The sequence below is a fragment of the Scyliorhinus canicula genome, chromosome 9, assembly GCF_902713615.1.
Source record: "Scyliorhinus canicula chromosome 9, sScyCan1.1, whole genome shotgun sequence".
In the NCBI taxonomy this organism is placed as follows: domain Eukaryota; kingdom Metazoa; phylum Chordata; class Chondrichthyes; order Carcharhiniformes; family Scyliorhinidae; genus Scyliorhinus; species Scyliorhinus canicula.
The window spans coordinates 114,158,686-114,415,874 of NC_052154.1; the positions used below are offsets into that span (position 1 = coordinate 114,158,686).

The 257,189-nt window shown below is 48.6% G+C and overlaps 1 protein-coding gene across 1 annotated transcript; it reads left to right on the forward strand.

The window, feature by feature from the left end:
• The first annotated feature begins 18,573 nt into the window (after positions 1-18,573).
• On the forward strand, positions 18,574-223,548 carry creb3l1 (cAMP responsive element binding protein 3-like 1). Its single transcript, XM_038807429.1, has 11 exons — positions 18,574-19,111; positions 117,394-117,601; positions 175,525-175,694; positions 187,731-187,809; positions 194,094-194,245; positions 196,863-197,012; positions 199,150-199,208; positions 200,896-200,964; positions 208,870-208,969; positions 211,713-211,839; positions 220,969-223,548. The coding sequence occupies exons 1-11, from the start codon at positions 19,013-19,015 to the stop codon at positions 221,271-221,273; spliced, it is 1,518 nt and encodes a 505-aa protein (XP_038663357.1). The 5' UTR covers positions 18,574-19,012; the 3' UTR covers positions 221,274-223,548.
• Positions 223,549-257,189: the final 33,641 nt, after the last annotated feature.

The following is a 257,189-nucleotide window of genomic DNA, read 5'->3' on the forward strand; positions in this document are numbered from 1 at the left end:
CACCTGTTCAGTACACAGAGGGAGAATTCAGAATGTCCAATTCACCTAACAGCACGTCTTTCGGGACTTGTGGGAGGAAACTGGAGCATCTGGAGGAAACCCACGCAGACACGGGGAAAAAGTGCAGACTCAACACAGACAGTGACCCAAGCCGGGAATCGAACCTGGGACCCTGGTGTTGTGAAGCAACGGTGCTAACCACTGTGATGGTGGACATCTGAGAGTGGGCCTGAAGGGTCGCGGGGCATGGGCCAGAGGCTGGCCTAAGAAGAGGAATGGTTAATCGGCAAGGAAGGGGGTCGGGGTGCCCTCTGACCAGGTTGTTCACATGGAATAGGAGGGGGCTGAATGGGCCGGTTAAACAGTCGTGTGTTTTCGCGCACCTGAGGAACTTGAAGGTGGACGTGGCCTTTTTACAAGAAACAGACTTGAAGATCGGAGATCAGACAAGGCTAAGGAAAGGTTGCGTTGGGCAAGTCTTCAGGAGTAGACATGAAGACGCATGGGTGGCGGTGCTGATAAACAACTGGTGACGTTTGAGGTGGGGAATATAGTAGCAGATTCGGGGGGGAGGTTTGTAATGGTGAGTGGGAAGCTGGAGAGGATGCCAGTGGTCCTGGTAAATGTTTATGTCTCAAATTGGGATGATGTGGAGTTCGTGAGGTGAGTGCTGGGGACGATCCCGGACCTGGACTCGCATCAGTTGATTATGGTGGCGGGGGACTTTAACACAGTCCGTGTTGGACCGGTTGAGCCTGAGGTCGGGGAGGGTGTCGGCAGTGGTGAAGGAGCTGAAGGGATTCATGGAGCGCATGGGGAGTGGACCCATGGAGGTTGGGAGGCCGTGGGTGAAGGAAGTTTTGTACTTCTCCCATCTGCACAGGGTGTACTCTTGGATTGATTTTTTTGTGGTGGGTAGGACGTTATTGGCGGGGATGGTTGACTCGGGGTACTCTGCGATCGTGGTTTCAGACCATGCGCCTCATTGGGTGCACTTGCAGGTGGATTGGGGGTGGGGCAGCGCCCGCTGGACTTAGGGATGTTAACGGACGAGGAGGTATGTGAGCGGGTGAGGGCTCCGTTTGGGGGTATGTGGAACTCAATGATCTAGGTAAGGTCTCATCCCCCACGCTGTGGGTGGCACTCCAGGCAGTGATTAGGGTGGAGTTTATTTTGATCCGGTCACATAGGGAAAAGGAGGAGCAAACAAAGATGGCAAGGCTGATGGACGAGATACTGCGGGTGGACAGGAGGTACTCAGTGGCCCTGGAGGAAGGATTGTTGAAGGAGAGGCAGAAGCTCCAGATGGAGTTTGGGCTGGTGTCCATGGGGAAGGCAGTATTTAGAATTAGAACAGTACAGCACAGAACAGGCCCTTCGGCCCTCGATGTTGTGCTGAGCATTGATCAACCTACTCAAGCCCATGTATCCACCCTATACCAGTAACCCAACAACCCCCTTTAACCTTATTTTTTCGGACACTAAGGGCAATTTAGCCTGGCCAATCCACCTAATTCGCACATCTTTGGACTGTGGGAGGAAACCGGAGCACCCGGAGGAAACCCACGAACACACGGGGAGGACGTGCAGACTCCGCACAGACAGTGACCCAGCCGGGAATCGAACCTGGGACCCTGGAGCTGTGAAGCATTTATGCTAACCACTATGCTACCGTGCTGCCCACGTAGGGGAGTTACGGGGGGGGGGGGGTCAGAGTGGCAGTGTACGAGTAGGGAGAGACGGCTCGTAGGATGCTGGAAGCAGGAGGCGGTGAGGGAGATTGGGTGAAGGATGGTAGGGGTGGAGTGGTATCGGACCCAGTGGGTGTAAATGGGGTATTTGAGGAGTGTGGTAGTCACCACTGTTGTATATATCACATACGAGATGTAATACGGTAAGGCTCCTGTACTAAGGTACAGGGGTAGATCCCTGCCTGCTGGCTCCGCCCAGTAGGCGGAGTATAAATGTGTGTGCTCACCGAGCTGAAGCCATTTCGGCAGCAGCTGCGGGAGGCTACACATCTCTGCTTAATAAAGCCTCGATTACACTCTACTCTCTTCTCGTCGTAATTGATAGTGCATCAATTTATTAAGCAGAGATTTTACAACGATGGACCTCCGCATCAAGCTGGATCGCCTGCAGCTGCACCCTCAAGCAGACAACGCCAAGTCGGCCTCGCACATTGGCTAGTTTGCTTTGAAGCCTACATCGGATCTGTGACAGAACCACCCTCAGAGGCACAGAAGCTCCAGATCCTGTATACGCGGCTGAGCTCCAATATCTTTCCCCTCATCCAGGTCGCACCTACCTACGCTGAGGCCATGGCGTTTCTGAAAGAGAACTACACCCGGCAGACCAACAAACTCTTCGCCAGGCACCTCCTGTCCATGCGGCATCAACTCCCCAGTGAGTCTGTGGAAGATTTCTGGTGTGCCCTACCATCTTATAGCCGCACGCCACGTGCGCCCCGTGGGCGCTGCCATCTTCCCCGCCTCAGGACCCCTCATCGGGACCGCTCGTCGCCTGCAACCGCCGTCGACCAGTCAGGGACCTTCCAACACCAGCTACAGCTCGCCTCCATCACGATCGACCAGTCCCGACCGCATAACCTTGCAACCGCGTCGACGACGATAAAGGTCGATGCACAAGACATCATGCCTTCTTGACTCCGGGAGCACAGAGAGCTTCATCCACCCCGATACAGTAAGGTGCTACTTCCTCGCGGTGCACCCCATTAACCAGAGAATATCCCTGGCCTCCGGATCCCACTCTGTGGAGGTCCAGGGGGTACTGCACCCTCACCATCCAGAGTTCAGCGACTTACGGCTCTACCTTCTCCCCAACCTCTTGCTATGCGGCCTGGACTTCCAGTGCAATCTCCAAAGTTTAACCCTGAAATTCGGCGGGCCCCTACTGCCCCTACTGTATGCGGTCTCACCACCATTAAGGTCTACCCGCCTTCTCTGTTTGCAAACCTCACCCCAGATTGCAAACCCGTCGCCACCAGAAGCAGACGGTACAGTGCCCAGGACAGGACCTTCATCAGGTCTGAGGTCCAGCGGCTGCTGCGGGAAGGCATCATCGAGGCCAGCAACAGCCACTGGAGAGCCTAAGTGGTAGTTGTGAAAACTGGGGAGGAAAAACAGGATGGCTGTTGACGACAGTAGATCATCAATCGGTACACGCAGCTCGACGCGTACCCCCTCCCACGCACATCTGATATGGTCAATCAGATTGCACACTACTGGGTCTTCTCGACAGTGGACCTGAAATCTGCCTACCACCAGCTCTCCATTCACAAGGCAGACCGCCCGTACACCGTGTTTGAAGCGGATGGCCGCCTTTACCACTTCCTTTGGGTTCCCTTCGCCGTCACTAATGGGGTCTCGGTCTTCCAACAGGAGATGGACCGAATGGTTGACTGGTACGGACTGCGGGCCACCTTCCCATACCTGGATAACGTCACCATCTGCAGCCACGACCAGCAGGACCACAACGCTAACCTTTCCAAATTCCTCCACACCGCCAAACTCCTCAACCTAACGGACAACAAGGAGAAGTGCGTGTTCAGCACCAACTGCTTAACCATCCTCGGCTATGTGGTGCAAAATAGAGTTCAAGGGCCCGACCCCGATCGCATGTGTTCCCTCATGGAACTTCCCCGCCCCCCACTGCCCCAAAGGCCCTTAAACGATGCCTGGGGTTCTTCTCATACTACGGCCAGTGGGTCCCTAACTATGCGGACCAGGCCGCCCACTCATTTGCTCCACCATTTCCCCCTGATGGCTGAGGCTCACCAGGCCTTCAATCGCATCAAGGCCGACATCGCCAAGGCCGCGATGCACGCGGTCAACGAGACGCTCCCCTTCCAAGTCAAGAGCAATGCATCAGACGCCACCCTCAACCAGGCAGGCAGGCCCGTGGCATTCTTTTCCCGCACCCTCCACGTCACCGAAATTCGACACTCCTCCGTCGAGAAGGAGGCCCAAGCATTGTAGAAGCTGTGCAGCATTGGAGGCATTACTGGTCGGCAGGAGATTCACTCTCCTCACTGACCAACGGTCGGTTGCCTTCATGTTCAATAACACACAGCGGGGCAAGGTCAGAAATGATAAAATCTTGAGGTGGAGGATCGAGCTCTCCACCTACAATTACAAGATTTTGTATCCGCCCTGGTAAGCTCAATGAGCCCCCCAATGCACTATCCAGAGGTACATGTGCCAGAGCACAAGTGGACCGGACCTCCGGGACCCTACACGACACGACGCTCTCTGTCACCCAGGTGTCACCCAGTTCTTTCACTTCATAAAGGCCCGCAATCTGCCCTACTTCATTGAGGAGGTCAGGGCTATCACCAGAGACTGCCAGGTCTGCGCGGAGTGCAAACTGCACTTCTACCAGCCAGACCGCGCGCACCTAGTGAAGGCTTCCCGCCCCTTTGAACGCCTCAGCGTGGATTTCAAAGGGCCCCTCCCCTCCACCGACCGAAACACGTACTTCCTTAACACCATTGACGAATACTCCAGATTCCCCTTCGCCGTCCCATGCCCCGATATGACATCTGCCACCATCATCAAAGCACTCAACACCATCTCGCCGTGTTCGGTTTCCCCGCTTACATCCACAGCGACCGTGGATCCTCATTTATGAGTGATGAGCTGCGTCAGTACCTGCTCAGCTAGGGCATCACCTCGAGCAGGACGACCAGCTGCAACCCCCGGGGAAATGGGCAGGTGGAGCGGGAGAATGGGACGGTCTGGAAGACTGTCCAGCTGGCCCTACGGTCCAAGAATCTCCCGGTCTCCCGCTGGCAGGAGGTCATCCCTGATGCCCTCCACTCCATCCGATCGCTACTTTGCACTGCGACTAATGCAACCCCCCCCCTATGAACGTCCTCTTGCCTTCCCTAGGAAGTCCACCTCCGGGGTTTCACTCCCAACGTGGCTGGCAGCTCCAGGTCCCGTTCTCCTCCGCAAGCACGTGCGGCTCCACAAGACGGGCCCGTTGGTCGAGAGGGTACATCTACTCCATGCAAACCCGCAGTACGCCAACGTGGCGTACCCCGACGGCCGGCAAGACACAGTCTCCCTCAGGGACCTGGCACCAGCTGGGTCCCCAACCCCCCTCTGCCCCGGGCGACCCTTCTTCCCCCCAGCGCACCTCACCACAGCCCCAAGCTCCAGGATGATCCGTCCTCCCCTTGGTCCCACCTGGGGATGAAGATGAGGTCTACATGCTCCGGAGTCAACCGGCGATCCGACCCGGCACCTGCATCGCCACCGGGACTGCCGGCGCTCACAACAGAGGATCAAGGCACCCGATCGGCTGGATTCGTGAACTTTCCCCAAAATGTTACCCTATGCATGTAAATAGTCTTCCACCACCCCGCTGGACTCTTTTTTAACAGGGGGTGAATGTGGTAGTCACCACTGTTGTATATATCACATATGAGATGTAAAATGGTAAGGCTCCTGTACTACAGGTACGGGGGGTAGATCCCTGCCTGCTGGCTCCGCCCAGTAGGCGGAGTATATAAATGTGTGCTCACCAAGCTGCAGCCATTTCGGCAGCAGCTGTGACCGACTACACATCTCTGCTTAATAAAGCCTCGATTACACTCTACTCTCGTCTCGTCGTAATTGATAGTGCATCAAGGAGTTTTATAGGAGGCTTTATAAATCGGAGCTCCCGGCTCCCGCCGCGTGAGGGTACGCGGCGATTCCTGGGGGGGGGGGGGGGAATGGAGTTCCCCAAGGTGGAGGAGGACCTGGTAGAGGGGTTGGGAGCACACATTGGACTGGTGGGGTGATGGAGGGTATGGGGGTGATGCAGGCAGGGAAGGCCCCAGGCCCAGATGGTTTTCCAGTAGAATTTTATAAACGTTTTTGGGTGACCTGGGGCCCCTGCCTGTGAGGGTATTCAATGAGGTGAGGGAGAAGGGGGAGCTCACCCCCATGTTATTGCTGGCCTCAATATTTTTAATTTTGAAGAGAGATAAGGATCCGGAGCAGTGTGAGTCCTACTGCCCGATATCACTGCTGAATGTGGACACCAAATTGTTGGCAAAGATCTTGGCCTCGCGGATTGAGGACTGTGTGCCGGGGGTGATATGAGAAGACCAGAAGGGGTTTGAAAAAGGGGAGGCTACTGTTAGGCTAACGTTAGGCTTCTGTTGAATGTTATAATGATGCCCTTGGAGGGATGGAATGTGGAGGTGGCGGTCGCTATGGATGCGGATTAGGCCTTTGATCAGGTAGAATGGGAATATTTTTGGGAGATACTGAGGCGATTTGTGTTTGGGCAGGGGTTTGTGGATTGGGTCCGGTTGTTGGATCAGGCACCGGCAGCAAGTGTAAGGACTAGCCGGGTGAGTTCGGGGTATTTCAGGCTGTACCGTGGGAGAAGGCAGGGATGCCCACTCTCCCCATTGCTCTTTGCCTCAGCAATAGAGCCACTGGCAATGGTGCTTAGAGCGTCAAGGGGTTGAAAAGGGAGAGTGCAGGGGGGGGGGGGGGGGGGCGGGGAGGGGTGTATGGAGCATTGATCTGTGGCTCTACATATTGGACCCATTGGAAAGTATTGGAGGTATCATGGACATCTTGGTGGAATTCGACTGGTTCTCTGGGTATAAGTTAACCATGGGGAAGAGTGAGGTCTTTCAGATCCAGGCGAGGGGGCAGGAGAGGAGATCCAGGAGAGTGGGCAATATGGTAGCACAGTGGTTGGCACAGTTGCTGCACAGCTCCAGGGTCCCAGGTTCGATTCCCGGCTTGGGTCACTGTCTATGCGGAGTCTGCACGTTCTCCTCGTGTCTGCGTGGGTTTCCTCCGGGTGCTCTGGCTTCCTTCCACAGTCCAAAGATGTGCAGGTTAGGTGGATTGGCAATGATAAATTCCACTCGTGTCCAAAGAAATGTTGGGTGGGGTTACTGGGTTATGGGGTTGCGTGGATGGAGTGGGCGGACTTAAGTGGGGTGCTCTTTTCAATGGCCGGTGCAGACTCGATGGGCTGAATGGCCTCCTTCTACACTGTAAATAAAGTAGTGTGGGCGGGTTTCAGGTATCTGGGCATCCAGGTGGCGCGGGGATTGGAGCAATTACATAAATTGAATTTGGCACGGTTGGTGGAGCAGATGAAGGGGGATTTTAAGAGATAGGACGTGCACCCGCTGTCATTGGCGGATGGGTGCAGTCCGTGAAGATGACGGTAGTCCTGAGGTTTTTATTCGTGTTCCAGAACCTTCAGATTTTTATTTAGGACCATCAATACATTGATCTTGGGTTTGTGTGGACGGGGAAAGTCCCTCAGGTGGAGAAGGTGCCGTTGGAGTGGGGATGTGGGGGGGGGGGGGGGGGGGGGGGGGGGGGGGGCTTAATGAACTATTACTGGGCAGCAAGTATAGCCATGGTAAGGAAGTGGGTTGTGGTCGAGGGGTCGCTATGGGAGGGGATGGAGGCAGCCTCGTGTGGAGGGCACCAGTTTTGGGAGCACTGTTGGCGGTGCCTCTGCCGTTCTCGCCGGCCAGGCACTCCGCAAGTCCGGTATTGGTGACAGCCCTGAGGGTGTGGGTTCAATGGCGGCAGCACCTGAGGCTGGAGGGGGTCTCGGTTTGGGCTCCGATTTGTGGGAATCGCAGGTCTGTTCCGGGGAGGCTGATGTGGGGTTCCGGAGTGGCGGACTGTCGTGTTAAGCACAGTAAGTTAACACGGGCTGCAACTGGATGCAGCTTTACCTGAGAGATAATCCACACCTTGAAGATGGTTCAGTGTGTTTTATTGAACCTGTCACACAGTTATCTCAATCCTCTGTGAGTTCGGCTCTGCTAACCTAGTGTGATTAATCTGTCTGACTGAACCAGACTAGCTCTTAGCCATGTGCTGTAGGAGTTATATGATATGTACACCCTGACTCACACTGTAGATGTCACCAGTGGAAAGAGTGTGAGTGCTCGTGCCTTTTATAGTGGGAAAACCGCCCCCAAGTGTTCTGCCTGCTGATTGGTTATGTCCTGTTCTCTGTATTCATTAGATGCCTATTTGTTTCTCATTATGTGCATGTCTGCATATCATGACAGCGACGGGCGGGGATGGAGCAGTTTGGAGACCTGTTCGGGGAGGGGGGGCTGATTTTCAAGCTCAGAGGGGCTGGTAGAGGAGTATGATTTTCCCAGCGGGAATGGGTTCTGGTACCTACAGGTGAAAATGAAATGAAATGAAAATCGCTTATTGTCACGAGTAGGCTTTAAATGAAGTTACTGTGAAAAGCCCCTAGTCGCCACATCCCGGCGCCTGTTCGGGGAGGCTGTTACGGGTTCAGTGCTACGTGAGGAAACTGGTGTTGTCCTTTTCTGACCTGCCACGCCCGCAGTTGGAGGACAAGGTGGTGTCGAAAGCAGGGGTTGGTGAGGGCAGTGTGCCTGAGATTTATTTATTTATTTATAAAACTTTTTAAAAAAATTTCGAGTACCCAATCAATTTTTTCCAATGAAGGGGCAATTTAGCATGGCCAATCCACCTACCCTGCACATCTTTGGGTTGTGGGGGTGAAACCCACGCAAACACGGGGAGAATGTGCAAACTCTACACGGACAGTGACCCAGAGCCGGGATCGAACCTGGGACCTCGGCGCCATGAGGCTGCAGTGCTATCCACTGCGCCACAGTGCTGCCGTGCCTGAGATTTATAAAGAATTAATGGACTGGGAGGGCACCCCAATAGGAAAGGTTAAGTGGAAGTGGGAGGAAGAGCTGGGAAGGGTGAAATGAAAATCGCTTATTGTCACAAGTAGGCTTCAAACAAAGTTACTGTGAAAAGCCCCTAGTCGCCACATTCCGGCACCTGTTCGGGGAGGCTGGAACGGGAATTGAACTGTGCTGCTGGCCTGCCTTGGTCGCTTTCAAGCCAGTGATTTAGCCCTGTTGCTAACCAGCCCCTGGATGCTGGAGGCTGGGTTATGGGAAAAGACTCTGGGAAGGGTGAATGCATCCTCCTCATGTGCTAGGCTTAGCCTTATTCAATTTAAAGTACTTCACAGGACGCATATGACGGTGGCCAGAATGAGCAGGTTTTGAGTGGTGGAGGATAGGTGTGCGTGGTGCATGGGGGGGGGGGGGGGGGGGGGCGAACCATGTCCCATGTTTTGGGGGGGGGGGACAGTTAAAAAGGAAACAGAGTGGGTGGAGGGTAACAGCATGGAGGGTGGGGTGTTGGTTACTTATTTATTATGAAATTTCCCGTTTGTTCTCTTCTTGGTTTTGGCTGTGTTTGATGTATAAATATATAAATGCCTTAATAAAACATTTTTTAAAAAGGTATGTTAGTGAAACAATTATTTTAAAATGGTTAATCTTTGATTTATTTGGCATCTACATTAATGATATATATATAATAGTACAGAATAAGGACTATAACTTGAACGTGAGCAAGACATTCCCCAAATGTAAACCATGGCTTAGTGCATTTATCGAATAGGGAGTTAATAATGCTGGAAAATCAGTTTGGATGTATTTTACTGCTGAGATTGCCATCTCTGTCATATGGCCTGTTGTTTTTTTGTGTGGAAATTTCAGTCAATGATCTGATTTTAAAGTGATGTCTCTTTGCCCTGTACACCCCTACCAGCAGAAAATGGTTCTTTCCATCTATCATATCAATTGCTTTCAAAATACGAAAGACATGATCTAACCTTTGGAGCCTGGTAACATTGTGGTGAATCTGCACTGCACCCCTTCCAAGACCAATATATCCTTTCTGAGGTGTGGGTCCAAGATTCTACACAGTGCTCCAGATGTAGTCTAACCAAGGATTTGTATAAAAACTTCCTCTGGTTTATATTCTATTCCTCTAGCTATAAGGTTAACATTCCATGAGCCATTTGATTATTTTTTGTGCCTATAACTACTACAATTAGTAGTCTGTGTACATGTATTTTTAAATCTCTTTGGACCCCTACTGTTCCTAGCTTGCCACTATTTAAAACAAAACTTAATTCTGTATTTTCTAGTCCAAAATGGATGATCTCACATTTACCATCGCTCACAGCTTTGCCCACTCACTTTAATCTATCAATGTCTTTTTGTGATTTTATGCTCTTATCGACATTACTTTACATCTCTGATCTTTGTGTCATCAGCAAACTTGGATTTCATGGGTGGGATTCTCTATCCCGCCGGCTCTGTTTTCCAGCGCGGCGGACCGCCACCAGCAGCGGGATTCTCCGTTCCTGCAGCCGGCCAATGGGGCTTCCCATTGTGGCCACCCCATGCCGATGGGAAACCCGTAGGCGTGTGTGCCCTGCCGGTGAAGCGGAGGATCCCGCCGATGGAGAATCCCGTAGCACTAAGTTGCTGGAAGTGTACACTGATATGCATGAGCAGAGTATCTTGACCAGAGTGAATAAGATAAACAGTGATTTTTAAAAATTCAATGCTACTGGCTAGGCCAACATTTATTGCCCATCCCTAAGTGTGAGATCAAGGAATAGAAAAGGAAGCAGGGAAAGGTGGGTGAATTAGAGTGGGGGAAATAATGGGGTTACGGGAATAGAGTTGGGGGAGTGGGCCTGAGTCTTTAAGAGGGTCGGTGCAGACTCGATGGGCCGAATAGTCTCCTTCTGCAATGTAGGAGTTCTATTCTAATGCCAGCTCAGGTATAGAAAGGGAAATAAAGAGAGGAGGTGAAAGATTGGTTTAAGAGAAAGAAAATTGGGACAGCAGGAAAATAATTTAACAATCAGATCATTCTGTATCTGAAAGAATGAGACATCAGGCTTATAATTGCTTACTTTTGGTGTCAGAGACGTTGATTGACTAACACATTGTTAAAAGGCATTGACGTTATTAATTGGTGGCTTAATTTTCCATGGCATGCTTAATGGACAATGAATATGCAATTGCTGTAGCATCTTTGAAATCATAAGGATATTAAAGGGAGATCAACTGCTAACGCAAAGTTAACGATGGAATTGCAGGATCCATCCAGCAAATTGTGGTGATTCACATCTCACGGGTATCTCTTCCTTGCTGCGGATTGCTGACTCATTTGTCATTAATAATGGTGTGTATCGTTCAAACACTGTTATCTTTCTCAGCAAATTCTGGCCCACTAACTCTGTTTCTCTCTCCACAGGTGCTGCCTAATGTGCTGGTGTTTTTATTTCAGATTTCCAACATCCGCAGTATTTTGCTTCTGTTTCCAATAACAGTCCAGTCTAACCCACAGAATAATTAAAGCTGCCAGAGTTTACAGGGTTGTCTGAAAGTACTGCATTTAATAGCTCTGCTTTCTGTGTAAAAATAGAAATATATAAACTTTTTTTAAAAATGTGACGCTTTTAGACTTAAAGACCATTTCAGTTATCAAAATATACACATCTATTTTTATACTAACAGCTGCTGAGACAGCTTCTGAACATTTAAAGTATTAATTGTTGTGGGTCAGAATGACGGAACTCCATGAAGTTTCTTAACTCTTCATTTTACTTCAAGACACATTATTCTGTTCTCATCTTTCCTGTTTTTTTTTCCTTGTGACATTCCCCCACCCCCCGCTCACCCCCCAGGAATGTACTTGAGTTTACCTGAGCGAACAAGGTGGTCTTCACCTGAGCAGCCACTGGGGGGCATGTGAGAGCTTCCCCATGGAGACTCCCCAACTGATTCTTCACCAGTCCTCTTTACATCAGGAGGATTCTGCCTGACCCAATCCCCAAGCAGCTATGTGATGTCTGCTACAATAGCTACTTGGCACATGTGGCTGACTGGAAGGTCAGATGTGGCTAATTGCGCGCCTGATTAGTAAATATAAAAATTAATAACAGACACTGTCATTGGGTATGTGACATCATGACACTCAGCATTTGCACACGATGGTGGTAGGTTAAAGTTCATTCAGGATGTCAGAGTTGCCGTGGCAACATGCACTTTTACACACATGTTGCAGTTTCAAGCTATGGATAGTGATGGTAGAGGCTCCAATTTCTTTCCGTTACATGGCTGGCCCGGAATCTCTCCCACCCTTACCTCCTGCTGTTGGTGCATGTTGGAAGGATTAGGTTGATACACAATCTAATTGTCCGCATTATGAAAGCGCCTTCACATTCCGGAGTGGACTTGAACCCGGAGTTTCAGAGGCGGGGACACTATCCATTCTGCCACAAGACCTCTGTCATTTGCATCTGTATTTTGTTTGTGTGTGTGTGTGAATGTTGGTACAATGGTGAGACAGCATGCAGAGTGTGTGTTTCTTGATCTTTGTGTGTGCTTATTACTGGATGCTGGCAGACGTTTCTTAAATGAATATGCACTGGTGAAGAACATTTACCTGTACTGTGACAAGCATTTTCTATTAGAAATGCATGCATGTGGTCTTCCGGTTGTGGCTATGCGGAGCTAAGCCGCACGTTCAGCAGCTCCCGCTTTAATAGGACTTGTGGGCTCTTTTAAGGGCCCCAAATGGTGCTGATTCGACGATTCCCGGTGGGTAAAGGGGTCTGGAGCTATACCCCCCGGGATTTATGGTGCGGACTCGAAGTGGGGCGAGGAGATAAACGGCAGCAGCTCCCCTGGGAAAGCGGGGGAAGGTGGACAAAATGACGGCCGGTGGAGCCCCTGAGGAGTGGAGGCAGTGGGCTGAGGAGCAGCAGGCGGCCCTTCTGCGCTATTTCACGGAGCTGAAAGGGGAGTTGTTGGAATCCCTGATGGTGACGACGAGTAAGCTGCTGGAGCTCCAGACAATTCGGGGTGCAGCGATACTTGAGCTGCAGCAGCAGGCCTCTGAGCGCGAGGATGAGGTCTCGGCCCTCGTGGGGAAGGTGGAGATGCACGAGGCACTTCATAAAAAGTGGCAAGATCGTTTCGAGGAGATGGAGTTTCGATCAAGGAGGAAGAACTTGCGGATCCTGGGCCTCGCGGAAGGGTTGGAGGGGTCGGACCTGCCGGCCTATGTGGCCGTGATGCTGAACTCCCTGGTGGGGGCAGGATCCTTCCATCTGCCCCTGGAGCTGGAGGGGGCCCACAGAGTACTGGCCAGGCGGCCTAAGGCGAATTAACCCCCGCGGGCGGTGCTGGTGCGGTTCCATCGGTTCAGTGATCGGGAGTGTGTGCTGCGATGAGCCAAGAAGATGAGGAGCAGCAAGTGGGACAATTCGGCAGTGCGCGTCTACCAGGACTGGAGTGCGGAGGTGGCTAAGCGGAGGGCCGGGTTCAACCGGACGAAGGCGGTGCTCCACAGCAGGCAGGTGAAATTCGGCATGTTGCCGCCTGCGCGCTTGTGGGTCACCTACAAGGACGGCATCACTATTTTGAGTCCCCGGAGGAGGCGTGGGCCTTTGTGGAGGCTGAAAAGTTGGACTCGAACTAGGGATTGGGGGCTGTGGGGGTTTTTTGTATCACTGTTTATGCTGTTGCTGGTTATTCTGTTTGGTTTTTTTTTTCTCCCGCTTTCAGATGATGTTGGTTATGGTTTTGTGTTTTAAGGGGGGTGTTGGGGTCTGTGGTTGATCTGTTTTTGTTTGTATGGGGTTGGTGGATGGGTTGGGACTGCTATTTGGGAGCTACGCTGAGGGGGTGGGGTGGGGCAGTGGGAAAGCGCGGGCTTTCCTCTGGTTTCCCGCGCTGCAGGGCGAGGGGGGTGGAGCTGGAGGCAAGGGGCGTGGATATCAGTTCCGTTTTCCCACGCTGAAGCGGTGCCAAGGAGCTGCTGCAGGGGGGGAGGGATGACCCCATATCGGCAGGGGTCGGAGTTAGGGCGGGAGCTGCCGGGGCCAGCAGAAGTCAGCTGGCTCATGGGAATACTATGGAGGGAGCGTCGCGGCTAGGAGGGGTCCTAGCTGGGGGGGGGGATACCGGGTTGCTGCTGGATTGGCCAGGGAGGAGCTGGTGTGGGTCGGGGGGGTCGGGGTGAGGTTCTATCGCCGTGGGAAACGGGCCGAGTGGAGGGTGCTGGCCAGGGGTGAGCAGTCAATGGGCTATGGCTAGTCGACGGGGGAGGGGGGCGGGGTGCCCCCTGATCCGGCTGATCACGCGGAACGTGAGGGGGTTGAATGGGCCGGTTAAACGGGCCCGGGTGTTTCGCATCTGAAGGGGCTGAAGGCGGACGTGGCCATGCTCCAGGAGACCCACCTGAAGGTGGCGGACCAGGTCCATCTGAGGAAGGGGTGGGTGGGGCAGGTTTTCCATTCAGGGCTCGACGCGAAGAACCGGGGGGTGGCGATCCTGGTGGGGAAGAGGGTGGCGTTTGAGGCGTCTGAGGTGGTGGCTGATAGTGGCGGCAGATATGTGATGGTGAGCGGTAAGCTGCAGGGGGAGAGGGTGGTGTTGGTAAATGTGTATGCCCCAAATTGGGATGATGCTGGTTTTATGAGGCGTATGTTTGGCCGCATCCCTGACCTGGAGGTGGGGGGCCTGATCATGGTGGGGGGACTTCAATACGGTGCTGGATCCCCTACTGGATCGTTCTAGTTCAAGGACAGGCAGGAGGCCAGCGGCGGCCAAGGTATTGAGGGGGTTTATGGACCAGATGGGCGGAGTGGATCCCTGGAGGTTCGGGAGCCCGAGGGCTCGGGAGTACTCCTTTTTCTCCCATGTGCACAGGGTTTATTCCCGTATTGATTTCTTTGTCCTGAGTAGGGGGCTGGTCCCGAGGGTGGAGGAGGCCGAATATTCGGCTATAGCGATTTCGGACCATGCTCCGCATTGGGTGGATCTGGAGATGGGGGAGGTGCGGGACCAGCGCCCGCTTTGGCATCTGGACGTGGGGTTGTTGGCTGAGGAGGAGGTGTGTAGGAGGGTTCGGGGATGTATCGGGAGGTACCTCTAGGTCAATGATACTGGGGAGATCCAGGTGGGGATGGTGTGGGAGGCTCTGAAGGCAGTAATTAGGGGGGAGCCGATCTCCATCCGAGCCCATAGGGAGAGGGGGGAGAGGGGAGAGGGAGAGACTGGTGGGGGAGCTGTTGAGTGTGGATAGGAGGTACGTGGAGGCCCCGGAGGAGGGATTGCTGGGGGAGCGGCGTAGCTTGCAGGCCAAGTTTGATTTATTGACCACCAGAAAGGCGGAGACACAGTGGAGGAAGGCACAGGGAGCGGTCTATGAGTATGGAGAGAAGGCGAGCAGGATGCTGGCGCATTAGCTTCGCAAGCGGGACACGGCTAGGGAGATTGGTGGAGTGAAGGATAGGGGTGGGAATGTGGTGCGGCAGGGGGCAGAGGTCAATGGGGTCTTTGGGGACTTCTACAGGGAACTGTACCGGTCGGAGCCGCCGGTGGTGCGGGGGGGGGGGGGGGGGGGGGGAATGGAGACCTTTTTGGACAGGCTGCAATTTCCAAAGGTGCAGGAGGAGCAGGTGGAGGGACTGGGGGCGCCGATCGAGTTGGAGGAGCTGGTCAGTGGGATTGGCCACATGCAGTCGGGGAAGGCGCCAGGACCGGATGGGTTCCCGGTTGAATTTTATAAGAAATACGCGGACCTGTTGGGCCCCCTGTTGGTTTGGACCTTTAATGAGGCATGGGAGGGTGGTGTTCTGCCCACGACGATGTCTCGGGCACTGATCTCCCTGATCCAGAAGCGTGATAAGGACCCCTTGCAGTGCGGATCATACAGGCCGATTTCACTGCTGAATGTAGACGCCAAGTTGCTGGCGAAGATCTTGGCCACTAGAATAGAGGACTGTGTGCCGGGGGTGATACATGAAGATCAGACGGGTTTTGTGAAGGGGAGGCAGTTGAACACTAACGTGCAGAGGCTGCTAAATGTGATAATGTTGCCGGCGGCAGAAGGAGAGGCGGAGATTGTGGTGGCATTGGATGCGGAGAAGGCCTTTGACAGGGTTGAGTGGGGGTACTTGTGGGAGGTATTAGAGAGGTTCGGGTTTGGGGAGGAGTTTATTAAATGGGTGAGGTTGCTGTACGAGACCCCGATGGCGAGTGTAGTGACAAACGGGAGGAGGTCCGAGTACTTCAGGCTCTACCGTGGGACGAGGCAGGGGTGCCCCCTGTCCCCCTTGCTTTTTGCGTTGGCAATTGAGCCTCTGGCCATGGCGCTCAGGGAGTCGGGGCGGTGGGGGGGTCTGGTGCGGGGTGGGGAGGAGCACCGAGTGTCGCTTTATGCAGATGACTTGTTGCTGTATGTAGCAGACCTGGTGGAGGGAATGCCAGAGGTGATGGAGATTCTTGCTGAGTTTGGGAGTTTCTCGGGCTACAAGTTGAACCTAGGCAAGAGTGAGCTGTTTGTTGTACACCCGGGAGATCAGGAGGAGGGGATTGGTAGGCTCCCGCTAAAAAGGGCAGTGAGGAGTTTTAGCAACCTGGGGGTTCAGGTGGCTAGGAGTTGGAAGACTAAGTTTTAATTTTACTAGGTTGGTGGAGCAGATGGAGGAGGAGTTTAAGAGGTGGGACGTGCTGCCGCTGTTGTTGGCGGGTAGAGTACAGTCCGTGAAAATGACGGTGCTCCCGAGGTTTTTGTTTTTGTTTCAGTGCCTCCCCATTTTCATTCCGAGGGCCTTTTTTAGGAGGGTGAACAGCAGCATCACGGGATTTGTTTGGGCGCACGGGACTCCGAGGGTGAGGAGGGTCTTTTTGGAGTGGGGCAGGGATAGAGGGGGGCTGGCGCTGCCCAACCTCTCTGGGTACTATTGGGCGGCTAACATCTCGATGGTACGTAAGTGGGTAATGGGTGGGGAGGGGGCAGCATGGAAACGGATGGAGATGGCATCATGTGGAGGCACGAGCCTGAAGGCACTGGTAACGGCTCCGTTGCCGCTCCCTCCAACGAGGTACACTACGAGCCTGGTGGTGGCGGCTACCCTCAAGATTTGGGGGCAGTGGAGGCGGCACAGGAGGGAAGTGGGGGCTCGGTGGAGGCCCCGCTGCGGGGGAACCACCGGTTTGTCCCAGGGAACATTGATGGCGGGTTCCTGGGGTGGCACAGGGCGGGCATAAGGAAGTTGGGAGACCTGTTCATTGACGGGAGGTTTGCGAGCCTGGGTGAGTTGGAGGAGGAGTTTGAGCTCCCCCTAGGGAATATGTTCAGGTACCTTCAGGTTAAGGCGTTTGCTAGGCGGCAGGTGGAGGGGTTCCCTTTGCTGCCCCCGCGGGGGGTAAGAGATAGGGTGCTCTCGGGGGTGTGGGTCGGGAATGGGAAGGTGTCTGACATCTACCAGGTGATGCAGGAGGTGGAGGAGGCGTCGGTAGAGGAGCTGAAGGCTAAGTGGGAAGTGGAGCTGGGGGAGCAGATTGAGGAGGGGACATGGGCGGATGCCCGGAGAGGGTGAACTCCTCCTCTTCATGTGCGAGGCTTGGCCTCATCCAATTCAAGGTACTGCACAGGGCTCATATGTCCGGGACGAGGATGAGCAGGTTTTTTGGGGGTGAGGACAGGTGCATCAGGTGTTCGGGGAGCCCAGCGAACCATGCCCATATGTTCTGGGCATGCCCGGCACTGGAGGAGTTCTGGAAGGGGGTAGCAAGGACGGTGTCGAGGGTGGTAGGATCCAGGGTCAAACCAGGCTGGGGACTCGCGATATTTGGGATTGGGGTGGAGCCGGGAGTGCAGGAAGCGAAAGAGGCCGGTGTTTTGGCCTTTGCGTCCCTAGTAGCCCAGCGGAGGATCTTGTTGCAATGGAAAGATGCGAGACCCCCAAGCGTGGCGACCTGGATCAATGACATGGCGGGATTCATTAAGCTGGAGAAGGTCAAATTCGCCCTGAGGGGGTCGGTACAAGGGTTCTTTAGGAGGTGGCAGCCTTTCCTCGACTTTCTGGCTCAACGATAAGGAACTAGGTCAGCAGCAGCAGCAACGGGGGGGGGGGGGGGGGTGGGGGGTTCAGGGGGGTATTGTATATGTTAATTTAATTATTGTTAATTTATTTTGTTGTTTATTGGGTTTGGGGGGGGGGGTCCGTTATATGCGTTGTTACGGGTGCCGGGGGTGTTTATTATTGTTATTATTATTGTTCTGTTGTTATACATTTTTCGAAAAATTTCAATAAAAATTATTTTTTTTAAAAATACATGCATATGGCCAAAATGGTGTCAGAGGAGTTAACACCTGTGTGCCTGGCTAATGATTTCTATTGTATAAGACTGGCTTGGCTACACTACGGAGATATTAAACCCTGGAGTTTGGGATGATTTTGAACTTTCCCCTTGTTGCTCCTCAGTAGCACTGACTGGAGACACTGTAAGGTAATACACCATCAGGCACATCAAAGTGCAATTTGATCTCTGTAGACAACTCAAACACTACTGCACCTTTTGTAACGATCATTTTGAAATGTCTGTGATGTTTCTTTTACTGTATTGAAGCACCTCAGATGATAGAGAACATGAATATTATTGCACTTGTGTGATGGGCATTTTGAAAAGTTTGTAATATTCTTTCAGATATTTTACAAATAAAGTGTATTTTTTGCAACAACAAAATAAATCACCGTCATGTGTTACCGAAGTACTCTCAAAGCATATGGTAAATCTGCCGAGGGCAATCCTATATGTTTTGAAGCTGATGTTGCTGCTGCTGAGAGTTCTCAAGGGGTTAATTTTGGAGAGGGGGAGTGACGCGATGTCTTGGGGAAAGTGGTGTGAGGAGTGTGTGAACTGGATAGTGACAGAGTGAGTCCGTATGGAGTTCACACAAGGAGAGATCGAGACAGAGAGAGGTCGCCAAGAGACAGGAGCGTGGATATCGAGTCCAGAATCTGCAGCTGCCGAGCAGTCTGTGCTGAACTGACACATTAAAGACAGACAACCAGAAAGCTCGCAGAGAGGCAGAGATCGCCCTCACATTCTGGTAGAAGGAGCCTGATACTGATCAGCGGGCATTGGCAGCGATCAAACAGCCCTTTTAGCTCTCTGAAGGCAGGGGAAGCTCCAACCAGCCCCCGGAAGAGACAGTGAGCAGAGTTTAAAGAGCTCAGGCTCCCGAGAGTCAATTGCCCCCGAGCTGCAACATCTGGGAGATCCGAGCGATTGATTCTCCCGCTGGAGTTTCCCCCCACCTCCTGTTCCTCAGTCACTATGGATATCCTGGATAACTTTGGAGCTGAGAAACTCTTCGCAGCTTCGAGCCTTGTGGATTTGGAAGATTTGAACGAAGCCGATTTTCTCAGCAATGTGGTATGTTGTTAGGGAGCTGCCAGTTCACCAGAGCACTTCTCCTTGCCTGGTCACTGTTCTGCTTCACTCTGTCTCCGTCTCTACAAATATCGTACTTTTTGTCCACTTCATCTTCCAAGTCATGTGCACATATACATACTGAAACACACAGCAGTGTGCACAGACTCAGAAACACACAGGCACACACAGATACATGCAAACACACACAATATGTAGACAAACAGAAGCGTATAGGAATAAACAGAAAGACACAGACATTACAGAAACACATAGGCACATACAGATGCAGAGACACAGAAATCAACAGAAAGAGGCACACAGACATAGACAGAGAGCACATGCACAAACACTCATATTGACACGCAGAAACACAGACACACGGAAGCACATAGATACAGGCCACAAAAGGAAATATGCATATAAACACAGACACAAATAGACACAGATGCAGACAAAGATATTCACAAACAGACATACAGATACAAACTTGCACAGCATCTTCATACATAGTGAGTGACTGCCCAGAATCACTCACACTCCACACACTAACTCATGCAACAGAAAAATACTTCCCCACACAAATACACACACAGGTGTGCCCAGACATAGATATCCTCACAGACACACAAACTCACACCGACACAGTCACTCACTAAATCATTCATACAACACAATAAGACTTTTGCACGCAAATTCACATCCACATTCACTCTCACAGGCACATTCTCTGTGGTTCACAATTAAATCATACCGTGACAAAGTAAAATGCCAAATGGTTGCTGATAATATTTGTATTATGGCCTTATGGATAAAAATGAATATTTGTATTATCTTCAACTATAATCAATGTACCTGGGTTGATGCAGATCATAGTGGGTTTAATTGTCTGCTTTGAAGGGAAACCAGCTGTACTATAATGTACCCGCCTGCAGGATATTCAACTCAGTCTGGGGGGGGGGGGGGGGGATTGTGCTGTATTAAGATAAAGAACATAGCTCAGAAAACAGAGCTCATTGAACATAGCCTGTAGAATAAATACAAAGCTGGAATTCCAATTACAACAGACATGTTGCAATTTAGAATGGTACGTTAAGAATTATAGCACTGAACACCTACATTTGGAATATATATTGAGAAAAGGTTAATGAACACATGTTTAACTAAAGGAAACTGTGTGAACATGCTGGTGGATTGGAGCCTGGCCCCAGTGGAGCAAAAGAGGACAGCTCAGCCCCATTAGAATGAGAGAGGGACAGCGCAGGTCTATTAGAGTGTGTAGAGGCAGTTCAGTTCCACTCCAGTGAGTGGGCACAGTCCAGTAGCAGTAGAGTGAGTGAGGGACAGTTCTGTCCCATTAGAGTGGACGAGGCACAATTCATTTGTTCTCATTTCGTCTATGGGGCAGTTTGGTGTCAATTGCATTTAAAACACATGCACATGTGGAGCTATACCATATAGCCTATACTATTCTACATAGCATAACTTTACTATATATTGTAATATAGTTTATTAAGGATAAGACATATGAAAAATCCATACAAATTCAGTACTGTACTCTATAATACTTTGCACTGAATTAATAAATATCCATAGTTTGTAATATTGTACATTAAAAACAAGACATGACAAATCCAGACAAATTCAATATTGTATGATATAATACGTTGAACTGAATTAAAACATGTTCATAGTTTGCTATATAAGCTGCACTATATGCCTAATAGTTTGCACCTTGAAATACATCAATACAGTTCCCATCTCGGTGCATCTATTGTAGTATTATTGATATAATGTGGCTGTTTCTAGTTTTATCTCTACTCTTTCTTCAGTAATCTATAGAACTCACACTGAACACCTACATTTGGAATATATATTGAGAAAAGGTTAATGAACACATGTTTAACTAAAGGAAACTGTGTGAACATGCTGGTGGATTGGAGCCTGGCCCCAGTGGAGCAAAAGAGGACAGCTCAGCCCCATTAGAATGAGAGAGGGACAGCGCAGGTCTATTATAGTGTGTAGAGGCAGTTCATAGAACATAGAACATAGAACAGTACAGCACAGAACAGGCCCTTCGGCCCTCGATGTTGTGCCGAGCAATGATCACCCTACTCAAACCCACGTATCCACCCTATACCCGTAACCCAACAACCCCCCCCCCCCTTAACCTTACTTTTTAGGACACTACGGGCAATTTAGCATGGCTAATCCACCTAACCCGCACACCTTTGGACTGTGGGAGTAAACCGGAGCACCCGGAGGAAACCCACGCACACACGGGGAGGACGTGACAGTTCCACTCCAGTGAGTGGGCACAGTCCAGTAGCAGTAGAGTGAGTGAGGGACAGTTCAGTCCCATTAGAGTGGACGAGGCACAATTCATTTGTTCTCATTTCGTCTATGGGGCAGTTTGGGCAGTATGGGGCAGGTGGCAACGCAGGTCGATAGAGTGGTCAAGAAGGCATACAGCATGCTTGCCTTCATCGGACGGGGTATTGAGTACAAGAGTCGGCAGGTCATGTTACAGTTGTATCGGACTTTGGTTAGGCCACATTTGGAATACTGCATGCAGTTCTGGTCGCCACATTACCAGAAGGATGTGGATGCTTTAGAGAGGGTGCAGAGGAGGTTCACCAGGATGTTGCCTGGTATGGAGGGCGATAGCTATGAAGAAAGGTTGAGTAGATTAGGATTGTTTTCATTGGAAAGACGGAGGTTGAGGGGAGACCTGATTGAGGTCTACAAAATTATGAGAGGTATGGACAGGGTGGATAGCAACAAGCTTTTTCCAAGAGTGGGGGCGTCAATTACAAGGGGTCACGATTTCAAGGTGAGAGGGGAAAAGTTTAAGGGAGATATGCGTGGACAGTTTTTTACGCAGAGGGTGGTGGGTGCCTGGAATGCTTTGCCAGTGGAGGTGGTAGAGGCGGGCACGATAGCATCATTTAAGATGCATCTGGACAGATATATGAACGGGTGAGGAACAGAGAGAAGTAGACCTTGGAAAATAGGCAACAGGTTTAGATAAAGGATCTGGATCAGCGCAGGCTGGGAGGGCCGAACGGCCTGTTCCTGTGCTGTAATTTTCTTTGTTCACACAGGCAACAGTAGTAGATAGAATAGATGTTATACTCATGATGGATGTCTTATCGATCGTTAGATCTGACAGTTCTGCAGAACTGTCCCCAAATTCTCATATCCCTTTTCCTCCCATGTTAACAGTCACAAAAGAACTTTGCTTGTTCTCTCTTCCAGCTATGTCCTCATTTGTTTGTTCCTGAATGTATTTCCTTGCTTCTTCTTAAGTGTTTTCCAGTTCTGTTCCTGGTTTATGTTTTGTGTGCTCCCATTTTCTTCCCATTTTGTTCCTTTGGTTTCCCTGAGTTTGTAGTCAGGGAAACACTAACTCTTCTTTTTCCCTGATTTGCTTTCACTGCATGCTGGCCCACTTCCTGGTTTATTCTTGGTGTGCTTCGAGTTTATTCTTGGGAATGTTCCTACTTTGGTTCTGGTTGGTTTGTTTACAGGCTCCTGTGTTGTGTCCCAGGTTGTTTAACTCAATAGCACCCTCTCCTCTGAGTGAGTAGGCTGTGATTACATGTCCCCCTAGTTCAGAGACTTGAGTGCATAATCTAGGCTTCCACTTCAGTTTAGTACTGAGAGTTGCTGAGGATGAGGTATTAAACCAAGGATCTGTCTGTCCTCTCAAGGTGGATGTATATGATCATGTGCCACCTTTCAAAACAAAATCAGGGAAATTCTGTGTCTGGATCAATATTTATCCCTGAATCAACACAAAACCAGGTCTCGCGTTCGTTTATCTCATTGTCATGACTATGCACAAATTAGTTGGTACATTCGCTCATATTGCAAACTGACTACACGGTAAAAGTAATTCAGCTATAAAACATTTGGCAATTCCAGAATTAGTTATCTAAATTATTTCTTTATTTATCATATACTTCTGTTGTGTTCTCAGTTTTGTCATGTTGTGCACTTGTCTTATTTCCCAGTTGCACATTCTTGTTTTGTTTCCCAGTTTATTCATAACTGGTTCCTCGTTTGTGCTGTGTCCTGGCTTTTCTTTGATGTGTATCCTGGTGTGTGTTCCTGGTGTGTGTCCCTAGTTAGTTCATGTTTGATCCTGGATTGTTCCTTGTTACATCCTGGTTCGTTCCTGGCATGTGTTCCTGATTATTTCCTGGTTTGTTCCTGGTTTTCATTGGTTTGTTCCTGGTCTGTTCCAGATCTGTTCCTGGTTTGTTCTTGGTATGTGTTCCTGGTGTATCCTGTTTTTCCGGGTGTATTCCTGGTCTGTTCCTGGTGTGTTTTCTTGGTCTGTTCCAGTTTTTTTCCTGGTCTATTCCTGGTTTGTTCCTGGTCTGCTCTTGGTTTGTTCCAAGTCTGTTCCTGGTTTGTTCCTGGTGTGTGTTCCTGGTCTGTTCCTAGTGTGTTCCTGGATTGTTCCTGGTTTGTGTTCCTGGTCCATTCCTGGTCTATTACTAGTGTGTTCCTGTTTTTTTTCCTGGTTTGTTCCTGGTCTGTTCCCGGTTTGTTCCTGGTGTGTGGTCCTGGTCTGGTCTGGCTCTGTTACTAGTGTGTTCCTGGTTTGTTCCTGCTCTGTTCCTGGTATGTTCCAGTGTGTTCCTGATTTGTTTCTGGTCTGTTCCTGCTTTGTTCCTGGTTTGATCCTGGTCTGTTCCTGGTCTGTTTCCGGTTTGTTCCTGGTGTGGGTTCCTGGTTTGTTCCTGGTCTGTTCCTGGTGTGTCCCTGGTTTGTACCTGGTCTGTTCTGCTTTGTACCTGGTGTGTTCCTGGTTTGTACCTGGTCTGTTCCTTGTTTGTACCTGATCTGTTCCTGGTGTGTTTTCCTGGTTGACCTGGTTTGTTCCTGGTCTGTTTCTGGTTTGTTCCTGGTGTGGGTTCCTGGTCTATTCCTGCTTTGTACCTGGTGTGTTCCTGGTCTGTTCCTGATTTGTACCTGGTCTGTTCCTGGTGTGTTTTCCTGGTTGACCTTGTCTGTTTCTGGTTTGTTCCTGGTGTGGGTTCCTAGTTTGTTCCTGGTCTGTTCCTGGTTGACCTGGTTTGTTCCTGGTATGCTTCTGGTTTGTTCCTGGTGTGGGTTCCTGGTTTGTTCCTGATCTGATCCTGGCTTGCTCCTTGAGTCTGTTCCTGGTTTGTTCCTGATCCGATCCTGGTTTGCTCCTTGAGTCTGTTCCTGGTTTACTCCTGGTGTGTTTTCTTGGTCTGTTCCTGGTTTGTTCCTTGAGTCTGTTCCTGGTTTACTCCTGGTGTGTTTTCTTGGTCTGTTCCTGGTTTGTTCCTTGAGTCTGTTCCTGGTTTACTCATGGTGTGTTTTCTTGGTCTGTTCCTGGTTTGTTCCTGGTCTGTTTCTGTTGTGTTTTCCTGGGTGTTCCTGGTTAGTTCCTGGTCTGTTTCTGTTGTGTTTTCCTGGGTGTTCCTGGTTAGTTCCTGGTATGTGTTTCAGGTCTGTTCTGGCCTGTTCCTGGTTTGTTCCTGTTCTTTTTCCAGTTGTGTTTTCGTGGTTTGTTCCTGGTGTTTCCTGATGTATGTTCCTGGTCTGTTCATGGTTTGTTCCTCATTTTTCCTGGTGTGTGTTCCTACTCTGTTTCTGGTCTGTTCCTGCTTTGTCCTGGTTTGTTCCTGGTCTGTTCCTGGTCTGTTTCTGGTTTGTTCCTGGTGTGTGTTCCTGGTTTGTACCTGGTCTGTTTCTGGTGTGTTTTCCTGGTTGACCTGGTTTGTTGGCTCCTTGAGTCTGTTCCTGGTTACTCCTGGTGTGTTTTCCTGGTCTGTTCCTGGTTTGTTCCTGGTCTGTTTCTGTTGTGTTTTCCTGGGTGTTCCTGGTTAGTTCCTGGTATGTGTTTCAGGTCTGTCCTGGCCTGTTCCTGGCTTGTTCCTGTTTTTTTCCAATTGTGTTTTTGTGGTTTGTTCCTGGTTTTTCCTGATGTGTGTATGTTCCTGGTCTGTTCATGGTTTGTTCTTGGTGTGTTTTCCTGGTCTGATCCTGCCTTTTCCTGGTTTGTACCTGGTCTGTTCCTGGTTTGTTCCCATTGTGTTTTCCTGGTTTGTTCTTGTTCATAACGGGAAGATTCAAGTAGAAGAGAGAGCCTTCTCCCGCTGATGGAGGTGGCTAGCACGAGGGGACATAGCCTTAAATTGAGGGGTAATAGATATAGGACAGAGGTCAGAGGTGGGTTTTATACGCAAAGAGTGGTGAGGCCGTGGAATGCCCTACCTGCAACAGTAGTGAACTCGCCAACATTGAGGGCATTTAAAAGTTTATTGGATAAGCATATGGATGATAAGGGCATAGTGTAGGTTAGATGGCCTTTAGTTTTTTTTCCATGTCGGTGCAACATCGAGGGCCGAAGGGCCTGTACTGTGCTGTATCGTTCTATGTTCTATGTTCTATGTAAGAATAGAGATGTTTTACTATAATTGTATAGGGCCTTGGTGAGGCTCCATCTGCAGTACAGTGTGCAGTTTTGGTGTCCTTATCTGAGGAGGGATGTTCTTGCTATGGAGGGAGTGCAGTGAAGGTTTACCAGCTGATTCCTGGGATGGTGGGACTGTCATATGAGAGAGTAAATCGGTTAGGATTATATTCATTGGAGTTCAGAAGAGTGAGAGGGGATCTCTTGAAATTTATAAAAATCCTAACAGGATTAGACAGGGCAGATTCAGAAAGAATATTTCTGATGGTGGGGGAGTCCAGAACTAGGGTCATAGTTTGAGGATAAGGGGTATGAGGTGAGGAGAAACCTCTTCACCCAGAGAGTGGTGAATCTGTGGAATTCGCTACCACAGAAAGTAGTTGAGGCCAAAATGTTGTGTAATTTCAAGAAGGAATTAGATATAGCTCTTGGGGCTAAAGGGATCCAGGGACATGCGAGGAAGGCGGGATCAGGGTATTGAACTTGATGATCAGCTATGATTATAATGCATGGTGGATGGCGTCCTTCTGCTTCTATTTTCTATGTTTCTGTCCGTTCCTGGTTTGTTCCTGGCCTTTTCCTGGTGTGCATCCTAGTTAATTCCTGTTTTTTTCCTGCGTGTTGCTGGTGTGTTCCAGACTATTTTTCCTGGTCAGCCTTTGGTGTGCATCATGGCGTATGTCCTGGTTTATTCCAGGTTTATTCAGGGTGTTGTTCCTGGTGATGATCCTGGTACATTCCTGGCCTGTTCATTTTTTTTATGATGTGTTCCCGGCATGCTTCCTTGTTTGTTTCTGGTTTGCTCCTAGTGTTGTTCCTGGTATTATTCCTGGTATGTTCCCTGGATTGTTTCTGAAGTGCGTAACCTGGTTTGTTCCTGGCGTATGTTCATAGAATACATAGAATCCCTACAGTGTAGAAAGAGGCCCATCAAGTCTGCACCGACCCTCCGAAAAAGAACTCTATCTAGGCTCACTCCCCCACCCTATCACTGTAACCCCACACGTTGATCATGGCCAATCCACCTAACCTGCATATCATTGGACACTAAGGGGCAATTTAGCATGGCCAATCCACTGAACCTGTACGTCTTTGGACTGTGGGAGGAAACTGGAGCATTCGCAGGAAACCCACAAAGACACGGGAAGAAGATGTAAACTCCACACAGTCACCCTAGGCTGGAATCAAACCTGGGTCCCAGACGCTGTGAGGTAGCAGTGCCAGCCACTGTGCCACTATGCTACCTTTGTTCTTGGTTTTTTCATAGCCAAATGTACCTGAAATCTGTCACAAAGTCGAATCTGATTAAAGAGCTTCACATTTCAACATACTCATGTTCCTGCTCTTTTGTCATTTGTAGAAATATATATTTTTGTATTTGTGTATGTTTTTCTGTCTATCTGTCCGTTTCTCTGTGTATGTTTGTCCATATTTGTGTACATTTATAAATGATCTATGGATATACATATTGACTATCTAAATGGTTTTACCAACCTGTGTGTAGTTTCTGTGTGTGTTTTTTATCTGTCTTTATGTCCATGTATTTGTATGTGTGCCTGTCAGTAAGTATTGTAAGTGGTTGCTCTTCCCTCTCGAGCTATCAACAACAATTGGCATTTATGTAGTGCCTTTAACCTAAATAGTATCCCAAACAGCTCCACACAGAGGGAGGTGCAAGGAATAAAATAGATCCCATGCAAAGGAGGAAATGGTAGGAGGGATGAACAAAAGTCTGGTCAAATGGTGCATTTTGAGGAGGCTCCTGGAAGAGGAGTGAGAAATGGAAAAGACTGAAGGAAGTCGAGATGGGGTTGGGAATAGTTGCACAGGGGTGGTTGGGGGGGGGGGGGGGGGGGGGGCTGCTGGAGGTAAAGGAACATAAATTTCTGAATGACATTTCTGAATTTGTGTCTGACTCTCCTATGCACATGAAGCTATGGTAAATATAGCAATGGCTCATTAGTCCCATAAAATGTATCTTTTGAGAAACATACCTGGTGGAGCTCATAATTAAGACTTCGATGTACACCCCTATGAAGTGGGATAATGAGGGAAAATGTATTGGATATGAGCACAGTGAAAGGTCCTCTTTGTGCTCCGTGACATGTTGTGATCGATGGGGGCAGTGGCTCCAAACACTGCTTCATTTAAAAATACACTGATCCTTTCTGTTGGCATACATGGGATTTATTTAAACTTTAACCCTTACCAGAGTGATTTTCTGTATGTACTCCTTGTCTCTACTCTACCTGCCCATATCTGGCATCTACCATTTCAAGCTTTATACCACTCTGTCCATTCCAGATTAATGCACAATCAACATTACACACAACTCGACCCGTTATATTTCCTGCTATCTCAAACTGTCATTTTGAGACTTTACACCACCCAGTCCATCATAGCTTGCTGCTCTGATGTTAGCCAGTTGATGATAGGCTTTACACTATCATCCATACTAAACTTACTACATTGACAGGCAGGGAAAATTTCCACCTATAGTATCCATACTGCCCAGTCCACTCCAGACTGCTGGAGGTTTCTAACAAGCGAGGTTGCGGACAGCATATTTCCATTTGTAGAAATTCCAGCCAATTCCCATCCATGCAACAACGCCCCATGACCCCCACTCCCCCTACCCACCGAAAGTCCTTCCATCCATTGGCCAATTGAGGTAATTAAATGACCAATGAATGACCACTTCAGAGCCTCCTCCTATCCTCTCTGAGACAATGACCACGAGGGACCTCCAGCACAGCAGGTTTCACTGATTGAGCCAGTAGCTGGTCGGGGTGGGGGAGGGGTGCCTACTGGAGGCACCGGTTAGACTCCAGGCTTACCTTAAAGCCTGAGCTACATTGCTGAAAGTCTTCTTTGGAACTGGCTGTTTTCCTAGCATTGGCCACCCACAGATGGGACAAGCGAGTTGCCAGACAACTGATTAGCCAGAAGCTGTCGGAGGTGGGACTTCTTCTCCGAAGGAGATGGAAGGCTGGTCTCGGGTCAATGAATAGCCTGGTAGCCATTAAATGGCTTTGGGGTGAGCCAGTAGAGCGCAATAGGAATTGCCCCTCACATTTGCACTCAGAGGCGAGGAGTGAGGCTCACGCCTCCCACCACAAAATCCAATCCGTGGAATCTTAGAATGCTTACCAGGTAGAAGGAGGCCATTGGGCCCATCCTGTCTCTGCTGGTTCTCTGGAAGAGTAAATCACCTGTTCCCCCATTGCCCTGCAAATTCATCCTCTGCTGATACTGATCCAATTCCCTTTTCAAAGCCATGTTTGAATTTGCCCCCACCACACAACAGTGCATTCCAGATACAAATGACACACTGCATAAACAGGTTTTTCCTTGTGTTGTTGCTTGTTTTGCCAATCATCAAATTGATGCTCTCTGGTTCTCCCTCTACTCTTCCCAGACCCTTTATGATTTTTATGACCTCGATTTAATCCCCCCTCAACCTTCTCTTCTCCAGGGCGAACAGTCCCAACGTCTTCAATCTGTCTACCTAACTGATTCTCATCTCTGGAACCATTTACCTGAATCTTTTCTACACTCTCTCATCTCCCTTCACATATTTCCTAAAGTGTTATTCCAAGAACTGGACACGATACACCAGTCGAACCCAAATTCATGTTGTTCAACAGGTTTATCATAACTTCCTTGCTTTCGTAGCTCTATAGCCCTATTTATAAAGTCCAGGATCCTGTAAGCTTTCTTAACCACATTTTCAACCTGCTCCGTCACCTTCAATGATTTGCACACCTCTGCCCCCAGGCCATGGAGACATCAATTCTGTGCCCTTTCCTGGTTTCACTCTTTATCATACTATGTTGCTCGCCTAGTACAGCAGTTTCATTTTAAATTATAATTAATTAAATATAATGGAGACTTCAAGAGTTCCCCTTTAAGTATCATATTTACATTGAGATTGTTTTTCTTCGTCAGCATTGAGAAGGTACAGTTGTTGTCAAATAACTCAGAATCTACCAAACATTGCTGGGGGCAAGATCCATTTGTCCAAACTCTGTAATAGGAACTGCTGAACATGTGCTCAGGGCGGAGGTTGCGTAGCGGTATTATCGCTGGACTAGCAATCCCAAGACCCAGAGTAATGCTCTGGGGACGTGGGATTGAATCCAACCAGAGCAAATGGTAGAAATTGAATCCAATCTAAAATAAAATTTGAAATTAAAAGTCCAGTGATGACCATGAAGTTATAAAGACCCATCTTGTTCACTGAAGGAAATCTGTGATCGTTACCCTGGTCTGGCCTACTTGTGACTCCAGATCCACAATCAGGTGGTTGACTTTTAAATCGCCTTGCAAGCCACTCAGTTCAAGGGCGAATAGGGATGGACAACAGATGCTGACCCAGCCAGTGATGCCCATATCTCGTGAATGAATTAAAAAAAGATAGCTTATTATATAACGCCTCTCCTTGATTGCAGAGATCTTGGTCTGAAATGATTCTAAGTGGATGAACACTTTGGTTGTCTCTATATAATTCCTTGGGGAACAAATCCACACCATCACAATTCTCACTATATTGGCAGCCTCAAACGGACAGGGTGCAAGGACAGGTATTTGGCAAATGAAAATGTCACAGCATGGCCTCTCCTGGAAGACTGGTACAGAGGCACCAAGAGGAGAGATAGATTTGTGTTTTGTGCTGTTACCGAGCAGTGATTGATGTTGTATTACTGGGGAATATATTTAACTTGTTTCACTTCAAGGAGCTCAAAAGTCAAGGATGGACAAGTCTGTTAATTTATGAGGCGTCCACAGTCCCACACGTGAACCTTCAGTATTTTGTACTGTTCGCGTGTACGAATAATTCCCAATGTTAACAATTTCTGATGGAGTCATTTATTTCACACTGTTCTAGTGCGGCACAGCTTCCCTCCACTTTATATTTTCAGTTTAGTACTCCGCCAGGATTGCCAATCCTCCTAGCTTGACCTGGAGTCTTCAAGAATTGGAGGTAAACTCCAGTATACATCTGCAAATAGCCCAGGAGAAAAATATCAAGGTGTTTATATTTTAGTTTACTTTGAACACTTGTGCTCATTAGTTGCAAGTGTATTTGAATGAGAGTCAGGATAATGCCCGTAATCAGCTAGCAAAGAATGGGTTTGCTTTCCAGTTGCCATAGGGGGGCAGCAGGAGATCTGTGACAGTGGCCATGTCAGGCAACCAATAGGGGACAGTGGTGAGGGCAGTGGGTCAGGTGGTGAAACATCCAGGAATACGTCTGACCAGAGTGAGCCACCCAAAGCTGATGCCACACAAAAGGGAAGATGCCGGATTCTACTGCAGTAGTTTTACTGTTTTGATTCCCAGGTCACCGTATATACGGTGCTCAGAGGGTTGTGTGCCTTTGGAACTCTTTGCCTTAGAGGGCGGTGGAGGCGAGGTCATTGCATATTTATAAGGAGGGAAGGAGGTAGATTCTGTCAGAGAAAGGAATTAAAGGTTATCAAGGGTAGATGGAAATGCGGACTTTGAATCACAACCAGATCACTGTGATCTCATTGAATGGCGGACCAGGCTCAAGGGGCTGATGGCCTACTTTTGCTCCTTTTTAAAAATATTAATTTACAGGATGTGGGCGTCACTAACTAGGCCAGCATTTACTGCCCGTCCCTAGTTGCCCTTCAGAAGGTGATGGTGAGTTGCCTTCTTGAACCGCTACAGTACTTGAGGTGTAGGTACACCCACTGTGCTATTAGGGAGTGAGTTCCAGGATATTATCCCAGCAACAGTGAAGGAACGGCGATGTATTTCCAAATCAGGATGGTGAGTGACTTGAAGGGGGACCTCCAGGTGGTGGGGTTCCCAGGTATCTGCTGCTGTCCTTCTAGATGGGAGTGGTCAAGGGTTTGGAAGGTGCTGTCTAAGGGACCTTGGTGAGTTACTGCAGTGCATTTTGTAGATGGTACACAAGGCTGCCACTGTTCGTCGGTGGTGGAGGGTTTGAATGTTTGTGGAAGGGGTAGCAATCAAGCGGGCTGCTTTGTCCTGGATGGTGTTGAGCTTCTTGAGTGTTGTTGAACTCAAACATGCAACTGGAGAGCATCCCATTAAAATCCTGACTTGTGACTTGTAGATGGTGGGCAGGCTTTGGGGGGGGGGGGGGGGGGGGGGGGGTGTCAAGAGGTGAGTTACTCTCCTTAGGATTCCTAGCCTTTTACCTGCCCTGGAAGCTACAGTATTAATATGGCTAGTCAAGTTCAGTTTGTGATGTTGATTGTGGGGGTTTCAGCAATGGTAATGCCATTGACTGTCAAGGAGCATTGGTTAGATCCTCTCTTGTCAGAGATGGTCATTGCCTGGCACTTGTGTGGCACAAATGTAACTTGCCACTTGTCAGCACAAGCCTGGATATTGTCTAGGTCTTGCTGCATTTGGACATGAACTGCTTCATTACATGAGGGGTCGTGAATGGTGCTGAACATTGTGCAGTCAGTGGCAAACATCTCCACTTCTGCCCTTATGATGGAAGGGAGGTCATTGACAAAGCAGTTGAATATGGCCAGGCCTAGGACATTCCTAAGGAACACCTGAAGTGATGTCCTGGAGCTGAGATGATTGACCTCCAATCACTATAAACATCTTTGTTTGTGCCAGGTATGACTCCAACCAGCGGAGAGTTTTCCCCCTGGTTTCATTGACTCCAGTTTTGCAAGGGCTCCTTGATTCCATACTCAGTCAAATGCCATCATGATATCATGGGCAGTCACTCTCACCTTACCTCTGGAGTTCATCCCTTTTGCCCATGTTTGATCCAAGGCCGTAATGAGGTCAGAAGCTGAGTGACCCTGGCAGAAACCAAACTGAGCATCCGTGGGGCAGCACGATGGCGCAGTGGGTTAGCCCTGCAGTCTCACGGCACCGAGGTCCCAGGTTCCATCCTGGCTCTGGGTCACTGTCCGTGTGGAGTTTGCACATTCTCCCCATGTTTGCGTGGGTTTCGCCCCCACAACACAAAGATGTGCAGGTTAGGTGGATTGGTCTTGTTAAATTGCCCCTTAACTGGAAAAAAGTAATTGGGTACTCTAAATCTAGTTTTAAAAACTGAGTGTCCATGAGCAGGTTATTGCTGAGTAAGTGCCACTTGATAGCACTGTTGATGATTCCTTCCATCACTTTTCTGATGATGGAGAGTAGACTGATGGGATGGTAATTGGCTGGGTTGGGTTTGTCCTGTTTCTTGTGTACAACACACCTGGGCAATATTCCACATTGCCGGGTAGATGCCAGTGTTGTAGCTGTACTGGAACAGCTTGACTAGGAGTGCGGCCAGTTCTGGAGCACAAGTCTTCAGTACTGTTGCCAGGATATTGTTAGGGCCCAAATCTTTGCAGTATCCAGTGTCTTCAGCCATTTCTTGACATCATGTGGAGTGAATCATACTGGCTGAAGACTGACATCTGTGATGCTGGGGACCTCCGGAGCAGACCGAGATTGATTATCCGCTTGGCACTTCTGGCTGAAGATTGTTGCGAATGCCTCAGCCTCATCTTTTGTACATATAGAACATAGAACATAGAACAGTACTGCACAGAACAGGCCCTTCGGCCCTCGATGTTGTGCCGAGCAATGATCACCCTACTCAAACCCACGTATCCACCCTATACCCGTAACCCAACAACCCCACCCCCCCTTAACCTTACTTTTTAGGACACTACGGGCAATTTATCATGGCCAATCCACCTAACCCGCACATCTTTGGACTGTGGGAGGAAACCGGAGCACCCGGAGGAAACCGACGCACACACGGGGAGGACGTGCAGACTCCGCACAGACAGTGACCCAGCCGGGAACCGAACCTGGGACCCTGGAGCTGTGAAGCATTTATGCTAACCACCATGCTACCGTGCTGCCCCTTGTGCAAGGCTCCTCCATCTTTGAGGATGGAGATATTTATGGAGCCTCCCCCTCCAGTGAGTTGTTTAATTGTCCATCACCATTCACGGCTCGATGTGGCAGGACTACAGAGCTTAGATCTGGTGCATTCATTGTGGACTGGCTCAGCTCTGTCTATTACTTGCTGCTCATGCTGTTTGGCTCACTTGCTGCTTATGCTGTGTTGCTCCTGGCATGCTCTCCTACACTCTTCATTCAACCAGGGTTGATCCCCTGGCTTGGTGGTAATGGTAGAACGGGGGATATGCCGGGCCATGGGATTGCAGATTGTGGTTGAATACAATTCTACTGCTGCTGATGACCCACAGCGTCACATGGTTCCCCAGTCTTGAGTTGCTATATCTGTTCGAAGTCTGTCCCATTTAGCACGGTGGTAATGCCGCACAACACGATGGAAGGTATCCTCAATGTGAAGATGGGACTTTGTCTTCACAATAACTGTTCGCTGGTCACGTCTACCGATACTTCATGGGGTCCAGAGTCGATGTTGAGGACTCCCAGGGCAACTCCCTCCCAACTGTATACCACTGTGCCGCCACCTCTGCTGGGTCTGACCCGCTGGTGAGACAGGACAGACCCAGGAATGGTGATAGTGGTGTCTGGGACATTGTCTATAAGGTGTGATTCTGTGAGTATGACCATGTCCAGGTGGTGGTGTTCCCATTGCATCTGCTTCTCTTGTCCTTCTAATGGCAGAGATGGAGGGTTTAGAAGGTGCTGTCAAAGGAGCATTAGTGCGTTGTTATCGTATACCTTGTAGATGGTACAAACTGCTGCATATGTGCATTAGTGGTGGAGAGAGTGAATATTTAAGGTGGTGGACGGGGTGTCAACAAAGCGGGCTGCAGGATGCAGGTGCAGGATGAGATCGGGATGCCATTTTTAAATGCTGCCATGATCTCTCTCAACCCCTCTCGGACTCCCCGTTGTGGCCTCCAGATCCCACCAATGCCCTAATATACCTGCTAAGGGGGTCCTTGAGTGCTCCCTCACCCCACCTCATAAGGGCAGGGCATCCCCGGGTCTGATCCCTGGCACAGGCAACCTGGCTCCCAGGCACCTTGGCACTGCCAGCCTGGAACCGTGGCAATGCCCCTGCCAGCCTGACAGGACTACCCAGGCTCCCTGGCAATGTTAGGGTGGCACTACATTGGTGCCCAGGTGACAGTGCCAGTGCCAAGGTGCCAATCTGGCAGTGCCAAAGTGCCAGGTACCCTTCCCAGAGCGCGACCATCCATGGGCCTCCAATGGCCAGGGAGACCCCCCCAGGTGCCATTACATCTGGTTTACGTTTGTGTGGACCAGTGCTAAACGGCGCCATGGCTAGGTCTGCCATAACTGCTCACTTCAGTATGTAAATCGTGATCTCGGACGCCTTGTGAGATCTCGAGATGCGTTGCGAGCGTCGCAAATCTCACGGGAGGTCTCTCGAGGGCCTTGTCGCGTCACTGAATCAGGCGTGAGAAGGCCGTTTGATCGCGCCCCATTTAACAGGAATGTTTGATATGGATGGAGATATCCACCCTCCACCCCACCCCACCCCATTTAGAGGCTTCACCGGAGTGGATCTGTTTTTACTTGTCCTCATAATAATAATAAATAATTGTTATTTGTGTCACAAGTAGGCTTACATTAACACTGCAATGAAGTTGCTGTGAAAATCCCTTAGTCACCACAGTACGGCGCCTGTTCGGGTACTCAGAGGGAGAATTCAGAATGTCTATTTCACCTAACAAGCCTGTCTTTCGGGGCTTGTGGGAGGAAACCAGAACACCCGGAAGAAACCCACACACACATAGGGAGAATGTGCAGACTCCGCACAGTGTCCCAAGCCAGGAATCGAACCTGGGTCCCTGGTGTTGTGAAGCAACAGTGCTAACCACTATGCTACTGTGCCACCCATATGTCATTTTATGTCTATCTCTCTTGAGATGGTTTCAAAATGCCAGATTTTCTGAAGAACATGCTCTGTATCTCATCAGAGTTGAACCTGGTTATATCGAGGCCTTGACTGTTGCAACTTTGTTAGTTGCTGAGGATCATCTTATGATCTTACCACAAGTGCTGCTGAGGTTTGAAGGCCTTCGCTTTAAGCAGTGACTCTGTTCCAACAATTAATCAATACCAGTAATCTTATTGCATGTTGGAGTGAAATTCCTGTTGAGCTAAAGACATCTTTGTGCTGTGAACTTATAGTCCGCCAGGCTCCAAATTGAGACAATACAATCTCGTTTCACAGGTCAGCAACTCTTTTAGCCATTGCGGAACAGGAGACTTTAACTTCGCCGTCCATGAGTCTATGACAGCAATTGCAACCAAATTTATTCAATTTCCACTGAAGTAACCAAATCTATTTAAACTTCATTGAATTGACAGAACCTTCTCAATCACCATTGAATTAACCAGTGACGCTCACAGCGCATAAATAAAATAGAAGGTACTTTAAAATAATTATCTTGCTGCCAGCTGGGCCAGCATTTATTGCGCATCCCTAATAATCCTTGAGGGGCAGTTAAGAATCAACCACATTTCTGTGGGTCTGGAGTCACATGTAGGCCAGGCCAGGTGAGGACAACAGATTCCCTTCTCTAAAGGACAGATGGGTTTTTACAACAATCGTTTCACGGTCATCATTAAACTTTTAATTACAGATTTTTATTGAATTCCGCAATAAAGAATTCCGCACCTTTGGGGAGGCCCGACGCGGGAGTGGTTGACGCCACTCCAATACGCCAGGATCCCCCGCCCCACCGGATAGGGGAGAATCCCTTCCCTGATATTGTTTCATCGGGTGACAAGCTCAGTACCTGAAAGAACCTGCTTTGACAATTCAGCTGCTACTGATGACGTTGTGGTGTAAAGTTGCAGCAACGGCTGCTTCCAAGGTTTATATTTAAGGTTAAAGGCTGTAGGGTAAAGTGATTTACAAGGAGCGAAACCCTTTTGAAGTTGTTCAGGTCACATGAAGAGAAGTAAAAACGATTCCCTTGCCCTACTACTCCAAATCTGACCGTATGTTTTCTTTATGAATTCATCAGGATGAAGGTATTTATTTACTCAATGTCTGTACTTAACCTTTTAAGTGCTGCTTGTAAAGAAAGTAGTCTGGCAGGTTTTCTTGAGTTTAAAACAATAAGGGATTCATTTTTATTGAGTTAAAAGTCCACCCAAGCAAAGATATGAAAACTATTTAAAAAGGTAAACCTGTGTCTTGATCTTCACAACACACACACACACATGCTAAGTTTACAAGATAAACTGAAGGGGTTACTTTTTTCGCCAAATTAAAGATCCATGCTGACCTGCAAGAAAATTGAATCCTTGGTTGGTATCTGTGGCTGAAGCAGAACATTTTCATGGGGGTCTCAAAGATTCAGTGGAGAGAAAACCTATGCAAAACTGGAATTGCCGGAAACAATTTATTTTTTAAAATGTAATCCGTCTTTTACAGACTTTTTTCATCTGAGATTCCTTGCGATGGAAATTCACTGAATCTGTGCTGGAGTTTTAAACTTTAAGGCTGTAACTTGGGAGAGAAGAGAAGAGAGCTTATTACTATTTCATTGGCAACTTTTCCAGATGACTGACTACTATTGTTTTTGTAGCTTGTGTATTGTATTTAAAAAATCAAAAATGGTTACATGACCTCTCTCTCCCCATAATGATTTCAGAAGGTATTTGTTTAGCTGATAATTGGACAGACCATGGCCTGTGTTTTATGGCTGAAGTGAGATTCTGTAATGTTACTGCTATTAACTCCTGAATATCCATTATCCAGCTTGATAAAAAAAGAAAGGTTGCCTTTCCATGTAGCAATTGTCCTTGTAGGTTTCTTATCTCAGCTTGAGAGGTAGATGTTCTAGGCCGTAGTGAACCGCAGCATCCAATTTGCATGCAACAAGCTCCCACAAACAGCAATGTGTTAAAGATCAGATCATCAATTGGCAGCACGGTAGCATAGTGGTTAGCATCAATGCTTCACAGCACCAGGGTCCCAGGTTCAGTTCCCGGCTGGGTCACTGTCTGTGCGGAGTCGTCACGTCCTCCCCGTGTGTGCGTGGGTTTCCTCCGGGTGCTCCGGTTTACTCCCACAGTCCAAAGATGTGCGGGTTAGGTGGATTGGCCATGCTAAATTGCCCGTAGTGTCCTAAAAAGTAAGGTTAAGGGGGAGTTGTTGGGTTACGGGTATAGGGTGGATACGTGAGTTTGAGTAGGGTGATCATTGCTCGGCACAACATTGAGGGCCGAAGGGCCTGTTCTGTGCTGTACTGTTCTAAATTTTTATGATGTTGATCTAAGGGTAAATATTGGCTTGAGCGCTGGGGATAACTCCCTTGCTCCTCGACAAAGTAATGTCAGGGGATCTTTTAATTCCACCTGAGAGGACAGATGTTGCCTCAGTTTAAAGTCTCAGCCAGAAGCCGGCATCTCCAACAGTCCTCCTGAATACTCCACTGGATTGTCAACTCGGAGCGGGGTTTGAACCCACAAAGCCTTGACATAGAGGTGAGTGTGTTCTGACAGTGTTACAGGGGATATCTGTCAGACAAGGGTCCAGTCCTAAACACCCCCCTTATGGACTGATCTGATCTCCTCACGCATCTTCTCTACCAAGTAGTACTATACCCGATGCCTGTGCTATGTATTTACATTGTGTATTTTATGTTTGCTCTGTTAGGTATCTTCTTTTCATGAATGGAATGATCTGTCTGAGCTCCACACAGAGCAGTACTTTTCATTGTACCTTGGTACACGTGACAATAAACAAATCCAAGTCCAGTCAGGCAGGCCTGTGGTAGTGATGGGGTTAACCCACCTCAGCAACAGGCAGCTCGTCAGAATGTAAAGCTATATGATCCCAGCTGGCCTCACACAGTCATTTCAGGCAAAGCCCTTATTAAATGCTGGAAACAGATGTTATATTAACTAAAGTCAGCAGCTCTTTAATATTCCACAAAGTTGTCAAAAAAGCAATTTAGAGGAGGGGAAAGAAATCTCTTGGAGTAAACCTTGTTTATTTCTTCACTAAGAAAGCTCCAGCCACAACTATCTCATCCCACCCATCAAGATCACAGGAGGGATGAGGTCTCGGTGACCGTTCCTTGCTGCTGTTTGCATTGTTAGCTTTGATTATTTCCAACATTTTTTTCACCATCTCCCCCTCTCCGGTCAGTAATCTGCTCACATCCTCCCACCTCAGTCAGGTTTAAAGAGGAGCCTCCACCCAGGTCGTTACTTGGTCAGTTGCTGGAAGGTGTTGCTGGGAGGTGTCTTTGATTTGGCTGGCGGAGAGGCAGAGGTGGGGAAGGGGTTGACTCTCTCCGACTTCCCCTCTTGTGTCCATGTGGGGAACCAGCTGACCCCACAACCTGGAGTACGAGCAAAGAGTTGATCGACAAGTTCGGAAGAGCTGACGATTGCACCGGCCAGTGTAAACAGGATGCTACCTCCTCCTGACTGTCATCGCCACCACCAACGTCACCATAGCAACTTACGTTTATGTAATGTCCTTAATTGTGGAAAGACACCTCAAGGCACTTTAGAGAAGTGTAATCAATAGACTGGATGGGACTATTGGCCTGGTCAAAGATCACTCTGTGAGGCATGTTTTCGGTCTGCAGAGCTTTGCAACGTTCGCTCTTCCTGCCGCGAGCGGTCCCCTTTGGTGGGACTGGAAGATCCTGCCAACAGGAAGGGCTGGAAAATCCTGCCCATGGTCTTTGGGAGATTCATAAAGAAGGAGAGGGAGATGAAGACGCAGATGTGATTGGGATGAAATCTCAGAGAATAGAATCTAGGCAGCTGTCAGCGTGGCTGCCAATCCTGAGGGAGCTAGGAGGGAGGATGGAGAGTTCATTGGTGGTTGTGCGGGTGGGGGGGGGGGGGGGGGGGGGGGGGGGCAATGGGTGGAATTTCAAAACTCTTCCTGTCGGCAGGATCTCCTGGTCCTGCCGAAATCCGTGGTACTTTGAACGGCTCACTGCATTTTGTGACCCTCTCCCCATCACAATGGGTCTGTATAATCCTGCCCAATGAGTCTGAGCAATAAGTGCAGCCTTGCCAGGACCACCTTATTATAAAGAATTCTCTCCTTTCTCTCATTGCCAACCCTCCCATTGGTCACTGCTTTCACTCTCCTCATCCCTCCTCCTTATGTCTGTCTCCGTGTGCCCACGCTGATGGCTCTTTTCTACATTATTGAATCAGATTGGAATTTTCCCTGGAGCCGTACTAGCCCACACTCCGGAGTGACGATGGGCTTTACCATTGCTACTCTGAAGGACGTGCACTTCATTCATCATTTTGCTTCCTCTCCCACCCCCTCCCGCCCACATCCCCCTCTATCCCTATCTCTATCATTATCTTTATCTATTGTCCTATCTCATCCATCCCCATTTTCCTCAATTCCCTATCGACCACCCCATCACATCCATCCCCATATCCCATTTTTCTTAATCCCCCATCTACTTCCTCATCGCCTTTCCACCCATCCTACCCTATCCCTACCAACATGCCTGACCCCCTCTCTTCCCATTCTTCCTCCAACTTCCCTATCCCTCCCTCAAATTCCCAACTACCTCCCTCATCACCCCACGTCACTGGAGTTCTGCATTCCATTGATTTCAGCAGCATACTCTGCGATAAATCGATGAACTTCTAACCCGAGACAATTCTCCGAGAAGCGGAGAATCGGCGCCAGCGGAGCCGGTCGCGGGCCATTGTCCGCGGCTGGGCCGCCGAATCTCCGGCATTCATGGGCCGAGCAGCCGCGCGTAAACGGCGGAGTCCTGCTGGCGCCGTTCACACGTTCTCGCAGCCGGCGTGAACTCTGCGCGTAGGGTCGGGGGGGGGGCGGCCTGTGAGGCGGGAAAAAGCGCTCCTTCACCGGGAAGGGGCCTCCGATGGGGTCTGGCCCGCGATCGGGGCCCACCGATCAGAGGCCCAGCTTCTCCAGCTCTGGCCCTATTTTATTACGTGGCCGGCCCCTGAACCCCCACGCCATGTTGCGTTGGGGCCGGCGTGCTGAGAAAGTCCCCCGCGCATTCGCGGTTTGGCGCGGCCCAACTGCGCATGCGCGGGTTTAGCGGCGCCGGGAAGGGAGGCTAGAGCGGCATGAACCGCTCCAGTGCCAGCCAACTCTGTCTCCATTTCAGAGAATCCCGCCCCTGATAATTCCACAATATTTAACTGCACAACCTGCCCGACCAATGGTAAAGTCATCACATCTGTTCGACAGTTTCTGAGCTCCCTGTCTCTCACTCCCCCATCTGATATCCTGCTGGTCTTGCCTCTCTCTCTCGAACTTCTGTCGGTTTTGCTTTCGTTTCCTCTGTCTGGTTTATTTTTGTTTTCTAATCTATTTCTATCATTTCCCCCAGTTTAGTTTTAAACTGCTTCTTCAATTCAGCATTAGGGGGTTGTTTCCATCCCACGCATAAAGCCCATCAGAAGCTGATGCAATCTGTACTGAAAATGTAAATCAGAGCTGAATTTTTAAAATGACACACGGGGCAAAGAGGAAACGAAAAGGAAAGATATATAGCACTTTTCTAGGACCCCGGGACTTCCCAAAGCAGTTAACAGGCAAGGAAGTACTGGAGTAGGAACCAAAACCCACAATCTTCTCACTCAGATGCTCCTAACTAAGCCATGGCTGATATAGAGAGAAAATTACAAAGATGTCCCGATTTTGAGTCAGGGACTAGCAGTCAGAGACCTGAGAGAGTTTACTGCTGAAATCAAGATAAAAGAGAAAGATTCCAATCAGGTTCACATGCTCTCGTGGATGTGCAATCAGTGTTGACCCTGACCCTTTGAATATAAGTGGCGATGATGCACAGCTGTGTGCTTGTCATTCACACCATAATTAGACGATCAGTGTATTAACATGAAAAGAAAATCAGCACCGAATATCAGACCATTGTTTCCAGGACTGGAATAGAGAATTGGCAGAGAAGCTAAACGATTACTTTGTGTCCGTCTCCACTGAGGAAGAGACAGGAATCTCCCAGAATTAGAGATCCAAGGGACTAGGGAGAATAAGGAATTGAAGGAAGTTTGTATTAGTAAGAAGCTTCTATTGAAGAAATTACTGGGACTGAAGGTTGATAATTCCCTGGGACGTGCTGACATACATCTCAGTGTGTTGAAAGAGGTAGCGATGGTGACTGTGGATGCATTGGTGATCATCTTCCAACATATTGCAAATCCTGGAATGGTTCCTGCAGATTGGAAGGGATCAAATGTCACTCCACTATTTAAGAAAGGGACATTTGTAATAAGGAAAAGCTTTCGATTATAGCACTACCACTGTTACGCACCTCCCATTGTAACACTCTCTTTCTAACAGTAAGAGAACAAACACATTTTAACTGCCACGCACAAATAGCAAAGACATTTGTTTAAAACAGTCAGGCTAGGGCAGCACGGTGGCCCAGTGGTTAGCACTGCTGCTCACGGCGCTGAGGACCCGGGTTCGATCTTGGCCCCGGGTCACTGTCCGTGTGGAGTTTGCACATTCTCCCTTGTGTCTTCGTGGGTCTCACCCCCACGACCCAAAAAGATGTGCAGGGTGGGTGAATTGGCCACACTAAATTGACCCTTAATTGGGGGAAAAAAAGAATTGCATTCTCTAAATTCATTTAAAAAAAGTCAGGCTCCAAGGAAAACAAAATTGGTTGAAAATTACTTGTGGTAGATGATTGCTTGCAGGTTATCAATGTAGAGCATACTTAATTAAGGGAGGACAAGTTTAAACTCTTACAGAGACAGCTGTGTAGGTATTTATCTAAATAGAATACCAATGTAAAAAGCCACAGGCCACAACAAATCACAGTCTGCTGCCTGCCACATTCATTACATAATGCAGATACTGACTGATTTCATCAATGTATCTTTGACTTGCACATACCTGTATTCAGCTGCTGTGAGTTGGCTTCCTCCCATCCACCACCCGTGTCATACCTGCATTCAATCTGAATTGAGCCATTAATAAGCCAAGGGAAGTTGGAAATGCAGAGTATTCTGGACTATATGGAGAAGCTTTGAGTAGCATGCAGCTGGAATCTTGATTGAGGTGACCATGGGATTTGAACTGCGATCCAGCGCATTTATAAAAACACCACTGTCTGTGTGTGATCCACGACATGATAAATTATCATGGGTGTTTTAACCAGTGTATGAGACACGATCAAAGCTATGCATTTGATCTATTGTGTAACACACTCCTAATTGTGTGTGATCCAGTGTATGACACACTCTTAACCATGTGTGATCTGGGCCGGGATTCTCCCCTACCCGGCGCGGCGTGGGGTCCCGGCGCAGCGGAGTGGCGCCAACCACTCCGGTGTCGGGCCTCCCCAAAGGTGCGGAATTCTCTGCACCTTTAGGGACTAGGCCCGCGCCGGAGTGGTTGGCGCCAAGCCGACTGGCGCCAAAACCGGTGCCAACAGCCTTTGACGCCCGCTGGCCGGCGTCGGGACTGGCCGAAATGCCTTCGCCGGTTCGCGCATGTGCCGGTGCGTCAGCTGCCGCTGACGTCACCACCGGCGCATGCACGGTAGGGGGTTCTCTTCCGCCTCCACCATGGTGGTGGCCGTGGCGGCGGCGGAAGAAAAAGGGTGCCCCCACGGCACTGGCCCGCCCGCTGATCGGTGGGCCCCGGTCGTGGGCCTGGCCACCGTGGGGGCACCCCCGGGGGTCCGATCGCCCCGCGCCCCCCCCCCCCCCCCCCAGGACCCCGGAGGCTCGCTCGCGCCGCCAATCCCACCGCCACCAGAGGTGGTTGAAACCACGGCAGCGGGATTGGCCTCTCAGCGGCGGGACTTCGGCCCATCACGGGCCGGAGAATCGCCGCAGGGGGCTCGCCGATCGGCGCGGCGCGATACCCAACCCCGCCAATTCCCGGGTGGCGGAGAATTCCGGCCACGGCGGGAGCGGGATTTTCACCGGCCCCAGGCGATCCTCCGATCCTGCGGGGGGTCGGAGAATATCGCCCCTGGTGTGTAACACAGTCTGAACTGTGTGCTATCCACTGTGTGACTCATTCCTATCTATAATCCATATTTGACTGTGTGATCCACTATGACACACACCTAACTGTGTGCAATTTAGTGTACAATACAATGGTAGAAATATAGAAAATAGGAGCAGGAGGAGGGGATTCAGCTCTTTGAACCCGCTCTACCATTCAATATGATCATGGCTGATCATCCAAGTGAGTAACGTGTTCCTGTTTTCCCCCCATATTCTTTGATCCCCTTTGCCCCAAGAGCTATATCTAACTCTTTCTTGAAAACATGCAATGTCTTGCCCTTAACTTCTTTCTGTGTTAATGAATTCCAGAAGCTCACCACTCTCTGGGTGAACAAATTTCTCAGTCCTAAATGGTTTCACCCTTATCCTTAGACTGTGACCCCTGGTTCTGGACTCTCTTTGGGCAGCATGGTAGCATAGTGGTTTGCACAATTGCTTCACAGCTCCAGGGTCCCAGGTTCGATTCCCGGCTTGGGTCACTGCCTGTGAGGATTCTGCACATTCTCCCTGTGTCTGCGTGGATTTCCTCCGGGTTCTCCGGTTTCCTCCCACAGTCCAAAGATGTGCAGGTTAGGTGAATTGGCCATGCTAAATTGCCCTTCGTATTGGGTGGGACTACTAGGTTATGGGGATAGGGTGGAGGTGTGGCTTGGGTAGGGTGCTCTTTCCAAGAGCCGGCGCAGACTCGATGGGCCGAATGGCCTCCTTCTGTACTGTAAATTCTATGAAAACTACCAACATCGGGAACATCCTTCCTGCATCTGCCCAGTCTAGTCCTGTCAGAATTTTATAGATTTCTATGAGATCCTCACATACCTCTGAACTTCAACGAAGATCGAAGATAATCCTAACCGACGCAATATCTCCTCAAAGGTCAGTCCTGCCAGTCCAGGAAACATTCGCTGCACTCCCTCCATAGCAAGAACATCCTTCCTCAGATAACTGCACACAATATTACAAGTCTCACCAAGGCCCTGTACAATTGCAGCAAGGCATCGCTGCTCCTGTGCTCAAATCCTCTTGCTCTAATGGCCAACGTACCATTTGCCTCCTTTACTGCCTGCTGCACCTGCACCTACATTCAGTGACTGGTGTACGAGGACACCCAGGTCTCATTGCACATTCCCCTCTTTTTTTTAATAAATGTTTTTATTGGGTTTTTGAACAAGGTATAATTACCGTTATGTACACAGAATAAGAAACATATACATAGCAGCACGGTAGCATGGTGGTTAGCATAAATGCTTCACAGCTCCAGGGTCCCAGGTTCGATTCCCGGCTGGGTCACTGTCTGTGCGGAGTCTGCACGTCCTCCCCGTGTGTGCGTGGGTTTCCTCTGGGTGCTCCGGTTTCCTCCCACAGTCCAAAGATGTGCGGGTTAGGTGGACTGGCCATGCTAAATTGCCCGTAGTGTCCTAAAAAGTAAGGTTAAGGGGGGGGGGGGGTTTGTTGGGTTACGGGTATAGGGTGGACACGTGTGTTTGAGTAGGGTGATCATTGCTCGGCACAACATCGAGGGCCGAAGGGCCTGTTCTGTGCTGTACTGTTCTATGTTCTATATATATACACATATTTAGAAGAGAAGGGCACACCCCAACATAGAATACAATAAAATCTGAAATAGACTAACTGGTGGGGTATTGTGCACCAGCTCGACAGCGGCAGCTCTGTGCATCTGGCAGAATTATTGATACCATGTAAGTACGCGACTGTTTGCGGGGGGGGGGGGCAAATATACATTTGGGTACCGGTGAAATAATTAGTGTGCGATACTTGGCTGTGTTGTGTGCTGTTGTCGCCTGCTTCTCCCGGACGGTTCTCGCTGCCGTCCCCCGCTCGCCTCCGCTTCTGCTGCTCCTCCCGTCCTCCATCTTTAATTTCCTTGTTCACCGCTCCTGGAGATGTCATGCACGTTTTGGCATCCCATGCCTTCCTTCCGGCTCCCGTTTCCCTGTGCCCCCCGCCCCATCCCGCTGGCTCTCCTCTCTTGTCCCCCCCCCTCCACAGTTCGCTTTTCTTTCCTCAGGTTTAGCTGTCTCCCCCCCCCCCCCCTCCCCTGTGGTTCGCCTTTCTTTCTTCAGGTTTAGGCCCCCCCTCCCTCCCTCCTAGTCCCTCTCTCCCTTTCATGCATTGGCTACCCTCCCCCGATTCTTGACTAATTTCCCCTGATTCTTGGCTACCTGGCTATTCTTCCTCTTGTCCGTTGGCCACAAACAGGTCCCGGAACAGTTGCGTGAATGGCTCCCACGTTCTGTGGAAGCCACCATTCTGACCCTCGGATGGAGAATTTGATTTTCTCCATTTGGAGAGATTCCGAGAGGTCGGGCAGCCAGTCTGCATCTCTGCGTGGTGCTGCTGACCGCCAGCCAAACAGGATTCTACGGCGGGCGATCAGGGAGGCAAAGGCAAGGGCGTCCGCCCTCCTCCCCAGGAATAGATCTGGCTGGTCCGAGACCCCAAAGACCGCCACTTTCGGGCATGGCTCCACCCTCACTCCCACCACTTTGGACATTGCCTCGAAGAAAGCTGTCCAGTACTCCACCAGTCTGGGGCAAGACCAGAACATGTGGGCGTGGTTGGCCGGGCCTACTCGGAACCGTTCACATCTATCCTCCACCTCCGGGAAGAACCTACTCATACGGGTTCTTGTTAAGTGGGCTCTATGTACCACTTTTAGCTGCATCAGGCTGAGCCTTGCGCACGTGGCGGTGGAGTTGACCCTATGCAGTGCTTCGCTCCAAAGTCCCCATCCTATCTCAATCCACAGGTCCTCCTCCCATTTCTTTCTTGTTGCGTCCAGGATGGTGTCGGCCCTTTCTGTCAGTCGGTCGTACATGTCACTACAGTTTCTCTTGTCTAGTATGCTTGTGTCCAGTAGGTCTTCCAGTAGTGTCTGTCGTGGCGGTTGTGGGTAAGTCCTTGTCTCCTTTCGTAGGAAGTTTTTGAGCTGCAGGTACCGTAGCTCGTTCCCCCTGGCTAGCCGAAATTTCTCTGTCAGTTCGTCCAGTGTTGCGATCCTGCCGTCCGTGTATAGATCCCTGACTGTCAGTGTCCCTCCGTCCTGCCTCCACCTTTTGAAGGTGGTGTCAGTCAGTGCTGGTGTGAACCTATGGTTGTTGCAGATGGGAGCTTTGTCAGACATTTTGGTCAGGCCAAATTGCTGCCGCAGTTGGTTCCAGGATTGGTGGGTGGCTATCACCACCGGGCTGCTGGAGTGTTTTTAGGGTGGGGATGGGAGTGCTGCCCCTCTCTCAATCTATAGCCATTCAGTTAATAATCTGCCTGTTTTTGCTACAAAAGTGGATAACCTCACATTTATCCATGTTATACTGCATCTGCCATACAATTGGTCACTCAATCAAATTGTCCAAATCACACTGAAGCATCTCTGTATCCTGCTCACAGCTCACCCTCCCCCCCTCCCCCAAAACCCAGTTTTGTGTCATCTGTAAATCTGGAGATATTACATTTAGTTCACTCATCTAAATCATTAATGTCTGTAGTAAATACCTGGGGTCCCAGCACTGATCCCTATGGTACCCCACTAGTCACCGTCTGCCATTTGAAAAAGACCCATTTATTCCTACTCTTTGCTTCCTGACTGCTAACCAGTTTTTTACCCATCTCAATACACTAGCCCCAATCAAATGTGCTTTAATTTGATATGCTAATCTCTTATGTGGGACTTTATCGAAAGCTTTCTCAAAGTCCAAACAAATCACATCCACTGGTTCCCCCTCATCAACTCTATCAGTAACAACCTTGAAGAATTCCAGAGATCTGTCAAGCATGATTTCCCTTTCGTAAATCCATGCTACTCTGTCGAAACCTGCCACTCTTTAACAAGTGCTCTACTATTAAATCTTTCACAGTGAACATTAGAATTTTCCCCACTACAAACGGCAGACTGGCTGGTCAATAACTCCTGTTTTTTCTTTACCTCCCTTTTTAAATAATGGTGTTACATTAGGTACTCTCCAATCTATAGGAACGGTTCCAGGGTCTAACGAAACTTGGAAGATAGCCACTAATGCATCCACCATTTCTCGAGCCACTTCCTTAAATACTCTGGGATGTAGATTATCAGTCCTTGGGGATTTATCAGCCTTCAGTCTCATCAATTTCCCAAACACCATTTCACTACTAATATTGATTTGCTTCAATTCCTCCCTCTCACTAAACCCTGTGTTCCCCAACATTTCCAGTATGTATTTGTGTCCTCCTTTGTGAAGTCAGAACCAAGGCACATATTTAGTTGGTCAGCCATTTCTTTGTTCCCCATTAAAAATCCCCCTGTTTCTGACTGTATGGGACAGGATTGAACCCGGGTCCTCCTCAAACATTCTTCTCTATGACACCATTTTCTCTTTATCCATCATGAAATTATTTGTCTTCACCAATTTTTTTCTCTTCACGTATCTATGGAAAATTTTACAGTCAGCTTTTATGTTCCCCGCAAGCTTGCTCACATACTCTATTTTTCCCCTCTTAATCTCTGAGCCTATCTGAATTTCTTATTTGAACAAGGCTTTATCGGTCTATTGCTTTTTTTGATTATTGATATGGGTGACAGTCACATGGATGTTTAGCAAAGTAACAATATCTTCAGTGATGATCTTCAGTAAGGGCAGCATGAGAGCACAAGTAACTAGCACTGTGGCTTCACAGCGCCAGGGTCCCAGGTTCGTTTCCCTGCTGGGTCACTGTCTGTGAGGAGTCTGCACGTTCTCCCCGTGTGTGCGTGGGTTTCCTCCGGGTGCTCCGGTTTCCTCCCACAGTCCAAAGACATGCAGGTTAGGTGAACTGGGCATGATAAATTGCCCTTAGTGACCAAAAAAATGTTAGGAGGGGTTATTTTGTTATGGGGATAGGGTGGAAGTGAGGGCTAAAGTGGGTTAGTGCAGACTCGATGGGCCAAATGGCCTCCTTCTGCACTGTATGTTCCATGACATGGCAAAAGTGACAATTAGAAATATTGCAACGGGCAGACATAATGGTTAGTAATGAATTTCAGTGCTTTTCCTATGAACAAACCAAACATTCTTGTCTATTTTTTAAAAAAAATTTAGAGTACCCAATTAATGTTTTTCCAATTAAGGAGCAATTTAGCATGGCCAATTCACTTAACCTGCACATCTTTCAGGGTTGTGGGGTGAGACCCACACAGACACAGGGAGAATGTGCAAACTCCACACGGACAGTGACCCGGGGACAGGATTGAACCCGGGTCCTCATCAAACATTCTTGTCTATGACGCCATTTTCTCCTTCTCCATCATGAAATTAACATTTACAGATGGGAAAAGGCCATTTGGTCCATCATGTCCCACTGGCCAAAAAGTAGCCATCCAACCTAATCCCACTTCTGGCTCTTGGTCCATAGCCCTGTAAGTTACTGCATTTCAAGTGCATATATCCAATCGCCATTTAAATAAGGGTTTCTGCCTTTTCCACCCTTTAAGGTAGTGAGTGCCAGATCACACACCCCCTCGAGATGAAAATATTTTTCCTTGAATCCTCTCTAAACCTTTGATATCTTTTCAAAAATGAATGCTTCATAGGGATTAGAGCCACCCTATCCACTCTACCTATAGCCCTCATAATTTTGTACACTTCAGTTAGGTTTTCCTTCTACCGCCTCTGTTCCAAAGATAACAACCCTAGGCTATTCAATCTTTCCTCATAGTGAAAATCCTTCAGCCCAGCCAACGTGTTTATAAATCTCCTCTGTAACTTCTCGAGTGCAATTGCATTTTTCATACCGTGTGGTTACCAGAACTCCACACAGTACTCCAGTGCGATGTTGCAAACGTCCAGCATAACCTCCCAGTCATTCTATACCTTGGCTACCAAAGGCAAGTGTCCCGCATGTTTTCTTGACCACCTTATTTACCTGCCCAGTCATATTCAGGACTTCCTCACAGGGGGACTGGAGAAGGGGGTAGTGTCGGCGGTTACGGGGCTATTTTGGAAGAGGAGAAGGCACCACTGGAAGGGATCAAGGCAAAGTGGGAGGAAGAGTTGGGAGAGGGGATGAAGGAGGGGTTCTGATGTGAGGTGCTCCGGAGGGTGAACGCTTCCACCTCGTGCGCGAGGCTGGGGCTGATACAGCTGAAGGTGGTGTATCGAGTGCACTTTACAAGGTCGAGGATGAGCTGGCTCTTTGAGGGGGTAGAAGATGTGTGTGAAGTGTGCAGGGGAACCCCGTAAACCACGTTCATATGTTTTGGTCCTGTCCAAAGCTGGAGGATTACTGGAAGGCGGTTTTTAGGGTAATCTCTAAAGTGGTGCACGTGAAACTGGACCCGGGCCCTCGGGAGGCCATATTCGGGGTGTCGGACCAGCCGGGGTTGGAAACGGTGCGGGGGCAGATGTTGTAACCTTCGCCTCGTTGATCGCCCGAAGGTGGATCCTGTTAGGGTGGAGAGCAGCCTCTCCACCCTGTGCCCTGGCGTGGCGGGGGGACCTGCTGGAATTCTTGACTCTTGAGAAGGTCAAATTTGAACTGAGGGGAAGGATGGAGGGGTTCTACAATTTATGGGCGTTATTCATTATGCACATCGAACATTGAGGGGGGGGGGGAGTTGGGGGGGTTGAGGGGAGGGGGATTGTATGTGTTAATAGTGACTGGCTGATTCCTAATTCCTTCTTGTTATTTGTTTATGCTAAGATGCGGGCTAATGTTTGGGGGTTGGTGGGAGGATAGGATTGTTGTTATTGATATTGAGACTGACATTGCATTCGTTTCTGATTATTGTTTATTGTTGGGTGTAAATTTGGGAGAAAACGTGAAAAAGGAGAATAAAAATATATATTTTTTAAATTCAAGAGTTCCTCTACATTTCTACCAATCGCTGTCTATTCCCTCGCTTTGTTAGCCTTCTCCATATGCATTACCTAACAATTCTCCAGATTGAACTCCAGTTGCGATTGTTCAGCCCACCTGACTGGTACATTGCTATCGTCCTGCAGTCTACAGTTTTCTTCTTCCACATCAACCGCACGGCCTTTTTTTAGTATACCATGCATTATTACTGAAGATTTTGTCTCAGCCGAGTAATGTTGGGGTATTTTACGCTGTCTGGATACTTACAGAGGAAAAAAAGACTCACATTTACATACTGTCTTTCCTAACACCGCAAAGTGCTTTGCCGAGCAATCCGGTCATTTACTTCCACCGTATAGAAAGATGGGGCCCTGGTTTAACAACCCATCCAAAATATGGCATATATGACAGCACAGTGCCCGGTCAGCCCAGATTTCCCTCCCAAAATCCCTGGAAATAGGATATCCACCATTTCCTGGCACAGAGATAAGAGTACCAGCAAGGGCCACTGAATTAATAACTTTACTGAAGGTAAACTCTAATTCATAGAGTGCTTCTTTAAGTAATGTCCACATTAGCTGCTTGTACAAGCACCAGTATCTGAAGCTATGTGCATGCCTGTTAGCTGTGAATCCCAGAACGCACGCAAGGGGAAGGCCAGGTGATGAGAGGAGTGAACAGTTCTCATGTTTCAATGTTGTCAAATGGACCTTAACATTTCTGGATCTTGCTGCCACAATGCTGAGGTTAGATGGATTAGCTATTTAGTTCCATTAGTTGACCCACTGTGTTTGTCTTCGCAAGTGGTCAGGTCAGGCCGACCGGAGCACCTGGTACATTGACTCCACAGGGCTAAATGTTCTGTACCTCTGTAGCTGCACATCAGGGTGAAAGCCCAGCCTAGTGCCTATACTTTATCACTTTTTTGGACCCAAACATAATCTTTATCAGTGTCACAAGTAGGCTTACGTTAACACTGCAATGAAGTTATTGTGCAAATCCTCTAGTCGCCACACTCCCGTGCCTGTTTGGGTACACAGAGGGAGAATTCAGAGTGCCCAAATCACCTAACAAGTGGGAGGAAACTTTGCACTTGGAGAGAAACCCAGGCAGACACGGGGAGAACATGAAGACTCCACACAGACAGTGACCCAAGCCGGGAATCGAACCCAGGTCCCTGCACTGTGAAACAACAGTGCTAACCACTGTACTACCTTGCCGCCCAATATTAATAATAATCTTTATTATTGTCACAACTATGCTTACATTAACACTGCAATTAAGTTACTGTGAAAATCCCCTATTTGCCACACTTCGGCACCTGTTCGAGTACACAGAGGGAGAATTCAGAATGTCCAATTCACCTAACAGCATGTCTTTTGGGACTTGTGGGAGGAAACAGGAGCACCCAGACACAGGGAGAACGTTCAGACTCCGCACAGACAGTGACCCAAGCCGGGAATCGAACCTGGGACCCAGGTGCTGTGAAGCCACAGTGCTAACCACTATGCTACCGACATTAGCTTGGTCAAAGAATTGGGTTTAACAGGGAGTTGGAGATGGGGAGAGGTTTAGGTTTTAGAATTCCAGAGCATGGGTCCTGGAGGGCTGAAGGTGTGGCTTCCAATGTTGGGGTGATGGGATCGGGCAATGCATCCCATGAGTCAGAGGAATGGAGAGTGGGTGAGTGGATGGTTGTAGAGCTGGAGGAGGTTACAGAGAGAGGTAGGGGGTGAGGATTTTGTGAAATTTAAACAGAGGAATGGAAACCTTAATTTGGAGATAACGAAGGAGTCAATGGAGGTTAGCGAGCAGAGAGGTAATGTAAGAGCAGCACTTAGTGGGCAATATAATAGGGGAAGACGTGACTGGGATGAGCTGAAGTTAACTGAGTGTGGAAAATTGGACATCGGCCAGAAAAATGTTGGAAAAGTCAAATGTGAAATTGACAGCTATGGATAAGAATGCAATATAAAACTCAGATTTCTTATACTCATGTAGAAATTATTCTATGATTCTATAGGCAAATGGGGTTAGCTTAGATGGGCTTTTTGGTTGGCATGGACCAGTTGGGCTGAAGGGCCTGTCTCCGTGCCTTAGATTCTATGATTCTAAATATTTCATCGCTGTAAGTATTGTCAACAAAAGTTTTATGTGGGATTTTCTGGTCCTGTCAAGTCAATGGGTTTGTTGCAATTTCTGATCCATAGAACCCCTGGAGTCCAATCGGCCCATCAAGTCTGCACCAACCCTCAGAAGGAGCACACTACCTAGACCCACTACCACACCCTATCCTCGTAACTCCACCTAATCCTGGACACTAAGGGTCAATTTAGCATGGCCAATACACCTAATCTGCACATCTTTGGATTGTGGGAGGAAAACAGAGCACCCGGAGGAAACCCCACGCAGATACGGGGTTTTATAATGTGCCCCGATCCTATTGGCTGGGGACAATTGGTTAGCCCATAGTTCTGGGGAAGCTGAGCTCCCTCAATGAGGGGGGGATGGCAATCACTAATAGTTGCAACTGTATAAATAAAGCTGGCCAGTGTGGTACCTGTAATGTATTTGTCGGATAGCCTGATTTATATTACAAGAACACTTGTAGCTGAAGCTATAAATGATTTTAAGGAACCAAGACAGGTAGCATGGTAGCACAGTGGTTATCACGGTTGCTTCACAGCTCCAGGGTCCCAGGTTCGATTCCCGGCTTGGGTTACTGTCTGTGTGGAGTCTGCACGTTCTCCCCGTGTCTCCGGGGGTTTCCTCCGGTTTCCTCTCATAGTTCAAAGATGTGCAGGTTAGGGGGATTGGCCATGCTAAATTGCCCTTAGTATCCAAAAAAGGTTAAGTGGGGTTGCTGCGTTATGGGGATGGGGTGGAGGTGTGGGCTTGGATAGGGTGTTTTCCAAGGGCCGGTGCAGACTCGATGGGCCATATGGCCTCCTTCTGCACTGTAAATTCTATGATTCTATGATTGTATGATTTACTAACATTAACTGTGGGTGAACTATATACAAAACGACAGATGAATAACAGTGAGATCATGCACAAGCAACCTCTCTCCAGCTCCCCCCAGCCAGACTGAGGGGTCACCTGACTCCAACATTCACTTATATACTAATGACAATCCTAGTGGTCAGTCGGTGGATTACAAGACAACCATGGTATCACTACAGTACCGGCTAGAGTAGGAATCAGTGGTGAACTACTGCTACTGGGTACATATTGTTGTAACTAAAGTTATTTTATGTTTGACTCTACAAACTGTACTGGACTCTTCGTGGTCCTCACAAAACGGGGGAAATGTGCAAAGTGCACACAGACAGTCACCCAAGGTCAGAATTGAACATGTGGCCCTGGCGTGTTGAGACGCTTACCACTGTTCCGCCTTCTCCCATTGGCCCTGCTCCCATTGCGACCAGGCAGTCAACCTCCGCCTCCCAATAGTGCTCTCCCAACATTCTATATGTTATGGTAATGGAGGCACTGGGGTACACACATGAAATTCCATAACCTGTCTTTGCCCATGCTGCCTGACAGGCTGTATATTATATATTATGATTGACAGGCTGTGTAATATATATACTGACTGGCAGGCTGTGTATTATATATACTGACTGACATGCTGTGTTTTAATTATACTGACTGGATGCATTGTGTTATATATACTGACTGATAGACTATGTATTATACATACTGACTGACATGCTGCATATTATATGTACTGACTGATATGCTGTGTATTATATATCTGACTGACATGCTATGCATTATACATACTGACTGACAATCTGTGTATTATATAAACTGACTGACAAGCTGTGTATTAAATATACTGACTGACAGGCTGTATATTCTACACTGACTGGCATGTTGTGATTTATGTATACCGATTGACATGCTGTGTATTATATATACTGACTGACATGCTGTGATTTATGTATACCGATTGACATGCTGTGTATTATATATTCTGATTGACAGGCTGTGTATTATATATTCTGAATGACATGCTGTGTATATTATACACTGACTGACAGGCTGTGTATTATGTATACTGACTGACATTCTCAGTATTATATATTCTGACTGACAGGCTGTGTATTATACATACTGACTGACATTCTCTATATTATACATACCGACTGACATTCTGTATATTATACATACTGACTAACATGCTGTGTATTATACTGACTGACATTCTGTACATTATATATACTGATTGACATGCTGTGTATTATACTGACTGACATTCTGTATATTATATATACTGATTGACATGCTATGTATTATATATCTGACTGACATGATGTGTGTATTATATACTGACTGACATGCTGTGTATTATACTGACTGACATTCTGTATATTATATATACTGACTGACATTCTGTATATTATATATATTGTCTGACATTCTGTATATTATATACACTGATTGACATTCTGTATATATATATTGACTGACATGATGTGTATATTGTATACTGATTGACATGCTGTGTATTATATAATCTCTGACATGTGTATTAATTGTACTCACTGAAATGGTGTGTATTATGCTGAGTTGAGAATGTTAGAAATGCAGGTAACAGAAAACTCAGACAAGCCTCAGAGTGAGCTGAGAACAGATGGTTCTCATTGAAAGTTGTACTTAAGATTTGGTTTTCTCCAGTTGTAAACTTACTTCTGGACCAGAAGAAGATGCAAAAAGGATGACTGAAAACTGATATTTATGCGGAACTGTAGTATCCGCAATAATTATTTTACGTATTTTTATGGGATGTGGGTTTCACTGGCTAGGCCAACATTTGTGCCTGTGCCTAATTGCCCTTGCGAATGCGGTGGTGAGCTGCCTTCTTGAACCACTGCTTTCCACGTGAAGAGGGAGTACCAGGATCTTGACCCAGCCACATTAAAGGAATGACGATATACTTCCAAGTCAGGATGGTGAGTGACTTGGAGGGGAACTTCCAGGTGGTGGTGTTCCCATGTATCTGCTGCCCTTGTCCTTCGAGAACATAGTGGTCTTGGGTTTGGAAGGTGCTGACTAAGGAACCTTGGTGAGTTCCTGCAGTGCAACTTGTAGATGGTACACACGGCTGCAACTGTGAATCGAAGGTGTTAGGAGTGAATGTTCATGGAAAGCATACCAATCAAACCAGCTGCTTTGTCCTGGATGGTATCAAGTGTTGTTGGAGCTTTACTCATCCAGGCTAGTGGGGAGTATTTCATCACACTTGTATGATGGACAGGCTTTGGGGATTCAGGAGGAGAGTTATTCGCCATAAGATTCCTAGACTCTGACCTGCTCTTGTAGCCACAGTATTCGTATGGCTGGTCCATTTAGGCTTCTGGTTAATAGTCAACCCTGAGATGTTGATTGTGGGAGATTCAGTGATAGTAATGCCATTGAATATCGTGGGGTGATTCTCTCTTATTGGAGATTTGCACTTGTATGGCATGAATGTAACTTGCCATTGTCAACCCAAGCCTGGATATTGTCCAAGTCTTGCTGAATTTGCATATGGACTGCTTCAGTATCTGAGGAGCTGTGAATGGTGCTGAACATTGTCCAATCATCAGTGAACAACATCTGACCTTTGGTTTGAAGGAAGATCATTGATGGTGCAACTGAAGATGGTTGGGCCTCGGACATCGCCCTGAAGAACTCCTGCAGTGATGCCCTGGGACTGAGATGATTGACCTCCAACCAACACAACCATCTTCTTTTGTGCCAGGTATGACTCTAACTATTTGGGGCAGCACGGTAGCATGGTGGTTAGCATAAATGCTTCACAGCTCCAGGGTCCCAGGTTCGATTCCCGGCTGGGTCACTGTCTGTGTGGAGTCTGCACGTCCTCCCCGTGTGTGCGTGGGTTTCCTCCGGGTGCTCCGGTTTCCTCCCACAGTCCAAAGATGTGCGGGTTTGGTGGATTGGCCATGATAAATTGCCCTTAGTGTCCTAAAGAATAAGGTTAATTGGGGGGTGGTGGGTTAAGGGTATGGGGTGGGTACGTGGGTTTGAGTGGGGTGATCATTGCTTGGCACAACATCGAGGGCCGAAGGGCCTGTTCTGTGCTGTACTGTTCTATATCTATATCTATTGGAGAGTTTTCCCCCCTGATTCCCATTGACTCCACTTTTGCTAGAGCTCCTTGATGCCATATAGGATCAAATGTTGCTTTGATGTCAAAAGCAGTCACTCTCACCTCACCTCTTGAGCTCAGCTCTTTTGTCCAAGTTGGAACCAAGGCTATAATGAGGTCAGCAGCTGAGTGACCCTAGTGGAACCCAAACTGAGTGTCCGTGAGCAGGTTATTGCTGAGTAAGTGCTGCTTGATAGCACTGTTAATGACCCCTTCTAACATTTCACTAATGGATGTGAGTAGACTCATCAGGTACTAATTGGCTGGGTTGGATTGTTCCTGCTTTTTGTGTACAGGACATACTTGGATAATTTTCCACATTGCCAGGTAGATACCAGTGCTGTTGTTGTACTGGAACAGCTTGGCTAGGGGTGCGGCCAGTTCTGGAGCCCATGTCTTCAGTACTATTGCTGGAATATTGTCAGGGCCCATGTACCTTCAATTGTTTCTTGATATCACATGGAGTGAATCGTATTGGATGAAGACTGACATCTGTGCTGCTGTGGAACAGGCCTCGATGGATCCTCCACTGGGCACTTCTGGTGGAAGATTGTTGCGAATGCACAGATATGCTGGTTTCCCCATCATTGAGGATGGGGATATTTGTGAAACACAGAGGGTGGGTTCTCCATCCTGCCAGACTCATTTTCTGGTGTGGCGTGCCCCCCGCCGACAGCGGGATCCTCCGTTCCAGCAGCCGTTCGTCGGGAAATCCGCAGGCGTGAGTGCGTTGCCGGGGAAGCGGAAGATCCCGCCGACAGAGAATCCTGCCAATTCTATTACAATATATGTCAGAATTTACGAAAAAAATGGCTTGGTAGAATCCTACCAAGTAGGGCATGATTTAACGAGAAAAAAACAGAGTCCCATTTTGAGCTCGAATACCGTGGTGTTTCTCAGTGTCTGCACTGCCGAGAACAACCCCACAATCAAACAGGACTCTGGGGTTTTTTGGCCTCGGTGAGGAACGCCCCATTGGGGCCGCATTTCCTGCAGCTTGTCAGTACAGGAGGGGATCAGGGCGCCATTTTTAAATTCTGCCCCAATCTCTCGACCCCCCCCCCCAAGTACCCTGACAGTGTCTCTGTCCCTGCCTGGTTGGCAGTGCCACCTGGACACCCTGGCAATGCCAGGATCATTGCCAGGGTGCTCCAGTGGCAGTGCCAAGGTGCCTGAGTGACAGTGGAAATAGGCCGACCACCTGGAGGCCTCGATGACCCGTGAAACCCCGCCCCAGGTGCCATTACGCCTGGTCCGCGTTTGTGTTGACGGGGGGGTGGCACACTGCTGCCTCACAGTGCAGCCTCGCAGTGCAAGGGACCGTGTTCGATCCCAACCTTGGGGGACTATAAGTGTGGAGTTTGCTCATTCTCTCCATGTCTGCGTGGGTTCCTCTGGCTGCTCTGGTTTCCTCCCACAGTCCAAAGATGTGCAGGTTCGATGGATTGGCCATTCTAAATTGCTCCTAAGTGTTCAAAAGTTTGGAGGGATTACAGGGAAAGGGTGGGGATTGTGCCTGCGTAGGGTGGTCTTTCGAATGGTTCGTGCAGACACGATGGGCCAAATGGCATCCTTCTGAACTGTAGGGATTCTATGAAGTACTAAACGTTGCCATGGCGAGATTTCCCAGGTGCGGGCGTTCAATTCTGGGCGCTGGGGGAATCTGGCACAGACATATTTAAGTGAGCCTAACTGTTCACTTAAATATGCAAATGTGGATCACGCCCAGTGAAGGCGAGATCCAGAATGTGACATGTCACAAGATCTCATCAGATCTTGAGGGACGACCCGAGTTGAGCACGGCGAGGCCATTCAATCAGGCCCGTGGTCAATATTTTTTTTAAAATGTATTTTATTACAAAAATGTATCAAAACAGGTTACAACACATAAATACCCTGGGAAACATACTTCCCAGCAATAAACTATACAGTCTGTACAAATTATTTTCCCCTTCTTCACCCTCCCCCCCTCCCCCCTGTGACGAACAGCTCCTCCAACACGGTCACAAAGATCCCCCACCTTTTCTCAAACCCCTCTGCATAGCCCCTTAAATCATACTTTATCTTCTCCAACTGCAGGAAGTCATACAGGTCACCCAGTCAAGCCGCTATCCCCGGTGGCGATGCCGACCGCCACTCCAGTAATATACGCCGCCGTGCAAGTAGTCCAGAGAGATCTCAACCAACCAAAACAGGCCCCAGCCTGACAAGGTGACAGTGCAGCCTGGGTAATGGAGAGCTTTCTTGGACAAGGGACAGAAGTAGAAGTCCCTGTGATTATGAGATATTCGTAGCTACTAATACATTTGAAGATAGGGCGATAAAAGAGTCTACTAAGAGTTACAAGGCATATTTCGAGGTTGACAATAGAGGTCAACCTGCTCTGTCATGCAGATCTGTATGGAAAAGATCCCCCCAAATAGGAGCTAAAAGCCAAGGCCTGTTTGGTAACCAGAGGTTTTGAGGAATGCTTCGGGAATAGAGATATCAGGTAGACTCTCCTACAGCTGAAAAGATTATTTTGAAGATCTTTTAGCCATTTTAACAACTTATTTTTGGAAACAGCACAGTGGCACAGTGGTTAGCACCTCTACCTCAAAGCGCCAGGGACCTGGGTTCAATTCCGGCCATGGGTGACTGTCTGTGTGGAGTTTACACTTTTCCGCCCGTGTCTATGTGGGTTTCCTCCGGGTGATCTGTTTTCCTCCCACAGCCCAAAGATGTGCAGGTTAGGTGGGGTTACGGGGATAGGGCGGGGAGTGGGCTTAGGTAGGGGTCGGAGCAGACTCAATGGCCCCTTACTGCACTGTAGAGATTCTATGTTTCTAAGTGTAATTTCATAGATATCAAAATGGCTTTCCTTCAGGGTAACTTGCTCAAGAGGGAAGTATTCTTACAACCTCCAAATGTGTTTGTGGATTCAGTGATACTTCTTGGGTGTGGTACTTTTCAGTAAGGACAGTTCTGTTAATTATGGTGTTCACAACTTAAGGTCGACCCAGCCATGTTCTATTGGTCTACTCATGGAAAACCTTTGGGCATCCTTTTGTGGATTTTGTTTGAGGGGGTCTACGAATAACTTTGCAGAGAATATTACGAACCAAATCAGGAAAGAATTAAAAATTGGCAGTCAAAGTTCTGGGGTTTTTAAATATGTATGTGGGTTTGGAGATTAAGCAGAATGAGTCAGATATAATTTTATATCAACAGTCTTACTTGGATAATGTCAGCCCCATCACAATTAGTCATACCAGATCCAGACAGAATGAAGCGGCTGCTACGAAGGATGAGATGGAACAGAAGAGGAGTCTTGTCTTTGACAGCTCAATGCGTTGGACACACAAACAAGACCAGATGCAAATTTCAATGTACTGGAATTTAGTCTTTGAATGAAAAACCTGATGGTGGAGGACATCCAGAGTGAACAAAACTTTTAAAAAAATTAAAACTAGAGAAGTTCCCAGCTATGGGTGATCCCAATAAATCAATCATTTTGAATGATGACTTGCATGCAAACCTTGGCGACTGAGTTTTCCAGCGCTAGGGGAGAAGCGATATTTCTTGTGGGAGAGAATAGGAAAGTTGCCCCCTAGCATGGGAGGCGAAGACAGTAATGAGAGTGGTGAAGAGCACACTATCCACTGAAACTCTTACTCTTGTTCATACGTATGTTACAGCATTCTATTTGTCCAAGATCTTGGAGGAAATACTGTACAAACAATGGACTGAAAGAAGAATACCAATAGAATGTTACATGGATAACCAATCTTTGCTGGATAATGTATATTCTACAAAAAGTGTAAATGACAAAAAGGCTTAGGATAAACATCGTCAGTTTGAAGCAAATGTTGCAGAGGAAAGAAACCTCTAAACTGAGGTGGGTAGATACTCGTCAGCAATTATTGGATTGCTTCACTAAGAGGAATGCCTCTACAGAAAAATTGTTGAAGGTTCTAGAAGACATGCTGGGTATTATATACACTGTCTGACATGCTATATATTATATAAACTGACTGACATACTGTGCATTATATACACTGGCTGACATGCTGTGTATTACATATATTGGCTGACATCTGTGTATTATACAGACTGATTGACATGATGTATATTATATGTACATTGACCAACATGATGTGTATCATATATACACTGCACGACATGCTGTGCATTTATACACTAGCTGACATGCTGTGTATTATATACACTGATCCACATACTGTGTATTATATACACTGACCAATATACTGTGTCTTATATACACTGACCAACATACTGTGTATTATACACACTGACTGATATTCTGTGTATTATACAGGCTGACTGACATGATGTACATTATGCAGACTGACTGGCATGATGTGTATTTATACATCGACTGGCATGCTATGCATTAGATACACTGGCTGACATTTTGTGTATTATACTGACTGGCTGGCATGATGTGTATTATATATGCACTGACCAATATGATGTGTATTATACATACAGAGACCAACATGCTGTGTATTTATATACTGACTGACAAGCTGTGTATTATATACACTGATCGACATGCTGTGTATTTATGTACTGACTGACACGCTGTGTATTATATACACTGACTGACATGCTGTGTATTTATGTACTGACTGACACACTGTGTATTATATACACTGACTGACATGCTGTGTATTTATGTACTGACTGACACGCTGTGTATTATATACACTGACCGACATGCTGTGTATTTTTGTACAGACTGACACGCTGTGTATTATACACACTGACCGACATGCTGTGTATTTTTGTACAGACTGACACACTGTATTATATACATTGACCGACATGATTTGTATTACACAAACTGACCGACATGCTGTGCATTACATACACTGGCTGATATGTTGTGTATTATACAACCTGGCTGACATGATGTGTATTATATATGCACTGACTGACAAGCTATGTATTTATATACTGACTGACATGCTGTAAATGATACAGGCTGACTGACATGCTATGTATTTATACACTGATTTATACTCCATGGCCACGCATGCGCACGGTGGCGGCCTGCAGCGGCCACTTGCGGATACGGCCCACAAAATAGTGCCCCCCCCCCCCCTTTGGCCGGCTCGTGCGTCCCAAACCACCCCCCCACACTGCACCCAGCCCCTTATAAGGTCCCCATCTGCCCGCGGATCGGCCCTCCCTTGAGTGTGGCAGCGCAGGACTGAGTCTGTAACCGCCGCGCCGAGTTCCCGACAGATGTGACCACAGCGACCGATGCCACCGGGAATTCGACCGGTCGGGGGCGGAGCATCGGGGGGGTGGGCCTCAGGCAATGTCCTGAGGCCGTCGATACGCCGCTTTAGAGGGGGATGATGAGCATCGCAAAAGTGGCTTTGCCTCTGATTCAGTCAGGAACTTGCTTCTCCGACTGATCGCCGAACGCGATTTTGGGGTCGGCGACCTGGAGAATCCAGCTTGCTGTGTATTATATACACTGACTGACATGCTGTGTGTTATATACACTGACCGACATGCTGTGTGTTATATACACTGACCGACATGCTGTGATATATATACTGACTGACATGCTGTGTATTATATACACTGACCGACATGCTGTGTATTATATACACTGACTGACACGCTGTGTATTATATACACTGACTGACATGCTGTGTGTTATATACACTGACCGACATGCTGTGTGTTATATACACTGACCGACATGCTGTGTGTTATATACACTGACCGACATGCTGTGTATTATATACACTGACCGACATGCTGTGTGTTATATACACTGACCGACATGCTGTGTATTATATACACTGACCGACATGCTGTGTATTATATACACTGACCGACATGCTGTGTGTTATATACACTGACCGACATGCTGTCTGTTATATACACTGACCGACATGCTGTGTATTATATACACTGACCGACATGCTGGGTGTTATATACACTGACCGACATGCTGTGTATTATATACACTGACCGACATGCTGTGTATTATATACACTGACCGACATGCTGTGATATATATACTGACTGACGTGCTGTGTGTTATATACACTGACCGACATGCTGTGTATTACATACACTGACCGACATGCTGTGTATTATTTACACTGACCGACATGCTGTGTATTATATACTGACTGACATGCTGTGTGTTATATACACTGACCGACATGCTGTGTATTATATACTGATTGACATGCTGTGTATTATATATACTGACCGACATGCTGTGAATTGTACACACTGATGACATGCTGTGTGTTATATACAGTGACCAAAATGCTGTGCTGATATGCTGTGAATTATGGTACTGTGTATTATACAAGCTGACTAACATGCAAAGTATTATATACATTGACTGACAAGCAGTATATTGTACAGGCTGACTGGTCACTTTGATCTCTGAATGGAATTTCTCGATGAAATTCATTTCGGCAGGGGCTGGTTTAGCACAGTGGGCTAAACAGCAGGCTTGTAATGCAGAACAAGGCCAGCAGTGCGGGTTCAATTCCCGTACCAGCCTCCCCGAACAGGCGCCGGAATGTGGCGACTAGGGGCTTTTCTAGTAACTTCATTTGAAGCCTACTTGTGACAATAAGCAATTTTCATTTCATTTCATTTTAGGCTTGTCACTTGGACCTGGATCAGTCAAGCGGCACGGAGTAACTGGCTTACACAGATTCCACAGTTGCATGTAAACAGTACGGGATCTTGTTTTTAATTCGTGGGCTGAGGGCGTTGCTAACAGCGCCATCATTTATTGCCCACCTTTTGTCGCCTTTGAAAAGATGGTGGCCGACTTTGTTGAACCTCTGCAGTCCATGTGATGTAGGTAGACCCACAGCGCTGTTAAGGAGGAAGTTCCAGAATTCTGACCCAGCGACACTGAAAGAACATTGATCTAGCTCCAATTTGGGATGATGTGTGTTTTAGACGGGATCTTGCTGCTGGTCGTACTCCCATGCATCAGCTGTCTTTGTCCTTCCAGATGGAGGTTACATGTTTTTTTTCTCCTTTTTTTCAATTAATTTAGAGCACCCAATTTTTTTTTTCAATTAAGGGGCATTTTAGTGTGTCCAGTCCACTTACCCTGCACATCTTTGAGTTGCGGGGGTGCGATCCACGCAGACAGGGAGGGAATGTGCAAACTCCACACGGACAGTGACCCTGGTCCTCAGTGCTGTGGGGCAGTAGTGCTAACTACTGCTCCACTGTGCTGCCCAGAAGCTACATGTTTGAGAGGTGTCAGTCAGCCTGTATAATTCACAGCATGTCAGTCAGTGATAATACACAGCATGTGGCCAGTTTATAGAACTCAGCTGTCGACAGAGACAGCACTCTTCATGCCATCCGTGTGCTGCCATAAAGTTAGTGATTTGAAAACACACACACAAATAAGTTTCATTTAAAATGTGAACGGTTCAGTTGCTTTTGTTCCATGTCATCCACTTGACAGGCATTGTCCTAAGTTTCATATTGTACGGCTGAAAGACTAACCATTGTGGATCAGCTGTAACAGGCCTGGAACAGCTACAGAGAAAGCCCAAGCAAACTATTGTCAGAATGTGTGAGCAATACAGGATTTAAAGAGCATCAAATTAGATCAGGATGTACAGTGTCTCCATTGAAATGGGAGGGCACAGCATCAAAGCAGGCTAATGGGATACACATGGTCACAATCTGCAGGCAATCGTTACTGCCTAACGCATAACTGCCTGGACTCTTGAGTTTGTAAATAGATGCATGTTTAGAATCATTTCCATATTGAATATTTTTTTACCTGTAAGATGGAGAAAAACTAACAAGGGAAGAAATAAGAAAGAAAGATTTGCACTTTACAACGGCCCCAGGCATCCCAAAGTGGTTCAATGCCAGTGAAGTGACTTAAAAAATGCAGTAGCTAATTGTTGAATACCAAGGTCCCACAAACAGTGATGTGATATAATGGCCAGCTTATGGAAACATTGAATGAGTCTACTGCTTCACTGGGCAGAGATTTCCACAGATTCACAACCCTTTGGGTGAAGAAGTTCCTCCTCACCTCAGTCCTACAGTCCTAAACCTGCTCCCCCTTATTTTGAGGCTCTGCCCCTGAGTTCTAGTTTCACCCATCAGTGGAAACAACCTCCGTGCTTCATCCTATCTATTCCCTTCATAATTTTATATGCTTATTTAAGATCCCCCCTCATTCTTCTAAATTCCAATGAGTATAGTCCCAGCCTACTTAGTCTCTCCTCATAAACTAATCCTCTCAACTCCAGAATCAACTGAGTGAATTTCCTCTGCACCCACTCCAATGCCAGCACATCCTTTCTCAAGTAAGGAGACCAAAACTGAACACGTACTCCAGGTGTGGCCTCACCAGCACCCTATACAACCACAACATAACCTCCCTGTTTTTAAACTCAATCCCTCTAGCAATGAAGGACACAATTCCATTTGCTTTCTTAATTACCTGCTGCACCTGCAAACCAACTTTTTGCGATTCTTGCACAAGGACACCCTTTGCACAGCAGCATGCTGCAATTTTTTACCATTTAAATAATAGTCCATTTTGCTGTTATTCCTACCGAAATGGATGACCTCACATTTACCAACATTGCACTCCATCTGCCAGACCCTTGCCCACTTACTTAAACTATCTATATCCCTCTGCAGACTTTCAGTGTCCTCTGTACACTTAGCTCTACCACTCATCTTAGTGTTATCTTGAACTTTGACACAATACGCTTGGTCTCCAACTCTAGATCATCTATGTAAATTGTAAACAATTGAGGACCCAACACTGATCCTTGACACACCACTAGCCATTGATTGCCAACCAGAAAACACCCATTTCTCCCCACTTAGGGGCTTTACACAGTAACTTCATTTGAAGCTTACTTGTGACAATAAACGATTTCATTCATTTAATTTCATTCTTTGCTTTCTGCCTGTTAACCAATCCTCTAACCATGCTAATGTATTACCCATAACGCCATCATAGAATCATAGAATTTACAGTGCAAAAGGAGGCCATTCAGCCCATTGATTCTGCACCGGCTCTTGGAAAGAGCACCTCACCCAAGCCACAACTCTGTGCTACCGTTCATGCACCTTTATTTTATGCCCTATCCCCAGAACCCAGTAACCCCACCTAACCATTTTGGACACTAAGGGCAATTTAAAATGGCCAATCTACCTAACCTGCACATCTTTGGACTGTGGAAGGAAACCGGAGCACCCGGAGGAAACCCATGCAGACACGGGGAGAAGGTGCAGACTCCACACAGACAGTGACCCAAGCTGGGAATCGAACCTGGGACCCTGGAGCGGTGAAGCAACTGTGCCAACCACTGTGTGAACGTGCATGCACCTTTATTTTATGCAGCAGCCTTTTCTGCGGCACCTTGTCGAATGCCTTCTGGAAATCCAGATACACCACATCCACCGGTTCCCCGTTGTCCACCGTGCTCGTAATGTCCTCAAAGAATTCCACTAAATTAGTCAAACATGAACTGTATTTCATGAACCCATGCTGCATCTGACCAATGGGACAATTTTGATCCAGAAGTTAAGCTAACTGGCCTATAGTTATCTTTTTTCTACCTCCTCTTTTAAACAGTGACACACTATGACTGCCCCCAACCACCCAGTGGCAAACAGACTGTCTGAGAGGCTGTTCAAACTTTCAAGAATGCCGTGAAAGAACAATCCCATAAACCACTTAACCAGAGGTTGGCTAATTTGTTGTTGTCCAGCGCCATCCCTCTTTCAACCATGGGGGTCACACCAGCTGAGCTGCTCATGGGCCATTGGTTGAGAACCTGATTGGGCGGGGAGGATGGAGGCACGTCAGACCTCCCAGAAGGGTCAGTGGTCAGAGCAGGGAGGTGACAGGTCATCCCGCTGGGAGACCTGGTTTGCGCTCTCTGTTCACCTTGGTTAGAAGGATGGGTCGTGGCCGAGTCAGGGCAGGTGTCTTATGTGGTCAGTGTTATTGGGAAGACCGACAAAAAGCATTTCGACCACCTGAGAAGCCGAGGGGTGGTGACCCCCGATGTGGAGTCAATGTGTTCAACGAGAGCACGGGAATGGATGGGTCTCCATAAGTGGAACTTAACGAAGCTAGGCCAGGGAGGACCTTAAGAGGTGGGATACGCTGCACTTAACATTGACAGGGAGGGTCAAGTGGTAAAAATGAATATTCTGCCGAGGTTCTTGTTTATCTTTCAGTCTCTCCCGATCTTTATACCAAAGGCCTTTTTTCAGAAAGTGGACACAATTATCTCGGACTTTGCATAGGCGGGGAAGGTGCCACAGAGGCAGAGGCAGCAGGGGGGGTTGGCATTGCCAAACTTGCTTCATTATTATTGGGTGGTGAATGTGGACAAGATGTGGCGGTGGTGGGAAGGAGAAGGGGTAGAGTGGGTTAGGCTGGAGGAGGAGTCATGTAAGGGGTCTAGTGTGAGGGCTATGGTGACGGCAGCGTTGCCAATGACTCTGAGTAGGTATTCAGGGAGCCCGGTGGTGCAGTCCATGGTGAAGATATGGAATCAGCTGAGGAGGCATTTTAGGGTGGAAGGGATGTTGGTGCTAACGCCACTGTGCGAGAATCATGGGTTTGAGCCGGGGGGGATGGATAGTGTATACAGGAGGTGGAGGGAAGTGGGGCTGGTCAAGGTGAGGGATTTGTATTTGGAGGAAGGGTTCGCCAATCTGGAGGAGCTAAGGGAGAGGGCAGAGCTGCGGAGGGGTAGTGAGTTCAGGTATCTGCAGGTTAGGGACTTTGCCCGAAAGATCTGGAGGGGTTTCCCTAGGTTGCCGGGATACACCCTGCTGGAGCAACTGCTGCTTCCGGATGTAGAAGGGGAGGGAAGAATTGGGAATATATACAAGTGGCTGGGGGAGCAGGGAGGTGAGTGAGTGGTGAAGATCAAGGAGAAATGGGAAGTGGAGTTGGGAATGGAGATCAATTGGGGAGTATGGAGTGAGGCACTGCGTAGGGTAAACAGGACCTCCTCTTGTGCAAGGATGAGCCTGATACAGTTTAAGGTGGTGCACAGGGTGCATATGACTTGGGTGAGAATGAATGGGTTCTTTCAGGGGGTAGCAGATGAGTGTGAGAGGTGTGGGCGGGGGCCAGCGAATCACACGCACATGTTTTGGGGTTGCGAAAAATTGGGACGATTCTGGGCGGGAGTGTTCGCGGTCTTAGCCAGGATAGTAGAGGAGGAGGTGGATCTGGACCCTTTGGTGGTAATAAACATAGAACATAGAACAGTACAGGCTCTTCGGCCCTTGATGTTGTGCCGAGTAATGATCACCCTACTCAAACCCACGTATCTACCCTATACCCGTAACCCAACAACCCCCCCCTTAACCTTACTTTTTAGGACACTACGGGCAATTTAGCATGGCCAATCCACCTAACCCGCACATCTTTGGACTGTGGGAGGAAACCAGAGGAAACCCACGCACACACGGGGAGGACGTGCAGACGCCACACAGACAGTGACCCAGCTGGGAATCGAACCTGGGACCCTGGAGCTGTGAAGCATTTATGCTAACCACCATGCTGCCGTGCTGCCCTATTTAGGGTTTCAGAGAAGCCGGAGCTCATGGAGAGGAGGGAGGCTGATGTTTTGGCCTTCACCTCTCTGATTGCATGGCAGCAAATTTTACTGGAGTGGCGGTTGGCATCGCCACCGGGGGTAGCAGCTTGGTTGGGTGTCTTGAAATGAAATGAAATGAAAATCGCTTATTGTCACGAGTAGGCTTCAATGAAGTTACTGTGAAAAGCCCCTAGTCGCCACATTCCGGCGCCTGTCCGGGGAGTCTTGTACGACTTCCTGCAGTTAGATAAGATAAAATATGAGTTAAGGGGCTCAGCAGCAGAGTTTGAGAAAAGGTGGGTGATGTTTGTGACTGTGTTTGAGGGGCTGTTCATCGCAGGGGGGTGGGGGGGGGGGGGGGGTGAAAAAGGGGGAAAACTCTGTACAGACTGGATAGTTCATTGTTGGGAAGTATGTTTCCTGGGGTGTTTATTTGCTGTAACCTGTTTTGATACAAGTTTGTAATAAAATACATCTGAAAGAAAAACAAGTTCAGCGAGCATCGTGAATGCTCCTGTAACCCAGCCAAGGGGGGCCAGGGACTTTCGCTTCTGTTTAACTTGTTCAATCTGTTGAGGCCAGTGAGGGTAGTTCGCTTGTCGCTTCAGTGGGCCCCCCTGAGGGGGCGTCAACTGTGGACCATGTGATCACCCAAAGAGAGCCAAGAGTATGGCTGGGCTATGGAAGTCCAAGAGGAGCTGGAGTTCTCCAGATGGATTGACATTTTGATGGATTCTCTTTCCTTGGTTGTCCCTGTTCACCAGTGTAACCATTGTATATTTTTGTGGGGTTCTGTGTTCAGGAAGTTAAGCGCGGAGGAATGTGGTAGCATGGGCATTTAAGGACCAATCGCGTGGGACCACAGGGTCAGAACCTTTTAGCCACAGTTTTTGTGCATGGGTTAAATAGCTGTTCTTGCCTTCATGAGCCCTGAACAGTACAACAGTACATCCCAATTTATCCAAAGTTTTTTCTGTCTCCTTCTTGCTGCATTTCTGGAACATGAACTTGAACTCGCAATGTCCCGACTGAGAGGAAAGAGTGCTAGCACTGAGCCACAACTACCAACATTGACACTGCCAACACAGATGCACACAGCAAGGATGAAAGGAACGTGTTGCTCCTGCCAACCGATGGGGATATTTTGTCGGGAATATTCAACAAAGCTTTCCAACTGTGGGTCACTTCCCAGAATGCCTGTAATCCTCTCACAGGGGTGACCTATTCTTCCGATGGTTTGTTGCCACTTTCCAAAAGTATGAACTTTCAGCCATTCTTTTTTAAAATATTTTTATTCAAATAGGGAATATACAAAACAATATAAAAACAATCAATCAATAAGAAAATAAACAAAATACAATCCTCCTAACTTGAGATTTCTTCTTTTATTTCTATTAAACCATTCCCTTTATTCTCCTTTCCCCTACCCTATCCCATCTCCCCTAGACTACCCCTCACTTTACCTGCAGGCAACAAATAGATCTGGAAACGGAGACAAGGACAGCTTTCATTTTGTCCCGTCCAGAATTCTCCATCTGAGCCATGAAGGGCAAATTTAATTCTCTCAAGTTTAAGGAATTCCATAAGATCTCCGAACCATGTTGATATATTTGGAGGATCTTCGGATTTCCATTCTAATAAAATTTGTCTCCAGGCAATCAACGTGGGAAAGGCCACCACATTGGCTCTTTTCCCTTCATGAGTCCTGGTATTTCCGACACTCCAAAAATTGCTTCAAGATGTCCCGCTAATATTTCCACCTCCACAATTTTTGATAATGTTTTAAACACTGAGGTCCCAATCCCCACTAATCGCAGACATGGCCAGAACATGTGGATGCGGTTCGCTAGTCCTCCTTTACACCTCTCACACTTATCTTCTACTTCTGTGAAGAACCTGCTCATTCTTTCTTGTGTCGTATAGGCTCTATGTGCTCTCTTGAATTGTATTCTCAGCCATTCTTAACAGGACCAATAAATAGGAGTGTGATCGAAATACCACATCATCTGTGAATGTTAGTGATAACCAGTGATGGGTGGAGAGACTTTGAGCCTCTGCAAAAGTACTTAGCATCTCATTTTAAAAATATTAGAGTACCCAAATTTTTCCAACTAAGGGGCAATTTAGTGTGGCCAATCCACCTAGCCTGCACATCTTTGGGTTGTGAGGGCGAAACCTACGCAAACACAGGGAGAATGTGCAAATTCCACACGGACAGTGACCCGGAATCGAACCTGGGACCTCGCGCCGTGAGGCAACAGGGCTAACCCACTGCACCACCGTGCTGCCCTCAGCATCTCTTTTAACCACTACGTTATCACTTTGGTATGGCTTTCGAAGGAGGAAGAGAGAGTGCAGGAGTGGCACGGGAGGATTGGGGGGATGACTTTCCATGGACGTTATGAATGGATAAAGATTTAATCTGCTCTCTAATTGCACTGAAATGGGAAACATATTCTGCCTGGGAATGACCAGCCAAGCAATATTCTTGGATCTTTGGTTTGCAACAACGGGGCTGAAGCAGCTGAAGGACATCACCCTCATAATGTCTCGTCAGTGTATATACTCAGATACTGAAGCCCATCAAGATAAGGGACATCAGTTGAGGGAGAATGCAATATTTTCCACTTTTTGCACAAGTGTCAGCACTGAGCATTTTTTTAAAACAAACATCAGTGGGCCATGTGTCTCAAACCTCAGACAATCAATTTGTCTGGATGTAGGCCAGTTACTGAACTTAATTAAACAACACTTTATAAATCATAATATGTTTGCGTGTTTATCTGTGTGAGTATTTAGGTCAAATAGAGCACAGGTCAGATGCAAAGCATTCTCTGCTAACCTTCCGCTGTATTGAGGGAGTGCTGGATTATCAGGGGTGTAAGCAGCATGGTAGCACAGTGGTTAGCACTTGCTTCACAGCTCCAGGGTCCCAGGTTTGATTCCCGCTTGGGTCACTGTCTGTGTAGAGTCTGCACGTTCTCCCGTGTCTGCGTCGGTTTCCTCCGGGTGCTCCGGTTTCCTCCCACAAGTCCCGAAAGACGTGTTGTCAGGTGAATTGGACATTCTGAACTCTCCCTGTGTACCCGAACAGGCGCTGGAATGTGGCGACTAGGGGATTTTCACAGTAACTTCATTGCAGTGTCGATGTAAGCCTACTTGTTGACAATGAAGATTATTATTGAAGATGCCTGTGTTCTCTCAGGTGAACATTAAAGATCCCATTACACAATTTCAAAGAGAACCAGCCGGTGTCTATATAATCCCTAAACCACAATCACACATCCTGATTCTCTAGTTATTATCACATTGCTGTTTGATGGAGCTTGCTGTGACGCAAATGGATGCCGCATTCCCTCGCATACAATACTAACTATACCTTACTCTGCACTTTGGAACAGCAAGAGGTCAGGAAAGGTGCTGCATAATTGTAAGTCTTTCTTCCTGTGCATCTTAAATGTAACCGCACCCACCTAGCATGCCTGTGATAAATTGACTTTCCCTTGCCAGCCATTTGTTTGGTCTCTGAGTGAGATTATTGGTGTAGGGCCAATTAACTTTACCTTATGGACAGGTTTGTGTTGAGGGCTCACAACCACAAAGACCTGGGTTGAGCCTGCACCCAAAGTCTCTTCAGAAAGAGAGTGCGTGCTGAAAATGTGGATGGTTGTATGGGTAGGGCTGAGAATATGGATCCTTACAGGGCGAGGCTCTCTAACCCTCACCTTTCACTGATACTCAGAGCAGTTGAAAGAAGTTTTAACACATTGAATGCCTACCTCAACAAGAAGGGGGGAGGCCATGCGTGGGCAGAATGTGCAGAGGAAACTAGAGTGGGAGAAGGCTCGTGAGCAGTGTAAGCTCAGAGTGGAACAGTGGTTAGCACAGCTGCCCCGCCGCGCAAGGGACCCAGGTTCAATTCTGGCCTTGGGGGGTCTGTGTGTGTGAAGTTTGTTCTTTCTCACTGTGTCTGCATGGGCTTCCTCCAGGTGGTCCGGTTTCCACCCAAAGTCCAAAGATATGCAGGTTAGTAGATTGCCCCAGGAATGTGTAGGTTATGGGGCTACAGGAATTGGGCAGGGTGGGCAGGGGAGTGGACCTAGGGTAGAGTGCTGTTTTAGAGGGTCGGTGAAGGCTCGATGGGATGAATGGCCTTCTTCTGCACTGTCAGGATGCTAGACCAGTCGGGACTTTTCCTGTGCTCCACTGAGAATCCTAGTATAACGGAGGCAGAGAAGAAACTTTCATTCCATTGGTCTGAACTTCATTTAAAGCCAACTTCCAAATTTGAAAGGCCAGTCTCCTAATCTGTGATCCCTTTGATGTGTAGAACCTGAACCATGTGAACTGCACCACGAGGACATGCTGCCAATACATCTATGCAAGTCAACATCCTTGCCTTTAATTCAGTGAAGGAGTTGGGCACAGCATCCAACCATTTTGTTTCTCTTCCACCAGTCAAGCCTAATTTATTTCCAGTTGTGTCCTTCCCATGATGACACACAACAGTTTCCTGGGTAATGCACTCCCAGCTGCATCACTCCTTAACGATCATTTTGACTTTGATCGATAATTTAAAATAGATGACACTGATTCAGACCCCACTTCTCCACCTCTCGCGATTTTTGTTTCTTTTGAAGTCACTACTGCCCAAAGTGTAAAATTTGCCCAACACCTCCAAGCAAATCTTACCATTTTCACTGTGGCTAACTGGGATTATTCAATCATTCTCAAAACTTGGGAACGAGAAAAAGACACAGCAACCGAGATCGGGTGATTCCTTTGAATGAATTCAGCTCCATTTCCAGGTTTCGGTAAGTGAGAAAAACAAAGAAGGTCTACCCTTTTTCCTCATGTTCATCCTGAAACACATTCTAAACTTCAAAAATGTTTAATTGGACCTAGATTGTTGTAATGTTGGAAACCCAGCAGCCAGTTTGCACACAAGTTCTTATAAGCAACAATGTGATAATCAGCAGGTAACCTGCTTTAATTATGCTGACGGAGGGATCATTATTGGCCAATAAATATTGGCTGGGGTAAATGCCCTGCTTATCTTTGATGCAGTGCCATCAGCTCCTTCACAAATATCTGAGAAAGCATACCTGATTTAATGTCCCACCTGAACAACAATATCGCCCACCAGTGCGGCAAGTCCTTGTTGCCAAGCTGAAGTGCTAGCCTAGATTTCTATTCCCAAATTTCTGGAGTGTAACATGAACCCCCAGGAGAAATGAGATGCTGCTAATTGATCCACGGCTGGTGTGATTTGAAGCAGCAAATGTCAACCTAATTGGCCGCCTACTTGCTCTTGGATTTGTAAGATTGTGCAGTCAAGCCCCATCCAGCACGTCAGTGCGTGGCCTTTGACGATGCTTGTGTACTGCTGAACAGGTGCTGCATTGCTGGAGGAGTCATCCTTTGGATGAATTATTAAACAAAGGCCAAGCTACCCCATCCAGTAGTTTATGTGGGTGTGCAAGAATTTACATTTTATTTGAATATAATCATGGAGTTGCCCCAGGGCCCTGCCCAACATTCATTCCTCAACCACCAACAAAAATAGGTGAACCCGTCACTCATCACATCGCTGTTGGTGTGAGGAGGTTGTGGGAGGAATGGCTGTCATATGGGTCTACATAATGAGTGACTGCACTTCAAAGAAACTCACACAGTGAAACACAAGTATTTTACTCCTCATGTCCGAAAATTACTTTGGGCCATAATTTTACCATCGAGGCAAGCAGCCCGAATGATAACATTTGCAGATTTGGTGGACATGTCTCCATATAAATGTCCCCCATCAGCACTATTTTCACTCAGAATCCAATCTGACCCACGAACCACGGAAGCTGTTCAATGTGGCTACAGAGGCGAGCAGGTGCCAAGACAGGCTGGTGAGAAGGCCCATCTTGGTACTCTGGGATTTGGCCCAGTGTATTAAAGGCTGTTAGGCTCTCTAACCCTCACCTTTCACCCCACCACTCACTCCCAAGCCCCCTCCATGCCACCATGCCTCTTCCATGGTCCCCCTTCATCATCCATGCCCATTTACCAAATGCACTATTGAAGCAATGAGCCATATAATAACAAGACACAATGAGTCTTCAAATGCACTTACAAAAAAACCCATGTTAAAATTTGCACTAAAAACTGTTGCTCTTATAACTTTATAAAAGTGTCAATCAGATAGTGCCATTGCAAAATCATTAATAGAAGCTATACCTCACTCATACCTCTTCATCTTGTCCAAATAAATATATAGATATTGAAAGAAAGTGTTTAAAGAAGTAATAAATTGTAAAAGCCTCATAAAGATATCAATGAATCAAAGCAAAACTCCACTTCCACCTGTGAAAACTAAACTCCTCTGAGTGAATTTATTAGTGAGTATTGGAGCTCAACGAAGCATTTGCAATGAGGCCTTCTTTGTTTTGGATCAACAGAAACAGATGACCAGGCATCTGTTTCTCCAGGTGAGGTTGTCGTCATGGAGATAGCATAGATAATGCGGTAGGGATGGAGGGCATGGTGGATGCAAGGATCATGGAGGTGGCATTGCAGATATTGAGGGGTCATGGGGCATGGAGGACTTGGAGGAAATACATGTAAGATCTTTTAAACATACCGTTCAAAGGTTCCTAAATTTAGACTATGGTTCACAACTCCTTTGAGGGGTCCAATGTGTCCTTAAGAAGCTGTCTGATTCCATCAAAATTGCAGGTGGGGAGGAGGATCATGAGATGCCTGCACCCGTAATGGGAACGCATGGTGTTGGCTTGATACTTGGACACTTACCCACCTACCATTTTTAAAGGACACCAGGATGAACCGACCTATGGGAAAATGTGGCCAGATTTGTTTCCATGTTAGTGATCTTTGGGGATACCGGAAAAGGCATCACACAGGGCCTTTTGGGATGTTTCTGAGAGGTGTGATCAGGTGCTACCATAAAGTGTGAACTCATCCTCTGCTGCCGGACGGAACATTGGGCAAAGGTGAGGATTTATATATGAAATGGTACAAACCTAATTGGCAATTCTTTTAGAGAGCTGGCAAAGGCATAATGGGCTGAATGGCCTCCTTCCGTGTTGCATGATGCTATGAACGTTCGCCAACCACGTGCCCCATGTGGCCTGTCGAGCAGTTCATTTGTGTGATGCTAGCGGCTGATTCTAATTAAACAACGCTTTCTAAATCATGAAAATATGTTTGTGCAGAATCCATGTGCATATGAAAGATTGCTTCAAGGTGATTTTGACAAGATGAGTGAATGGGTAAATACATGGCAGATGCAATATAATGTGGATAAATGCGAAGTTATTTAAACAGTGATAGATTGGGAAATGTTCATGTAAAAAGGAAACTGGGTGTCCTTGTACACCAATCATTGAAAGCAGGCATGCTGGTGCAGCAAGCAGCTAGGAAGACAAATGGTATGTTGGCCTTCATTTCAAGACGACTTGAGTACAGGAGCAAGAATGTCTTACTGCAGCCGTACTGCAGGTGAGACCATGGGCGCGATTCTCCGCTCCCCACGCCGGGTGGGAGAATCGCGGGAGGGCCGGGCGACTCACGATACTCCCCCCTGCGGCCTCCGCGATTCTCCCACCCCTCCGCTCGGAAGAATCGCCGCTCGCCGTTTTTCATGGTGACCAGCGATTCTCCGACCCGGATGGGCCGAGCGGCCTGCCGTTCGCGACCGGTTCACGACGGCGGCAACCACACCTGGTCGCTGCCGTCGTGAACATGGCGCCAAACGCTGGTTTGACGCTTGTGGGGGGCGGAGAGGGGAGTGAGCACCACGGCCGTGCTCGGGAGGGGACTGGCCCGCGATCGGTGGCCACCGATCATCGGGCCGGCGTCTCAAAGGGACGCACTCTTTCCCCTCCGCCGCCCCGCAAGATCAAGCCGCCACGTCTTGCGGGGCGGCGGAGGGGAAGACGGCAACTGTGCATGCGCGGGTGTAGCGCCGGCCAACCTGCGCATGCGCGGCTGACGTCATTAGGCGCGCCGGCCGCGTCATTCTCGCTGGCGTCAAGGCCCGGCGGCCGGGAATAACGGATCGCTGCTCCTAGCCCCCCGGGTGGGGATGAATCAGGTGAGAGGATCGGCCTCCGAGGCCATCGTGAAACTCGGCCAAGTTCACGACGGCCTTCTCGATTTTCCACGGGAGCGGAGAATTCCGCCCCACACCTAGAGTATTGTGTGCAGTTTTGGTCTCCTTATCTAAGAAAATATATACTTGTCATAAAGAGAGTGCAGTGAAGGTTCACCAGACTGATTCCTGGGATATCAGGATTGTCGTATGAGGAGAGATCGGATTGACTGGGCCTGTATTCACTGGCGTTTAGAAGAATGAGAGGGGATCTCATTGAAACATATAAAGTTCTGGCAGGGCTGGACAGACTGGTTGCAGGGATGTTGTTTCCTCTGGCTGGGTAGTTTACAACAAGAGGTCACAGACTCAGGATACTGCGGAGGGCATTTAGGACTGAGATGAGGAGAAACTTCTTCACTCAGAGGCTGGTGAACCTGTGGAACTCCTCACCACAGAAGGCTGTGGAGGCCACATCGCTGAATATATTTCAGAAGGAAATAGATAGATTTCTAGACTCTAAAAGCATCAAGGGATATGGGGAAAGTGCTGGAATATGAATTTGAGATAGAGGATCTGCCATGATCGTATTAAATGGCTGACCAGGCTCGAAGGGCCAAGTGACCTTAATCTGCTCCTATTTTCTATGTTGCTACAGATATACATAATCATACATTTTCACATGTGGCTGTGTGTATGTATGATTGTTCACATCTGTTAATGTTTGATGTATATTTATGGACTAGAAATTCAGTTATGCATATCAGACTGCCAAGATATGATAAGTGCACTCCTATGATTCGGAAATGCGTTGCCTGTAATACTGGCAGAGGTATGTTCCGCCTCCTGGAGGCAAAATCACTTAAAATGTCCCTCCTCAGGACCTGTGAGATCAATCAGAGAGTGCAGGAAGCGACCAGCATTAGCTGAAGAACAATTGCTGTCCTACGTGCAACATGAGAGCTAAATTGCATATTAAAAGGGGCTGAAACAGGTAATTTCTTCAGCCATTGGTGAGTTGCAAAACATGAGGCAATGGTTGGGGCAGAGTGACCCAACCATCCCTATTTACGGAGTTGTCCTTTGATTGAGTCCACTGTCCTGTATCCCGGGCTACATGCATCCAGGCCGCTGTTTTCCCCATAATTTGGACCTTTAACTTGCATGGTACCCAATCTATTCCCATTTTCCTACTCTCACAGTACCCCCTCCCACACCCACCCAATCGTAATGGACCACCATGCCAAAGTGGCCCTTAATTTTCCTCGCCAGAGTTTGTTACCCTGGGTTGGGGTTACAGGTGCATTTTGAGTTTGTTACCGTACAGTTACACGAATTCCGACAGGTTAACATAGTCCACTCTGTCTGTACGTGTGCATGTGTTTATAAATTACTTGAGCAAGCCTTATCTTGACTCAGTCAAACATTAATTGCTAAGATGCACTTATTACAGCAGTGACTGTCTCCATGGCAACTGCTGGCCTGTAGGCTATCTCTGACTGTGACAAACTATTTAATTTCACCTGAGTGGACTCAAACCTGTCTCTGATTCTAGCCTCTGGTAAAAGCCTATTGCAGAGCTTCTTGTGCATTATGTCAGCACCATTTTTAAAACAATAAAGGCATTTATTGTGCTGTGCAGCCAAATAACAGAACATTGTCCTCTGTGTGAATACCTCTCCTGCTTTGGCATTCCACCTTGGGCCTACTTTTAATCAGTTTTTTTAGTATTAAAACCTATAAAACTAGAAGAGACTTTTGCAAATTTTAATGGTGAACAGTCAATTCACTCATTTGATATTTCAATATTGTTATTTTAGTAGAAACACAAATCTGTTTAATTTAGTTTCAATGTAAAAGTCTTGTTTTCCTGTCATCCCTATGCCCCCTGACTTACGTGATAACCCAAATTTAAAGTTATCATCCTTGTTTTTAAATGTCCTTATCCCTTCCCCATCTCTGTAACCCACTGCAGCTCCATAACCTTCAGGATTTCTGTGCTCCTCCACTCTAGCCCACTTCAAGTCCAATGTTAATCACTGAACCACTGGCAGCCGAGCCTTCATTCAACTGCCTGAATAAGCTCTGGAATTCCGTCCCTCAACCTCGCCACATCTCTGGCTCTCTCTGCTCCTTAAAACATCCCCTTGACCAAGTTTTGATCGTCTGCCCTAATATCTCCTTCTGTGGCTCGGTGAGAAATTCTGTCTTCTGTACGTACATTTAACTATGTCCAGGTTAAAGATGCTGTAGAATGCAAGTTGCTGTTGCAAATGCCTCTGTTAGGTAGTAAAGGGAATGAGGCCATTTGAACGGGCTACCTATGTAGATGATAACCCCCTCCCCAATTTGGAAATAGAGCATTAAAGAATAAATGATGTCTGTGAGTCAAGCAATGAGTCTCAAGGTGGCATGTGCTGAACCTTGGCAAGTTATGCCTCCCTTCAGTGCACCTGCCAACATTCCCATATTTAGCTGGAAGGCTCCACATATTTTTTCCTGCTTCCTGATTGAAACTTATCATTATGTCATAGCCTGCAAAATCCCCAAAGCTGGAATCTCCCTGATTGAAGTCTTGGCAGGAAAAACACCACTCTAACTGGCTGTGTGTCAGGACTTTGCAGGCTACCAGTGGGCCTTGCAAAGCTGTATGAGACTTTGCACCAGGGCCAATGTTCATGGAATACTCTAGGATAGTATGAAATGCCCATTTATCTTCAGCAGTGTAGCGATGAAACAGTTTGCAGGTACTCTTGGCTTCGGGCCAGCAGAGACAGTTTTATTACAAGTCGGACATCAAACTGGACGCTGGTGAACTGGATATAAGCCTACACAATGTTTTTTTTTATTTGTCCTCAGGATGTGGGCATTGCTGGCAAAGGTCAACATTTACTACCCAGTTACTTTTCGAATTTGCCTGTAAGGCTTCTTCTTACAACTGGGTAATTTTTGAGGGTAGCCCTGTTGGGGTGAAACTGCAGTCAGGTTTAGTCCTGACCAGGGACATTCGTGAACCAGTTGAGGTTTTCAGAAAGGTTTTCTGTAATCACTCTTTTATTTCCAGTTATATTGCCAATTAAAATATGGGATTTGAATGTCATGTTTTGAATACTAGTCCAGGAACAGATGCGCTCTCCTACTGTTCCCCACTTTATTGTCCTCTTGGCCAATTCTTCCCCTGCCTTAACTCACCTGCTGCTGAAATTCTAATCTCTAGACTTGACTATTCCATTGCACATTTCCTGACGCTGGTTTCCCACATTCTACTCTACATAAACCTGAGGCCATCCAGAACTCTGGTGCCTATGGAGGCGTTTCTCCAAAATGGAGACCAAGTGTTCACGCCATCGTGAACAGGGACAACCAATTCTGTTCCCAAAGGGGGCCAGCATGGCGCTGGAGCGGTTCATGCCGCTCCAGCCTCCCTTACCGGCGCCAAATGGGCACCGCGCCAACTTGCGCATGTGCGGGGGACTTCTTCAGCGCGCTGGCCGCGACTCAACATGCCGTCGGTGTTCAGGGGCCGGCCGCGCAACAAAGTAGGCCCCGGGGTGGGGGGGGGGGGGGGGGGGGGGGGGGGTGGAGAAGCAGGCCCGCCGATTGGTGGGCCACGATCGCAGGGCCAGATCCCATCGGAGGCCCCCCCACCCCCGGTGAAGGAGCGCTTTTCCCCGCCCCACAGGCTGCCCCACGACCCTTCGCGCAGAGTTCCCGCCGGCAGCGACCAGGGGTGAACGGCGCCGGCAGCACTCTACCGTATCTGCGAGGCTGCTCGGCCCATCTGGGCTGGAGAATCGGCGGCCTCACCGATTCCAGCGGCCCGTGGCCGGCGCCGTGTCAAACGCGCCAGCCCAAATGGCGCCAATTCTCTACACCTCGGAGAATCGCGCGCTGGAATCGTGGCGCGGCTGCGGCGATTCTCCAGCCCGGCGCGGGGCTTGGAGAATTGCGCCCGATATTCTGACTTACTCCAAGTCTCATTGCCTCATCTGCCCAGTGCTCGCTGACCTTCATTGGATCCTTGTCCAGAAAAATTCCTTCATTTCAAAATTCAAATTCTTACTATACTCCAATTCCCCCCCAGTGGTTAGCACTGGTTAGCACTGGTTAGCACTGGTTAGCACCGAGGACCCGGATTCGATCCTGGCCCGGATCACTGTCCGTGTGGAGTTTGCACATTCTCCCCGTGTCTGTGTGGGTCTCACCCCCACAAACCCAAAAGATGTTCAGGGTAGTTGGATTGGCCACGCTAAATTGCCCCATCATTGGAGAAAAAGGTAATTGGGTACTCTAAAATTATTTTAACATCCCCTCCATATCTGTATTCTTCTCCAGTCCCTCAACCTTCCAGCGTTCCTCCAACTTTGTCCTCCGGGTACCGATTTTAATCACACCATTTTGATAGTTGTGCCTTCAGCTCTCTGGGCCTGAATCGCAGGGATTATCTCTTTCCACCCACCTCCCTCACTCTCCTTTCAAAACAGTCCTTCAAGTTTATTGTTCTGACCAAACATTTCGTCACCTGTCCCCAATAATAGGACTCAGTATCAATTTGGTTTGTTAATGCTCCTGAGAAGTGCCTTCTCCAACATTGAAGGTGTTATAGAAATGAAAGTTGTTGTTGAGAAAACTAGTGGTTTCATAGATCCACAAGTTGAGAGCCTTAACCTTTGTAGTAAACACAGGAAGCGATCTAACAGAAATGTTTCTAAGTATAGTAGTGAGCAGGAATTGTCGGATTTTTCCCGATGGCTGATGCGGTGAGACCGCTACCGGTATCTAACATCAATAAGGCCAGTGATTGACCTGCCAACTGATTCATCTTGACCTGGCATGATAGCTCTCCGATAACCAGGGGCATTAGCACTTAATCCGATCCTGCAGACTAAACTCCAGAGAGCAAGCAGCCATGCCGCCATGGAGACCCGCACAACTTAAACCGCCTGACCAGACTGTTGGGTGCAGTGGGATCCAGACAGGAAACCATGTTCTCCCCCAGGGGGTTGGAGGCTCAGTCACAGGACAGCCAGTGCCGCGTGGGAGGCAGTGACACTGGCCATCAGCGTGGATAATGTCACCAGGAGGACTGCCACACAGTGCCACAAGAGACTCAATGACCCTCCACCGGTCCGCACAGGTGAGTTGGCATCGACCCCTGACACTGGCCCTGCCTGCCACCTCCGGCCGCCTGCCTGCCATCCCCGGCCGCGCCCCCTTGGTGATCCTGCGGTTGGCACCACATCACTCCCCCATGCCTGTGCCCCAACACACCACCCTCACCCCCCCCCCCCCCCCCCCCCCCACCACCACCCCAATTCCGCAATGCATGAAGCATGTAACTCACAATGTCCTCTCTTTGTTTCGCTGGAGCTGTTGGCCCACAACAGATGGGAAAGGGTCCAGATGGGTGGTGGGGTGCTAAACACCAAAGTCCTCACCCTCTATGAGGAACGGGCACTGGACGTTGTGGGGGTGGCTGAAAACAGATTGGTCACTGACGCCAAGCTTGGCTTGTGGTGCAGAGGTGAGTATCCATCGGCCCCACCCAAATGACCTGTCACACGCGTATTGTTCACGCCAGACATAATGATCCTTCCCTCCCACTGACCCACATATCTTTTCTCCTGCAGGATCTCCATCTGATGGTGCCGACCCATCTATGGGGCCACCCGCCTCCCAAGAGAACACCTTGGAAGAGAGTTCTGAGGATGCCACCAACAAGGCGTCACATCTGTCATCCACACCCTCCACCAACGCAGAGCCACTCACCTCGGTGGGCGAAAACCGTGGACTAGCTTTCGGGGCACAATCTGGTGAGCACCACACAGTTGCTGATGCACATCAGACGGAGGCAGGAACCCCGAGGTGAGACAGCAGTCAGAGGTCTGCTGGATCCCAGGACCCAACTGAGTCCCAGTCAGATGCCAAGAACTGAACCAGGTTATCCTGGAGCTGATGCAGACACTATGGTGCAATGTGTGGTACTCACCAGATTGTGCCCTAAAGCCAGTCCACAGTGTTGCAGACGCAGACGGACCTTGTTGAGGTGCTGTGGAACATGTCTTAGTTTTGGGTGGGCATTGCTGAGACGCTCCAGAGCATGTCCCAATCACTGAGGACAGTGTCCCAGTCTCAGGTGGGCATTGGCGACATGCTCCAGAGCATGTCCCAATCACTGAGGACAGTGTCCCAGTCTCAGGTGGGCATTGACGACATGCTCCAGAGCATGTCCCGGTCTCTGAGGAACATAACCCAGTCACAGGTGGACTGTGGGGAGGCACTACAGACCATGGGTGGGTCACAGAGGGGCATCGCTGAGGTCATCGACACCATGGTGCAGACAATGGTGCAGACAGAGCCAGATGACGCAGGGACCTCTGGAGCTCAATCCAGCTGCCCCTCCATCCCAGGGTGACCCCCTCCCCCCCAGGGCCCTACGTGCACCGACCGGAAAGAGGGAGCGCTGGGGCCACCCTAGAGCCTCCTTATAGGGACACAACAGCAATCACCAGGGGTGATCTCCCACCGATTGTGGCTGACCTCCCCCCCCCCCCCCGTCCCTGACAGAATCACTACCACACACCCTCCCCAAGTACTGGAGCAGCAACCACGGTGCCCCCAGGCTGATTGTCCAATTTCCAAGATGGCTACTCACCTCTTCCAATCCCCACAGCAGCCACTTTGCGAGCTACACATTTTAAAATAGGTCTGCTAAAGGGCACCCGCGTGACCGCTCACTGGGGAACGGGTTAGATCATGAGAGGCCGTTAGATAGGGGTCCTTCCGATAACAGTTTCTTGTCACGCTGCGGTGGGATCCGGATCTCGCCAACTGGATTGGGCTGGTTAGATCAGAAACCGATCAGCACCTGGCACGGTTCCTGATTTTGATCTAACCGGCTCGCTCGATTTGTGCCCGTGCAACACAGCCATTCGATCGGGCCCTCAGCAAGTTGTTTCCACCCCCACCCAGCCACCTCTCCCATTTCCCCTTGACCCTTGTTGACATTTTGATTACGCCATTTCAGTTGTGTTTTATGCGGTAGACCTGAAAACCAACTGGAAATTAAAATGTGACTTGAGCCAATGCGATCAATGTCTTTCAAAATCAGCAGTGGCAATGAGAAAATATGAAGCACATGGAGATGAGAGCTGGATGTGTACTTGCAGAGCTGCCAGGTTCTCAAGTCAATTCAAAGCTGCTTTTCTCCGCTTGCTCGACAGCTCACTGACCTACATTGACTCACAAAATAGATTTTTTTTCCTTACAATTAAATGTCTGTTGATTGCTGACATTTGTGGAGCATGATATAAACAGGCACAAATCTCAAAGAGCCTTTGCAGCCCAGTGAAATTTGTTGCCAAACTTTTTCAAGACATTGGGAACATCATTTATTTTGCAATTCAGCAAGACCACACTTCAAATGTGTGGTGAATCTCTTTGCGAAGTTCTGGGGTCACGAAAGGTGCCAAATAAGTGACACCTTCTTCTTTCAAATGTTTTATCAACAGTTGATCTAACCTCATCATTTTATCATAGGTGTCTTCTTGTAAAGTCTTCAGTATTTAATGAAACATCCATACTACAGAGGACAAGCATTTGCTTCAGTGTGAACTCTCACCCCTGCATGACGGACACCATCTGACTTTATCGCCTCACAACCAGGCGCACCTGGTTGTTCCACAGGCTGAATTCATTACCTCCGTCCCCGTCCCAGCCTCCCACTTCCTGCTGGTCGTGGAGCATCTGGGGACAGTCTTCCTCACTGGGATCATGGAATGATAGAGCACAAGCATAGACTGATCAGTCAATTGTGCATGTGCTAGATATTAAATAAATGTTAACAATAGGAAAATAAGCTACAGCCAGTACTTGGTTATTCATAGCAAAGTAGGGCCTTCGGATATGCATTGGCGAGGGGAGGGGCTATATCATAAAGGTCCAATCAATCACAGGGCAGGGTATTTGAACATTTTAAAAGCAAAAACGATGTAATTATTTCCTTGTGGTACTTCCTGCATCTCCTTCTCCTGCCAGCCTACCAGCCTGAGATGGGCTAATTACAGTAAACTAGTCAGGCCCACTGACCCCGGAATGGGTTCGATACAAAGGTGGGCTGGGTGGAAGGCCTATGTGTGCACTCCAGCACTGTGTTGAGTTAAATAAATAAAAACAAGAATGAAACAAAAACAGCCCTCTATCACTCACCCCAACACACTCTCCATGCCCCATCCATGCCAACCCATGCCACCTCACCTCGACCCTCACGCACTAACAGATTGAAATACAGCTTCTTCCCCACTGTTACCAGATTCCTGAATGGCTCTCTTATAGACTGAACTGATCTCTCTCCGTATCTTCTTTAGCTATATCACAATATTCTGTTTGCTTCACCAGATGTCTTTGTATTTACATTGTGTATTTATCATATGTACTATGTTTTTCATATATGGAGCAATCTGCCTGGGCTGCGCGCGGAACAATACCGTTCACTGTACCTCAGTACATGTGAAATAAATTTAAATCTAATCTAAATCTAAATCTCCTGTGACCCACCCACCCTATGCTCCCTCGTACTCCCATGCCAAACTATGTTCCCATTGCCCTTTGTCCTTGCACCCTCCATGCCAGCTCACCTAATATCCTTTGACGGTTCCTTGACAGTTTGACAGTTCTTTGACACTTTTTTGAAGGCTTGATAGTTCCACTGAAATAATGCACTTTTACGCACAACCCTGTTTACTTTTAACAATCCCAAATGATGCCTTACCTTTCCAAAATGTGCCCCAGGACCATATCCGGGCTATCCAAACGAACTGACCAAGTTGAGACCAGCATTTACCTGGTGTAACGAGCACACTCTGGGTTCCACACTACTGGTCTACCAAAACTCCACTTCAGTGGACACAGCTGCTGATTTAAATGGCCAGCTGCCTCTGTGACTGCACATGGGTGAACCCCAGCCTGGCTCCAATCCTGCCCCAGCGAAAATGGAACATTCGGGGGTGGGACTTCAAATTTTCAACCATTTCTGGTATTTCTGCCCCGATGGAGAGGCTCTCCATTGTGCAACAATCTGGGCCTCTGTCTCTCACAAAATCCAGTCTGACATGCCAATGTCGTACCAAGGGAGTGGCATGGTGTCAGAGGTGCTCACTTTCGATATGATGGGGTGGCATGATGGCACAGTGGTTTACACTGCTACCTCACAGTGCTAAGAGACCCGGGTTTGATTCCGACCTCGGGTGACTGTTCCAAATTTGCACTTTCTCCCTGTGTCTGCATGTGTTTCCTCCAGGTGCTCCAATTTACTCCTACGGTCCAAATATGTGCAGGTTAGATGGATTGGCCATGCTAAATTTCCCTCTAGAGTGCGGTTGTAGGACTAGGGCAGGGGATTGGACCAACGTAGGGTGCTGTTTTGAAGAGATAATGCAGACTCGATGGGCCAAATGGCCTCCTTATGCACTGTCTATGGTGCTAAACCAAAGGCCAGTCTGACCTCACCTGGGTCTGTAAAAATCCCATGGAACGTTTCAAAGACGGGCTCTCCCAATGTGCTGGCCAATATTTACCCGTCAGCCAATATCACTGTAAAAAGCTCACATGATGATCCTTAATATAATGTTGCTTGTGGGACCTTGTGTGGAAATTAGCTGCTGCGCTCCCTGCATTATAACAGTGACTACAATTCAAAATCACTTCATTGACTATCAAGCAATTTGGAACTTCCTCAGATATAAAATGTTCAGTATTAATGTACATTAACAAGAGTCATTTAAAGGGCCACTGTTACCTCTTTAAAGTTCGCAGATGTGTGATTTCATGTAAATCAGCAAGAAAGTGTAGGCCTCTCCCTGCCGTGGGGGAAGTAAAATGAATACAGGCCTGCTCAAACACACTTCAGATGCATGGCTGGCTGCAGTGAGTCTGAGGCTGTGGTGCTTCCAGCTCCTCATATTAACCATGTAGTGAATGACTGAAGGAAGAAAGAAAAAGGGAAACAATTTAGTTGCCTGCAGGGAACGACCGTTTCTCCGTGGTTACCTTGTCCTCCCATTGGTCCTCCCAGCAAATGCTCCTGTCGGCAGTTTATCTGCATGCTTCCAGCCTATAGGGTAGTGTCAGTCCAACCCAGTCCGAGCTGTCACATGGCTGTGTGTGTACATGCTTTTTCCATTATCAACTCAACACTACAGTCAGTGAAGGATCTTCTTACTTTCTGTGAGTCTGAGGAATGAGAGGAATTTCCATTATTTACAATGGGAAGTGACTGCATTTGGCTTCTCTCTGAAAGAAAACAGTTAACACTTTCCAGGCTTGTGTGGGGAAGCTGAGGAGCTGGTGCTTACAGCTGAGGCACAGACAGACTGCTCTTGTTTCTTACCTATGCTTGATAAAATGCAGAATCCCACAGGCTGTTTGGCGTTGTTTACAAAACCATATTTACAGATAATCTGAAAATAGCACCAAGTGGTTTTAATGCAACAAATATTCAGACTTCAGATTGGGCGAGTCCATAATTCTGCAAATCCCAATATTTCACTTTGGCCAAGAAAGAAAGTAATACTTTACCAGCAGGGCCTGCAGTGTACCTATTCCAGCAGGATCTTCCAATGTACCTTTTCCACAAGGCCCACCACCACCAGGACATTCCAATGTCCCACCACCACCAGGACAGTCCAGTGTACCATCACCACCAGGACAGTCCAGTATACCATCACCGCCAGGACACTCCAGTATACCATCACCACCAGGACACTCCAGTATACCATTACCAGCAGGACAGTCCAGTGTACCATCACCACCACGACAGTCCAGTATACCATCACCGCCAGGACACTCCAGTATACCATCACCACCAGGACACTCCAGTATACCATTACCAGCAGGACAGTCCAGTGTACCATCACCACCACGACAGTCCAGTATACCATCACCGCCAGGACACTCCAGTATACCATCACCACCAGGACACTCCAGTATACCATTACCAGCAGGACACTCCAGTATACCATTACCAGCAGGACACTCCAGTATAGCACCACCACCAGGACAGTCCGGTATACCATCACCACCAGGACAGTCCAGTATACCATTACCACCAGGACAGTCCGGTATACCATCACCAGCAGGACACTCCAGTGTCCCATCACCGCCAGGACAGTCCAGTGTACCATTACCACCAGGACAGTCCGGTATACCATCACCAGCAGGACAGTCCAGTATACCATCACCAGCAGGACAGTCCAGTATACCATCACCAGCAGGACACTCCAGTATACCATCACCACCAGGACACTCCAGTATACCATCACCACCAGGATATTCCAATGTCCCATCACCACCAGGACACTCCAGTACACCATCACCAATGGGACAGTCCAGTATACCATCACCACCAGGACACTCCAGTATACCATCACCAGCAGGACACTCCAGTATACCATCACCACCAGGATATTCCAATGTCCCATCACCACCAGGACACTCCAGTACTCCATCACCACCAGGACACTCCAGTATACCATCACCAGGAGGACAGTCCGGTATACCATCACCAGCGGGACACTACAGTATACCATCACCAGCAGGACACTCCAGTATACCATCACCAACAGGACACTCCAGTATACCATCACCAGCAGGACACTCCAGTATACCATCACCACCAGGACACTCCAGTATACCATCACCAGCAGGACAGTCCAGTATACCATCACCAGCAGGACAGTCCAGTGTACCATTACCAGCAGGACACTCCAGTGTACCATCACCAGCAGGACACTCCAGTGTACCATTACCAGCAGGACACTCCAGTATACCATTACCACCAGGACAGTCCAGTATACAATTAACACGAGGACAGTCCAGTATACCATCACCAGGAGGACAGTCCAGTATACCATCACCAGGAGGACAGTCCAGTATACCATCACCAGGAGGACAGTCCGGTATACCATCACCAGCAGGACTGTCCAGTATACCATCACCAGCAGGACACTCCAATTTACCATTACCAGCAGGACAGTCCAGTACACCATTACCAGCAGGACAGTCCAGTACACCATTACCAGCAGGACAGTCCAGTATACCATCACCAGCAGGACACTCCAGTATACCATCACCAGCAGGACATTCCAGTATACCATCACCAGCAGGACATTCCAGTATACCATCACCAGCAGGACAGTCCAGTATACCATCACCAGCAGGACACTCCAGTATACCATCACCAGCAGACATTCCGGTATACCATCACCAGCAGGACACTCCAGTATACCATCACCAGCAGACATTCCGGTATACCATCACCAGCAGGACATTCCAGTGCATCATTACCAGCAGGACATTCCAGTATACCATTACCAGCTGTTTTTTTCAATGTACCATTATCAGTAGGGCCTTGCGGTTTACCAGTAGAAGTCAATCTGGCCTTTGATCCAGTATACCGTCACCAGCAGGATCTTTTAGTACACATTGCCAACAGGGTATTGCAGTGTACCAGTGCCACAGGGACTTGGAGTGTACCATTGCTGCACTTGGCAATGACTGCTCACAAACGCTCACAGATTGCACATTTAGCACTGCTTAGAATGTTCAACATTCCCAGACCAGTGCTGCTACCTTACCACAATCCAAATGAAGATCATAGGGGCCCCTGCATTGCATTTGGCAGAGTCCTCTCCCTTAACCTTGTCAGATGTTTGTAACGAGCTGCATTAAATTATAAGAGCACTTTGTGGCTTAGCTCTAGTAAATGTATAATTCCAGATCCTTTCGTTCCATGGCTGTGTTGGAGTGCAGTTATATTCCCAAATTAACCAGGGTTCCAGGGTTAGGCTGGAGTAACAGTGCCATCAGGCACTGAAGAGCAATGTTACCAAGCACTGACAGCTTCACAGCTGTGGCTCAGTAGTAGCATGCTCACCTCTTTATGACAGACGTTTATAGTTCCAAGCCTCACACAATAAAATCTGAACTCATACTCCAGTGCGTTGTATGAGGTGTTGTAATTAGGATGGGATGTAGAACGGAGGCCCCCCATCTACCATCTCAGATGGGCAGAAAATATCCAGCAAGACCAACTGAAGATCGGGGAAATCTTCTTATGGGCTGGCCAACATTCATCTCTTTGACAATGGCGATAAAGCATCTATTCTGACCTTTATCACATGGTAGGTGGTGGGATCTTGCTGTGCCCAAATTTGCTGGTGCAGTTCCTGTATTACAGCAGTGACTACACTTCCAAGGTACCTCACTGCACTTGCTCTGCCAACCCCAGCCAGCTCGCAATAATGGCGCTGAGGAGATCGGCCCCAAGATTTGGGGATGCTGACCTGGTGAGGCCCTAGACGCCAGGGGGATGTCCTGTTCCCCTGGGGACCCAAAGAGTCAGACACAAGACAGTCAGTGCTGCCTGGGATGAGGTGGCGGCAGCTGTCAGCTCGGGCAGTGTGACCAGGAGAACTGGCCTTCGGTGCTGTAAGAAAGCCAACGATCGACACCGGGCAGCACGAGTGAGAAGACACCAACGCCCTCGCATCCCCCCCAAGGGAGCATCCCCCTGCCCCTTCAATCCCCAACCCCTCTTTCACCTCCCCCCTGCCGCCCTCCACCACTGTTAATCACGCTTGTGGCTAACGGAGCCCTCCCTGTAACTCCTCAGGAAAACTTCTCCCATGATCATTGGGAGAGGGCCCAGACTGGAGGAGGGGTGCCGGACATAAGAATCCTCACCTCCCTCAAGGAGCGGGCCCTGGAGGTGACTGGGGTCACCCACCCGGAGGCTGGTAGATGCCGCAGAGGTGAGGAACCACTAGGCTCCACCCGAGGGATCTGTCAAATGTGAGTTATTATTGCCTTACTGACTGACCCATCCCTCCCACTGAGCACATGTCCATTCTCCTGCATATTTTCCAGCTGATGGTGCCAGCCTATCCCAGGCGGCACCCTCTCCTGACTTCGAGGAGAACACCTCGGAGGAGAGCTCCAAAGATACAACTGCTATAGTCGCGGCACAGCTGTCAGCCCCACCCTCCACCAGTGCAGATACACCTCAGTGGGACATGTTAGTGGACAGGCTTCGAGGGCACAACCTGCTGAGCACCGCACTGCTGCTGATGTCCATCAGCTGGAGGCAGGAACCCCAAGGCGGGACAGCAGTCGGAGGTCTGCTGCATCCCAGGACCCATCTGGGTCCCAGCCTGATGCTGAACCTCCGGAACAGGTTTACCCGGAGCTGACGGAGACGATAGGATGCGGTCAGGACATTCAGAGGGAGATGTCAGTGTCACTCCAGCAGATCCATAACCAATTGGAGGAGTCCCAGTGGCTAGGGGTGCAGGAAATGGTGCCAGCAGCGAGGCCAACGCTGCCAGGGTGTTGACTGCAGTGGAGAGACTGGTGCACGACGTCGGCACCATTAGTAAAAGTGTCCAAGGTGTCACACAGTCGGTGACGGCCATGGCTGAGAGTCTCGACAGAATGTGACCCAGTACCAGGCTGACCTTGATGAAGTTCTGTGGGACATGTCCCGCTCTCAGATGGGCATGGCTACGGAGCCTGTCCCAGTCTCAGGTGGGCATGGCTGAGGCTCAGTCACTGAGGAGCAGTGCCAAGGACGTCGACACATGGTGGGGACTAGAGGGAACTGCTGCGCCTGGCAGAGCCAGATGATGCAGGGGCAGCCGGGGCTGGAACCAGTTACCCCTCCATCCCAAGGTGAACCCCAGGACCCTATGAGCACCGACCAGGAGGAGGGGGCGCTGAGTGCCAACCTGGACCTGTCCCTTGGAGTAGTGATGCTGGCCACCAGCTCCCCCGAATTTCACCTCTTTGATGAGACTGCGTCTCGAGGTCGGCACATGCGACAGGGTGGCTCGGCTGTTCATGTAAAGCTGACAAGTGAGCCGGGATCTTCTGGACACAGAGCCCCCAGAGGACTCCATCAAAAGGGCAGTGAAGGCCATGGGGTGAGGTAGGCATCTGGCAGCCTCCACCTCAGATCTACATCCCGGGAAAACACTTAGACGTGGTGGTAGAGCTAGGAGGGCCAGGCACGTTGTGGATCACTGAGGGCACCAAGGGAGGGGGGAGGGTGTGGGGGTGGGGTAGGGGGTGGGGAGAGGTTGGGGGTTGTGGGGGGGGGGGGGTGGGCAGCAGCATCGGGAGTGGGATATTGTACAGTTAAACACCTCTTTGCACAACCATTATGATGCCTCTGTCACTTCCTTCCGCAATGCGGGCTGACTTCTGGACCCTTTGCCCATCTCTCCAGGCATCCCCCACAACTTCCCCGTGGTGCTAAGCCACCCTCGGGCATGGACATGTCCCCGGAGCTGTGTCTCATCCTCTGGGTGTTCGGATGTTGCGTGTGTGGTGATGCCTCCCGCAGTGTTCAGACACAGTGTCCAGGCACCAGGGTGAGATTGGGATGCTTGGCAATGACTCCCATATGCTACATGGCCTGCCCATCCATGGGAATCTACTTGACATCTGTGAAGTACTGACTTAACCACAATTACTCCTAATTGGCAATCGCCTTCAAACACACAGCCAGAGGCCTCAGCATTTGCTGGGGGCTATGAGTGGTCATTGGGGCAGACGGGCAGGGACAAGGGTTGTCCCCAGAATGGGTAAACGATCCAGGGGTTGGGATGGTGGTGCCGCGAGCAGTTGCCCCCCCCTCCCCCCCCAGCGTCCTCCCCTTCCCCCTCCCATGGCGACCCACCTCTGCGGAGGGTCAGCCAGCCCCAGCCGAGGGTCCCTCGCTCCCCACCGAGCACTGGGGTGGCATTCCCAGCGCCCCCAGGCTCGTTGCCTGTGAACAAAGATGGCTCTTGACCTCCTCGGCTCCCCACAGAAGCCCTTCCACCAGGTTCATATTTTTCAAAAGGAGTACTAATCGGCGCCAGCGTGACCACTTGCTGGGGAGGCCACTGAATGACAGGAGGCCCTTGTTAGTTGTATGGAAATGGGCTTAGATGGTGATAATTGGTTTCTCATCAGGCTATGGTGAGATCCCGATTTCACCTATGGGAGTGGGCCAATGGCACTGCAAACTGTTTGGCACGGATCTCGTTTTGGCCTCTCCCGCTATTCACTGGCCTCATTTCGCTTGAGCGTGAGTGTAATGAGGCCAGAGAATCGCGCCCACAGAGACAAATGCCCTTGACCCATTCCAGAGGCTGTTAGAGGCTGGATCAATTTGGGATCTTCCTGCAGCCAAATGACCACTTCCCGGCTACCCCAAACGCACTGCACTTTGAGATCATTATGATCGAGAATTTAAAGTTGTGCGTTCTCATGTACTTCCCAGGTTTGAGAGTGACATTGGTAACACCCGGGAGTATTTCATTGACCGGCTGCTCATTTGCGTCAGTACTGACTGGTGTGGGCCAAGGAGGTGACTCCAAAAGAGATGGAAGGAAATAAAACAATGCCCAAAATTTTCACACTGCTGCCGCCAGCAGGGTCTTCCAGTCTTGCCAACAGCGACCCCCCCCCCCCCCCCCCAGCATGGGTTTCCCGGCGCTAGAGGGTGCAAACAACAGGAAAACCTGTTGACAGCAGTGGGATCGGAAGATTGGAATCTCTGCCACAATAAAACACACTGCGGGGGGAGGGGCGTGGAAAATCACATTCAATAAGTCAGAAAGAGGCCACATTGCCTGGTTGTTATCACATTGTTGTTTGTGGGATCATACTGTGTGAAAATTGGCTACCACCTTTCTTACATTATAACCGTGACTCCAAAAGTTTTTCATTGGCTGTGAAGGACTGTGGGGCACCCTGAAACCACGAAAGGCACCATATAAATACAAATTCATTCTTGGTGTTTGCATCTCCATTTTGCAGTGTTTCTCCCCTCCTTCAGCTGGAATGGTGGGTCGACTGTGCTGACAGTCTATCCACTAGACCCATAAATCCCATTGGCTTGTTCGCTGGTGACACTGTTTCCACACAGCTGCAGCTGCTTCGCTTTGGCAACCTCCTTGACAACTGGTGGAATTCAGCCAATGGGAATAGGCAACTCCAAAGGTTGTAGTAATGCTACAATCCAAACTCTTGACCTCCTAGTGTTAGTCGAGCTGCCTCTTCCCCAGAGGCCTGCACGCCCAAGGCACAGATCAGGCCAGGTGAAGGAAGATGAGGAGAACTTTTGTTCCTGGCATCAGAAGAAGAGGCTTCAGTTATTACTAACAGTTCATGTGAGAGTCAAATCTCTGGTGTATGTTCGAAGAAATACAGCCACAACATCCTGACCAAGGAGGCCCCAAGTTTCATTCCTGTGCTGTTGGCTGATTTCAGCTAAGGATACAAATTTCTGCAAAAGCTTAGAGTTGGGAAAGACAAAAAGAAATCAGCCTACGGTCTAAATTCTGATTGGCGTCAAATGTTTCTCACGGGAAATGAGTAGGGATGGGCAAAGTAGTCCTCTACTATGATGCTCCCCTTAGTTGGATAGCCTCCTGAAACTTTCTGCTCATGCTCATGGATGAGGTATGCGCACTTGGGCACGGTGGCACAGTGGTTAGCACTGTTGCCTCACAGCGCAAGGGACCCGGGTTCGATTCCCACCTTGGGTCACTGTCTGTGTGCAGTTTGTACATTCTTCCAGTGTCTGCGTGGGTTCCCTCCGGGTGCTCCGGTTTCCTCCCAGAGACCAAAGATGTGCAGGTTCGGTGGACTGGCCATGCTAAATTACCCCTGTGTGTTCAAAAGGTTAGGTGGGGTTATTGGGTTAAGAGCATTGGGCAGGTTGTGGGCCAAGGTAGGGTGTTCTCTGAGAGGGTCGGTGCAGGCTCGATGGGCCAAATGGCCTCCTTCTGCACTGTAGTGATTCTATGTTCCATATTTGACAAAAAACTTGATTCTATTCTATTATATCTGCCACTCTTGGAATCATAATCCAATCTAAGTGTCATTCCTTCCAGGGAGAGTCACGGAGGGAAACAGATTGGAGAAAAAAAAAGTGCAAGCCCTTTGGTAATCTCCTCCTCCCTTGCCATGACATTTTAGGCACCATCCAGGAGACTAGCGTTTGACTTTCTGTTGCTGCTAGACTATCCATCGCTTCTAAATTCAAAAACCTTCTCTTCCATCAAGATCAGTAGGGTTTGAATGACCATACAGTGAAGAGGCTGCTTGCCTGAGTATAGCTGGTCTCCTCCACAGTGCCCACTCCTATGTCTGTACCTGTGTGCCAGAACTGCAATGTAGGGAGGTCAATGTGACCTGTGATCAATAATGTCCTGGTCAATATTTATCCCTCAATCAAACTCACCAAAACAGATCATTTTCTCATTGTTATTTTGGGGTCTTGCTGTGTGCCAATTTCCCACCACAGTTCTTACATTAGACCCGTGACGACACATCAAAGTACTTAGTTGGCTGTAAAGTACTTTGGGATATCCTGAGCTTGTGAAAGGCGCTGTAGAAATGCAAATCTTTATTTCACTGAGGAGAGGGGAGATTTTATCTGCTCACAAAGTTGATCTGCTGTTGTTTGTATCTTCCTATTCGAACATCAGCAGCATCTTCCACCAGAGGGTCCTGAGATATCGGTCTTTGCCTGTAGTCCCTTCTCGGGTTTGCGGCACCGTCTCCCAAACTTCCAAAATTTCCATGCCCAGACATCCACAAGAATCGTACCAAATTCTTCTCTGCTGAAGAGCGGTGAATTCTGGCTCTGCCTAAATTATTGTTAAAAGTGCAAATGCCCACCAACCCCCACGACTCCCCAGAAAACATTTCCCCAGTCAGTGGAGCATAAAGAGTAGACACAGAGACAGAGACATTGTAAATCTACAGAGAGTTACACAACTCTCGTAGGCTGTATGTCAGTGAGGAGCGGAGTGTAGGAGCAGAGACACCTGGGGCGGGATTCTACGACCCCCCCCCCCCCCCCCCCCCCCCCCCCGGCCAGGTCAGAGAATCGCCGGGGGTCGGCGTGAATCCCGCCCCCGCTGTCCTGCAAATTCCCCAGCCCCCCAAAAATCGGCCTGGCGTGAATCATGCCGCCCACCTTGGAGAATGGCAGGGACCGGCGCGACTCAATGGACCCAGGGGCTGCCCGCATTCTCCGGCCCGCGATGGGCCGAAGTCCCGCCCGTTTTTTGCCAGTCCCGCCGGCGTAAACCGCCGCCGTAAATTGGAGTAGGTCCCTCACTGGCGGGACCAGGCAGCACGGGCAGCCTCCGGGGTTCTTGGGGGGGGGGGGGGGGGGGGGGGGCGCAGGGGGATCTGGCCCCGGGAGGTGCCCCCACAGTGGCCTGACCAGCAATCGGGGCCCACCGATCCGTTGGCGGGCCTGTGCCGTGGGGGCACTCTATTGTTCCGCACTGGCGGCTGTAGCAGTCCGCCATTGCCCGTGCGGAAACGAAGCTCTCTGCGCATGCGCGGGGTTGACGCCAGCACACGTTGGCGCTCCCGTGCATGCGCCAACTCGTGCTGGCCGGCGGAGGCCCTTCGGCGGCAGTTGTTGTGGCGCCAAGCCCCTTTCCCGCCGGCCGGTGGGGCGCAAACCACTCCGGGGCGGGTCTAGCCCCTGAAGGTGCGAAGGATTCCACACCTTTGGGGCGGCCCGACGCCGGAGTGGTTCACGCCACTCCGTCCTGCTGGTGTTGCCTGCCCCGCCGATTACGGCAGAATCCCGCCCCTGGTATCTTCATGTGTTCAGGAGTGTACGCCAGTCTGGTAGTTCTGTGTGTTTGAATTGGTTCTGACCCGCTATTTATACTCTACTCCATTTTAAAGGTCCCAGGAGTTCGTTGACATGGTTAGCAATGTTCCAAGAGCTCTGAAGGGTTATTGGTAGTGCATTGTAGAGCGTTTTTTTGTAGAGACCACAATCTGTCACCAATATTAGATGCCTCTGGTAAATTTTATAGAGGTCCTTGTCAGTGTGTGTATGTGCCTAGTTTTATTTTCATAGAATTTACAGTGCAGAAGGAGGCCATTCGGCCCATCGAGTCTGCACCGGCTCTTGGAAAGAGCACCGTACCCAAGGTACACACCCCCACCCTATCCCCATAACTCAGTAACCCCACCCAACACTAAGGGAAATTTAGCCTGGCCAATCCACCTAACCTGCACATCTTCGGACTGTGGGAGGAAACCGGAGCACCCGGAGGAAACCCAGGCACACACGGGGAGAATGTGCAGACTCTGCACAGGCAGTGACCCAAGCCGGGAATCGAACCTGTGACCCTGGAGCTGTGAAGCAATTGTGCTAACCACAATGCCACCGTGCTGCACATAAATGCATTGATGCTGTGTGTATGTGTACTTGAGGGGGTGCCATTGAACACTGTACTGTGCATGGGCCAGACTCATTGGGCATGTAGGCATTTCTTTGAAGAATGCTCAGCTGCTACATCAGGATAGATGTGAGACAGATACAGCTATGCAGCCATAACTTGATTGTGCTGTCATGCGCTCAGCTTGATCTCAGTGTCAGAGCTATCCATTGTGCTGGCAGTTACTGATGGATGCTGTCAATTTCACAATGGTAACTTACACAAAATAAAGAGGTGTCAGGTATCTGTAGCTTCAGAAAATGAAATTTCAAAGAATCTGGACGATTGACACTTTTATTGGGCGATAGTGGAAAGAATTTTTGAAATTTAAAAAGGGAAGGTAATCGATGAATGGCATTTTTAAATACATTTTTCATACATTCTACCATCACTATCGGGTTCATTGGTGCCTAACACTGTATAGTGGGCGAATGGACATGGAAAAGCCACAGGTTGTCACGGGGGAATGAGAGGCCATAGTGGGTCAGTGGGGAGTATATCTTGGCATGGGTGGCATGAGAGGCCATGGGGTATGTAGGGGGCATATAGGGTTGGCAGCCCTCCAGAATGGACTTAAATTCTCCAGGAATTGAAGTTGAAGCTACTGTGTGCAATCCTGGAGAAAATTCATCGTGACATTAACAAAGATAGTCCTAGGCAACACGGTGGCGCAGTGGGTTAGCACTGCGGCCTCACAGCGCTGAGGTCCCAGGTTCGATCCCGGCTCTGGGTCACTGTCCGTGTGGAGTTTGCACATTCTCCCCGTGTTTGCGTGGGTTTCGCCCCCACAACCCCAAAATGTGCAAGCTAGGTAGATTGGCCACGCTAAATTGCCCCTTAATTGGAAAAAATGAATTGGGTACTCTAAGTTTATTATAAAAAACAAAGATAGTCCTTTATAAAATTTCTTTAAACACTTCTCCTTTCTCAGACATGAAAATGTTGAAGCTGGGAGATAAAAGACCAGTTGGCTCCCAGTCAAGCAAAATTCAATTGGGTAATAAGCCTTTTTGCTTTCTAGTTGGTATAGGAAGGCTATACATAACACGGATGATGTGTTGGCCGAATAATGGCTTTAACAGGGGGATAGGTCATGTGATGAAACCTCCGGGAATAACATTAAGCACAGTTGGCAACTCCAGGGGGCATTCCTTGACATGGGAAGAACTTTTTGAATTATGAAAGGACCCCTCATGCTGTGTTTGATGACACCTCTGAGGTGCCATGAACCATCACTCTTTGAAAACCTGGCCCAACTGTATGAGAATTGGAGAGGGTTTAACATGTTTTCCAGTAACCTACCTGCTGAGAAACTCAACTTAATTCATTGCCATTTTGCCTCTTTAACACCAGTTTGCATTTGGGGGTCACTTTACAAATTGAATTATTCAAGCCTCATCGGTAAGGTCAAAGCAGATCTGCAGAGGTGGAGTAGTCTCCCTTTATCCCTGCCAGGTAGGATTCAAACAATCAATGTGCCTCCCAGATTTCACATTTTCTTTCAACGTATCCTCATTTTTTTGTCCAAATTGGTTTTTTTTTTGGTTTTTTTAAATTTAGATTACCCAATTATTTTTTTTCCAATTAAGGGGCAATTTAGAGTGGCCAATCCACCTACTCTACACATTTTTGGGTTGTGGGGGCGAAACCCACACAGACACGGGGAGAATGTGCAAACTCCACACAGACAGTGACCCAGAGCCTGGATCGAACCTGGGACCTCAGTGCCGTGAGGCGGTTGTGCTAACCACTAGGCCACCGTGCTGCCCTCAAATTGTTTTTTATGACGGTCAACAAATTGATTTCTACTTTTATTTAGGTGGGTAAGTGTCCCAGAATCCGTAGCGCTCTGCTCCAGAGGGACAGGGGTTGGGGAGGCTTGGCCCTCCTGTCTCTTCTGTTCTATTACAAGGCTGCCAATATTCAAAAAATCCTGCAGGTTTCTCCTCGAGTCCTGTGGTGATTTCCTCCCTGAGGACTTGGGAGCAGTTTCGACAGCACTTCCACTTTCTTTCCGGGGCAGCACGGTGGCGCAGTGGTTAGCATTGCTGCCTCACGGCGCCAAGGTCCCAGGTTCAATCCCGGCTCTGGGTCACTGTCCGTGTGGAGATTGCACATTCTCCCCGTGTTTGTATGGATTTCGCCCCCACAATGCAAAGATGTGCAGGCTAGGTGGATTGGCCACGCTAAATTGCCCCTTAATTGGAAAAAAATGAATTGGATACTCTAAATTTATTTTTAAAAACTTTCTTTCCCTGTCTTCTTTAGCCCCAATTTGCGCTAATCACCTCTTTGTGCCTTCAGGCTTGAACCCATCATTCGGGTCTTGGGAGGACAAGGGGATTTGTGCATTTCAGGGATCTATCTGTAGAGGGGATATTCACCTGTTTTGAGAATCTGCCGGCAGATTTCAGTTGATCAGCTCAAACTCTTTTGTCAATGGGGACCAGATGGAACGGCATTTGTGAGGGTCTCCCAGTGGACCGGAGGCCCACAGCTGCATGCCCTTTGGGCAGGGTGGTGCCCTGGCACTGCTGGTGCCACCTGGGAACCCTGGTAGTGCCTGCCTTGCAACTTGGCAGTGTTGCCTGGTTCCAGCCTGCCGTTAAAAAGGTGTCCAGGTGGCACTGACGGCTGGCATGGGCACTGCCAAGGTGGCGTTGTTGAGTGATCGGGCTGGGGTGCCCGGCATGGGTGTTGGGAGGGGGTGCGGACCGGAGACCCTCCCATATTGCGTTTGGGCTGGGGGGGAAGGTCGGGGATCGTTTTAAAAATGGCGCCCTGATCTCTTGCTGCACTGGGGAGGTCTGGTGAACAAAGCTCCCCACTGTACAAAACGGAGCCTGAGCCACGCGTTCCCCATTCAGGCCCCTTATACAATGTGAGGCGCGTTGAATGACTGTGTGTTTCTCAGCACTGTGAGCGCCGGGAAACACGCGGCTAAATGCGCTTGCTGAGGACTTTGTTCCCTTTTGGGAGAGTCGCGCTCTATATCTTCGCTGTTTGATTATTGATAATATGGTTGATGTTAATGTTTGTTTATGAATTTCAATAAATAGATTTATAAGAGTAAAAAAACTTAAAAGAAAAGGAAATATAAACCACCTCAGTGAAGTATCAAAAACAGAAGGTATCCATGACATTTTGACTGGAGTAGAAAGTGCACATCTTGTGTGCATCGACTACGTAGTTTTTGCCTGGGTGTTCTTTGTTGCTGCGATTTAATTTCCGATCACAATCCATCACCACCCTCAGATAAAGCACTGCAAATGTGGAAAATTTAAATTGTTCCTGTTTTATTGTTTGACTAAAGTATTTCTGCAGTAAGTTACTGTTTAATTTTTTTTACCAGCACAGTCTTTATTGTCTTTATACTTGGCTGCAACCAAATTAATTGATGTCTATTGTAAAGTAATGTGGTTGTTCGCGAGGTTTCCCAGGAAAGTAATGTCCATGAACAGCGCAACTTTACTCCATGTGCAGAAACATATATGTAAAGACCCACCGCACACACCGTTGCAATGTACCTTTCTTCTCTCCTAATTTTCACTTTCCTGCGGCAGGTTGATCTATGACAGATTGATGTTAATGCCCAAGTTATGCTCCTTTTTATTTGCATTGGAACTGTGCCATACTATGCCACACAATGCAGCAAATTTTTAAACATCCTCCAGATTAGTCACCAGTGCACACTATCAATATAATGAAGTCTTCTTATGAAACTATGGGTTGAAGTCTTTAATTGTTTTACACCTGTGCCATTAAATGTGTTTTTCTACAAGCCATGGCTCTCTCCTGAGAGACCTCCTTCCAATGAAGGAAATTTGACTACTTCAGCTGGAATGGTCAGTGATCCAGATAGGTATCTATCCTGGCATAAAAACAGGCACCTTCCAACTTGGGAGGTCCTTGGGCGTGAATTCGAGGGCATTCTTGGACAGTGTGGTTCTGTCTCTCACTGACCCCTTGGTGCTTGATTTCCGGTTTCTGATTCACATATTGCATAAGATATTAATAGAGCTGGTTTGATGAGTCAGGTGTTAAAGTGTGCTGCATTTCATGTAAAAGTCACCCTGGTCGCTTTTCAGAAGCATAAAAGAAAAAAATGCATTTCTACGGTGCCCTTTATGACTTCACGATGGCCCAAAGCACTTTGCAGCCAATTAAGCATGTTTGAAAAGTATATTTATTCTTTTATGGGATGTGGGTGTTGCTGTCGATTCCTAATCGTTCTTGAGTAGGTGTAAACACTGTTGTAATGTAGGTAACAGATCAGTGAAATTGTTGACGATGTTGGGTGAGGGATACATATTAACAGTGATCACTCCTTTATTCGTCTTTGAATTAGTTCCATTTGGATCTTTTACATCCACCTGAGAGGGAAGAATGGGCCGAGGGTGAATGTCTCATTCTAAAAATGCACTCCTAACAGTGCAGCACTCCCTCAGTTAGATTATATACTCAGGTCGCTGGTTCCGAGTGACAGTGCTACGAACTGAACCACAGCTGACACTGTGTTCATATCCATGCTGGATGTGTTTCAAGGTCCTCAGGAGCAAAGCAAAGCTGAGCTGTTTTGTTCAGAGATGCTGTCATCTGAAGGATTTTAAACCAATGAGCCATTTCAGCAGAGCTTAGGGACTGACTAGTGATAATGCTAAGCTATCCCTACAATGATCTTATGGAGACTATCCAGGCTCTGGCAAAGTACAGGGCAGCTATAACCAACCTCTGTGGTTGGGATTTGAGGGGAGGTCACAGAGGTCAAAGGGCAGAGTTTAAAATTTGGTCACCCAAAACTCCATACCAAATCTTTTTAAATAGGGCTTGACATATTTAAAATTGCAGGGCATCCTAAAGAAATAACTTTAATTCCTATCCATATTACAGACTCTACATGTAGAGCGTATATATATATATAGGACAAAATTATAAGTTACTGCTAACAGAGAGGAGCTGCTCCACACCCCATCTGATCAGCCTAACACCCATTTGGGCAGAAACAGAATTTACTGACTTTCAAGGTCAAGGAAGACATGCTCAAAGCAATACAATGGAAAGTGGAGCAGTCACATTTTGGCATTTGGGTAGACAGTCTGTCAGGACAATTTTGAGGGTATTTTAATCCGCATGTAGAAACGATGCTGTGCCTGACCTGGAAATTCTAACTTATCGTTATTTACTATTGGAAGCCAAAAAGTCTGTAAAGCGCAGGTTTTACTCTCCATCTGGCCCCTCACGGACATGCTCCTGTGCTGAAATAGGACAATCAAGAGGCTTTACATTCAACCTATCCTATATCCCTTTGTTCAATGTGGCAATGAAGAGGGAGCTTTACTCTACATTTGATCTATCCTACTACTGAAATGTCAGTGTCTATGAACTGTGAATTCTACAATTTGAAAAATGTACAATTCTCCAAGTACTGAAATCCCTCAACAATCAAAGATTGAACTGAAAATAAGTAATAAAAACACAAATACCTACCAGGATTTTCGAGCCTAACTGTTGCCATTGTTTTGACTGTCGCTGTTTCCAAGTGTTTGACTTGCCGGCTAAATTACCTCTCATCACGTTACCAATGGCGCCCTGATTCACTGTAACCTCTGGCACTCCATGTATGACTTGGCCACATCTTTGTGTCTCTTTGAAGCATTGCCCATTATTGGATTAATTGAAACCAAATTCTCCAAGTAATATTATAATCTTTAGGAGTTGAGACTATCCATGGATAAATAAACCCCTCTCTGTGAGAAAACACAGAGGGTGTGGGTAGAAATTCCTCTTTGTGTAATAAAGTCATTAGCTGATTCAGTAGAGACTTAGAGAAAATAGCTTCACTTGCAGGAGAAACCAAAACTAGAGGGCAAAAATATAGGACCGTAACTCATAACTTCAATAAATAACACAAGAGAAATTTCTTTGCTAAGAGCATGGTTAGAATATAGAACACAAGGGGAAACTAGATAAACACTAAGAAAGGAATTGAAGGATATACTGAAAAGGCTGCATAGAGTGGGGAGACTCATACTAACATGTCCAGTTGAACTAAATGATCTATTTCTGTGTCATACATTCTATCTAACAATAATCTTAATTGTCACAAGTAGGCTTACAGTAACACTGCAATGAAATTACTGTGAAAATGCCCGAGTCGCCATCTCTGTCACCTGTTCGGGTACACTGAGAGAGAATTCAGACTGTCCAATTCATCTAACAGCACGTCTTTTGGGACTTGGAGAAAAAACTGGAGCACCCAGAGGAAACCCACGCAGGCACGGGGAGAACATGCAGACTCTGTACAGACAGTGATCCAAGCCGGGAATTGAACCCCGGTCCCTGGTGCTGTGAAACTACAGTGCTAACCACTATGTGACTGTTAGTTAGGGAACCATGATCGGCAGGGGCTTGGAGGGCCAAAGGGCCTGTTCCTGTGCTGTACCTTTCTTTGTTCTTTGTAAAGAGGTTTTGGCAGGACACTTAGAAAATTCAATGAAATCAGGCAGTCAACGTGATTTTGTGAAACGGAAATCGCATTTGAATAATTTATCAGAGTTCTTTGAGGAAGCAACAAGAACGTGGACAAAGGGGAAACTGTAGATGTGGTGAACCTGGATTTCCAAAAGGCATTTCCTATGGTGCGCGGTCAAAGGTCATTACACAAAAATAAGAGCTCATTGTACAGGGGGTAACATATTAACATGAGTAAAGGATGGGTTCGCTTCAGGAAGCAGATAGTAGAGATAAATGGGTCATCCCGGGTTGGCAACTGTCACTACTGTAGTGCAACAGGAATCAGTGCTCAAGCAGCAATCTCTCATAATCTATATCAATGACTTGGAGGAAGTGAGCAAAAGTGTGGCAGCTAAATTTGCTGATGGCACAAAGATAGGCCAGAGCAACATTTTGGCCCTCAAAGAACATTTGTTGCTTTTGGACCCATATAATATTACACAATACCCAAAATCAAAGTATTACCGGGCACTTGTGACTATAATTTTATTCTTATGGTTGGTCTCCAAAAATTTAGGTGAACCACTGGAATTTTGGTCTAAAACTGGAATTTTCCAAGCCACCCTAACAGAGTGACCTGGGATTAAGGTTTTGGAATATGAGGCCCCTTGGTTGTCAATGAGGCCAACAGTGAGAGGCTCTTGTTACTGAGGCCAATTTTGGCACATTCAACAATAGGAACTAGGAGCAGGAGTAGTCCACTCAGTCCCTTGAGCCTGCTCTGCCACTCAATACGATCATGGCTGATCTTATCTCAGCCTCATCTCCACCTTCCTATCTGCTCCCCATAACCCTTCATCCCGCAAACTAATTAAAAGCCTATCTATCGCCTCCCTAAATGTGTTTAGTGTTCCGGTATCCACTGCATTCTGGAGTAGAAAATTCCACAGATTCACAACCCTTTGAGTGAAGTAATTCCTCCTCATTTCTGTTTTAAATCTGCCGCCCCTTAACCTGAAACTATAGTTTCTTGTTCGAGAATGTCTAACAAGGGGAAACATCTGCTCTATGTCTACCGCACGGTAGCACAACAGTTAGCACTGTTGCTTCACAGCGCCAGGGTCCCAGGATCGAATCCCGACTTGGGTCACTGTCTGTGTGGAATCTGCACGTTCTCCCATGTGTCTGCGTGGGTTTCCTCCGGGTGCTCCGGTTTCCTCCCAGTCTCGAAAGACGTGCTGTTAGGTGAATTGGACATTCTGAATTCTCCCTTCGTGTACCCGAACAGGTGTGTAGTATGGCGACGAGTGGACTTTCACAGTGACTTCATTGCAGTGTTAATGTAAGCCTACTTGTGACAATAATAAAGATTATTATTATTATTATTACCCTGTCAATCCATCTTATATACCTCATTTGGATATCCTTTCATTCTTCTAAACCCCAGCGATTATAGGCCTAAATTGTTCAATCTCTCTCTTCATAAGCAAGTCCTTTATCCCTGGAATTAAGCTGGTGAACCCTCTCTGAATCATCTCTAATGCATTTGCGTCCTTCCTCAAATAAGGGGACCACATCTGTGTGCAGCACTCCAGATGTGGTCTCACCAATGTCCTATTTGGTTGCAACAACATTTCCCTACTTTTATACTCTATTCCATTAGCTATGAATGCTAAAATTCAATTTGACTTCCTTATGACCTGCTGTACCTTCTTACTAACTTTCTACAATCATGCACAAAGGACAGCCAGATCCCTCTGTGTTGAGACATTTTGAAAAAATGGCACATTTAGGTTAAAGGCTCAGCAGAAAGAGCATTCCTGTTAGGGTTAGGTTGCTACCCACTGAAGGGGAGGAAGTAAATGAGGGGAGTGTGTGAAGAATTCCCTTTTTTCCATAGAATGACTGCCCGCTTTTTATTAGCACTGCCTGAGACTATCCAATTGTTAGTGAGGCTGATGGTGGAAGACTTGCCATGTTGTTAGTAAAATCTGGGGCTCCTTAGCTGCCCTTGTTAGAGGCTCCACTGCGCTACAGTCAAGCACTCCACATTTAAAGGCCCAACTTAGACTGCTATAGTTCTAGTCATTCATATCCGATGGTCCCACATCCAGGTCCCTATCTGTGTGGGTAGCCGATATTGCGACTGGGATAGTGGTCAGGCACTATGGTTGGCCTTGTGATCTGATTATACGAAAGTTTTCAATGAAGCTGGCTTGATTATTGTAATTTCACAGCCCACAATTACCTGTCAATGAGCAGGATTTGGGTGCGGTCTTGTTTAAGTGCTAACAGCAGGTTGGTAGTTCTCAAAATAAAAAATAGAAAATCCATTTCCTTGTGGGAGGGGCCCTGTGGTAATAATTGTTGCACCCTCTAATTTTGCAATTAACTTTATAGCTATCGGCCATGTGATGGGACAGGAGGGTTGTATCTCGATAGATGACAAAGAGCTGACTGATAAGCAATAGAATAGTCCTGCGTGAGAAAGACTCACATTTGTGAGAAAGACTCACCCTGCAGCAGGGTAGCATGGTGGTTAGCATAAATGCTTCACAGCTCCAGGGTCCCAGGTTCGATTCCCGGCTGGGTCACTGTCTGTGTGGAGTCTGCACGTCCTCCCCCTGTGTGCGTGGGTTTCCTCCGGGTGCTCCGGTTTCCTCCCACAGTCCAAAGATGTGCGGGTTAGGTGGATTGGCCATGCTAAATTGCCCGTAGTGTGCTAATAAAAAGTAAGGTTAAGGGGGGGGTTGTTGGGTTACGGGTATAGGGTGGATACGTGGGTTTGAGTAGGGTGATCATGGCTCGGCACAACATTGAGGGCTGAAGGGCCTGTTCTGTGCTGTACTGTTCTATGTTCTATGTTGTATAACCCTTCAATTATAGTGCTCAAAATCGTCACAAAGAGTTTCATATCTAAAATATTACTGTGACCCACAGTCAGTTGTTATGTCCGTCAGTATAGCAGCCATTTTTGAACAAAGCAGGATTTCCCAAGTGGCAATCTGATTATCTGTTTGATCAGAGAAATATTAGCCATACAACATGGCGTCAGCTGCGTGGACCCGATCTGCCAAAAACTGCCCCCCCTGTAACCCCGCTCACCACCCCCAGACCACCCCCCATCAGTCCCCCCAACCCCCGCCGAAGCACCCCCTGTCAGCGAACTGGCTCCCCCCCCCCCCCCCCCCCCCCCCCCCGGACTGTGCCAGCGCTGGACACGGTTCGCAGCCGCCACGCGAGGTCCCTGAAAAGTAAGAGGATACGCGCCCCATGCCATCGGGGACTCAGCCGATCGGGGGCGGAGCATCGGGAGAGGGCCACAGACCCGGCAATTCTGCGCCCGTATTGGCAGGTATCGGCGTCAGTGCGGGGGCGCCGCCGACTTTTTGGTCGTAAGAGCAGACGGATCCTGTGGACATAGCCGCAGAATTGGAGAATCCAGCCCTAAGTGCTGACGCAAGGACAGAATCGGTGGACTTCTATGACAGCAAAATTGCACCACTCCCAGGGCAATTCAGGAACCGTTAATGGGCTTGCACCGGCGCCACATAGAACACGACCAATTCCAATGAAAATTGGCGTTGGATTTGCCGGGGTCAGGATTGAAAATCGAGAGGCTGACAAGCTGTAGCCGCATAGTAGCACTCAATTCCCTACACACATTCATCCCAGCCAACAGGATGGCACTGGTTGCGCTGGAGTGCACACATCCCATTGATGGGTCAGCTGGGGCCATAGGGTACCTAAGGGGATGGCCTGATGGGACACCCACACGCCCCGTGGCATTAAGTTCACAGTGGGCAGTCAGCGGCAGTGCCGCTGTATGGCTGTCTTGCAGGTTGTGTGATGGTGTTCCATGCCCGTCCTCCCCGACCCCACGACCCACCTCCTGGCCACCCCCCCATTACTGGCAGTAGCCCCCCAGCCAGCGGCACAACTGTCAGCACATTATGGGAACTACAGGACAGTTAACCAAATATCTGACGCAGGGAGATTTCTAGAATCCATAATTAAGGAGGTTATAGCATGATACTTGGAAAATCATAATTTGATCAGGCAGAGTCAACATGGGTTTGTGAAAGGGAAATCATATTTCTTGAATCTATGAGAATTTTCTTTGGGGGAGTAACAAGATGGGTAAATGGGAATCTATAGATGTGGTGTTCTTCGGTTTTCAGAAGGCATTTGATAAGGTGCCATAAGGTACGATTATATGGTAACGGGAGTAACATATGAGCATGGATAAACGATTGGTTAGCTAACATAACTTAACTCAAGTTATTAAAACTTAACAAAAGTAGGGATAAAGTGGTCTTTCTTGGATTCGCAAACTGTAACAAGTTGAGTGCCAAAGTGCAGGGGCTTCAACTATTTAAAATATACATCAATGATTTGGATGCTGGGACTGAAGGTATGGTAGCTTAATTTACCAATGGCACAAAGATAGATAGGAAAGTAAGTTGTGAAGAAGTGGTACAGAGTCTGCAAAGGGATATAGACAAGTTAAGTGAGTGGGCATAAATTTGGCAGATGAAGTATAATGTGTGAATTTCTCCACTTTGTCAGGAAGAATAGAAAAACAATATGCTATTGAAATAGAGAGGGGTTGCAGCGGGATCTGGGTGTCCTGGTAAATTAATGTTTAAAAGTTAGTATGCAGGTACAGCAAGTGATTGTGAAGGCAAATGGAATGCTGGCCTTTATTGCAAGGGGAATGAAATATAAAAATAGGAAAGTTTTACTGCAGCTGTACAGGGCTTTGGTGATGGCACATATTGAATACCGTGGACAGTTTTGATCTCCTTATTTGAAAAAATATATAATTGTGCTGGAAGCAGTTGAAAGAAGTAAAACTTTCCTATTTTTATATTTCATTCCCCTTGCAATAAAGGCCAATATTCCATTTGCTTTTCGACTCATTCCCGAGATGAGGGTTTTCGTCTGAAGAAAGTTTGGACAGGCTGGGTCTATACCCACTGGAGTTTAGAGGTGAACTTTTAAAAACATATGTGAAACTGAGGGGACTTGATATGATAAGTACTGGGAAGATGTTTCCTGTTGTGGGGAGAGAGTAATAAAAATAATAATATTCTTTATTAGTGTCACAAGTAGGCTTACATTAACACTGCAATGAGGTTACTGTGAAAATTCCCTATTCATCTAACAGCACATCTTTCGGGAGGAAACAGGAGGAAACCCACGCAGACACGGGGAGAAGGTGCAGGTTCTTGATTGATTTTGTCTTCCACTACCCCCTTCCCTTACACCTATTTCCCCTCTCCCCTCCCCCATCTATCCCTGCCCCTTCACCATTCTTCAATCTTGGTGGTGGCCTCTGTTATTCAATTTCAATTCAGTGGTTGAGAATCGAACAGAAAGAGGAACAGAGCTGACCTCGGCTCATTCACAAATTGTCCATTGACAGCTTTTAGTGGGTGGGGCGGCATACCACGTTCGGTGGGGCTCACTCGCCTACAGTATTTCATCATTCTGCTTCGATTGCGTTGGACTGTTGTATGGTCACTTGCCCACAGGTTGACACAAGGATATTTAAATGGAGCAAATCTGATTAAGGTGGAAGGCAAACTGTGGCATTGTGTTCTTCAATGAGTTAGGGCGAAGGAGAGGCGGATACCGCTTCACTTGTCTTTTAATTATAATAGCAATGACACACATAGTTTGAAGGACAGGATATCCCGGTTTAGCTGGAGAACACGTTTAACATATGTGACGAGTTCACTGACAAACCAGAACAGGTACAATGGTGTGGGTGAAAAATTTAAGTTTAAATTGCAAGCTGACAATAGCAGATGAATTACAGTCCGCTAGCAAACCTAGTCTTGGTGAATTCCACACCTAAGTGTGAGTCAGCACTAGCTGAGCCAAGCACACCCTCTGCGCATTCAACAAACACACCAGGGTAAATATTTCCCTTGTCAAGCCGGATGCAATGATTTTGACAGATCCTGCCCACTCCTTCTGGTGGCTGACGGGCGGGACTGAGAGTGAGTATTTCATTGTTTCCTTTTGGGACCTCATACGCAGACCAATTACAATCCGGCATGAGGTGGGATTGGGTAGTGAGGGGCGTGTTGGATTTGTGGTTGGGGATGAGGAGGGGAGTTGGGCTTCAGGTTGGGCTGGAGAGGGGGAGTTTTGGGACTGTGTTTGGGGCTGGAGGGCGTTTGCACTCCAGGTCCAACCATGAGGGAAGGTCACAGGTGAGATTAGCAACTCTGAATCTGGTGTGGCCAACCTTCCCAAGCTGTGTACCTGGATAAACAATTGACTGCCTAATAGATGGTAACTAAAACGAGGTTACACATGTAGCAAACTCCGCCACATATGTAATGACTTCCATTAAACATTTGAAAACACAGCTAGCACTCCCTCTGCAAAATATAACGAGAGTCCTACATTTATAGAACGCCTTGCAGAACCTAAGCAGGCCCCACAGTATTTTATAGCCAAAAAGATACTTTTGTGATGGGTAGTGACGGTTAAGGAACACAGTGCAAAGGCCCCTAAGAGCGAGATAATAGGTGTTATTGATGTTGGTTGGGGGGTTGTTGGCCCTGCCCTCGGTACCCTCCAGTTAGTAGGCTCACAATGCGGAGGTTCAGGCGACGCGGCCGATTTTCGTGGTCCTCGATCGTCCCCTTTAATGTCCCTGGCATCGCTACCAACCTTGCCATTTCTGTCTCGAGTGAGGTGAGCCAATCACTCTGGTCAGTTGCTGCCTTCTCCAGCACCCTGATCGTTGTTTCCTGCATCTCCAGCCGCCTTTCTATCTTCTCCAACGCTGCTTGCAGCGCCTCCTCTACTGTCACTCTCACCATGGTCATCATTTCCATTTTGATGGTATCCTTGAGCTCTTGGAGTTCCTGCGTTAGGAACTTCCTCCATTCATTCATCAGGGGGAGGCCCTGTGTACGATCTGGCGGTCCTACGATGTGGCCAGGAACTTGTGTTTGCCAACGCCTCAGTCTTCCTCTCAGGGGTCTGGCTGCCTTCAGTCCCCAGGGTTGCTGCTGCTTGCCATGTCTTGGTGGTGTTACAGGAGGGTGAGGGGGTTTTCTCCCGGAATTATCAGGCTATTTTAGGTTGAACGTGCCTGAAATTGTGTGTCCAGGAAGAGAGCCTCTTTTGTGTGTCTGCTCAGCACATCCCCGTCACCAGAAGTCGGTTGTGGGGTAATTATTTTTTTAAAAAAATTTTTTTGCAAAATAATTCAACTCTGTTAGGTTTCCACAGCACCAGCACTATTTTGTACAAAGCAATGGTCATTTACCAGGCAACTGGTAAGTGAGCAGTGTATCGAATTGCGGGATAATTATTGACCTGGAATCATCTTGAAATACTGTCATTGGATCTTTTGCATAGAACTGAGAGGACAGATGTGACCTTGGACGAACATCTCCTCACAGTGGGACTTGAACATTTAGCTTTACCTTTTTGTGAATCCCCTTCCTAACCCAGGAGATTAGAAGCTGAGTATGTAGCCTTGCCTGATACTGATCAGCTCTGGATTTCACCCTGTTAAATCACTAGTCAGTGCAGAGCAGATGTTGTCCAGACAACATTCTTCTTCTCTAGCATTCTTATCTTGGATGAGTTCGCCAAAGTCAGTGCGACAGACAAGAGGGTGCCAGGATTATCAGAAACAGAAGGTTCATGTGTGGATGCTAACCACACACCCTATGGTTTGGAGATGTCACTCACAGTGCAAACCCACACCTGCAGAATGGTTATTTTCATGAACTCCAGAGAGCTGTTGACCTCAGCAGAATTGAGAGAAGCAGGGGTCAAAATCTCACACCCATTGGTACCATTGGGGGCATCTGGAATCGAGGGTGCGACCTGGAATCCATGGTTCGATTGATCTGCGTTTCACCATAAGATTGAGGTTTTACTGTAGCTCAAAATAAATGATCATTGTACCAATGTGAAGATTCACTGTCGGAGTGAGTGAGGATTCAGTGTCGGAGTGAGTGAGGATTCGCTGTCGGAGTGAGTGAGGATTCAGTGTCGGAGTGAGTGAGGATTAGCTGTCAGAGTGAGTGAGGGTTCAGTGTCGGAGTTTGAGGATTCACTGTCAGAGTGAGTGAAGATTCACTGTCGGAGTGAGTGAGGATTCACTGTCAGAGTGAGTGAAGATTCAGTGTCGGAGTGAGTGAGGATTCAGTGTCGGAGTGAGTGAGGATTCAGTGTCGGAGTGAGTGAGGATTCAGTGTCGGAGTGAGTGAGGATTCATTGTCAGAGTGAGTGAGGATTCACTGTCAGAGTGAGTGAAGATTCACTGTTGGAGTGAGTGAGGATTCAGTGTCGGAGTGAATGAAGATTCACTGTTGGAGTGAGTGAGGATTCAGTGTCAGAGTGATTAAGGATTCAGTGTCAGAGTGATTAAGGATTCAGTGTCGGAGTGAGTGAGGATTCACTGTCAGAGTGAGTGAAGATTCAGTGTCGGAGTGAGTGAGGATTCACTGTCAGAGTGAGTGAAGATTCAGTGTTGGAGTGAGTGAAGATTCAGTGTTGGAGTGAGTGAGGATTCACTGTCAGAGTGAGTGAAGATTCACTGTTGGAGTGAGTGAGGATTCACTGTCACAGTGAGTGAAGATTCACTATTGGAGTGAGTGAGGATTCAGTGTCAGAGTGATTAAGGATTCAGGGTGGAATTCTCCTGTCCAGGGACTAAGTCCCCATGCCGGCGGGAAAACTGGCGCGAACCACTCTGGCGTCAACAGCTCCCGAAAGAGCTCTGGGGGCTAGGTTAACGCCGGAGAGACTGGTGCCGCGCCAGCTGGCGCCGAAGGGACTGCGCATGCGGCAAAGGGCCAGCGTGATCTCACGCATGCACGGAACCACCGCCGTGATTTCGCGCATGTGAATACCGGCCAGTGTATTCTGGCGCATGCGCAGAGGGTTGTCTTCTCCGCGCCGGCCATGGTGGAGCCCTACAGGGGCCGTCGCGGAAGGAAGGAGTTCCCCCACGGCACAGGATCGCCCGCAGATCAGTGGGCCCCGATCGCGGGCCTGGCCACCGTGAGGGCCCCCCTGCAGTCGGATCCCCCCACGCCCCCCGAGGACCACCCCAGCCGACTTACCTGCCAGGTCCCTTCGTGTGGGACCATGCCTAGCCCACGCCGGTGGGACTGGCCAGAAACGGACAGCTGCTCGGCCCATCGGGGCCTGGAGAATTGCCGGGGAGGGCCGCTGCCAACGGGCCCCGACCGGCGTAGCGAGAACCCCGCCCCCACATGAAAACCGGCGCCAGAAAATACGGCAGCCGGCATTGGGATTGCCCACCGAACCTTTTGACACTAAGGCGAATTTAACACGGGCAGTCCACCTAACCTGCACATCTTTGGACTGTGGGAGTAAACCGGAGCACCCGGAGGAAACCCACGCATACACAGAGAGAACATGCAGACTCCACACAGGCAGTGACCCAAGCCGGGAATTGAACCTGGGACCCTGGAGCTGTGAAGCAACTGTGCTAATCACTGTGCTACCGTTTCAACTTCAGGTGTTCAGCCCCACCTCGACCCATTTGTTTTCATTTCATTTTAACTGTCTTTTACCATTTCTTTCTTTCTTAATATACTTTTAATTTTCTCCCAATCTTATCCACCTTTCCTGCACCTTTCTCCTCTTTGCTTCCCCCTTCCCCTCCCCGCACAGTTCATCCTCTGATGTTAGTTCCCCTGCTGTTTGACCTTTCACATCTTTTGTTCTCTCTGGGGACTGCCATTAACACTCTTTCCCCTTGGTTCCTGTGGCCATTAGCACCCAGTTTCCCTGGGTTTCTGTGGCTATGACTCATAGAACATAGAACAGTACAGCACAGAACAGGCCCTTCGGCCCTCGATGTTGTGCCGAGCAATGATCACCCTACCCAAACCCACGTATCCACCCTATACCCGTAACCCAACAACCCCCCCCCCCCTTAACCTTACTTTTTAGGACACTACGGGCAATTTAGCATGGCTAATCCACCTAACCCGCACATCTTTGGACTGTGGGAGGAAACCGGAGCACCCGGAGGAAACCCACGCACACACGGGGAGGATGTGCAGACTCCGCACAGACAGTGACCCAGCCGGGAATCGAACCTAGGGACCCTGGAGCTGTAAAGCATTTATGCTAACCACCATGCTACCGTGCTGCTCATCTTTCATTCTCACTCCACAGTATAAATATTTCCCACTTTCTCTGTCTGTTAGCTTTGACAAAGAGTCATCGGACTGGAAACGTTAGCTATTTTTTTCTCCCTACAGATGCTGCCAGATTTGTTGAGATTTTCCAGCATTTTCTCTTTCGTTTCAGATTCCAGCATCCGCAGTAATTTGCTTTTATGAGGAATCAGCAGATTATGTTACATCCTTTTAATAATTTGGAATGGATAAGAATGGTTCCATGGGTGAAAAGTGTTTGATATTCGGGCCACTGTCAATTCATCAAGGTAGCTTCTGTCGGATATTTGAATAGGACACTTTGGCCCCAGTATTGATGTGGGGATAGGGAATGAATAGGAACTCTGGAAGCACAGGGAAATCACAGCAAGGCTGGTATGGTGGCTCGAGGCATACACTGGAGGGGTTTATTGATGAAAGGCAAAGGCAGTTAAGTAACAGGCACAGAACACGATACAACAGGTCTTCACCCTTCAGCTCCCTGGTCCACACTCTCCGGGGTCCTGCTCACAGTGCCCCATCCAAACTCCCCATTTTCCAGAGTTTGTGTGCTCCCACGCGATTGGTCATGAGTTCCGTGGAGCCAGTTGCCTTAAAGAGGTCGTGCTACCACATTCTTCCCACTTTAAGCTCCTTATTAAAACTATTCCAAAAAAACGATGTACAGGAGTTACAAATGTTAACAGAGACCACAGGGAAAAGAGAATTCATCAAAAAGTCAATTGATCTGGTGACCTCCAAATATTCCTGGACGTCTGTAGTCCTGCCACAGGCTAAAAAGCTTCTGGGAAATTGAATTGGTAACAGTCGGTGTCATCTGAGGAGGCACTGCCTCAACGACAGGCGAGCTGGCCTCACTGACCTCAACTGGTGCAGGTGGTTGAGTAGATACAATAGCCCCCGGTCCCCTTGGCCAGGCGGACTTACAGGACTGTTCACCACACTGGTGGAACTTGTCGACTCCAAGCTGGGGGTGGCAACCCCTCGACTCCGCATGTGGCTGACGTGTTTACTGGTGATCTTCCCGTTGACACTGACCCCATATAACACCAGCCCTGACTGGACCACAACCCGCCTGCTACCAAAGTGGATCTGAAGCAAAATTACGGACCTGGTCTCCCACACGGAACAATCTGTCGCCCCTCTGCTGTGACTGCTGACTCTTCTGGGAGATCTGGCATGACCCACCCTCCCCACCAAATTTCAACCAAAGGTCAATGAGCAGCTTAGCCAGCGTGACCCTTGTGGTGGAGTGAGGGGTTGAGTTGTAACAATAACAAAAAATTAGCCAACTGCTGACGAAGTGGTTCATCAGGTTGCTTTCTCATAGTATTCTTAAAGGTCTGAATCGTCCTCTCAGCCAAACATTAGCTGGGTGGTACGGGACATCCTTGTGTGCCACGTTCCACTATGTGAAATTACTTATTTAGGAAGTATATGAATGGAAAACACTCATTGCAAGGTATCTACCATGGCCGTCGAGGTAATGGTTTTCAACTCTTGAACTGTTAGCCACTTAGAGTGGGCATCCGCCAGGATTTAAAACATCTTGCCCACAAAAGAGTCCACGTGGTGAATGTGGGCCCGGGTTCATGGGCAACCTTGCCATTCCCAAGGGTGAAGAGTGGTGCACAGTGGTGAGCACTGCTGCATTTGGCATGGGTGACAGAGTTACACCAATTCTTCAATGGCTTTATCTATGCCTGGCCACCAAACGTAGCTGTGTGCCAGCTTCTTCATCTTTGTCTGCCCTGGTGGACGCTATGAGGCTCTTTAAGGAGGGGTTCCCTGGTTTAGGTGGAACAACCACTCGTTACCCCACAGAATCAGGCCATCCTTCCATGTCAACTCGCCCTGAGAGTGAAGGAAGGCCTCTGATCTCAGACTTCTCATATCGCCAGCCAATCTGTGTAATTTCTTCAATCTTTTAAAGATTGGGGTCTCATTCGGTCCAGTTTTGGATGTGCCCAGCAGACACTGGCAGAGTGTCTAGGAAGTTCAAGACCAGTATGATCTCCTGGGGTACTGGTTGTGGCGGGATGCTCTTTGGCAGTGGCAAGCGACTTAATGCATCCGCATTGGAAATTTGCATGCCAGGCCGGGGCTGGAAAACATCACTGAAAGCCACCAAGACCCAATGATAGGCATTTTCACTCGTGATTTAAATTGTTCTCGACTCTGTGAGAATCCACAATGTCTGTCGGCTGCAATCAAAACGTTTTACCTCGTCGCCAATCAGGTGGCTCGAGACATACCCTGGAGGCCTCCAGTAAAAAACAAATAAAATGAAATGAAAATTGCTTATTGTTAAAAGTAGGCTTCAAATGAAGTTACTGTGAAAAGCCCCTCGTCGCCACATTCCGGCGTCAGTTCAGGGAGGCCGGTATGGGAATTGAACCGGCGCTGCTGGCCTGCCTTGGTCTGCATTAAAAGCCAGCTATTTAGCCCTGTGCTAAACCAGCCGGCACAGGTAGTTAAGTAACAGGCACGGAACACTATATAGCAGATCTTAACACTTGGGTCCATGGTCCACACGGTCCCGGGTCCTGCTCCCAGGGGCCTGCATAAACCCCCAGGCCAGGCTTTGCACAATCCTGCACAATTGGCCCCAAGCTCACTATCATAAATCATAGAATTTACAGTGCAGAAGGAGGCCATTCGGCCCATCGAGTCTGCACCGGCTCTTGGAAAGAGCACCCTACCCAAGGTCAACACCTCCACCCTATCCCAATAACCCAGTAACCCCACCCAACACTAAGGGCAATTTTGGACACTAAGGGCAATTTATCATGTCCAATCCACCTAACCCGCACATCTTTGTTCTGTGGGAGGAAACCGGAGCACCCGGAGGAAACCCACGCACACACTGGGTGGATGTGCAGACTCCGCACAGACAGTGACCCAAGCCGGAATCGAACCTGGGACCCTGGAGCTGTGAAGCCATTGTGCTATCCACAATGCTACCGTGCTGCCCTTCCACGGAGAATCCCGGCCAGTGCTTTTTGTTCCAAACTAAGTTTGCAATCTGACATTTTTTTTTTAAGATTGGCTTATATAAGTGGCACTGTCCTGGGTTCACTATTGTGTTTTACAGTAGATCCATCAGATGCAATTGGAGATTCTGTGGCATTGTGAGCAGTCTCCCTGCCTCTGGAACCACAAACTCTGGGTTTAGGTCCTGCCCCAGGACTTGATGGCCAAGGAAGGTGCCAAACGGGTCGAGTATCAACCTGCAAAATCCTCCCAACATGCCAATTGCTGGTGGTAAGAGTAAGGGACTCCTGGTCAACTTTGTTTGATGTGGAGTGGTGCCCCTCAAGCTATAAGCCTCTGGCAACAGGCTTGCAACCTGTTTCAGGGGAAAAAAATATCATGGAATCAGTCAATATGTGTGAAGAGCAACAACATCAAATGGTTTATCTTGGAGGAAGGCCATTTGGCCCACCAGGTCCGTATCAGCTATTTCAATGAACAATTCAGTTAGTTCCACACTCCTATTCTTTCCCCCAGATTGACACATTTCTTTTTATCCAATTCCCTTTTGAAGGACATTATTAAATCCGTATCCACCATCCTATCAACTCATTGCGTCAGAATGTTTCTCCTCATTTTACTTAATCGAGCTGCTGTAATCATCTGAAATCTGAACTTCACTATGCTCAAAGATAGATCACCTTGAGCCGCTGCAGTCCCTGAGGTGTAGGTACCCTCACCGTGCTGTTAGGGAGGGGTTCCAGGATTTTAACCTAGCGACAGTAAAGGAACGGCAATATATTTCCAAGATAGATGGTGAGTGACTTGAAGTGAACTTTCAGGTGGTGATGTTCCCATGTATCTGCTGCCCTTGTCCTTCTAGATGGAGCAGTCTTGGGTTTGGAAGGTGTTACCTTAGAGCCTTGGTGAGTTCCTGCAGTGCATCTTACGGATGGTGCACACAGCTGCTGCTGTTCGTGAGTGGTGGAGGGATAGGAAGGGGTAACAATCAAGCAGGCTACTTTGTCCTGGATGGTATTGAGCTTCTTGAGTGTTGTTTCAGTCATTGGAAATAATTCTTCTTTATTTACTCTACCTAAACTGAGGAACTTCATTGAATCATCTGATAGCCTTCTCTGCTGTAAGAAGACCAAGGCCTGTCTCTCCCCTCTGTCCCTGTACCGTGAATATCTCGAGGTATAGTTAGATTGTGCCCAATAACACTTTTCTTTCTGCGCTTGCAGCATTTTTCGGAGAACCTGGATGACTTCTCCAACGAGCTGTTCAGTAGCTTCTTCGATGACCCCCTGCTGGCTGAAAAGAACCCGCTGCTGGACATGGATCTTGACCCAGCCACTCCGGACATCCAGGCAGAGCACAGCTACTCTCTGAGTGGAGACTCCGCCCCTCAGAGCCCAGTCATGCCAATCAAGATGGATGAATTCAGCAAAGGTAAAGGAGGGTTTACCTGGGTTCGGGACAGGGTAAGGGCAGTTCCAGTTTATGTTGTGAGACCGGGCACCCCTTTTCTCCTTCAGATCGCCTACACTGCCACACCAGGTTGGCAGTAGGCGCCTTCCTGGTGAATTCAACGAGCCATCAACTTGCTGTCCCCAATGTTACACTGGGGTCCAAAGTCAGGATATGCCCCGAGATTCTTCAGACAAAGAATTGTGAAACCTTGGAATTCTCTACTCCGGAAGGTTTTGGATGATCCATCTTTGAACATAGTTAAGGCATAAATAGACAAAATTTTGATTTCTCAGCGAATTAAGGGATATAGGGAGTGGATAGGAAAGTAAATTGAGGCAGGAGATCAGCAATGATCATATTGAATAGCTGAGCAGGCTCGATGGGCTGTATGGTCTGTCCCTGCTCCTATTTCTTATGCTCTCATGTTCCAATGCAGAGGGCAAGAGATAACAGGACGCTTTTCCATTTAGTCCTTGGGTGTAACACTACCCTCGGATTCCAGATCTTACAGAAACCACTAATTTTTCATTTTTATTGCGGTGTTAGATTGACAGTCTACTCCATGCCTATACATATATGACGGGCTTCACCCTCTTCTCTGGCAGCTAAAATACTGAAAGGATTTTCCTGTTACATTCCTCATTTGCAGCTGTATTTTATTTCCCATGAGCTGGAATTTGCCATTGGAGGTGTCTAGGAAGAGAGGCCAGCGGAGGAATTTGCCCTGTGGTGCAATGCATTAGTTTTTAACATGTGTTTGTTCAAAGGATATGGGTGTCACTGGCAAGGTCAGATTTTATTGCCCACCACTAATTGCCCAAGGGAAACTGGTGGTGAGCCGTGTCTTGAACCACTGCTGTCCATGTGCTGTCCACAGTGCTGTTCGGGAGATAGTTCCAGGAATTTGACCCAGTGACAGTGAAGGAACAGTGATATGTTTCCAAATGTGGATGACATTTGGCTTGGAGGGAAACTTGCAGGTGGTCATGTTCCCATGCATCTGCTGCCCTTGTCCTTCTAGGTGACTGAAGTCGTGGAACGTGCTGTCGAAGGAACCCTGGTGAATTATAACATCTTGTCGATGGTACACATTGATGTCATTGTGTCGATGGGGGAGGCAATGAATGTTTAATGTGGTGGATGAGGTGCTAATGAAGCAGAATGCTTTGTCCAGTCAGTTTCTGGTCAATGCCCATTCAATCCCCCAGGATGGGCATGGACTACTTCAGTATCTGAGGAGATATGAGTGGTGCTGAATATTGTCCAGTCGTCAGCAAACATTCTCACTTATGACCTGTGATCGAGGAAAGGTCATTGATGAAGCAGCTGAAGATGGTTGGGCCGAGGACACTACCCTGAGGTATTCCTGCAGTGATGTCCTGGAACTGAGATAATTGACACCCAACTACCACAACCATTTTCCTTTGTACCAGATACAACTCTAACCAGCGGAGAGTTTCCCCCCGATTACCATTGCCTTTAGTTTGGTAGGGCTCCTTGATGCCATACTCAGACAGATGCTGACTTGATGTCGAGGGCAGCCACTCTCACTTTACCCCTTGAGTTCAGCTCTTTTGTCCACGTTTGAACCAAGGCTGCAATGAGGTCAGGAGCTGAGTGACCCTGGCGGAACCCAAACTGAGTGTCCGCGAGCAGGTTATTGCTAAGTAAGTGCTGGTGGATAGCACTGTTGATTATCATTTTGAACTCTTTACTGATGATTGCGAGTCGACTGATGGGGCTGTAATTGGCCGGGATGAGTTTGTCCTGTATTTTGTGTACAGGACACACCTCGGGAATTTTTCACCTTTCCGGGTAGATGCCAATGTTGTAGTTGCACCAGATGTCTAATATTTTACCTTCTCCATACAATCCTGAGGTGGCTTCTTGGAGATGACGGTCACCCTCTCGATAGCAGCAGACGGGCAATGGGGTAGTGGTATTGTCTCTAATCCAGTAGTAATTAGTAGTAATCCAGATACCCAGGGTAATGTGGCAGATGGTGAAATGCGAATTCAATAAAATCTAGAATTAATAGTCTCATGATGATCCCATTGTTGATTATTGTGATCAAGGAAATCTGTTGCCCTTACCTGGTCTGACTGATATATGACTCCAAACCAACAGCAACGTGCTTGACTGCCCTCTGAAATGAAGTAGCCTCGACAGCTATTCCAAGAACGAATAGAAAAAGGCAATTCAGGGGATTAAGCAGGCACTTGAGAAATAGGTCTTTTGACCTCAGTGTTGCACTTTTGTCAAAGGCACACACGCAGGGGCTCTTTACGAAAATGGCAGCCATGAAATCCTACCTATTAAAAATGGGAATTGGTTAAGAGGAGCTCATGTGAACTCACTGCCTATCAAAATGGAAGCAGGGCTCGCAGATTGGAAATGCTCTTTCATTGAGGGGCAAGAGTTGAGGCTCTAGTGATTGAGACTATATATCCTCATGGGACCATATGTTCAGAGGAGCTCTGGAGCAATGGAGATGAACAGTGGTTCCAGCAACCTAGGCAGCTGGTTGAGGGGCAGGAGGGGCCAGTTGAGGAGCAGGAGAGACTGGTCGAGGGAAAAGCTGGTCAAGGGACAGGAGGGCCAGAAAGTGTCACTTTGTTCCGAGTGGTCCCAGGACGAGATCCCCAGATTTGTTACCCTCCGTCCCCTCTGTGGGAATTGCGTCGACATGAGCCCCAATCTGTTAAATTCCGGACGGGATGCCCCCACAGTGTTAATCCCCTGGGTGAGGAAGGATGAACTGGCTCCCTTTCTTCATTCCACCTCCTCGGTTGGTCGTAACAAGATTATTTCAAAAAGGATCCCTTCACTTTTCCAATATATGTTTTAAAAGGAGCTAATTTAACCAGGCTTTCTTGTGTTCAAGAAAGTGTACAAAAGAGATATAAAGATATATCAAAAAGATATACAAATCAGTCTTTATCTTGTCCGTGAGGGGTAGATGGTGAAACATTGCAGCCGTTTGAGGCCTGTGATTGCAGTAGCGCTGACTTCAGCAGTTGAGCAGTTGGTTTTGAGATTCCAGGGTCCTGCAGTTGAGCTGAGGAGTTGTCCCTCTTCCTTTTCAGCCGTGGTTTTGATAAGTTGGCTTGTTTCGGCAATGAGAGAGAGTGAGAGGCTTTTATTTTTCACTTCCCAGAGCAGATTTCCCGTACCAGCCTCCCCGAACAGGTGCCGGAATGTGGCGACTAGGGGCTTTTCACAGTAACTTCATTGAAGCCTACTCGTGACAATAAGCGATTTTCATTTTTTCATTTGACTGCTCCTGTCTTTCGTTTTGTTTCTGTCACACACTCTGACACATTCAGCACTGGTCTACACACCCAAGTTTTGCAGTTGGCATTTTATCCCGCTCACCTGTGTATTCTTGGAAAACTAAAATCCACAAACCAGTCTGGGGCATATTTTACAGAATATAATTCCTGCTGAAATGATAATTGGCTTCCATTATATCCACAGGAGATTACAACATTTACTTTGTGCCTAGTTTCCTCCCACAAGTCCCGAAAGACGTGCTGTTAGGTAATTTGGACGCTCTGAATTCTCCCTCTGTACCTGAACAGGCACCAGAATTTGGTGACTAGGGGCTTTTCACAGTAACTTCATTGCAGTGTTAATGTAAGCCTACTTGTGACAATAAAAATTATTACTATTGATATGTCAAAAAGGGTGTGATACTCCACTGTCTCTCATGACCTAATATCACCCATACCAGAGCAATTCAGACAATGACTGAATTTATATTCTCAGAATTTACATCCTCAGCCATCTTTGGCTTGTATACCATTTTTTAAAAACACATCTTATTTAAAAGTTCAGTATGTCTGTACGTAATTCAGGGTTTTTCTCCATCATCGTGACAACCTTCAGAATGGACTGTATCACCAGAGAGGCAGCTCCCTCAGTGTGTCGGAGAAGCAGTGCTGCTGATGCATGTGCCTATTGTGCACATCCCTGGAGGATGACCTAATGCCACAAGGCTCAAATGGACCACCGGCTTCCAGCAGCTGACAGTGTTCTTGAATATTCTAGTACCTGGCTTTCTACAGAGGCCCATGGCTGGCCTATGTGGGGTCTCACAAACAGCCACCACGAGCTGACTGTCTCAACTGACAGATGAACCTTTTTGGGGGACATCGGACTTCATCACCTTCAAAACAGATGCAGCCAGGCAGGCACAGAGGGCCATGGGGTTTACCGCAATGACTATTCCCTCAGGTGCAAGGTATGATTGACTGCATACATGGGACTATCAAAGCGTAATCCTCTGAGGGCGGACCATTCATCAACAGAAGGGCATTCCACGAGATAGACTTTTAGTTGGTATGTTATCAGAATGAGGGGTCTCTTCAGTTGCGTGATTCATCCCTTCTGAGGCCTTCATTGGTGCTACAGCTATATCTGTCATCAGACAGCCTCCATGGATGAGCCCTGGCCGAAAAGGATATCCTTTGAAGAGATGGCTCATGACCCCGCGTGTAAAACCCCACAATTGAGGCACAAGAACAATATAACCAGTGTCATCACTCCGCAAGGGCCACCACTGAACAGGTCTTCGGCCTCCTGAAATATGGATTTGGTGTCTCGATTCATAGGGGTGGTAACCTCCAGCACATCCCTTCAGGGGCTTCCCGCCTTGTTGAGGGCTGCTGGGCTCTGTATCAACATGACCATATCAAGAGGAATGGGTCTGGTGGAAGTCCATCGGGAAGCGCCACATTGGAGGATGAGGAATCTGATGAGGATCAACAAAAGATGCAATAAGGCCATCCATAGATTGGTCTCCTGTGACAATACAATGACCATGAGGTCAGGGTAGACCAGGACCACCTGATCTAGGACCACCTCTCCGGAGCACAATAGATCCTGCAATAGAACATGATGCAGGAAGGCTCCTGTGAGTGCGCATTGCTTCTGGACACTCTCATACTTTACACACAATCACATGATGAGGCCTAACTTCCCAGAACTAACAAGACATGTTAATTTATTCCCACAGCCCTTTACCTCCCATTAAAGAGCAGGCATGAACAAAAGTTTTATAATCTGCACCCAGATGAAAGCCAATGTGATGCACTGCCACTTATCTGCAAGAGCCCCTCCATGGAGCTCCATCTACTGGCTGGAAGAGATGCAGGGGCAGGCTCTTTGAGTGCACGTAGTGGTGGCTGAGCTGCCCATGGTGCCCATCCTTGGATCGTGGTGTGCATGATGGTATTGCCAGAGGGTATGCCAGCTGCATTTGAGCAGGAACAGCCTCGGTCAAGTGGGCATGGGACCCATCACATGTCTAAGTCAGAGGGGCCGAAGGGCCGGCTCCATAAAATGCGGATTCTTGGGTAGTGACGCCATCCACGTGGTTGCTTCCTGCCTCAGCCTTTTCATTGTCCAGCTGCAAGTCCACACTTACCAAATACAGGACAATCTCATCACTGTAACAATGCCACAGAGGGTATTGTACAACCTGCTCACACCAGCTCACTGCTGCTACATGTGACCGTGAGGTTAGTCAATCTTTCAGTGGAGGAGCTCCTGCCTGGGGCTCTGTCACACACCAATCCCGATATTACCAATTACCTGCACCATGGCCACCCTTCCAATATCAAGCTTCCTCATCCATGGGCATCAATATTGCCAGTTGCCAGCTCCATCCCCTGAACTACTCCACGAGTTCAACAATTGTTAACTTTCCCACCTGACCTTCATGATCCACAGTACAGATATGTGCTGAGTCTGGTATTGATTTGACCCTGGGTTTCTATTCTCATCTTCCCAAGCATTCATCACTTGGATCCCTTCTCTTGGGTGAGGGTTGGCACAGGGCAAACATCCCCTTGGTGTTTCTAAACACTAGCTGCCTTGAGGCCCTCCTGCTCAGAGGCATGCCAAACCTTTAAAACCCTCACGTCTGCCAGGTGGGCATTGCATCACATTCAGCTTGCCAGATCTCAGATGGCCTTTGAAGCCACATGCTGCGAACCGCATTGTATCTACTGGGCTCTTGAGTGACCTTCTGCCATTCTTCCATAGTTTGCCCGGCTAGCATCCTTTTTGAAAATAAAATATTCCTCCTGGCTCTGACCGCCTTCAGCGTGACCTCCAGGGAGATACCAATGAACTTTCAGACTGGCCTACCCAGACAGACAGCCACATTGATACATGGATTGTCTGTTCCCTCAGGGCTGACATTCTCTTTCTGCATCCAGATTGAGGCCCGTCACATCCAACTCCTGCCTCCTGATTAGAGAATATCATGGAAGTGATGCACTACCTGCCTTCTGCAAAATGCTGAAGTGCTTCACTCCAACATCAAGCAGGGTCGCGACCTCTGGAATGTTTCCAATGTTGGAGGAGTGCCGTCGAATGAGGCAACAATCCTGCCCCATGACTCCCTTTGCCCTGCTGACCCCTGGTTTAACAAGTTCCGACACGTTTCTTGACTTATGCTACTGAATTCCTCCACCTTTCTCCGTGCAAGACTTATACAAGACTTTCTCATTCCTTATTTTGGGTGTCTGTGTGGAATTGGGAATATTGAAAGGGATGACACTGCAGGGCTAGAGGGAAATAGCAGGGGGTCATGACTAATGCTAGTTTGTTCAAAGAGCCAATGTAGGAAAGATGGACTGAATGCCCCCTGCTGTGTTGTATGAATGGAATGGTTTGCTTCTGATTAATCTTTTTAACCCTTTTAACCTACAAATATATGAACAGTGACAGACAGAACAAGATGATCTTTTTCCATCCAGCCTATCTTACACCATTGCACTGCCCTGTGCATTGCTGTACATACATCCCCCAACCCAGAAACCAGAGGCAGACTAAGTACTAAGGTCAGTTAAGTGCTAAAGATCTGGCTGATTCCTCTCACAACACTCACAAATGTTCAAAGCCATTCCAGAACTCTCTGGCCCCGATTCACGTTCAGTGGTGTTTATGTTTTGGACCAGGTGATCGCCGCTCAGCCAGAAAAACGGTCAGCTGTAGCCTGACAGAATTTGTTGAATCGATGTTCAGAGCACAAGGCAACAACTTCTCTCAGTTGTCCTGTTCTCTAAGGAAAGAATCAGCTCCTGATGTCGAACCTCGATCTGGATTTAAATAACTTGAGATTGTCATCTCTGACAACTGCCCGCTGTCTAAACATGTACTGCAGGCATTGTAGCAAGACATTGAAACTAGACATGTACACAAAGAAAGAAACTGGAGCATTTTTCAGATAGCGTGTGCCTGTATGCTACACATACTCTGTGTGTGTGTTTGTAATGTCTACTCTTTCTCTTCTGTGTGTGTAATGTTTACTCGCTCGTGTGTATATGTATGATATCCACTCTCTCCCTGTGTGTGTCTGTCTTGTGTGTGTGGGATCTACACCCTGCTTTGTGTGTGTGTGTGTGGCCACTCGCCTGTGTGTGTTTGACATCCACTCTCTTCCTGTGTATGTGTGTGTGTGTGTATGTGTATATGTATGTGTGATAAGTGTGCATGTGCGTTTGTGCTATCCACCCTCTCCCTGGGCCAGATCTAACCAAATAGGAACAGAGTGCCGGAGCAAGTGCGTTTAGCCGCATCTTTCTTGGCGCTCGCAGTTTTTAAATGGTGTCCTGATCTCTCGACATCCGGATGCAAGCCCTGAACCCCCCCCCGGTGTCCCAGCCCAACTCAGTATACGGGTATCCCCAGGACCCCCTGCACCCTCCCAAATCCATTCAGTGCAACACCCCCCAAGCTGGATCAGTGCCACACACAAAATGCAGCTTGACACGCTGGCAGTGCCAGGCTGGCACTCAGGTGACACTGCCAGGGTGCCAGGCTGGCAGGGACAGGGTGCCTGGCTGGTGGTGCCAGGGTGCCCAAGTAGCACCAGCAGTGCCAGGGTGACACCCTGCCCAGAGGGCAAGCACCTGAGTGCCTCCGATCCCCTGCGAGACGGCTATGAGTGGTGTTCCATCTGCTCCCTATTTGTGGAGACCAGTACTAAACGGCGCTAATCTGAGGTCTCCAAGGCAAAAGGGATAGATTCCAACTCCTTGGTTACCTCTGGGAACTGCATATCAAAGTGAGACGAGGGGCGGGATTCTCCGACCCCCCGCCGGGTCGGAGAATCGGCGGAGGGGGCGTCGTGAATCCCTCCACGACGCCGGCTGCCGAATTCTCTGGCGCCGGTTTTTCGGCGGGGGCGGGAATCTCGCCGCGCTGGTCGGGGGCCGTTGGCAGCACCCCTCCCCCGGCGATTCTCCGCCCCGCGATGGGCCGAGCAGCCCCGCGTTTCCGGCTTGTCCCGCCAGCGTAAATCAAACCAGGTCCGTACCGGCAGGACCTGGCTCTACGGGTGGCCTGCAGAGTCCTACCGATCCGCAGGCGGGCCATAGGGGCACTCTTACCCTCCGCGCCTTCTGCTGTCAACCTCCGCCATGGCCGGCGCAGAGAAGAACCCCCCTGCGCATGCGCTGGGATGACGCCAGCACATGCTGGTGCTCCCACCCATTCGCCAACTCGCACCGGCCTGCGGAGGCCCTTTGGTGCCGGCTGGCGTGGTGCCAAGCCCTTCCACACCGGCTGGTGTGGCGCCAACCCCGCCGGCGCCGGCCTAGCCCCTGAAGGTGCAGACGATTCCACCCCTCGCCGCCGGTGGGGCCCACCCCACCGGGTAGAGGAGAATATCGCCACCCCTGTCTCACTCTCATGTGCAGATTTGCCAAAAGTAATCCTGCCCACAATAGGCGGCCTTCACATATCGAAGTCTCATGCCAGCGCGTTAGATCTCGCGAGGTGTAGCGAGCCAGGTAGATCCCGGGAGCGGGGTCTCCCTTCGTTTACCAGCCACATTACACCACGGCACGCTACTTTTTGGGTGCAGAATGACCGCTAAATCGAGCCCCCATGTTTGTGTGTGTGTGTCTGAGACTTCCACTCTCATATGTGTGTGTGTGCCTTTGTGTGTGTGTGCGTGTGCTTATTTGTATGTATCTATGTGTGTCTGTTTGTGTGTGTGTGTGTCTCTGTGTGTGATGAATGTGCGCGATATCCACTCTCCCTATGTTTGTGTGAGATTTCCACTCTCTCATATGTGAGTGTGTGTGTGTGTCTGTTTGTATATATCTGTCTGTGTGTGTGTCTATGTTGTTTGTCTGTTTGTGTTTGTGTGTGTGTTTGTCTGATCCATTCTCCCTATGTTTGCGTGTGAGATTTTAACACTTTCATCATAAAATCATAGAATTTACAGTACAGAAGGAGGCCATTCGGCCCATCGAGTCTGCACCACCCTTGAAGAAAGCACCCGACTTAAGCCCACACCTCCACCCCACTCACGTAATCCTACCTAACCTTTTTGGACACAAAGGGCAATTTAACGTGCCCAATCCACCTAACCTGCACATCTTTGGACTGTGGGAGGAAACCGGAGCACCCTGAGGAAACGCACGCACACACGGGGAGAATGTGCAGACTCCGCACAGACAGTGACCCAAGCCGGGAATCGAACCTGGAACCCTGGAGCTGTGAATTAACAGTGCTAACCACTGTGCTACCGTACCACCCACTCTCCCTGTGTTTGTATCTGTGTCTCTGCATGTGTGTTTGTCTGTGTGTGAGATTTCCATGCTTTTGTGTGTGTATCTGTATGTCTCTTTGTGTGTGTCTGTTTATGTGAGTGTGTATGTCTGTCTGTGTGAATGTGTGTTTGTGTATCTGGCAGTGCCATTTGGAAATTAACTATTGTAAACTAGTTATCAACTTTGAAGCAGATGGAGGTTATTACTCTCTGTAAATATAGATTCATGAAGAGCTGTGGCCCAGACATCAGATATATCAATGGAAGACCTGTCAGCTTCATTCAAGCTGTTTATTCCCATTCACCTGGAGCACAACTTTCAAAGATGCCTTTAGCACTTTTGTTTCTGGAGTTGCCCGCATGCAGTGACGACCTTGCAGCAGTTTTTGCATTTTGTTAATTTCCATGAAGCTTAATCCATTTTAGCAGAGGATATGAGCGTTCCTCACACCACCTGCCTCTGCTTTTAGTTGTTACGCTGATGTGGCTATCAACTTAATCAAAGACCTTCTCTTTGAAAGCTGCAGCAACATAGATTGTACTGAGCCTTGGGAGTAACTGTAAACTTGACTTGTCTTGTGGTTTTTGCACCATCTGATTCACTGCCCCATCTGAGTGGAAACAGATGAAGCTGCTGGGCCTGTTTTCAGTCATTATTCATTCCCAGTTACAGTTCTCCATTAACCCCTTGCAGCACAGTGGGATTTATTATTTTTGGTTTTATTTTCTCAAATCTTTAAGCATTGCTTTTCTATTTTTGAAGGGGGGGGAGGGGACTGTCTGTGCCAGACAGCGTGTGATATATTTGTGATTGAAGCTAGAATGGAATCACACTTTGCTCCTGATATGTGTTCCGTCAGTTACGATGGAGATTCGTTGTGGGAAGCAGCACCTAGGGATATCACAGTTTCCCATTCGCATTGTTATGTCGAAGTGCAGAATGTAAAGATTGATGTTGAGTTAGAACATGCGAACCACGGGGTAAACAGAGCACCTCGGAGTGAATCTACCTAATACCTAAACAACGGCCGTTGTTCACTGCTACCCACCGTACTGGTCCTGGTGTGTGTTGATGTCGGCTGGACTCTTAATCATGTTGTTGCGTGATGCTCCAAGAGGATTAAATGACAATGACCCTGATCCATCTCAGCTCATCGGTGTAGCCAAGTTAACTCTTTGAGTCACCCTTTACTGCCCAATTGGGCTGTTCCATCTGTATGACTCACCCAAGTGCAGTGAATTTAATCCTCTCAATCCCAGACTGTGGGTAAATATTTTTCCGATGCCATGTCTGGAGATTCTCACAGTCCCACAGTAGGCCTTTCGCGAATGTAACCCACCCCCCCCTCCCCTCCCCCAGTCCCGAGGGATAGGAGCTAAAGGTGAAGCCAACATGACCCCAACCCTGACCTTCAGGAACTATTCACACATGAGCCATGCTGACCAGGGTCATGATGAACTCTTGCAAATTGGTAGCTACGTCAGACACCAGTCACCTCCACAAGCCACAAAAGCATGCTTTATGAATGGTTGCTTAAATCATTAACTCTAAAGTTCCCACTGTGTTTTCTTGCCCCTCAGACTTAATTCAGCCCAGAATACTGTCCTTCTAAAGACCTCAAATTGGGTTGCCAACTATGGTTGATTGTATTCCTGGAGATGTTGTCACATGACCCACTGTCAACCCCCCCTCACCCAACTGCCCCACTCTCCTGCCATTGGTCACCCATCAGATTGCAGTGCACCCCCTCCTCAGCCAATTAGAAAGAGAACCAATGCTCCTTAACCTGATTGGACGATTCCAGACTGTCAGTCAAACAGCCTAATTTCTCCCCTTATTTTATTTGAAACTAATAAATGAAAGTGTGCAAAGAAAATGTCCCATTAACTTTCTCCTGTGGGGATGGAGGCAAAGTCAGAGAGATTATTTTTGAATTGCTGAAAGGGTTGCCAACACTTCCTCCCCCCTTGGCCAGAATGTGACAGTGTTGAAGACACAAAGAGGCAGCAGACTGAGATAGCAGGGGAACAGCCAGGCAGGACAAATGAAGCACATCCCCTCCTTTGGCAAGGCTCAGTGACATCAAAGGTGAGTTCAGGCACCAGGCCAAGAACATCACGAGCACCGTCTCAGATGGAAAGCCTGGATTTTGATCTATTTTTCCATTGAGTGTTGGTATTAGTCACGTAAGTTGGATCCAGACACACATACAGAGTGGCTCACAGTGCTAAGCCAATCCAGCTGGGGGACAGGATCATTAACATAGTGAAGTCCCTCCTCCTACTTTCACTCTCCACCTCAGGTAACAACAATAAAGAACAGCTGGGCTGCAGCCACATTAACATTCAGCACCAGGATGTGAGAGAAACCAGAGCAGGAAACAGCACCATATCCGCACTCTCTTTAGCCCCACACAGTCCAGGATCACCATCTTGCTCTATGTAAACGGTCCAGAACGTTTCTCTCCTGCAGTCCACAGTATAATGTAAATTCAGAATCAAAATAATTATGGAAAATGATGCAGAATTTACAGCACAGAAACAGACCATTCAGCCCAACTGTACATACTGGTGGTTATGCTACACAAGCTGCGGCCCACCTTACTTTATCTTGCTGTACTAAAGTGTCATAGAATCGCTACAGAAGGAGGCCATTAGGCCCATCGTGTCTGTACTGACCCTCTGAAAGAGCACCTTACCTAGGCCCACTCCCCCGCAACTCTGTAACCCTACCTAACCTTTTGGACACTTAGGGGCAATTTAGCATGGCCAATCCATCTGCATATCTTGGGACTGTGGGAGGAAACTGGAGCACCCACAGGAAACCCACGCAGACATGGGGAGAATGTGCAAATACCACACACATCCACCTGAGGTTAGAATTAAACCAGGGTCCCTGGCGCTATGTATCACTGTGCCTCCCCTTCTGTTCCTTTCTCCCTCAGGCACGGAGCCAACTTCCCCTTAAATACATCGATGCTATTCACCTCAACTGTGAATTGTGGTGGCGAGCACCACATTCTCACCACTCTCTGGCTCAGGATCTTTCTCTTCAGTTTGTTTTTCCCTGGATGTAATAGTCAGAGGTTTATGGGGCTGGATCTTACAGCCTGTCCGGGGGACAGGGAAGAAGGCTGGCTGGGGGGGTTGTAAAATGCCATCAGTACCCTGCCTGCCACATACCCACCCACCTCTGCCCCCGCCACAATTTTACCATCAGCCGGCATGCAGTCAGGAGGTCTGTCTGCTAATTGAGGCCTTTAGTGCTAATTTAAGGGCCTCTTCCTACCACTGCTGGAATATAAGCAGTGGTGAGAAAGGTTCACTCCAGACAACTAGCCCAGCAGCTTTCACTGTGCTGGTAAAGTACGCGGGTGATGGCCTCATGAAGGCACCTTTGTAAAACTCTGTCAATAAAGTCAGAGGGCTGGATTTTACAGAACACCATTTCCCCGCCCCATAACTGAAAAGTTGGTCATCAGCCCACACCCACCTGAAACCTGGCTGCTCCGCAGCAATTTTAGGCTGAGATAAGTAGCCTTAATTGTTTCAGGGTGTGGTGTTGGCCCCCACAGGGAAGAAGCCAGCGTGAGGTCAGGTGTCATGCCTGGATCTGGTATGTCTCTCTGGTGGAGACCATGAATTGGATTCAATTTGAATTGGTTTATGGAGCAGGCAAGGAGCTGGATTAGGGGGTTGCCCCTGTCCACACTGAGCTCTGTCTTTGTAACTCTGATAAGGTAATTTAAAAAAAAGAAGTCCTGCCTTAGAGAGCTGCTCACCATGTGGACTCCTCTGTCGTCCCCGTAGTACCAGGTTGGGGGGGGGGGGGGGGGGGGGGGGGGGTTCACTGATGGGACTGTACAGTCAGTCCCCAAGGAATAAGCAATGAGGCCTGCACTTAAAGGGATGCCCAGGGTTATGGGTGGGCCTGACTGGCTGACGGACCGCAGTGAATGGGTGGAGGGGGCAGTGTTGGGGGAGACCAGGTTTGAAATGTCATGAGGGGGGAGGCTAAAGGGAAATATGAGTTGACAGTAGGCCAGGGACTTAAAACACCAAGCCTCTGTCTTCCCTTGCTGTGGCTAAAATAGCAGCAGAGGTGAGGTGAGGCATGAAGTGGCCTTTCATTGGCCACTTAAGGGCCTCAAGAGGCCCAAAGACTGCCTGATGGCTCCACCGGCCAACATTGTGTGGAACGCAGGTCAGGGGTGGGCAGGAAGATGATGCGATGGCCACTTGTTTATTTTATGAGACCCTCCACCAACCTAACCTTAAAATATGCCTGTGGCGCGGCCCATACAATCCAGACCATAACATCATTATGACACAGAAAGAGACCATTCAGCCCACTCAGTCTAAGTCGGCCGTCTGTAGAGCAATCCAGCCCCATTCCCGGACTCTATCCTGATGGTCCTGTAAATGTATTTGCCTCATGCTCGTCCAATGTCACCCAGTCTCCCTGTCATTGGACACAATGAGAACTGCTTTTCTTTGTCACTCTTACGTAAACATGACACAATATTGCCCTGTCTATGGCAACTGTATTACAGTATTACAGTGTATTAGTGGTTTCTGAGCCCAGTGTATTATTGTCCATCTCTAATTGTCCCTGACAAGGTGATAAGAGACAATTTTGTCAGCGTTTGCAGACCATGTGGTGTTGATAAATGCAGAACAGCGTTAGGAAGGGAGTTCTGGGAATTTTACACAGCGAGTGAAGGAACCGTGATGTACATCTAAGTCAGGATGGGTTGTGGTGTATTCCCTGTGTGCATTGCATTCAATTATACTCTGCTGCTTGTGTACTACAGTATTCACAATGGGCAATGTGTCACGATATACTCAGTGGGCAGTATGCTGCACTATTCTCTGTGGGCAGTGTTACAGAATTGTCTTGGGCAGTGTGTTACAATATTCTCAGTGGGCAGTGTGTTACAGTATTGACAGTGGGCAGAGTGTTACAGTATTCTCAGTGGGCAGTGTGGTACAGTATTCTCAGTGGGCAGTGTGTTACAGTATTGACAGTGGGCAGTGTGTTACAGTATTGACAGTGGGCAGTGTGTTACAGTATTGACAGTGGGCAGTGTGTTACAGTATAGACAGTGGACAGAGTGTTACGGTATTCTCAGTGGGCAGTGTGTTACAGTATTGTCAGTGGGCAGTGTGTTATAGTATTGTCAGTGGGCAGTGTGTTACAGTATTGACAGTGGGCAGTGTGTTACAGTATTGTCTTTGGGCAGTGTGTTACAGTATTGACAGTGGGCAGTGTGTTACAGTATTGTCAGTGGGCAGTGTGTTACAGTATTGACAGTGGGCAGTGTGTTACAGTATTGACAGTGGGCAGTGTGTTACAGTATTGACAGTGGGCAGTGTGTTACAGTATTGTCAGTGGGCAGTGTGTTACAATATTCTCAGTGGGCAGTGTGTTACAGTATTGACAGTGGGCAGTGTGTTACAGTATTCTCAGTGGGCAGTGTGTTACAGTATTGACAGTGGGCAGTGTGTTACAGTATTGTCAGTGGGCAGTGTGTTACAGTATTGACAGTGGGCAGTGTGTTACAGTATTGACAGAGGACAGAGTGTTACAGTATTCTCAGTGGGCAGTGTGTTACAGTATTCTCAGTGGGCAGTGTGTTATAGTATTGTCAGTGGGCAGTGTGTTACAGTATTGACAGTGGGCAGTGTGTTACAGTATTCTCAGTGGGCAGTGTGTTACAGTATTCTCAGTGGGCAGTGTGTTACAGTATTGTCTTTGGGCAGTGTGTTACAGTATTGACAGTGGGCAGTGTGTTACAGTATTGACAGTGGGCAGTGTGTTACAGTATTGTCAGTGGGCAGTGTGTTACAGTATTCCCAGTGGGCAGTGTGTTACAGTATTGTCAGTGGGCAGTGTGTTACAGTATTGACAGTGGGCAGTGTGTTACAGTATTGACAGTGGGCAGTGTGTTACAGTATTCTCAGTGGGCAGTGTGTTACAGTATTGTCTTTGGGCAGTGTGTTACAGTATTGACAGTGGGCAGTGTGTTACAGTATTGACAGTGGGCAGTGTGTTACAGTATTGTCAGTGGGCAGTGTGTTACAGTATTCCCAGTGGGCAGTGTGTTACAGTATTGACAGTGGGCAGTGTGTTACAGTATTGACAGTGGGCAGTGTGTTACAGTATTCTCAGTGGGCAGTGTGTTACAGTATTGACAGTGGGCAGTGTGTTACAGTATTGACAGTGGGCAGTGTGTTACAGTATTGACAGTGGGCAGTGTGTTACAGTATTGTCAGTGGGCAGTGTGTTACAGTATTGACAGTGGGCAGTGTGTTACAGTAATGTCAGTGGGCAGTGTGTTACAGTATTGTCAGTGGGCAGTGTGTCACAGTATTCTCAGTGGGCAGTGTGGTACAGTATTGACAGTGGGCAGTGTGTTACAGTATTGACAGTGGGCAGTGTGTTACAGTATTGACAGTGGGCAGTGTGTTACAGTATTCTCAGTGGGCAGTGTGTTACAGTATTGTCAGTGGGCAGTGTGTCACAGTATTCTCAGTGGGCAGTGTGTTACAGCATTGACAGTGGGCAGTGTGTTACAGTATTGACAGTGGGCAGTGTGTTACAGTATTCTCAGTGGGCAGTGTGTTACAGTATTGTCAGTGGGAAGTGTGTTACAGTATTGACAGTGGGCAGTGTGTTACAGTATTGACAGTGGGCAGTGTGTTACAGTATTCTCAGTGGGCAGTGTGTTACAGTATTGTCAGTGGGCAGTGTGTTACAGTATTGACAGTGGGCAGTGTGTTACAGTATTGACAGTGGGCAGTGTGTTACAGTATTGACAGTGGGCAGTGTGTTACAGTATTGACAGTGGGCATTGTGTTACAGTATTGACAGTGGGCAGTGTGTTACAGTATTGACAGTGGGCAGAGTGTTACAGTATTCTCAGTGGGCAGTGTGGTACAGTATTCTCAGTGGGCAGTGTGTTACAGTATTGACAGTGGGCAGTGTGTTACAGTATTGACAGTGGGCAGTGTGTTACAGTATTGACAGTGGGCAGTGTGTTACAGCATAGACAGTGGACAGAGTGTTACGGTATTCTCAGTGGGCAGTGTGTTACAGTATTGTCAGTGGGCAGTGTGTTATAGTATTGTCAGTGGGCAGTGTGTTACAGTATTGACAGTGGGCAGTGTGTTACAGTATTGTCTTTGGGCAGTGTGTTACAGTATTGTCAGTGGGCAGTGTGTTACAGTATTGACAGTGGGCAGTGTGTTACAGTATTGACAGTGGGCAGTGTGTTACAGTATTGACAGTGGGCAGTGTGTTACAGTATTGTCAGTGGGCAGTGTGTTACAATATTCTCAGTGGGCAGTGTGTTACAGTATTGACAGTGGGCAGTGTGTTACAGTATTCTCAGTGGGCAGTGTGTTACAGTATTGACAGTGGGCAGTGTGTTACAGTATTGTCAGTGGGCAGTGTGTTACAGTATTGACAGTGGGCAGTGTGTTACAGTATTGACAGAGGACAGAGTGTTACAGTATTCTCAGTGGGCAGTGTGTTACAGTATTCTCAGTGGGCAGTGTGTTATAGTATTGTCAGTGGGCAGTGTGTTACAGTATTGACAGTGGGCAGTGTGTTACAGTATTCTCAGTGGGCAGTGTGTTACAGTATTCTAAGTGGGCAGTGTGTTACAGTATTGTCTTTGGGCAGTGTGTTACAGTATTGACAGTGGGCAGTGTGTTACAGTATTGACAGTGGGCAGTGTGTTACAGTATTGTCAGTGGGCAGTGTGTTACAGTATTCTCAGTGGGCAGTGTGTTACAGTATTGACAGTGGGCAGTGTGTTACAGTATTGACAGTGGGCAGTGTGTTACAGTATTGTCAGTGGGCAGTGTGTTACAGTAATGTCAGTGGGCAGTGTGTTACAGTATTGTCAGTGGGCAGTGTGTCACAGTATTCTCAGTGGGCAGTGTGGTACAGTATTGACAGTGGGCAGTGTGTTACAGTATTGACAGTGGGCAGTGTGTTACAGTATTGACAGTGGGCAGTGTGTTACAGTATTCTCAGTGGGCAGTGTGTTACAGTATTGTCAGTGGGCAGTGTGTTACAGCATTGACAGTGGGCAGTGTGTTACAGTATTGACAGTGGGCAGTGTGTTACAGTATTCTCAGTGGGCAGTGTGTTACAGTATTGTCAGTGGGAAGTGTGTTACAGTATTGACAGTGGGCAGTGTGTTACAGTATTGACAGTGGGCAGTGTGTTACAGTATTCCCAGTGGGCAGTGTGTTACAGTATTGACAGTGGGCAGTGTGTTACAGTATTGTCAGTGGGCAGTGTGTGACAGTATTGACAGTGGGCAGTGTGTTACAGTATTCTCAGTGGGCAGTGTGTCACAGTATTCTCAGTAGGCAGTGTGTTACAGTATTGACAGTGGGCAGTGTGTTACAGTATTGTCAGTGGGCAGTGTGTTACAGTATTGACAGTGGGCAGTGTGTTACAGTATTCTCAGTGGGCAGTGTGTTACAGTATTGTCAGTGGGCAGTGTGTTACAGTATTGACAGTGGGCAGTGTGTTACAGTATTGACAGTGGGCAGTGTGTTACAGTATTGACAGTGGGCAGTGTGTTACAGTATTCCCAGTGGGCAGTGTGTTACAGTATTGACAGTGGGCAGTGTGTTACAGTATTGACAGTGGGCAGTGTGTTACAGTATTGTCAGTGGGCAGTGTGTTACAGTATTGACAGTAGGCAGTGTGTTACAGTATTGACAGTGGGCAGTGTGTTACAGTATTGTCAGTGGGCAGTGTGTTACAGTAATGACAGTGGGCAGTGTGTTACAGTATTCTCAGTGGGCAGTGTGTTACAGTATTGACAGTGGGCAGTGTGTTACAGTATTGTCTTTGGGCAGTGTGTTACAGTATTCTCAGTGGGCAGTGTGTTACAGTATTGACAGTGGGCAGTGTGTTACAGTATTCTCAGTGGGCAGTGTGTTACAGTATTGACAGTGGGCAGTGTGTTACAGTATTGTCAGTGGGCAGTGTGTTACAGTATTGACAGTGGGCAGTGTGTTACAGTATTGTCAGTGGGCAGTGTGTTACAGTATTGACAGTGGGCAGTGTGTTACAATATTCTCAGTGGGCAGTGTGTTACAGTATTGTCAGTGGGCAGTGTGTTACAGTATTCTCAGTGGGCAGTGTGTTACAGTATTGACAGTGGGCAGTGTGTTACAGTATTGACAGTGGGCAGTGTGTTACAGTATTGACAGTGGGCAGTGTGTTACAGTATTGACAGTGGGCAGTGTGTTACAGTATTGACAGTGGGCAGTGTGTTACAGTATTGACAGTGGGCAGTGTGTTACAGTATTGACAGTGGGCAGTGTGTTACAGTATTGACAGTGGGCAGTGTGTTACAGTAATGTCAGTGGGCAGTGTGTTACAGTATTGACAGTGGGCAGTGTGTTACAGTATTCTCAGTGGGCAGTGTGTTACAGTATTGTCAGTGGGCAGTGTGTTTCAGTATTGTCAGTGGGCAGTGTGTTACAATATTCTCAGTGGGCAGTGTGGTGCAGTATTGACAGTGGGCAGTGTGTTACAGTATTGACAGTGGGCAGTGTGTTACAGTATTGTCAGTGGGCAGTGTGCTACAATATTCTCAGTGGGCAGTGTGTTACAGTATTGACAGTAGGCATTGTGTTACAGTAATGTCAGTGGGCAGTGTGTTACAGCATTGACAGTGGGCAGTGTGTTACAGTATTGACAGTGGGCAGTGTGTTACAGTATTGTCAGTGGGCAGTGTGTTACAGTATTGACAGTGGGCAGTGTGTTACAGTATTGTCAGTGGGCAGTGTGTTACAATATTCTCAGTGGGCAGTGTGTTACAGTATTGACAGTGGGCAGTGTGTTACAGTATTGACAGTGGGCATTGTGTTACAGTATTGTCAGTGGGCAGTGTGTTACAGTATTGTCAGTGGGCAGTGTGTTACAGTATTGTCAGTGGGCAGTGTGTTACAGTATTGACAGTGGGCAGTGTGTTACAGTATTGACAGTGGGCATTGTGTTACAGTATTGTCAGTGGGCAGTGTGTTACAGTATTGACAGTGGGCAGAGTGTTACAGTATTGTCAGTGGGCAGTGTGTTACAGTATTGTCAGTGGGCAGTGTGTTACAGTATTGACAGTGGGCAGTGTGTTACAGTATTGACAGTAGGCAGTGTGTTACAGTATTCTCAGTGGGCAGTGTGTTACAGTATTGTCAGTGGGCAGTGTGTTACAGTATTGACAGTGGGCAGTGTGTTACAGTATTGTCAGTGGGCAGTGTGTTACAATATTTTCAGTGGGCAGTGTGTTACAGTTTTGACAGTGGGCAGTGTGTTACAGTATTCCCAGTGGGCAGTGTGTTACAGTATTGTCAGTGGGCAGTGTGTCACAGTATTCTCAGTGGGCAGTGTGTTACAGTATTGACAGTGGGCAGTGTGTTACAGTATTGTCAGTGGGCAGTGTGTTACAGTATTGACAGTGGGCAGTGTCACAGTATTCTCAGTGGGCAGTGTGGTACAGTATTGACAGTGGGCAGTGTGTTACAGTATTGACAGTGGGCAGTGTGTTACAGTATTGACAGTGGGCAGTGTGTTACAGTATTCTCAGTGGGCAGTGTGTTACAGTATTGTCAGTGGGCAGTGTGTTACAGCATTGACAGTGGGCAGTGTGTTACAGTATTGACAGTGGGCAGTGTGTTACAGTATTCTCAGTGGGCAGTGTGTTACAGTATTGTCAGTGGGCAGTCTGTTACAGTATTCTCAGTGGGCAGTGTGTTACAGTATTCTCAGTGGGCAGTGTGTTACAGTATTGACAGTGGGCAGTGTGTTACAGTATTGACAGTGGGCAGTGTGTTACCATATTGTCAGTGGGCAGTGTGTTACAGTATTCTCAGTGGGCAGTGTGTTACAGTATTGACAGTGGGCAGTGTGTTACAGTATTGACAGTGGGCAGTGTGTTACAGTATTGACAGTGGGCATTGTGTTACAGTATTGTCAGTGGGCAGTGTGTTACAGTATTGACAGTGGGCAGTGTGTTACAGTATTGTCAGTGGGCAGTGTGTTACAGTATTGACAGTGGGCAGTGTGTTACAGTATTGTCAGTGGGCAGTGTGTTACAGTATTGACAGTGGGCAGTGTGTTACAGTATTGTCAGTGGGCAGTGTGTTACAGTATTGACAGTGGGCAGTGTGTTACAGTATTGTCAGTGGGCAGTGTGTTACAGTATTGACAGTGGGCAGTGTGTTACAGTATTGTCAGTGGGCAGTGTGTTACAGTATTGACAGTGGGCAGTGTGTTACAGTATTGTCAGTGGGCAGTGTGTTACAGTATTGTCAGTGGGCAGTGTGTTACAATATTCTCAGTGGGCAGTGTGTTACAGTATTGACAGTGGGCAGTGTGTTACAGTATTGACAGTGGGCAGTGTGTTACAGTATTGTCAGTGGGCAGTGTGTTACAGTATTGTCAGTGGGCAGTGTGTTACAGTATTGACAGTGGGCAGTGTGTTACAGTATTGACAGTAGGCAGTGTGTTACAGTATTCTCAGTGGGCAGTGTGTTACAGTATTGTCAGTGGGCAGTGTGTTACAGTATTGACAGTGGGCAGTGTGTTACAGTATTGTCAGTGGGCAGTGTGTTACAATATTTTCAGTGGGCAGTGTGTTACAGTTTTGACAGTGGGCAGTGTGTTACAGTATTCCCAGTGGGCAGTGTGTTACAGTATTGTCAGTGGGCAGTGTGTCACAGTATTCTCAGTGGGCAGTGTGTTACAGTATTGACAGTGGGCAGTGTGTTACAGTATTGTCAGTGGGCAGTGTGTTACAGTATTGACAGTGGGCAGTGTCACAGTATTCTCAGTGGGCAGTGTGGTACAGTATTGACAGTGGGCAGTGTGTTACAGTAATGACAGTGGGCAGTGTGTTACAGTATTGACAGTGGGCAGTGTGTTACAGTATTCTCAGTGGGCAGTGTGTTACAGTATTGTCAGTGGGCAGTGTGTTACAGCATTGACAGTGGGCAGTGTGTTACAGTATTGACAGTGGGCAGTGTGTTACAGTATTCTCAGTGGGCAGTGTGTTACAGTATTGACAGTGGGCAGTGTGTTACAGTATTGACAGTGGGCAGTGTGTTACAGTATTGTCAGTGGGCAGTGTGTTACAGTAATGTCAGTGGGCAGTGTGTCACAGTATTGTCAGTGGGCAGTGTGTTACAGTATTGTCAGTGGGCAGTGTGTTACAGTATTGTCAGTGGGCAGTCTGTTACAGTATTCTCAGTGGGCAGTGTGGTACAGTATTGACAGTGGGCAGTGTGTTACAGTATTGACAGTGGGCAGTGTGTTACAGTATTGACAGTGGGCAGTGTGTTACAGTATTCTCAGTGGGCAGTGTGTTACAGTATTGTCAGTGGGCAGTGTGTTACAGCATTGACAGTGGGCAGTGTGTTACAGTATTGTCAGTGGGCAGTGTGTTACAGTATTGACAGTGGGCAGTGTGTTACAGTATTGACAGTGGGCAGTGTGTTACAGTATTGTCAGTGGGCAGTGTGTTACAGTATTCTCAGTGGGCAGTGTGTTACAGCATTGACAGTGGGAAGTGTGTTACAGTATTGACAGTGGGCAGTGTGTTACAGTATTGACAGTGGGCAGTGTGTTACAGTATTCCCAGTGGGCAGTGTGTTACAGTATTGACAGTGGGCAGTGTGTTACAGTATTGTCAGTGGGCAGTGTGTTACAGTATTGACAGTGGGCAGTGTGTTACAGTATTGTCAGTGGGCAGTGTGTTACAGTATTGTCAGTGGGCAGTGTGTTACAGTATTGACAGTGGGCAGTGTGTTACAGTATTGTCAGTGGGCAGTGTGTTACAGTATTGTCAGTGGGCAGTGTGGTACAGTATTGACAGTGGGCAGTGTGTTACAGTATTGTCAGTGGGCAGTGTGTTACAATATTCTCAGTGGGCAGTGTGTTACAGTATTCTCAGTGGGCAGTGTGTTACAGTATTCTCAGTGGGCAGTGTGTTACAGTATTCTCAGTGGGCAGTGTGTTACAGTATTCTCAGTGGGCAGTGTGTTACAGTATTGTCAGTGGGCAGTGTGTTACAGTATTGTCAGTGGGCAGTGTGTTACAGTATTGTCAGTGGGCAGTGTGTTACAGTATTGTCAGTGGGCAGTGTGTTATAGTATTGTCAGTGGGCAGTGTGTTACAGTATTGACAGTGGGCAGTGTGTTACAGTATTCTCAGTGGGCAGTGTGTCACAGTATTCTCAGTAGGCAGTGTGTTACAGTATTGACAGTGGGCAGTGTGTTACAGTATTGACAGTGGGCAGTGTGTTACAGTATTGACAGTGGGCAGTGTGTTACAGTATTCTCAGTGGGCAGTGTGTTACAGTATTGTCAGTGGGCAGTGTGTTACAGTATTGACAGTGGGCAGTGTGTTACAGTATTGACAGTGGGCAGTGTGTTACAGTATTGACAGTGGGCAGTGTGTTACAGTATTGACAGTGGGCAGTGTGTTACAGTAATGTCAGTGGGCAGTGTGTTACAGTATTGACAGTGGGCAGTGTGTTACAGTATTGTCAGTGGGCAGTGTGTTACAGTATTGTCAGTGGGCAGTGTGTTACAGTATTGACAGTGGGCAGTGTGTTAGAGTATTGACAGTGGGCAGTGTGTTACAGTATTGACAGTGGGCAGTGTGTTACAGTATTGACAGTGGGCAGTGTGTTACAGTATTGACAGTGGGCAGTGTGTTACAGTATTGTCAGTGGGCAGTGTGTTACAGTATTGACAGTGGGCAGTGTGTTACAGTATTCTCAGTGGGCAGTGTGTTACAGTATTGACAGTGGGCAGTGTGTTACAGTATTGTCTTTGGGCAGTGTGTTACAGTATTCTCAGTGGGCAATGTGTTACAGTATTGACAGTGGGCAGTGTGTTACAGTATTCTCAGTGGGCAGTGTGTTACAGTATTGACAGTGGGCAGTGTGTTACAGTATTGTCAGTGGGCAGTGTGTTACAGTATTGACAGTGGGCAGTGTGTTACAGTATTGACAGTGGGCAGTGTGTTACAGTATTGTCAGTGGGCAGTGTGTTACAGTATTGACAGTGGGCAGTGTGTTACAATATTCTCAGTGGGCAGTGTGTTACAGTATTGTCAGTGGGCAGTGTGTTACAGTATTCTCAGTGGGCAGTGTGTTACAGTATTGACAGTGGGCAGTGTGTTACAGTATTGACAGTGGGCAGTGTGTTACAGTATTGACAGTGGGCAGTGTGTTACAGTATTGACAGTGGGCAGTGTGTTACAGTAATGTCAGTGGGCAGTGTGTTACAGTATTGACAGTGGGCAGTGTGTTACAGTATTCTCAGTGGGCAGTGTGTTACAGTATTGACAGTGGGCAGTGTGTTACAGTATTGACAGTGGGCAGTGTGTTACAGTATTGACAGTGGGCAGTGTGTTACAGTATTGACAGTGGGCAGTGTGTTACAGTATTGTCAGTGGGCAGTGTGTCACAGTATTCTCAGTGGGCAGTGTGTTACAGTATTGACAGTGGGCAGTGTGTTACAGTATTGTCAGTGGGCAGTGTGTTACAGTATTGACAGTGGGCAGTGTGTTACAGTAATGACAGTGGGCATTGTGTTACAGTATTGACAGTGGGCAGTGTGTTACAGTATTGACAGTGGGCAGTGTGTTACAGTAATGACAGTGGGCAGTGTGTTACAGTATTGACAGTGGGCAGTGTGTTACAGTATTCTCAGTGGGCAGTGTGTTACAGTATTGTCAGTGGGCAGTGTGTTACAGCATTGACAGTGGGCAGTGTGTTACAGTATTGACAGTGGGCAGTGTGTTACAGTATTCTCAGTGGGCAGTGTGTTACAGTATTGTCAGTGGGCAGTCTGTTACAGTATTCTCAGTGGGCAGTGTGTTACAGTATTCTCAGTGGGCAGTGTGTTACAGTATTGACAGTGGGCAGTGTGTTACAGTATTGACAGTGGGCAGTGTGTTACAGTATTGTCAGTGGGCAGTGTGTTACAGTATTCTCAGTGGGCAGTGTGTTACAGTATTGACAGTGGGCAGTGTGTTACAGTATTGACAGTGGGCAGTGTGTTACAGTATTGTCAGTGGGCAGTGTGTTACAGTAATGTCAGTGGGCAGTGTGTCACAGTATTGTCAGTGGGCAGTGTGTTACAGTATTGTCAGTGGGCAGTGTGTTACAGTATTGTCAGTGGGCAGTGTGTCACAGTATTCTCAGTGGGCAGTGTGGTACAGTATTGACAGTGGGCAGTGTGTTACAGTATTGACAGTGGGCAGTGTGTTACAGTATTGACAGTGGGCAGTGTGTTACAGTATTGTCAGTGGGCAGTGTGTTACAGTATTCTCAGTGGGCAGTGTGTTACAGCATTGACAGTGGGAAGTGTGTTACAGTATTGACAGTGGGCAGTGTGTTACAGTATTGACAGTGGGCAGTGTGCTACAATATTCTCAGTGGGCAGTGTGTTACAGTATTGACAGTAGGCAGTGTGTTACAGTATTGACAGTGGGCAGTGTGTTACAGTATTGTCAGTGGGCAGTGTGTTACAGTATTGACAGTGGGCAGTGTGTTACAGTATTGTCAGTGGGCAGTGTGTTACAATATTCTCAGTGGGCAGTGTGTTACAGTATTGACAGTGGGCAGTGTGTTACAGTATTGACAGTGGGCAGTGTGTTACAGTATTGACAGTGGGCAGTGTGTTACAGTATTGTCAGTGGGCAGTGTGTTACAATATTCTCAGTGGGCAGTGTGTTACAGTATTCTCAGTGGGCAGTGTGTTACAGTATTGTCAGTGGGTAGTGTGTTACAGTATTGTCAGTGGGCAGTGTGTTACAGTATTGTCAGTGGGCAGTGTGTTACAGTATTGTCAGTGGGTAGTGTGTTACAGTATTGTCAGTGGGCAGTGTGTTACAGTATTGACAGTGGGCAGTGTGTTACAGTATTGTCAGTGGGTAGTGTGTTACAGTATTGTCAGTGGGCAGTGTGTTACAGTATTGACAGTGGGCAGTGTGTTACAGTATTGTCAGTGGGTAGTGTGTTACAGTATTGTCAGTGGGCAGTGTGTTACAGTATTGTCAGTGGGCAGTGTGTTACAGTATTGTCAGTGGGCAGTGTGTTACAGTATTGACAGTGGGCAGTGTGTTACAGTATTCTCAGTGGGCAGTGTGTTACAGTATTGACAGTGGGCAGTGTGTTACAGTATTGACAGTAGGCAGTGTGTTACAGTATTCTCAGTGGGCAGTGTGTTACAGTATTGACAGTGGGCAGTGTGTTACAGTATTGACAGTGGGCAGTGTGTTACAGTAATGTCAGTGGGCAGTGTGTTACAATATTTTCAGTGGGCAGTGTGTTACAGTATTGTCAGTGGGCAGTGTGTTACAGTATTGTCAGTGGGCAGTGTGTTACAGTATTGACAGTGGGCAGTGTGTTAGAGTATTGACAGTGGGCAGTGTGTTACAGTAATGTCAGTGGGCAGTGTGTTACAGTATTGTCAGTGGGCAGTGTGTCACAGTATTCTCAGTGGGCAGTGTGTTACAGTATTGTCAGTGGGCAGTGTGTTACAGTATTGACAGTGGGCAGTGTGTTACAGTATTCTCAGTGGGCAGTGTGTTACAGTATTGACAGTGGGCAGTGTGTTACAGTATTGTCTTTGGGCAGTGTGTTACAGTATTCTCAGTGGGCAATGTGTTACAGTATTGACAGTGGGCAGTGTGTTACAGTATTCTCAGTGGGCAGTGTGTTACAGTATTGACAGTGGGCAGTGTGTTACAGTATTGACAGTGGGCAGTGTGTTACAGTATTGTCAGTGGGCAGTGTGTTACAGTATTGTCAGTGGGCAGTGTGTTACAGCATTGACAGTGGGCAGTGTGTTACAGTATTGACAGTGGGCAGTGTGTTACAATATTCTCAGTGGGCAGTGTGTTACAGTATTGTCAGTGGGCAGTGTGTTACAGTATTCTCAGTGGGCAGTGTGTTACAGTATTGACAGTGGGCAGTGTGTTACAGTATTGACAGTGGGCAGTGTGTTACAGTATTGACAGTGGGCAGTGTGTTACAGTATTGACAGTGGGCAGTGTGTTACAGTAATGTCAGTGGGCAGTGTGTTACAGTATTGACAGTGGGCAGTGTGTTACAGTATTCTCAGTGGGCAGTGTGTTACAGTATTGACAGTGGGCAGTGTGTTACAGTATTGACAGTGGGCAGTGTGTTACAGTATTGACAGTGGGCAGTGTGTTACAGTATTGACAGTGGGCAGTGTGTTACAGTATTGTCAGTGGGCAGTGTGTTACAGTATTGACAGTAGGCAGTGTGTTACAGTATTGACAGTGGGCAGTGTGTTACAGTATTGACAGTGGGCATTGTGTTACAGTAATGTCAGTGGGCAGTGTGTTACAGTATTGTCAGTGGGTAGTGTGTTACAGTATTGTCAGTGGGCAGTGTGTTACAGTATTGTCAGTGGGCAGTGTGTTACAGTATTGTCAGTGGGTAGTGTGTTACAGTATTGTCAGTGGGCAGTGTGTTACAGTATTGACAGTGGGCAGTGTGTTACAGTATTGTCAGTGGGTAGTGTGTTACAGTATTGTCAGTGGGCAGTGTGTTACAGTATTGACAGTGGGCAGTGTGTTACAGTATTGTCAGTGGGTAGTGTGTTACAGTATTGTCAGTGGGCAGTGTGTTACAGTATTGTCAGTGGGCAGTGTGTTACAGTATTGTCAGTGGGCAGTGTGTTACAGTATTGACAGTGGGCAGTGTGTTACAGTATTCTCAGTGGGCAGTGTGTTACAGTATTGACAGTGGGCAGTGTGTTACAGTATTGACAGTAGGCAGTGTGTTACAGTATTCTCAGTGGGCAGTGTGTTACAGTATTGTCAGTGGGCAGTGTGTTACAGTATTGACAGTGGGCAGTGTGTTACAGTATTGTCAGTGGGCAGTGTGTTACAATATTTTCAGTGGGCAGTGTGTTACAGTTTTGACAGTGGGCAGTGTGTTACAGTATTGTCAGTGGGCAGTGTGTTACAGTATTGACAGTGGGCAGTGTGTTAGAGTATTGACAGTGGGCAGTGTGTTACAGTAATGTCAGTGGGCAGTGTGTTACAGTATTGTCAGTGGGCAGTGTGTCACAGTATTCTCAGTGGGCAGTGTGTTACAGTATTGTCAGTGGGCAGTGTGTTACAGTATTGACAGTGGGCAGTGTGTTACAGTATTCTCAGTGGGCAGTGTGTTACAGTATTGACAGTGGGCAGTGTGTTACAGTATTGTCTTTGGGCAGTGTGTTACAGTATTCTCAGTGGGCAATGTGTTACAGTATTGACAGTGGGCAGTGTGTTACAGTATTCTCAGTGGGCAGTGTGTTACAGTATTGACAGTGGGCAGTGTGTTACAGTATTGACAGTGGGCAGTGTGTTACAGTATTGTCAGTGGGCAGTGTGTTACAGTATTGTCAGTGGGCAGTGTGTTACAGCATTGACAGTGGGCAGTGTGTTACAGTATTGACAGTGGGCAGTGTGTTACAATATTCTCAGTGGGCAGTGTGTTACAGTATTGTCAGTGGGCAGTGTGTTACAGTATTCTCAGTGGGCAGTGTGTTACAGTATTGACAGTGGGCAGTGTGTTACAGTATTGACAGTGGGCAGTGTGTTACAGTATTGACAGTGGGCAGTGTGTTACAGTATTGACAGTGGGCAGTGTGTTACAGTAATGTCAGTGGGCAGTGTGTTACAGTATTGACAGTGGGCAGTGTGTTACAGTATTCTCAGTGGGCAGTGTGTTACAGTATTGACAGTGGGCAGTGTGTTACAGTATTGACAGTGGGCAGTGTGTTACAGTATTGACAGTGGGCAGTGTGTTACAGTATTGACAGTGGGCAGTGTGTTACAGTATTGTCAGTGGGCAGTGTGTTACAGTAATGTCAGTGGGCAGTGTGTTACAGTATTGACAGTGGGCAGTGTGTTACAGTATTCTCAGTGGGCAGTGTGTTACAGTATTGTCAGTGGGCAGTGTGTTACAGTATTGACAGTGGGCAGTGTGTTACAGTATTGACAGTGGGCAGTGTGTTACAGTATTGACAGTGGGCAGTGTGTTACAGTATTGACAGTGGGCAGTGTGTTACAGTAATGTCAGTGGGCAGTGTGTTACAGTATTGACAGTGGGCAGTGTGTTACAGTATTGTCAGTGGGCAGTGTGTTACAGTATTGTCAGTGGGCAGTGTGTTACAGTATTGACAGTGGGCAGTGTGTTAGAGTATTGACAGTGGGCAGTGTGTTACAGTATTGACAGTGGGCAGTGTGTTACAGTATTGACAGTGGGCAGTGTGTTACAGTATTGACAGTGGGCAGTGTGTTACAGTATTGTCAGTGGGCAGTGTGTTACAGTATTGACAGTGGGCAGTGTGTTACAGTATTCTCAGTGGGCAGTGTGTTACAGTATTGACAGTGGGCAGTGTGTTACAGTATTGTCTTTGGGCAGTGTGTTACAGTATTCTCAGTGGGCAATGTGTTACAGTATTGACAGTGGGCAGTGTGTTACAGTATTCTCAGTGGGCAGTGTGTTACAGTATTGACAGTGGGCAGTGTGTTACAGTATTGTCAGTGGGCAGTGTGTTACAGTATTGACAGTGGGCAGTGTGTTACAGTATTGACAGTGGGCAGTGTGTTACAGTATTGTCAGTGGGCAGTGTGTTACAGTATTGACAGTGGGCAGTGTGTTACAATATTCTCAGTGGGCAGTGTGTTACAGTATTGTCAGTGGGCAGTGTGTTACAGTATTCTCAGTGGGCAGTGTGTTACAGTATTGACAGTGGGCAGTGTGTTACAGTATTGACAGTGGGCAGTGTGTTACAGTATTGACAGTGGGCAGTGTGTTACAGTATTGACAGTGGGCAGTGTGTTACAGTATTGACAGTGGGCAGTGTGTTACAGTATTGTCAGTGGGCAGTGTGTTACAATATTTTCAGTGGGCAGTGTGTTACAGTTTTGACAGTGGGCAGTGTGTTACAGTATTGACAGTGGGCAGTGTGTTACAGTATTGACAGTGGGCAGTGTGTTACAGTATTGTCAGTGGGCAGTGTGTTACAGTAATGTCAGTGGGCAGTGTGTTACAGTATTGTCAGTGGGCAGTGTGTCACAGTATTCTCAGTGGGCAGTGTGTTACAGTATTGTCAGTGGGCAGTGTGTTACAGTATTGACAGTGGGCAGTGTGTCACAGTATTCTCAGTGGGCAGTGTGGTACAGTATTGACAGTGGGCAGTGTGTTACAGTATTGACAGTGGGCAGTGTGGTACAGTATTGTCAGTGGGCAGTGTGTTACAGTATTGACAGTGGGCAGTGTGTTACAGTATTCTCAGTGGGCAGTGTTACAGTATTGACAGTGGGCAGTGTGTTACAGTATTGACAGTGGGCAGTGTGTTACAGTATTGTCAGTGGGCAGTGTGTTACAGTATTGTCAGTGGGCAGTGTGTTACAGCATTGACAGTGGGTAGTGTGTTACAGTATTGTCAGTGGGCAGTGTGTTACAGCATTGACAGTGGGTAGTGTGTTACAGTATTGCCAGTGGGCAGTGTGTTACAGTATTGAAAGTGGGCAGTGTGGTACAGTATTGTCAGTGGGCAGTGTGTTACAGTATTGACATTGGGCAGTGTGTTACAGCATTGTCTTTGGGCAGTGTGTTACAGTGTTCTCAGTGTGTGGTGTGTTACAGTATTTTCAGTGGACAGTGTATTTGCGTATTATCAGTGGGCAGTGTGTTGCGGTATTGTTTGTGATCAGTGTGTAACGGTATTGTTTGTGAGCAGTGTGTTACGGTATTGTTTGTGAGCAGTGTGTTACAATATTGTTTGTGAGCAGTGTGTTACGGTATTGTTTGTGAGCAGTGTGTTACAATATTGTTTGTGAGCAGTGTGTTACGGTATTGTTTGTGAGCATTGTGTTACAATATTGTTTGTGGGCAGTATGTTACAGCATTTTCAGTGCATAGTGTGTTACAATATTCTCTTTGGGCAGCGTGTTACTGCCTTTTTTTTGGGCAGTCTGTAACAGTGTTATCTTTGGGCTGTATGACAGTATTCTCTTTGCTTCGTGTGTTACAGTTTTGTGTCACTATATTCTCAGTGGGCTGTGTGCTACTGTATTTATTTGTTACTCTCTCTTTAAACAGTCCATGCTCCTGGGGTAAGCAGTTCCTATAGCCAAGGCCCATTGATCTTCGTGATGCAATGGCTCATCTGCTCATCTGTTTTTGTGACTGAACTTCAAATGCATCCACAGTGTAATATTAATGAATAGTATGTATGAGAATGGTGAACGGTCTGATACAGTAATGCTGAATGGTATGACATATTAATGGTGAATATTGTGGTACAGCAATGTGGGCAGCACAGTAGCATTGTGGTTAGCATAAATGCTTCACAGCTCCAGGGTCCCAGGTTCGATTCCCGGCTGGGTCACTGTCTGTGCGGATTCTGCACGTCCTCCCCGTGTGTGCGTGGGTTTCCTCCGGGTGCTCTGGTTTCCTCCCGCTGTCCAAAGATGTGCAGGTTAGGTGGATTGGCCATGCTAAATTGCCCGTAGTGTCCTAATAAAAGTAAGGTTAAGGGGGGGTTGTTGGGTTACGGGTATAGGGTGGATACATGGGTTTGAGTAGGGTGATCATGGCTCGGCACAACATTGAGGGCCGAAGGGCCTGTTCTGTGCTGTACTGTTCTATGTATTGACAGTGGGCAGTGTGTTACAGTATTCCCAGTGGGCAGTGTGTTACAGTATTGACAGTGGGCAGTGTGTTACAGTATTGTCAGTGGGCAGTGTGTTACAGTATTGACAGTGGGCAGTGTGTTACAGTATTGTCAGTGGGCAGTGTGTTACAGTATTGTCAGTGGGCAGTGTGTTACAGTATTGACAGTGGGCAGTGTGTTACAGTATTGTCAGTGGGCAGTGTGTTACAGTATTGTCAGTGGGCAGTGTGGTACAGTATTGACAGTGGGCAGTGTGTTACAGTATTGTCAGTGGGCAGTGTGTTACAATATTCTCAGTGGGCAGTGTGTTACAGTATTCTCAGTGGGCAGTGTGTTACAGTATTCTCAGTGGGCAGTGTGTTACAGTATTCTCAGTGGGCAGTGTGTTACAGTATTCTCAGTGTGTGGTGTGTTACAGTATTTTCAGTGGACAGTGTATTTGCGTATTATCAGTGGGCAGTGTGTTGCGGTATTGTTTGTGATCAGTGTGTAACGGTATTGTTTGTGAGCAGTGTGTTACGGTATTGTTTGTGAGCAGTGTGTTACAATATTGTTTGTGAGCAGTGTGTTACGGTATTGTTTGTGAGCAGTGTGTTACAATATTGTTTGTGAGCAGTGTGTTACGGTATTGTTTGTGAGCATTGTGTTACAATATTGTTTGTGGGCAGTATGTTACAGCATTTTCAGTGCATAGTGTGTTACAATATTCTCTTTGGGCAGCGTGTTACTGCCTTTTTTTTGGGCAGTCTGTAACAGTGTTATCTTTGGGCTGTATGACAGTATTCTCTTTGCTTCGTGTGTTACAGTTTTGTGTCACTATATTCTCAGTGGGCTGTGTGCTACTGTATTTATTTGTTACTCTCTCTTTAAACAGTCCATGCTCCTGGGGTAAGCAGTTCCTATAGCCAAGGCCCATTGATCTTCGTGATGCAATGGCTCATCTGCTCATCTGTTTTTGTGACTGAACTTCAAATGCATCCACAGTGTAATATTAATGAATAGTATGTATGAGAATGGTGAACGGTCTGATACAGTAATGCTGAATGGTATGACATATTAATGGTGAATATTGTGGTACAGCAATGTGGGCAGCACAGTAGCATTGTGGTTAGCATAAATGCTTCACAGCTCCAGGGTCCCAGGTTCGATTCCCGGCTGGGTCACTGTCTGTGCGGATTCTGCACGTCCTCCCCGTGTGTGCGTGGGTTTCCTCCGGGTGCTCTGGTTTCCTCCCGCTGTCCAAAGATGTGCGCGTTAGGTGGATTGGCCATGCTAAATTGCCCGTAGTGTCCTAATAGTAAGGTTAAGGGGGGGGGAGTTGTTGAGTTACGGGTATAGGGCGGATATGTGGGTTTGAGTAGGGTGATCATGGCTCGGCACAACATTGAGGGCCGAAGGGCCTGTTCTGTGCTGTACTGTTCTATGTTCTATGTGTGTCACGTTAAAGTATAATTGTAAACAGGTGAAACAATAATGTTGCGCACATCACTTGAGAACATTATGTACAGTAATGGAGAGGACTGTGATACAGTAATATTATACAGTGTAGTAGAGTAATGATGACCAGTGTGCTACAGTAATGATGAAGAGTGTGAACTAGTAATAGTGAACCATGTGGTTGATTAACGATGAAGACTGTGGTACAGTAGTGGTTAGCATTGTTATGCAGTAAGGGTGCACACTGTGCTGCAGTAATGATCAACGGTGTGGTACGATAATAGTGTATGGTGTGGCATGGTAATGGTGAGCAGTTTGACACAGTAATGACAAGCAGTGTGGTACAGTAGAGTACCACATTGTTCATCATTACTGTAACATACTCTTCTCCATTATGGTGAATCACGGTGAACAGTGTGATTGTAATGGAGAAGAGTGTGTTACAGTAATGATGAACAATGTGGTACATTAGTGGTGAACAGTGTGATACGGTGATGGTGATACGGAAATAGTGACAAGGGTGTTACAGTAATAGTTAACACTGTGTGGTACAACAATAGTGAACAGTATGGTATCACAAAGGTAAACAGTGTAGTACTGTAATGGTATGCAATGTGGTACAGTAATTGTGTGCAGTGCAGTAGTTATTGTGCACAGTATGGTGCAGTAATGGTGAACATTGTGCTACAGTAATGGCAAGCAGCATGGCACAGTAATAGTGAGAAGTGTGGTACAGTATTTCTGTGATTTGCTGTCCAGAAATAGTGAACATTATGCTACAGTAATGGTGAGCGATTTGGTAAAGGGATGGTGTGCAGTGGTATGGTAATAGTGAGCAGTGTGATATACTGATGATAGACAGTGTGATACATTAATGGTGAGAAGTATGGTATAGTAATTGTGAGCAGCGTGGTGTAGTAAATGTGCAAAATATGGTACAGTCATGGTGAACAGTGTGTTTCTATAATGGTGTGCAATGCAGTACAGTTATGGTGAGCACTGTGATATAGTAATGGTGTGCAATGTGTTACAGTGATGGTGAGTCCTCTGATCCTGTAATGGTGAACAGTGTGGTACTGTAATGGTGAACATTATGGCTTAGTGATTGTGAGCAGTGTGGTACAGTAATAGAGTATGCTATGGCATAGTGTGGTGAATAGTGTTATTCATCAATGCTGAACACTGTGGTACACTAATGATGAATGGTGTAATAGTGATGGTGAGCAGTGTCGTATAGTAATGGTAATCAGAGTGGTATGATAATGCTGTAGAGTTTGACATGGTAATGGTGAGCAATGTGGCAAAGTAATAGTGTGCTGTCTGGTACAGTAATGGGAAACAATGGGGAGCAGTGTGGTACCGTGATTGTATGCAGTGTGGTACAGTAAATGAAAGTATTTGAGTACAATAATGGTGAGCTGTATGGCAGAGTAATGGTGAGCAGTTTGGCACAGCAATGGTGAAAAGTGTGATACAATAATAGTGAGCCGTGTTGTATGGTAATGGAGAACAGTGCAGTATAATAATTGTGAACATCATGATACAGTAATGATGAACAGTGTGATACGGAATGGTGAGCAGTGTGGTATGGTAATAGCATGCAGTGCGGCCTGATACTTGTGATCAGTAGGGTCTAATATTGGTGAGCAGTGTGGCACAGTAATGGTGAGTAGTTTGGTACAGTACTGGTGAACAGCATAATACAGTAATGTAGAAGCATATGTTATAGTAATGGTGAAAAACGTGATACAGTATTGGTGAACAGTGGTAGTGTGGTAAGGTAATCATGTGCAGTAATGGTGAGCAATGTGGCAGAGTAATAGTGCACTGTGTGGTACAGAGATGGTGCGCAGTGTGATGCAGCAATTGTGAAAAGTGTGAAACAGTAATGGTGAGCAGTGTGGTATGGTAATGGAGAACAGTGTGGTATAGCAATGGTGAACATTATGGTACAGTAATGATGACATGTGGTATGGTAATGGTGAACAGTGTGGGATGGTAATAGCATGCAGTGTGGAATGGTACTTGTCATCACTATGGCCCAATAATGGTGATCAGCATGGCACAGTAATTGTGAGTAGTGTGGTACAGTACTGGTGAACATCATGATACAGTAATGTAGAAGTATATGTTACAGTAATGGTGAAAAATGTGATACAGTATTGGTGAACAGTGGTAGTGTGGTAAGGTAATCATGTGCAGTAATGGTGAACAATGTGGCAGAGTAATGGTGCACAGGGTGGTACAGAGATGGTGTGCGGTGTGGTGCAGCAATTGTGAGCATTGCATGACAATAAAGGAGAATAGTGATACAGTAATGGTGTGCAGTATGGTACTGTAATGGTGTGGAGTGAGGCACAATAATGTTGAACGTTGTGGTACAGTAAAGGTGAACAGTGTGGCCTAGTAATGATAAGCATTGTGATACAGTAATATGAGCAGGGTGGCACGGTAAATGTAAGCAGCTTGGATGGTAATTGTGTGCAGCGTGGCAAGGTAAGGTTGGGCATTGTGGTACACTAATGGTGAACAGTGTGGCTCAGTAATAGTGAAGTGTATGGTGCCATAATTGTGAGCAGCATGGAACAGTAATGATGAATAATGTGATACAGTCATGGTGTGCAGTGTGCTACAGTAATGGTGAGCAATGTGGTGCAGTACCGATAAATCACATGATACAGTAATGTAGAAGAGCATGTTACAGTAATGGTGAAAAATGTGGTACAACAGCAGTGAACAGTGTTGTATGGTAATGGTAATCAGTTTGGTATGGTAATAGTGAGCATCATGGCACAGTAATGATGAATAGTGTGGTAAAGTCATGGTGAACAGTGTGATATAGTAATGGTGAACATTATGGTTCAGTAATAGTGAGCAGTGTGGCACAGTAATAGTGAAGCATGTGGTACCATCATGGTGAGCAGTGTAACATAGTAATGGTGGGCAATGTGGCACAGTCTGGTGAACAATGTGGTACAGTAATAGTGAGCAGTTTGGTACAGTGATGGTGATAAGTGTTATACAGTAATGATGAGCTGTCTTGTACAGTAATGGTGATGGTTTGTATCATAATGGTGAGCAGTATGGTAGAGTACTGGTCATTGAGGGAGGGTCACATTAATAATGTTCTCGGTTTGTTCGCACTGGAACGACGGAGGTTGAGGGGCGACCTGATAGATGTCTACAAAATTATAAGGGGGCATAGACAGAGTGGATAGTGAGAGGCTTTTTCTCAGGGTAGAGGGGTCAATTACTAGGAGGCATAGGTTTAAGGTGCGAGGGGCAAGGTTTAGAGGAGATGTACGAGTTTTTTACCCAGAGGGTAGTGGGTGCCTGGAACTCGCTGCCAGAGGTGGTGGAAGCAGGGACGATAGTGACGTTTAAGGGACATCTTGATAAATACATGAATAGGGTGGGAATAGAGTGATATAGACCACAGAAGTGCAGAAGATGTTAGTTTAGACGGGCAGCATGGTCGGCACAGGCTTGGATGGCCGAAGGGCCGTTCCTTGTCACAATATCCACTGATGTATATAATGAGATGCAGACAGGCAGTGATTGACACACGGGATGACCAATGAACACCCAACACAAAACAATCAATCACCAGATAGGACACCACCACTATAAAGCCCACAGGGCATTAAGATTCTCTCTCTCTCAGGACCCAGCTACTGAGACAGTCAGAGTGCACAAGCTAGTGAGCACTATTACCATGCAGTAGCTAGTAAGTTTGGTCAAGCCAGTAAGAGGTCATCAGTTAGATTAGTAGAGTGTCAACCCACAGCTGAACATGGACAGCAGTCCATAGTTAAATAAAGCAGCGTTGGATCATCTCCTGTGTCAGGCGTTTGTTTCTAGCTGCACTGCATCCAGTTGCAGTCAACGTCGAACCAACCTGCCTAACATATCATTGGTGTGCTGTACTTTTCTTGTTCTTTGTTCTTTGACAGCTCCACTGTTGACAAGGGTGCATTAGTTGCCCAGCCTTGGTTTTGAAAGGTGATAATTTTCTCCTGGATCTGCCGCAGCTCTTGGGGAGATGCAGTTGGCCTCCCAAAGGTGTTAGGCCTTCTCTCTGCCAAAAATGTGCCAAATCAAAAATTAATCTTGAGGAAACGTGATAGTGAATTAGCTATTGAAATGAGTCATTGTGGCCTGAGCTGAACTATTCACCAGTGTTTGTAGCACAAGCTTCACTATGTGTGCGGCTCTACCCATAAAGCTGTCGGTTGGTCAGAACTCTTGGGGTGGTTTTTGGACACCATGGGTGGGATTTTCCAGCCCTTTCCGCCAGCAGGATCTTCCGGACCCGCCAAAGATGACTCCCGGCAGGCAGGTTCCCCGGCGGCGGGGTGGGCAGGTCGTACAAAACGCCATAGACCTCGGTGGAACCGGAAGATCCCACTGGCGGCCAAAGGCAAGCCACCTCTGTGGTTGGAAAACATGCTGGGGGTGCTGGAAAATCCTGGCCCCTAGCTCAGAGGCAGTGAGCAGGAGGGTGACGGGGATTGACATTTCTAAATTAAAGCTGGACAAATTTGAATAAAGGAGTATTTGTGAGGAATTTTTTAGGAGTGGACATTCACAATGCAGTGGAATTTAGGGAAAGCTGACTAAATATATACCTGAAACATCAAGGCAGGAGCAGCCCATTCAGCGACTTCGAGCCCTTTCCGCCACTTAATTAGATCATGCAAGATTTGTTCCTCTACTCCATTTATCTGCCTTTGTTACCCTTACCTACCAATAAAAAATATTGATAAAAGAATTTTGGGGCGATTTCCATCACTCTTTTCACAATTGTGAAAAGTGACAAGGAAGAAGCTCTGACTGGGGCCTCGAATATGGGCCGTTCAAAACCGTTGTCCAAGACTGCGACTAAGCCCCTTTCTGTCAGCCTTCTCTGCTGCTTCAGGAACCAAATGGTTAGCTCTAGGCATCTGTGTTGGGCATTTGCAGTGGTACAGATCAAATATCCTGTAAAACAGTTAGACAGGCACTAATGAGACTGCCTAGTGCCAGGGACCTTGATTGATCATCAGTAATGAGTCTGTTAGCACAGCGTGTGGGTGAGGAGGTTGCTGCGGAGACTGGAAGTGCTAACCACGATCACAGTAACGGCTAAAAGTGGCAGTGTACCCATCACTGCTGCCAGCAGGTTTCATTTTTATAAGAAGGTGATGCAGTGGGCGAGTGCGGCAAGAAAACGTTTTGACTTTAGTTTCCATGTGTTAGCTGTCCTATCTTTTGGAATTCATTCCCCTGTGGGCTGGAAGCTCTGATTTTCAGGCGATGTCCTGATGTTGGCGTAGGAACGGTGGCCTTTTACGACCAAACATTGGCGCAAAATGGCCACCGGTCCTCCGTGTGGCTGGGGGCAAGCAGGAAGGCAGCGTAGAGCACCCGGCTCTAGTTGCCGATACTGTCCGGAGAATTGCCAGGTCCGTGGCTGCACATGCGCCCGGTGGCGGCCGACAGCGGCCACGCCGTGCGACATGGCACTGGTCGGGCGTGGACCCGGCTTGCAAAATAGTGCCCCGTCTTTGGCTCGTGAGCCCCGGACCACCCCCAACAGCCAAAGTCCCCCCTGCCCGTGGATCAGCTCTCCCCCGACTGTGGAAGCGTTGAACTGAGTCCGCAGCCGCCATGTTGAGTTCCCGACAAGTGATACCATGAGAAACCCATGCCGTCAGGAACTCGGCCGGTTGGGGCGGATCATCGAGGGGTGGGCCTCAGGCAACGTCTTAAGGCCGTCGATACGACATGCGGCATACTCTAGGAGTACGCTGCTTTGGAGGGGGCGGAACATCGCGAAAGGGCGCTGCCCCCGATTTTGTCGGAAACGGATTCTCCGGTCGATCGCCGAACGCGATATTGGCGTCAGTGAGTGGCGAATCCCACTCTGTGACTCCAGTACAGACCTTCACTCACTCCGGCCTCTTTTCAAATCAATCCACAACTCAGCAGATCTCGAGAGGTACTTGAACTGCCCGAGGTAAAATATCAGTTTGAGCGAAGCATGGACTCTTAGTTCTCCCCTTTTGATCCTTTCCCCTTCGTCAGAACATTGTGGGTTCATGTCTAACTTGAGCACAAACATTCGAGGCTCCAGTAAAGAACTAAGGGGGTGCTGCACTGTCGGAAGGTTTGTCTTTCTCGTGAGAGTTTAAACTGAGTTCCCATCTACCCTCTCAGTTGTAAAAAATCAAATGGCATGAAGAAAAAGCAGATGAGTTCTCCCCAGTGTCCTGACCAATAATTATCACTCAATCCACATTGTCATAATATACCAATATATCATGGTGCAGACACACACTGATGGACACACACAGGGACCAATCAACATGCACAAACACCGCAGCCAATCACCAGTTAGAATACACACACTATAAAGGCAGAGGGCACCATGGTTCCCGCTCATTCTGGGTGCTGCCTCTGAGTGTAACAGGATCTTATTCAGCCCAGCACGGACTCACAACACATGCTGAGAGAATCGGACAAGGCTTAGGTCTCTAGTTCAAGTTAGCATTATTTAAACCCACAGTCATTGTGTGTTAGTTAGTTAGAAGTAATTAATAAAATGGAGTTGAACCTTCATCTGTGTTGGAAGTGTCTGTTCATCTCTCCAGCCTACACAAGCCAACATATCACAAAAATAACAGATTTTCTGATCAGAATCACATTGCTTGGGGAAGCTCGCTGTACACTAATTGGCTGCTGCTTCATACGCTACATGTGACTCTACTCCAAAAGGTGCCTCAGTGGCTGTCAAGGGCCGGAAAGTGCCTGGTGGTTGTGGAAGACACTATATAAATGCACGTCTCTTTTCTGTTTGCAAAGACATCAATTCCCAAACTCCATTTAGATCTCTTTCCTGCCTTCAGCCACAGACCGATGGAGCTGGTATCTGAATCCCTCCGAGGCATCAGCCAGTCAGAGTTCCTTGTGACCCGAATCGATTGCCCTGCCTGCTGATATTAGTTTGGCAAACGGAAGCAGCTCCGTGGTGAAGTATGGGGTCACTATCTGCTGACCCAGGGCAGACCTGCTCCTATTGGCTGAATGTCACCCCGAGGTGAGAGCGTCAAGTGGAAATTCTGAAGCTGCAGGCAACTGTTGCCTGCAGGATATGCTAATTAATTTACAACACGTTCCCATGGGAACACAAGGGTGGATTAGTGGGAGCTGCGGGTCATTTCATCACTGACTTAAACACAAATGCACGCAGAGCACTTCCTGCTCGGAGGAGCAGCCTCCTGTTGAGTATCCTGGTTAATAAGATTCTACTGACCGGAATGAAGTGAAAAGGTAAATAGTGAAGGTAACACTTGGACATCTGGCTCCGTGTAGATACTTAGCAGCTAAATACCTGTCCTACACACTGTGTGCTACATTGCTCAGTAATCAGCAGGCAGATAAAACTGTTCACTGAGACATAAAGGGCCTACATTTACATAACGCCTGCTATAATCTCGCCCTGCGTCAAAGCACTTTACAGCCAATGAAGTTCTTTTGAAGTGAGGTGCCTGTTGCAATGTAGGAAACGCAGCAGCCAGTTTGAGCACAGCAAGATCCCATAAGCAGCAGTGTGATAGTGAATGGATCATCTGATTTTTTTTTTGAGACCTTGATTGGGGAATAAATATTGGGCAGGTCACAGGAGTATCTTCCTTGCCCATCTTTAAAATAGCGCCATGGGATTATTTTAATCTACCCTGAGAGGGCTAATAGATCCTTGGGTTTAATGCCTCATCTGAAAGATGGCACCACTCAGACTTGCAACGCCTCGAGATACAGACCTCTGTCAGAGCAAGGTACAAAAAGATTACAGTTTTGGTTTCATGGAAGTCAAATCCACTTACAGGCCTCACTGTCAGATTGTCAAGAGAGTCGACAGGCCTGCAAAAAGAAAATGTGCCTAAAATGCTTTTTCTGCATAAAGGGACTGGGTTGCTCCGTTGACTTATTTTCATAGTTTAATGAGTTAAGGCATCCAATCAAGTTTTCCAATGTCACTATATCTTTCCCTGGTACATTGACCATGGCAGGACACTGTGTTCCAAGTGTGATCTTACTGCAGCATTATAAAGTGCCAGTGTTACATCCTTTGGAGGTGTTCTGTGGATTTCCTTACATGCATTGAGATTGCGTTTACCTTGGCAAATACTACAACCCAGTCTGCCACTTCTGATGTCTGAAGTGCAAGTATGCCAAATCCTACTCCTGCTCCATCTTGTTGTGTGATCAAGTCGAAAGAAAAATGAAACAAGTCCACTTTTAGTACACAGCAGTGTTTTCTCAAAACTGCTGCTCAGGTCACCTGATCTTGTGGAACATCTATCCATCGTGACAATTGCCACAATTTTAATTCCCATGGATTCCCATGGATGTCATCCAAGAAACAGAAGACCTCCCCTTGCCCTTCTTCGTATAGGACTATGGGATCTTTTATTTCATAAGGACTTAAGAAATAAGACTATGAGATCTTTTATTTCATAAGGACATAAGAAATAAGAGTGAGTAAACCATTCAGCCCCTCAAGCCTGTTCGGCCATTCAATATGATTGTGGCTGACCTTTTACCTCAGCTTCGCTTTCCTATCTGCTCCCCATATCCCTGAGGTTAAAGACGTAGGTTTTAAGAGAGTCTTAATGGAGGAAAATGAGGTAGAGAGGCGAAGAGGTGCAGGGATGGAATTCCAAAGCGCGTGGTTACCATCATTGTTATTGCCATCATTCATCAGAAGCAGTCTCAGTAATTAATATTATTCTTCATCATTCTCCATCAAGTGTCATAATTCATCGTCACTATCCTTCACCGATGATCGTCATTCACCTTCATAATTATCATCCACATCTTGGACAGGCACATGGACAGCAGCAAATTGAAGGGGTGTAGGTTAGGTTGATCTTAGATTAGGATAAATGGTCGGCACAACATCATGGGCCGAAGGGCCTGTACTGTTCTGTACTGTTCTAAGTTCTATAATTCTCCATCATTTGCCCACCGATACAGTCATTCACCTGTATGTGTTCAACCAACTATCATGGAGCCTCTGTGGTTGTTCTTTACTTCTCTTTCTTCATCACATGTACAATGGAAATTCTTCTGTGGAAATTTCTATACTGGCCAGTATCTTAATTTGCCTGTGGCTTGGGTCGCTATGTGAATTTGAAACTCCAGTGCTTGTTCTCCTGGCACAGCTGAGCACAAGAGGTGCCAGCCTCTGATTGGCTGGCAACCCTAGGCAGGCGAGACTTCCTGTCCTGGGGTCTTGATTCCAGGGGAAGGCTGACTGCTGGCCTTGTCACTGTCTGGCTGGCGTGTGGTTTAATGGACCTTCCTGAGAAGAGGTAGCGTGGGTCCGTCCAGTCAATAGGCAAGACCCCCAATGCCTCAACAATATTCTGCCTAATGTTGTTGTCTCCAAATTTTGGTTTTCGGAATAATTTCCAATCCGGTTCCTCGTTCCCTTTGAAACAATAGCCAGCAAAATCCTGATTGATAAGACTCTGGTGGTCATAGCTATCCAGCTAGTTACTATCTATTACACTAATATTTGACATTGAATATCAGATCGGAAATATTAGTGCACACTCGTTTGAATCTTGATATCTTGGATTGGATTTGTTTATTGTCATGTGTACCGAGGTACAGTGAAATGTATTGTTCTGTGTACAGTTCAGACAGATCATTCCACACATGCAAGAAAATGCATAGGGCAAACACAAAATACACAATGTAATTACATAGACACAGGCATCGGGTGAAGCATACAGGAGTGTAGTGCTACTTAGTAGAGAAGATGTGTGAAGAGATCAGATCAGTCCATAAGAGGGCCCCGAACAGACGCCGGAATGTGGCGACTAGGGGCTTTTCACAGTAACTTCATTTGAAGCCTACTTGTGACGATAAGCGATTTTCATTTCATTTCACTTCATTTAGGAGTCTGGTAACAGCGGGGAAGGAGCTGTTTATGAATCTGTTAGTGCGTGTTCTCAGGCATTGAGTGGTTACCAGCCGTAATAGAGTAACAAAAACTTTATTTCCATCCAACAATCTGGTTTCAGAGTTTTGAAATTGATGGGGTGCAGAGTGCTATTGTGGGACCAGGACATGGCACTAAACTGCAATTAGACTTAATCAGATCCAAGGTGTTAATGTGATTAACTGCCCTAAGTGCTCTGTGGGACTGTAGAAACACAGGCATTGGGCCAGATTCTCCGATTTTGAGGCTAGGTGCGGAGGATCAATGGTGTTTTAAGTGGAAAAAATTGGCACCGCCCCCTCACCGATGCTGCGGCCGGTAAGGGGCTAGCAGTGACACTGCATAAAACTCCCGGCCTCCAGGAAATAAACGGCCGGAGAATGGCTGGGTCCGTGCAAGGTCCTAACCTGCCAGATAATGTCCCCCTGGCCACCCCTGACCAGTCTCCCAGCCCTCGTGGAAGCCCCCCCCCCCCGGGGCCAGCATCACGGCTCCCGCCCGACTGTGGCGGCGCTAGATACAGTCCGCATCCGCTACGCCCGGTTCCCGCACAGCTGAGACCATGAGTGAACCATTGAGAACTCAGCCCATTGGGGGTGGAGCATCGGGGAGGGTTTTCAGGTGACGCGCTGGGACCGTCCCAATGACATGCGGTGTATGCCGCGATGACGCTGTTTTGGAGGGGGCGGAGCATACGAAACCTGCGTCAAACAGGCGCCGCCCCCGATTTCAGCGTCAAAAGGGATTCTCTGCCCAATCGGCCATTACGAAATCGCCCTCGGGGAATGGAGAATCTCGCCCATTGTGCTTTGTGTTACTCTCACCTGTACATTGCAAATGGCTGTAAAGTGCTGAGAACAATTCCGTTCTAATTCCTGCACAGGGCTCAAAACAAATACAGAGAATTAAGGTTATGAGTGTGAGTTATACACACTCGTCTGTGACGGAGAGAGCACTAACAATGATATGCTTTATTGGACAGAGCACTCGAGCTCCTATTCATTCTCCAGCAGAGGAGAATCCAGGCCTTTATCCCCAAACCATTGACATTTCAGCAATGTGCATAGAATCGTAGAATTTATAAGGCAGGAGGAGACCATTCGGCCCATCAAATCTGCATCAGTGCTTGGAAAGAGCACCAGATCCAAGCCCACACCTCCACCCTATCCCCATAACCCAGTAACCCCACCTAACCTTTTGTACACTAAGGGATAATTTAGCATGTCCAATCCACCTAACCTGCACATCTTTGGGCTGTTGTAATAGGAATGCAAAATAAAGCGGCACAGTAACACAGTGGTTAACACTGTTGCTCCACAGCATGAGGATGTCCCAGGTTCGATTCCCGGCTTGGGTCACTGTCTGTACAGAGGTTGCACATTCTCCCCGTGTCTGTGTGGGTTTCCTCCGGGTGCTCTGGTTACCTCCTACAAGTCCTGAAAGATGTGCTGTTAGGTAATTTGGACATTTTGAACTCTCCCTCTGTGTACCCGAACAGGCACCGGAATGTGGCGACTAGGGGCTTTTCACAGTAACTTCATTGCAGTGTTAATGTAAGCCCACTTGTGACAATAATAAAAAATTATTAAAGCCAATAAAGTTAATAATGTTCCCATTAGACTGAGTATGGTACGAACAGACTGTAACTGGGTTAATTACAGTGAGCGTGACCCAGCAAAGTGTTTCACTTGTATCATTCTTTTACCATTTAGAAAGTGATTGCTCGTGTTTGATCGACTGAGCTCAGAACTGTGAAAGGGGGTGGGCATTATTGGCAATGTTCCATGAGGTGCTTCTGTGTTCAGTGCCAGCACGCTGTATATATTTTGTTATAGTTTGCCTATTCGTGGGCCTGTTGTACTTTGGTCCACTTGAAGTTTCTGTCTTGATGGTGCTGCTCTGGTGACTTTGTGATTTGATGAGCAACAGCCATGTGTTTACAGCACCTGGAAATATATGGTAAAAAACAGAGAGATGGTCAAACAGAGAGATGGTCAAACAGAGAGATGGGATCATTCAGTCAACAAACAAAATTGTCAGTCCCAGATGAATGCAATCCTCATCTTGGGAATTTTCAGGGATATGAGCCATAGATTCCAGAATCTCACCAACCTTGTTTCTCTTGTAGCAAGGTGTTAATTATTTTATTTAATTGTAGCCAGGCCTGTTTTGATGGTTAGAATACAACAGGAAAACTGTGGTGGCTCGAGACAATAGGGGCCGGTTTAACACAGTGGACTTAATAGCTGGCTTGTAAAGCAGACCAAGGCCAGCAGCGCGGATTCAATCCCCGTACCAGCCTCCCTGAACAGGTGCCAGAATGTCGCAACTAGGGGCTTTTCACAGTAACTTCATTTGAAGCCTACTTGTGACAGGAAGCGATTTTCATTTAATTTCATACACTGGAGACTTCTAGTAACAACAAACAGGGTTTATTAACAGTAGGAAAAGGCAACTCTATGCAGGCACAGAACAACGATGACTCGGTCTTAACTCTCCCCCGTGTTTCCTCTCTATTGATCCTGGTTCACGTGCTTCCGCACGATTGGTCCTGAGCTGGTCACATGAATCGTGAGGTTCACCCCTTAAAGGGGCCGCGTTACTACATCCCTCCCCGCTTAAGTCCCTTCATACATTTTACACAATAAGCTATATACAAATGTCAAGGTCAAGAGACGTAAGGGAGACTATGAGTTCATCACAGAGTCAGCCTGTCCGGGGACATTCAGGTCCATGCGGACCTCCTTAGTCCCCCAGCCAGCTGCACTGTCTCTGAGGCATTCCTGTTGTCTGCAGAAGATGACAGTTCAGGCGACTCCGCCTCTTCTGTGAGACTGCTCGCCCCACCAGCTCCCACCTTGACTGCTGGTAGGGCTGACTGAAATACCCTGTTCCCTCTGCCCTGAAACAGCCACAGAAGCCTATGACAGTATTTGAACCCATCTGTGCTGGAATAGGGGTTAGCGTTCCCTGACTCATCACAAGGCCGACATGCTTCTGCACAGACCTGCCATTGACATTTACCACACACGATATGGGTCGAGACTGGGACACAATTCGGCCGGCTAACAAGAATGAGCCCAAAGTGAAATTTCGAGCTAAAACCGGGTAACCTACCTGATATAATCTGCCATCCTTTTGTGAAGTATGTTAATTTTTCTGTGAGGCCTGACATTTCTCCACCATCCTCACCAAATTTGGAAATATCAAGTCCAAACGAGTTCTGAGGTGGCAAACCATAAGCATTTCAGCTGGCCTGACCCTCGTGATGGCATGGAGTTTCGTGTTGTAGGATAACAGAAAGTTGGCCAGCCTTTGGCACAACAACCGGTCTGATTGCCTCCTCGTGGCATTTTGAAATGTCTGTACGGCCTTGACTGCCAACCATCGCATGCAGGGCGATTTGGGACTGTTCTGATATGCCCACTTCCATTTGTCTGAATGAAGTATTGGAAATTGTCCCCAATAAAAGGGGTACTGTTATCAGACACAATGGCATTTGGAAGGCTGTGAATGGCTAATACCCAGAGCAAGGCATCCATAGTGGCTGCCGAGGTTTTAGGTCCCATCTCTTGTATGGATAACCATTTGGAATGAGCATCTACCAAGATGAGGAACATTAGCCCCAAGGAAGGGCCTGCATAGTCAATGTGTACGCTAATCCATGGGTAATGATTGCTGACTCTGGTAGGGGATGCCTTGGCGCACCACTACCTCAATAGCTTTATCTATTCCTGGCCACCAGATATAGCTGGGAGTCAGCATCTTCACTTTTGTTTGGCTTGGATGAGCGCTGTGTGATTCTTGTAAGAGGGGCTCCCTCGCTGAGGGTGGAACAACAATTCGAGAGCCGCAAAGTATTACTCCACCCTTGCAGGTTAGTTCATCCCTGTGGGTTAAGTAGGGCTCAATTGTTTGGACTTCTTGTGGTGCCAACTTGTTTGAATCATCTGTTTCACTTTGGATAATACAGGATCTCTCTGGGTCTAATTCTGTATATGCCTGGACGACACCGGCAAGATATCGAAGAAGTTCAGCACCAAGATGATTTCTTGGGTACTGGTGGTGGCGGCAAGTTCTTTGGCAAAGAGAGTCAACTCAATGCGTCTGCATAGAGATTTGGGTGCCAGGCCTGTGCTGGAGGGATCAATTTTAGGCTGCGAGCAGCAAGGCCCAACATTGCACGCTGGCAGATGCAATCAGGGGTATCGGCTTTTCCTCTCTTAAAATGACCAATAACGGCTTATAGTCAGTTATTATTACGAACCGTTATCTGTAAACATATTGTTGGAATTTTTTAACCCCATAGACGACGGCATGTCCCTCCTTTCAAATTTGGGTGTAATTCTGTTCAGCTTCTGAGTCAGTCCTTGAGGAAAAGGCAGTTGGCCATTCTGATCTATCTTCCATGTTATGGGATAAAACTGTCCCTATCGCGGGGGCGATTCTCCGATATTGAGGCCAAGTGTTCATGCCGTTGTGAACGCCATCGCGTTTCACGATGGCGCGAACAGGGCCCGGGCATGACCTATTCTGGCCCCCATAGGGGGCCAGCACGGCGCTGGAGCGGTTCATGCCGCTCCAGCCCCCTTACGCGCACAAACTCGCACATGCGCACTTGGGCCAGCTCAATCCTGCGCATGCGCAGTTGGGCCGCGCCATCCTGCGCATGCGCGGGGAACCTCTTACGCGCGCTGGCCCCGACCCAACATGGGGTCGGTGTTCAGGGGCCGGCCGCGGCGGAAAGTAGGCCCGGGGTGGGGAGAGGCCGGCCCGCCGATTGGTGGGCCCCGATCGCAGGTCAGACCCCTTCGGAGGCCCCCCCCCTGGTGAAGGAGCCCCCCACCCCGCACAGGCCGCCCCCCCCGAGCGTTCCCACTGAGTTCCCGCCGGCAACAAACAGGGGTGAACGGCGCCGGCGGGACTCTGTCGCATCGGGACGGCCGCTAGGCCCATTCGGGCCCGAGAATCGGCGGCTCCACCATTCTCCGCCAAACACGCCGGCAAAAATGGCACCGATTCTCCGCACCTCGGAGAATTGCGCGCCAGCGTGGGGGCATTGAGGGGCGGTTGCGACGATTCTCCGGCCCGGCATGGGGCTCGGAGAATCGCCCCCTCCCATTTGGCGACGACTTGTATGTGAAAACAATTTGCTTCCCTGGGTGGAAATTAACTGAAAGGTTTGAAAATTGCTGAGCATGTTTTCCGAAGCGGAAAGCTTCCTCTTGCTTCTCCACCCATTACCAACGTAGGTGTTTCCGCAGTAACTGATGTAGCGGCGCCGGTGTCGTGGCCAGGTTTGGAATGAACATGTTACAATAGTTCACAATTCCTAGGAACGACTTCAACTTGGCTACATTCCTGGGTGCTGGGACTCTCCTATGGCTTTGACTTTTTCTTCGAGTGGGCATCCACTCGGATCTCCAAGAACGTGACCTCTGTACCCTGGAAGGTGCGTTTTTCACGTTTAAGTCGGACTCCCACTGCTCTAAATCTCTTTAATACCTTTTCTAAACTTGATATGTGTTCTTTGTGTGTGATTCCAGTGACTAAAACATTTATTTTTTAAATTTAGAGTGGCCAATTATTTTTTTTCCAATTAAGGGGCAATTTAGCGTGAGCAATCCACCTACCCTCTACATCTTTGGGTTGTGGGGGTGAGATCCACACAGACATGTGGAGAATGTGCAAACTCCACACGGTAGTGACCCAGGTCCTCAGCGCTGTAGGCAGCAATGCTAACCACTGTGCCGCTCCTAGTGACTAAAACATTGTTGAGATAAACCATCACTTTTGGGATACCCTGAAGGAGGTTTTCCACAGTGTCCTGGAAAATCTGCACGTTCTCCCTGTGGGTTTCCTCCGGGTACTCCGGTTTCCCCCCACAAGTCCTGAAAGACGTACTGTTAAGTAGATCGGGCATTCTGAATTCTCCCTCGGTGTACCCGAACAGTTGCCAGAATGTGGCAACTAGGGGATTTTCACAGTAATTTCATGGCAGTGTTAATGTATGCCTACTTGTGGTAATATGACATTATTATTAATATAATAGCGCAGGCCGAGGAAATGTCAAAATGTAACCTAGTTTACTGAAATAGACCCTTATATATGTTGATCGTGGCAATCCTTTGGGACTCTTATCTAACTCCAACTGCAGGTTGAGGTCCAGCTTGGAGAAGGTGAGACCCCCACTCCCCCCTGTCAACTTGGTGTAGAGATCCTCGGGGGATTGGGTACTTATCTCTTGGGCAGTTTGGTTGATTGTCAGTTTATAGTCCTACGTATTCTTATTGGTCAGTCAAGCTTCAGCACGGGGTCTATGGGGGGGCTGCCCACTCTGAACATTGCACTGATTTAATTATTCCCAGTTCCCCTAATCATTTTAGCTCAGCATTGAACCTTTTGATGTAGAATGTGGGGAACTGGTCTGGCCGTAAAACAATTCAGAGTTGAGTCTGGATCGACGTAAATTTTAGCCTTCTCACCCTTGTTTTGGCTTAACTCATTGTGGAACGCATCCTCATATCTTCGCCCTCATATCTCCGCAAAACGTCTTGAAAAACGATGTTTGAAATTTTTCAGATTTCTAGCCAATTTAGTTTAATTCACTGGAGCCAGTACCTTCCCAATCAGGCTTGATCAATGCCCTCCTAATGGCCGCTTGTTGTTTATAAGTTACTGTCGTACTGGTGGTCCCAAGAATTTTCAGGGTTTCGCCTATATAGGTTGACAACTTGTTCGGCATGCTGCACACATTCTGGGTCTGAACCTCTTTTTGAATCTAATCAAATGACTGTTCCCCCGCTATCGACCTCCACCTTCAAGTGTCTTCCATTAACTTGCAGGATTGTTTCAATTGGGGCTGCCTTATGCACTTTGATGACATTCAGACAGTGCATATTATGCTCCTCCTCAGACCTCTTAGTTCAGTGGTGTTGTGGATTGTTGCTGTGTGACGCGTTGCGCTTTGCGTGGCATCGTACCTCTTCAATTGCAATGAAAAAAGACAGACTGGCGACAATGGCAAACCTCCTGAGAGTGGTCTCACCCGCAACAAGAGCACTCCGTCTGTCTTGGGCTGATGACTCTTTCTTTTCCATGTTCTCAGACTTCGATCCGGTCCTGAAGACTGTGTCTGGTTCTGTGGTGAGCCTGTTGATCTTGCTGTGTGCCTCACAGCTGTACTGCCCCACATTTGATTTATTTCCTCTTCTTGCACACTCTGGAGCTCAGATGTGCGTTTTTTGGCGCACTCTGTCACCTGAGCTATCTCAAGAGCTTTGTCTAACGTGATTCTATTTTAAGCTAAGAGCTTTTTCTGGGTTCTTAGATTGTTAATTCCGCGTGCTAGATGGTTGCACTGCATATCATTGAGTACTTCAACAAACTTACAACGCTCGACCATTTGGCAGAGTCTGACTACAAAGGCGGCGATGGACTTTTCGGATGCCTAACTGCAGAGTTGAATTTGTTCCACTACAACTCATAACATGCTATGTCTATCCCTATAGTGTGTCATATATGTCTTTATAACATAACCCCATGATGACATGTGTGGCCCTGTAGTGTGTCAAATGTGTCTTAAGCACAACGCCATTGTGCGCATGTACGCCTCTATATTAGTGACATTTGTGGCCCTATAGTGTGTCATGCATGCCTCTGGGTATACGACGTGTGTCTCTATAATATTTTCCTATTCCAATAGTGTTCTCTAGGTACACCATGTGTGTCTCTATGTGTACCATCTGTGCCCCTATAGTGCATCAACTTCTCCTACTGCTAATCCTTCACTTTCCATGTTATACTTGGCAACGATAAGGAATGGAAAGTGCAGATTCTCCCTATTCTAGGATTCTAAGATTGAATATTATATCTGGCTGAATTGTACAATTCCCACACATCAATCCTGCCAATTCATAGAAGTGTGAAAGCAAAGTCAGATGGGGTACTTCTCAGGAAACTAGTATCACTCCAAGGGACTGCTAGATTGCTGGATGTGGGAACCAGATCTCGTCCTATATAATATTCAATCTTAGATCTCGTCCTAAGGTTGGGCTCTAGATGGGTCTTGTGGCCACACATCCCAGTTCTTCCCCTCTCCCTATGGGACAACACCTCACCTCGGCCCTGCCACGACCTGATAACTAGAGTCTCCGAACCCGTGTGCCACCTCACTGTGCCAGGGTGCGAGAGTGACATCACGCCCAAGACATGCACCTCTAAACCCGGGTTTGGTGAGCTTTTTCATACGTGGCATTAACGCTTGAAAAGAGGAACTACTGGTTCATCCCTTCACTGTGCTGCTCTTTCCATCCCATTGGCTCCCCCTTATTCAAAATGGTTTAATTCAAATGATCAAATCATTCAAATTTATTCATAACTGCAATAAAGTCACACACAGCAGACTGTAGAGAGTAGACTGCTGTTGAAGCATTCTTCCAAAATGTGACTCCATAGCTCTGGCATATTACCTGAAACTGGGAGGCACGCAAGATAGGGAGAAGAGGCTGTTTTACTGAGACTCGAGAACCATCCTATTTGGCAATGAAAAGTCTCTTTGATTTCCAATTGGTGGAGACCTTGGAGATCTTTGGCGAGCGCCATTTAATGCTGGTCTCCACAAACAGGGATCAGACAGAATGGCACTCGTGGGGCTCTCCCAGGGGATTGGAGGTCCCCAGGTGCTTGCTCTCTGGGCAGGGTGGCACCTTGGCACTTCTGGTGCCACCCAGGCACTCCGGCAGTTTCATCTGAGTGACATCCTGGCACTGCCAAGGTGCCTGAGTAGCAGGGACACTGCCAAGGTGCCAGGTTGGCATTTTGCAACAATGGGGGATCAGGCATGAGGCTGCCTTGTGTGGGTGCATGGGGGAAGCCTGAGGGGATCCTTATAGGTGAGTTGGGGGGTCAAGAGACCTAAACGCCATTTTTAAATGGCACCCCAATATCCTTCTGCACTGAGGTGTTGCAGAGGGCGGAGGTCGTCAGTGCAGAAAACAGTCCTGAATGCGGCCTCATCATCCCTGCTGAGGCCTCAAATCTACCCAAATGGGAACGGAGTTCCGTTCAGTAGTGTGTGGTTTCTCAGCACTCCGAGAGCTGGGAAACACCCGGCTAACCGCACTCGTTATGGCATTCTGTTCCCATTTGCGTAGATTGCACCCACTGTCTCTGTGGCCACTTGATACTTCTATGAAGATAAGGCACCCTTTAAATGCTGCACGACAGCATTAAATGGGGTAAAGTCCTGTTCCTGAGGCCACTGCTGAGCATACCTTCCCTTTGAAATTGGGCACGGAGCCTTTTACGGTTTATTTAAAAAGTTTCCTCCGGCTCAGTGCTGAGATCAAGGCCTGTACAGTAGTAGCAAAACATAAGTTCTCAGAAGGGGGGTATGTGTAGACACAGCAAGGGCATTAAATTAGATCCAGAGAGCAAAGTTTAAAGAAAAAACAAGCCTTTACAGCTTTTCTTTAGATGTGCCAAGTGACTATTAGAAGCAGAAGGCAGCATGGCTCTTCATATGATCCATCAAATGTGCCCATGTGATATATGGAGTGGGGTTTTCACTCCAGGGACCTGAATGGCAAAGTCTATTATCTGCTCAAACATGTTCAAAAGTGTGTCGTTAGGTTTTTCCAACACAAGTATTTTTGGTGGCACATCGTTATCATTGAAAGATCCTCATAAAACAATCTGAACCAGTCAGATACTGCTGTTCATTCACCAGCCTCCAGGGATTGTCAGTACAGACATTTCTGCCAGGGTGTTATACCGAGAGCTCCAGGATCCACATAACACTTCGTACATTTCTGTTTCCTTTACTTTTGAAAATATTAATTGGTTTTTACATTACAAAGAGAGTAAAGAGCACAAGGAGGTACTAACAGGTTTAGCAACCTTAAAAGTTATTTTTGGCAGCACGGTGGCACAATGGTTAGCACTGTTGCTTCACAGCTCCGGGGTCCAGGTTCGATCCCAGCTTGGATCACTGTCTCTGCGGAGTTTGCACTTTCTCCCTGGTAAGGCTAGGTGGAATCTCTGGGGCTGGAGCTTCCCTCCCCACTTTGAACAGACAGCCAATACATCAGTGCCACCGCCCCAACAGCCCTGGACACACCTATCCCACTATTACAGCTTCAGAGGTAGGAGCTGCCTTCCTGAAAGTGAACCCGGGGAAAGCAACGGGACCCGACAGAGTCCCTGGGCGAGCACTCAGATGCTGCGCAGACCAGCTGGCGCGTGTATTCGCAGATATCTTCAACACCTCACTTCTCCGCTTTGAGGTTCCTACCTCCTTCAAGAAGACCACCATAATACCATACCAAAGAAGAACAAGGGAGCCTGTCTCAACAACTACCAACCGGTGCCCCTGATGTCTGTTATCATGAAATGCTTTGAGCGGCTAGTCATGAGATGGATCAATGCCTGCCTACCAGACGGTCTCGATCCATTGCAGTTTGCCTATCGCTGCAACCGATCCACAGCAGATGCTATTTCTCTGGCCCTACAATCAACACTTGAACACCTCGACAACAAGGACACCTATGTCAAACTGCTGTTCAGACTACAGCTCCGCCTTCAACAGCATTATCCCAGCAAGACTATTAACCCAACTCTGCAATCTTGACTTCCTCAACAACAGACCGCAATCTGTCAGGATAGACAACAGCACCTCCTCCACAATAGTCCTCAACACCGGGGCCCGCAACGATGTGTGCTCAGTCCTCTACTGTACTCCCTATACACACACGACTGTGTGTAAGATTCAATTCTAATTTGATCTATAAGTTTGCGAATAATACAACTGTAGTGGGTCGTATCTCAAACAACAATGAATCAGACTTCAGAAGGGAGATAAATCACTTGGTTGCATGGTGTACTGAAAACAACCTCTTTCCAAATGTCAGAAAGACCAAGGAACTGATCATCGACTTCAGGAAGCGTAGCACGACACACCCCACCTCCGTCTACATCAATGGCTCCGAAGTGGAGATGGTTGATAGCTTTAAGTTCCTGGGGGTCATCATCACCAACAGTCTGTCCTGGTCCACTCACGTTGATACAACAGTCAAGAAAGCCCAACAACGTCTCTACTTCCTACGGAAGCTAAAGAAATTCGGCATGTCTGCATCGACTCTCACAAACTTCGACAGATGTGCCAGAGAGAGCATCCTATCCAGCTGCACACAGCCTGGTATGGCAACTGCTTGGCCCAAGATCGCAAGAATAAGCAAAGTGTGGTGAACCCAGCCCAGCGCATCACACAAGCTTGTCACCCTCCCATTGATTCTGTATACACCTCCCACTGCCTCAGGAAGGCAGACAGCATTATCAGAGACCCCTCCCACCCAGGCTTTGCCCTCTTCCAGACCCTTCCATCAGGCAGAAGATACAGAAGTCTGAAGACCCGCACATCCAGACATAGAAACAGCTTCTTCCCCACAGCTACTAGACTCCTCAACGACTCCCTCAGACTGATGTGTTCCCTGTAAGAACACTATTCACTGCGCCCTATGCTGCTCTTGCTCATGTATTTGCTTTGTTTGGCCCTTGTTCCGCACTGTAACTAATCACTATTTGTTGATTATTCTTTTTGTTTAGTGTGTACATACTGTATATGTTCCCTTGGCCGCAATGCTTTTCACTGTACTTCAATACGTGTGGCAATAAATCAATTGATCAATCAATCAATCAATGTCTGCATGGGTTTCATCCGGGTGCTCCGGTATCCTCCCACAGTCCAAAGATGTGCAGGTTAGGTGGATTAGCCAAGCTAAATTGCTGTTAGTGTCAAAAAAGGATAGGTGGGGTTACCGGGTTACGGGATGGGATGGAGATGTGGGTTTAGATAGGGTGCTCTTTACAAGGGCTGGTGCAGACTCAAAGGGCCGAATGGCCTCCTTCTGCACTGTAAATTTTATGATCTAAGTGGATCAATCCGCTGGTCCGGATGAGATATATGCCAGACTGCTGAAGGGAGGCAGGGGAGGAGATATCAGGTGCACTGACAGTCATTTCCAAACCCTCTCTGGCCACAGGACCTAACAGAGGTGCCAGAGGACCATTTTCACATGAAAAAAGGAAGGTAGGGATAGACCAGGAAATTATAGGCCAGTCAATCTAACCTCCATAGTGGGGAAGTTACCAGAAAGAATTCTGAAGAACAGAATATATCTGCACTTGGATAGACACTAGTTGATCATTGATAGTCAGTATGGATTTGTTAAGGGAAGGTTGTGATTGACAAATTTAATCAAATTGTTTGAGGAGGTAACCAGGAGTATTCATGATGGTAATGCATTTGATGTGGTCTACATGAAATTTAGCAAAGCTTTTGATAAGATCCCTCATGGCAGATTGGTCGAGAAAGTACGGGCCCATGGGATCTAAGGCAAAGTGAGAACTGCATCCCAAATTGGCTGAGAGGCAGGAAGCGCAGAGGGTGATGGTACAGGGATGTTCTGTGACTGCAAGTCTGTTTCCAGTTGTGTTCTGCAGGGCTCTGCTGGGGCCCTTGCATTTTAATAATTAATAATCTTTATTGTCACAAGTAGGCTTAAATTTACACGGCAATTAAGTGACTGTGAAAAGCCCCTTTGTGGTGTACATTAATAATTTGGACTTAAATGTAGGGGATATGATCAAGTAGTTCCTTGGTGACGTGAAAATTGGTAGGATGGTAACTAGTGAGGAGGATAGCCAAAAAATGTAGAAAGATATCAACGGACTGGTGATGGGTAGAACCCAAATGGAATTCAACCGGGAAAAGTTTGAGGTAATGCACTTGGACAGGGCTAACAAGGCAAAGGATTACACTGTGAATTGTAGGACCCTGGAAATTACTGAAGATCAGAGGGATCTTGGAGTGCATATCCACAGAGGGCATGTAGATAAGGTGGGGCAGATAGATAAGGTGGTTAAGAAGGCATAAGATACTTGCCTTTATTAGCCGAGGCATAGAATACAAGAACAGGGAGGTCATGCTGGAAGTGTATAAAATGCTGGTTAGGTCACAACTGGAGCACTGCATGCAGTTCTGGTGACTAAATTATACGAAGGATGTGATGGCGCTGGAGAGGGTGCAGAGGAGATTTACCAGGATGCGGCCTAAGCCTGAGGGTTTGAGCTATGAGGAAAGATTGAATAAGCTGGAGGTGGGTCCCTGAAAGCCAGCCCCCCTACTTGCCCCATTCTTGTCTGGCCCCTCGTCCCCATGTTAACCCCACCCTCTGATCCCAATCATGTCTTCACTCACATTTGACCTGCGGTCCCACGGCACTCTAGACTGCTGTTGGGTGCATTGCCAGCAGCTGCCACCAGGCAAGACTTCCAATTCCTCAATCACAAGGAAGACCCATTGGTGGCCACTTAAGTGCCTGAAGGGCATTTGATTCCGCTGGGTCTCTCGCACGGAATGACTTGGTGTTCCCTGCTGGTTCCCAACCGTTGGGTGAAAGCCGCGTTAGGTCGACTAAATCCAGTCCAAGAGGTGACTGTAAACAGTGGGTGTAATGCTGAGGTGAGTGTAAATGGCAATATAGCAGACAGCTGGTTTAGTCATCCACAAGCATATCTGGCTGGACCATCGTAAACACCATTAGCTCATATTCTCATCTGATGAATGGCTCACTATTCCAGCCTGGATTGTAAAGGTAACCCCCTGGTTATTCCTCTCCTTAAATCCCTGTCCTCTGTTTAACCCACCCTCACCTTCAACATGTTGAAGAGTTTCTGGACTTCTTTGTCACTAAGATCACTAAGACAATCCAATCGGCTGCCTCTGTAGAAACCCTCCTTTCTACTAGCCCATTAGGCCAAGCTTCCACCAAAGTTCCCTGTGCCTTAGTCATGAATTCAAAGGTTTCTCGAATTTCACTCCTATCTCCCCATATGCTCCTTTTGAGCTCATGTTGTTCATGAAACTCACCTCCTGGTCCTGCAACCCTATTCCCAATAATATTCTGCTCCTGCCACCCATGGTAGTCTATATTGTTAACAGTTCTCCCTCTCCAAGGAACATACCTCTCTCCTCAAACAGATCATTCTTGACCCCACCATCCTTCCAAGCTACAGTCCCACCCCCAATCTCCTTTTCCTCTCCGAAGTTCTTGGATGTGTTGTCACTTCCCAAATCCGTGTCCATCCAATTTGGCTTCCATCCCATTACAGGATAACAGTGTGTCTAAAGCTGACAGGGTGAGAGTTGGTGAGTGTGCAAATCTTAGACTCCATACGGTGCAGAAGGAGACCATTCGGTTCATCGAGTTTTCACCGACCCTCTGAAAGAGCATCCTGCCTAGGCTCAATCCACTGCCCTATCTCTGTAACCCCCATCTAACCTTTGGGCATTAAGGGGCAATTTAGCCTGGCCAATCCACCTAATCCACACACTTTTGAACTGTAGGAGGAAACCCATGCAGACACGGGGAGAACATGCAAACTCCATATAGTCACCCAAGGCCGGAATCAAACCCGGGTCCCTGGCATGTGAGGCAGCAGTGCTAACCACTGTACCGTCATGCCAGCAAATGTTGCAGGGTGTCATTGGGTGAGTGTGTAAATTTGGCAGGGTGTCATTGGGTGAGTATGTAAATGTGGGAGGGTGACAGTGGGTGAGTATGTAAATGTGGGAGGGTGACAGTGGGTGAGTGTGTAAATTTGGGAGGGTGTCATTGGGTGAGTATGTAAATGTGGGAGGGTGACAGTGGGTGAGTATGTAAATGTGGGAGAGTGTCATTGGGTGAGTGTGTAAATGTGGGAGGGTGTCATTGGGTGAGTGTGTAAATGTGGGAGGGTGTCATTGGGTGAGTGTGTAAATGTGGGAGGGTGACAGTCAGTATGTTGCTGTCCTCTCCAAACAATCAGTGTGGCCGTCAATCTTTCCTATAATCCCGCGAGTGCAATTGGTAAAGGTGAGAATATTTGAAAGTCTATTATGTGAGGCTTGTGATTTTCATTTTCCATTGCTTGGTGGTCCTTGACTGAGCAGACTCATTTGCCTTTTTGTTACTATGGTTTCAATGCTTTAGACCTTGTTGCTAATGTAAAGGTAAAATGCAATCCAAATCTGAACATGCATATGTGGCTCTGCTGTCATGGAAACACCAGTGTTTGTTCCCAGTCGCCTCATTTCCTTTCTCCTTCTCTGGGCAGAAGCTGACGGTGGACTTTGGTCGCTGGGACCGGACCTGACCCATATCATTATCAAACAGGAGCCAAACTTATTGTCAGAGCCTTGTGACACCTCCTCATCAACACAGATGTCAGCTCTCTCTGGACAACACATGAACATAGCTCCACCATCAAATGCCACAGAAGAACCGGTACGTGAAGAGATTGAAAGGGTAAAGCACAAAGGTTTAATTATTGCATCCAACGTAGACCTGGTTCCACGATTCTCCCTCTCAATACTACTTTACAATGTCCATGTTTCATCTGTCTTCCTGTCGTGTTACTACATCATTAATCTCACTGACCGGGCAGGCACATTATATAGTCATAACATCAATCTCACTGACAGGACAGGTACATTATACAGTCGTAAAATCAGTCTTACTGATAGAACAGACATGTTACACAGTCATAACATCAGTCTCACTGACAGGACAGGTCCATTATACAGTCGCAGCATCCAGCCTCACTGTCAGGACAGGCACATTGTACAGTAACAACATCAGTATCTCTGTCAGGACAAGCACATTGTACAGTCACAACATCAGCCTCACTGTCAGGACAAGAACATTGTACAGTCACAACATCAGCCTCACTGTCAGGACAAGCACATTGTACAGTCACAACATCAGCCTCACTGTCAGGACAAGAACATTGTACAGTCACAACATCAGTATCTCTGTCAGGACAAGCACATTGTACAGTAACAACATCAGCCCCACTGTCAGGACAGGTACATTGTACAGTAACAACATCAGCCTCACTGTCAGGACAAGCACATTGTACAGTAACAACATCAGTATCTCTGTCAGGATAAGCACATTGTACAGTAACAACATCAGCCTCACTGTCAGGACAGGCACATTGTACAGTGACAACATCAGCCTCACTGTCAGGACAGGCACATGATACAGTCGCAACATCAGCCCAACTGTCAGGACAGGCACATAGTGCAGTCACAACATCAGCCTCACTGTCAGGACAGGCACATTGTACAGTAACAACATCAGCCTCACTGTCAGGACAGGCACATTGTACAGTAACAACATCAGCCTCACTGTCAGGACAGGCACATTGTACAGTAACAACATCAGCCTCACTGTCAGGACAGGCACATAGTACAGTAACAACATCAGCCTCACTGTCAGGACAGACACATTGTACAGTAACAACATCAGCCTCGCTGTCAGGACAGGTACATTGTACAGTAACAACATCAGTATTTCTGTCAGGACAGGCACATTGTACAGTAACAACATCAGTATCTCTGTCAGGACAGGTACATTATACAGTCGCAACATCAGCCTCACTGTCAGGACAAGCACATTATACAGTAACAACATCAGCCTCACTGTCAGGACAGGCACATAGTGCAGTCACAACATCAGCCTCACTGTCAGGACAGGCACATTGTACAGTAACAACATCAGTATCTCTGTCAGGACAAGCACATTGTACAGTGACAACATCAGCCTCACTGTCAGGACAAGCACATTGTACAGTAACAACATCAGCCTCACTGTCAGGACAAGCACATTGTACAGTAACAACATCAGCCCCACTGTCAGGACAGGCACATTGTACAGTAACAACATCAGCCTCACTGTCAGGACAGGCACATTGTACAGTAACAACATCAGCCCCACTGTCAGGACAAGCACATTGTACAGTAACAACATCAGTATCTCTGTCAGGACAGGTACATTATACAGTCGCAACATCAGCCTCACTGTCAGGACAGGCACATTGTACAGTAACAACATCAGCCCCACTGTCAGGACAAGCACATTGTACAGTAACAACATCAGCCTCACTGTCAGGACAGGCACATAGTACAGTAACAACATCAGCCTCACTGTCAGGACAAGCACATTGTACAGTAACAACATCAGTCTCACTGTCAGGACAGGCACATTGTACAGTAACAACATCAGCCTCACTGTCAGGACAAGCACATTGTACAGTAACAACATCAGCCCCACTGTCAGGACAGGTACATTGTACAGTAACAACATCAGCCTCACTGTCAGGACAAGCACATTGTACAGTAACAACATCAGCCTCACTGTCAGGACAAGCACATTGTACAGTAACAACATCAGTATCTCTGTCAGGACAAGCACATTGTACAGTGACAACATCAGCCTCACTGTCAGGACAGGCACATTGTACAGTAACAACATCAGCCTCACTGTCAGGACAGGTACATTGTACAGTAACAACATCAGCCTCACTGTCAGGACAAGCACATTGTACAGTAACAACATCAGCCTCACTGTCAGGACAAGCACATTGTACAGTAACAACATCAGTATCTCTGTCAGGACAAGCACATTGTACAGTAACAACATCAGTATCTCTGTCAGGACAGGCACATTGTACAGTAACAACATCAGCCTCACTGTCAGGACAGGCACATTGTACAGTAACAACATCAGCCTCACTGTCAGGACAAGCACATTGTACAGTAACAACATCAGCCTCACTGTCAGGACAAGCACATAGTACAGTAACAACATCAGCCTCACTGTCAGGACAGGTACATTGTACAGTAACAACATCAGTATCTCTGTCAGGACAGGCACATAGTACAGTCACAACATCAGCCTCACTGTCAGGACAGGCACATTGTACAGTAACAACATCAGCCTCACTGTCAGGACAGGCACATTGTACAGTAACAACATCAGCCTCACTGTCAGGACAGGCACATTGTACAGTAACAACATCAGCCTCACTGTCAGGACAGGCACATTGTACAGTAACAACATCAGCCTCACTGTCAGGACAGGCACATTGTACAGTAACAACATCAGTATCTCTGTCAGGACAAGCACATTGTACAGTAACAACATCAGCCTCACTGTCAGGACAAGCACATTGTACAGTAACAACATCAGCCTCACTGTCAGGACAGGCACATTGTACAGTAACAACATCAGCCTCACTGTCAGGACAAGCACATTGTACAGTAACAACATCAGTATCTCTGTCAGGACAAGCACATTGTACAGTAACAACATCAGCCTCACTGTCAGGACAGGCACATAGTACAGTAACAACATCAGTATCTCTGTCAGGACAAGCACATAGTACAGTAACAACATCAGCCTCACTGTCAGGACAAGCACATTGTACAGTAACAACATCAGTATCTCTGTCAGGACAAGCACATAGTACAGTAACAACATCAGCCTCACTGTCAGGACAGGCACATTGTACAGTAACAACATCAGCCTCACTGTCAGGACAAGCACATTGTACAGTAACAACATCAGCCTCACTGTCAGGACAAGCACATTGTACAGTAACAACATCAGCCTCACTGTCAGGACAAGCACATTGTACAGTCACAACATCAGTATCTCTGTCAGGACAGGCACATAGTACAGTAACAACATCAGCCTCACTGTCAGGACAGGCACATTGTACAGTAACAACATCAGTATCTCTGTCAGGACAGGCACATTGTACAGTAAAAACATCAGTATCTCTGTCAGGACAAGCACATTGTACAGTCACAACATCAGCCTCACTGTCAGGACAGGCACATTGTACAGTAACAACATCAGCCTCACTGTCAGGACAGGCACATAGTACAGTAACAACATCAGTATCTCTGTCAGGACAGGCACATAGTGCAGTCACAACATCAGCCTCACTGTCAGGACAGGCACATTGTACAGTAACAACATCAGCCTCACTGTCAGGACAAGCACATAGTACAGTAACAACATCAGTATCTCTGTCAGGACAGGCACATAGTGCAGTCACAACATCAGCCTCACTGTCAGGACAGGCACATTGTACAGTAACAACATCAGCCTCACTGACAGGACAGGTACATTGTACAGTAACAACATCAGCCTCACTGTCAGGACAGGCACATAGTACAGTAACAACATCAGCCTCACTGTCAGGATAAGCACATTGTACAGTAACAACATCAGCCTCACTGTCAGGACAAGCACATTGTACAGTAACAACATCAGTATCTCTGTCAGGACAAGCACATAGTACAGTAACAACATCAGCCTCACTGTCAGGACAGGCACATTGTACAGTAACAACATCAGCCTCACTGTCAGGACAAGCACATAGTACAGTAACAACATCAGTATCTCTGTCAGGACAAGCACATAGTACAGTAACAACATCAGTATCTCTGTCAGGACAGGCACATAGTGCAGTCACAACATCAGCCTCACTGTCAGGACAAGCACATTGTACAGTAACAACATCAGTATCTCTGTCAGGACAAGCACATAGTACAGTAACAACATCAGTATCTCTGTCAGGACAGGCACATAGTGCAGTCACAACATCAGCCTCACTGTCAGGACAGGCACATTGTACAGTAACAACATCAGCCTCACTGTCAGGACAAGCACATAGTACAGTAACAACATCAGTATCTCTGTCAGGACAGGCACATAGTGCAGTCACAACATCAGCCTCACTGTCAGGACAGGCACATTGTACAGTAACAACATCAGCCTCACTGACAGGACAGGTACATTGTACAGTAACAACATCAGCCTCACTGTCAGGACAGGCACATAGTACAGTAACAACATCAGCCTCACTGTCAGGATAAGCACATTGTACAGTAACAACATCAGCCTCACTGTCAGGACAAGCACATTGTACAGTAACAACATCAGTATCTCTGTCAGGACAGGCACATAGTGCAGTCACAACATCAGCCTCACTGTCAGGACAGGCACATTGTACAGTAACAACATCAGCCTCACTGTCAGGACAAGCACATAGTACAGTAACAACATCAGTATCTCTGTCAGGACAGGCACATAGTGCAGTCACAACATCAGCCTCACTGTCAGGACAGGCACATTGTACAGTAACAACATCAGCCTCACTGACAGGACAGGTACATTGTACAGTAACAACATCAGCCTCACTGTCAGGACAGGCACATAGTACAGTAACAACATCAGCCTCACTGTCAGGATAAGCACATTGTACAGTAACAACATCAGCCTCACTGTCAGGACAAGCACATTGTACAGTAACAACATCAGTATCTCTGTCAGGACAAGCACATAGTACAGTAACAACATCAGCCTCACTGTCAGGACAGGCACATTGTACAGTAACAACATCAGCCTCACTGTCAGGACAAGCACATTGTACAGTAACAACATCAGCCTCACTGTCAGGACAGGTACATTGTACAGTAACAACATCAGTATCTCTGTCAGGACAAGCACATTGTACAGTAACAACATCAGTATCTCTGTCAGGACAAGCACATTGTACAGTAACAACATCAGCCTCACTGTCAGGACAAGCACATAGTACAGTAACAACATCAGTATCTCTGTCAGGACAAGCACATTGTACAGTAACAACATCAGCCTCACTGTCAGGACAGGCACATTGTACAGTAACAACATCAGTATCTCTGTCAGGACAAGCACATTGTACAGTAACAACATCAGTATCTCTGTCAGGACAAGCACATTGTACAGTAACAACATCAGCCTCACTGTCAGGACAAGCACATTGTACAGTAACAACATCAGCCTCACTGTCAGGACTGGCACATAGTACAGTCACAACATCAGTATCTCTGTCAGGACAGGCACATTGTACAGTAACAACATCAGCCTCACTGTCAGGACAAGCACATTGTACAGTAACAACATCAGTATCTCTGTCAGGACAAGCACATTGTACAGTAACAACATCAGCCTCACTGTCAGGACAAGCACACAGTACAGTAACAACATCAGTATCTCTGTCAGGACAGGCACATTGTACAGTAACAACATCAGCCTCACTGTCAGGACAAGCACATTGTACAGTAACAACATCAGCCTCACTGTCAGGACAAGCACATTGTACAGTAACAACATCAGCCTCACTGTCAGGACAGGCACATTGTACAGTAACAACATCAGCCTCACTGTCAGGACAGGCACATTGTACAGTAACAACATCAGTATCTCTGTCAGGACAAGCACATTGTACAGTAACAACATCAGCCTCACTGTCAGGACAGGCACATAGTACAGTAACAACATCAGTATCTCTGTCAGGACAAGCACATTGTACAGTAACAACATCAGCCTCACTGTCAGGACAAGCACATTGTACAGTAACAACATCAGATTTACTGTCAGGACAGGCACATTGTACAGTAACAACATCAGCCTCACTGTCAGGACAAGCACATAGTACAGTCGCAACATCAGCCTCACTGTCAGGACAGGCACATTGTACAGTAACAACATCAGCCTCACTGTCAGGACAAGCACATTGTACAGTACCAACATCAGCCCCACTGTCAGGACAGGCACATTGTACAGTAACAACATCAGCCTCACTGACAGGACAAGCACATTGTACAGTAACAACATCAGTATCTCTGTCAGGACAAGCACATTGTACAGTCACAACATCAGCCTCACTGTCAGGACAAGCACATTGTACAGTAACAACATCAGTATCTCTGTCAGGACAAGCACATTGTACAGTCACAACATCAGCCTCACTGTCAGGACAGGCACATTGTACAGTCACAACATCAGTATCTCTGTCAGGACAAGCACATTGTACAGTCACAACATCAGCCTCACTGTCAGGACAGGCACATTGTACAGTAACAACATCAGCCTCACTGTCAGGATAAGCACATTGTACAGTAACAACATCAGTATCTCTGTCAGGACAAGCACATTGTACAGTCACAACATCAGCCTCACTGTCAGGACAAGCACATTGTACAGTAACAACATCAGTATCTCTGTCAGGACAGGCACATTGTACAGTAACAACATCAGCCTCACTGTCAGGACAAGCACATTGTACAGTCACAACATCAGCCTCACTGTCAGGCCAAGCACATTGTACAGTAACAACATCAGTATCTCTGTCAGGACAAGCACATTGTACAGTCACAACATCAGTCTCACTGTCAGGACAGGCACATTGTACAGTAACAACATCAGTATCTCTGTCAGGACAGGCACATTGTACAGTCACAACATCAGTATCTCTGTCAGGACAAGCACATTATACAGTAACAACATCAGCCTCACTGTCAGGACAGGCACATTGTACAGTAACAACATCAGCCTCACTGTCAGGACAGGCACATTGTACAGTAACAACATCAGCCTCACTGTCAGGCCAAGCACATTGTACAGTAACAACATCAGCCTCACTGTCAGGACAAGCACATTGTACAGTAACAACATCAGCCTCACTGTCAGGACAAGCACATTGTACAGTAACAACATCAGTATCTCTGTCAGGACAGGCACATTGTACAGTAACAACATCAGCCTCACTGTCAGGACAGGCACATAGTACAGTAACAACATCAGCCTCACTGTCAGGACAGGCACATTGTACAGTCACAACATCAGCCTCACTGTCAGGACAGGCACATTGTACAGTAACAACATCAGCCTCACTGTCAGGACAAGCACATTGTACAGTAACAACATCAGCCTCACTGTCAGGACAGGTACATTGTACAGTAACAACATCAGCCTCACTGTCAGGACAGGCACATTGTACAGTAACAACATCAGCCTCACTGTCAGGACAGGCACATAGTACAGTAACAACATCAGCCTCACTGTCAGGACAAGCACATTGTACAGTAACAACATCAGCCTCACTGTCAGGACAAGCACATTGTACAGTAACAACATCAGCCTCACTGTCAGGACAGGCACATTGTACAGTAACAACATCAGTATCTCTGTCAGGACAGGCACATTGTACAGTAACAACATCAGCCTCACTGTCAGGACAGGCACATTGTACAGTAACAACATCAGCCTCACTGTCAGGACAAGCACATTGTACAGTAACAACATCAGCCTCACTGTCAGGACAGGTACATTGTACAGCAACAACATCAGCCTCACTGTCAGGACAGGCACATTGTACAGTAACAACATCAGCCTCACTGTCAGGACAGGCACATTGTACAGTAACAACATCAGCCTCACTGTCAGGACAGGCACATTGTACAGTAACAACATCAGCCTCACTGTCAGGACAAGCACATTGTACAGTAACAACATCAGCCTCACTGTCAGGACAGGCACATTGTACAGTAACAACATCAGCCTCACTGTCAGGACAAGCACATAGTACAGTAACAACATCAGTATCTCTGTCAGGACAGGTACATTGTACAGTAACAACATCAGTATCTCTGTCAGGACAGGCACATTGTACAGTAACAACATCAGCCTCACTGTCAGGACAGGCACATTGTACAGTAACAACATCAGTCTCACTGTCAGGACAGGCACATTGTACAGTCACAACATCAGCCTCACTGTCAGGACAGGCACATTGTACAGTAACAACATCAGTATCTCTGTCAGGACAAGCACATTGTACAGTCACAACATCAGCCTCACTGTCAGGACAGGCACATTGTACAGTAACAACATCAGCCTCACTGTCAGGATAAGCACATTGTACAGTAACAACATCAGTATCTCTGTCAGGACAAGCACATTGTACAGTCACAACATCAGCCTCACTGTCAGGACAGGCACATTGTACAGTAACAACATCAGTATCTCTGTCAGGACAAGCACATTGTACAGTCACAACATCAGTCTCACTGTCAGGACAGGCACATTGTACAGTAACAACATCAGTATCTCTGTCAGGACAGGCACATTGTACAGTCACAACATCAGTATCTCTGTCAGGACAAGCACATTATACAGTAACAACATCAGCCTCACTGTCAGGACAGGCACATTGTACAGTAACAACATCAGCCTCACTGTCAGGACAGGCACATTGTACAGTAACAACATCAGCCTCACTGTCAGGACAGGCACATTGTACAGTAACAACATCAGCCTCACTGTCAGGACAAGCACATTGTACAGTAACAACATCAGCCTCACTGTCAGGCCAAGCACATTGTACAGTAACAACATCAGCCTCACTGTCAGGACAAGCACATTGTACAGTCACAACATCAGCCTCACTGTCAGGACAGGCACATTGTACAGTAACAACATCAGCCTCACTGTCAGGACAAGCACATTGTACAGTAACAACATCAGCCTCACTGTCAGGACAGGTACATTGTACAGTAACAACATCAGCCTCACTGTCAGGACAGGCACATTGTACAGTAACAACATCAGCCTCACTGTCAGGACAGGCACATAGTACAGTAACAACATCAGCCTCACTGTCAGGACAGGCACATTGTACAGTAACAACATCAGCCTCACTGTCAGGACAGGCACATTGTACAGTAACAACATCAGCCTCACTGTCAGGACAGGCACATTGTACAGTAACAACATCAGCCTCACTGTCAGGACAAGCACATTGTACAGTAACAACATCAGCCTCACTGTCAGGACAGGCACATTGTACAGTAACAACATCAGCCTCACTGTCAGGACAGGCACATTGTACAGTAACAACATCAGCCTCACTGTCAGGACAGGCACATTGTACAGTAACAACATCAGTATCTCTGTCAGGACAAGCACATTGTACAGTAACAACATCAGCCTCACTGTCAGGACAAGCACATTGTACAGTAACAACATCAGCCTCACTGTCAGGACAGGCACATTGTACAGTAACAACATCAGCCTCACTGTCAGGACAAGCACATTGTACAGTAACAACATCAGCCTCACTGTCAGGACAAGCACATTGTACAGTAACAACATCAGCCTCACTGTCAGGACAGGCACATTGTACAGTAACAACATCAGCCTCACTGTCAGGACAAGCACATTGTACAGTAACAGCATCAGTATCTCTGTCAGGACAGGCACATTGTACAGTGACAACATCAGCCTCACTGTCAGGACAGGCACATTGTACAGTAACAACATCAGTATCTCTGTCAGGACAGGCACATTGTACAGTAACAACATCAGCCTCACTGTCAGGACAGGCACATTGTACAGTAAAAACATCAGTATCTCTGTCAGGACAGGTACATTATACAGTCGCAACATCAGCCTCACTGTCAGGACAGGCACATTGTACAGTAACAACATCAGTATCTCTGTCAGGACAGGTACATTGTACAGTAACAACATCAGTATCTCTGTCAGGACAAGCACATTGTACAGTAACAACATCAGCCTCACTGTCAGGACAGGCACATTGTACAGTAACAACATCAGCCTCACTGTCAGGACAGGTACATTGTACAGTAACAACATCAGCCTCACTGTCAGGACAAGCACATTGTACAGTAACAACATCAGTATCTCTGTCAGGACAAGCACATTGTACAGTAACAACATCAGCCTCACTGTCAGGACAAGCACATTGTACAGTCGCAACATCAGTCTCACTGTCAGGACAAGCACATTGTACAGTAACAACATCAGCCTCACTGTCAGGACAGGCACATTGTACAGTCACAACATCAGTATCTCTGTCAGGACAGGCACATTGTACAGTCACAACATCAGTATCTCTGTCAGGACAAGCACATTGTACAGTAACAACATCAGCCTCACTGTCAGGACAGGCACATTGTACAGTCACAACATCAGTATCTCTGTCAGGACAAGCACATTGTACAGTAACAACATCAGCCTCACTGTCAGGACAGGCACATTGTACAGTCACAACATCAGTATCTCTGTCAGGACAAGCACATTGTACAGTAACAACATCAGCCTCACTGTCAGGACAGGCACATTGTACAGTAACAGCATCAGCCTCACTGTCAGGACAGGCACATTGTACAGTAACAACATCAGCCTCACTGTCAGGACAGGCACATTGTACAGTCACAACATCAGTATCTCTGTCAGGACAGGCACATTGTACAGTCACAACATCAGTATCTCTGTCAGGACAGGCACATTGTACAGTCACAACATCAGTATCTCTGTCAGGACAGGTACATTGTACAGTAACAACATCAGCCTCACTGTCAGGACAAGCACATTGTACAGTCACAACATCAGCCTCACTGTCAGGACAAGCACATTGTACAGTAACAACATCAGCCTCACTGTCAGGACAGGTACATTGTACAGTAACAACATCAGCCTCACTGTCAGGACAGGCACATTGTACAGTAACAACATCAGCCTCACTGTCAGGACAAGCACATTGTACAGTAACAACATCAGCCTCACTGTCAGGACAAGCACATTGTACAGTAACAACATCAGCCTCACTGTCAGGACAGGCACATTGTACAGTAACAACATCAGCCTCACTGTCAGGACAAGCACATTGTACAGTAACAGCATCAGCCTCACTGTCAGGACAGGCACATTGTACAGTAACAACATCAGTATCTCTGTCAGGACAAGCACATTGTACAGTCACAACATCAGTATCTCTGTCAGGACAAGCACATTGTACAGTAACAACATCAGCCTCACTGTCAGGACAAGCACATTGTACAGTAACAACATCAGCCTCACTGTCAGGACAGGTACATTGTACAGTCACAACATCAGCCTCACTGTCAGGACAAGCACATTGTACAGTAACAACATCAGCCTCACTGTCAGGACAAGCACATTGTACAGTAACAACATCAGTATCTCTGTCAGGACAGGTACATTGTACAGTAACAACATCAGCCTTCCTGACAGGACAGACACATTATACAGTCGCAACATCAGTCTGTTTTGAGATAGCTACACTATATCCTTGGCCCACAGTTTTTCCCATCAGCTCAGCAAGAATACCAACTGTTCCACTGGACAATCATTTGTGAAATGTAGCTGTAATTTTACGCCTATCTAGACGGATTGTCCTGATTCACCAGGGCCCAGATAATGATACCTGTCCCCATAGTCTGATGTGATGCATCTGACAATAAACATTGACCCAGCTGGCCGTAGGAGGGTCGCGGTCGATTCTGTGTCTGTTTGCACACCATCTTGTCATACAGTGAAATCCCAAACTCACCTCCACTCTGGTGGGAGACCAGCCTTCTCCCTGGAGTAGGAGTTCTGACACTAGTACCTGATCATTCTAACACCAAGTGACAAGAGCAAGCTGGCCAGCCTGCCAGTGCCTCGGATAATGGCGTGTTCTGGTGCATGGTGGACATAGAAGAGGGAAATGGACAGAGAATATAAAATAGAGCAGAAATGAAGCTGCTCCAAGGATGTCTGGCTGATCAACCCGCATGGACTTTCTTACACTGCAATATTTCTGTTTCCTCACAGGCCCAGACAGAACGAAGCACAGTGCCTCACGTCAAAGTGGAACCCAAAGATCTCAATCAGTTCCTCAGTGCCCAGACAGGTAGGAAATGACCTAGCCAAAACCAAGTTGGCCGCACCTTGGGGAGGCTGCGGGTAGCAGTGCTACCTTGTCCCACTGACGGATCCAATTTCCATTTATAACTTTGTTCCTGTGGGGAAATTGATTCTGACTCACGGCATTTCAACTTAGGACACAGTTTCCAGAAACCAATTGTGTCAGACGTTTGATTGCTGCTATTTTGATGGCACCATTTTGAAGAGAGCAGGGTATGGGGGCTGGATCTCTCTCTGGACCTGGACAATTCTGTATTTGGGGTACAGGGACAATTTCCCCATCTGTGTAACTCTGGTAAAAGACCACTGCATGTAATTAAGGTTGTCAATTCTTAATGGACGTATGTATGGATGTCGTATTGCGCAAAGCCCCACCTCCGACTGCATCACCTATTCAAGCATCCTCTTTTTCCTCAGCCCTAAGACATTTATAATCAATGAACAAAACTGTTCAAAGAAAATGAAATAAACCCTCGAGGACTTTTCCCTCCTGACTTACTCGCAGTAATGTCCTGGAGATTGATCCTTAATTTTGAAACAATCCGGTGGGGATGGGCTCTTATTCTGGCCAATGGGATCCTATGGTAAAAAGGTAAAGTGAAGGCCGGGATTCACTGAACCCGCGCCAGGTCGGCGAATCGGCGTTGACGGCGAAAATTCCTGCCATGCCGCTCCGACGCCGGGACGCGATTCTCTGCCGACCGGAGAAACGGCACCAGTCGCGCCCTCGTGGTCGCTGGGGCGCCGGGTGGAGACCGTTGAAAAAGGTCCCCCACAGCGATTCTTTGCGCTCGACCGGCCGAGTTCCGCCGGCGTGGTTCACATATGGTATCACCCGGTGGGAACTCGGACCCGCGGCCACGGTGGCTGTCCTGGTTGGGGGGGGGGGGGGGGGGGGGGATCAAACTCCGGAGGTGGCCTCCACGACGACCAGGCCCACGATCGGGGACTACTGATCTGGTGGGGCCTACTTTCTTCCACGTGGGCCCGCTGTGTCGCTACGCCATTTTGCGTGGTGCCGGGGTGGAAACAGCCACCACACGCATGCGCCGGCGCGGGAAAGGCCACCAAGCGCATTGCCCGGTGCGGAAACAGCCACTGCGCACATGTGCGGACCCACGCCGGCAGTGCAGGGCCGCGGATCGGTGCCAGAGCTGTGTGGAGCACTCAGGCGCCGTGCTGGCCCCCTGTGGGCCACTGAATCGCTGGGCCAAGAGGCCCGTTGACGCCAGAGTGAAACACTCCGATGTTTATGCCAGCGTCAACTCTTAGCCGGGATTATGGAGCAACCTGGCCAAAGAATCTTTATTGTCACAAGTAGGCTTACATTAATGCTGCAATGAAGTTACTGTGAAAAGCGCCGGCGCCTGTTCGGGTACACGGAGGGAGAATTCAGAATTCTCAGCTGGTACAGGAATTGAACCCACGCTGCTGGCCTTGTTCTGCATCACAAACCAGCTGTCTAGCCCACAGTTATAAACCAGCCCTGCCACCAAAGTTGCGATCCCCCCTGTCACTGGTTCCCCGGCGGCGGTTCAGGTGAGCCATGCAAAACTGTATAAGGCTTCGCTGGGACAGTAAGATCCCACTGGCTGCCAATGGCGAGCTGCCTCTGCCATGGGAAACATGCGGGGGGGGGGGAGGTTTGAGGTGGTTGTGGCTGGAAGATTCTGGCTGTTATCTTTCTAGAAAGGAATCCCTCGGCTTAGGAAAATGGTGCGACTAGGAATGGAATTCCAGCCAAACATAATCCAATGACCAAACACACTTTAAAAAAAAAAAATTTTATTAAGGCATTTATAATGTATAATAATAACAATACAAACATAGTGCAAAGACCGCCTCCCTCCCTCACAAGTCCCACCTCTTCTAAACAATAATCTAACTCCCCCCCCCCCCCCCCAACCCCTCTGCTGACAGTTAGTTTTCTCCAAAGAAGTTGGCAAACGGCTGCCACCTCTGGACGAACCCTAGCATTGTCCCCCTTAAGGCGAACTTTATTTTCTCAACTGTGAGAAAGCCGGCCATGTCACTAACCCAGATCTCTGATTTTGGGGGCTTTGAGTCCCTCCCCGCTAACAATAACCGTCTCCGGGCTACCAAGGAGGCAAAGGCCGAGATGTCAGCCTCTCTCACCCCCCGGACTCCCGGATCTTCTGACACTCCGAAAATCGCCACCTCCGGACTCGGCGCCACTCTTGTTTTTAACACTGTTGACATGACATCTGTAAAACCTCTAAAAGCTTTGGACATGCCCAAAACATATGGACATGCTTTGCTGGCCCTCCCGCACATATCTATCTCAAAAAACTTGTTCATCTGGTCCACTGTCATGTGTGCCCAGTGAACAACCTTAAACTGAATCAGACTGAGCCTGGCACATGATGAGGACTTGTTGACTCTGTTTAACGCATCCGCCCAAAGACCTGCCTCCATCTCCCCTCAGCTCGTCTTCCCATTTGCGTTTTAGGTCCTCTGTCTGCGTTTCCTCCGACCCAATGAGTTCTTTATAAATATCCGACACCTTCCCCTCTCCCACCATGTTCTAGAAACTACCTTGTCCTGTACCCACCGTGATGGTAGGAGCAGAAATGTCGAAACCTGCCTTCGCAAAAAATCCCGTACTTGCAGATATCTGAATGCATTCCCTCCCGGCAGTTCAAATTTCTCCTCTAAATCCTCCAAACAGGGGAAGCTCCCATCTATAAATCCCTGCTCTCTGCCATCTCCAAAACCCCCCATCCAGCCTTTCCAGTACAAACCGATGGTTATTGTCAACTGGAGCCCGGACCAACACTCCCTCCACTCTCATATGCTTCCTCCACTGCCCCCAGACTCTCAGGGCCGCCATTACCACCGGGCTTGTGGAATACTGGGCTGGCGAGAACGGCAGAGGTGCCGTTGTAATTGGGATGCCCCCAAACTTGTGTCCTTTCATGATGCTGCCTCTACTCGTTCCCACACCGACACCCCCGCCCCCCCCCCCCCCCCCCCCCCCCCCCCCCCCCACTACCCACTACCTAATTATGGCTATATTTGCCACCCAGTAATAGTTGCTAAAGTTCGGCAGCACCAACCCACCGTCCCCTCGCCACACTCCAGCAACACTTTCTTCACTCGCGGGGTTTTACCCGCCCACACAAAACCCAAAATCACCTTGTTTACCCATTTAAAAAAGGCCATTGGTATAAAGATGGGGAGACACTGAAAAACAAACAGAAACCTCGGAAGGACCGTCATTTTCACTGTCTGCACTCCCCCTGCCAGTGACAGCGGGAGCATGTCCCACCTTCGAAAGTCCTCCTTCATCTGTTCCACTAGCCAGGTCAAATTTAGTTTATGTAACAGTCCCCAGTCCCGTGACACCTGGATTCCCAAATAACGAAAGCTCCCTCCCACCACTCTGAACAGCAGCTCTCCCAGTCTCCTCTCCTGCCCCCTTGCCTGGATCGCAAACACCTCGCTTTTCCCCATATTCAATTTGTACCCCGAAAACCGGCCAAATTCCCCGAAAATCCTCATAATCTCTCCCATTCCCCCAAAGTGTCGGAAATATACAGGAGCAGGTCGTCGGCGTATAGCGAGACCCTGTGTTCTACCCCACCTCGGACCACCCTGTTCCAGTGCCTTGAAGCTCTCAGCACCTTCACCAGTGCCTCTATGGCCAAAGCGAACAGCAATGGGGAATATAACCAAACAAGCTTGAGATGACAGCTTCAACAGTGTACTGGCTGCCACTGTGGCTGCCAGACATTAAAGTTGATAAACCTGTGTCATTCATTGGACAAAGCTACCTCCATTTAACTGAAATAGATTACTCCAATGACCCTTCTCATTTGCCAAGTCCAATTTCCTGGTTAATGAGTAACTGAGAGTTTTACAATTCACACTGAATGCCAATAACTATGCCTTGTCCCTTTGACTCAGTCTGTCCATTGTTTGTAACCACTCATGTCCCAGTGCCCACCAGCTGCAAACCAGCTGCAGTCGGAAGTAGTGTGGTGGTATGATTAGCATAGCTGCCTGCCATTGGTGCAGAACACCGGCTTACCATTGGCCCTGGTCGGTTGGTTGAGACCAGTCATGTGACGGCTCCCCGATTGGTCGAGAGGCTGAGTTAACCCCGCCTCCAGGGCGGGGTATAAATACCCAGTACGCCCGGCGGTCGTCCTTGTACTGTAATCGACTGCAGGGCTAACATCTAGTAGATTAAAGCCATACTTTTGTTCAGCAACTCGTCTCGCGTTCAATTGATGGTACATCAAGTAGTCAGAGAAGACCTCAGGCTTCTGTGCAGCTCAAAGATGGATGCTCAGCCTTTGAAGACATGGAGAGGAATGGTGCTAAGTAGAACCCTGGGCCGTAGGACACAGACACATCCATAGCTGGCCTTTCACAACTCAGTGTCTCTTCACTCAGTTCAGCGGCGAGTGAAGAAGAGCTGTAATTGGGATTGTGGATCTGGCTTTTTCTGGTCATGTTGTTCACAGAACGCCGTTCTTTCCAGCTCCCCTTGGAATGTGAGGCAGTTATACATTTTAAAAGTAAAAGGAAACATGTTTCGTGGGATGAAAGCAAATTTGTTGGAGAGAATGTTTGCACCACAAGCAGCCTGGCAAAGTGGAGCTTTAAAACACTTTTTGTATTTTCCCAACTTATGTGAATTCCTCACACTACACCCTGTACTGATAGTATTCCCCGTGGCCTCTGAGGTTATGTGGAAGAGATTGCCTCTTCCTGGTCCTTTCTGTACCTATGGACTCCAGGGTGACTGGGAGATCTCCGCTGGTGGCTCTCTGGAGGTAGCTGTGGTGTGGAGGAGTGTGTGCGTGAAGCTGTGCCCTAGCCTGCTGCAGGGTGTGGGTGTTGTGTTGTACAGTGCCACAGTACACCTTGAGTATTTCCAACCATCCAGCATTTGACGGTTTTCGCAATCCTAGTCAGGCAGAGACCCGGACACCTTTTCTCAGCGGGTCCTCCCGGTTACGGGAAATCTGGTGGCACAGTGGGCATAATGCCCCTGCTTCTGATCCAGAAACTCCAGGTTCGAGTCCCACCACGGGCCTTGATGAGGTGGGTTTATAATATGGCTATTCAGGTTGAGAATCAGCCTTCCATCACGTGCAAATGGCAGCTAGTAAAAGTGGGAGAGATTCCTGATCAGGGGCGGAATTCTCCAACCCCCCGAGGGGTTGGAGAATTCCCCGGGGCTGGCGTTAATCTTGCCCCCGCTGTGTCCCGAATTCTCCGCCCCCCCCCTGAGATTCGACGGGGGCGGGAATCGCGCCGCGCCGGTCGGCGGGCCTCCCGCGGCGATTCTCCCGCCCGCGATGGGCCGAAGTCCCGCCGCTGACGGGCCTCTCCAGCTGGCGTGGTTTAAACCACCTACCTGACTGGCAGGATTGGCAGTGCGGGCGGGCTCCGGGGTCCTGGGGGGGGGGGGGGGGCGCGGGGCGATCTGACCCCAGGGGGTGCCCCCACGGTGGCCTGGCCCGCAATCAGGGCCCACCGATCGGTGGGCGGGCCTGTGCCGTGGGGGCACTCTTTTTCTTCCGCCCCCACTATGGCCTTTACCATGGCAGAGGCGGAAGAGACCCCCTCCCCTGCGCATGCGCTGGTATGACGTCAGCAGCCGCTGACACACCGTCGCATGCGCGGACTTGCGCCGGCCGGCAAAGCCCTTTCAGCCCCGGCTGGCGTGACACCAAAGGCCGTTCACACCAGCCGGCGGAGTGGGAATCACTCCGGCGCGGGCCTAGCCCCTCAATGTGAGGGCTTGGCCCCTAAAGATGCGGAGAATTCCGCACCTTTTGGGCAGCCCAACGCCGGAATGGTTCATGCCACTCCGACACGCCGGGACCCCCCGCCCCGCCGGATAGGGGAGAATCCCGGCCCAGCTATGCGATGGGAGAACATTGGATCCTCTGCCATCACTATCTATAATTCCAGAGCACAACGTGTATATAAAAATACATATTGCCACATGATTCCTGAGTAAACAGTAACATAAACTTCCCAATCGGATTCTTCATTCCCTAGCCGGCCAATGGGGTTTCCCATTGGGGCTACCCCGTGCCTTCGGGAAACCCACATGCGTGGGTGCGCCGCTAGTGGGCCAGAGGACCCTGCCGGAGAATTCCGCTGGTTGTTCTGCATCTATTGATTTGATTTGATTTTCAATACGCTGCTGTATATACTGAGATTGTACATGATTCTTTTGATTGGCGTGAACTGTTACTAGCCTGTCCATTGCTTCCTGTTTTCTTTCAGATGTGCAGCTGCCACCTACTCCCCCCAGCAGCCACAGCAGTGACAGTGATGGCTCCCAGAGCCCTCGATCCCTGCCTCCTTCCAGCCCAGCCCGACCACAGGCCCGCTCATCCAGTGCGATTTCATCGTCTCCTCTGCTCACAGCTCCTCACGTATGTCTACTGATGAAAACATTCATGTATAACACAGATAATCATTAACATTGGCAGAAATGACTGGCACTGACAGACTCTAAGGGTGTGCTTTTGAATGTTCACATTGTGCAGGGCAAAACATTTACATCAAAAAACTACCATTTATTTAAATGTCTTAATCGATCCCCTTTTATTTATTTTGAAATGGTCGTTCTTTGTCCCTTCCAATAAATTATTTCCCATTAATCCCTAGTCATCACCTGCTCCCTGGTCTTTGTGCCTTGGCTCACTGGTCGCACTCTCTTGTCTTGGGAGACAAAAGGTTATGGGTTTAGGTTATAATGTAGAAACGTGAGCCAAGATCTAGGCCGGAACTCTCGTGCTAGCCGTGATGAGTTCCTCACTGTTGCATCTCCCCTCTCAGACGACTCTAAGGCATCCATGGCAGCGTATCAAGGAAGATATGGGAGTTCTCCCTGTGTCCTGACTAATATCGATGCCTCAACTAATTCCAAAAACATCATCTGGTAATCATCACAATTGCTGTTTGTGGGAGCTTGCTGTGCACAAATTGTCTGCCATTATTTTCCATATTACAACAGTGACTATACGTCTTAGGGGATCTTTTGGTTGTTGCATGGCACTTTGGGACCTTCTGAGGTGGAGAAAGGCGCTACATAAATGCAAGTCTTTATCTTCTGCTGAGCTCTGAGCTCAAGGGGAAATCTCAATTATTCCCTGACGACTGAAAGAGAGGAGGAAGCAGCCAATTAAAACATGGTAGAGGAATTGTAGGAGCACAGGGAAATTATTTATGGATGTCAAGGAGGAGAGAGAAATGGAGCTTTATTACAAAAATAATAGGCATGCCAGCAGAGGCCTTTGAAGTAGCAGGCAATGTTATTCATTAGCGAGAAGGTGGTGGACCAACCTGAAACTTATTCAATAAGAAATGTTTTACTTGAATCATGACTGAATTCAAACTATGTTGCTCACTCATTTCTGTATGTGTGGGGATGGGGTAATAGGTTGAATGGGGATTATATTGTCAGGATAAGTATGAGGTTCTAAAATATTTACTCAGTAATCATTTGAATGTCAGTTTGATTGATTGAATTAATTTATCTTGCGCAACTTGTGTGTTTATTTTAACAATTCTCAAAGAGCCCTTTCTATCTATTACCTTACACTACCTCTATTTCTCCAGCTGGAGTTAAGCATTTTACTGGGGATCAGGCCACGCTCTCACTCCTTTGTAGCCCAGCGGAATATTCGTTATTTGTGAGTGAACCTTGACCCTGAGTACCTGTGGGCTGATTGATTGTGAGGGGGCGATCCCATCCTCACCCAGATGCTCACACCTCATGAATGCACTTTCTCAATCACAATAATGGTCAAGGGAGGAACTCTACTTAACCTCGGACACTGAGGCCAATGGCCACAGGAACATCAGCATTCCGCAGATCGGGGCTGGAATTCAGGGTTTTCCTCATCGAGAGATCTCTCACCCCATCATTGGGCCTCATAGGCTGCCCAGCGTCACTGAACAAGAATCAACAAGACAAAACATTCTTTAAGGGAGCTCTTTTTTCCCAGCATTACTTTTTGTTTTTGTAAAACATTTTATTAAGGTATTTATAATTTTATAATAATAACAGTAAACAGTACAAATAAAATATAAACATAGTGCATAAACCATCTCCATTCCTAATAAATCCCACCTACCCTAAACAGAAAATAGCCTAACTTCCACCCCCCCCCCCCCCCCTTTTTCCTATTGCCTCTGCTGACAGTTACTTTTCTCCAAAGAAGTTGGAAAACGGCTGCCACCTCCGGACGAACCCTAGCATTGACCCTCTCAGGGCGGACTTAATTTTCTCAAGTCTGAGAAACCCGGCCGTGTCGCTAACCCAGATCTCTGATTTTGGGTGCTTCAAGTCCCTCCACGCTAGCAATATCCGTCTCTGGGCTACCAAGGAGGCAAAGGCCGACACGCCGAAAATCGCCACCTCTGGACTCAGTGCCGCTCTTGTTTTTAGCACCGTGGATGTGACCTCTGCAAACCCCTGCCAGAATCCCCTAAGCTTCGAACATGCCCAGAACATTTGGACATGGTTTGCTGCCTCTCCCCCACACCTCACACACCTGTCCTCTATCACAAAAAACTTGCTCATCCGGGCCACCGTCACGTGTGCCCGGTGAACGGCCGTGAACGACCTTGTATTGTATCAGGCTCTGCCTGGTTCCCTCGCATATCTTGACACCCACATTGATTTGCCCTTTGGGGAATTGTGGGGGAAGTGGTGGAAGGATTCGCGAGCTGATTATCAACCCGTTGAACTGCATTATAAACACTACCTCTGTGACCAACAAATCTTGGTGTTGGACTTCTGGTCCAAAGGTAGGGGTGTCACCATCACTGTGCCACAAGACCTCCAGCCAGAGAACCGCTAAAAATAGATCAAGCTTACGGTCCAGCAAGTTGGAGATGCCAAAATAAACAACAAAGTCCCAAAGAAGCCGAAAAGGAGCTGGACCTTAATTAATGACAACATTATTGTCAGGAGACATTGGGATTTATTGAGGAGGTGAAAACAGACAGGTTAACTTGGGTTTATTCTCTTGCTGTTACCAGAAGCTCCAAGGGACATCAGGCCCTCTGCTACTCACTGAAGAGGAAAAGCGGACTCTGATCGCTGAGGGTTATCCAATCCCCACCAAGTTGCCACTCACAAAGGCCGAGGAAAAAGCTCTTAAGCGAGTCCGGAGAAAAATCAAAAACAAGGTAAAGGATAGAACAAAGAGGAGATGGCGGTGTAGTAATGCCATTCAAAGCTAATCTCAGTCATGGTGATCATGAAACCATTGTCGAATGCTGTAAAAACATATCTGGTTCACTAATGTCCTTTAGGGAAGGAAATCTGCCATCCTTACCTGGTCTGGCTTACATGTGACTCCATTCCCACAGCAATGTGGTGGACTCTTAATTGCCCTCCAAAGTGGCCTAGCAAGCCACTCACTTCAAGAGCACTTTAAGGATGGACAACAAATGCTGGCCAAGCCAGCAATACCCACGTCCCATGAAAGAAAACAAAACTCCCGATGCATTCACAAAAGCTGAGGAAAAAGCCCTGAAGTGAGTTTGGAGAAAGATCGTGACCAACCAGGTTCTTGGGTTCTGCTGCATTTCCATTTTCTGGCCAATAGTAAGCTTGAGGGCTCAGTTAAATTCTGCTGGGCGCCAGCCCACAATTCACCCAAGGACTGAGCCATGACTGTAGCTCAGGAGCTGAAAGGGGTTCCTGGTTGGAATCAGGCTGAGGTGTTGTAAAGGAATTGCAAATTATGACCACAGTACAATATCTATTCAATCTAGAGATGTGCGTGGGTATCTATAGAGAGGACAATTGCAATCAAACCCAATGGAAGCTGATGTGATCAGATCTAATCTAGGTATTCCCTCACACCCAACTTTGCTCTCGATCAAAACCATTGAGTGTTGTTTAAAATAGGCATTCCACCACACTTGGGCTTCTGTCTTGCATGTTAAATTAGCATTACACCACATGTGTAATTTGATTAAATTAAAGCACGGTAGCACAGTGGTTAACATAGTTGCTTCACAGCTCCAGGGTCCCAGTTTCGATTCCCAGCTTGGGTCACTGTCTGTGCGGTGTCTGCATGTTCTCTCCGTGTCTGCGTGGGTTTCCTCACAGTTCAAAGATGTGCAGGTTAGGTGGATTGGCCATGTTAAATTGCCCTTAGTGTCCAAAAAGGTTAAGTGGGGTTACTGGGTTACGGGTGTGGGTTTAAGTGGGGTCCTAATTCCAAGGGCCGGCACGGACTCGATGGGCTGAATGGCCTCCTTCTGCACTGTGAATTCTATGATTCTATGAAATTTACTTTATTCTAGATTGAGCTGGGCAGTGCCACATTCCATCCTGCATTGTATTGATACATCATATACATTTAACGTAATCTCTGTTTTAAATACTTGTGTTACTGCACAATATGTGTTCTGAATATATACAGTGACACACAGACGGCCTGTTGCTTCCTGCTGTTCAATTATACATCATCTCCTGATTTCCACACAATTGACATTTCACCTCAAACGCAGATTGTTCTTGCAGTTGGTGCCAAGCATAACATTTGCCTTGGAAAAATGTGTTCTGCCTGAACCCTCAATTATATTCCAGCTTGTAACTCACTCCCTAATCTCTATTATTCCGTTACATAAACCGTCTGACCCACACGTTTAAATCCCAGCCTGTAACTTATTCCCAGGTATCCATTATCCTAAACATGAATCATTAAAACTCTTCAATTATAATCCAGCCTGTAGTTCTCCCAGATCCTTATTTTTCTATTTATATCAACTGTTTGATCCACACAATTAATCTCTAGCTTATAATTCACTTTCGGATATCCATTATTCTATATATAAAATCACGACAGTGCAGAAGGAGGCCATTCGGCCCATCGAGTCTGCACCGACCCTCTGAAAGAGCACACTATCTAGGCTCACGCATCCGCCTGACCCCGTCACCCCATAACTTAACCTTCACACCTCTGGATGCTAAGGGGCAATTTAGTCTGTCCAATCTACCTAATCCCCCACGCAGACAAGGAGAGAATGTGCAACTCGACACAGACAGCCACCCAAGGGTAGAATTGAACCCGGGTCCCTGGCGCTATGAGACAGCTGGGCTAACCACCGTGCTGCCTGAACCTCTCGATTAGATTGCAGCCTGTAACTGACACCCAGATATCCATTATTCCGTTCAGGAAAGTTAGTAAGTGGGTGAACTGAACTGAATTGGTCACCATGATTGTATGACAGTGACTCCCTACCCTGGTTCTATCCAGTTGTCTGTTACTTTGGGCTTGACACTGTGCCTTTGTGTAATCTTTTGGCTCAGATTTCAGCTCAGGAGAGTCGGAGGAAGAAGAAGGAATATGTGGACAGTCTAGAGAAAAAGTAAGTGGCCAAGTCACCAGCTAATAAGAACTTAGACCTAATTGATCCATGTCTAAATGTGACTGGATTGCTGCAAAAACGGGGCTTCCAAACTTCCCTACCAGTATTTCTACAGTGCTTCTCAGCCAGGTTTACAGCAATGTGAAACTAGGAATATGCGATTATTTTGACAGAAGTGTATGAGATGAGTGTTGTGTTATGTTACTTTGTATAACATAAACTGCTACTGGATGTAGGCTTTACGAAAGGATGCTCTAGACTATGAAATGAGTTCAACGTGTTTATTGAACTATTAACACAGTTCTTAAATGAGTTCGACACTCTGCTAATCTATCTCTAGTAACTCAGTCCAACTATACCAGCTTGCTCTAAGCAACGTGCTAGGGTGTGATGCTGCTGCTGATCAACCCTGTCTTACTCTCGAGGTGTCTGTCTGTGGAAGAGGCAGAGCCTGTGTGCCCTGTCCTTTTATATGGGGCGTGTGGTGCCCCCTTGTGGTAATGCCACCTCTGGGTGTCCTGATTACCCATTGGTTGTGCCCTGTTCTAATGACCCATTGGTTGCGTGTCTGCATGTCATGACATCTCTGGTGCTCCCTCTAGTGGTTACTTAGTTGTAGTGTATTTACATTAACCCCTTGTGTATATACAATGATGCATATCACTACAGTGAGGAGTTGGCTATAGAATTGGGTTTGTTAATAAGCTAACACTTCATATCTTGGACACCCAGATATCAATCAAACTGATGGCAGTCTCTTGTTGCTGCCAATTCTACTACATCCTAGTGTGCGAGGAAATGTTCAATGCAGCCTTTCATGAACATTAAAACCAGCTTTTCAATCTGGCCAGAATTATGATTGGACATCCCCCCAATGCTCCGCCTGCCAGGCCATCTTTTCTCCTCATGTTGCCCTTGATGATTTGTTTTGGTTTCTTTCCTTGGCCAGACGGGTCGCAGGCTGTGTCCTGCTCTGAATTGGAGGAGGGGGTAGAGGGGGGGATAAAGTCTCTGGCACAGCGAGAGCCGAGCTAAGACTTGTGTGTTCAGAGAGAGCCAGGGCACGAAATGTGTGTCAGTGGAACTCAGCCAGCACTGAATGCAAGGGGTTGAATTTGTCAGGGGAGGGTATGCAGAATTGGGGGTGGTGGGGTAGTTGATTTCTACCTTTACATTCTGGGGCTCCCGGTATTCTGCTGGAATTGACACAATATTAAGGCACAGTTTCTGTGTGAGACAATACAGCACCATGAATCTATGTCCACATCTCAATGTAGCATTTAGAATCTTAGCAATGTGAAGGCTGCACAAAAACACAAAACCAGTAGTAATATCAGCCAACTACGAGTAAATCAAACTACAAAACAAATGAAAACACCACACAGACTCAATGAGCAGGTGGCTCGCCTTCGGGTTTGGGATAAAGCCACATTGTCAGATTGCCTGGAAGCTTTGCTTTGCCCTGTGTGCAGGTCATGCTGCACCTGATCTGTGAGTGCTCAACACTGATGTTGGATACTAGGGGCTGATTCCACTCCTCGGGCTCCGGCCTTGAGTGCCAAATCCATTCCACACCCCTCCTCCTCCCACTCCCCCACTCCACCCAAGGTAGAATGAATTATGTTAAAATGACCGGGGGCTAAGTGTACCTGTGACCTTCCTGCTCATGTTACTTTGTTCTTGGCAGAGTGGAGACCTACACCTCAGAGAATAATGAGCTCTGGAAGAAAGTGGAAACTCTAGAGAATGTGAATCGGTAAGTGTCCAACCTGTGCCTCTCTGAACCCTCTCCTCTCCTCTTTAATAACCTTGCCTAAACACCACCTCTTCAACCAAGTTGCACTTGTGAATATCGCCTTCTCAGTCTCACTTCTTTCCTGATTACACTAATATGCAACGCCTCGGGATGTTAAAGGTGCTATTTAAATGCAAGTTGTTGTGGCGTTAATGGGTTTACTGTAGCATTTGCCAGTCCTGCCAATTTGCCCCAGCGATAGTATTGATGTCTTTCTCTCCTATTGTCTCAGCCAGGGTGAAAGCTGGACTGCTGTCCAATAGGAGGATTACAATACCCAATTCCTCACCCCAAAGTAAATCCAACCCAGCCAGTGTGAATGGCTACACTGAATACACTATGATCAATCTCCCTCTCCCTCAAAGACCTATCGAGTGGGGTATAAATTGGGACCACATATAGCCCTTAATCAATGTAAGTTTTCCTCATTGCAGGGAGATCCCTGTGTCTGATATGGCGCAGGTAATTCCCGTTTCTATGTGGTAAAGTGTCCTTTATTCCTACTCATCCTGCCTCTGATGGCATAGCCCAGGATGCAAAACTCTGCTGCGAACACCACTCATTTCATCTTTACCCCAGTGAACCTCTCTGAAACAAAGATCGTCAACTCAACGCATTCCATCCCAGCATGCTGGGGCAGAATCTGACTGCGTCAAGGGCGTCAACCTGTAAATCCACAGCCAAATTCTCATCACACTGGCATACATAAAGGGTTTTTTTGGTAAATATTTTTATTGAACATTTAAAAATTTATATACAAATACTAAAACCTAACACAAAAGCAAGAACAGCCCCCCAAACCCCCCACCTCTCCACCCACTAACAGCTGACAGTGACCAGCTCTTTAAAATACATAACAAACTGTTGCCATCTTATATAGAACCTCCCCCTCAGCGTGTATTTAACTTCTCCAAATACAAACATTCCAGGCGGTCCCCCAGCCACACCGAAGCACTGGGCGGAGAAGCTGACCTCCATCTCCATCCGAATCCGCCTGCGAATAATCAGCGAGGTGAAGGCTCAAAATATCTGCCCCTGCTCCCGCCGACAGCTCCAGCAGCTCTGACACCCCAAATATGGCCTCCGGGGGGGGGGGGGGGGGGGGGGGGGGGGGTGGGGGGGGGGGGGGGGTGGGGGGGGGGGGGGGCCAGCTCGCTGCCTAAGATCACCAACATGGTGCTGAAGAAAGAGCCCCAAAAGCTTGCTAGCTCAGGACATGCCCAGAATATATGTATGTGATTCGCTGGGCCCATCACACACCACTCACACTTATCTTCTATCCCCTCAAACACCCGACTTGTCCTTGCCCTCGCTAAGTGTGCCCAATGCACCACCTTCAGTTCTATGAGCCCAAGGCTTGCACACAACAACTCTGTAAAGAGGGCTCACCCTCTGTAAACCCTCATACCTCCCCCTCCTCCACTTCACCCCCTAGCCCCTCCTCCCGTTTTGCTATAATCACCTCCAGCGAGGCCCCATCCTCCGCCAGCAGCCTCCCATAGATGTCTGTTTTACTGTCCTCCAATCCGGGCAGCGACAGTATCCTCTCCACCAAAGACTTGGTCGGCGTAACAAGAAAACTCGAATAATCCTTCCTCGCAAAATTCCAAACTTGCAAGTATCTGAACGCCTCCGACTGTGCAAGCCAGTAATTCGCCATTGACTCCCCAGACTCGCAAACCGCCCCCCCAGGATCAAATCCCCCATTACTGCCACCCCCTTATCCTCCCATCCCGTAAACCTCGCATCCACCCTAGCCAGCACAAACATATAGTTGTCCCTGATCGGTTTCATCCTCGACTCTCTCCCCTCTTTAAAGTGCTGCCCTAATTGCCTCCATGTTTTTAGTGTAGCCACCACCACTGGATTCACCAAAAACCTCATTGGAGGGAATGGGGGCGGGGCCGTCACAAGCACCTATCATCCCATCCCCGAACACGGCCTCCATCTTTCCCCAAACTGACTCCTGACTCCCCCCACCAGTCCAACAACTTCTCTGCATTCACCGCCCATTAGTAGTTCAGCAGGTACAGCAGCCCCAACCCCCCTGACTGCCGGTCCCTCAGTAGGACCACTCTCAGTAGGGCCACTCTCAGTAGGCCGCTCTCAGTAGGACCACTCTCAGGAGGACCACTCTCAGTAGACCACTCTCAGTAGGGCCACTCTCCGGAGGACCGCTCTCAGTAGGACCACTCTCAGTAGGGCCACTCTCCGGAGGACCGCTCTCAGTAGGACCGCTCTCAGTAGGACCGCTCTCAGTAGGACCGCTCTCAGTAGGACCACTCTCAGGGGGACCACTCTCAGTAGGGCCACTCTCAGGAGGACCGCTCTCAGTAGGACCGCTCTCAGTAGGACCACTCTCAGGAGGACCGCTCTCAGTAGGACCACTCTCAGGGGGACCACTCTCAGTAGGACCGCTCTCAGGAGGACCACTCTCAGGAGGACCACTCTGAGTGGACCACTCTCAGGAGGACCACTCTCAGGAGGACCACTCTCAGTAGGACCACTCTCAGTAGGACCACTCTCAGGAGGACCACTCTCAGGAGGACCACTCTCAGTAGGACCACTCTCAGTAGGACCACTCTCAGTAGGGCCACTCTCAGGAGGACCGCTCTCAGTAGGGCCACTCTCAGTAGGACCACTCTCAGTAGGGCCACTCTCAGGAGGACCACTCTCAGGAGGACCACTCTCAGGAGGACCACTCTCAGGAGGACCGCTCTCAGGAGGACCACTCTCAGTAGGACCACTCTCAGGAGGACCACTCTCAGTAGGCCGCTCTCAGGAGGACCACTCTCAGTAGGCCGCTCTCAGTAGGACCACTCTCAGTAGGACTAGTCTCAGCAGGACCACTCTCAGTAGGACCACTCTCAGTAGGGCCACTCTCAGTAGAGCCACTCTCAGTAGGACCACTCTCAGCAGGACCACTCTCAGTAGGACCACTCTCAGTAGGGCCACTCTCAGTAGAGCCGCTCTCAGTAGGACCGCTCTCAGCAGGACCACTCTCAGTAGGACCACTCTCAGTAGGCCGCTCTCAGTAGGACCGCTCTCAGCAGGACCACTCTCAGGAGGACCGCTCTCAGTAGGACCACTCTCAGTAGGGCCGCTCTCAGGAGGGCCACTCTCAGTAGGGCCACTCTCAGGAGGACCACTCTCAGTAGGACCACTCTCAGTAGGACCACTCTCAGTAGGCCGCTCTCAGTAGGACCACTCTCAGTAGGACTACTCTCAGTAGGACCACTCTCAGGAGGACCACTCTCAGTAGGACCGCTCTCAGTAGGACCACTCTCAGGAGGACCACTCTCAGGAGGACCACTCTCAGTAGACCACTCTCAGTAGGACTACTCTCAGGAGGACCAATCTCAGTAGGACCACTCTCAGTAGGGCCACTCTCAGTAGGACCACTCTCAGTAGGACCACTCTCAGTAGGGCCACTCTCAGTAGGGCCACTCTCAGTAGGACCGCTCTCAGTAGGACCACTCTCAGGAGGACCACTCTCAGGAGGACCACTCTCAGTAGACCACTCTCAGTAGGACTACTCTCAGGAGGACCAATCTCAGTAGGACCACTCTCAGTAGGGCCACTCTCAGTAGGACCACTCTCAGTAGGACCACTCTCAGTAGGGCCACTCTCAGTAGGACCACTCTCAGTAGGACCACTCTCAGTAGGGCCACTCTCAGGAGGACAGCTCTCAGTAGGACTACTCTCAGTAGGACCGCTCTCAGTAGGACCACTCTCAGTAGGACCACTCTCAGTAGGGCCGCTCTCAGTAGGACCGCTCTCAGTAGGGCCGCTCTCAGTAGGACCGCTCTCAGTAGGCCGCTCTCAGTAGGACCACTCTCAGTAGGACTACTCTCAGTAGGGCCGCTCTCAGTAGGACCGCTCTTTGGATTCTCACCACCTTCCCTGCCACATAAACGACAAAGTCATGTTTTCCACCTCTGCAAAGCACGCCATTGGTAGAAAACACTGGCAGAAATTGAAACAGGATCAAGAACCGTGGCAAGATATTCACCTTCACCGATTGCACTCACCCAGCTAATGACAGTGGAAGACTTTCCCATCTCTGTCGGTCTGCCTTCACCCTGCCTTCACCAAGCTGGTAAAATTTAGCCTCTGGAGCTGCGCCCAATCCCTTGCCACCTGTATTGCTAAGTACCTGAAATGCAAGTTTGTCAGCCTGTAGACAACACCCCCAAATTAGTTCCCCTCCCTGGCTGGGTGACCGGAAAACGTTCACTTTTATCCCAATTCAGTTTATCCGCGGAAAAAGCTCTGAACCGCTTTAGCATCACCATTATGTCCCCATCGTCAGGACCAGATCCGTGACAGCAGATCATCGAGATATAGAGACAGACTGTGCTCCTCCTCATTATCCCCCTCCAAGGCGATGGCCAAAGGCTCATTCGCCAACGCAAAAAGCAGAGGGGACAGGGGGCACCCCTGCCTCGTTCCCCTATTTAGACGGAAGTATGACCCACAGTGCACCAGGTCCCTACCCTTCTTCAGATGGAGTGAAATGGAGCCTGACTCATCGTTACTGGGAGCACCCCCTGAGCCACCGCATCGACCAGCAGCGGGGCCAACCTGTCCGCACATGTTCTATAAAACAACACTGGGAACCCATCCAGCCCTCGTGCCTTCACCATTTGCATATTCCCAGTGGCCTTCCTGACTTCCTCTGCCCCCTGCGGCTCCTCCAATCCCTCCTGGTCCTCCTCTTCCACCTTTGGACACCCCAACCTCGGAGATTCCGAGCTGTACAACTTTTTTGTAAAACATTTCAAACACTGGGGGGCGGGAGTCTCCAATCCCGCGGCAGAGTGTCCACGGCGTTGTAAACACCGTCGCGTTTTACGATGTCGTGAACGGGCCGCTCCCACGACACAGCACTGGAGTGGTTCACGCTGCTCCAGCTGTAGATCCCACGTGAACTGTGCACTGCGGGATCCGCGCATGCACAGTTGCATTGGCGCCAACCAGGACATGCACTGTGGAGCCGGCGCAACGCATGCATGTGCAGTGGCCTCCTTCATCGCACCGGCCCTGACGCAACATTGCGCAGGGCTGCAGGGGCCGGCACGTAGGATAGGAGGCCCCAGCCACAGAGGCCAACCCGCCAATCGGTGGCTCCCGATCGCGGGCCCGGCCACATCGGAGGCCCCCCCCGGTTTCGGACCCCCTCCCCCCCCCAAAGGCCGCCACCCAACCCTTACACGCCGAGGTCCCGCCTGCCCAGAGCAGGTTAGAACGGCGCCGGCGGGACTCAGCTCTTTTCTGACGGCCACTCGGCCCATCCGGGCCGGAGAATCAGCGGGCCGGCTGCGTAGAGCGGCCTGCGACCGGCGCCGTGCCAACCACGCTGGCGGCGTGGCCCGTTCACAGGGATTCTCCGGCCACACGGTCCAGGGCTGGGAGAATCCTGCCCTCTATTCACCTTCACCGGGGCCGAAACCAACTCACCCCACCCTCCTGTAGGTATACTCCTAAAGATGCTCATGTTCTTTTGGGGAATGTGGATGCTCCTTCCTAAGCGGAGAACAAAAAAAAGCCTTTAAAAAGAGCTACATTTATATAGTGCCTGTCACAGTCTCATGCAACACAGCAAGATTCTGCAAAGACCAATGAAATATTGAGCAGATAGCATGATTTTGCGAAGTTCCTTGGGGGATAAACACTGACCAAGGCACCAGGGAGAATGCCAATGTTCTTCTGTTGGAGATGCTATCCTTTGAATCAATTGTTGGACTGAGGCCCCATCGAGCAATTCTGATGGATGTAAGAGAAACCATATGGATCACTACTGGAAGAGGGGCAAGAAGGTTTCCTCAGCCGACAGCAATTCAAATTAGACTATCCAGTCTTGCTGTTTAGGGGGATTTTGCTGTGTGACAATTTCTGTTGCATTTGCCTTGGGATAAAAGTTTTCTATTAGAGATATTTTCAGGCAAAACAACTACAACTTCTCAACATCCTCTCAGAACAGAAAGAAAGCTCCAAGCATCCACCTGCAGCCAATTCACTGATTCGCTAATTTGCTGATTGTTCACAGGATGGTCGGTGGGTGGGTGGGGGGTGGATGTGTGGTGGTATCCAGCTGGGGTTCTCTCCAAGAATATGACTTCTCGCTTGAGTTCTGTCACCTCATTAACATAACTCATCCTTTTTTGCGAATCGTGGCGTGCAGCGACTTGGGCAGGCGCCAAACATCCCAACTCTGCCTGCTTATGGTTACACCCTGCACTGTCATTCAAGCCTCACACTGCTTCAGACAGTCAGTTGTGTTGATGAAGTGGACAACGGCGCTCTCTGCTGGCGATATTGTGCAATCCACAGAACAGCCATTTCCACTGAAATTGAAAAGTTAGGAGTGCTTTTTAAAAAAAAATCATTTATTGCCCATCCCTAATTGTCCTTGAGAAGGTGGTGGTGAGCTGCCTTCTTGAACCGCTGCAGTCTATGTGGTGTAGGTACATCCACAGTGTTGTTTGGGAGGGAGTTCCAGGATTTTAACCTAGCGACAGTGAAGGAACAACAGTATAGTCCCAGGTGGGTGACTCTTGGATCTGCTGTTCTTGTCCTGCTATGTGATACAGCTCATGAATTAGGAAGGTGTTCTTGAGGGAGCTTTGGCGAGTTGCTGCTGTGCATCTTGTAGATGGCACACACGGCTGCGTGTGTCAGCGGTTGAGGAAGTGAATATTGAAGGTGGTGGATGGGGTGGCAATCAAATGGGCTGCTTGGTCCTGGATGGTGTCGAACTTCGAATGTTGTTGGAGCTGCATTCATCCGGGCAAGTGGAGAGTATTCCATCACACTACTGACTTGTGCCTTGTAGATGGTGGACAGTCTTTGGGGAGTCAGGAAGTGAGATAACACCACAGTATTCCCAGCCTCTGCCCTGTTCTTGTAACCAGAGTATTATTATGGCTAGTCCAGTTCAGGTTCTAGTCTATGGTAACCCCCAGGATGTTGACAATGGGAATTCAGCGATAGTAATGCCGTTGAATGTCAAGGCAATGGTTTGATTCTCTCTTGTTGGAGATGATCATTGCCTGGCACTTGTGTGATATGAATTGCTGCTGTTAGTGTGGTGTGGGATACTCCACAGGGCTATCAGATAGAGAGTGCTGACTCCGTGACAGTGAAGGAACCAAGTCTGGTCAGGATGCTGGGTAACTTGGAGGAAACCATGGTATCAGTTGTCCTTGTGTTTCGAGCTGGTGGAGGTCAGGGGTCCTGGAGGTGTTGTGAAGGGGTCTTGGTGATTTGCTGTAGTGTACACTGTAACCACGGGTGTGCCGATGGCAGACAGAGTGGATGTTTAGACTGGTCCATGATGGAAAACTGCCTGAGCAGGAGTTCCTTTAAGGCGGGTAAGGTAGATAGTGTGAAAACTGCACCATGGGCCCTACGAAACATCCGACCCCTATCCTGAAATAAGAAGCTTCTTTACTTGAGAAGAGGAATCACTTGCACTGGAATGAAAATCTAGAAATATTAGCCATGATACTCACGTAACCAGGCAGAACCAACCTGTGAACTGATGCAGTGCCATTATTTAATCTGTCATTGAAGGTTTTTAGTTTAAGGGATTTTCTCCTCATTTTACTTCTTCACTTGTTAATGTACACCAAAGGAAAAGGGGAAAAAAGGTTTTTAAAATCTCTGTTTCATTTTGATCACGGGCTATGAAGATTGACAACCAGTCCCCGTGTAATTTGCTGTGTTACTCTTATTAAACCCCAGGTAATGAGAGAGTATGAAGCAAACAGCACCATAGAAAAACTGGGGCGCCTGGGCCCCCTGACAGCCACACTAAGTCTGCTAAAGTGCCCCGGTAATGAAACTCGCCTCTTGCTCTTTCAGGACCCTGTTGCAGCAGCTGCAGAAACTGCAGGCACTGGTGGCCGGGAAGGTCCCTCGATCCTGCCGCGTGGCATCGACTCAAACAGGAACCTGCCTGATGGTAAGAGCCAGGGTCAAAGAGGAAGCTCAAGAACCGTTGGGTGGATAGAGAATAATTGCAAGGTTCTCCTCAACCTTCCCTCACCAATGCGGGCAGGTTGTTTCCACTGGCGGGTGACAGCAGAACTAGGGGACATAGCCTCAAAATAAGGGGAAGTAGATTTAGGACTGAGTTTAGGAGGAACTTCTTCACCCAAAGGGTTGTGAATCTATGGAATTCCTTGCCCAGTGAAGCAGTTGAGGCTCCTTCATTACATGTTTTTAAGGTAAAGATAGATAGTTTTTTGAAGAATAAAGGGATTAAGGGTTATGGTGTTCGGGCCGGAAAGTGGAGCTGAGTCCACAAAAGATCAGCCATGATCTCATTGAATGGCGGAGCAGGCTCGAGGGGCCAGATGGCCTACTCCTGCTCCTAGTTCTTATGTTCTTATGTTCTAATACATCACCATGAGTCGTAGCTGGTTGTGGTGGAGAGATGGTGAAGCAAAATACTGCACAATCGGGGCATGGGAGGAACTTGGCCAAAATGGCTGTAAATTTACTTTTGGTCCAATTAGAAACCCAGAGGTAGAATTCACCAATCACGAAACTAGTGACACTTAGAAACTTGCCCGAGAAATGAAGAGGAAATTCAACAGCTGCAAACCAATGAGATCTTTGTCTTTCTCAACAAAGAGAATAAGCACTTTATTTTTTTTAAGGAGGTGTTGACATAGCTGACAGGTTTCTTGCTCATCACTATTGCCTTGAAAAGGTGGCAGTGAACCTCGTGAACCATCCCTGTCCTTGTGCTGTAGATGTACCCACAATGCTGTTAGCAGAAAGTGTTCCAGGATTGTATACCAATCGAAGTGAAGGTGTAAGCCCCAGATGGGATGGTGTGTGATTTAGAGGGAAACCTGGAGATGTGAAAATGAAAATGAAATGAAAATTGCTTATTGTCACGAATGGGCTTCAATGAAGTTACTGTGAAAAGCCCCTAGTCGCCACATTCCGGCGCCTGTTAGGGGAGGCTGGTACGGGAATTGAACCGTGCTGCTGGCCTGCCTTGGTCTGCTTTCAAAGCCAGCGATTTAGCCCAGTGTGCTAAACCAGCCCCTGTGGACAGACTATATCAGTAATCACAGTATTCACCTGCCCCTAATGCAACACAAATCAATCAGGCAGATTATACTAATAGTCAGTGTTCTGCCTGTCCCTGATAAATAGACTCAATTCTGGCAGACTGTACTGATAATCACAGGGTCTGCCTGTCCCTGATAAATGCACTCAGTTCTGGCAGACTGTATCAATAATTGCAGGGTCTGCCTGTCCCTGATAAATGCACTCAGTTCTGGCAGACTGTATCAATAATTGCAGGGTCTGCCTGTCCCTGATAAATAGACTCAATTCTGGCAGACTGTACTGATAATCACAGGGCCTGCCTGTCCCTGATAAATGCACTCAGTTCTGGCAGACTGTATCAATAATTGCAGGGTATGGCTGTCCCTGATAAATGCACTCAGTTCTGGCAGACTGTATCAATAATTGCAGGGTCTGCCTGTCCCTGATAAATGCACTCAGTTCTGGCAGACTGTACTAATAATCAATATTCTGCCTGTCCCTGATAAATGCACTCAGTTCTGGCAGACTGTATCAATAATTGCAGGGTCTGCCTGTCCCTGATAAATGCACTCAGTTCTGGCAGACTGTACTAATAATCAATGTTCTGCCTGTCCCTGGTAAATACACTCAGTTCTGGGAGACTGTATCAATAATTGCAGGGTCTGCCTGTCCCTGATAAATGCACTCTGTTCTGGCAGACTGTATCAATAATTACAGGGTCTGCCTGTCCCTGGTAAATACACTCAGTTCTGGGAGACTGTATCAATAATTGCAGGGTCTGCCTGTCCCTTATAAATGCACTCAGTTCTGGCAGACTATCAATAATTGCAGGGTCTGGCCTGTCCCTGATAAATGCACTCAGTTCGGGCAGACTGTACTAATAATCAATGTTCTGCCTGTCCCTGGTAAATACACTCAGTTCTGGCAGACTGTATCAATAATTGCAGGGTCTGGCCTGTCCCTGATAAATGCACTCTGTTCTGGCAGACTGTACTAATAATCAATGTTCTGCCTGTCCCTGGTAAATACACTCAGTTCTGGCAGACTGTATCAATAATTACAGGGTCTGCCTGTCCCTGGTAAATACACTCAGTTCTGGCAGACTGTATCAATAATTGCAGGGTCTGCCTGTCCCTGGTAAATGCACTCAGTTCTAGCAGACTGTATCAATAATTGCAGGGTCTGCCTGTCCCTGGTAAATACACTCAGTTCTGGCAGACTGTATCAATAATTGCAGGGTTCTGCATGTCCCTGATAAATGCACTCACTTCTGGCAGACTGTCAATAATCGTAGTGTTTCACTTGTCCCTGATAAATACTGAATTCTGGCAGACTGTACCGATAGTCACAGTGTTCACTTGTCTGTGATAAAATAATCTTAAAGCTGATGGACCACCAGTGTTTATGGTGTTTGCCTGTACATGATAAACTATGCTCAATGTTGATGGACTGTACCAGTGTTTACAGTGTTCACCTATCCCCAGTAAAACAGACTCAATGATGGTAGGATGTAATTATAATGTCTGCCTGTCCCTGATAAAATACACTCAATGCTGATGGGTTGTATAGTGTTTGCCTCTATTTGAAACAGGCAAGGTTTGTGGATATCATTTTACCAGGCAATATGTTTGTTATTACAGGTCGTGGTTGTCTGTTTTGTCCTTGTCCTGGGATCTTTCATGCCCTGTCTCCCAGAATTCTCTACTGCCTCCCAGACAGTCAAAACAGCTCCACTGTCTGCATCTGATGTCTACACCACGAGTCAGAGTAAGTACCGCTCCGCGAGGCTGTCATAGAGTCACAGAGGTTTGTAGCATGGAAACAGGCCCTTCAGCCCAACTTGTCTATGCCGCCCAGTTTTTAACCACGAAGCTAGTCCCAATTGCCCGCATTTGGCCCATAACCCTCTGTACCCAGCTTTCCCATATAACTGTCTAAATGCTTTTTAAAAGACAAAATTGCATCCGCCTCTACTACTGCCTCTGGCAGCTCATTTCAGGCACTCATCACCCTCTGTGTGAAAAAATTGCCCCTCTGGACCCTTTTGTATCTCTCCCAACTCACCTTAAACTCTAACCTCTAGGTTTAGACTCCCCTACCTTTGGGAAAAGATGTCTTGACTATCTACCTCATCTATGCCCCTCATTATTTTATAGACCTCAAGATCACCCCTAAGCCTCCTACGCTCCAGGGAAAAAAGTCCCACACTATCCAGCCTCTCCATATAACTCAACCCATCAAGTCCCGGTAGAATCCCAGTAAATCTTTTCTGCACTCTTCCTTTAATAGGGTAACCAGAACTGTGCACAATATTCCAAATGTGGTCTTACTAATGTCTTGTACAACTTATGTTCAACAAGATGTCCCAACCCCTGTATTCAATGTTCTGACCAATGAAACAAAGCATGCCGGATGCCTTCTTCCCCACCCTGTCCACCTGTGACTCCACTTTCAAGGAACTATGAACCTGCGCTCCTAGGTCTCTTTGTTTTGTAACTCTCCCCAACTCCCTACCATTAACTGAGTAGGTCCTGCCCCGATTCAAACTATCAAAATGCAATTCCTTACATTCATCTAAATTAAATTCCATTTGCCATTCATCGGCCCACTGGCCCAATTGGTCAAGATCCTGTTGCAATAACCTTCTTCACTATCCACTATGCCACCAATCTTGGTGTCATCTGCAAACTTACTAACCATGCTTTCTAAATTCTCATCCAAATCATTTATATACAACAAAGAACAGTGGACTCAGCATTGACCCCTGAGGTAAACTGACAGTCACAGGCCTCCAGTTTGAAAAACAACCCTCCACAACCACTCTTTGGCTTCTGTCGTCAAGCCAACTTTGTATCCAATTGGCTACCTCATCCCGGATCCCGTGTGATTTAACATTATGCAACAACCTACCATGCGGTACCTTGTCAAAGGCCTTGCTAAAGTCCATGTAGACAACGTCAACTGCACTGAACTCATCTACCTTCTTGGTTACCCCTTCAAAAAGCTCAATCAAATTTGTGAGACCTGATTTTCCACTCGCAAAACCATGCAGACTGTCCATAATCAGTCTTTGCCTCTCTGAATGCCTATAGATCCTGGGCGGAATTCTCTGATAATGGGGCTATGTCCTCACGCCTGAGAGTAAACAGGCGCGAATCACTCTCCTACCTGAGGGGGATAGCAGGACCCCAGAGTAGACCTCCCAGCTCTGGCTGCCGATATAGTGCCCTGCACTTCCAGCCGGGGATCCGCGCATGCGTGCAGCGGCGGCCCCGCACAACATGGCGGACCCACAGAGCAGACCGGTCCCAACAATATAGCCCCCCCCCCCCTCCAGATCGCGTGCGCCCGCCGATTGCTGACTCCCAATCGCCAGCTTGGCCATCCTGGAGGAACCTCCTCCTCCCCCCCCCCCCCCCCCCAGGTGACTGATCCCATTGCCCCCACCAGGGCGGCAGCACCCCCCCCCCCAGGTGACTGATCCCATTGCCCCCACCAGGGCGGCAGCAGACTGAGTCCGCAGCCACCACTCCGAGTGTCCGCCGGATGGAACCATGAGTGAACCGCACCGGTGGGAACTTGGCCAGCTGCCGGCGGAGAATCGCTGCGGGGGCCACTTTCAATGGCCCCTGACCAATGGCACATTGACCGAGCGCACGCGATTGCCGGCAATCCTCCAGTCCCCGGAGAATCGCGGGAGTGGCATCAGACCCAATCGTGGGTCCTGAACAACCAGAGGAAACCTACACAAACACGGGAGAATGTGCAGACTCCGCACAGACAGTGACCTAAGGTGGGAATCGAACCCAGGTCCCTGGCACTATGAAGCAACAGTGCTAACCATTGTGCTACCGTGCCACTACCCTCCCTGTGTTTTATTTCTCTTAGGCTCACTCACTGGACCCATTCACTGAGTTTTCCACAATCTTTGTACTCTATACTGTGGCCATATTTGATTTTTGACTTTGGTTTCTTGGCCTTTCACTTTTCCCCTTACTACCTTCTGTTTCTGTCCCCACCTTACTTCCCTCCGACTTCCTGCATCAGTTCCCACCCCCCTGCCACATTAGTTTTAACCCTCCCCAACACCACCAGCAAACACCCTGATGCACCATCAATGGGACTCGAGTCGAGAAGTAGTTCCAAACAACAGGCTTTAATACACTAGATGTGTGCCCGGCAGTAGACGTACAGAGAAAGGCCGACTGCCAGCCGGTACGGGTTCTTATACCCCGCCTCGTAGGCGGAGCTACCAAGCTCTCAGCCAATCGGTGGGTAGTCACATGACTAGCCTCAGCCAATTGGCAGAGAGGCACATGACTTGCCTGGGCCAATGGGCAGCGAGTCTTCTGCACCAATGGCGGGATGGTTCTAAGGTACCGTAATCTCCCTAGTCATACTACAACACACCCCCACTAGGACATTGGTTGCAGTCCTGCCCAGATGCAGACTGTCCGGTTTGAACTGGTCCCACCTCACGCAGGAGCAGACTCTGCCACCCTTTTGCCTGTCATCCTGCACAGCAGAGCCAGCCACAATGTCATGCACTTGGCTGCTGCCACCTTCCCCTGGTGAGCCATCTTCTCCAACAGTATCCAAAACGGTATATCCGTTTTGGAGGGAGATGGCCACACGGGACCCCTGCACTGCCTTCCTGCTCTTCCTCTATCTGGTGGTCACCCATTTCCAATCTCCCTCAGCAATGTGACCAACTCACTATCCACGTGCAAGTGCTATCCACGACTTCCTCAGCATCGTGGATGCTTCAAAGTGAATCCATCCGCAGCTCTGACTGGTCATGGGCAAACCCTCTGGTCGTGCACTTGCTTAACCTACTGCTGAGGTGAGCTTGGAATGACTCACACACCAGTTTAAAATCGTAAGTAATCACCCCTATTGAGGCCCTAATCAGGCTTCAATTGATTGACAGATAACTGCCTCTTATTGAACTGGGTCAATTGCTTATTTCCCTTTAAACCAGACCACTGAATTATTAAAGAGACACTTACCAATAGTTACCCACTCCAAAATCTCAATAACCTCACCCAGGCTGAAATCTCACTCCGGCCCGACTGGTCGTGCGCAAGTTCTCTGGCTGTCTCTTCTGGCTTCTGATTTGAGAACCTGCATTTGTTGTGACCCAGTTGAAAAATCTATGTCCTGTTCTCTAGTCTCCCAGTGAAAGAAACAGGCACTGCCCATGTACGAGCCCCCTTCTCATAGCCACGGGCACCAGGTAAATATTGGCATCGCAATTTCAAAACCAGGGGCACACGCACCCGGATAATTGAAAGAGATGTTTAGCAGGCCTCTGAGACTACCTCAACCATTCTAAACTATCACCTATCAAAACTGTGTTTAGAATAAACTGCTCTAACCCCAGAATTAGACCATGTTTGGATTCGTGCTACTTTAAGTATTGTCTAAATCTTGAGGATCTCCAGTAATGCTAGCTCCCCGAGATTCAGCAACATTTGTGCTGATTCAGCAGTTTCTGGGTCTGGGGATTTGAATTCCAAAAGTTTTTTTTTGGAAATGTTTTTTATTGAGTTTTCATATTTTATATCATGTTTATAGGCATTTATTTACAATTTGGTTTTGGGCCTTAGCTTGCCATCAGACTGTCGCTTGCGGCTTTGCCCTTCCTTTTTTTTGGAATAATTTTTCTTCAAGTTTTCAACAACAAATTTTATCACAACAGAGAAAAACAGTAACCCCTCCCCTCCAATACAAAAACAATAAATTAACAAGAAAAAGAAATAAGCATAAAACCATGAGAACAAAACCCCCATAACGAACCCGTAGCTACCCCCCCCCCCCCCCCCCCCCCCCCCCCGGCTACCTTCCCCCGATTCCCGTCCATTTTCCCCTGATTCTTGGCCACCCGACTATTCTTCCAACAAATTACAAATTATTAGAAAAAAAACACGCAAAAATTAACATGTATATTTACAGGCAAGCATCTTTATAATAACAACTGTGTGCCACCCCCTTTTACCGGCATACATATTTTACATTCCCCAATGTGGGGGTGAGGGTGGAGCCATGCCCGATAGTGGCGGTCTTCGGGGTTTCAGACCAGCCAGATCTATTCCTGGGGAGGAGGGCGGACGCCCTTGCCTTTGCCTCCCTGATCGCCCGCCGTAGAATCCTGTTTGGCTGGCGGTCAGCAGCACCACCCAGAACTGCAGACTGGCTGTCCGACCTCTCGGAATCTCTCCAAATGGAGAAAATCAAATTCGCCATCCGAGGGTCAGACGACGGCTTCCACAGAACGTGGGAGCCATTCATGCAATTGTTCCGGGACCTGTTTGTGGGTCTGGAGATTTGATGATGCCTGCTCCTTCAGAACACGTGGTAACATCAGCAAAGTGACAGCCTGGGCTGCTACCCAGCTGGTCAAACAAGCTGCTCAGTCGGAAATCCACACTCTGTAAGGATTTTACAATTCCCTGCAGCTCAGATACTTTCACTAGCTTGGCCAAAATAAAATGTTCCCTCACTATTTTCCAGCCCCATGCCCGCAACCCCCCCCCTCCAAGGAAATGACACCAAAGCAATGAAATGAAGGACCAATCATTAGCACGCTAGGAGACAGTGGAGTTGCCCCAGTAACAGGACAGGCCTTTACCAAATATATTTCCATGGGATCAGAAAATGCTGGAAATATTCAGCTGGTCAGGCGATATCTGGAGAGAGAGAAAGCGCATTAACATTTCACCTTTATTAGAACCTGCACTTTGGGCCCGATCAAACAGCCCCGTCCAGCCCGACTCAGGATGCGACGAGGCCGTTAAGTCTCGCGAGAGACGTCTCGCAGGGTTTACGACACTCGGGACTCCTCGTGCGATCTATCGAGATCTCGCCGTCTATACCTGCTCTTACCCGCCGGAACCTCAGTGTGGATGCAGCTGGGGGCGCCCTGGTGGGGGGGTAGGGGGTGTCCGACCCTGGGGGAGGGGGCCGTTGTGGCCTGGCCCATGATTGGGGCCTACCGATAGGCGGGCTGGGGGCTTATTTTGTTCTGCGCCGGCCCCTGTAGCCCTACGCCATGTTGCGTCGGGGCCGGCGCGGAGAAGGGAGCCACTGTGCATGTGCGCATTGGCGCCGCCCCACTACGCATGCTCAGACCCGCGGTGCCCATCTGACACTGGGGATCAGCAGCTGGAATGGCGTGGGTCACTCCAGTGCTATGCTGGCCCCCTGTAGGGATCAGAATTGCTGCTCCTGAGGCCATGTTGATGCCATCGAAAAAGACGACGGCGTTTCCGACGGCGTCAACACTTAGCCTCAGGATCAGAGAATCCCACCCCTTGGAACTGCCAGCCTGGCACCTTGGCACAGCCAGATTAACACTTCCACTCAGGTACTCTGACAGCACCAACTTTCGTGGCACTGCCGGGCTGGCTGGGGCACTGCCAGGGTGGTTCTCGGTACTGTAGGTGCTGAGAAACTCCCTGCTAAATGCGCACAAAATGGGACTCTTCTTTCCCCCGTTAAATTGCACCTTTGTTTTCATGCTTTTATTCAGAGGCTGCCTTGACCACGGAGAGTTTCCAGCATTTTCTGTTTATTTTTAAAATTCCAGCATCCAATAGGATTTTTGCTGATGTTTTTACAACAACAGGATGGGGTGGAATTTTCAAATTTCTACCACTTTGCTGTCCTGCGGGAATGTGCTGTGTGCTATAGTTGGCCAGCTCGTTTCCTACATCACCACTGTGACCACATAACATTGGCTGGTAAATGCTTTGGGATGTCCTACAGTAGCAAATGCCTTTTCCCTTTTGAAACCTCTCTTGCACAGGGATATATTGGCCCTTTCTATAGTCAGAGTAGCACACTGCCATCTAATGGAAATTATTGCTCAGTCCATGCATTAATTTATAATGCTGCAAACCCGTATTGTGGAAGTAGAGGTAGAAGGCGTCTTGCACTTGCTCAGAAGTTGCACCCTCTGCTTTCTTAATAGAGGAGTTGATTCATTGTTAATCGGTGGGTTAATATTTCTCCTAAAGCTGCAGGGACAGGAATGTCAGAGGCATGTCATAGAATCACAGAATGGAGCAGTACAGAAGGAGGACATTCAGTCCATCATTGCCTGTTTGGTAGAACTCTCCAACTAATCCCCTTCCGCTAGACCAGTGGTGGGCAACATGCGGCCGGGAGCCACATGCAGCCCATCTGGGTTGTGAATGCGGCCCAGGAGACATTTTGTTGACCGTTGCCCATGCGCAGGGTTGCCACATACTGCCTATTTCCCTCTGTGTAGTTTTTTTCCTACCGGTCTGACTGAAGTGATAGGCATGTAAAACAACGGCAAGTGAAGTGAGGTGTGTGCTGATTGTGACTACATTGACTGTGAGAGACGTGCCTCTATGTCCCTCTGTGTCCAAAGTGTAAATATGTATTTTGTTTTTACCATTTGAAGTTAATGATAGTTCTATTAATATATAAATGATTAGGCATTTCTTATAACTCATTCTGAAGTATTTGGCATGTATTAAATGTATTTAATATTATTCATGGGGGTCATAGTTAGTGAACAAACCTGATTTCAATCTGCGGCCCACTGAGATGAAGGAGGATTTGGATTTGATTTATTGTCGCGTGTACCCTGGTATAGTGAAAAGTATTGGGAGGTATTCCCCCCCCCCCCCCCCCCCCAACGCCGGGTGGGAGAATCGCCGGGGCACTGCACGAATCACGCCACGCCGCCCCGACCCCTGCACGCTTTTCTCTCACCCTCCCAAAACCAGCGCTGCGCGAATCGTGCCGGGCCGCTCAAAGAATTGCCGCAAGCGGCAAGCAGCCATGATGGGCCGAGCCCGGCCGCTCCGACACGCTGCCAGCGGGAACTCTGCAGGAACGCTCAGGGGCGGCCTGTGGAGGGGGGCTCCTTCACCGGGGGGGGGGGGGGGGGGGGGGGGGGGCTCCGAAGGGGTCTGGCCCGCAATTGGTTCCCACCGATCGGCGGGCCGGTCTCTCCCTCCCCAGGCCTACATTCCGCCGTGGCCGGCCCCTGAACACCCACGCCATATTGCGTTGGGGCCGGCTTGCGTAAGAAGTTCCCTGCGCATGCGCAGGATGGCGCGGCCCAACTGCGCATGCGCAGGATTGAGCTGCCCCAACTGTGCATGCGCGGATTGGATTTGCCAGAATTTTCTGTTTAGCTTCAAACCTTCTCTGTACTAGATTCCCCCATCACTGCATCTGGGGATTGTGCCATTTTAGTTGGGGATGATTTGCAACAGTCAGTGGGGTGTGAAACAGCTTTAATGGAGAACTGGTCAACAACTCACGATCGTTCCCGTCTGCTCGAAGCAAAACATTTCAGGAATGATCATTGAATAATGATCAGGAGAAATAAATAAAGCAAAAAGAAAACTTGCAATCAGAGAGACCTCTCATGATCTCAGGAGGTCTGTATCCTAACTCCAATTTTCCCGGTTCCAAATTCCTTAATGAAATGAAATGAAAATGAAAATCGCTTATTGTCACGAGTAGGCTTCAATGAAGTTACTGTGAAAAGCCCCTAGTCACCACATTCCGGCGCCTGTCCGGGGAGCCTGGTACGGGAATCTTAACAATCTTATCTGAAAAGAGCTGCAGGATCAAGGATAATAAATGGAGTTGAGATGCAAATCAGCGATCATCTTACTGAGCGACAGAACATTCTTGGGGGGCTGAATGTCCTCCTCCCATTCATATGTTCCGCAGCATTGTATAATCAGTGAAGTAATTCAAGCTGTAGTCATTGAAAAACGTCTTTTCACTGGAAGGAACATTACTATAACAATGAGGAGTATCCTCTTAGTTGCTTTAGCTCCAGAAACAACTATTTGACTCACTGCTAAACTGAGAAGATCCTAGAGACTAGGAGAGGAAGATGTGTCTGATTCTTCCCTGACCAGCACAAGGGGCGATTTGTAACCTTACAGCTGTCCTGGGCAGAACTGGTCATTCGAACACACCTTTTGGGGAATGAATGTAGGCACTTCCAAGTAGTGTTCCACAACTCACAGCCTCTACACATCAGGCTGTGGTTGATTTTCAATTTGAAATTGGTTCCAATTAGGGTGGAAAGGTGGCACAGTGGGTTAGCACTGCCAGGGACCAGGGTTCAATTCTGGCCTTGGGTGAATGTCTGTGTGGAGTTTGCACGTTGTCTGCGTGGATTTCCTCTGGGTGCTCGGTTTCCTTGGTGGGGTTCTGGGGACAGGGCGGCGGAGTGGGCTTCGGTAAGGTGGTCTTTCAGAGGGTTTGTGCAGACTCAATGGGCTGAGCGGTCTCCTATTCTGTCAGGATTCTATGGTCGTTGTTCTATGAAGATGTCTATCAGGAAAGGTTGAATAGGTTGGGCCTATTCTCAGTGGAGTTTAGAACAATGCCTTGTTGAAACATGTAAGGTTCTGATGGTGCTTGACAGGGCGGATGCTAAGAGGATGTTCCACCTTGTGGGAAAAGCAATAGGGGCACAGTTTCAAAATAAGGGCCTCGCATTTAACGGGAGGAATTTATTCTCTCTATGGGTCATTAATATTTGAATTCTCTACACCATAGAGCAGTGGAGGCTGGGTCACTGAATATATTCAAAGCTGAGTTAGTCGGATTTTCGATCTTCAAGGGAGTCAAAGGGATAAGCAGAAAAGTGGAGTTAAGGCCACAATCAGACAAGTCGTAATCTTACTGAATGGTGGAGCTGCTTGAGGGGCTGAATGGCCTACTCCTGCTTGTATTTCTTACAGCCTATTTCACACAGATCTGGATTGTGGAATCTGTTTGGACTCCTGTACCGGGGGCAGGGGAAGGAGGTGGGGGAATAGTTTTTCTCTCTCTAACTGTCCCACCAGATTGTTCTGTGTCCTCACCACATCTCCTGTTTATTTTGCGTAGTTCGCTCCAGGAGCTTGCTGTTTTATGACGAGGGCTCATCCCTGGAGGATCGCTACTCTGCCTTCTTCCCAGTGGAGAGCGCGGATAAGTGGGAGCTGGCGTCCAGAGATACAAGAGAGGAGAAGAGGTCGCATGACAGATCAAATGATTACATCTCCTGGTCGCAAGAGGCGTCCAAATACCTAAACAATGCCCACGTGCAGGTGATCGACTCCAATAAGACTGACCACAGGAAATTTGTTCAGGAGAAAGTGCATCATGAGAGATGGGCATCGACAACTGTAATCGCAGCAAAATCTTTGTAACTGGACTGCACCTTTAAATAACCCTTTGGTAGAGATCCTTTTATTTTGCAAGCCTAAAATGTTTGGTGTTTTTGCGTGTGTGTGTGTATCTGTGTCAGAATGTGTATGTGTGTATATGTGTGTGCGTGTGTGTACATGTTCGTGTGTGTATGTAAGTGTGCCTGTGCACAAATGTTCGCATTAGAATCTGTATTTGTTGCAGTTCTTACCACAGTCTGCACTGATCTGCCCATGCCCTTTTCTATTTTCATTGTCCCCATCCCGGTTCTCACCACGTTAATTGCTACACTCACTACACTCTTCGTTATCTTTACCATGTCCCTTACTGTTCTCTGTATTGTTTGCTATTGGCACTGAATTCCTTTCATGTTTCTCACCCCATTCTTTGCTATTCTCAATCTGTCCCTCAACATTCTGATGTACCATCAATTGGACGCGAGACACGATGAAGATCCAAACTGTGGCTTTAATCAGCTAGTTGTTAGCCCGGTGGTCGACTACAGAGAAAGGCCGACCGCCGGGAACTCTGGGTACTTATACCCCACCTCGGAGGCGGGGTCTACTTGCCTCTCGACCAATTGGTGAGTAGTCACATGACTAGCCCCAGCCAATCAGACGAGAGGCACATGACCAGCCAGAGCCAATGGGAAACCAGTGCTCTGCACCAATGGCAGTGCTCCCATTCATACCACCACACATTCTAATTTTTCTTTGCCATTAGTATTGCTTTTCTCACTGTTTTCAACCCATTTCTCACTATTAACGTTGCATTCCTCACAAACCTGACTGCGTTTCTCACTAGTCTATCCCTGTTCCTCATTACTTACACTTGCGTTCCTCGCTATTCTCAATGCATTCCTTACTAATTCTCAGAGTTCCTCACTATTCTCACCACATTTCTCACTATCCTCACTGAGTTCCTCACTATTCACAAAGCATTCCTCACTAATTCCCACCGAGTTCTTCATTATTCTCACCGGGTTTCTACTAAGTTTCTCACAATCCCCACCGTATTCATCACTATTCTCAATGCATTCCTCACCAATTCTCGCTGCAGACCTCATTATTCTCACTGAGGTCCTCACTATTATCACCAAATTCCTCACTATTCTCACCAAGTTCCTCACTATTCTCGCTGAGGGTGGAATTCTCCCATTTTGAGATGAAGTGCAGTGACGGATGGCTCCAGTGGTGCCTGTCCCACCAACCTGAATACCCGGATCCTGCGCAGTTTCTGCATTTGGAACCTCATTCATTATGCACACATGGGTTCCCCTTTGACTCGCCTATGGGGGGACCGACTGCTGATTTGTCCGCCCGCCCTCAGCTGACGGGTTTGAAGATCCCTGCGCCATGTTTAAACACCAGTCCAGCGCAATCATATCACTCTCCCCAGCCCACCTGTCTACATCAGACCATGCAGGGTGTCATGAACCAGAGGGAAAATGGCAGCAGCCTCAAAAAGAAGTCTGTTCCTCGATTCAACAACTGTCCCCCTGAGTTCATCACCTGCGAGGTGCCCATGCCCCATTGGGACCTCTACCCACCTCATCTGGAGTCTTCATCCATCCCCTTCCAGTAACCAATGTGGTATCCCCTTGACGTCTTTGTGAACTTTTTGTGCTGCCTTGATGGAGTTCAGCTGCCCTCCCCATGGTCTTCCCTCTGCCTTCCATTGTTTGTCTTCTCCATTCACCTCCTCACCCTTCTACGTGCCAATTCTTCATGAGCATTCCACCCCCCCCCCCCCCTCATTATTCTCACCACATTCCTCGCTATTCTCATCAAATTCCTCACTATTCTCACTGGGCTCCTCATTATCCTCACTGAATTCCTCACTATTCATGCTGTTGATGGTTGGGTTTGGGGTTCTGGATGCTTCCTCAACATCTGTATGATGTGATCTATACTTGCACATGTGAGGTGGCAGGTAACTCACAAGAGGCAGCTGTGTAAGTGAGTAAGATGATCTCAAATGGAGATGAGAAAAAAAAATCACATCATGCAAATATTAATGAAGCATCCCACTAATGACAATGGTGTTGCGGTTTTCATCACCAAACAAAGATAATTGTGATTTTTTTTTAAATGGAGATAAGCTAGGCACTGATGTGTGTGCAGGGCTAACACCGTTTCCTGCTGTATTTGGAAGTGTATTTTAATATACCCTCTACAAAGCAACTGTCATGTAAGATAATGGAGAGTGTGGGAACAATATCCAGCTAACATGTTATAGCAGCTATTTAGAAATTAAATGCTTCTTGTTGCATTCAAACAGTTGTGTGGAGCTGTTGTACTTATTTCCTTGCTAAGTTCTAACAAACCCAGCACATGAGCAGATTGAAACAACCGAGGTAGGGTGGCATGGAAGGGGTCACAATCTGGCTATATCAGGATATCTCCCAAGTGCTCCTATGAATGCTCCTGCAACACAATGCTATCTGTGCTCCGATAAACCCCTCCCTCCACCCCACGACTCCTTTGTTACTCCGATTGTATCTCAAAGAACCTGTGGGAGCCAGGCCATCGTGATTAAAATATGTTAGAGTCCATTTTAAAGGATGTAACAGCAGATCATTTAGAAATATATAATTAAGCAGAGTCAGCGTGGCTTCATGAAGGGAAACCATGTCTGACCAATTTATTAGAATTCAATGAGGAGGTGACAAGTAGGATAGATAAAGGGGAACCAGTAGATGTAATATACTTGGATTTCCAAAAAGCATTCAACAAGGTACCGCACAAAAGGCTACTTAAAATGATGAGAGCCCACGGTATTGAGGGTAGTACATTAGCATGGGTAGAGGATTGGCTAACTAATACAAGACAGAGAGTTAAGATAAGAGGAGCATTTTCAGGATGGCAGCCTATACCTAAGTGGAGTGCCACAGAGATCAATGCTGGAGCCATAATTATTGACAATATATATATATATTTTTGATAAACAATTTTATTAAGACATTTTGGCACAATAAATAACAATAATATAAAACAGTGTGCAAAAAACAGTCATTATAGCGCAAGAAATCCAGCTCCCCTCCCACAAGGACCAGCCTAACTACCCCCCCCTAACCTACGTTACCCTAACCCCCCTCCCACCCAACCCCCACTGCTGACGATTAATTTTCTGCAAAGAAGTCGATAACTGGTTGCCAGCTCCGGGCGAACCCTGACAGCGACCCTCTCAAAGCGAACTTAATCTTCAGACCAAGAAAGTTTGCCGTATCTGATAGCCAGGCCTCCGACTTCGGGGGCTTTGAGTCCCTCCATGCCAGCAGAATTCGTCGCCGGGCTACCAGGGAAGCAAAGGCCAAAACATCAGCCTCTCTCTCCCCCTGGACTCCCGGGTCCTCCGAAACCCCCAAAATTGCCACCTCTGGACTCATCACCACCCCTGTTTTCAGTACCCGGGACATAACATCCACGAACCCCTACGAGTACCCCCTAAGTTTTGGACATGCCCAAAACATGTGGACATGGTTCGCCGGCCCTCCCGAACATCTGGCGCACCTGTCCTCCAATCCAAAAAATGTACTCATCCGGGCCACTGTCATGTGGGCCCGGTGGACGACCTTAAATTGAATCAGGCTAAGCCTGGCGCATGTTGCGGTCGCGTTTACCCTGCTTAACCTCCGAGCTCCTCTTCCCACTTAAGCTTCAGCTCCTCGGTCTGTGACTCCTCCGCTCCCATAAGTTCTTTATATATATCCGAGACAGTTGGGGAGACGGGACGGGGGGGAGCGGGTTGATTATGCGGGTCTTTCTCGGGGGTTTTAAGGGGATCTTTCACGGGCGCAGATGGGGTGAACCGGGAGGAGTCGGAATGTGGCAGGAGCAGCCGGGTCAGCGGAGACCAGCTGACTCTCGGGAGTACGATGTGGGGTACATCGCGGCTAGGAGGGGTCCTAGCCAGGGGGGGGGGGGGGGGGGGGGGACTGGGGGGGGACACCGGGTTGCTGCTAGAAAGACCAGGGACGAGAAGGGGAGAGCCGGGGGGGGGTGGGGGGGGGGGGGGCCATCGCTATGGGAAGCGGGTCAGAAAAGAAGGGATGACCCGGGGCGAGCAAGGGACAAGACATGGCTAATCGACAGGGAGTAGGGACGGGTCGCTCTGCGACCCGATTGATCACGTGGAACGTAAGGGGGCTGAATGGGCCGGTCAAAAGATCAAGGGTCTTCTCACACCTGAAGGGACTGAAGGCTGATGTAGCAATGCTGCAGGAGACTCATTTGAGGGTAGCAGATCAGGTCCGCCTGAGAAGGGGGTGGGTGGGACAGGTGTTCCACTCAGGCTTGGATATCAAGAACCGGGGGGTGGCGATTTTGGTGGGAAAGAGAGTGTCGTTTGTGGCGGCAGAGGTGGTGGCAGACAAGGAGGGCAGGTACGTGATGGTGAGGGGTAGGCTGCAGGGAGAGAGTGTGGTACTGGTAAATGTGTATGCCCCGAACTGGGACGACGCGGGTTTTATGAGGCGCCTGCTGGGCCTCATCCCGGGACTGGAGGCAGGGGGCCTGATCATGGGAGGGGACTTTAATACGGTGTTAGACCCTGGGCTGGATAGATCGAGTTCCAGGACGAATAGGAGGCCGGCAGCGGCAGAGGTGTTAAGGGGGTTCATGGAGCAGATGGGAGGGGTAGACCCATGGAGATTTGGTAGGCCTAGGGCGAGGGAGTATTCTTTTTTCTCCCACGTCCACAGAGTGTACTCTAGGATCGATTTTTTCGTATTGAACAGGGGGCTGATACCGAGAGTGCAGGACACGGAGTACTCGGCCATTGCGATATCGGACCATGCACCACATTGGGTGGACGTGGACATGGGGGAGGCGCGGGACCAACGCCCGTTGTGGCGCCTGGATGTAGGGCTGTTGGCGGACGAAGAGGTGTGCAGAAGGGTGAGAACGGGCATTGAGAACTATCTGGGTACGAATGACACAGGTGAGGTGCAGGTGGGGACGGTCTGGGAGGCCTTGAAAGCAGTGATTAGAGGAGAGCTGATCTCCATAAGGGCACACAGAGAGAGGAAGGAGAGGCAGGAAAGGGAGAGGCTGGTGGGGGAGCTCCTAGAAGTAGATAGGAAATATGCGGCGGCGCCAGAGGAGGGGCTATTAAGGGAGCGGCGTAGCTTGCAGGCCAGGTTCGACCTACTGACCACTAGGAAGGCGGAAATGCAGTGGAGAAGGGCGCAGGGTGCGGCGTATGAGTACGGGGAAAAGGCGAGCAGGATGCTGGCACACCAGCTTCGTAAGCGAGATGCAGCCAGAGAGATTGGGGGGAGTGAGAGAGAGGGGTGGGGATGTAGTGCAGAAGGGGCAAGAGGTGAATAGGGTCTTTAGGGACTTCTATAGGGAATTGTATAGGTCTGAACCGCCGAAGAGGAGAGGGGGAATGAAGAACTTTCTCGACAAATTGGGGTTCCCAAAGGTACAGGAGGAGCTGGTGGAAGGGTTGGGGGCGCCGATAGAGCTGCAGGAGCTAATTAAAGGGATAGGCCAGATGCAGGCGGGGAAGGCGCCGGGGCCGGATGGGTTCCCGGTGGAGTTTTACAGGAAATTTGTGGACTTGGTGGGTCCAGTGCTGGTGCGAGCCTTCAATGAGGCGCGCGAGGGGGGGGTTCTGCCTCCAACAATGTCGCAGGCCCTGATCTCCTTGATTTTGAAGCGGGACAAGGACCCGGTCCAGTGCGGGTCCTACAGGCCTATCTCCCTCTTAAATGTAGATGCCAAGCTGTTAGCAAAGGTCCTGGCAACCAGGATAGAGGACTGTGTGCCAGGGGTAGTCCATGAAGACCAGACGGGGTTCGTGAAGGGACGCCAACTTAACACAAATGTTCGGAGATTGTTAAATGTGATTATGATGCCAGCAGTGGAAGGGGAGGCGGAGATAGTGGTAGCGCTGGACGCGGAGAAGGCATTTGACAGGGTGGAGTGGGAATACTTGTGGGAGACGTTGGAAAGGTTTGGGTTTGGGGAGGGATTTATCAAGTGGGTAAAACTGCTCTATTCAGCTCCGATGGCAAGTGTGGTAACAAACGGGAGGAGGTCAGAATATTTTGGGCTCCATCGAGGTACTAGGCAGGGATGTCCCCTATCTCCCTTACTCTTTGCATTAGCGATTGAGCCGTTGGCGATGGCACTGAGGGGTTCAGGGGGGTGGAGAGGACTGACAAGGGGAGGGGAGGAACATCGGGTCTCGCTCTATGCGGATGATTTGTTGTTGTATGTGGCAGACCCGGAGGGGGGAATGCCGGAGGTAATGGGGATACTAGCGGAGTTCGGGGACTTTTCGGGATATAAATTAAATCTGGGGAAAAGTGAGGTCTTTGTAATACACCCGGGAGACCAAGGGGAGGGAATTGGGAGGCTCCCCTTCAAAAGAGCAGTTAAAAGTTTTAGGTATTTGGGGGTGCAGGTGGCAAAGAACTGGGGGACCCTACACAAGTTGAACTTTTCCAGACTGGTGGAGCAGATGGAGGAGGAGTTTAAGAGGTGGGACATGGTGCCGCTGTCGCTAGCAGGGAGGGTGCAGTCAGTTAAAATGACGGTCCTCCCGAGGTTCTTGTTTTTGTTCCAGTGTCTGCCCATCTTCCTCCCCAGGGCCTTTTTCAAGAAGGTAACGAGTAGTATCATGGGGTATGTGTGGGCACATGGCACCCCGAGAGTTAGAAGGGTCTTTTTGGAGCGGAGTAGGGATAGTGGAGGGCTGGCGTTACCCAACCTTTCCGGATATTACTGGGCGGCAAATACATCGATGGTACGAAAGTGGATGATGGAAGGGGAGGGGGCAGCCTGGAAGCGCATGGAGAGGGCGTCCTGCGGCAACATAAGCTTAGGGGCACTGGTAACGGCACCATGGCCGCTCCCTCCCACGAGGTATACCACGAGCCCGGTGGTGGCGGCCACCCTCAAGATCTGGGGGCAGTGGAGGCGACACAGGGGGGAAGTGGGAGGTCTGATAGGGGCACCACTAAGAGGGAACCACAGATTTGCGCCGGGAAACACAGGAGGGGGATTCCAGAGCTGGCAGAGGGCGGGTATTAGACAACTGAGGGACTTGTTTATAGAGGGGAGGTTTGCGAGCCTGGGAGAGCTGGAGGAGAAATTTGGGCTCCCCCCGGGGAACACGTTCAGGTACCTCCAAGTGAAGGCATTTGCCAGACGACAGGTAGCGGGGTTCCCCGCGCTCCCCGACAGGGGGGTGAGTGATAGGGTGCTATCAGGGGTCTGGGTCGGGGAGGGGAAGATCTCAGACATCTATAAGATTATGCAGGAGGTGGAGGAGGTACCAGTAGAGGAGCTGAAAGATAAGTGGGAGTTAGAGCTGGGGGAACAGATAGAGGACGGGACATGGGCAGACGCCCTGGAGAGGGTTAACTCGTCGTCGTCATGTGCGCGACTAAGTCTCATTCAATTTAAGGTACTGCATAAAGCCCACATGACGGGGACAAGGATGAGTCGGTTTTTCGGGGGTGAAGACAGGTGTATTAGATGTTCGGGAAGCCCTGCGAATCATGCACATATGTTTTGGGCATGTCCGGCACTGGAGGAGTTCTGGAAGGGGGTGGCAGGGACGGTGTCGAGAGTGGTGGGGTCCAGGGTCAAGCCAGGATGGGGACTTGCGATCTTCGGGGTTGGGGTGGAACCGGGGGTACAGGAGGCGAGGGAGGCTGGAATATTAGCCTTTGCGTCCTTGGTGGCTCGGAGGAGGATCCTGATTCAGTGGAGGGACGAAAGGCCTCCGAGTGTTAACACCTGGTTAAACGACATGGCAAACTTCATCCAATTGGAAAGGATCAAATTCGCCCTGAGAGGGTCGGTGCAGGGGTTTTCCAGGCGATGGCAACCCTTCCTAGACCTCTTGATCAGAGATAGAAACTGAGGCCATGACAGCAGCAACCCGGGAGGGGAGGGGAGGGCGGGAGGGGGGGAGGGGGGAAAACGACGAAGGAAGTACGGTAGCGGCGGTGGCACGGGCAAGGCCTGCCCGAGGACGCTGCTAGAAATGATAAGTTGGTCTGACTGTCGGTTCGCCGGCGGGGGGGGGGGGGGGGGGGGGGGGGGGAGGGGGACGCGCGGGTAGGGGGGGGGGGGGGATTCTTTTTCTTTTTCTTGTTAAGTAGGGGGGTTTGACTTTGTTTTGTTATAATTTAAATGTAAATGTAGGGGGGATTAAAATGTTTGTATTTTGAAAAATTCAATAAAAATTATTTTAAAAAAAAATATATATCCGAGACTCTCCCCTCCCCCACCCATCTACTGGACACTACCCTGTCCTGGATCCCCTTAAGTGGCAGGCGTGGGAAGAATGGAATCTGTCTGCGTAGAAAGTCCCACACCTGCAAGTACCTGAACTCATTTCCTCCCGCCAGCCCAAATTTTTCCTCTAAAGCCCTCATGCTTGGGAAGCTCCCTTCCAAGAACAGATCTCCCATCCTCTCAATCCTCACCCTCCACCATGCTCAGAACCCACCGTCCATATTCCCCGGGGCAAATCGGTGATTGTCGCAAATTGAGGACCAAACCGATGCTCTCACTCTCCCCACATGCCTCCTGCGTTGGCCCCAGATCCGCAAAGTCGCCACCACTATGGGCTGGTGGAGTACCGTGCCGGCGGGATTGGCAGGGGCACCGTAACCAGGGCTGCCAAACTGGTGCCCCTGCACGAAGCGGCCTCCATCTGCCCCCAAACCGACCCCGCACCCACCATCCACTTCCTTATCATAGCTATGTTGGCCGCCCAGTAGTAATTACTGAAGTTTGGCAGCGCCCGCCCCCCTTCCCCTCGGTTCCTCTCGAGCATTACCCTCGTCACCTGCGGGGACTTTCCCGCCCACACAAATCCCATAATCATTTTATTAATCTTCTTGAAAAAAGACTGCGGAATGAAAATGGGGAGACACTGGAAAACGAACAGTAATCTCGGGAGGATCGTCATTTTAACCGCCTGCACTCTCCCTGCTAGTGTCAGTGGGAGCGCTTCCCACCTCCGCAACTCAGCCCTCATTTGCTCCACCAACCGAGATAAGTTCAACTTGTGCAGACGGCCCCAGTCCCGGGCCACCTGTATCCCTAAGTACCTAAAACTGTCCCCTACTAACCTAAATGGCAGCCCCTTCAACCTACCCTCCTGGCCCCTCGCCTGGACTACAAACAACTCACTTTTTGCCATGTTCAGTTTGTACCCCAAGAACTGGCCGAATTCCTTCAGGATTTCCATGATTTCATCCATCCCAGCCACTGGATCCATGATGTATAAGAGCAGGTCATCGGTGTACAATGAAACTCTGTGTTAAAAACCGGCCCCACTATCTCGGAGAACTTTTTGTAAAACTCCACCGGATACCCATCCGGCCCCAGGGCTTTACCCGATTGCATGACCCTCAAGCCCACCAATATTTCTTCAGTCCTGATCGGGACCCCCAACCGATCCACCAATCCCCTGCCCACTTTTGGGAAGGTCAGTTCATCCAGAAAGCGCCTTATCCCCTCCCACTCCGCGGGGGGTTCCGAGGTATAAAGCTTATTATAGAAGTCCCTGAGCACCTTGTTCAGACCCGCCGGATTCCCTCCCAAGTCCCCCCCCCCCCCCCCCCCCCCCCCCCCCCCCCCCCCTGTTGTCGACTACCTTTCCTATTTCCCTGGCCGCTCCCCTCTTCCTCAGTTGCTGTGCCAGCATTCTACTGGCTTTCTCCCCATGCTCACAAATCGCACCCCTCGCCTTCTGAAGCTGCTCCACAGCCTTACCTGTGGACAACATCCCAAACTCGGTCTGTAGCCTTCGTCATTCCCTTAGTAGCTTTGCCCTCGGGGTCTCCGCATATCTCCTGTCTGTCTGTATGATCTCCCTAACCAGTCAGTCCATTTCTGGCCTGTCCGCCCTGTCCCTATGTGCTCGAATCGAGATCAGCTCCCGTCTCACCACCGCCTTCAGCGCCTCCCAGAGCACCGCTGCTGAGACTTCCTGTGTCATTGGCCTGCAGGTAGTTTTCCATACATTTCCTCACCCTCTCACACGCCGCATCGTCCGCCAACAAACCCACCTATAGCCTCCATTGAGGGCGCTGAAAACTTTCCTTACAGACCTGCAGATCAACCCAGTGCGGGGCGTGGTCCGAAACAGTGTTCGCCGAATATTCTACGTCCGTCACCCCCGCTAACAAATCCCTGCTCATGATGAAAAAAATCAAATCGGGAATACACCTTCTGGTCATGTGAATAGAACGAAAATGTCCTCCCTGTCAGCCGACTAGCCCTCCATGGATCAGCCCGCCCCCCCCCCCATTTTCTCCCATAAACCCCCTCTGGGCCTCACGGTAGCATGGTGGTTAGCATCAATGCTTCACAGCTCCAGGGTCCCAGGTTCGATTCCCGGCTGGGTCACTGTCTGTGTGGAGTCTGCACTTCCTCCCTGTGTGTGCGTGGGTTTCATCCGGGTGCTCCGGTTTCCTCCCACAGTCCAAAGATGTGCGGGTTAGGTGGATTGGCCATGCTAAATTGCCCGTAGTGTAAGGTTAATGGGGGGATTGTTGGGTTATGGGTATAGGGGTTATGTGGGTTTAAGGTAGGGTGATCATTGTTCGGCACAACATCGAGGGCCGAAGGGCCTGTTCTGTGCTGTACTGTTCTATGTTCTATGTTCTATGTTCTTTCGCCATTGCCTGCATCCTACCTGTTCTTGAACACGACCGGTCTTGGCCGGGGTCAAGGACTGTGTTAAAATCACCTCCCATAATCAGCTTGTGCGAGTCCAGGTCAGGTATCTTCCCCAGCAGTCTCTTTATAAAATCTAGATCATCCCAATTTGGGGCATATACATTGACCAAAACTACCTTCATCCCCTCGAGCTTGCCACTCACCATGACAAATCTGCCTCCCTCATCCGAGATTGTGCTGCCGCCTCAAATTGCATCCGTTTGTTGACCAAAATCGCGACCCCCCTGTTTTTAGTGTCCAGCCCCAAGTGGAAGACCTGGCTAATCCAGCCCTTCCTCAATCTGACCTGGTCAGCTACATTCAGATGAGTCTCCTGAAGCATTATTACGTCCACTTTCAACACACCTCTTTACCGGCCCATTTAAACCTCTAACGTTCCAGGTGATCAGCCTGGCTGAGGGGCACCGTGCCACCCCCCCCCCCCCCCCCGCCCTCCCCCCGTCGATCAGCCATCCCCTTTCTTGGGGCCGCCCCCAGCCCCTGTGTCGCGCTTCTCCTGGCCCGCCATAGCTGCCACCGGAAGTCGACAATATATATTGATGACTTGGATGTGGGGAGTGAATGTACAATTGCCAAGTTTGCGGAAAACACAGAAGTAGACGGGAAGGCAAGAGGTGAGGATGACGCAAAGAGCCTATAAAGTGATATAGATCGGTTAAGTGAATGGACAAAACTTGGCAGATGAAATATAATGCAGGAAAATGTGAAAAATAAAGGAGCTGAATAATGTAGAAAGACTGCAGAAAGCTGCAGCACAGAGGGATTTGGGGTCCTCATGCATAAATCGCAAAAAACTAGCATGCAAGTTCAGCAGGTTATAGGGAAGGCAAATGGAATGCTGGCCTTTAATTCAAAGAAATTGGAGTATAAAAATAGGGAAGTCTTGCTAAAACTATACAAGGTTCTAGTTATTCCCCGTATCTAAGGAAAGATATGCTGGCATTGGAGGCAGTCCAGAAAAGGTGCACTGGGCTGATCCTGGTTATAGAGGGATTTTTTTCTGAGGAAAGGTTGAGTAGATTGGGCCTGTGCTCATTGGAGTTCAGAAGACTAAGAGGCAACTAGGAGACATATAGGCCGGGCCGGAGAATCCCTGGGGTGGGGGGGGGGGGGCAAGAATCGCGCCCACCGGCCGACCTCACCATTCTCCGGCGCCATTTTTAGGTCTCCCGCAGGATTCCTGCCGCGCTGATTGGGGCGCCCCCCCACGGGCGATTCTCCGGGCCCAGATGGGCAGAGTGGCCAACGCGGTTGGTCAAGTCCTGCCGGCGTGGATTACTCAGCTCCCACATGGCGGGACATGGAAGATGAATGTGCGGGGGCCGTCCTGGAGGAGGGGGTGGGGGGATCCAACCTTGGGGGAGGGGGGTGCCCACGGTGACCTGGCCCGCGATCGGGGCCTACTATCGGCGGGCGGGCTGATCCCATGGGGGCCTACTTTACTCCATGCCGGGCCCCTATAGGGCTCCGCCATATTGCCCGGGGAGGCGCGGAGATGGGAACCCCCGTGCATGCGTGGAAATACGTAGGCCATTCCGCGTTTGGGTGGAAATATGCCGGCCATTCGGCGTAAGCGCATACTCACGTGGGCCGTTCTGCGCCGGCTGAAGCTGCAGGGACCACTCCGGCGGTAACCTAGCCCCCTAGAAAGGTGAGAATTCCTCACTTTCGAGGGCCGTTGACGCCGGAGTCGTTGGCGCCGGTTTTCATGCTCGTGTAGCCCTATTATTCGAGAATCCTGCCCATAGGATTTCAAGGGGCTTGACAGGGTAGATGCTGAGAGATTGTTTCCTCTTGTGGGAGAGTCTAGGACCAGAGGCATGATCACAGAGTAAGGGGTCTCCTGGTACTTGGAGGGACAGGTTGCTGAAGGGTTTGGAAATTAGCATGGTTTCTACCCTTGAGGATACAATCTCTGGAAAAGAGAAGACTGAGGGATAATCTGAGAGAGTTATGGAATTGTGAAAATCTTCTCCAGTAGTGGGATAGTCTGAACTCGGGGTGATAAATATATTGGCCTGTATCTTCTAAGCTCTGGGCAGTGTTTTGTGGGGGGGTGGGAACCCCAATGATGCGTTGGGGACCCCATTCCAACCGGACATTCTCAGGTCAGGATTGCCAGTCAATTATCCGAGAGGTTCAAACTTCCCTTGGGCAATTTTCCTGTATTGGGAACCATTTCGATAATGCAAATTAAATTGCTCCGACTATCAAACAGCAATGGTTACACATAAGTTAGAAAGAATTAAAACCACTTCTCGCTTTTAGGTAGCTCTCGGACTTCGCTCCCCCCACCCCTCATGACCTCCACTTCAACACCTCAACAGGACTCCTGATTCCCACTAAGCCCCACCCCTGACTCCCCTCCCCAGACCTAATCTAATTCTCGACTATCCCCCCCCCCCCCCCCACAGTAAACTCCCCCACCCAACCCGTCCCACTCTGGCTCTCCCCAAATTGACATCGCCCCCCCCCCCATTCAATTCGACATTTGCCCCCGCCTCAGACCCCTCAAATCCTACCCAGTTATCTTATACATTTACTTTCCTCCTGCCTTTGCAAGTGGGCTGAACCTTTAAACTTACCTGGTCAATGGCAGCGAGGACTGTGAAGGAAAGGAGCTATGGCTGCTTTGCGTTCGGGGCTCCTGGACTGAACTGTGGGCTGGATTCTCTGATTGCCGACGCCAAAATCGCGTTTGCCGATCGGCCGGAGAATCAATTTTTACAGCGGGATCGGGGATGGCGGCGATTTTCCAATGCCCGCACCCTCATAAACGGCGTATTCCTCGAGGGCGTCACCTGAGGCCCTCCACCGATGGGCTGAGTCCCCGACGGCATGGGACACGTGTCCTCACTTCTCGGTAACCTCGTGTGGCGACTGCGGACTGTGCCCAGTCCAGTTTTTGGCAGGCCAGGTCCGCCCACGGCCGGCTCCTTGCACATGTCTGTATCGGCAGGTAATGCCGGGCTTTACATGGCATGGCTGCTAGCCCCCCACTGGGCGGAGCATTGGTGCAGGGGCAACGCCGACTTTTTGGTTGTAAGACTAGATACATGCTCCGGACATAGCCGCGAATCGGAGAATCCAGCCCTGTAGGTCTCGGGAGCCTGCTTGAGTTAGAGTGATCTTGTTCGGCTTGAGCCACAAGGCCTCAAGGATGTGATAGGAGCGGCTTCATATTAAGGTATGAAACTAGGAGCGGAGTGACAATCGGATTGGATTGGATTGGATTTGTTTATTGTTATCTGTACCGAGGTACAGTGAAAAGTATTCGGAAGTTACAGACCGATATAGTCACCAATAAATGTAAGGGAGAATTGAGGAGCAACTTCTTTTTTTTAATAAATTTAAAGTACGCAATTAATTTTTTTCCAATTAAGGGGCAATTTAGCATGGCCAATCCACCTGGCCTGCACATCTTTGGGTTGTGGGGGCGAAACCCACGCAAACACAGAGAGAATGTGCAAACTCCACAAGGACAGTGACCCAGAGCCGGGATTGAACCTGGGACCTCGGCGCCGTGAGGAAGCAGTGCTAACCAGTGCGCCACTGTGCTGCCCCAAGGAGCAACTTCTTTATCCAAGGCAGGGTTAGAATGAGGAACTCGGGAAGGCTTAGTTGAGGAAAATGGAATGGAGGCATTTCAGGGAAAACTAGATACATGAGGGAGTAAGGGATAGAAGGATATGTTGACAGGGATGGCTGAAGTGAGGATGAGAAGAATGGGGCGTGAGCGCTAGCATAGACCAGTTGGGTTGAATGGTTTGTTTTTTTTGTGCTGTACAATCTTCAATTCCTTTGTAACAACCATAACACATTTGACACGGTGCTGGAACCATCAATTCACTAGACACGTGCTTTAAGATATGAACAGTGGTTTTAATCTATTTACTACAGAGCCAGCCTGTTACCCGTTGAACCCTCGAAGGAACTGCAGGCTGGCTCTGGACAAGGGTATTTATACAGTAAGTCCAGGGGGAGGAGTCATGGGCGGAGCCAAGTGTGGATCCCTGTACAAATTGCTGAGCATTCCCAGAGCTGCTCCCCCTAGTGGTCGGATAACGCTACTGCACTTTCAATGGTATTGGTAAATACAGTGTGAATTACTAAGTTACATTCACCACACACGGGTCCTGCGAAATGGTTAAGAGAATGGCTGTCTGAAATTACCCCATTCGGGGAGGTGGGCAGGAAGAAAGACTCACATTTATATATCTACTTTCATGGTTCCAAAAGTGCTTCACAGCCATTGAGTTACCTTTGAAGAGTAGTCATTGCTGCAGTGTAGAAAAGCCTGGCTCCAGCAGAATTGCTCATTGGCAATGCTCCCCTCATGGCTCTGTGGATTCGGCCTTTAGAATAGTTGGGAGATTTAGGAGGAACAGGTTAAGTTTTAAAATACAAATGTTCTTCTGGGGCCTGTTACTGACGGTCAAGGCACAATGATGGTAGAATTAGGAGCCTTGTTGCTCTGAACTTTGTTGGCCGATTCCTCAACTGAGCTACTTAAAAAAAATATTTGACCAACGACTGCTGAACCTGGACTGGGATCTTGTTCTGCTGACAAAATACCTTCACCACCACCCTGGTAGCCAAGGAAGTGAGCACCTACAACAGTGAGACTCCCATCTCCCCTCAAATGAACACCAAGGAAAACATCTGCTCAGCTGCTGGTTCATTCTTACCCACGGCCTCCTCTCAACTACCCAGTCCTCCCCAAGGTTGCATCCACCGTGCAAGGGAAGGAGTAGTGGTATTGCCACTGACCTAGTAAATCAGAAACCCAGAGTAATGCTCTGGGGACCCAGCTTCAAATCCCACCACTGCAGATGGTGAAATTTGAATTCAATAAAATATCTGGAATTAAGTCTAATGATGACCATGAAAACATTGTCTATTGTCATAAAAACCTATCTGGTTCACTAATGTCCTTCAGAGAAGGAAATCTGCCATCTTGATTTGGTCTGGCCTACATGTGACTCCAGATCCACGGCAATGTGGTTGACTCTTAACTGCCCCCTCAAGGGCAATTAGGAATGGGCAATAAATGCTGGCCCAGCCTGCGATGCCCACGTCCCATGAACAACTAGAAAAAACATCACTACTGGGTCAAACTTCATAGCACGGCTTGATGGGGCCCCTGTACTGGCTATTGAAGGTGAGGGGATAGGAGAGATTGACTATGATATCAGTACACTGAGCATGGAATGGCAAATGACTCCTGTGCACTTCTTAAACATTCCACTGCAGGGAGGTGCCGAGGATAATTTGCTCCCTCAAGTTACAGATGCCTGTTCAGTTCTCAATAGTAGCTAAGAGACTGGACCAGAACCATAAGGTTTTTAAGTTTTAAGGCGGTGTGGAAAGATCGATTTATTCCAGGAGTAATGACATACAAAATATGACTCGGTTATTTTATAAACAGGTTTACTTAAAACAAAAGAAAAACAATATTTAAACTTTCGAACTTCAACCCGAACAGAAACAGATTATATGTAGGTTCTTAACTTTAACACACAAGTTCCCATTAAACAGTACTTTAAATGAACATACAGTTCTCATTCTACATCACAGGCAGGCAAAGATGATACTTGCATTGACAAAGCAATTTTTCTGCGGTTCGTCAAGTTCCTTTAGAACCCTTTTCGAAATGCTGTCTTGGGGACAACTTTCCATGACTTCTATTTGTGGCTTTTCAAATCCTTCTCCTCCACCTGTACAAGCAGGATTCTTTTTCTCAATCTCTGAGCACGGCCAGCACCTCAAACAAAGATTCTGCCTGGGTGTCCAGACTTGAACCTATTATCATTATCTTGGCTGTCTGATTTCCCACTCCCGTTTATACAAAAGAACAGAACCATGTTATCAATATGCAAACAACCTCCTATTAATGGACATAAGAGGCCATCAGACTCTGTAATGAGCTCATGGCCAGTCAAGCAGGAGTGTCCCGAAGGACAATGGATATTGAGTGGATCACCCTGGCTGAACAGGGGCAACCTGTGTATTTCCACTAATGAGTTTAAGTCTGACTGGGACAATATGATTCAGGCCAGGGGTGGGCATATCCCTCTGACTCTGTGCTAGCAATTTTTTCCCTCAGCCTGTTAGCCCTGAAATTGCCGACTATATGTTTGAAGCCATTTCTGCACCCAATTCCCTAATATCTCCCTCTTGTAACACTCAGGAAAAAAAGGGGAGGAACCAGATGAGCAGACATCTGATAATGTCCGTTCAGCAGCAAGTCTCAGAGTACCCTTAGCTGGAGGTGTGAGCCAGCCCTTCCTATCGTTAATAATGAATGGGAGTAAGAGGCTGTGGCGTGGGTCCCAGGTTGGGGTGGATGAGCACCTTCACAAGGGTGGCAGGATGCAGGTAGGGTGGGGTTTAGGAAGGGCAGGGTTTAGGGAGGTTGGGGTGCAGGAAGGGTGGGGTGCAGTGTGTAGGGAGGGGGTTTAGGTAAGGCAGAATGTAGGGAGAGTGGGATGCAGGGATGGTGGGGGCAGGGAGGGCAGCCCAATCACTAAGTGCATTTCAAGAACTCAAGCATATGATTGGAATGCACTTACCATTCTTTGATGTGGTTGATCTTTGTAAACATTGGGATTCCAGCACTTTTATGGAAGCTGTCAATCACATCCCACTACTAGAAAGGAATGAATGGCTTGCAGCTAATGGATCTGAGGGTTTGAAGTGCAGTTCACAGCTGTTCACCTTCCAGGAATGGTCAGGTGCAGCTTCCAGGTAAGTGTTACAACTGTCATTTCTTTCACTGACCCTGTCTGGACTGCTTTCTAACTTCCAGACAGAAACCCTTTTTTGGGGGGAGGTGCTTCTGTGAGGAGTGTGGGGGTGACTGTGGGAGGGTGGTCTGTGACAGGGGTTTGTGGGATTGCCTCTTTACTCAAGGATCCCTATGGGGGTCCCTTTTGTTAGGAGGATCTCTGTGAAGTTCCCTATAGTTCGGGGGTTAACTGTGGCAGTTCGGGGGTCACTGTGTAGGGGGTTCTTCAGTTAGGGGGTCACTGGAGGGCATTTCCCTATTAATGGGTCCCTGGGGAGGGTCTCCTTATTAAGAAGTTCTCTTGAAGGGGTTCTCCCATTTGGGAGTCTTGGGGGTGGTCTGGTTGAGGAGGGGTGAGCAGGTAGAACATTTGGGGGTCGGGTGGCCCTCTGATGGACTGTGGGGCAACTCCCTTAAGGAGTTACCCTCTTGGCCCACCTCAAGGTCCATCACGTCAGACTCATGTTTGGCGTGACCTGTAGTAATCCCCACCCATGTGAATCCTGGCCCAGGGGCCCGGAGAATCAGAGAGATTAGGTTACCAGGCCTGCTACATAGATACAAATGGGTCACTATGACCCATGAAATTCAGTGATGCACACTTCGGGCACCTCAGGATGGAGAATTCACCTCAATGTGTTTAATATCTATCTGCTTTCTTGTGAGTGGATTGGAGGGTGGGGGAGTGGGGTCATGAAGCAGAGACTATAGGGAGCAATTTTAACCTAACATTGGATAAATGATGATAATCTGGGGCAACACTCTTTTACACTCACCTGATGTGACTTTCTGCTTGTTCCCTGAGAGGGATATAAAGCCTCGCCTAATGCATGGGATTCCCGGCAGTGAGTTGGGTTACAGTGACCGCAAAAGCTCTTTTCTGCTCACCTGTTAAGGTGAGCCACAATAAGGAAAGTCCATACTTTCAGGTTTTGCAGACATTGTAATTGATGATGACCAAGGTATTTTAATGACATATTTCCCCACATGTTGCTGCAAGATTTTTCCGACCCCCCCCCCCCCCCCCCCCCTTCTCCGAGGGGAAGCTGAACAAGGTGACAAATAAACTCCCACCCACCATAAACCCTGTGGAAAATGAGCTTGAACAGTGTTCTCAGTGCCATGTTATTGTGCCCTGTCGCACGTCCTCACTGAAACAGACATGCTTCATATTATATCATAGAAGGAGACCATTCGGCCCATCGAGTCTGCACCGGCCCTTGGAAAGAGCACCCTACTGAAGCCCATATCTCCACCCTAACTTTGCAACCCAGTAACCCCACCTAACGCTTTTGGGCATTAAGGGCAATTTATCATGGCCAATCCACCTAACCAGCACATCTTTGGGCTTTGGGAGGAAACCAGAGCCCCCGAAGGAAACCCACACAGTCACGGGGAGAATGTGCAGACTCCGCACAGACAGTGACCAAGCTGGGAATAGAACCTGGGATGCTGGAACTATGAAGCAACTGTGATAACCACTATGCCGCCCTTTTTTTCTCAGGCTCCATCCCCACGCCGGGTCTCTCCCCTCATCACTACCGACTACCCCCGTCACTGTCAGTTTCCCTCACTTCAAATGCCTTGCATGCTTCTCCCCCCAACGCCCCCCCCCCCCTCCCCCCGCCCCCCACCACCACCATGTCACGGAACTCCCCCCTCTTCTTCCGTCTAATACCCTCAGATTAGGTGGAATGTTGTGGTTTGAATTCCCAGTGTGGGGAGGTGGGCAGGAGATGTGAGACTTCTCACTTGAAAGAAGCGAACAATTCTGGGATTCTGATGCAAACCATCAAAGCCACATGCCCTGACATTCCTGTGGGGTCCCCCTACATGCAAAATAACCTCTGACTCTAGGACATTACACCTTACAGAGCTCCCAGTTTGTTAGTACTGTCTCAATAGTTCAATGCTTCTGCAAACTATGAACTGTGGTGATATACCTATGGGGCCATATCATAGTTGGATGGTGTGTGACCTCCAACCAGCAGGTGGCGGTACAGACACCACATGCAGTCTCTAGCCCAAGGTCATGTCACCTGGGACCCGGATATAAAGGGAGATTTAAAGGGAGACACATCCGGCCATCTTCAGAAGAAGATTGAGAGGGTAATATGATGTACATGCAATTGGTCAGGACTACGTGTAAGTTCCAGAGGAGTAGCAAGACTCCATGATAATGTGCTCTGTATCAGATTGCCATCTTACCACACGAGACACAATAAAAGGATCCTGGTTTGGACAGATCAAAGTGTTTGGTGATTTACTTCATAAAGTACAAGGGACCAAACACAACGTGAACTACGACCTGCAACCTGATGGAAATCTTGGGCGGGATTCCGGACCCAGCGCCCGGTTGGAGAATCACTGGGGGGGGGGGGCGTGAATCACATGACGCTGCTCCGACGCCGCCCCCCTGATTCTCTGGCGACCAGAGGATCGGCGCCATTGGCACCGGCGCGGCACTGGTTGGGGGTCACCCACCGGTCCCCCCAGCGATTCTCCCCATGCGATGGGCTGATTGCCCGCCGAGTTAGGATGAGTCCCGCCGGCATCGTTTTTGTGTGGTCCTACCCGGTGGGACCTCACCGTTCATGCTGCGGGGGGCGGTCTGGTGGGGGGGGGGGGGTCCGACACAGAGGTGGGGGGGCCTCCAAGGTGGCCTTGCCCGTGATCGGGGCCTACCGATAGGCGGGCTGGCTCATCCTGGTGGGGGCCTATGTTTCTCTATGCCAGGCCCCTGTAGTTCTCCGCCATGTTGCGTCGTGGCCGGCGCGGAGATGGCAACCCACGCGCATGCGCGAACTCGCGCCGGCCGTGCTGATGCCGGTATCAGCAGCTGGAGCAGCGTGAAGCACTCCAGTGCCGTGCTTGCCCCCTGTGCGGTACAGGATCACTGATCCTAGGGGCAGATGACGGCATCGTAAAACGCTCCAGCGTTTACGACGGCGTCAACACTCGAAATGAAAATCGCTTAGTGTCACAAGTAGGCTTCAAATGAAGTTACGTGAAAAGCCCGTCGTCGCCACGTTCCAGCGCCTATTCGGGGACGCTGGTACGGGAATTAAACCATGCTGCTGGCCTGCCTTCAAAGCCAGCGATTTAGCCCTGTGCTAAACTAGCCCCAAGATCAGAGAATCCCGCCCCTTGTTCCTGTGCTCAGTTTACTTGATGTGTGCTGTCGGTCTTTGTTTCTGGTAGGTGTGGGAGCCTCTGGGGTAGCAATGGAGACAGCTTTGAGACCATAAGAATAGCTTATGTGTGCAGAACAATGATTATTATCTCAATCGTAATATTTAGAAAGAAACCACATAAAGTGTAGGGATACTTTGTGTAAATAGCTTTAAATATTCTCCGTGGTCATGGAATCATAACAAGAGAGAAGGAGGCTGTTATAACCCAACCACGGAGCAACATCAGAGTCCCCGCGGCCTCACCAGATCAGGGGATGGAGCCAGGGTTCCATGGACATACAAACCTGGCCCAGGTGTGGGCCGGGAGCCGGAGACCCTTCAGGGAGTGGGAATTGTATTATAGTAGGTTAAATAAATATTGAGTTTTTTGAAGTCATTGTTTCTGTGCGTTCGCTCGCCTGGAAATTTACAGAGGCCATTCAGCCTGTTCATGTCCATGCCAGCTCTTTGCGAGAGCAAGCAAATTCAGCCAGTCCTATTCCTCTACCTTTTCACCATAGCCCTACAATGTTTTCAGTTTGAAAAATGATCAAATTTTCTTTTGAATTTTCAATTGAATTTGCCTCCACTGCTCTCTGGGGCAGTGCATTCCACATCCTAATGACTTGCTGCGTGTAATAGTTTTCCTCATGCTGCCTCTGATTCATTTCCCAATCATTTAAAAACAGTTTCCTCTGGTTATTGATCCTTCCTAGTTTCTCGCTATTTATTCCGTCCGGACCCCTCGTGATTATGAGCACATTTATTAGACCGCTTCAAAATCTTCTCTTTTCTAAGGAGGACAGCCCCAGCCTCTCCGATCTATCTTTAAAACTGATGTCTCTCGTACTTGAGCCATTCTCCTGCACCTTTTTCTGCACGTTCTCTAATGCCTTCGCATCCTCCCCGAGTGTGACACCCAGAACTGGATAATCCAGTTGGGACCAAACAAGGTTTGATAAAGGTTCACCGTAACTTTCGAGCTTTCGCACTCTATGGGCGCGACTCTCCGGCTTCGTTACGCCCTCGCTCAAGCACAACGAGGCCGATGAATAGCGGGAGAGGCCAAAGCGAGAACCTTGCCAGGGGCCTCGATGCAACTGCCCCGCTTCTGTAGGCAAACCCGGGATCTCGCCGTAGCGTGGCGAGAAACCAATTATCACCACTTAAGCCCAATTTCCATACAACTAATGAGAACCACCCCATATCCAACGGCCTCCTGTCATTCAGCGGCCTCCCCAGCAAATGGTCACACTGGCGCCGATTAGTACTCCTTTAGAAAAACGTGAGCCTGGTGGAAGGGCTTCTGTGGGGAGCCGAGGAGGTGAGCAGCCATCTTTGCTCACAGGGAAAGAGCCCGGGGGAGCTGGGATTACCATCCCAGTGCTCGGTTGGGGGTGCGGGACCCTCCATTGGGGTGGGCCGACATAGGAGGGTGTGGAGGGTGGTGCTGGGGGGGGGCACCACCACGCCAACCCATGGATCGTTTACCTGTTCCGGGGGCATCCCTGCCCGTCTGCCCCAATAACCACCCATAACCCCCACCAACTGCCGAGCCTCTGGCTGCGCAGCTGAAGAATATTGCTAATAGGGAATTGGCAATCGCGGTTAAGTGAGCACTTCGCACATCCCAAGTGAATTCCCATGGGTGGGCAGGCCATGTAGCATGTGGGAGCCATTGCCTAGCATCCCAATCACACCTTGATGCCTGGATACTGTGCCTGAACATTGCAGGAGGCAACAACACACACGCAGCAGCCAACATCCGAACATCCAGAGGGTGGGTGAGCGCACGGTGGCGGGGGGATGCCTGGAGAGATGGGCAATGGGTTCAGAGGTCAGCCTGCAAAGCAGAAGAAAGTGATTGAGGCATCATAACGGTTGTGCAAAAGAATGTTTAATGTGTTTTACACTGCCCCGATGGTGCTGCCCCTCCACCCCCACAACCCCCCCTCCTCCCTACCCCCCCCCCCCCACCATACCTTACCCCATCCCCCAGTGCCCTCTGATCCTCAACATGCATGGCCCTCCTAGCTCTACCATTATGTTTGGGTGTTTACCCAGGATGCACATCAGAGGTGGAGGCAGCCTGCTGCTTACCTCGTCCCGTGGCCTACGATGCCTCTGGCGGGCATCCTCTGGGGAGTCTGGGGCTGGAGGGGTCCGGTGCACGTGCGGCACATGCGCTTTTAACTTCATTGCAATGTAAATGGATGCCTACTTGTGAAAATAAGGATTATTTAAATTTTTATAAATGCACAGTTGAGCCGCCCTGCCCCATGTGCTGACTTTGAGACGCAGTCTCGTCAAAGAGGCAGAACCCTGGGGAGCTGGTGGCCACCGTCGCCACTCCATGGGATGGGTCCGGGTTGACACCCAGTACCCCCTCCTCCCAGTCAGTGCCCATGGGTTCACCTTGGGACGGAGAGGCAGCTGATTGGAGCATTGGCTGCCCCTGCATCATCTGGCTGTGCCAACTGGCGGTTCCCCAAAGTCTGCACCATGGTGTTGATGCCAGCGGCGATGCTCCTCAGTGATTGGGACATGCTCTGCAGCACCTCGGCAATGCCCACCTGCGGCTGGGACAAGCTCCGCAGTAGCTCGTCCATGCCCATCTGAGAGCAGGACATGGCCCGCAGAACCTCATCAAGGTCAGCCTGGTGCTGGGTGACATCACCCAGGAGTCGGACTTTCTGCCGAGACCCTCAGCCATGGCCGTCACCGACTGCGCAACGTCTTGGATACCTTCACTCATGGTGCTGATGTTGGGCAGCAGGCTGTCCACTACGGGCACTACCCTGGCAGTGTGGCCTCGGTACCACTCATTGCCAGCACCATTTCCTGTGCCTATAGCCTCTGGGACTCCTCCAGTCGACTATGGATCTGCTAGAGTGAGGCTGACATCTCGCTCTGAATGTCCTGACCGGATCCTATTGTCTCCGTCAGCTCCGAGTACCTCTGTTCCAGAGGCTCAGCATCAGGCTGGGTACCCAGCTGGGTCCTGGGATCCAGCAGACTCCTGCCTCCACCTGATATCCATCAGCAGCAGTTTGGTGCTCACCAGATTGTAGCCCAGAAGCATAAGGGCATCACGGTAGCACAGTGGTTAGCATAGTTGCTTCACAGCTCCAGGGTCCCAGGTTCGATACCCGGCTTGGGGTCACTGTCTGTGTGGAGTCTGCATGTTTGCCCCGTGTGTGCATGGGTTTCCTCCGGGTACTCCGGTTTCCTCCCACAGTCCAAAGATGTGCGTGTTAGGTGGATTGGCCATGCTAAATTGCTCTTAGTGTCCAAAAACGTTAGGTGGGGTTACTGAGTTACAGGGATAGGGTGGAGGCGTGTGCTTGAGTAGGTTTCTCTTTCCAAGTGCCAGTGCAGACTCGATAGGCTGAATGGCCTCCTTTAGCACTGTAAATTCTATGAATAGGCCTGTCCACTGACATGTCCCACCGAGGTGCATGTATCCACGCTGGTGGAGGGTGGGGATGACAGCTGTGCTGCGACTATAATGGTTGCATCCTCGGAGTTCTCCTCCAAGGTGTTCTCCGATTCAGAGGAGGGTGCCACCTGGGATGGGTCGGCATCGTCGGCTGCTGGTCCTGCGGGAGAATGGAGGTGTGGTCAGTGGGAGGGATGGGTCAGTCAGTAAGGCAATAACAACTCAGGTTTGGGAGATCCTCCGGGAGAGGCCCACCAGCTTCCACATTGGTGACTGATCTGTCCTTGGCCACCCAGTCACCTCCAGGGCCTGCTCCTGGCAGGAAGTGAGCATTCGTAGCTCTGGCACCCCCTCGCCAGTCTGGGTCCTCCCCCGACGATTATGGGAGAGCTTTTCCTGAGGAGACACAGAGAGGGCATCATTCGCCACAGGCGTGGCTCATAGTGGTGAGGGGAGGGGGGGGGGGGGGGTATGAAGGGAGGGTTGGGGGTTGCATGGGGAGTTGGGGGGTGGATGCTCCCTTGGGGTGGGGAATGGGGGGGGGGGGTGGTATTGGTGTCTACTTACTCGTGCTGGCCGGTGTAGGTCATTAACCCTCTTACAGCAATGGAGGCCAATCCACCTGGTCACTCTCCCCAAGTTTACAGCTGCCGCCACCTCATCCCAGGCGGCACTGGCTGCCTTACGGCTGACTCTCCGGGAACCCCAGGGGAACAGAACATCCCTCCTGGCTTCCATGACGTCTAGGAATCTCCCCAGGTCAGCATCCCTGAATCTTGGGGTCGGTCTCCTCAGCGCCATTGTTGTGAGCTGGCTGGGGTTGGCTGAGCAAATGCAGCTTAAGTGCTGCTCGACCTTGTTAGCGGGGTCTAGCGAGGGCGGTCTCAGCGAATCAGCTGGCGAGCCGTCATTTGCGGCGAGAAGCCCGTAAGGGCCGAGCGCCGGGAAGCTCGCGGCAATTCTCACTTGCGACCACACTTGGAAATGTTTCCGGAGAATCGTGCACTACAGCTCTATTTATAAATCCCAGAATCCCGTACACCTTATTGACCGCTTTTCTCCACCTATTCTGCCACCTCCAACAAGATGATTGGTCAGAAAGAGTCAGTAATTCATTCACAATGTGTGGCTAGTTATTAAACTGACTGAATTTAGTCGGCTGGACTTAGTCAGAATTTAGACAAGCAATGAGGAGTTGTCTGGAGATAGAGAGGAATGAATGGAGCTACAAGTGGTGTTATTCTGAGGAATGAAAGTCACCACAGTCCCCGGGGACCATAGGTTGTTCTCCCGTGTTTGAGGGGGAGAGCTGACTGGAGCTATTTAACCTGAGGATCAGGCAAGGGGCAAGGTTGAGAAGGTGGGACCTTCATGTATAACCGGGAATTAATCCCACGCCGTTGGCGTCGCTCCGCCTCATGAACCAGCCGTCCAGCCAACTGAGCTAACCGCTGTACAGGAGAATGTGGGAACTGTCAGAACGCGGGTCTTGGTACCTGAGTTTGTTCTGTCACTCACCACTCCTGCCTTCTGCAGACCTGGATCCTCGTGGTGCTCTGTCTCAGGGCGAAGGGACCACCCTCCCACTGTTCAATTTTGGACAGTTCCATCAATGCAAGCTTGACTGGGAAAGTCATCCTCTTCCTCCAATCTTTGCGAGAGCTCACCTCACTACAGCTGCCTCAGATCCTGCAGCAGGTAAAAGTGAGAGACCAGGGAAGCAGCTGTCCCAGGCGTCCTCTCCATTCCTGTGTTTGCCGCCGCCTCAGAAAGCCAAGAGCTGGCGATCCCTTGTTGTGGTCCCTTTAATTAGTAATACTTCCTATGATGGAATATATCTTTCCGCCCATTCTCTGGAATTGGTCAGGTACCCGGGCATGAGACGCTGATGAGACCATCAATTCACGCGACTCGTGGTCAGAAGTGAACAGTGGTTTTAATCATCTTACAACAGAGCCTGCCTGTGACGAGATGAACTCTAGATGAACTGGCAGGCAGGCTCCGATTGCCAAGCTTTATACAACCAGTGGTGGGGGAGGAGTCATGGGCGGAGCCAAGTACACACTTCCGTATATTCCCAGTACACCTCCCCCTAGGGGCAGAGCCGCGCAACTGCTCGTGTGCCGAGCTTACAGAGGCATGGTACAACATGTGTGATAACAGTGTGAATTATGCTGTTATGATTCACCACAGATGCTAATACTGATACTCTGGGAAAGAGCCTCACCTGTCCATTAGGAAATAGTTGCTGATCCAAAAATGGCCCTGCCATTCCAGCAGTGACAAAGTGGACAAGATTCTTCTCATTGTGTTTCTCGAGTTAGGGAAAATGATAAACTCAGGACTGCTCTCTTCTACCATCTAGTGGACATCTATAGAACAGCATTTTAAGAGACAGGGAAGCAGCTTATCTGAATTACAGATGAGGATCGGCCATTCCCCCATATTATGACCAGAGAGTCTCTCCCATTGCAGCAACCAACTGGTCCTCAACTGATTGCAGGATTTTCACTTCTACTACTCTAATTAAGAGTCTAATGTGTGCTGATCTTTCTTTCCTGATTCCAGTTTTAAATTTGTTGTATCTTGATTTGAATTGTGTCCCTTTATGCTTGCACTTAATTTTAAGTGATTTTTTATTTACATATGGGCAGCACGGTAGCATGGTGGTTAGCATAAATGCTTCACAGCTCCAGGGTCCCAGGTTCGATTCCCGGCTGGGTCACTGTCTGTGTGGAGTCTGCACGTCCTCCCCCTGTGTGCGTGGGTTTCCTCCGGGTGCTCCGGTTTCCTCCCACAGTCCAAAGATGTGCGGGTTAGGTAGATTGGCCATGATAAATTGCCCTTAGTGTCCTAAAAAGTAAGGTTAAGGGGGGGTGGGGTTGTTGGGTTACGGGTATAGGGTGGATACGTGGGTTTGAGTAGGGTGATCATTGCTCGGCACAACATCGAGGGCCGAAGGGCCTGTTCTGTGCTGTACTGTTCTATGTTCTATATAAAATTGTATTCCTCTCATACATCCCATTCCATGTTGGAGAGATCCATGGTGGGATTCTCCGTTTGCCAACGCCAAAATCGCGAAACGTGATTCGGCGGGGAATCGGTACCGACGGCAGAATTGCGGTGGGCACCGATTTGACTCCGAATCGAGATTCACCGTCACCTCGACAGCAGCGTCAATGCGTACTGGATTGCGTGTACAGTAAACACCGTTTGCCTGTCATTAGCAGGCCCGACTAGGTATTCTCTGGGGCCTCTGTGATTCTCCTCCTCCGATGGGCTGAGTCCCCGACAGCGGGGTTCACTTGTGCTTTTAAAAACCGTGACACCGGCGTGGTGGCTGCTGAGGGAGAGAGAGAAAGGAGGTAGGACACGGAGGAGTGACTGTGGGCTGCTGGGCTGGTCAATGGCTGGGCTCGCTGGGGTGGGGGAGTCCCTGCCAGGGCCCGGGGAGGGGGGTGGGGAGCTGGGGAGAACAGGCCGAGTGGCTGGGGTGACCCCCCCATGGGACTGAGGCGGTGCCCAGGCACGGACCGCCATTACTGTGGCCATCTTTCTGTGACTCCCTGACCACTCACCTTGGCCCCTGGATCTGCAAAATTACACTGGCCGTGTAGGTGCTCCCACGCCTGCATCCAACATTCTGCCACACCCCCCTCCTCCCACCCGGATGGCACACACCGGCGGCCCACCAGGGCAACACCCACAGTAGCCCCTAGAAGGGCCATATGGTCCCCTAGCATCAGGGCCCTCAAAGTGCTGGCCACCGATGGGGCCAGGGGTGTGGAGATGGGGGCAGGGTGATGGACATGTGGGGGCAGAGTCCGCGATGCCAACCAGGGGCATTGTGTAGCCTGTTGGACCTGGTTGGGCACGGGAACACGCACCATGCTAACATGTCGGCCTTTTACCCCTGCAGACAATGAATATTGGGCTTCAACCAGCAATGGTGGCCTTCTTGCTCGTCCCCTCAGCCCAGGGAGATGCCCTGCGACTGTGTGAACGGGCACTGCTCGAGGAGGAGGAGGAAGCTGCAGCGACAGAGTGTGAAGCAGTGGAGCGTGCCACAGAGGGATAGGTGGCAGCCGCCCAGGTTGGAGAGCCAGCCGCCCAACAGGCTGAGGTGGAGGAGGTGACCGATCGACGCAGAGATGCGCTACAACGAAGCACATAAAGCGACCAGGAGCGTGATCGAGCGAGGTGTGATTCAGGTGCCTAGAGGGGACCTCCAGTATGAAGCTGAGAGGGTCACTCGCATCATGGTCGTGGAGCTGCTCTCCTTGCTGTCACCTTGTTGGTAAGGGTGGTGTGTGTGGGGAGTGCAGTGTGTATATCCGGCTGCAGCTTGTCAGGCTCCTGAGTGTCAATCGCCAAAACGGTGAATCTGACACCATTTTCCATTAAAATATTAAAAATAGTAACTTGAATCCCCATTAAATGTCTTAATGCTGTCCTCCTGGGTTATCAGAGGAGTAGGAAGATTGAGCAAGGAGGATCTGCTCCTCCTGAATCCATGGTCTGGATTTTTCATCTCTTGGCTGCGTGTACTCGAAGGAGGAGCAGATTAAAAAGTGCAAAGTTTAACCACTAACAATTTCAGAGAATTGAACTGTCTTTTTGAAACGTAAAGAGTGACAACCTGGGACTAGTGCTGTGGCAATGTGTGTGGCTATAGCTCATTCACCATGTAAACATCTGTCAGCATTGCTGTGGTCAAACATTAATAGTCAACTCAAAAAAAACAAGTTATTTTCCTGTTTGACAGATCTAAAATAGTTCAATACTCTCCTTTTGTTAAGTTAACTTACTTCAGTCAGATACTCCTTTGTGAAGCCCTGTAAACTCTTGAACAAAAGTCATATGCCCTTCCCGCACATATGCCATGCAGCATGGCGCCAGTCAGTGACGCACTGTGCCCACCCGCCTGCAACCTGGCACCACCCTGATGGCGGGGTATCACACGACCCACCCAAGGAGGGCCCCACAGTAGGACACAGGACAGGAGCCGCAGAGCATACCACTGGCATGGGTAGCATCAGCCACCAGCACCCCTGCCGGCAGGGACGGGAGGTAGGGTCAGAGCCCCTCCCCCACCGATGCCAGGCACCAATAGAGCCAGCGGAGCGGAGGACAAAGTGTCAGGGAGAACGGTCAGGGATGTGGGTTGGATTGGAGGGTGGTGGGGGGAAAGGGGTACATGTGGGGGCAGGGCCTGCAGTGCAGGCCAGTGCCACTGTGTAGCCTGTTGGACTTGGTTGGGCACAGGAGTACTTATCATGCTAACATGTCTGTCCTTTACCCCCTGCAGACAATAGAGTTTGCAGAACAGGAACCTGCCCCAGAGGAGCAGGGGCATCGCAATTCGTTGCGGGTTGACTTGCGTTTCCGATGTCGAGTCCACCTCAGCAACTGCCCGCTCTCCAACCCCACCAACCAGTTCCAACACCATCTACTTCGCGACAGGCCGCAGATCATGTGAGCCATCTCCGGTCTTCTCCCGCCCCCTGTGGTTGTGAATCGCCTTCTCTTGGGGGAACAGATAATGTACAATGTGAGACACTTGGACGCGGGCAGCACAGGGGGTCTGTGGCCACTGGCCTTGTGTGCAGACCCAGCCTTGGCCGGCGGTATGACTGTTGGCATGCGTACAGGGTGGGGTGCAAGCAGCCTGCTGGCGGGTAGGGTTGATCGTCCTCTAGATGGAGGGTGGCTGGTTCTACAAGTGTGTGGGACAGGGGGTTCGTGGTGGTGACTCACCCTGGTTGGCTTGGAGGGTTGCCCATCTTCACCCAGGGCTACCTACCGGTCTGCCTGGTGGGGGCCACATGGAGAGGTTGGTGGGGTGGGGCCAGGTGGGGGGAGTTTGGTGGGTGTGAGTAGCAAGGGACGTGGATCGGTGCCAGGGGCATGGTGATGGTGGTGACTCACCCTGGCCACCCTGAGGAGGTCGTGCACCTTTTTCCTGTACTGCTGCCCCGACCTGATGGTGGTACCCACGGTGCTCACGATCTCTGCCACCTGCATGTTTACAGTCTCTGCCAACTGAGCCCAGGCCCAGTTGACATCCATGGATAGCAGCCATTTCCCCCGGCTGGAATGAGAGTGAGTGGGGAGTGGGTGGTTCTTCTGCAGCTCCAGTTTGTCAGGCTTTCCAGTGTCAATCCACGCCAGTGTCAGCTGGAATCGCACCCGTTCCACATGGCACCGGAGCTGGCCCATTAGCATGTCCTGAATTGCTCTGGGACCGCTATCGGGGCCATAGGACATCTGTGATTCAGTTCCGGCTTCAGCACTTAGTCTCTCAAATGGAGAATCCCGCCCCTTATTTTTTAAAGTAAGTCAAAGTGGTCATACTGCCCAAGATTAAGTTCAATCACTATCAAATGGTTTTGAGATCTTTTACTATTCCAGGTCATGGAGTCATCGTAAGGTGGGAAAACTAGGAATTTATAATTGACAGATCTGTGCAACATCCACCACCCCTCAATCTGCTTAAAACCTGACCACTCCCTCAACCAAATGTGGGTTTCCATTTCCAAATAGAAAAATGTCTTCAATATAAAATGCCTTTGCTCTCTCTGCAGTGACTTACTTTTAATTCAAACATTTATCCTAAAGATAGCATACAATCAATTCAAAAGTAATTTTCAGAGGGAAATTGGGCGCGTCTTTAAAAAGGGGAAATTTGCAGAGTTATGAGGGAACAGCGTGGGAGATGGGGCTAATTGGACAGCTCTCAGAGAGTTGGCACGCACATATGAAGTGTCTAGCCACCTCCTTCTGTGGTTCTATGATGCCTCGATTGTACCAACATTTTCTGGGAAAAAATGAATAAACAATGATTTTGCTCACTTGTTAAGCACAATGTGAGGCAACGAACCCTCCTTCCTGAGGGGGTCTGTATGTGGCGGATGGGTAAACAACACCCTGGATGCATTTGTCACTCGTTGTTTAAATCAAAGCCCACGCTGACTCTGAGACATCTCGCGAGCGCCAAGCCTGTTCTGAGGAAGGTTATATTTTCCGATAGGCTTCCTCTGAGGATTTCATCAGGAAGAAGATGTCGGAATCTCTCATACAAACATCAACTTATCCCTGGGTAAACTTTGAGGGAATTAGTTCCACAGACTGCAGAGGAACCAATCATTTGTCAATGTTATTTGTACCACAGGAAAAAAGGCCAGGGTGTTGTAATAGTTATGTTATCGAGTTAGTAATCTTAAACATGTGTCTTATAATCCAATCATGGTGTCTCAAGAGATTTATTTCAGTTTTTTAATAAAGAAAGCAGAAAATAAAAAGCTGTGATCAATGAACCGTCTGAAAATCTCCATTGGTTCATGAATATTCTTTAGAAAAGAAGACCTTGATCAGGTTTGGCCTGTATGTAATTCAAGCCCTCTGTCAATGTGTTGCATTCCTAACTGCCCTCAGTGACCGAATGAGGCCTGCAGTAGGGGATGGATGATAAACGTTGGCCGCTTTGGTGATGCTGGAGGTACTAAACCTACGGGGACCCTGGATTCCCCAGGAAATGAAGATAAATCTCTCCCATACTGCTGTGCGCTATCCTGGAGAAAGTCATAACAGCATTAAAACATTGATTTTTTTTTTCGAAATATCTTTAAACACTTCCATTCCAAAAACAACCATATGGGCTGGTTGAGCACAGGGCTAAATTGCTGGCTTTGGAAGCAGACCAAGGCAGGCCAGCAGCACGGTTCAATTCCCGGACCAGCCTCCCCAAACAGGCGCCAGAATGTGGCGATTCGGGGCTTTTCACAGTAACTTCATTTGAAGCTGACTTGTGACAATAAGCAATTTTCATTTCATTTCATTTATTGCTTGGAAAGTATTGGAGATTGGGGTAAAGGCTGTTTTATTGCCTGAGATAGCTAGAACTCGGTGAAACCTCCAAGACTATATCCAACCAGGGTTGTAACTCTGGGTGACCCTCAGACGAGCACAAGTTAAAAAAATATTGTGTTGCAGTTCTTAAGGTTAAATGTTATGCTTTCCGCAATTGTTCTTTCTCCCTTGTGCTTGCCTGTGTCTTGTACCAATCTCTGCACATATCAACACCCCTTGCATGCTGTACAACTGCCATTTTCACATTAATTCAATATTAAACACATCTGTTAAAGAAATACTCAGCAGTCACATTATAACATTGGCTATAAAGTATTCATGTTGTAGCCAACAGCTACAACCTTAATAACAAGGCCTCGTTCCCACCAAATGCTGAAGCAGCTGGTGATGTGGCACGAACAAAAATGTCGGAGCTGTGATTCACGCAAACCTTAACTTAAATGATCAAAGCAAAAATACTCAAGAGCTGTGCCCCCTCTAACACCAATCTGGAACCTTCCTTTACACACAACATATTTGTGAATGAGTTATAAATCCCAAATGACATAGGGACATAGGAACAGGAATAGGCCATTCAGCTCATCAAGCCTCCGCCACCATTCAATTCGATTCTGGCTGATTATCTCCGTCAACACCATTTACCCGCACTTTAAGGGCAGCGGCAGCCGATGGTACCCCTGGCATCAGAGATGGGCGCCAGGGCCAGAGGCGCCCACGGTGCCAGGCATTGATGGGGGCATGGGTGTGGAGCTGGGGGTGTGAAGACAGGTGGGGGCAGAGCCTGAAGTGCCATCCGGAGCCACCATATATACCGATGGATCATGCAAACATCTCAGCCTTTCACCCTCTGCAGACAATGGATATTGGAATTCAACCAGCAATGGTGGCCTTCCTGATAGTCACTACGGCCCTGGGGGATGGCCTGCGGCTGTACGAGCTGGAGTTGCTCGAGGAGGAGGAAGCTGCAGCAGCGGAGCCTGCCCTAGAGAAACAGGAGGCTGCCACCCAGGATGGAAGCCGGCCATCCAATAGGCCGAGGAGGAGGAGGTGCAAAGAAGGCGCTGCATGAGCCCTCGCATGTACCGGCACCGACTGTCATTTGAGGACTGTCGTCCGCACGGTGTGAGACCGTGAGAATGAGTGAACATTAGGCTTTAATGTCCATGAACTCGCCTGCCAGAGTCAGCTGTACAAATGAGTGCCACCCACAGGTGGCCCCGGTGAGGGCGGAGCCAAAGGCGGAGCCCACCGGGGTTCCAGTACAATACCTGGAAGTAGCCCGTATCATCACTTCCAGGTCATGGGTCACATCATTATACAGACAGCTCATGCATTAGGTGAAATAGATTCACCACACTCTGATATCCCCCACACACATTGCACTCCCTATAACAACCCCCCCCCCACGCACATTGCACTCCCTCTAACATCCCCCCACACAGAGTCTATTACCTCCAACACCCCCCACACACAGTGCACTCCCTCTAACCTCCCCCCCACACACAATGCACTCCCTCTAATATTCCCCTCACACACAGCTCACTCCCTCTAACATTCCCCTACACACAGTGCACTCTCTCTCACATCCCCCTCAGGCACAACACATACCCTCGAACATTCCCCTCAGACACAGCACATTCCCTCTAACATCCCCTCAAACACAGCACTCCCGCTAACATCCCCTCAAACACAGCACACTCCCTCTAACATCCCCTCACACACAACTCACTCCCTCTAACATCCCCTCACACACAGCTCACTCCCTCTAACATCCCCCTCACACAGCACACTCCCTCTAACATCCCCCTCACACACAACTCACTCCCTCTAACATCCCCACACACAGCTCACTCCCTCTAACATCCCCCTCACACACAGCACACTCCCTCTAACATCCCCTCACACACAGCTCACTCCCTCTAACATCCCCCTCACACACAACTCACTCCCTCTAACATCCCCTCACACACAGCTCACTCCCTCTAACATCCCCCTATCACAGCACACTCCTAACATGCCCCTCACACAGTGCACTCCCTCAAACATCCCTCTAACACAGCACACTCCCTCTCACATTCCCCCACACAAATTGCACTCCCTCGAGTATTCCCCTCACATACAGCTCACTCCAACGTACCTTCACACACAGCACATTCTCTCTAACATCCCCCAAACATTGCACTCCCTCTAACCTCCCCGCCACATTCATTATGCTCCCTCTTACATCCGCCCCACACAATTCACTCCCCCCAGAGACAGCACACTCTCTCTAACCTGTGAGAGGGAGTGTGCTGTACCATGGGCAGCACGGTAGCACAAGTGGATAGCACTGTGGCTTCACAGCTCCAGGGTCCCAGGTTCGGTTCCCCGCTAGGTCACTGTCTGTGCGGAGTCTGCACGTTCTCCCCGTGCCTGCGTGGGTTTCCTCCGGGTGCTCCGGTTTCCTCCCACAGTCCAAAGATGTGCGGGTTAGGTGGATTGGCCATGCTAAATTGCCCGTAGTGTCCTAAAAAGTAAGGTTAAGAGGGTGGTTGTTGGGTTACGGGTATAGGGTGGATACGTGGGTTTGAGTAGGGTGATCATTGCTCGGCACAACATCGAGGGACGAAGGGCCTGTTCTGTGCTGTACTGTTCTATGTTCTATGTTCTACTCAAGGTTGAGCTCCAGCGTGTTCCCGCTGATACAGGACGCGCCGAATTACGCTTGCGCCATGGAACTCCTTAAAGAAAATTACGTCCAGAAGACGAACACTCTGTTTGCAAGGCATGTACTCGCCACTCGCGTACAACTACCTGGTAAGTCAATTGAAGACTTCTGGTGGGCCCTTATCCCTCTAGTACGGGACTGTGACTGTCAGGCCGTCACGACCGCGGAACATTCCAATCCCCTCATGCGTGATGCATTTGTGACGGGGATTGCATTGGACCCCATCCGACAATGACTGCTGGAAGGGGCTTCTCATAATGTACAGCCCTGCGCCGCTCGCCGCGCGGCCCTCCCATCCTACCCCTCGTGGACCTGTAAACCGACCCCCCCCGACTGGGGCCACTCCTGCTCAATATGCCTGCGCTGCTCGCCACACACCGCGCACTCTGGGGGACCCCGCTGCTACTTCTGCGGCCAACAGAAGCACCCCACCAGCGCTGCCCGGCCCACGCCGCCACCTGTAAATCCTGTGGCAAGAAGGGCCACTTTGCGGCAGTGTGTCAGGCCCGCGCAGTTGCCACTATCGCGCCCGACTTCTCTCCCTTCCCTCAGCCAATCGCACAATGGGCGCCGCCATCCTCTGCTCCCGGGGCCACGTGCGACCAGTGGGCGCCGCCATCTTCTTCCCCCAGGTCCACGTGCTGCCCATGGGTGCCGCCATCTTGCGCCGCCCCCACAACTGCGCACAACGGGCGCCACCATCTTCCCCCCAGGTCCACGTGCGGCCAGTGGGTGCCGCTATCTTGCCCCGCGCCCGCAACGTGCGCTGCATGGGCGCCGTCATCTTCTCCCCCACAGGTACTTCGGACGCCGACATTTTGTCCTCCCCTCGGGACTGGACCGCGGGACCCGGGTCACTGCCACTCCTCGTTGGACTCTTCGGACGATCGCCTGCTATTTCGCCTCCATGGCGCTGGCCCAGTCCCGTCCTCACAACCTGGCTACCGCTTCGACGACGGTGCTAATCATCGGCCACGCGACCTCCTGCCTACTAGACTCCGGGAGCACCGATAGCTTCATCCACCTGGACATGGTAAGGCGCTGCTCCCTCGTGATCCATCCCGCCAACCAGCGGATCTCCCTGGCCTCCGGATCCCACTCTGTCCCGATCCGAGGTTTCTGTATGGTCAACCTCACCGTACAAGGCGTTGAATTCAGCGGTTTCCACCTGTACGTTCTCCCCAATCTCTGCTACACTATTACTGGGTCTGGATTTCCAATGTAACCT

Excerpts from the sequence above, each read along its gene's own strand:
- creb3l1 (XM_038807429.1), top strand. The coding sequence starts at position 19,013 with ATGGATATCCTGGATAACTTTGGAGCTGAGAAACTCTTCGCAGCTTCG. Across the intron at positions 117,602-175,524 it reads GATGGATGAATTCAGCAAAG|AAGCTGACGGTGGACTTTGG; the intron begins GTAAAGGAGGGT and ends TTCTCTGGGCAG. Across the intron at positions 197,013-199,149 it reads GGAGAAAAATCAAAAACAAG|ATTTCAGCTCAGGAGAGTCG; the intron begins GTAAAGGATAGA and ends CTTTTGGCTCAG.